This window comes from Microcebus murinus, chromosome 23, assembly GCF_040939455.1.
Source record: "Microcebus murinus isolate Inina chromosome 23, M.murinus_Inina_mat1.0, whole genome shotgun sequence".
NCBI lineage: Eukaryota > Metazoa > Chordata > Mammalia > Primates > Cheirogaleidae > Microcebus > Microcebus murinus.
In genome coordinates, this window is record NC_134126.1 from 17,096,559 (window position 1) to 17,384,916 (window position 288,358).

The following is a 288,358-nucleotide window of genomic DNA, read 5'->3' on the forward strand; positions in this document are numbered from 1 at the left end:
AATAAGAGCTTACTTAATATGTTGTCTAAATATCAGTAGAAATATCAGCTGAAAATTCAATACCCATTCTTGATTTTTAAAAACATACCCTGTTAAGCTTAGAAATAATTTTTCTTAACTGGATAATGAGTATCTATAAGAAACCAGCAGCAAACACTATTCTTAATAATGGAACATTAGTGGCATTCCCACTAGAGTTAGACAAATATGTTCTTATTCAACATTATCATTGCTATTTAACATTATTCTGGAAGTGCTAGCCAATGAAAGAGATAAGATATAAAACATACAACCTCTGAATAGAAAAAAAAAAAGATATTATCTACCTAGAAAATCCAACATAATCAACCAAAAAATGATTGGAACCAATAAAAGCATCCAACAAGATGATGACCCTAAGACTTCTGCCTCCACTCTGCTCTGATCACACCACACCCAGAACATTATGTTCTGTTCTGAGTATTACATTCTAAAAGGCACATGGAGAACTGGAGTATGTTTGGAACAGGGCAGCTGGAATAGATTAAAACTATCATTTGAAGGACTATTGAAAGGGCTGGAGACTTTTGGCCTAGATAGCAAAGACATAGCAGACATCATGATGGCCTGAAATACATGAAACATTATCATGTGGAGGATCCTCAGCTTGTTCTGTATAACCTCAGAGGGTACTGAATAGAAAGACAGAAAAGCAGATTTAGGTGCATTGAATAATAGGTGTTTAGAAACGGGCTGTCTTGGGCAATTTAGGTTTCTATCAACTGAAGGTGTTCAAAAACAGATTATTTGGTTATTCACGTGTTAAATAGATGATTCCAGGATTCTTTGGATCTATAGTGCATTATATGGCAGAAGACACTCAGTATTTATGAAAATAATTTTTTAAAATCCAAAGGTTTCTTAGCAAATAAACAGCAATCTTCCCTCTATATATTATATGAAACTCAATTACTCAACAATATTTAGTTAGTGCACATGTGTGATGTACAGGAAACTCTGCTGGAACCTTTATGAAACTTCATAATATCAAAGAAATTTTAAAAGGCACATTGAGTATGTTTAGAAGAGGGCACCTTCAAAATACCAAAGAAATCCATCACCATGTCAGCACTTTGGCAACATACTGCTTACTCTATGGAAGGAAGCTGTGACCAGATCTGGAATAACTACCCCAAATGAGTTACATGAAGTATATAGGTGATGAAGTGTCCATAACCATGGAAGATGTGACTTCCACCTTGGAGTTTTTGTTTGTTTGTTTGTTTTTGACACAGAGTCTCATTCTCTTGCCCAGGCTAGAGTGCCGTGGTGTCAGCCTGGCTCACAGCAACCTAAACTCCTGGGCTCAAGCGATCCTTCTGCCTCAGCCTCCCGAGTAGCTGGGACTACAGGCATGCACCATCATGCCCGGCTGATTTTTTCTATATATTTTTACTTGGCCAATTAATTTCTTTCTATTTTTAGTAGAGACGGGATCTCACTCATGCTGAGGCAGGTCTCGAACTCCTGACCTTGAGCGATCCTCCCACCTCGGCCTCCCAGAGTGCTAGGATTACAGGCATGAGCCACTGTGCCCAGCCTTCACCTTGGAGTTAATAGTCATAAAAGAAATGCTGAGCATGATAATACAAGCTCCTTTATTTTAATTAACGGCATCATATAGCACTTTATAATTTCCTTTCTTCCTCCAAGCATTACCTCATTTAAATTTTTAAAAGTGTTTCGACACATTTAGAGAAACACAGACCTTATCCTTCAGCCATTTATGATACTTTGGCCAGGTAAAATAAGAGATTCTTTCATTGTTTTATGTTTGAATGAAATTATGAATATATAATCATAAGTGAAGCAGATATGCTATATAAAAAGGCCAAAACAGCTCTAGAAACTGTAGCAGCATAAGGAGCTCTTTGCTAAGCTTTTTAAAAGGATAACTATAAAAACAAAAGAAGTATATAACAAAGTATATGTATATGAGACTACCCTAATTTCTTTCTTTCTTTCTTTTTATTTTGAGACATAGTCTCGCTTTGTTGCCCAGGCTAGAGTGAGTGCCGTGGTGTCAGCCTAACTCACAGCAACCTCAATTTCCTGGGCTGAAGCAATCCTGCTGCTTCAGTCTCCCGAGTAGCTGGGACTACAGGCATGTGCCACCATGCCCAGTTAATTTTTTTCTATATATATGTTAGTTGGCCAATTAAATTCTTTCTATTTATAGTAGAGACCGGTCATTCTTGCTCTGGCTGGTTTTGAACTCCTGACCTCGTGCAATCTGCCCGCCTCAGCCTCCCAGAGTGCTAGGATTACAGGCGTGAGCCACCGTGCCCGGCAGAGACTACCCTAATTTCAAGTAAAATATTGTGTCTAATTTGCTTGCTGAGATATACCATCATTGGAGAAATGAAACTAACCAGATTATTGGACTTCCTTCACAAGGCTACACAGATAATTGTCCCAATTCCTGCTTTTGTGTTTGAATATATGCTTAAAAGACATTAATCCGTTTTTAAAAAATGATGTTTGAAAGGCTGTAAATAAGAAAATGCAAGGTAACACACACACACACACACACACACACAAAGATATCAAAAGGGGTGTATGTTTAGTTATACCCAGTAAAAAGGAGTCAGCCATATGAAAATCTGGGAGAAAGTGATTCCAGGAGAAGAGAAAGTGTAAACAGATAAAATACATGATTTAAAAGGAACAATCTACAAGAAGTATATAATGCAAAAAACAAACTAGGTAATTATCATATAAAACATAACTCTTTAAAAGAGTGATAAGCATATTAACAATGCAATGATAGCACTAGGTATAAGTTGTGATAGTATTTTCAAACTGAAGACTCACTGTTATAGTTTTGATTTTTTTGATCCGTACTTTCTGCACTCAAACTCTTCTTTTCCACAGGTTATTGAACTGCACAAATTTTACTCATACATATTTCAAAATAAAAGTTTCTTTTTAATTTTAAAATATGAGTTCACTACAGATATTTTGAAAGTGCAAAGCACATAAACTTTTTAGTAGTGCTTTCCAAAAATGTTACAAAGAAAATTAACCGCAATCACCTTTCTCTTTTTTAACAACTGCATTTTTTAAACAAAGTGCATTTAATACCGCAAATGCCATGGCAACTTTTACAGTTACAATCACCTCACCCACTATCTTCTATAAGGAGATACAGCTAAATGTAAAGAACTGTATCTGTGAGAACTATTGTATATATGGCGAATAATATGTATTAATTGGAGAATTTTCAATTATTTTTTAACAAATCTGTTCCTCTTTTGAGTAAACAAGGAGGAAACGTTAGAAAAGCTTCCTCCACCTCCAACGTAACCATGGCTAGCGTGTGCACGCTTCCAGAACTTTTTCTGTATGTTTACATACACACAGCGCGTGTCTTTGTTTCGTGCTTCACACCCAATCGTAGAACAGGTTTTACAATCTGCTTTTTACATTTTACGAAGTGTCGTAAAGTCCTTTCCACTTCAGCGTCTTTCCCACGGCAGCGTGGATCGCCACGTAGGTGCTCGCGGCTCTGGCGGCCAAGAGGCGGGGTCGAAGGCCTTGGAGCTGGCAAGGGTAGGAGGGGGGCGACGCCGGCGCTCAGCGATGACGCAACGTGGCGTGCGCGGTGACGCCAGCGGCCGCGGCGCAGGGGCGGGGCGAAGGCTGCGGCGGCGGCGGCGGCGTCGGGCACGCGCACACGTTGCATTCTCTTGCTTTCAGCCGGTGCTGCGTGGTTCAGGCGCCAGCCGGGCAGACTGACAGACCAGCCGACTGGTGGAGATGGCGACGCTCTGTCTGACTGTGAATTCGGGAGACCCTCCTCTGGGTAAGTGGCCGAGGCCGCAGACCTGTATGGGTTGCATCAGCCAGGGAGGGTGCGGGGCGGGGAAGGTCGCCGCGCCCTGGCTTTGCGCAGCGGTGGTCACCATCTGGTTGGTTGGGCCTGCCCCTCTTCCCCTGAAGTGTACAGAGTGGGCCCCGCGCCCTTCGCCCTCTGTCCCCTGGCAGGTGCATCTGCTCCTGAACACACTGTTCCCGGGCATGGAGGAAGGCGCGGTGTGAACCCTAGCTGAGACACATGAGGCTCAGCTTCCAGCCTTCTTTGAGAGGGATGACTCCTGGTCACCTCACCTCTCTCCTTTTTTAAATAGTTTCCCCTGGAGACCGAGAGTTGCTTAAAATCCAATTATCTTGCTTCCCTTCTTTTAGCAGTTTTTCCCCCTGACTTTGCGTATATCTTACCTCCTTTCCTGTCTTCTCTCCAGAAAAGATCCTCCATCCACTTGGCTTTTCCTTACATTTTATCAGGTTCAAAGAGAACATGCCAGACGATCGTATTAGCATTTAGAATTTCAACTGAGGTTGCATTTATTTTTAATTAAGGGTGGTAGGGTAATTGCAGAAATACCCAGGTACACTGCGGACTGATGGAGTTGCTTTACTACACACCCTGGGGATGTGTAGTAAATGCTAGAGTAAACACTGGACGTGTCACCTTCCTGATACATCTTAAGTTCGATTTGGAATTGTTTTGTGATCGGAGCCAAGGTTATTGTGGGTAGATAGCTTAGAATTTTTTTTCATTACTTTGGGAAATTTTACAAAATAATTTGAGTAGTTACTGATCTCAAAATTCTTTAATGCTTATGTGTAAAATAGACATTCTAAGATTTATGAAGCCGAGACCTTTAGATATAATTGGCCACGTGGGGATGATGAAATTATTCATTACATTCTCAACTTTGGTGGTGCTTTCAGTCCGTCGGAACAAAAACGCAATTCAATAGCCATTTTAAATATTTAAAAGATGCTAATGTTTTGGCATATTGGTTCCAGTAATTGCGAACTAACCTCACAACAAATCAATCCTGAAAGAAATGAGTGATTCTTGGGCTGGAAAAGCACTGGACAGTTTGGCCTCATGGTTGAGAGAAAAGCATTTTTGGTTCGGATGCTCTTAGTCCAATCTTGGCTGCCACTTATTAGTTGTGGACCCTTGTTAAGTTCCTTGTTTAGCTTCTCTCAGTTTAAGAAAGGGAGAATAATATATTCCACATAGGGTTGGTCCCTACAATTAAATGAGACTGTACTTTAAGTTCTTGATACATTTTAGATATTTAATAATGGCTGTGGTTTTTACCAGTGTTCTTAGAAAATCACCCTGAAGGTGAAGGTGATAGACTTGTTTCCGTAGTGAATTATAGAACTCAGAATCGCATTCTGCCCCAGTATTCTATAAGAGAATCTTAAAGAAATTTGTCATTTTGAGCTATAGACCGATATCAAATGTATATTATTTTTCTAAGTTTTCCTCTTTTAGTTTTAATTTTTCCCAATTTAATTTAAATACATTTTGTTTTTAATAAAACTAGATGAAACATTCAGAAAAATGAATTGCATTGCTAGAATTTCCCTATTTTATATGCATGCAGCGTATCATATATTTAATGTTAAAGTAATTTCAAAGTTAAAAAAAGATGCAAGAATAGAACAAAGACCTTTCCCCCTCCACCACTACCAAGAGTATACTGCAGATATGATGCTTCAGTGTCCCAGAGTACTCCGATGTACATCTCCTAAGAGCCAAGAAACTCTACATGACCTCACACAACCATCACAGTCAGGAAATAGAATTGGTACAATTCTTTCATCTAATGCACAAACCCCATTTTTGTTCTATCACTGATTGTTCTAACAGCTCCATAGTGCAAGGATCAAAATCCAGAATCATGCTTGTTTGCACCTAGTAGTCATCTCTCCCCAGTTTCTTTCAGTCTGGAGTGGTTTATTAGTCTTCCCTTGGCTTTCATAGATTTGACCTTTCTGAAGATTATAGGCCACTTACATGAAAAATATCCCCTGATTAAGTTGTCTGATGTTTCCTCATGGCTAGATTCAGGATCTACGTCTTTGGCAGGAATGGCACAGTGATTCCTTGTTCTTCATTGCAGCCTGTCAATTGGTGCATGAATTTAATTTTCCCATTACTGATGATTCTTACCTTGATTACGCAAGATGGTATCTGCCAGTTTTCCTCACTGCACAGTTTTCCCTTTACAATGTCTGTTATATTAAAATGTAACAGACATTAAACACTTAATGTCTGTTACAACACTTAATGTTCCATTAAGTGGAACCATGTAAGTGTTCAACTCTCCATCAAGCCTTCACCAACTGGTTTCTGCATCCAATGGAGCTTCCTGCCCAACTTGATTGTTATGATATTTGCCAAATAGTGATTTTCCAATGCTGCCATTCCTACTCCATGTATTAGTTGGCATTTTTCTGTCAGAAAAACTTTATCTTTTTCTCATTAAAAAAAAAAATTGATAGCAAAATATACTTAAGTGGTTATAATCTGTATTATTTTCATTTTTAATTTTATTTTTTAAAATTAGTTTTATTGAATTATAACTTGCATATAAAGTGCATCAATTTTAAGTGCACAAATTGACAAATATATACAATGTGTAACCTACACCACAGTGATGATATAGAATATTTCTGTTACTTTAGAAAATTCCTTTATGGCCCTTTTGCAGTCATCCCTTTCCCCATCCTGGCACCTGGTAGCCACTGATCTCCTTTTTGTCGCTATTGTTTTGCTTTTTCCAGAACGTCATATACATTGAATCATATTATACATATTCTTTGGTACCTAGGGTAATATCTTTGGAATTCATCTATCTTGTCCACACAGTAGATCATTCCTTTTACTTGCTGGGTTGGATTTCATTATATGGATGTACTAAAATATATCTCATTTACTTTGATCGTCAAATTGCCCTTATTTGCCAGTGGAAGCCCCTCCAAGCTGGACTCTGTGTCTTTTTGACATATCTCTTATCTTTCTTTGAGTATTTCTTTGCTCTTTGCTGTCTAACAATAGAATTTTTTAGGTTTATTTTGTACCTTTCCTGCCACAGCCCTGTTTCCAATGGAACATGGTGTTTAGTTGTCTATCTTACCCAAATTACAGGACAAAGGATTAGGGAATCACTTTAGTAAATTTTGTTAAGTGTTGAGAGGCAGCATTACACTGTTTTAGAGTTTGAAGCTCTGAGCTGCCTCAGACCTGCAAATCCTAACTGACATAGGGCTGGCAAGGACATCGGGCTGGTTGTTTAACCTCTCTAAACCTCAGTTTCCTCTTCTGTAAAATGGAGGTAAAGATATCTCTGAAGGTTACTACAAAGATTAAAAATGATAATGACTATAAAGCATTAAGCGTAGTGCCTACCACATAGTAATCACTCAAATACTATTAACAATAGCTTTTATATAAAGCACTACTCTGATTTCTTCTTGTTTCCTAAGAGAGGAAAAGATTAATTTCAGTGTTTCAGTGTTTCTAACTGGAAGCTGAGCACATTCCAAAGCAGTTGGATGTGTTAGTGAATGGTTTCTGGGTTCTGGTTTATTTCTCTAAGACAAAATAACTATACTTTCTGTCTACAGATGCCTGGGGAAAAAGTATAGTCCTTGTAGGACCTGTTATTTGTTTGTTGACTCATCCTTATTGCCTTACGATTCAGGTTATAAATACTAAATTATCTTCAAAGAGAAATCTTTTCATCCCATCATTTATAGGAGCTTTGCTGGCAGTAGAACATGTGAAAAATGATGTCAGCATTTCTGTTGAAGAAGGGAAAGAGAATATTCTTCGCATTTCTGAGTAAGTGATTTTATATCTTTGTTTTTAGCACTTATGGCATTTTAAAAAATCAGATTTAAATGTTATGTGCTTGTTTTACTTGCTAATTGGGTGGTTTATCCCTAGAAAACAGTGTGCTTTTCTTCATCATTCTAAAAGAATTGAAACCAGAAGCTTATATTTGTTTGCAAGCTGATTCCCTTCATAATCTGGACTAGAGACCTAGCTTTGAGAGCTCATCTGCAACACCATCTTCTGAAATGAGTTACAGTCGTTTAATTGGACTGGCCTATTCCCAGAAATGGGAGACTGGTTTGATGAGATCCTTTGCCACTCAGCTGTTAGCTCCATTTTTCTCTCCACAGCCACCAACTCAGCTCTTGATGTATGAAACGTATAGGGAAGTTTCAGACAAAGGAATGTTGGAGCCCAGAAAGCAATATCCTAAAGACTGGTGCTTTTACATGCTGAGAGGCCCGAGAAGCTGCAAATTTCCTCAAACCTTGTCTTGTTCCACCACCACCACCACTACCACCACCACCATCCCCTGAGGGAGGAAGGGGCTCTCTCTCTCTCTCTCTCTCTAGAATTTCCTTACTTGACCATAAAAGCTTTTTTCCAGAAGAAATGCAGTTGTCTTAAACCCCTTCCATAGGGATCTCATCAAATAATCAGGACAGAAGAGACTTCACCAGCCCAGACAGATTTTTCATTTATTTTGTGAGAGCAGCTCCAAGAGATTAAGTAGGGAACTTATGTGCATAAGATAATCTTTGTTCCTTTGCAGATCCCTTCTCTACTTCCTGTTATGTCTGCTTCCTCCTTCCCTGATCCCACCTCCTGGCCTATTTATTCTTCCTGATGATTTACTGTCCCTCAAAAGAATTGTCTACATTTCCCATCTTCCTCCTTCCCTATGAAAAAGGGTATATAAACTAATATGTAGCACTGGGTTATTGGATAATCACTCTGGTTTTCTTCTGTGCACATTAATAAATTTATATGGCTTTTTTCCTTAAAAAAAGAAAAAGGAACTAAAAATGTACAGAAAGATTTTATATAAGGCTTTTAAATTCTGTTGTAATTCTGGTGGAAAATTGGAGGTATTTCAGATCAATAGTAATAGGAAAGAAATTTGTTAAGTCCACAGCATAGAATGTTGGGCATTTATGAAAAAAGGCTTATGAAGAATTTTTAATGATGGATATGTTTATAATCTAACATTAATAACACAGAATACAATGTAAAATTCAAATCTGCATAGAAAAATATGTTTGAGAAATGTACAACACTGGATGTTTTTCTTTTAGTTATCTGTATTTTCTTTTTCTTTTTCTTTTTTTTTTTTGAGACAGAGTCTCACTTTGTTGCCCAGGCTAGAGTGAGTGCCGTGGCGTCAGCCTAGCTCACAGCAACCTCAAACTCCTGGGCTGAAGCAATCCTGCTGCCTCAGCCTCCCGAGTAGCTGGGACTACAGGCATGTGCCACCATGCCCGGCTAATTTTTTGTATATATATATTAGTTGGCCAATTAATTTCTTTCTATTTATAGTAGAGATGGGGTCTCGCTCTTGCTCAGGCTGGTTTCGAACTCCTGACCTTGAGTGATCCACCCGCCTCAGCCTCCCAGAGAACTAGGATTACAGGTGTGAGCCACCACGCCCGGCCTGTATTTTCTATTTTCTACAATATGCATATGTATTTATGTTCTTGATTAAAGCTAATCATTTGCAGCCCAGGATATATAAAAGATTGTGTGCCCTTGAACTCATTTCTTTTCTTGGAACCTGTTGGAAAAAATAACAAATAAGGGAGTACATTATTCTTTCATATAATGAAACTAAGTCGGTTTCAGGTTCAAGAATACTTTGCGGATAGATGAATCTGGACCAGATTGAAAGAGGGTGCCAAAGGTATTCTCAAGCAAGATGCAGATTTTGAAATGTGTTTGAAGGGTCTATGATATTCCAAAGTGTTGAGTGCAGTTCAGGGAAGCTTCCCTGTTCTGTTAATTAAACTTTGGGACATTGACATGGGCTAGGGGAGATGACTGGATAGAAAGCACTATTCTATTCATTTACCTCTTAGTCCTACAAAAATGGAAAAAAAAAAAAAAGAATGAAAAAAATAAAATTAAAGATGTTTTTACAAAAACAAAAAGGTCCATGATAAAGTGATAAAAGAAAGACTTGCATTGGTAAAGAGACAAGGTATGTAAAATAAGAGTATTACCAGCTTGACATCATTTTCCCATGAAAAAAAACTTAGAAGTAGGATTGAAAGATGCGTCATGCAGTACTTGGAAAACTTGCCATGCTCACTTGTTGAGCCTCAAAGGGAGAGTGAACAGATTCCAAGAGGAACATTTCCATTCTCTACTGCTGTTTATCCTAATGTTTTACAATTCTTTGTTGACTAAGAATAATTGAATATGGCATAGTGTTATTAACAGTTATAGTACATTTAATATCACTAGTTCAAATTTATTTTTTTTTTAAAGCTGAATGTTGTTTATAGAGTATTTGTAACGATGTTACTTTTCCCTGTTGGCAGTGATTGGAATTAGGCTATTGTTTTGTAGTAGTCTGACTTTAATGAATAAACCTAATAATTCTTGCTTTAATAAACATACTGTCCTAAGACAGGAAAACAGTTGTTACGGAGGTGCTTGGCTTCTATTAATAGTTAGTAGATACATATTTCACTTGAAAACCACTAATTTGCCTTTCCCGGACTTAACTCTTACTGTTGACTTGCTGGTCACGCAACTCGTGGGCTCACATGATCTTTCTGCCTCAGCCTCCCAGTAGCTAAGACTACAGATTTGCACCAGTATGCCCAGCTAACTTTTTTACTTTTTCACTTGCTGTGTTGCCCAAGCTGGTCTCAAACTCCTGGGCTCAAGCAATCCTCCTGCCTCTGCCTCCCAAAGTGCTGGTGTTACAAGCATGGGCCACCATGCCCAGCCTGATCTGTCTTCTTTACCTAGAAGTTGGTAAAACTAGCCTTTTTACTATATACTTGGCTTCTTTGCCTTAATTTATTTTAAATCACTGTTATTCTCAGTATCCCAATTATATTTTCATATTTTTACCCCTAAATAGACATGCAGAAACTAATAGTTAGAAGGATGAAACATCAAATAGAAAGCCTACTCTGAAGTGAATTGATGGATTTAATTGAATATTTTAGAACAAATTAGAGTTTTATAGAAATAGTAAAGAACAAATTATCAGATCCATTGTTTTACTATAGTAGAAAATACATGATAAATGTAAAAAGGTTTCAATTTTTACATTTCTTCATAAGTCTCATGACTGTTACTGATTTGCTAGAGCAACAGTAATATTTTATCTCATGCTTACATTCTAGAAATGTGGTATTCACAGACGTAAATTCCATACTTCGCTACTTGGCCAGAGTTGCAACTACAGCTGGGCTCTATGGCTCTAACCTGATGGAACATACTGAGGTAAACAATGAACATTTCCTTACGTGTGTTGTCTTATTTTGATTTATGCTTTTGGTTTTCTGGGAACCTCACCTTATTAGCTTATGTCCTCTTATTCTACTTCAGGATATTAACAGAGTGTTAATTATGGAGTTAGGAAGTGCTCATCTGCTTTTTATTTTCACAAAAAAATCTCTTTTTTTTTTTTTTTTTGAGATAGAGTCTCACTTTGTTGCCCAGGCTAGAGTGCCATGGCATCAGCTTAGCTCATAGCAACCTCAAACTCTTGGGCTCAAGCAATCCTCCTGCCTCAGCCTCCTGAGTAGCTGGGACTACAGGCATGTGCCACCATGCCCGGCTAATTTTTTCTATATATATTAGTTGGCCAATTAATTTCTTTCTATTTATAGTAGAGACGGGGTCTTACTCTTGCTCAGGCTGGTCTCGAACTCCTGACCTTGAGTGATCCACCCACATTGGCCTCCCAGAGTGCTAGAATTACAGGCGTGAGCCACCGCGCCTGGCCAAAAATCTCTTTTCTTATAGCTCCTAAGTTTGAGCATTTAATCCCATACCAGCTGTCCTATTGGGGCATTTAGTGCTGTCTTTGTCTTCCCAGATTCTTAGAATTTCGTAGCTGGATGGAGCTGTATAGATCATCTCATCCAACTTTCTTTATAGATAAAGCACCAGACTTATAAAAGTTAAGAAATTTACCCAGGATAACACACATAGTTTGGAACCCATTTTTTTCCTTTTCTTCTTTTTTTTTTTTTTTGGATAAGGTTTCCCTCTGTTGCCTGAATAGAGTGCAGTGGCGTCATCATAGCTCACTGCAGCCTAAAACTCAAGTGATACTTCTGCCTCAGCCTCCTGAGTAGTTGGGACTACAGGCATGTGCCACCACACCCAGCTAATTTTTCTGTTTTTTGTAGAGACAGGGTCTTGCCTTTTGTTCAGGCTGGTCTCAAACTCCTGACCTCAAGTGCTCTTCCCTTCTCAGCCTCTCAAAGGGCTAGAATTACAGAAATGAGCCACCACTCAGCCCGCACATAGTTTGGAACCCATTTTCTTATTCTAAGTATATGCCTTATTTAATTACAACAGTAGTAAATTAACTTTCATTGCAGTCATGCATCGCTTAACAAGGGGATATGTTCTCAGAGATTCATTGTTAGGTGATTTTGTCATTGTGTGAACCTCATAGGGTATTTACATAAACCTAGATGGTATAGCATACTGCACACCTAGGTTATGTGGTATAGCCTCATACCAAGGCTGCAAATCTGTACAGTGTGTTGCTGTAGTGAATACTGTAGGCACTTGTAACACAGTAAGTATTTGTGTATCGAAATATATTTAAATATAGAAAAGGTACAGTACAAATACAGTGTTATAATCTTACGGGACCTTTGTCATGAATGTGTTTTATCATTGACTGAAATGTCATTATGTGCTGTATGTCTGTACTGCTCTTTGCATTCTGCTTTTTTTCTGTTTGTATTCTACTCTAACTTTCCTAAATCTCATAAAATTCAAAATACAACCAGTGCTTTCTAAATATTTACTTTTAAATTCTTTTTTTTTTTAATAAAATTTTTTGAAATAGAGTCTCACTTTGTTGCCCAGGCTAGAGTGAGTGCCATGGCGTCAGCCTAGCTAACAGCAACCTCAAACTCCTGGGCTCAAGAGATCCTCCTGCCTCAGCCTCCCGAGTAGCTGGGACTACAGGCATATGCCACCATGCCCGGCTAATTTTTTGTATATATATATAAATTTTTTTTTTTTTAGTTGGTCAGTTAATTTCTTTCTATTTTTAATAGAGACGGGTCTCGCTCAGGCTGGTTTCGAACTTCTGACCTTGAGCGATCTGCCCGCCTCGGCCTCCCAGAGTGCTAAGATTACAGATTTGAGCCACCGCGCCCGGCCTACTTTTAAATTCTTTAAGTGAATGAATCTGTTTGGCTACGTACCATGGCTTGGGTTTATTCAGGTTGGTTACTCTTTCCTGCCACCAGTTCTCAACTCTTTATTTTTCTTTCCCGAAGTACTTCTCCATAGCCTTGCAAAAAAAAAAAAAAATAGAAAAATAACAAAATATGGCTTTTTTTAAAGTTTCTTTGAGATCCCAGGCAACCAGAATTTAGTCCACCAGAAAAGAAAAGCAGATTCTAACTGAAGAAGCCAAGAGTGTCCTGTTCCAGTTAACTAGAATTTTTTATTATGGTCTTTTTTTTTTTTTTACATTTAAACTGTATGTATAATCCATTTCTTTTCTGCCTTTGTGTTCACAGATTGATCACTGGTTGGAGTTTAGTGCTATAAAATTGTCTTCATGTAATTTATTTACTTCTGCAATCAATGAGCTCAACCATTGCCTGTCTCTGAGAACATACTTAGTTGGAAACTCCTTGAGCTTAGCAGATTTATGTGTTTGGGCCATTCTGAAAGGTATCAGTTCTTCTTAAAATGTTCTGCTTTAATTATTTAATATTTTGCTGGATAAGAAGTACACATATGTCTGTGTACATGAATGTATGTGCACATATGTTTAGGCAGTAACAGGACTTCCATACAGAGGAATGACCACCCGGGGTATTTTATTCCTAACCGATCGCTGGAATTCCTTATCCTTCTCCGTTGTCATCTTTGTCTCACTACCCCAGCTTCCTTCTTGCCTTTGGAGCTGACCTTGTTCCTGCTAAAGAAGTCTTCATCCCATTTATGTCAGCACCTCACCTACCTCAGCCATTATTTTACCCCAGACACTTGTCTGTGATTTGAAAAAGTCTTTACTGCTCAGAGAGTCTATGATTGGGAGGTTGGGGATGAGTAGTGGGGTGGTCTAGAGTTGTCATTATTCTGGAAGGTCACTGTCCACTTCTGTGACTAGTTTGCAACAGATAGGAATATGCTCTTACCGACTTGGAAAGCCAGTTTTTTAAAAAACAACTTTATTGAGGTATAATTGATATATAAAAATGCTGCACTTATTTAAAATGTATAATTTGATAAGTCTAGGCATATATATATATATATATATATACACACACCTGTGGAACTATCTTTATAATCAAGATAGTAAAGATACTTACAACCCCCAAAAGTTCCTCGTGTCCCTTTGTAATCATCCCCCCATCGCCTTGTCCCAGGCAGCCAGTAATACAGAAAACCAGTTAAGTGAACCCAGACAAACCAAGATGATTATGGAATTCTCCATTGAGTATTATTTTCAAAACATACATTTGTGGGCAGATGGGAGGGGGAGGAGGGAATGGGTATATAGACACCTAATGGATGTGGTGTGCATTGTCTGGGGGATGGACATGCTTGAAGTTCTGACTTGGGTTGGGCATGGGCAATATATGTAACCTAAACATTTGTACCTCTGTAATATGCTGAAATTAAAAAAAAACAAAAACCTACATTTGGGAGAAAGCATGGATTATTAAGGATTACTTAGGATGGTTCATAGTTATGCAAGAAAACATTTCTGGTAATGTGGAAGTCTTTGATTTATTAAAAGTTTGAGGTACATTAATTCACTTAGGAGAATATTATTAACATATGTACAACCATGAACAAAGTCACGTACATAATTGAAGTGGGGCTATATTGTGGCCCACAATATATATTTATTTAAATAATATATATTTAACAGAAATTTACAAAGTGGGAAGGGAGGAGAATGAGATTGAAGGGAGGTACAAAGAGGACTAGAATTTTGTTAGTTTATTTCTTTAAAAAAAAAAAAAAACTTGAAGCAAATATGCCAAAATATTTAACTGTTCTTTAAATCTGGATTATGGGTATTTTTTATAATCTCTTTATTTTTTTTTTTGATTTGAACTTTTCTCCAAATTAAATTGTTATAATGGTAACCAACATAAAATGAAGGCGTTTTCTAATTAGACCTTTTCATATATAGCTTTGTTTATGACATTTTGTCTATTTTGATTTTTGACTTAGTGTTCATGACAGACAGCATATTCTTACAATTCCTCGTGAGATTGCAGCTTTGTAATGTTAAAGAGTTAAGTAAACTTCTCTTCAGCACCTGTTTTTGACATTACATCTCAGAATTGAGCTACTTCTTGATCATCTTGGTTTTTATTTTGCTCTCCAATTGATCTATTTAAAGCTTTCCTTAATTACAAAACGCAGCGTTGATGTTATGGTGGGTTCGTGTGGGGTGAGAATAGGATCTAGTATTAGAGAACTTCATTGAACTGTACTTAACAAATATTTTAAGATTTATTAAATAATTTTAAAATTATGTTTGATAATAGGAAATGCTGAATGGCAGGAACAGTTGAAACAGAACAAAGCTCCAGTTCATGTAAAACGCTGGTTTGGCTTTCTTGAAGCGCAACAGGCCTTCCAGTCAGTAGGTACTAAGTGGGATGTTTCATCAACCAAAGCTAGAGTGGTAAGCCATTTTCTTCCTTTTTAAAAAAACTGCTGATGTTTCAGTCTATCTGAGGCTGTAGGTCTGAAAATAAAATTATTTCTACTCATAAAGTTTAGTTTCTTTTCATTAATAAAAAGGGATCTTCTTGGAAGAATTTGCCATTTTTAAGTCTTGCTTTGATTTTAATTGTTCAACCATTTAAGCCCTAATCTTTATAATTATATATGTAAAGATTATGATTATCCAATGTATGTCTCCTAGGCAGTCCAAACTCCATATTAGTAAAATTTCAATATTTTACAGCTGTAAAATTTTTTCTTCCCCCTAAATCTCCTGTTCTCTGGTTTTTGAATCATTGACCATTGAGTCCCACAATTCTGTGGAGTCTTTTTGTTGACTCTATAGGATGATGTGGCGTAGAGTATAGTAGAAAAGGTCTTCCCAGCCAGAGTTGCTCTACTTTGACTTGTTTATGTATATTAGGCATGTGTAGTAAAGTTTCGATTTACCAAAGGTTCCTTTTTTGTCCTCCCTCCCCATCCCCCACCAATCAAGGTTTTCTGATGCAATAAAATTTGGAAACAACTGCCTGCTTGGATAAAGACATCACAGTCCACTCATTTGTTTTGGCTAAAAAATCTTTACTCATTTTTCATTGTTTACATCTAGTTGGTCAGTGAGTCATATTGTTACTTGTAACATCTGTCTATCTTCACTGCGATTTGTTTTCTGTCCATCTTCACTGCGATTGCATCTTATTGAGGCCACATTGGTTTAATACCATAATCTCGTAACTGAACTTCCTTTCTTTGGTTTCTTTTTTCTCTAGTAGTTCAGTCTCTGCACTGTCCTGGGTATCATTTTGGAAAATACAAATACATGGTCCCATTGCTCCTGAGGACTCCCCATTGCCTAAAACATAAAGCAAAGCTTAAAAGGTCCTTCATATTTTGGACTTAATCTATTTCAACTTCTTTGACCTCCCACCCAATGTGTATTCCTAACTTTTCAATGGACATTGTGCTATTCTTCCCTGCCGTTGTGTCTTAACCTATGGTGTTATTCCTTTACTTAGAATGAATACACTGTATCCTCTCCATCTGATTCATTTCTACTTATTTTTCAAGGTCTTTGTTGGTTTTTACCACATATATTTACCACATATGTTGGTTTATACCACATATCTAACACTAGATATTGTTGATTAACTTCAACTAAGTGCTCCACACTAAGTGCTCTCACAGCACCCTGAACATGTCTCAATTACTGGTATTTGGGTTTTTTTTATATCTACCAGATTTTGAGTCCTCAGGTGCAGGGATAAACCCTAGTCATCATTTTTCTTATAGCCAACATAGTGCCTTGCTCATTTGTTGAATGCATGTATTCTTAAACATTTAACCATATAACTTTTTGTTGTGATGGTGGTTCTGTTTTACAGGCACCTGACAAAAAGCAAGATGTTGGGAAATTTGTTGAGCTTCCAGGTGCAGAGATGGGAAAGGTTACTGTCAGATTTCCTCCAGAGGCTAGTGGGTAAGAAAATATAACTCACATTAATATTTATGGAAAAGCTTAAAACAGTTATTAAATACTTTTAATATTAATAGGTTAATGATATAGAATATAACATAAGATTTTTAATTATGAGTTAAAATTCTAAACATCTTAATAGTTTTTTAATTATTAACAGCTAATGTTAATTTACTCAATTTGTAGTTTTAGTTTGTTAACTTAATAGAAGAGACAACATTTTAATTTTACCCTGACAGAATTTTAAATATAAATAACAAAATATTCATAAATAGAAAGCCTTAAATTTTATTTGTATTGTGACATTTTTGGCCTTTTATTTAATAAGATTTGTATTTGCATTCTGAACAGTCCTTTTTTTCTTTTCTTTTAATGCAGTTCAGTATTAAAAGGCTGACCAGTCCTTTTAATTAGCAGAAGTTATGGTAGTATGAAGTTATTTTTTTCCCAAATAAAGGAAGAAGAGTTCTGAAAAGCCTATTCCTATTCAATTCTTTCCATTATTAGCAGGTTTCCCAACCCCTTTAACTCTTGGCACTCATAGAAAGTAATATTTGAATAGCTCATTAGAGAAAGAGAATATTCTGTCTGGTGGCCACCAGCCAGGGGCTGCTTCAGGCTCTGTCTAGCATTCCCCAAAGCTGAGGTGAGAGTCTTTGTTGAAGCATATTGGACAAACTTTGTAATAGAGCCCCTCCAGTGATGTTAATATAATAAAAGGCCCCACCCATAAGTGTAGCCATTAAGGAAAGTTATGCCATATTTTGCAAATGATATGATTATGTTTTCCAAATTTTGTTTAATTTCAGGTTTTGTATTTTGTAGCCAAATTCTTACCCATCTGTAGTAAATGGAATATGTAGACGATAGAAACTGGTAGATGCAGAAACAATTTTAGCTGTGTATTTAATAATTTTTCAACAAACTATCTCATGGTTGCCAGGAATAGCAAAATCAGACCTAGAATTCCACGTTTTCTCTTTGCTTTTCTAAGTTTGCTGATTCAGAGGTGAAATAAAGGATAGGTGGAAGGAGATGAAAGTAAAATAATGACTCTGGAAAATTCACAAACTTGATTATTAAATGATTGATAGTTAGCTGAATGGAGTAATAAATAATACACATCTTACATGATTTAATTCCCATACACATATTGATCTCAACCATCAAGTATTCTGCTTCTGTGCACTTGGTTTGAGAAGGAATGGTTGTCCTGTTGGATAGTGACCTTAATTGTTTGATAAAAGCCATGTCTTTTGGCAGTGGCCATTTATAGTTGTGCCATTTGAACATTTGTCTTTTTTGAATCTTTCTACATTTTCTGTCACTGTCACTTCTTAGATTAGTGAGCTCCCCATGTTTATATATTTGCAGTATAAAATATGTTTACCTGTCTCTAAATTTTGTCAATTTCAGAGACCATACTCTTGGCTTAATACAGTTTTGGGATTTGAAATATAAATTGATGTTCAGTTTTCTTATTATTCACAAATTTGATCATCTCTTCTACTGTTAAAGAGTTCTTTAATTATTTTTCTTTTTTGTCTTATATAAAAGGCCATGACAGCCTTTTATTCTTAATTTGTGTAGCATTTATTATGGACAGGGACTACCAAATGTTTTGCATATAGTAAGTTATTTAATCCTAACAGCCCTGTGAGGAAGGCACTGTTGTTTATTCCTATTTTACAAACGGTTTTAGAAACTGGTTCATATAACATTTTAGTAACTTGCCAAAATCAAACCTATGTTATCTGGCTATAGAATCCATATAACTAAAAATTGTACTGCCTGTGTCTGTTATATGTGGCAGAAGCCCAATTGAGCATCAGTTACTAACTCGTGTAGCATGGGTCTTTTCGTTAGCTTTTCTGATATAGGTTGTTTCTTTAACTCATTATTTTAGTTGCCTTGTGAATATTTTATAGTCCTTTTAGCTTTCTTGAGGTTTAGAATTATAGAACTGCACACATTATTTCAGATTGAGAAATGATATCTTTCAGAATAAGATGTTTTGATTTCGTTAACCATTCTTAAATTAATTTCTGTATGTAAAGCCAGGCACTTTAACTCTCACATAATAGGTAGTCAGTGATGTCAGTGATTGTTAGTCTTTTCTTTTTTCTTCTTGACAATGATTATGGCATGATATTGGGTACAACGCCCTAATGAAATCTATACACAGTGATTTTATTTCTTAGGATTTATAGCCATTTATTTTATTTTAAATAAACCTTTATTTTAGGATAGCGTAGATTTATAGAAAGTTGCAAAAATAGTACAGAAAGTTTCCATATACCCTGTACCCAGTTTTTCCTAATGTTAACATCTTACTTTGGTACATATTTCATAACTAATGAGCCAATTTTGGTACATTATTAATTAAGCTCCATACTGTTTATGGATTTCTTTTTTCTGTTTTTTTTTTTGTTTGTTTGTTTGTTTTTGAGACAGAGTCTCGCTTGTTGCCCAGGCTAGAGTGAGTGCCGTGGCGTCAGCCTAGCTCACAGCAACCTCAAACTCCTAGGCTCAAGCAATCCTGCTGCCTCAGCCTCCCGAGTAGCTGGGACTACAGGCATGCGCCACCATGCCCGGCTAATTTTATACATATATTAGTTGGCCAATTAATTTCTTTCTATTTATAGTAGAGATGGGGTCTCGCTCTTGCTCAGGCTGGTTTCAAACTCCTGACCTTGAGCAATCCGCCCGCCTCAGCCTCCCAGAGTGCTAGGATTACAGGCGTGAGCCACCGCGCCCGGCTTCTTTTTTCTGTTTTTAAAGACAGAGTCCGTTCTGTTGCCCAGGCTGGAGTACAGTGGTGCAATTATAGCTCACCGCAGCCTTGAAATCCTGGGCTCACACCATCCTCCCACCTTAGCCTCCCCAGTTGGTGGGATTACAGGCATGAGCCATTGCATGCGGTGGGATTTCATTAGTTTTTTTCTTTTCTTTTTCTTTTTTTCTTTTTTTTTTTGAGACAGTGTCTCGCTTTGTTGCCCAGGCTAGAGTGAGTGCCGTGGCGTCAGCCTAGCTCATAGCAACCTCAAACTCCTGGGCTCAAGCAATCATCCTTCTGCCTCAGTCTCCGGAGTAGCTGGGACTATAGGCATGTGCCACCATGCCCGGCTAATTTTTTCTATATATATTAGTTGGCCAATTAATTTCTTTCTATTTATAGTAGAGATAGGGTCTTGCTCTTACTCAGACTGGTTTTGAACTCCTGACCTCGAAATCCACCCTCCTCGGCCTCCCAGAGTGCTAGGATTACAGGCGTGAGCCACTGCGCCCTGCCAGTTTTTTTCTTTTTTTTTCTTTTTTTTTTTTTTTTTTTGAGACAGAGTCTCGCTTTGTTGCCCAGGCTAGAGTGAGTGCCATGGCGTCAGCCTAGCTCACAGCAACCTCAAACTCCTGGGCTCAAGCAATCCTCCTGCCTCAGCCTCCCAAGTAGCTGGGACTACAGGCATGCGCCACCATGCCCGGCTAATTTTTTCTATATATATTAGTTGGCCAATTAATTTGTTTCTATTTATAGTAGAGACGGGGTCTCGCTCTTGCTCAAGGTGGTTTTGAACTCCTGACCTTGAGCAATCCGCCCGCCTTGCCTCCCAGAGTGCTAGGATTACAGGCGTGAGCCACCACGCCCGGCCCAGTTTTTTTCTTAATATATATTTTTTTCTGTTCTAAGACCTCATCTGGGATATCAAACAGCCCTTTATTTTAGGCAGAAAGTTTTGAATAGCCCTAAATGCCTTGCATTGTACTTGTTTGTATTAGCGTATGCATATAAACCCTTCCTAAAGTGAAGTAATTTATCTGGATTGTTGCATGAAATTCTAAAAAATGAATTGATTTTAAAAATGATGCAGAAAATAACAAAAAAAAGATACAGACACACAAGGAGTTGTACTTTTCCCTCCCATCAAAGGTGTTCATGAAACTAGGTGACTGTCTTAAAACTGTGACTGCTGCCATCATTATTAATTGAAACTGATAAAAGTTGGTGAGAGCTGGCTAAATTTCACACCTTGTTCCCTGCCCCAATCAAGTGTATTTTCAACAGTAGCGGTATAGGACATGGCTTTTTACCATACTCATTGATGGAGGAAGATTCTGACTTGTGAGATTATCAACAGTGCCTCTTATTTATTCCTTACAATTTTAAACTGCTCATAGGAACACAACAATGTTTTCATAGATTCTAATTCATACGGAGTTTTGGTACTAGAAGACCCTCGGGATCGTTTAGTTAAAATCCTTTTATTTTGGCATCCGAGAAAATAGAAGCCTAGAGAAGTGGCTTTTCTGTGGCTTCCTAATTCTCATGGGCTCTCTCATTTAGCCATCACAGTGACAGTGACAATCTCAGAGGAGCTTTTCTCGAGTGGGCATTGGGTGAGCACCCCATCCTCAGTAGTAGCAGGTCTTATTAAAGATACACTACCAGGTAGCATTGGAAACAGTATTGGAAGTGATTTTCCAGTTGAGAAAAAGAAAATGAAGAATTCTTGCAAAAAGAAAAAGAAGATTCTTGCAGTATTTGTAAATACCTTGTCCCTTTGTGAGTTTTACATATGAAGTTGTTTCTTATGATTATTTGATAAATGTGGTCTTTTTCTTCCTGTCAGGGTCAGGTTTTCTATCACAGTACTTCTTGCTAGAAAATAAAATATGACTGGAGTACCAATTTGAAGGATTTTTGTTTAGTTCTCATCTCCTCAAAAAGGTTAAGTTTAAATATTTAGTTAAAGCATGTTAATGAGTTTCTTTGTGAAATGTTTTTGTTTTAGTTACTTACACATTGGGCATGCAAAAGCTGCTCTTCTGAACCAGCACTACCAGGTTAACTTTAAAGGGAAACTGATCATGAGATTTGATGACACAAATCCTGAAAAAGAAAAGGAAGATTTTGAGAAGGTAACTAAAAGTGTAGTGATGACCCTTTGTCAGAAAAGTTAATTAAAATTAGAGGGTGACCTAATACCTTCACGGTATGAAAATAAAATTAGTTTTTTCTCATAGCTCTTTTTTTCCCCTCATTGTATATTCCATGTCTGAGACCTAAGACAAGAAATATCAAGCTCCTATACCGAAAAACTTAAATTTATTTTTCTCTTCCCTAATTATAGAATTTACCTAAATGCTATATTTCCCTGTAAGTACCAATTTCTTAAGTGAATTGATCACTGGAGGCAGATTTCCTTTTTGTCCTATAATCTTAAGTTTATGAATGAAATAAACATTAAGTAGGTATTAGGAAATGTGAAGGTTTCCTAGCCTCTTATCTCATCTTTATTCAGAAGCACTGCAGTATATTCAAAGAGAGGGCAAATAATTATCAGTTTGACCAGTACTAACCAGCTTTTCCAGAGTAAATGGAAAGCTCCATCATGAGATCAGCTTTCTCAGCTGGAAATTTGGAGGCTAATGTAATGAATATCTATCTCTTTTTTTCTTTTTTGAGCTAATATCATACAACTTCCACAACCATTTTCAGGCTATATAAAACTGATGGTGTGTTATTACATTTGCCCAAATACAGTATCAAGGGTTGGAAAGGCACACAAAATTACAGAATACTGATGGTTATTTTGGTTTATTATTGCAGGTTATCCTGGAAGATGTTGCAATGTTGCATATTGAACCAGATCAATTTACTTACACCTCGGATCATTTTGAAACTATAATGAAATATGCAGAGAAGCTAATTCAAGAAGGGAAGGCTTATGTGGATGATACTCCTGCTGAGCAGATGAAGGCAGAACGTGAGCAGAGGATAGAATCCAAGCATAGAAAAAATTGTAAGGCACATTTAGTGTTTTATATTTTAATTGATATTCTTGTATTCTGCTTCTTTGTTAGAACATGATTCTTTTCTATGAAAACTGCTGGTTTGAAACACATTTGGGAATATTGTTTATATGCTAATTCATCTCTTAGAAATCTTTTTTCTTTCTCTATCGTCTTTATGTTCTTATAACTTTGTTAGCATCACAACTGCATATGAAGTATTCGCGCCCTTGCTATTTCACTGATTATGGGCAGTCTTTTGCATTTCATTTATTCCATTTGTAGGACTCCTTTTGCAACATTTTGTAGTTTTCTTAATTTAAATACTTAGCCTTCCTAATAAAGTGTTCAATGATAGTATTATTATCACCCAAGTCTTCCTTTCAGCATGTGGATAAATGTGAATATAAACTCAGTGCTACCCTATATCTCTGAAATATCACTTGACTAAAGAACGTATCTTTCTTTTTTTTTTTTTTTTTTTTTTTTTTGAGACAGAGTCTCGCTTTGTTGTCCAGGCTAGAGTGAGTGCCGTGGCCTCAGCCTAGCTCACAGCAACCTCAAACTCCTGGGCTCGAGTGATCCTTCTGCCTCAGCCTCCCGGGTAGCTGGGACTACAGGCATGCGCCACCATGCCCGGCTAATTTTTTATATATATATCAGTTGGCCAATTAATTTTTTTCTATTTATACTAGAGACGGGGTCTCGCTCTTGCTCAGGCTGGTTTTGAACTCCTGACCTTGAGCAATCCGCCCGCCTCGGCCTCCCAAGAGCTAGGATTACAGGCGTGAGCCACAGCGCCCGGCCAAGAACGTATCTTTCTTAGTCATGCCTTATATCCTGACCTAAATTAGGCTATTTTTATCAGAACTTATTAACATTAGTGTCACTAAAGTTGTTATATAGCCCCCCACTGCTAAATTTGACTGGCTTAAAAAAAGAAAAAATAAATAAATTGGGCTATTTTCATTCTGTAATTATATTGCCAAAACTTTCATATTATATTTAAATCTTGAGTGTCACATCTGGGAATTATGATAAATTCAACTTATCATAAGTCTTTTTTATTTTGAAAAGTTTCTCTACATTTTCACAGATAGTTAACAGCTGATCTTTTAGACCTATTTTCATTCTTTGAGGGCAGATAAAGTGTCCATCGTATCTTTAGTAATTTCCACAGAAAATTATTAACAGTTCTTCCATAAGGGGCAGGTTTTCAATATTCTGACATAGGTAGAACCATGATCATTCAGAATATGGAGTCCTGGTATTAAACTGTATCACTGTCTGTTTTCTGTCATCTGTCATTTTCTTGGATCCAAGAGTATCTTGCTTCTCACTGGGAAGGCTAAAGGGGCTTTCAGGGAGCCCACAGGTCAGGATCTCAGCCCAAGCCGTGTTCTTCAGACAGGCATGTGCCTTAGGGCCCCTCAGGTACCAACACCTGAGGGGCCCTAAGGGCCAGGCCAAACCTTTCAGTACCCTGAGCATGAGGCGGCAAAGAAAGAGAATGCTTCTGCTTTAAAGGCAGAATTTTTTGTTTGGTTGTTTTTTTTTTTTTTGTTTTTGTTTTTTGAGATGGGGTCTCGCCCAGGCTGGAATGTAGAGGAGACCTGATCAGAACTCACTATAACCCCAAGCTCCTGGGTTCAAGCGATTGTCCTGCCTCAGCCTCTGTAGTAACTGGGACTACAGGTGTGTGCCACCACACCTGGCTAATTTTCTGTTTTTTGAACAGATGATGTCTTGCTCTTGCTCAGGCTGGTCTTGAGCTGCTGGCTTCAAGTGATCCTCCCACCTTAGCCTCCCAAATTGCTGGGATTGTAGGCGTAAGCCACCATGCCCAGCCTAAAGGCAGAATTTTAAATTTGGGTGGGGGAGAAGACAAGAAGGGGCTGGCCAGTTGTGGCATAATGGGAAAATGGGAAACAAGGGATGAGAAGAACCTTAGGCCTATACAAGCTTTCTTACCCTTAATCAATACTACATCAATGGACTGTATTGACGTTCTTTTCTAAAACATTTATAGAATACACTTCCTAAATGTATTGTGAGACTTCTTTCGTTAAAAAAACAATGCATTTAGGCTGGGCCGGTGGCTCACGCCTGTAATCCCCGCACTCTAGGAGGCCGAGGCGGGCGGATTGCTCAAGGTCAGGAGTTCGAAACCACCCTGAGCGAGACCCCGTCTCTACTATAAATAGAAAGAAATTAGTTGGTCAACTAATATAGAAAAAATTAGCCGGGCATGGTGGCGCATGCCTGTAGTCCCAGCTGCTTGGGAAGCTGAGGCAGCAGGATCGCTTGAGCCCAGGAGTTTGAGGTTGCTGTGCTAGGCTGATGGCACGGCACTCACTCTAGCCTGGGGAACAAAGTGAGACTCTGTCTCAAAAAAAAAAAAAAAAAAACAATGCATTTGTTCTTGGTGCCAGATATTGGAACTATTAACAGTGTTTTTAAGCTAATGGAGTGTGCTTATAATAAAAAAAAGAACATGAAAATTTGTATCAAATTGCAGTACTATTAAAATATTTGTAATTCAGCTATAGTAGATAAACTGTACTATAACTATTATTTCATAGCTATTGAGAAGAATCTACAAATGTGGGAAGAAATGAAAAAAGGGAGCCAGTTTGGTCAGTCTTGTTGTTTGCGAGCAAAAATTGACATGAGTAGTAATAATGGGTGCATGAGGGACCCAACCCTTTATCGCTGTAAAATTCAACCACACCCAAGAACTGGAAATAAATACAAGTAAGTATATCTCTTTGAATATGCTTTGTTGTGATCCTCTCTCAAGAAACCTAAACCTTTGTTCATTTACAGGTTAACTGCCTGGTGGCCTTCTGTAAAGACATGCAGCTTTTCAGAAGCTGTTTACTCACTTGTCAGTTAAAGTTATGCTAGTTAAGATCATTTCCATCTATAAAAGTCCTTGAGTCTGCCTAAAGTTGCTTTTTGTATATTGATTAGGTATACTGTGGAATGTACCTTTAGATGAAGAATCTTCTCTTCCTATAATAAGCTTTGATTCTGCTGTGTACATATTGATTCATAAAAGTAATAGTATTGAAAATTTACAGAAATATGAACAATACAAGAAAGTAGCATGCGTTTATCCTAGTTTTGACTAGTTTTCTTTGTGGGTTTGCAAGTTAACATATCTTTGTTTTTAAATGGTCCCCCCTCCAAACATAAACCTACTTTATAAAATAAACCATAGAATATATTTTCTTATACTTTGGAGAAGCCTACTACATACAAATGCTGAATTAATACTTCCAAAGAGAATGGTGAATATAAATGATTACCTGGTTAGCTCATGTGACTTTCATTAAACTCATGGGTGTGGATGTGTATGTCCATATCTAGACAAACACTTATATGTGTGATTATATGTGTGTATATGTTATTTCTGCCTGGGTGATTGCTTCTTGTTTTACTAAGCAAATCCTTGAAATTTGGATACATATTTTCAGTATCAAATAATTTCAAAGCATAATGCAATAGCATCTTAATTAAGTTATATCTTAAAAATTAGACATAGTGCAGTAATGTATTTTTAAAACTTCAGATTGATACTGCATGTACATTATTTTAGGCAGAAATTGTTATTCCATTTTAAATGTAATTTTAATTAGCCTAATGATACTCTCTTTTTGTTACTGTTTTTACTAGAGCATGAACTCTGTTCTTGAGTGTATTTAACTACAAATATGTTAGACCCTTAGTTTTTTACTTGAATGAGGGGTTACTAAAGATATTCAAATGCTAAATTCCCTCAAAATTATTGTATGTATTTATTTTTTTTTACCGTGATATACATTGGCTGTTATGAAATACTATGATTGTAGAATTTGCCAAGCCAATACCTAATTGTGTGTTAAGTTGCAAATCTGGTGTTTTATTTGAATAATGAGTGAGTAACTGACTCATTGTTCTGAAAGGCTAATAGTTTTGATATAATTTGAGTTATTATGAGTCATAAAAGCTATTGGTTTTTAAAGAAATTGTTAACTTGTAAAGAATTATATATTAAATTAGTATTGCTGCTTATAATGCCTAATCTAAGATGGAAAGGGTAAAATCTTTCATGTTGATTTTTTTTTTTTAATTCCCTTTTTTCCTAGTGTTTATCCAACCTACGATTTTGCATGCCCCATAGTTGACAGCATTGAAGGTGTTACACATGCCCTGAGAACAACAGAATACCATGATAGAGATGAACAGTTTTACTGGATTATTGAAGCTTTAGGCATAAGAAAACCATATATTTGGGAATATAGCCGGCTAAATCTCAACAACACAGTGCTATCCAAAAGAAAACTCACATGGTTTGTCAACGAAGGACTAGTAGATGGATGGTATGTTTAATGTTACCTAGCATTGACAAGAAGTAAGGACATAGTGTATCAGTGATTTTTAAGTCACTGAGAGAGGTTTTAAATCTGATTTTTAAATCTGCTTGAGAGGTGATTGGGACGAGGTCAAATGGGTAGGCCTGTAGAATTCCTGGTTCTCATTTTCATTTCACCCAGTGTATTAGTCCATTATTCTAATGCTACAGACATGGAGTGCCCAGTGTAGGCCCTGGCACATGAGAATGAAAAACACACTTGAGGGCACATCATCTGCAGATCTTAGCATTTAATAGAAAAGTGGTAATGACTTTGGTCCTTCATATACCTGATTACCAATCTCCATGCTCTGCTGAGGTGCTGAGGTTTTTCTTTTCATCTGAGTTCTAATAAAGCCAAAATACCCATGACTTGAAATGAATATGTAAATGGTCTCTGTCTTGGTAGCGAGGGCCCATTATGGGTTGTTTTTTTTTTTTTCGCTTTTTTTTTTTTTTTTGAGACAGAGTCTCGCTTTGTTGCCCAGGCTAGAGTGAGTGCCGTGGCGTCAGCCTAGCTCACAGCAACCTCAAACTCCTGGGCTCGAGTGATCCTTCTGCCTCAGCCTCCCGGGTAGCTGGGACTACAGGCATGCGCCACCATGCCCGGCTAATTTTTTCTATATATATTAGTTGGCCAATTAATTTCTTTCTATTTTATAGTAGAGACGAGGTCTCGCTCTTGCTCAGGCTGGTTTCGAACTCCTGACCTTGAGCAATCCGCCCGTCTCGGCCTCCCAGAGAGCTAGGATTACAGGCGTGAGCCACCGCGCCCGGCCTCTGTATGGTTTTTTAATGAAAAAGATGAAATAAAAATTAAAGTGGTCTTATAGCCATTTATCTGTGTAAATGAAATCTGTTCAGATGGGTTGCCAGGCTTGTATGCCTAAGAAAAATTTTTTTTACCTAAGTTAACAAGAATATAGACACCAGTTTCTATTAGAATCAACATAATAGTGACCAGGGTATATAGTGTTTGTTGAAAACGTATTTTATGCATTGTACTGTAGAGCTGAATTTGGTAAAAGGCAAGTTTATCTTGAGCCCTGTAAACATTTTTATAAATTATTATCTGTATTATTGCAAACTTACTGAGGTTTACAAATCCTTACAGAATATTAATTACCAACATACATTTTTTTAACGGTCTAAATGGCTTTATAATGTATATTCATACATGGACAGTAGGATATCATCTTTTATCCAATTTTAATGGTTGTATGTAGAATAGAGACTTTGAATATTTGTTAAATAAAATCAGAAATGCATTAATGCACAAATTTTCCATATTTGGAAATGTCACCATTTTTCTTTTTTCCAATATGCTTTTACTGTTTCCAGTACATTATTTTACCGCAGTGTTTGACAAGTTAGCAGTTTTCTTTTTCCTTGAACTTCGGCTAACTGATATTGCAATCTGCCTAATCAGTATAACCAACTCTTAACCAAATGTTTAAGAAGTTGAATATAATTTATTATTCATTAAGATATCTTTTACTCTTTCCATCTACACATTTTTAAATCTCCTTGGTACTTAAAAATTTTCGTATTTCCCAGGGATGACCCCAGATTTCCTACGGTTCGTGGTGTACTGAGAAGAGGGATGACAGTTGAAGGACTGAAACAGTTCATTGCTGCTCAGGTGGGTTATGGTTTCTTTTCCAGCCTCTCTGTTAGAATTTTCAGCTACATCTCTTAATATTTCTTTTGTTTTTATTATCTCTGTTCTTTCTATTCCTTGTTTGTGTCTTAATGATTCAAGGGCAGAATTTTTTAAATGTTTAGCACTGTTAATAGTTGAAAATTGAAAATGCCTAAGCTCCTAAGCTAGAGTTGGATAAAGACAGCAGAAGTATTTTTACCAGTGAAATATATGATTGTTGACTGTGACCAGTCTATAGACCTATCTTTTACAGTGAAGCGTTAAGAGTAACCAAATTAGCTTGTACACAGTTAAGTTTTATATTTCTTTCTTTTTGAGTCAGAGTCTCACTCTGTTGCCCAGGCTAGAGTGCTGTGGTATCAGCCTAGCTCACAGCAACCTCAAACTCCTGGGCTCAAGTGATCCTCCTGCCTTAGCCTCCCAAGTAGCTGGGACTACAGGCATGCGCCACCATGCCCAGCTAAATTTTTCTATATATTTTTAGTTGGCCAATTAATTTCTTTCTATTTTTAGTAGAGATGGTCTCGCTCTTGCTCAGACTGGTTTTGAACTCATAATTTTATTATTGTTTTTCTAGGGCTCCTCTCGTTCAGTTGTGAATATGGAATGGGACAAAATCTGGGCGTTTAACAAAAAGGTACATGTTTTAACTTTTGGTATTCTTTTCTAATGCCTAACTTCTGAATAATATACAAATTCATTAGTGTTCAAATTCATTAGAATTCATTCAGTGTGCTCAAAGTAGAGAAAAGTTTGTAAAGAATATTACCATTTTGCAGACTTTCAGGAAAATGGAATGTTTTCCTTTTTTAAATACATAAAGAACATTAACCCTATTAACTCTCCCAAACAAGTAGCAATGATTGAAACAAACTTGGAGTCATGAGGAACGGTAATAGTTTTTTCCATAAATCTTTTATGAACACTCTGCATTTCATTTTTCTGCTTTCAAGCTGCGAGCTCTCTGTAAGAAGGTATTACTTAATGCTTTTATTTGCTTTACTTAAAATAGCTGTTAGCATATTATGTGTTATAACCTGAGCTGTTTTACGGCTTTGAGGCACAATCACATTTATATGAAAGACTTGCTTATACAAACCCATTGAAAATGCATTATTCCTAGTTTTAAAAACCATGTCCTCTGGTTTTCTTAGTGGCAAAGGGAAGATTTGGCTAACTCCATTCTACTGTTCCCTTGTGTAAAGAGAGGACATAGAGTTTTAAAATTACATATTTCATTGAGTTGTATTTAAGGTTCATTGATTACAATTCCTGTGTCTTAATGAATCCAGCTGCTTTTTTTTTTTTTTAACTGTTTCTTATCTGAAAGTCAAATGAGGAATACTGCATATTGACATTGTTAATTGCTAATTGGAAGCAGATGCTTGGACACTATAATAAGGCAAATCATTAAAATGCCATGTTTTAAATTACGGTTTCTGTGATTGTGTTTTGTAAATTCTTATTTGGGATTGCTGCTTGATTGTGCTGATGTCTTGCCTCAAGAAATAGTTGCTTGTTTCGCATGTGTCCTGAATTTATTTTATTTTAGTCTTTTGTATTTAGTTTTTTTGATAAATAAAGGAAATATTAATTGGTTCTTTCTGTTGCTGCAGTTACTAATAATATGAGTAGGATTTACTGGCAAAGTTAACATTGGTGTACTTTTCATTAATAATCCAAGTTTTGAGGATTTTAAGTTTCAGTAAAGTTAAACATGTACACTTAGTTCAAATATATGAAATGTGTTTCACTACAGTCAAATATTTCTGAAGGGTCTGTTAAGATGAACAGCACATTTCCCTATCTTCTTTCTTTTGATAATCTTTCCTTAGAAATCATTTTCACCTTTTAGATTTAGATAATTCTTTTGGTATTCATTGCTCATATCTCTAAATGAAGTGTATGTGTTGCTACTTTAGTTTTTAGTGTTTGGCATCATCAGTTAACTTCCCATGATAGAAGACGAAGATGTAGGTCTGTTACTTTTTCTAACTTTTTGGTTTGTTTCTAGTTGATCATTTTGTTTTGTTTTGTGTTCTCACGTCATTTGCTTACTTTTCTAATTCTGTGTCTACAAGTTATCTAAATTTCCTTCTGAGATATTCAGATGCCCCAAGTATCCTTTCAGTTTCCTCTTGGAAACGTCTCCACCAGCGCTTGCTGCTCTGCTCTGATCTGTTCTGGATCAGTGCCCTGTTGGCTTCTGAGTCACAGCTGTCTTCCCAGGTCTCTCTTCATCATCTTCCTGGGGATTCCCTCTGCTTTTGTCCTGTAATGGATCACCTCAATCCCGGATTTTCCTTCCTTTTTTATTACCTTCTTGCTTTGCTGTACTGTATCTTCTGGTAGTTCCCTGAGAAGTGGTGCTTGGAATGAAGATGACTTTTGAGACCTTATATATCAGTGGCCTCCAAACTTTTTGGCACCAGGGATCAGTTTGACCAGTTTCATGGAATCACGAAAGACAGCTTTTCTATAGGAAGGGGTGGGGAAGGCAGGAGTGGCTGTAAGTACAGGTGAAGTGCCCACCACTTACCTCTTGCCGCCCACCCCCCAAGTTTCATGGAAGACAATTTTTTCCATGAGGGGCAGGAGTGAAGCACTGTGGCCTGGTCCCTAACAGGCCATGGACCGGTACCAGTCCACAGCCTGGGGCTTAGAGATTGCAGTTATATATATGACTTGGTTTTTTTTTACTTTGAAATTTCATGATGGTGTGTGTTGGTGAGGGTCTGTTTTCATCCACATCCACTGGAAGAATATGTGGCTTTCATTCTGGAAACTTATTCCTTCAGTTTTGAAAAAAGTTTTGAATTCTTTCTTTTCTTTATTTTTTCTCTATTGTGATTTCTTTGTTCTCTCTGGAATTCTTGTGTAGGTGTTGGGCCTCCTAGACCAGTCCTCTCATTTTATTTTCTCTCTTATTTTCCATCTTATCTTTTCTTTATATACTTTCTTATAGACCTATTTAATTTTATCTTCTCACCTTTCTGTTTTTTATTTATACTATCATATTTCCAAAATTTCTCTTGTTCTCTGAATTTTCAAAATAACTTTCCTTTCCTGTTTCATAGTATTAATAGCTTTTTTGTTTTGGGGGATTTTTGTGAGGGTTTTTTGTTATTGTTTTTTGTTTTGATAGTGTCTCTTTTCTCCAGTTTGTTTATTTTGGTTTCTTTCTTTCATAGTAAATGCATTTCTCAGATGTCTGGTTAGCCTTGCTTACCGGCTCATTTTTAATATGGGGAACCAAAGAGGGATTGGAAGCCATAAGAGCAAGGGTTTGGTTTGTCAACTGAACTTCACTGTAGAACTGTGGTACCCAGTCCCTGGCCATGGACCGGTACTGGTCTGTGGCCCATTAGGAACTAGGCTGCACAGCAGGAGGTGAGTGGTAGGCCAGTGAGCAAAGCTTCATCTGTATTTACAGCTCCTTATTATCCCTTGCTGGCTTGCTGTCTGCCTGAGCTCCACCTCCTCTCAGATCAGTCACTGTCTCCCATCACCCCCAGATAAGGACAGTCCTGTTCTGTCTAGTTGCAAGAAAACAAACTCAGGTCTCCCACTGATTCTGCATTATGGTGAGTTGTATAATTATTTTATTATATGTTACAATGTAATAATAAAAGAAATAAAGTGCACAACAAATGTAATGTGCTTGAATCATCCTGAAACCATCTCCCCACCCCTGGACCGTGGAAAAATTGTCTTCTATGAAGCTGGTCCCTGGTGCCAAAAAGTTTGGGGAGTGATCTGGCTGGGCCACTTAGTTGGAGACCTCCACATCAGTAACTTTATGTCTTTTCTCTTGGGTTATGCAGTTTTCCCAGAGGAGTTTCTTTTAATCAACTGCCTGAAGTGTGAAGTCCTGGCTGCCAGAGCCTTGGAGCTAATTGGGGGAAAACTGCTGAAGGCTTTTACATCCAGTGTTATGCATTCACTTACTCCACGTGTCTTTTGTGCTGTACCCTCACCCTCATCTCTTTCTGGTATCTTCCGGAATCTAGATACCTTATTTTTCACAGAGTAAACTTCCATCCTTTTTTTTTTTTTTTTTTTTTTTTTTTTTTTTTATTTTAGAGACGGGGTCTCGCTCTTGTTCAGGCTGGTTTCGAACTCCTGACCTCGAGCAATCCTCCCGCCTCGGCCTCCCAGAGAGCTAGGATTACAGGCGTGAGCCACCGCGCCCGGCCTCCATCCTTTTTTTGAGGTAGGGGAGAGGCATTTGCCTGGTTTTGTGGAGTGGAGAAAGCATGCTTCAGTATGTTTTTCAGCTTCCAGAATTTTGTTGCTGTAATCTTTTTTCTTAAACTAATCCTTCTGGGTTTGTGCCTCTAAACAAAACCCTTCTTGTCTTTTAAGAGGAAGGTTGGGAGGGAGTGAAAGTAGATGAGTATTTTCAATCTGCTTTGTTTATTCCTGAAGTCTGTAGGATCTTAATCATTAAACACCATCTTAAAAACATTGCATAGTTTGTAATCAGTTGGTAGTAAAAATGAAATTATTCTGCTCACATACTTTTTATCTCTATTGCTGGCGTTCTTGAAATCTTCCTATGGTGAAACCCATTACCTCGATTCCTTGAGGTACAGAGCTCTTACTTAGAGTTCACATAACTCAATCTCTAATTACTACTTTATTTTGTAGCTTGCTCTATCTTTCCAAGCTCCACAAGTAAAATTTAAGTGAATCAGCAGTGAACTAAATTTAGTACCATGGCATTGTAAAGTAAGCGTTAGGACAGAGCTAAACCATCATTCTTTGGATACTCTCCTACTCTTATTAATTTAGGATTTCTAAAACCAGCTTCTGTTAAAAAAAAAAAAAAAAATAGCTGGAGTTCTTCACATGCTCCTTTGGAGAAACAGCTCTATCTGTAGAGTGAATTGTATATGGTAAATAAAAAAGGGAAAAATGGATGGAAGGGGACAGTGAGACATGGGGTGGTTAGTAATCTCAATATCCCTCCAGAAATACTGTGATCCTTGTTTTCTTAGCCTGGCTTTTCATCTTGACAGGACACTAGTACATAATTTTTCTGGCTAAATGGAACATACCTGATGCCCCCCCCCCCCAAAAAAAAAATTTACCTTGATACTAGTTACTAGTAGGAGATATTTCAAGAGCTTATGTTGCATTAACCTCGCTAATTTTCTTCTTGGTTTTACTTGAGTGTTAAGGTTCTAACTTTTTGAGCAAGGCAGAAGAGTCACAGGTTTGAGGTGTTCATTTCAGAGCTATTATCTCCATCAACCTTTATTTTAAAATTTATGTTAGTGCTTCAGTAGTTTGATAGTAAGTTTTCCCCAACTCTCATCTCAACCCCCTTGCATCTGTCCCCAGCTAACAAAATAGAGACTTTTGTCCCTGTCCCCAAATAAGGAATCTTCCTTCCAATGACGATCCCAATAAATATAACAAAAGCATAGCTGTTCTGGTTGAAGTGTTGAAGGGGGCGTGGAGCCCCACTGGCTTTAGTTCCACATCTGTCCTTTCCCTTCCACTTGCTACTACCAAGACACCGTGTTGTAATCCTAAGGGCTCCTTGGAGTAGTTTGACAACAACTGATCTAGAGACTCTTAGAATTGTATAATTTTACAGCTGAAAAGGACTGTTGTACCTTTTAATCCAAGGTTTTCCAAACGTACCTTATCTTGACCATCCTGTGGAATGCTTATTAAAATAGATTTCTGGAATTTACTTTAGACCATTAGAATTATAATCCTTTAGGGTTAAGTTGCCTGGGAATCTGTGCTAACAATTACCCCTAGTGATTATTATAATTAGTCAAGTTGTAGGAAACATCATTCTGCTCGTTTTGTTGGCTGAGGAAATGAGCTATAGTGAACTGAAGCGAGTTTCTCATGTAGGGTTGCCTCTTAGAAATAGTGTCTTCCTGGCTTAAATGCTGAACTGAGTAGTCACAAATTAAATGTTTGATCATTCCAGCCCAGTGGAATCTGAAATAAGGAATCTTTCACTAGTAAGTAGTATGATGCCTAAATGTCAAGGAAAGAATGAAACAGTCAATTTAGAGAGAGGCTGGTGCTGATTTGGTACTGGCACAAAATACAAGCAGATGAGGAATAGCAAATAGGGGGAAGTTAAATAGCTTTTCAAACTTTGCATGAATGACCCCGTAAGATGGCTTCTCTGAGTTCATTTAGAATTCCACAATATTATTATTTTCAGAAGCTGAAAAATACCCTCAAAACATCCAGCCCAACAATGGCAATAATAAAAATGACAACATAAAACAAACACAGCCAAGTTTAATTAATCCATGCTGCTATTTTTTACATCCTTCTAATGAGAAACAATAACTTCTATTACTTAGATTTTTGACTCTATGTTTGTTTTTTTTTTTTTTTTTTTTTGGAGACAGAGTCTGGCTTTGTTGTCCAGGCTAGAGTGAGTGCCATGGCGTCAGCCTAGCTCACAGCAACCTCAAACTCCTGGGCTCCAGTGATCCTTCTGCCTCAGCCTCCCGAGTAGCTGGGACTACAGGCATGCGCCACTATGCCCGGCTAATTTTTTATATATATATCAGTTGGCCAATTAATTTCTTTCTATTTATAGTAGAGACGGGGTCTCGCTCTTGCTCAGGCTGGTTTCGAACTCCTGACCTTTGAGCAATCCACCCGCCTCGGCCTCCCAAGAGCTAGGATTACAGGCGTGAGCCACAGCGCCCGGCCTTATGTTTGCTTTTATCTACATTTTTCTCCCATATGGTTTATATGTGCAGTCCCCAAGCCCTGGGCTGTGGACCGCTGTTAGTCCGTGGCCTGTTAGGAACTGGGCCACACAGCAGTAGGTGAGCAGCAGGTGGCTGAGCAAGCTAAGCTTCATCTGTATTTACAGTCCTATCAGATCGGCTGTGGCATTAGATTCTCATAGGAATACAAATCATACAAATCCTACTGTAAACTGCACATGTGAAGGATCTAGGTTGTGCATTCCTCATGAGAATCTAATATCTGATGATCTGAGGTCGAGCTGAGGCAGTGATGCTAGCGTTGGGGAGCAGCTGCAAATATAGATTATTATTAGCAGAGAGATTTGACTGCACAATAAATGTAATGCGCTTGAATCATCCTGAAACCATCCTCCCCTAGTCCCTGGAAAAGTTGTCTTCCTGCCATAAAGGTTATGGACTGCTGCTTTATATCGTGTCTAAACACTGCTATTGTGATTGGTCATCATAGACAATTTTAATTTGAACTATTTTAGAGGAAGAATAGGTTACAGCATAATTAGTATGACCATTTATTCATTTAATCTGCAAATATTTCTTGATTATGTTTATGTGACAGGCCCTTGCTAGGTATTGGGAATACACTGGTCCATACACACACACACATGTACACACGTCTATAATGTAGACCAGTAGAAATATCTTGTTTATACTTTCATTCTATAGCATTGCCTTATTATAGTGACCTAATGCTGTTCTGCTTTTGATGGTGATGTGTTGCCTAATGCTGATTGTAGAAAATGATACTGAAACACAAATACCTATTATTCCCTTAAAATGGACTTCTCCAATGATAACAAAATTGAATATCACTTTTAGCTGTAGGATTAATACATAACCCCACAGGATAATTTTTTTCTACCTTCTAATACCAGCCTTTAAAGTTATTTTTGAAATATTTCTAATATTATGCTTCAGTTGGTTTCTTTTCGCCTGCCAATAGTTATTCCTGGAAAAGAAATCTAAATTCTTCAGGTAGTCTTGGTTTATGATTGTTTTTCTTTTTTTTTGTTGTTGGTAAATATTAGAGAAGAATGAACAGATAAAGAAAAAAATTAGTAAATGCAGTAACAAGAAAGCCAGTTAGTATTCCTGTGCTGTTACTTATTTTATTTATAATGTCTTAAGAAGTATTTCAGTGTTTTAACATGAGGATGTATTTGTTACAGGTTATTGACCCGGTGGCTCCACGGTATGTCGCATTACTGAAGAAAGAAGTGATCCCAGTGAATGTCCCTGAAGCTCAGGAGGAGATGAAAGAAGTAGCCAAACACCCAAAGGTTACCCTAAAGTTTCATCAGTGTTGTTCTCTTTATTAAAAGAAGGAACAGGATAATAAAAGGGGACATGTGCTTTCATGGTAATAGCAGTGTTTGGGGATCATTGCTATTCAACGTTATTTGTCAGGATTTGTTACCAGTTGAAGTAAATCTCTTTGGATTTCTTGCTGAAGAAGTTTATCCTAGTAATCATCCATGACATATCACACAGAACTGTTATACTCAGTCGGTGCTTATTTTATATTCTGTAGAGATAGATTATTAGTGTGCAGTACGAATTTCTCTCTTCCTGGAGTCATTCTGAAAGATGAGATAGTATAATTCACATTCTTATCTTCATATAGAAGCTGGGGTGCATTCTCTATTAACTAAGTTATTCACTGTCACCTTTGTCTTTAAGCCAAAATATTAGACCTACTAATTTTGAATCACAACTTGACTTCATAGTCTGCCCACACTGTCATTTGCCATGTTTTGGAAAGTGTAAGTGAAATGAAAATGGAATCAGTCCATCTCAATTCCAAATAGAAATCTTAAATACAGGTAGCATAGAGTTCCTCTTAGTTAAGCCATTTTTGTTCTGGATAGTCATGACTGCTTGGTTGACTGTCTTGAAGCAAAAATCAGGTTTTTTGATTCCAGCTTTGAGAATTATCTCTAAATAACTTCATTAAAACTGAGGATGGCTGGGCACAGTGGCTCATTCCTATAAGCCTAGCACTTTGGGAGACTGAGGTGGGAGGATCACTTGAGGCCAGGAGTTGAGACCAGCCTGGGCAGTGTAGTGAGACCCCATATCTACAAAAAAATTAAAAAATTAGCCAGGCCTGGCAGCACATGGATGTCATCCCAGCTCTTCGGGAGGTTGAGGCAGGAGGATCCCTTGAGCCCAGGTGTTTGAGGTTGCAGTGAGCTATGGTCGGGTCACTGGAGTCCAGCCTAGGTGACAGAGTGAGACTCTGTCTCAGAAAAACAAAACAATTGATTATGTTCATGGACTAACTCATAACTAAGTTCATAGACAACCCACATATAATATGCATTGTGAAGAGCTGTAAATATTCTGAATTATGGCCTTTTATGATTTTCTTTCTATTTATGACAAAAGCTATTTTTTAATTTTAAAGATTTGAAGCCTATTACGATTTTTGGATGTGTTTGTATGTATTTAATTGATCTGATTTGGCTTTGTCTTTATATATCTGATTGTTTTCACCAGGTGAGTGATGGTATCCAATTATCATATCACCTACTATGTAGTTAGCATAAATATGAACCTTACAGAATGCTTTAACATTTGAATGGTGTGAATAAAACTTTTTTTTTTTTGAAACAGAGTCTCACTGTGTTGCCCGGGCTGGAGTGTTGTGGCGTCAACCTAGCTCACAGCAACCTCAAACTCCTGGGCTCAAGTGATCCTCCTGCCTCAGCCTCTGGAGTAGCTGGGACTACAGGCATGCGCCACCATGCCCAGCTAATTTTTCTATTTTTAGTAGAGACAGGGTCTCTCTCTTGCTCAGTCTGGTCTCGAACTCCTGACCTTGAGCGATCCTCCCGCCTCAGCCTCGCAGAGTGCTAGGATTACAGGTATGGTCCCCCGTGCCTGGCGAAGAATAAAACTTTTTAAGGCTGGGCACGGTGGCTCACGCCTGTAATCCTAGCACTCTGCGAGGCTGGGCGGCTGAGGCGTGCGGATCGCTCAAGGTCAGGAGTTCGAAACCAGCCTGAGCAAGAGCGAGACCCCGTCTCTACTATAAATAGAAAGAAATTAATTGGCCAATTAACATATATAGAAAAAATTAGCTGGGCATGGTGGCGCATACCTGTAGTCCCAGCTACTCAGGAGGCTGAGGCAGCAGGATCGCTTGAGCCCAGGAGTTTGAGGTTGCTATGAGCTAGGCTGACGCCATGGCACTCACTCTAGCCTGGGCAACAAAGTGAGACTGTCTCAAAAAAAAAAAAAAAACTTTTTAAGATTGTTTATTGTTAAAATGACATTTGTGGCAAAATAGCTTAAATTACTGAGTACTGCTCATTGTTAAATAAGAAGTATTTGGGCGAGGCATGGTGGCTCATGCCTGTAATCCTAGCACTCTGGGAGGCCAGCACAGGTGGATCACTCAAGGTCAGGAGTTCAAGACCAGCCTGAGCAAGAGCAAGACCCCGTCTCTACCAAAAATAGAAAGAAGTTAATTGGACAGCTAAAAATATACAGAAAAAAAATTAGCCAGGCATGGTGGCGCATGCCTGTAGTCCCAGCTACTCGGGAGACTGAGGCAGAAGGATTACTTGATTGAGCCTAGGAGTTTGAGGTTGCTGTGAGCTAGGCTGATGCCATGGCACTCTAGCCTGGGCAACAAAGTTGAGACTCTGTCTCAAAAAACTAAAAGACTAATTGATTAGGAAGCAGACTCTTAAATTTTGACTGGGTTGATGGGTTACTCAATTTGATCTGTAGAATTTTCATGATTACACTTCTCTCACAAAATGTTCTACATTTAACCTATCAGTGTTCTATTCTGAGCCCAGTATAAGGTCATTTATTACAACATAATGATTTTTCTCAAATGCATTGGTGCATTTATTGAATAATTTTTAAACACATATCATTTAATGTTTATTTCAAATGGTCTTGTACTTTTTTCTTTTGAATTCTACCAGATAGAAACAAATTTAACAGCAATAGCATTCATTTTATTCTTTGTATCCTTCGTGTACATATAATACACACCAAAAAGGAAGAAAATCTGTGTGTGTATGTATGTATGTATGTGTGTATTTATATAAATAAAAAGAATACTTTCTTTAAAGTTTTTCTTCTAAAATCTGAAAGGTCCACAGTTTCCTGCTAAGGTGTCATCTGTTGTCCTATAATATTCTGTAGGCACTGCTCAGAAATGACTTTATTTTCTCCTTTGCTGCAAAAGTAGTGAGATTCTGAGGATAGGGAGTGGATTCTGGTTGAAGGGCTGCTAAGTGATAGCTAATACTATCTTAGCTCTGAAATTAATGATTTTTTTTAGGCGGGAAGTAATCTTAGGGGCAAACTGCCTCATCTAACTCCATTAACCGCTAGCAGTCACGTGGCTGATCCAGTGTCACACAGCTGGGATTCAAACTAATGATTTCTACTCTGAGGCTAGTATGGCTCTTTTTTTTTTGTGAGACAGAGTCTTGCTTTGTTGTCCAGGCTAGAATGAGTGCCATGGCGTCAGTCTAGCTCACAGCAACCTCAATCTGGGCTCAAGCAATCCTCCTGCCTCAGCCTACCGAGTAGCTGGGACTACAGGCATGTGCCACCATGCCCAGCTAATTTTATATATATATATATATCAGTTGCCCAATTAATTTCTTTCTATTTATAGTAGAGATGGGGTCTCGCTCTTGCTCAGGCTGGTTTTGAACTCCTGATCTTGAGCAATCCACCTGCCTTGGCCTCCCAGAGAGCTAGGATTACAGGCGTGAGCCACCGTGCCCGGCCTAGTATGGCTCTTTTTTGTAACAAGTATGTACTGTTTAAATGCTAAGAACAGAATTGGGAATATATTTATGTTAAAATAACTTTTTTTGTTATAAGAATAAAATAAATGAATGTATGAATTTGCATGCTGGGTTCATTAAGTTGTTACTTCAACCAACAGTCTCCATTTCTTTTATCAATCAGAATCCTGATGTTGGTTTGAAGCCTGTGTGGTATAGTCCCAAAGTTTTCATTGAAGGTGCTGATGCAGAGACTTTTTCAGAGGGCGAGATGGTTACATTTATAAATTGGGGCAACATCAACATTACGAAAATACATAAGTAAGAACTTTTTGTTTTCAAATAAATATGGAAAAAAAAGTCTTTTTATTTACTTATTAAACATTGCCTAAATCAGACTCATTTATCTTGCTGACTAGTAAATCTGCCAAGTCATGGGTATACTGCAAATTCTTGACCCAAATTAAACTTTTTTCCATATATATTCCAGTTTACCAATAAGCTATCAGGATGTCTTTCACTTGTGGTGTTGAAAATTAGTACACCTAGATATAAAAAATAGTTCTCATGCTTTAGAGCCCCCTTTTATCTCATAATACAGTTGCCTGGTGGGGGCATCCTTTGCATAAAATATAATAAAATATCTTTATATTAAAAGATATTATATATAAATATCTTTATATTATAAAAATATAATAAAATATCTTTATCCTAATTTACTTTAAAATTGATTGGTTGATGATGAATTTAACTTTCTAGTTACTTTAGTGTTATATATATAACTTCTTAATTTGATCTTCAGATTATATAAATGGAACATAGTATGCTTAAGATTAATTTATGTAAATTCTGAAATCTTAATTGCCTAGTTATTACATATGATTGCAAGTAATTGCTAAATGTTTTTAACTAAAGTATATTTCAGATTTTATAATGCTTAATGCAAGTGACTTTAAATTTATAAATATGTTCATGTTCTTTTTCAAATGTTTGTAGATCTGTTCTTTAGTGGATTGATTAGTATCTGGATAACAGACATTATATTTTATTCATCTATTGACTAATACATGTCTGGCATATTAGAAGTTCAAATAAATGTTTGATTTGAAATTTTTCCAAAGAAAATTTTTTATCCATTTATTGTAAAATAAAATAGGTTATTTTATAATAATTTAAAATTACTATAGAATAAAATTAATGCATCTATGGCAGTTTTTTCCAAACACTTTTCCATTTCATATCTAGAAACGCAGATGGAAAAATTGTATCTCTTGATGCAAAATTGAATTTGGAGAACAAAGACTACAAGAAGACCACTAAGATCACTTGGCTTGCAGAGACTACACGTGCTCTTCCTATTCCAGCAATCTGTGTCACCTATGAGCACCTGATCACCAAGCCAGTGCTAGGAAAAGATGAGGACTTTAAGCAGTATGTCAACAAGAACAGTAAGGTAGCCTTCTAAAAGAAACCATATTTCATCTTGTTATATAAACTTTTGTTTAGAATTCTAAAAATTAATTTTAAGTATTTTCGTTCCTCAAATAAAATGGAAAAGATCTGTAGAATTTTATTTAATTAAAAAGGTGTTGCCGGGCGCGGTGGCTCACGCCTGTAATCCTAGCTCTCTGGGAGGCCGAGGCGGGCGGATTGCTCAAGGTCAGGAGTTCAAAACCAGCCTGAGCAAGAGCGAGACCCCGTCTCTACTATAAATAGAAAGAAATTAATTGGCCAACTGATATATATAGAAAAAATTAGCCGGGCATGGTGGCGCATGCCTGTAGTCCCAGCTACTCGGGAGGCTGAGGCAGAAGGATCACTCAAGCCCAGGAGTTTGAGGTTGCTGTGAGCTAGGCTGACGCCACGGCACTCACTCTAGCCTGGACAACAAAGCGAGACTCTGTCTCAAAAAAAAAAAAAAAAAAAAAAGGTGTAAGTAATGTTCCCATTTTACAGATAATAGTAAGTAAAGCACAGTGTGGTTAAGTAACTTGCTTGAGGACAAACAGTAAATAGAAGTAGAGCTGGTGTTTAAACCATGCATCCTGGCCCTTGCACTTTAGTGCTATGCTAGTATGCCTTTCAACTAAGTCTGTTATGTGCTTCTTGCATTGTGTTTTATATTTATGGCTGTGGGAGAATTGTGTCTGCAGAAGTGCCTTGAATCTAGTAATTTAAAAGGTTTCCTGAAGCCATTCAATTTACAAATGTTAACTTTTAAAAATGTGATAAATTTAATTGTCATTTATTTTAACATACTTCACTGTGCCATTTAAGTAGTAAACTTTTTAACATAGCTGTTTAAAATGGGAATATTCCAGCTACTGGAAAAACGACTTGCATTTTAGAGTTGTTTTAGTTAAGCTCTGATTTTGAAAAAGTGTATTTTGGTCTTCTGTCATCTTTCTAGCGTGAAGAACTAATGCTTGGGGATCCCTGCCTTAAAGATTTGAAAAAGGGGGACATTATACAACTCCAGAGAAGAGGATTCTTCATATGTGATCAACCTTATGAACCTGTTAGGTAAATGTAACTGAACATCTAAATGAAAATACTTAAAAGTTCTTACATTTTAAAAATTAAACTTTTACTAAAATGATGTACCTATGGTAAATCTTTTCTCAGCTTTATCTGTTTTATATTTAATATTTCAGACTTAAGTAATTTACTTTAACAATTAATCTTTAAAACAATATAATATGCATTTTTCATTGAACATTAATTATTATTCATTTCTAAAAGTAAACTGTCTTACAATTAGTCTTCATGTAGCCCAGGTATAATGAAAATTTTCAGTACTGTATATTGCTGTAACTTTAGGTGAAAATCATTACCATTACCCTTTTTCTTTGTAGCGAATTTTCATTATATTATAGAATACAAGTATGCAAGCAGGTAGGTACATTTAGAGGGAAAAAAATAACCAATATTTGTATTTTTTTTTAAGAAACCCACAAAGCAGTAGGATTATCAGAAGGAGAACTTTCAATTTATAAATTTTTGTCCTGTTCGTTTTGATTTTCTTTTTGTCTCTGCCTTGTTTTTTTAAATTATTATTGTTTCTTTAACTCTGTGGTCAGATCTCTCTTTAGAGCTTTAGACTTGTGAATCTAACTGCCTTTTACATATCTTCGAATAGACCTGTTCCAAGCACCTCAAACTCAATGTGTTCAAAATTCTAGGATCCTAGGTATCATGTCTGACTTCTCTTCTCCTTCATCCCTTCAGCAAAGGGATCTCCTTCATCCCGTCCAGTCAGCAAGTCTTGTTTGTGCTGTCTGTCTAGTCTATCTCTGTGGATCCATTCTTTTGCTTTGTTTCAGGCCCTTAGCATTTCTTCCTTGATTGCCAAAATATGTTTCTAAGGTATCCTTTTCCAGTCCAGTTTTCACATGACCACTAATCTGAAAATTTCAAAGTAGCAATTTTATAACACTTCCCCCTCTCCTTAAAAATTCTTTTTAGTTTCAGGTAAAAATCTAGGCTTTTTAGTTTGACATGTAAAATTTTTCATGTTATGGCCTCTCTACCCACTTGGGCCATACCTGTTGCATTTTCCCTTCTGTTCAACTTACAGGACTGTCTAGAGCTTCTTTTTTTTTTTTTTTTTTTTTTTTTAGACAGAGTCTCGCTTTGTTGCCCGGGCTAGAGTGAGTGTCGTGGCATCAGCCTAGCTCACAGCAACCTCAAACTCCTGGGCTCGAGTGATTCTTCTGCCTCAGCCTCCCGGGTAGCTGGGACTACAGGCATGCGCCACCATGCCCGGCTAATTTTTTATATACATATCAGTTGGCCAATTAATTTCTTTCTATTTATAGTAGAGACGGGGTCTCGCTCAGGCTGGTTTTGAACTCCTGACCTTGAGCAATCCGTCCGCCTCGGCCTCCCAAGAGCTAGGATTACAAGCGTGAGCCACAGCGCCCGGCCTGTCTAGAGCTTTCTTAAGGTGTCAAGTGCCTTTGAATCTCTGTGCCTTTTCCTAGAAAGGCTCTGCTGCTTTTTATTCATCTGAGTAACTTTTCAAATGTTACTTCCTCCAGAGCTTTCATACATTCTTCTAGTCTGATACTCAACTTGTGTGTCCCCATAGCATCCAACATTTTCCTCTTTAGAATATTTATTTCACACTATTGAAACTGTTTATTTATTTTGTTTCTACCACTGGAATTTAAGCTTATTAGGGACAGATACTTTTTGTTATTCATCTCATTATCACATTGCCTTTAGTCATAAAAGATCATATATGTAAACATTGTAACACAGTGCCTGGTACTTACTAAGCCATCATAAAAGAGTTAGTGATGGTAGTGATACCACCAACTGGAGTAATGGAGTAGATTCTCAATTTATTCTCAGGAAATTGTTGAACTTTTCAAGAAATTGTGCTGGAACAACTGAATAGCCACATAAAAAGAGAGAAGTTGGACCCCTACCTCATATAATACTCAAAATTAATTCAAAATATATCAAAGATCTAAATGTAAGAGCTAGAACTATAAAAATGTTAAGAAGAAAATGTAAGTATAAGTCTTTGTAATCTTGGCAGTGCTTCCCTGGATATAATACCTAAAGCACAGACTACCAAAGGAAAAATAGATAAATTAGACTTCATCAAAATTTTAAAAACTTGTGTTTCAAAGAACACAAGAAAGTAAAAAAAGAAAAACTACAGAATGGGATAAAATATTTACACATGTATTCAATAAAGGGCTTGTGTCCAGAAAACAAACCAATTAAAAGTGATCAAAGAATTTGAGTAGATATTTCTCCAAAGCAGATACACAAATGGTCAATAAGCACATTAAAAATGTTCAACATTATTAGTTGTTAAGGAAATGTAGATCAAAACCACAAGTGGGTACCACTGCAAACCTACTAGGAAAATTAAAATAAAAAAGACACAGTGGAAAAGTTAGACTCCTTATATATTGCTGGTAGAATTATAAAATGGTACGGCCACTTTGATAAATAGTTTGGGCAGTTCCTCCAAAAGTTAAATATAGAGTTACCTATCAATTTCCCTTCTATGTATATATCCAAGAAAAATAGAAACATATTCACATAAAAACTTGTACATAAATACTCATAGCTGCATTATTCATGATTGCTAAAAACAGAAACAAACAACTCCAGTGTGCATTGACAGATGACCATGTAAATTAAATGTTAAAAATTTGTACAATGGAGTATTATTCAGCCATAAAATGGAATGAAGTACTAATCCATGCTACAACATGGGTGAACCTTCTAAACATGCTAAGTGAAAGAAGCCAGTTACAGCAGACTACAGTGTATGATTCCATTTATATGATACATCCAGAATAGGCAAATCCATAGAAACCAAATAGATTAGTGGTTGTGGTTGCCAGGGGCTAGAATTTGGGGGCTGGGGAGTAATTGATAAAGGGTAAAAGGTTTCTTTTTGGCATGATATAAATGTTCTGAAATCAGATAGTGGTGGTTGTTGCATAATTTTTTTTTTTTTTTTGAGACAGAGTCTCGCTTTGTTGTCCAGGCTAGAGTGAGTGCCGTGGCGTCAGCCTAGCTCACAGCAACCTCACACTCCTGGGCTCGAGCGATCCTTCTGCCTCAGCCTCCCGAGTAGCTGGGACTACAGGCATGCGCCACCATGCCCGGCTAATTTTTTATATACATATCAGTTGGCCAGTTAATTTCTTTCTATTTATAGTAGAGACGGGGTCTCGCTCTTGCTCAGGCTGGTTTTGAACTCCTGACCTTGATCAGTCCGCCCGCCTCGGCCTCCCAGAGAGCTAGGATTACAGGCGTGAGCCACCGCGCCCGGCCTGTTGCATAATTTTAACCATTGAATTGTATCCTTTCAAAGAATGAATTTTGGGGGTTGTGAATTATGTCTCAATAAAGCTGTTATTTAAAAATATTGAAGAGATACAACCCTATTGTTACTGAATTATTTCTATTTTTATAGCTATTATCACAACATTTGCAGAAATATTTTGCTTGTAAATGGTCTTGGCTTATTGCTTATTACCACACCCTTTAGAATTGAGAAATTTTTATAAAATAAATGTTTTACAGAAATTCTTCTGTTTATAATCAGATTAGGTGTAGTATATAGATACATTTCCTTTAAGTCAAAAGTTATACCATTAACATCCACTAATGCCATTTCTGGTGGCAGGCAGAGTAGAAGTACTTTTGCCCTGAGCTTTGCTTGTTCATATCTATGAAAGTTCATAAATTGGAAGTTTGTAATAAGGATTTCAACTTGTATTTATGTATTGTTTTTAAATTACTCTGAAGAGCCTGTGATTTGAATAATAAGAGAATAGATGGTTTTATACTTTGAAAAGTATTAACTCATTGCCATTGAATTTCTCTCAGAATTCAGTTTTAATCTGTTCGGATAATTTTGTTTAAATAAACTTTTTTGTTCCTTCATTTTCTTTTTAGCCCATATAGTTGCAAAGAAGCCCCCTGTATTTTGATATACATTCCTGATGGACACACAAAGGAAATGCCAACATCTGGATCAAAGGAAAAGACCAAAGTAGAAACAATAAAAAATGAGGTAAACACTGACTATATGTCCATAATAATCAATGATCTTTCTATCCAAGGGCTTAGAATGTATTTCTTTTTTTTTTTTTTTTTTTTTGAGACAGAGTCTCACTCTGTTGCCCAGGCTAGAGTGAGTGCCATGGCGTCAGCATTGCTCACAGCAACCTCAAACTCCTGGGCTCAGGCGATCCTCCTGCCTCAGCCTCCCGAGTAGCTGGGACTACAGGCATGTGCCACCATGCCTGGCTCATTTTTTTCTATATATATGAGTTGGCCAATTAATTTCTTTCTATTGATAGTAGAGACGGGGTCTCGCTCTTGCTCAGGCTGGTTTCAAACTCCTGACCTTGAGCAATCCGCCCGCCTTAGAATATATTTCTTTACAATGGTTATCTTTCTCACTTTTGACACTTAAGAATAGCTCTTTTTGTGTCTTTGTTTTTATTGTCATCTTTTCCCTTCATGTAAGATTTTAAAACACCTTACAAAATAAGATTTTTAAAATTTAATTTTATTATGTCAAAAAGTAAGAAAGACTGGATTAAAAGAATTGTTTTTAGAAAAGCTGTTATTTCCTGCCTGGCTCAGTGGCTCACACCTATAATCCTAGCACTCTTGAGAGGCAAAGGCAGGAGGGTCACTTGAGGTCAAGAGTTTAAGACCAGCCTGAGTAAGAGTGTGACTTTCATCTCTATGAAAGATAGAAAAATTAAGTGGTGTGGGGTGGCGCATACCTGTATTCCCAGCTCCTAGGGAGGCTGAGGCAGGAGGATCATTTGAGCCTAATAGTTTAAGGTTACAGTGAGCTATGATGACACCACTGTACTTTAGCCCAGGCAACAGAGCAAGACCTTGTCTCAAAAAAAGAAAAGAAAAGAAAAGAAAAGAAAAGAAAAGAAAAGAAAAGAAAAGAAAAGAAAAGAAAAGAAAAGAAAAGAAAAGAAAAGAAAAGTTGTTTTTTCCTAATAGAGCTGTAGTAGATCCTTTTCTTTTTAATAGCTTGTCTGTTTTAGTTGTAAACATTGTACAGAGCTGAGGAATATGTTGAGTACCAATTATTCTTAGCTTCTAATTTTATAAATGAGGGGAAAAAAGAAAAAAAAAAAAAAAGCCTTGCCCAAGATCACAAAATATGTTATTGACTAAGGCAGCACAGTGACCTGGTTTTCTGGCTCTCTGTCTATATTTTCAAACTCCTGTGGGTCCCGGAGAAGCGCTCCCTGTGGCTATTAAGGTTTGGATAAGAGAAAAGGGATAGGAACTGCTATAGGGTGGAAGATAGGAAACTGTTTGTTTACCTTCTAAAAGTTGAATATGAATTTCTTTTAATTCCTTTTTCATATTGGAGGTAATGCTTGATCCCTTTCTTTAAGAATGAGTTAGGAATCCGCCTAGGAGGCAAGGTCAGGGGGACATTGGATGGAAGCACAGCTCCTGTCCTCATCACACAGGTGTGCATTTGAGAGGTGGCGATGTGTCCAGAGAAGTAGGTGGGGGTTGATCTAATAGGCCAGAAGTCCCCAAAGTTCCTCAGTTTGTACCACCCTTAGTTTCTCAGTTTTTTTATGACACCCCGAGGCTAAATGAAATTCCTAACAATTCTCTTTTTTTTTTTTTTTTTTTTTTTGAGACAGAGTCTTGCTTTGTTGCCCAGGCTAGAGTGAGTGCCGTGGCGTCAGCCTAGCTCACAGCAACCTCAAACTCCTGGGCTCGAGTGATCCTTCTGCCTCAGCCTCCCGGGTAGCTGGGACTACAGGCATGCGCCACCATGCCCGGCTAATTTTTTATATATATATCAGTTGGCCAATTAATTTCTTTCTATTTATAGTAGAGACGGGGTCTCGCTCTTGCTCAGGCTGGTTTCGAACTCCTGACCTTGAGCAATCCGCCCGCCTCGGCCTCCCAAGAGCTAGGATTACAGGCGTGAGCCACAGCGCCCGGCCCTAACAATTCTCTTTATTGTAGTAAGCAGTTAAATTCAAACAAATAGATAACTATTTATGTCTTAATAACTTAGTAGCCATTTGAAAAAAATAGCACACATAAATTGAAAGAAATATTTTAAATTTCATTCTTAAAATGTTTTATTTTTGTAAATTAAGTACTTTAATTACATTCTAATTTTTATTTTTAAAGTGATATACAATTTGAAGGAAAAAATATTTCTTTTTTGAAATATTTTTCAAAATACAAACTCAATGCATAATTAGATTAGACTCAGATTGAACTACCATGCCTATTTCTTGTCCCACATTGATTTTCAAGAGATATTTGATTTTTAACATAGCAACTGCTGCAAAAAAATCCAGATTTGCAAAGTTATGATGACAACAAAAGGAATGTAGCACACTCTGATGTTAAAATTGTACCACCCTGAGCTAGAAGTACACGTTGTATTTGACAGATAGATGCCAAATGCATTGCTCTGTTTACATTTATTGAATATTCAAAATATCCCATGACACTCCTGTGAATTTCCTATGGCACCCTGAGCACCTTGATGCATGGTTTGGGATCCATGGATCTTAGCAAGTGGGTGGTTAGTGAAGATTTTTCAGCAGTGTAGGTGGTAGTTTAGAGGGTAGATTGGATGTTCGATTAGAAGGCTTTGTAAGTGGTCAGGAAGCTAGAGGATGAGAGCATGGAGGAAATAAAGTGGACAATGGATTCAGAAAGTAGAATTGGTAAAGCAGTAACATCTAGCTTTGTTTTGGTTGACTGGGTAAATTCATTGATAAATATCCTGAGTCAGGGAAAACAGAAACATATACAAGTTTATTAGATGTGAGTTTGGAATTGCTAATATGTATCATGGAATAAGCAAGCATATGGGAGGGAAAATTTGGCTACTACTCCCTCATTGGTCCCAGGTCCCACCTGTGCCTCTCATCTTTTACATATCCTGAAAAGATTCTGATTTTATGCTATAAGGTAGTATGTGTCTTAAAAAACTTCACGTTCTGAAAATTGCATACAAAAAATGACAGGGCTGATTTATCAAGAAAAACAGGATTGGGACAGTCCCCTAAAAACGTATGCATCTCATGTGGTTTCAGTCAGATGGTGGCTGGTTAGCAGTCAGAGGCTCAACTGGGTTGGACATCCAAAATGGTTCACTCACCTGTGTGCCAGTTGATACTGGCTGTTGCCTGGTGGAAGTGTTGACTGGATAGCTACAAGTGGCCTCTTTAGCAGGTAGTGAGACTTCTTTTTATTTTCTTTCTTTTTCTATTTTTTTTTAATGACATATGGTCTTACTCTGTTGCCTAGACTGGATTGCAGTGGCACAATCATAGCTCACTGTAACCTCAAATTCCTGGGTTTAAGTGATCCTCCTGCCTTAGCCTCCTGAATAGCTGGACTACAGGTTCATGCGACTAGGACCGGCTAATTTTGAAAATTTTTGTAGAGCTGTGAGGTCTTACTCTGTTGCCCAGGCTGGTCTTGAACTCCTGGACTCAAATGATCCTCCTGCCATGGCCCCCCAGAGTGCTACGATTGCAGACATGGGCCACTGTGCCCATCCAAGACTTCTCGTATGACAGTTCAGACTTCCAAAAGTTAGTGTCCGGTAGACAGGGTAGAGGTAGATTTGCTTTTTATGATTTAGCCTCAGAAGTCTCACATAGCATCATTTCTTCTGCACTTTTTTGGTCAAAATAGATATACGCTTGCCCAGATACAGAGAGAGGGCACAGAGACCTCACTTCTTGGTGGGAGGAGAGTCAAAAAATTTGTGGACATGTTTTGAAACCTGCAAAATCCTAATAGAAATTCAAGTACCATTGACTGGCATTTATACTCAACATTGCAGTCAGAGAGACCCTTTGCAGCCTTAACCTTTGAGGATAATGCTTTCTCCTTTGATGTGCAGGTTTTTGAGGGTATTTGCTTCCAATAGAGACTGATACTATCAAAATTAAAGTCTAATCCAGGGTATACCCTGTTTCATCTGATTTTTTTGTGTTTTAGTCTTTTGTGTTTTAGCTCACAAAGGTATGTCTTGAAGCTTCCATCCATTGCGCTGGTACTTTTTATAAGATGGCTTAATACCATGTTTCCCCGAAAATAAGACAGGGTCTTATATTTATTTTTCCTCAAGAAGGCACCCTAGGGCTTATTTTCAGGGGATGTGTTATTTTCCCCTCAAAGCCTCAGTTTGCAGCACGCACAGGATGGCCGGGACCTGATGGGGGAGCCGACCTTGTTGGTGGGGCTGCCCACACCTTTCTGGTCACCTCTGGGATAGTAGCTGTCACGATGGGGCAGATGAGAAGGGCTGCTCGTCTTCTTTACCGCTCTGCGACAAAATGCATGGGTTGTGCAGATGCGCTGTGTAGCCATGCCCATCACTAGGTCTTATTTTTGGGATAGGGCTTATATTGCGCAAATGCTTAGAAATCCTGCTAGGGCTTATTTTATGGGTAGGTCTTATTTTCGGGGAAACATGGTGTTATGGAAAACAATGTTTTTAAAGCACCACCCATATTAAACGAAGGCACTTATACAGAGTTTTCAGCTTTCATGTATTTCTGAAGCTTTCTCTTTAATTGTGAGCAAGTTTGTTCCCGCATGCCTCTGCTTGATTTAAAACTAACTGGAACACACAGGGAAAAATCACTTACAAGGCGGTATGATTTTTTGATGTTACACTGATATGTTCCCTGATTTACCAACCATTAATGAGTCAATTCATGCTGTAAAATAAGTATAACAGAACAGAATATGTATTCTTGATAGAATAGCTTCCTTTATTGTAGTCTTTTCTACTGTATAATATTATGCATTTATATATGCATATTTGTGGATATATTTATAGAACCTCACCAAAAAATTAAATTATGAGTGTTTTAAGGAATTTGGGGGAGGTTATTTTGAGTGATATGGTGACTTCATAACCCAACCCCCACCCCATGTCAAATGTAGCTCTGATATAGCTTGAGGTGCCTGTAGGCTGTCCAGGTAAAGATGTCTTAAAGACTATTCAAAATGCTGGGTGTGGGATTAGGACAAAGTTCTGGAGTAGACATGAAAATTTTTGGAGTTTAATATGTATGACTATATAAATATGGATAAATTATTCTCAAAAATTAGGTGGAAGACAATAAAGAAAAAGTCATGAGGAAGGTTTGATGTAAGCTGGGTTTTAAAGTTAGAAGGGTTTCAGTGGGGAAGAAAGCATGACATTGGGAATAAAAATAGTATGCTTATTCACTATCCAGAGGTGATTAATGTACATATCTCTAGATTTGTTGCATATACTTATAAATAAATATATACCTATAAATTTATAATTTTATACAAGTGGAACTGTTCCACAATGATGAGTTGCAATTATATCACGGTATTTTATGGAGCTCTTGCCTTATCAACACTCTAGATATATCTCATCTTTTAAAAAACATGAATAGTGATACCTAATGCTTATTAATATTCACTTTTTCTCAGCCTCTGTGACTGGGGACTTTGCAGAGATTGATTACTTTAAATTTTCCCATCAATCTGATGGATTAAATACAGTTATCCCTCTCTTACAATAAGGAAAGAGCTTAAGTAACTATTCAAAATTATACAGCTAGTATGTGGTGGAGTAGTGATTTATTCTCAGATTTGATGGATATATCATAATTCCTTTAACTAGTCCCCTACTGATAAAAATTTAGTATATTTTCAGGTTTCTACTGTGATAAAAATGCTCCAGTGACTATCCATGTACCTCTACCTTTGTTTACTTCATTAGGATAAACTCTTAGGAATCAGATTATTCATTTAAGCTTTTTAAGGGATTGAAGTTTAAAATTTTTGTTTGTAATTTGAACCATTATAAAACAGTTTGATATAATTTTGCTGGAAGACACTTAATATGAATTAATTATTTTACTTCTGGTTTTCTGTCTTGGTAGACATCTCCTTTTAAGGGAAGTCCGGCACCTTCTGTGAATAATACATGTGCTACATCTGAAGATTCCTTGGCCCTTTACAATAGAGTGGCTGTTCAAGGGGATGTGGTTCGTGAATTAAAAGCCAAGAAAGCAGCAAAGGAAGACATAGATGCAGCTGTAAAACAGCTTTTGTCTTTGAAAGCTGATTATAAGGAGAAAACTGGCCAGGAATATAAACCTGGAAATCCTCCTGCCGGAATAATACAGAATATTTCTTCTACACCATCAGCAAGTATTCTGGACCATAAATCTCTGTATGATGAAGTTGCTGCACAAGGGGAGGTGGTTCGTAAGCTAAAAGCTGAAAAAGCTGCTAAGGTCAGTATGCTAGAGTGAGTCAAGACCACATTTTAAGTAAGCATGTGAATTCAAACTGCTTATGGTAGTCTCATCATCTTATAAAACAAATTGTTTATAGACTGCTCGAATATTTCAACATAACAATCAACATTTATCTGGTATGTGTCAAGCTCTGAAAATATAAACGAGCTCACAATTTAGCGAGGAGGAGGGTAGTTAGCTGGGGAAGAAACACACAGACTCACTGTAATCTTGTGTGATATAATCATAATCCTGTATGATATGTATTAATATATATTGTTATGTGAAGTATTTGTGGCTGTAAGTGGCCAAGGTGGATAAAACAATTCATAAAGGGTATTTTAAAATAGTCCTAAATTACAAGTAGCCTGTTATGGGTGAACAAAGTTCAGAGGAAGGCACTCTAAGTATAGATCCGTGGTTGTCAGGCTTTATGGTGTAGCAGAATTACTGGAGGGCTTGTTAAGACACAGATTGCTAGGCCATACTCCTTGATTTTCTGCTTCAGTAGGTCCAGAGCGTGCAGAGAATATGCATTTCTAAAAAGTTGTTCAGGTGATGCTGATGCTGCTGGCCCAAGGATCATGCTTTGAGAACTACTAGTGTAGAAGATAACACCAGCAAAGGTAGAGAGGTAGGAAGGTGCAAGGTGTATTCAGGGAATGATGAATGGGTTATCAAAAGAGTTTTGACCACACTTCTCATAGGGGAGCCTTCAAATAATAACAAATTTTGACTGAAGTATAAATTACATTCTTTTTTTTTTGAGACAGAGTCTCGCTTTGTTGCCTAGGCTAGAGTGAGTGCCATGGCGTCAGCCTAGCTCACAGCAACCTCAAACTCCTGGGCTCAAGCAATCCTTCTGTCTCAGCCTCCCAAGTAGCTGGGACTACAGGCATGAGCCACCATGCCCGGCTAATTTTTTCTATATATATTAGTTGGCCAATTAGTTTCTTTCTATTTATAGTAGAGACGGGGTCTCGCTCTTGCTCAGGCTGGTTTCGAACTCCCGACCTCGAGCAATCCACCCGCCTCCTCCTCCCAGAGAGCTACAGAGGCTTACAGGCGTGAGCCTCCCAGAGGCTTACAGGCGTGAGCCACCGCGCCCGGCCTAAATTACATTCTTGTTTCAGTATGTCCTTAGGCAAAACATTTAGCCACGTGGGTGTAGCACCTAGTGTGGAGCAGGGTTACTTGCTCTCTGTTGAGACAAAGGGAAGGGTATCTATGATAGAGAAAGATTGTGTTTAATAATGAGGATAAACAGTTCCACTCAAACAGCAGCATAGTTCTAATACATGATGAAATAAACAATACTATAACTGGATATAATTCAGTCACTCATGAGCTGCCAAAAACTGTAAAATTTGGGCTGTGGCATGTACACAGAGAAGTGCGGTGCGACACTGAGCTTGACTGATGTGGCTGAGGGGGCTCAGGCTGGAGACTTACCGGAAGCTGCAGGCTCTCGCCTCCTTGGCAAATTGATGGTGTCTGACAGGAAACCCTGCCCCCTAGATACTTCCCATTCATGAACATTTGACCTCTGCTGAAGAGAGAAAGTACTTTGGGAGACTTTGAGGTTTTGCCCCAGCAGTTAATATTTTTCTGTCTCTCCATGGTGAATGGTGAGAAATCTTTTTCTGCTCTTTTATCTTTAGTGAGCCTATTGAGGTCCTGCAGAGCCATGATGATCTAAAACAGCTTTGCTTCAAGGAATAAAGGCTGCTAGATGTATAGGTTTAGGATAGAATTCCTTGATGTTTCCTACCCTATGGTGAGGTTGGGAGTATTTTGCACTTTATATTTGTTGGACACTTAACTCTGGGCCCCTTTCTAGGAATAATTTGAGGGGAAAGGCTTTGGTCTTCAAATTTCTTCTTTCTGGGAATACATTGAGATTCTGTGCCGATTCTTAGCTAATTATGCATTGAGTATTAACAGCAACAACTGTTATATTTGGGGTGATATGATAGTCAGCTACATCTTGCATCCTGTTGGGTTTAATGGATTATGTCATCCTTTTGTGAAATAACACTATTGAAGTAATGAAAGGCCAGCCTGTCAATAAAAGAAATCTAAATTTCTTTGGCAATTGGGTGGATATTTGATACTTATAGCTGTGTTACTGAAATAAATGACTTCAGTTTAGTTTAACCTGCATTTATTGAATGTCTGCTGTGTACCATATTAGTGTGTCAAAATAAAGTTAAGGCCTCAATGTTGTTAATAGATTGTTGGAAACTGTGACTTTAAGTGAAATGACATATACTGATAGGTTAATTGAAGAGTCAAGTTACTGTGGCATATTTCTGATCATAAAAACATTATCAAACTTCTAAATAAAGACCAAAACAGCTAGGTACAGTGGTGTGTGCCTATGGTCCCAGCTACTCAGGAGGCTGAGGAGGGACGATCCCTTGAGCCCAGGAGTTTGAGTCCAGCCTGGGCAACATAGCAAGACCATGTCTCTTTAAAAGAAAAAAAAAAAGACCAAAACACTTATAACATTAAACATTGAAATCAATGTGAGCTATACATACATTGAATGAACATTAATAAAAACAAGTAAGATAATTATTTACCCAGTTATTCCATTTCAGGGTTGTGGGTGGCTGAAGCTAATTCTGGCAGCTCCCAGTGCAAGGCAGGAGCCAGCCCTGGACAGCATGCCATCCCATTGCAGGGTACACACACCCCACACTCACTCAGAGAGGGACCACTTAGACACGCCAGTTCACCAAATGTGCACATTGTTAGGATGTGGGAGGAAACTGGAATACCCAGAGAAAGCTCATGCACACGTGGGGAGAACATGCAAACAACATATATAGACAGTGGCATTCGCAGGGAATCAGTTATTTTTTCCCATCAATGTTATGATGAAATGACTTGGAACAAAACGTTATTCGAAGACCTGCTGTATTGCTTATATTTTTTCTCTGAATGCTGGCAATAAACAGTACACTCTTGTAGAGAACCATCGCGATTACTGACAATGGAATTAGTATTTAGCCTACATCTAGCACTGTGTACTGTGTACTTTTTAATCCTTACAACATCCATGTCCAGTAATTTGCAAAGAATATTACTTTTTCTTTTTGCTTGTTTTATAATAGTAACCAATTAGAAACTGTGAACATAAAAATAATTTCCTATTTGGGGGGAGGGAGAAAGGGCATTTATTAAAACCTCAAAATCTGTACCCCCATAATATGCCGAAATAAAAATAAAAAAAAAATTTCCTGAAGTTAGCAAAGCTTGGGTTAAGTTTTTAACTGATTTTCGTGTTATTTCCCATGAGAGGTGGTAGCAGTGGGGCATTGCATTGAAAGCACCAGAGAGTTATGGTTGTACTGGTTTATTATTTATTAAGCAAATCTGTGCTTGTGTTACATTAACAATCTACCTAACTCTCTTAACCATTACATTTTCTACAAAAGTAGTTATTTTACCGTGTCATGTTTAATGGTTAGAAAAGTGACTAACTGAAGTTTTAAAGTTACTGGTTTCAGTTGGACTTTTCCTGCTCTATTTGGTTGTGTTTTTTATTGTTGTTTTCCTTCCTTTATCTGCTTCAGAATCAGATACGGGGACGCTCTGAAAGAACTTTTAAGCATAAAGGCAGAGTATAGCAAAATGATAGGGAAGGAATAAAAACCTGGAAGTCTGCCTTCAATTCCCCCTTCAAGTCTACCTTCTTTTGCTCCTCTTACCTTTTTTTTCTGCTGCTCAGTAGGTTGCTGCATTAAAATAGTGGATCAAGCAGATACTATGTGAGGTACATAAAAGAGAATACCCCAAACATGTAATAATACTGAATATTAAGTTACTTTAAAAATTAAAGTCCCTTTTTTTTTGTTTTGAGACAGGGTCTCTGTTGCCTGGGCTAGAGTGCAGTGGCGTCATCATAGCTCACAGCAACCTCAAACTCCTGGGCCCAAGTGATCCTCCTGTCTCAGCCTCCTGAGTAGCTGGGATGACAGACATGCACTGCCATGCCCGGCTAATTTATTTATTTATTTATTTTATTTTATTTTTTTTTTTTGAGACAGAGTCTCGCTTTGTTGCCCAGGCTAGAGTGAGTGCCGTGGCGTCAGCCTAGCTCACAGCAACCTCAAACTCCTGGGCTCAAGCAATCCTGCTGCCTCAGCCTCCCGAGTAGCTGGGACTACAGGCACGCGCCACCATGCCCGGCTAATTTTATATATATATATTTGTTGGCCAATTAATTTCTTTCTATTTTTATAGTAGAGACAGGGTCTCGCTCAGGCTGGTTTTGAACTCCTGACCTTGAGCAATCCGCCTGCCTCGGCCTCCCACAGTGCTAGGATTACAAGCGTGAGCCACCACGCCCGGCCTAATTTATTTTTTTATTTTTTATTTTTTTCTTTTAAACAAAATGGTGAACAGAATGTCCGGCTAATTTAAAAAGTTTTTTGTTGAGACATGTTCTCGGTATATTGCCCAGGCTGATCTCAAACTCCTGACCTCAAGCAGTCCTCCTGCCTCAGCCTGCCAAAGTGCTAGGATTATACGCGTGAGCCACCACACCTGGCCTAAGGTCACCTTTTAAATTTTAAATATTAACTTTTAAAGTTCTAAAGTTGATAAAGTTCTTGTTTTATTATTATTATTATTATTAAAGAAAGTCCCATTCTCTCCCTATGGAGAAATGCTTCCATCTAGTGGCTGCTGCAAAAATAGCTGTTTGAGTACTTTTCATTCTATATGTAACTAGGTGAGTTCTCCATTTTCTCCATTTTTTGATCTCCCAATTTGCAATCATAATTTTAGAATCACTTTTACTTACTTCAGATTTCCACCTTAAACCTTAACTGAATGGAATCTTTTGTATAGGCTGTTTTCTTTCTCATTGATCTACATCAGCAATCTTTCTTGAAAACTTTTCATGTTTGTGTTGGCATATGTTAGCTAAGTTTAAAACATTCTTTGTTCATTAAGAACTTAAAGTCTATCAGCAAGCACTCTTTTAAGCTTTTGCTTTTGTACAATATTGTACAAAATAGTACACCCTCTAATTTCTGTATGTCTTTTAATCCAGAAAACTGGAATACTAAAAGAGATTATTTTTCTCCCATCATTCAGTTCTGCACTGTATTATGTATTCTAAGAGATGGATCCAGAGTAAGACTCAAGATCTCTTTTGAAAAGCAGTTTCCGTGACATGTTAGTAGGGTTAAAATGTACATTTAGATCATTGACTCATACCTTCTATAATGCTACACAAACTATAGTGGTGAAGATCACAGCCTCTGAAATAAACCCTAGATTCAAATACTAGCTCTGACACTTACTGTGTAACTTTGGACAAGGAACTTAATCTTTCTAAGTTTTACTTCTGTGAAATAAGGATAAGGGTTGTTCTGAGAGTTAAATAAGATAATTCATGTAAAGCACCTAGCGTAATATCTGGCACAAAGTAAATATGCCATAAAATGATAATGATTACTTTTCATATTCATAATTCTAATTTTCTCAAGAATCTTTAGGAACCTTCAGGAACCTTTAGGAATTATCAGGAAAAAAATGCATAATGGTGATTAGTATAATTTTACTCTTTTTGGAAAAAATAACCTGAATAAGTTACTTAATATCTAGAATATTCCATGTCCCAGGGGCAGGGGGTGGAGGGAGCACAGTATATGTATATATAATTCTTCTCAGAGTATGGCATTCAATGATGAAGTAGTTTGTCCACCTTAATTTTCTCTTTTATAACATTTCAAATTGTAATCTTGCCAAACAAAGGTTTTTTATGTGTGAAAAGTATATTTGACTTCAAACACCAGTGAACGCTCCTTTTAGTGTAAAATGGAACTTCTTTCAAATTGGCCTTTTTCTAGAAATGGTTGCAAGGAAGTCTCTTAACTTTTTTCCATTTTCTTTTAACTGATGGAAATTTCTCTTTTTCTTGATTCTTGTATGTCTGGTTAACTTTGCTCTTTTTCTTAGGATAAGGTAGATTCTGTTATTAAAATTCTTTTAGTTCTAAAAAGTATATGAATAGGAGACACAAATCAGACAACCTACCTTCTTTTTGTACATTTTCTCTTAATTTTATTCCCTTTGTGTGGGTTTGGTATGACAGACTAAGTCAGCAAGCAGGAAAACATTCTATTTTAAATTAGTTAGACAAGGAAATGTGATCGGCTGTCTCATCGAATGGATTTTTTTTTAAAGATGTACCAGTGCTTTCCCGGATTCCTCTGACCCCCCCTTTGAATATTCTTCCTGCCTTCTGTCGAGTTTCACTTACCTCTGTAGAGCACAGTTAGAATGTAGCAGTAAAAATTGCATAGGGTAATTTGGAAGCACCTTTTCTCTTTATTTTGATTGATACCTTGAGGTTCCCAGTGGTACACTGGTTTGTAGTTAGGTGGTACTACCATTTCAGGTAAGGCATCCAGCTTGAGTCCTTTGCCTGTGTTGCTGTACTTCTTGGCTATTGGGTCACAATTGTCATTTGTGCTGAGTGTATCATTATTTGTCATTATGATGATGTCGAAGTATTAGAGGTTGAAATAGATGGGTGAGCGTCTAATTAAAAACTTCGACATACTTTCTCATTTCATTGTAAAGTTTTAAAAGAGTGATGTAACTCTCTAAAGTTGGGCCCAAACTCTGTTTTTTTCAGTGTTGTATTAAATGTCTCTTTACTCTGATTCTGTAAATTCTGATTTCACTATTTACAGACCCAGTGCTTGGCACTGACAGTTTACTTGGATGTTCTATAATTTGTCTGTTTACTTTATATAAAATGGAAAGTTATAGTGGTGTATGTTTATGGGTGTTTTTTATTTTTATGGCTTGTGTAGGGGAGAGTATATATAACTTATATTTTTAATTTTTCTTTAGCTTTATCTCTTGTTTTAGGTTAATGATTTAATATGGCTTTCTCCATGATTAACTTATTTAACTTATTTACAGGAATACTTCGCTCATAATTGAAGATTTTTAAATGACATTGAAATGTACAGGAATTTCAGAAAGTATTTAATATTTTATCTCTTTTCCTCGTTTATCTCAGGCTAAAATAAATGAAGCTGTAGAATGCTTACTGTCCCTGAAAGCTCAGTATAAAGAAAAAACGGGGAAGGAGTACATACCTGGTCAGCCTCCATTATCTCAAAGTTCAGGTTCAAGTCCAGCCAGACACTCTGAGCCTGCTGATCCAGATGCACCAGAAGCCAAAGTACTTTTTGACAAAGTAGCTTCTCAAGGAGAAGTAGTTCGGAAACTGAAAGCTGAAAAAGCCTCTAAGGTTAGTGTGGTATTTTGTTTGTATGTTTTTGTTTTTTACACTTCAGCCTATTTTCTTTGCCTGGAACACCTTCTGTCCCATCAAATCTGGCTAGTTTCTACTCATGTTTCAGTTCTCAACTCTCTTATCTTGCCTATTAGAGAAGCCTTTGATCTTTTTGTCCCGCAACTAAACTTGATTGGATGTTTTCATATGTCACTGCCCTTCCCTGACAAAATACTTAAACACTCTATATTAAATTGATTACTTCTTTCTAATCTGTTCGATCCCAGAGAATAGGGACCTAGACCCTAGCATAGTGCCTAGTTCATTGTAGGCCCTTAATACTTGTTTTTGATTTATTCTCCTAAAGCTCTATCAATCTCAAATAGTAGGTTTTATTTTGAGCTTGGGTGTAGTTTGTGCTAATTCTATTGTCTTTATAGGAGTAGGATTTTTTTTGTACAGATTCATGAGTGGAAGATAGTAATTCATCATAGGTTTTTGAAATTTAACTTATAAATATAGAATGTGATTATTGTCTTTAGAATTGTGAAATGTTCAACTCATATGATGGCTCTTAACACAGACGCCAATGGAATACGTTATATAACAGTGCTTTCTAATAGAACTTTTGGCAGTTACGGAAATGTTCTATAATAATATTGTCTAATACAGTAGGTATTAGCCACCTGTGGCGGCTGAACACTTGAATGTGGCTATGGTGACTAAGGAAATGAATTTTTAATTTTATTTACTTGAAACTAAATACCCACATCTGGCTTGTGACTCATGTTTGGACAGTAGTCCAAATAGTAGGTATAAGACTACTATTTTCTACTCTTTTGAACAATTTTGTTTGTGATATTCTTTTATTTTCAGTAATTAGTGTGTTTAACACTCTCAACTCTTTACCCCTCTGCCTTTAGTTGTGTTTGTAAACCTGCTTTTAAAGCTTTGGAAATTGTAGTTGTCTAAGTGTGCTTAGGCAGTAATTTTAATCAAATACCTTTGTTCAACTGAAGGATCAAGTAGATACAGCTGTACAAGAACTCCTTCGGCTGAAGGCACAGTACAAGTCTCTGACAGGAGTAGAATATAAGCCTGTGTCTGCCACTGGAGCTGAGGACAAGGATAAGAAGAAGAAAGAAAAAGAAAATAAATCTGAAAAGCAGAGTAAGCCTCAGAAACAAAATGATGGCCAAAAGAAAGACTCTTCTAAAAACCAAGGAAGTGGGCTGCCCTCATCATCAGGTGGGCCAGGAGAAGGGCAAGGGCCTAAGAAGCAGACCAGGTAATAAAACATAGAAACATTATTTGAAGTAAAGCAGAGTTTTGAGTGAATTCAACTGTGAAATTAATTTTTTAAGAACAAATTTTTATTATTTATTTATTTATGGGATGGCATCTCACTCTGTCACCTGGGCTAGAGTGCTGCAACAACAGCCCAGCTTATAGCAACGTCAAACTCCTGGACTCAAGCGAGTCTCCTGATTCAGCCTCCCAAGTAGTTGTGACTACAGGGGCTAGCCACCACATGCAGCTAATTTTTCTATTTTTAGTAGAGATGGGGGTCTCACTGTGGCTCAGTCTGGTCTTGAACTCCTGACCTCAAGCATCCTCCCACCTCGGACTCCCAGAGTGCTAGGATTTTAGGTGTGAGCCACCGCTCCCAGCTCACAAATTTTGACTAGTTTGGTTATCATATTAAGTCAGAGAATACTAAAGCTCTGATGTCAGCATTTGTTAGTTTGATGATAGCATTTGTTAGTTTTCAGTTTATTTAATTTTTAAATGGGTAGCACATTCATTTGTTTGGTTCAAGAATCTTAGAATATAAGAAGTTAGTTCTTAGGCTTGTTTCCTATCTTTCTGGTTTCCCCATCACCATAATAAATTGGTAACTACTGTTACCAGTTGTTTCTGTATTTGTTGAGAGATTTTTGTTTGATTATATAAATAAATATTTTCCCTCTCCCTTTTAACACAATTGGTAGCCTAATTATATGCATTGTTTTGCACCTTGAAAACAGATTTTTTCAAATGAAAATCTCTTGTGAAGACTAAATGAGAACTTCATTCTCAAATAGGCTTTTAAAATTGATGGTTTAAACATAAAGCTAGTTTAAAGACCTGATATATAGCACTTGATAAAACATTACAGATCAAGTAGGGGAAGTGATTGATAATCAGTAATGGTGCTGGGACCTTTGGTTTTCCATATGAAAAAATATACATACCATCTGATTTGTGTAAGTACACTTTATGATATTTGCACAACAACAAAATTGCATAATGATGCATTTCTCAGAGTGTATCCACATCGTTAAGTGATATGTTTGTAAGTCCCTTCTGTAATCTGCATCCCAAAATTACAGTGAACTTTGTGATTGGTTTTCTTTAATGGCTTAATAAGAAGAAAAGCTGTTATTGAGATACTTTGGTTTTACATTTGTTTAGCTGAATTTCAAATTCTGCTGCCTCTTGTTTCTTATACATGCAGTATCTCCTTAAATAAAAGATTGCAACAGTTATTTTTCCTTATGCCTGTTGACTGGATGGTCAGATTTATAGAATAATGGGAGACAGGGTAGAACTTCTAACCTTTTACTTCTTGATTGCTTGTGAAAATGCCAGGTTTCATATAGGCATTTTGTTGAAATATGTCAAAGTGAAACAACAGAGAATACAAATACATTAAATTTTAAGCCAATAAAGCTTTATTTGTAAACTCTAAAAAAATGTATCCTTTATAAAAGACAGCTAATGAGTAGATCTTTCTTTGTGGATCATGAGACCACAGTTCCCTGAATAATTTTGGTGTTTCCAGAAAAGGATTATTGTCTACAATAGTTTTTTTATTGCAGATCAGGTTTATTTTACAAGCATCTATCTCTTCAACTTTTACTGTAAAGGAAAAACAGTAACATATGTATATATATGTATATACCTAATGTGCACACATAAGTGCACATGTATACATATATATGTGTGTGTTTTTATTTTTTGTTTTTATTTTTAGGTGTTACTTTCAGTGAAATGCTGATCTTAATAACTATAATTTTACCTGGCAAAAGCATCTTCTTTTTTAGTGGGAGAATATATGTGAATAGGCTGTATCTCTATTACAAATACATTACCTTAAAAAGAACTTTGTAAAAGACTACTTGCATTGAAATCATGGTTTTTGTTACATTTGGCTTTCCTAGTTTTTTGTGGATAATATCTGACCTTTTAAGAGGTAACTCACCTATTTTGTAGGTCAAAAACATTATTTTGGGAATGAATATAGAAATAACTCATACTGAAGAAAAACTAATCTTATCTGTTTATTTAAGATAGAGTCTCACTCTGTTGCCCAGGCTGGAGTGCCATGGCATCAGCCTAGCTCACAGCAACCTCAAATTCCTGGGCTCAAGCGATTCTCCTGCCTCAGCCTCCCAAGTAGCTGGGACTACAGGCATACGCCACTATGCCCGACTAACTTTTTCTATATATTTTTAGTTGTCCAGCTAATTTCCTTCTATATTTTAATAGAGACGGGGTCTTGCTCTTGACTTTGAGCAATCCACCCGCCTCGGCCTCCCAGAGTGCTAGGATTACAGGCATGAGCCACTGTTTTAAACTTTAGAGGTTTAGTTTCATTTATCTTAAAAACCATTGCTGAATTAAAGGGATTTATATTTTACTTTTCCTATCTATAGGTTGGGTCTTGAGGCAAAAAAAGAAGAAAATCTTGCTGATTGGTATTCTCAAGTGAGTATGCATTCAGTTGATTTTTATGTTTTAAATTTCTGTAGGGCTGATTTATGTTTAGATTCTAAAGTCTAGGCACAAAGTTAATAGTGATAATGTGTAATACCTTTAATACAGAGAACAGTCATTTAATATGTGACAGTTTTCATAGCATAGTCACATAAAGTATTGAATTGAAAAGTAGCCCCATGAGATAGTCATTATTTGATTTTTTTTTTTTTTTTAAATGGTGAGGTGAGGGGATTAGTCCAGACTCACACAGATAGTAAATAGCAGAGACAAGTTTGGGATTCAAGTCTTCTTAAAAGTTTGGAGCCCTGTTATGTGTTGGTTCTCAGTATGGTAAGGTCTGCTTTGCTTCCATTATGACCTTCCATGTTAAGGGAATGTATTGATAGTGCAAGCCTCCAGATTTGAATTTTGGTTATCATACTCTTGTCACTTGTGCTAGAATTTTGGTTCAATTTAGGTTTTAAAGACTTTATTTTTCTTTTAAAAAGGTCATCACAAAGTCTGAAATGATTGAATACCATGACGTAAGTGGCTGCTACATTCTTCGTCCCTGGGCCTATTCCATTTGGGAATCCATCAAGGACTTTTTTGATGCTGAGATCAAGAAACTTGGTGTTGAAAACTGCTATTTCCCCATGTTTGTGTCTCAAGGTGCATTAGAGAAAGAGAAGACTCATGTTGCTGACTTTGCCCCTGAGGTAGGTAGTTTATAGTTTTCTTCATAAACCCAAAACGATGTTTTGAATAGTATATAACAATCACTTTAGAGAAATGTAAAGCTGTTTTTGTTAAAAAGTTATATTTATGCCTCTATGGCAAGTTGTATTTGTTGCATTAACTAATTAATGGACTTTAACTTTTTTCATGATATTTAGATCAGTAAGTCTATAGCTTTCCTTACATTGAACAGCAGCAATTACTTTAACTTGCCTTAGTTGATGTAGCAAAAATTGAAATAGAGAAAATTTGCATTTGTTAAAATGCTGTTAAATTGTTAAAAATGCCATTTAAAAATATGTGTGAAAAATGATTTTATATTACTAGGTTGCTTGGATTAATTGATGTAGCAAAAATTGAAATAGAGAAAATTTGCATTTATATTGTTGTTCTAAAATGCTGTTTAAAAGATGTGTGAAAAATGATTTTATCTTACTAGGTTGCTTGGGTTACAAGATCTGGCAAAACAGAGTTGGCAGAACCAATTGCCATTCGTCCTACTAGTGAAACAGGTGAGAATGGGCCTTGGAGTGCAGGAGAATGCTCATTGAACCTGAGAGACAGCTTCTAGAGTTGAGCCTCAGCTTTGTTTTGTGACATTTATAGTCCTTGCTGGCAATATAAAGTTTAATGAATGTTGATAAAGATTGAAGGCAAATTTAAGTTGTCTAGAATTTTATTCTCTGTACAGTGTTCATTGCAGAACTCTTTATCATTAGATATAGGGTTTTTTTAAACACTCATTTTTTACTTTGTGCTGTCATTTTTTTAGTTCTTTTAAGGAATTTCTTGGAATAATCTTTATTCATAAACATGCTTTATGCCATGTTTACTTTCAAATTTCATCATTTTAGTAATACACTTAGAAAGTGATCACCCATCTGTAGAGTTAAGGATTGGTTGCTCTTTTTTGACACTTCTAGTGATATTCTTGTATAATACGTTATTGAAATTATGATACCAGCTTGCTTTCTCAGACTATATTGACAAAATTTTGTTTTGTTTTGGTTCACTAATTATAGATCACGAGCAGGCTATTCTAAGACAGGCACCTTCACTTAGCAGTTTATGGCAAGAGCTTGCATACTCTGGGTTGATGCATCAGATAGATCTGATTTAAATTCTGATGTAATACATAACTGCTGGATTCCGCAAATTATTTAACTTCTATAACCTCAGCTTCCACATCTTTAAAATTGAGACATCTACTTTATGGGTTAGATGTGAGAATCGAACACGATAACGCAAAGAACTTAACATAGAACATGGGATGTACTGGTGTTTTTAAAAACAAATAAAATGTGAAAAGCAGTCAAAGTAAATTAAATGGTAAATGTAAATTTCATGTGGAGAATATAAACTGTGGGCCAGGTACAGTGACTCACACCTGTAATCCTGGCACTTTGGGAGGCCAAGGCAGGCAGATCACTTGAGCCCAGGAGTTTGAGGTTGTAGTGAACTATGATGATGCCACTGCACTCTAGCCCAGGCAACAGAGTGAGACCCTGTCTCAAAAAATACACACACACACACACACACACACACACACACTCATCAAGGTTGCTAGATTTATATCCTTTAGTAATATACTTTATGAAACAGATAACACCATTCACTTAACCATTACAAACATTGGAAATATTTACACAAATATATATTTAATTCCTATTAATTGTGCTACTGATTTAACTCTTTTTTTGAGACAAAGTCTCGCTTTGTTGTCCAGGCTAGAGTGAGTGCCGTGGTGTCAGCCTAGCTCACAGCAACCTCAAACTCCTGGGCTCAAGCAATCCTCCTGCCTCAGCCTCCCAAGTAGCTGGGACTACAGGCATGCACCACCATGCCCGGCTAATTTTTTTTCTGTATATATATATTAGTTGGCCAATTAATTTCTTTCTATTTATGGTAGAGACTGGGTCTCACTCTTGCTCAGGCTGGTTTCGAAATCCTGACCTCGAGCAATCCACCTGCCTCGGCCTCCCAGAGTGCTAGGATTACAGGTGTGAGCCACCGTGCCCAGCCCTGGTTTAACTCTTACTTAGAGAAGAAATAAAACCTTAAATGACTAACTCCCTCTGTTTTCCTGCTTCTTTTAGTAATGTATCCTGCATATGCAAAATGGGTGCAGTCACACAGAGACCTGCCCATCAGGCTCAATCAGTGGTGCAATGTAGTGGTGGGTATACACCCCTCTTATGTTCTTTCATTATTATTCTGGTTTTTTTGTTTTGTTTTTTTAAAGTACAGTTTGCTTTTTATTTTGAAGTATTTTGGATACCAATTATAATTTTTGATTACCATAGAAAATTATTAATAGAAATTGAAAGGTTCTCTATAATGACCAAATTGTACTCTTGCCTCTTCCAGCGTTGGGAATTCAAGCACCCTCAGCCTTTCCTACGCACTCGTGAATTCCTTTGGCAGGAAGGGCACAGCGCTTTTGCTACTGTTGAAGAAGCAGCAGAAGAGGTATAAGAAGTTGTCATCCATATTAACTGTTCCATTTCTTTGTTCAGGCTCTGCTATTTTATTTTATTACTTAAAATTTATGTAACACCTGTTAAAAGAAAAATCAGATTAATTCAAATGTACATGGGGTTAAGAATCTGCTTATTGAAATGTTTCAGTAAATGAAATGTGCTCTTTTAAACTTTCAGGTGAAAATAATTTTGGACTTTAATGTGTGGAAAAAATTATAATCCATGATTAAAATTAATTACTTTTCAGGAGATTTTTTTTTCACCTTAATTAATGTATGTCTTTAATTAGCATTTATTTTCTCTTATATACTAAAGTTATATACATTTTAAAAAGTTACTCAACAACTTTTCATACTGCTTTGTTTAATATCTTCCTTAATAAAGTCACACTAGCTGCATTAACCTTTTCATAAAAAACAGTTTTTATTGTTAGAAGTGCTTTTCCCAACACAGTAAGTTTTAAATAGTGTAGTTTTACAGATCTGTAATGAATAAATATACCCTAAATTTGAACACATTTACATTTTAAATGTTGCAGGTCTTGCAGATACTTGACTTATATGCTCAAATATATGAAGAACTCCTGGCAATTCCTGTTGTGAAAGGAAGAAAAACTGAAAAAGAGAAATTTGCGGGAGGAGACTACACAACTACAGTAGAAGCATTTATATCTGCTAGTGGAAGAGCTATTCAGGTATCAGACTACTGCATAAGATTTATAGGTGACTGTAAGCACAGTCCATGGGCAGATCCAGTAATTTCTTGTGTCATCAGAAAAGTAGTCTCTTTTAACAAATAAGTATGTCATGTGCTTTCTAGACCATATTATAATTTGAAGCAAGTCCCATCTCTCTAAATTTCTAAGGTCTCTTAAGTCATGGCATGTTTCCTGAATTAACAAAGTATGAATTCCTTTTTAACCCTTATGGTTAAAGTTACTCCTATGAAAGGGTCTGCCCAGAGCAAAACATTTGAAAACAGTATTTCTTTTTTACTAATTCTAGTCTCTTGTTGTATCAGTTATGCTTATATTGTAAAATCTTATTTAATGTAAGAAGGGAGACAGAACAGGTCTAGTGCCATTTTAAAGCATGTGATCTTATAGTAATCATTTTCAAAGGCATAATAGGTTATTAAAATTAAAGGTTATGTTTCTTTATTTTAGGGAGCAACATCACATCATTTAGGGCAGAATTTTTCCAGAATGTTTGAAATCATTTTTGAAGATCCAAAGACACCAGGAGAGAAACAATTTGCCTATCAGAACTCTTGGGGCCTGACAACTCGAACTATTGGTGTTATGACCATGGTTCATGGAGACAACATGGGGTTAGTATTACCTCCCCGTGTAGCCTGTGTTCAGGTAAGAAAAATATTTCTGTTTATCATTTATTTTACAAAATACAAGCCATATTTACTAAAGCTAATTTGAAAGGGTGATTTTCTGAATATCATTCAGGTACATTTCTCTGATAATAAAAACAACATAGAGAACAGTCTATACCCCAGTATTGTGTAACCATGTGTATCATTTGCATTATTTATTTTATTAATTATTTATTATTATTCTTACTGTTAATTTTAATTAACTGTTTAATTTTAATTAAACCTGCTCTCTATTAATATAAAACTATTTTATTTTATTTTATTTTTTTTTTTTTTGAGACAGAGTCTCGCTTTGTTGTCCAGGCTAGAGTGAGTGCCATGGCGTCAGCCTAGCTCACAGCAACCTCAAACTCCTGGGCTCCAGTGATCCTTCTGCCTCAGCCTCCCGGGTAGCTGGGACTACAGGCATGCGCCACCATGCCCGGCTAATTTTTTTTTTTTTTTTATATATATATCAGTTGGCCAATTAATTTCTTTCTATTTATAGTAGAGACAGGGTCTCGCTCTTGCTCAGGCTGGTTTTGAACTCCCGACCTTGAGCAATCCGCCCGCCTCGGCCTCCCAAGAGCTAGGATTACAGGCGTGAGCCACAGCGCCCGGCCAAAACTATTTTAGAAATCATTTTTTGAAGTGACTTATAGTAAGTGAAATGAAATGTATAGTAGGTCAAATGAAAATGCATTTAGCATGGATAAGTGATATGCAGGTAACTAGTAGACATTATATATAAATTAGAAATCACACAAGCTGATCTATGTTAAGATTTATGGTCACTAATAGGTGTTTTGACTCCTGCATATTATGTAGTTATAGGACCTCGTTACTTCTATGTTATTTCTTTGTATAAATTTGGAACATTGTGCTGGATTCTAGGTGGTGGTTATACCGTGTGGCATTACAAATGCACTTTCTGAGGAAGACAAAGAAGCGCTGATTGCAAAATGCAATGATTATCGAAGGCGGCTACTCAGTGTTAACATTCGAGTTAGAGTTGATTTGCGAGAGAACTATTCTCCAGGTTGGAAATTCAATCACTGGGAGCTCAAGGTAAATTCCTTAGTTGTATGTTTTACCTTCCATGCTCCCAATTTGAATTTAGATTTCCTCTATTTTACAAGTTTTTATAAAACGTAAGGCCTTTTCATTACTTTTCTCTATTTTGATAGTTGTATTAGTAAGTTCTTCTTCACTCAAACTAAGTGTTGAGCACCAACAGTTCATAGCTTTGTAATCGTGTTACCTAACATTTATATATTTGCTAAAGTTAAAATTATTTTAGTGGAAGCTTATTTTTATTATGTTAGAATAAAAATGATTTTGAAGCCCTTGTTTATGATTAGCAAACCTCATTTGGCTAGTATACAAAAATGTTTATGCCAGGAATTCATATAACAAGTTATTTAAGTAGTAAGACTATCAGAATAGTGGCACAACCTGGCTGTCATTGTTATAGCTAATAGTAAAACACCTGAGATTATTTGATACTTAAATTTTCATACCACATTGTTTCATACCAGTTTGTTGATTTTTATTTTGTGTATACAAAGCCAGTCTAAATTCCGGTGTATCGTTTTTAATGTAACTTTCATCTATTGCACATTGTCATTAATAGATGATTTATGCTCTTAATTCCGTTTTATAAACTTCTGGGATTTAACATTTTTTTCTTAAACACTGAAAAGGAATCTTACTGGATCTAGAAATTAAGAGTCAAAAATATATAAACTCACTTTATAGGAAATGAGATGAGAGAATTGAGATTGCAGCTCCAAGCTTTCAAGTATGGAAGCTTAGCAATATTGGGATTGTTCAGTATTGATACACCTAGAGTTTTTGGAGTTGCTAATATTTATCATCGTACTTGTTTTAAATGGCCCCTGAGGCAAATCTTTTGTGCTGAAGAATAGTAATTATGTTGATGCTGCTTCCCTTTTATGTAATATACTTGCTCTTTAATGTGCTTTCCTACTTTTAATGAAGACTTTCTCTGTGTAAATTTCTCCTTTAATTATATTTTTATTTTTTATTTTTTTCCATCACAAACTGAGAAGTCTACCCTCTTTAATTGGAAACTTTTTTGCTTACTTAGAAATAGCTGTTTGTTCTGCTTGTAAGGATAACCGTTAAAAGAGAAAACTAAAAAAAAAATAAATATATATATATAGAGAGAGAGAGAGAGAGAAAGAAATAGCTGTTTGTGATACCACTTTGCAGCTTCTCTAAACCAGTTTCTTTTTCCCCAGGGTACCAAATGTTACAGGAGAAACTTATTCCCTGCTGTTAGCTGAATTAAAAAGAAAAAAAGTTAACCATACTCACTCCTAAATTTGTTCTCTTCTCCTTTCCTCTTTTATTCACCCCTTATCCTAAGACTAACTTGGCATCATCATCTCTGTCATTCTTCATCTACGTTCCTTGTCTACATTTCCTCAGGGAAGAAAACAAACCACCTGAGTTCTAAACTTGATGCCTAAAATTAACATGGAGAAAGAGAATTTCCCTATCTAGTGGAAAGTAATAATACTTTTTAATACCATTTAGTTCCATTTAGTCCCACGAATTCCTCAGAAAAAAAGACATTTTGAGAGATCTAGGTTTATGTTTATTTGATAATGATTAACTTTGTAAAGTGTGCGTGTGAGATAGTGTGAGTGATATATATGTGTATTGTGAGACTCATTCAGATTATTAATGGGAGGTTTAGTACAGTTTGGTTGCAAGACCAGAACTCAGCAATTCTATAATTCTTCGGTATCCCTTCCTGTATTATGAAAATAGAAAGGGAGAAATATGAGTGAATTAACCACTTGTCTTTTTTTTTTTTTTTTTTTTAAGCCAGTCAAATTTAGCAGTGGGGGTTTGAATACCAACTTTAGTGACGCTAATGTGAATAAGTTCTGATAACCCACTACCATCGGACCAGCCTACCACTTGTCTTTTTACTGTGTTAAAGGCTTAAGATGATTTTGTGTTGCTGTTGAAAAGAAAAAAAAACACAACTTCTGTTTAATTAAATTCATAACTAGTTATGTGGAAAAAACTGTTGACAAAATATTTGCCTCCTCTCTTATTTGGCTTTAGATTGCCCTTCCAGCTTTTGCTTTTCATTATCCCCTTTCATATACCCTTTCCTCTCTTCTTCACAATCTCTGCTTTTCCACCTCTGTCTTTGTGCTGTTTCTTCCCACCTGAGTTGTAAATTTTTATTATGAAACCGTCACAAACTTAAAGCAAGTACAATGCAAAGAATTTTTTTCCTGCCCAAATCATTTGAAAATAAGATGCTAACTCAATGCTCCACCACCTTGCAAACCTACTTCCCACATAATCACAGTACAACCAAGAAAGTAATAAGTATATTCGTGTTGGTACATTACTACCATCTACTTTTAGAACCCTGTTCAGGTTTCATGAGTTGTCTCACTAGTGTCTGTCATAGAAGGAACTAGTTCAGAATTGTGTGTTCCATGTGGCTATCATGTCTCTTTAATCTATTTTGGTCTGGAATAGTTCTTAAGTTTTTCTTTGATTATCATGATCTTGATAACCACATTTCTTATTAGTCTTTTTATTAATTTATTTATATTTTTCTGTATCTATGGTTTCACGTATTATTCAGTAGGTTATAATCTGTTACCATCATTATTGTTTCGATGCTCAAAATGTTCTCCAATTTGACCAGTGGGATCTCTTATAGCTGGCTTTTGTGTCCTTTGACATTGCCCATCATTGTTTGAGCACTTCCTTGGTAGGCTTGTTTTATATAATATTTTATAGAGTGTTCTTTAGTTTGTTTTTGTTTGTTTGTTTGTTTGTTTTTGAGACAGAGTCTCACTTTGTTGCCAGGCTAGAGTGAGTGCCGTGGCATCAGCGTAGCTCACAGCAACCTCAAACTCCTGGGCTCAAGTGATCCTCCTGCCTGAGGCTCCCGAGTAGCTGGGACTACAGGCATGCACCACCATGCCCGGCTAATTTTTTTCTATGTATATTAGTTGGCCAATTAATTTCTTTTTTATTTATAGTAGAGACGAGGTCTCGCTCTTGCTCAGGCTGGTTTCAAACTCCTGACCTTGAGCAATTTGCCCGCCTCGGCCTCCCAGAATGCTAGGATTACAGGCGTGAGCCACCATACCCGGCCGTTCTTTAGTTTTGATGAGGAATTTATTCATTAATTTTTGCCTTCTCCAGTAACTTTTCTTCTCTCTTCCAGCTGAGGAATAGTTTCTCACTTCTGACTTCCATATTAATTGTTTTTTATATGCATGCCTTATTTACCCCCTCAAAGCATAAAGCTCCATGAGGACAGGATGTATTTCTTTTTCTTTTCCTTTTTTTTTTTTTTGAGACAGAGTCTCACTTTGCTGCCCAGGCTAGAGTGAGTGCCGTGGCGTCAGCGTAGCTCATAGCAACCTCAATCTCCTGGGCTCAAGCAATCCTTCTGCCTCAGCCTCCCGAGTAGCTGGGACTACAGGCATGTGCCACCATGCCCGGCTAATTTTATATATATATATATACACACACACACACACACACACACACACACACATATATATATTAGTTGGCCAATTAATTTCTTTCTATTTATAGTAGAGACGGGGTCTTGCTCTTGCTCAGGCTGGTTTTTTTTTTTTTTTTTTTTTTTTTTTTGAGACAGAGTCTCACTTTGTTGTCCAGGCTAGAGTGAGTGCCGTGGCGTCAGCCTAGCTCACAGCAACCTCAAACTCCTGGGCTTGAGTGATCCTTCTGCCTCAGCCCCCCGAGTAGCTGGGACTACAGGCATGTGCCACCATGCCCGGCTAATTTTTTTTTTTTTATATATATATCAGTTGGCCAATTAATTTCTTTCTATTTATAGTAGAGACGGGGTCTCGCTCTTGCTCAGGCTGGTTTTGAACTCCTGACCTCGAGCAATCCGCCCGCCTCGGCCTCCCAAGAGCTAGGATTACAGGCGTGAGCCACAGCGCCCGGCCCTCAGGCTGGTTTTGAACTCCTGACCTCGAGCAATCCGCCCACCTCGGCCTTCCAGAGTGCTGGTATTATAGGTGTGAGCCACCTCGCCCGGCCAGGATCTATTTCTTATTCATCTTTTAAATTTCATTGTACTTAGCACTGTGTCTTACAAATGTGTGTAATATGGTGAATGAATAAAATGGAAGTCGTAATGTAATAGCGTACAACAGTTTGTTCCATGGTGTTCTTCATCTCATTTTTATAAAATAAGTCTTCTCTAGGGGTAAATCAGGATTTCTAGAGTAACATTTTGAAATCTTCCTATGGCTTTGATTTGGGGAACCACCCAGCATCTAACTTATATGTAGAAGCACATTTTCGTATTTTGTAATACGAAAATCCCAAATTAATTTGAGAGGATCATTCACTCAAAAAAATTATTTAAAATCTAGTATTTATTAGGTAAGGTTCTGGAGCCTAAAAATGAGATGTCTCTGTAAGCATTAAGGCTTTTAATCCTCTTATGGAGATACACATTCCCGAGGATTGAACTTTCACAAGTCTCTCTTTCTTTTTTTTTTTTTTTTTAAAGAGACAGGTTCTTACTTTGTCACCCAGGTTAGAGTGCAGTGGCCCAATCATAGCTGATTGTAACCTTGAATTCCTGGGTTCAAATGATCCTCCTACCTCAGCCTCCTGAGTAACTAGGACTACAGGCACATGCCACTGCACCTGGCTAATTTTTTAATTTTTTGTAGAGATGAGGTCTTGCTATGTTGCTCAGGCTGGTCTTGAACTTCTGGCGTCAAAAGATCTTCCCATTTCAGCCTCCCAAAATGCTGAGATTACAGGCATGAGCCACCATGCCCATCCTATAAGTCAAACTTGCAGATAACCAGTCCTTAAAAAAACCAAATACTATAGGGGAGTGGTTCTCAAAGTGTAGTCCTAGGACCAGCAATGTCAGCATCACTTGAGAACTTGTTAGAAATATAAATTGTCAGGCCCTATCCCCAACTTACTAATAAAAAACTCTTGGACTTGGAGCTCAGCAATCTGTGCTTTAAGGGTCCCTCCAGGTGATTCTAATGCATGCTAAAGCTAGAGTATCCAGATTAAAGGTTTCCTAACCAAAGAACACCAGTGTACTATGAGTCAAGAATGTGTCAAGGTGCTGATCCCCTTAGTGGCTTGGGGAGACTGTAGCTTCAGGAAGCCTTCTCTGTTTATCCCCATGTACTATGTAAATATAATTCTCTGTGTGTGCTATTTTGTGAGAAAAGTTGGAAATGCTGATCTAGACAACTACCCTCTTAGGTTTCTCCATTAAGAGCTTCCTTAGATCAGAATAATGCCAGCAGATTTGTTTTCCTTAGGTTTATGCCTTCTTACTAGAATATGTTTCTATATTATCTTGTGAATATTACCTGTTTTTTTCTTGTTTAGCTATGCTTTTGTTTTTTGGGTTTTTATCATTTCTAGAAGATAAAGCCATGAAATAAGTCTGTATATTCAACTGGAGATGTGCATATATCATTTTAACTGCCTTTTTTGTTTTGCAGGGTGTTCCAATTAGACTTGAAGTTGGGCCACGTGATATGAAGAGCTGTCAGTTTGTAGCTGTCAGACGAGATACTGGAGAAAAGCTGACTATTGCTGAAAATGAGGCTGAGACTAAACTTCAGGCTATTTTGGAAGACATCCATGTAACCCTTTTCAGAAGGTAGTTTTTTACAATTTCTGTGTCTCTTGTCTTCAGATCCTACTCAAACTTTGAGATCTGTGTGAAGGAATTTGGGGATTACTCCAGCTGACGTAATCTTTCCCTCTGAACTCCCATGCTACTTAACTTGCCATTCTTTGGGTTTTCGATTTGCATCATGGTTATTTTTCTAAGTGCCTTCAGCCCCCGACTAGGTTTGCAGCAGTGGATTTTCTGTCTCCTAGACTAATTTAGGTTAATTTTTTAGATTTAGATTTAGATCTAGGCTTTTATGAGATATAAATGTGAAGCATTAAGGCATTGACTCTTCACCTGCTAAATGCACGTTGCCAGCACCTGGGAAGCTTTAATAAATACCAGTGCCTCGTTCCCTTCCCAGAGACACTAGTTTAATTGGTCTAGAGAGGGTCTGGCAACTATACTGTCAAAAACTCCTGTGGTGGTTATAAGGTAGCCAAGGCTGAAAGCCTCCTGATTGGGATTGGGGGCAAAGGATGGGGAAGGGTCTCAGAGCTGCCCTGACCTATGGACAGAAAGCCTTTTAGATCTTCAAGCAGAGGCACCAGAAGATTGGTGTCATGTGACACCTTATTTTCTTTCCCGCTCACAGAGAGGAAGGCCCACTACCACTGGGGAGAGAGGCTCAGTTTGAGGGAGAGTAGTGCCCAAATCTTATTTATTCTTTTATCTTCTAATACCCTGTGCATAACTCACAATAGGCCTCAATAAATCTTAAATTTGAAGGAAGGAACTAGTGCTAGCCTTGGCTTTGGTGCTTATTTATGCATCTCTTAGCTTGCTTACCCTAAAATGGGACTGATAATAAGTATCTTCAGGGGTTATCGTAAGGATTTGTTTGGCCTGCAAAAGATATAATACTTTTGAAGTTCATCTGAACTAAGAACAGGTCTTTAAAACTATTTCTTCTTACTGCTCCCCTTTAAATAGTGCATTTAGTGCTGTGGTTCTGTTCTAGGGATTCTGTTCAGAATTACCTGCTTTGGGAACAGAAACATGTCTGAGCCTCACACCTGAATATTCTGATTCACTTGTCTTAAGATGGGTTCTGGTTGTGTGTTACGTTGAGATACTCTGTGTGTAATTCAGATCCACATCTCTGATTGGAAAAAGCACTGCTTTAGTGGCTAAAAAGCACTTTCATTGACATTTCTGTTTAGTAAATTTGAGTTTAATGTAAATTGCATAAAGATGCATTTTTCCTCATGAGAAGCAATCAGTAAGTTTATTTTTATTATAAATGAAAAGAAAAAAGGCTTATACACATTTTGTGGGTTTCCCCCCCTCAAATTGTCCCTCTTTTAAATGTTGCTTACACTTCTATAAACTCTTTGAGAATAGTCTTTTTCTTATTTTCTGCGGTAATGCAAAAATTAGAAAATTATAGGTAAGCACTTAGTAAATATTTGCCAGATGAACTTACTTATTTATTTATTTACTTATTTATTTATTTATTTATTTAAGACAGAGTCTTGCTTTGTTGCCCAGGCTAGAGTGAGTGCCGTGGCGTCAGCCTAGCTCACAGCAACCTCAAACTCCTGGGCTCAAGCAATCCTGCTGCCTCAGCCTCCCGAGTAGCTGGGACTACAAGCATGCGCCACCATGCCTGGCTAATTTTTTCCATATATGTTTAGTTGGCCAATTAATTTCTTTCTATTTATAGTAGAGATGAGGTCTCGCTCTTGCTCAGGCTGGTTTCAAACTCCTGACCTTGAGCAATCCGCCCGCCTCGGCCTCCCAGAGTGCTAGTATTACAGGCGTGAGCCACCTCGCCTGGCCCCAGAATTTATTAATAGAGAGTTGACATTATTATAGAAGAATTCTTAATCAAGCTTTTTTCTTGCCTACATCCATGTTTTCTAGTCTTTTTTTTTTTAGATGTGTGATACTTACTAAATAGTTTGCATTTAGTTTACTTTTAGCAGTAATTTTTTGTTTGTGTGTGTGTATATATATATATATTTTTTTTTTTTTTTTTTTTGAGACAGAGTGTCACTCAGTGTCCCTTTGTAGAGTGCAGTGACTGTAGTCATCACAAGCTCCAGGTTCTGGGCTGTGAGTAATCTTTCTGCCTCAGCCTCCCGGGTGCCTGGGACTACAGGCACTTGCCATAATACCGGCTGGGTTTTGTGGTTTTGTGTTTTTTTGTTTGTTTGTTTGTTTGTTTTTTTTGTCTTTTTTTTGTTTCTCGTCTCTAGAGACAGGATCTCACTGTGCTCAGGCTGGTGGTGAACCCCTGAGCTGCATCCATCCTCCTGTCTTGGCCTCTCAGAAAGCTAGGATTACAGGTGTGAGCCACTGTGCCTGGCCATCTCTGTGTTTTTTTTCTATTGAAATATATATGCTCATTATAGAAAAATTGTGAAATACTAAAAAACATACAAAACAAAACTGGCTGTGATCTCTATTGTCCAGATATAATTAATGAAAGCATTTTGGTATGTTTCCCTTTTTTCTTACGTGAGTGGGTGAATATGAGTGTGTGTAGTTCAGATCATTTTACATACAGAAATTCAGATTATAATTTTATACTTCACATGAGCTTGTCTCACCATTAGGTTTTGATTTCACTTTTTATCTTATACATTACAACAACTGTTTATAAAATATAGGTCCTTTGAATAGATCTAAGTTCTAGATGGTATGTTATTAGGATAATGCTACTTTCATATTTAGGAAGGTGTCAAATTATACTACTTGTAGTTAGATCCTTGTTTTACCTTGTACAAAAGAACTAATATATGAATTAATTTAACTATATCAAGGATATGGTGATATGGCCTTTTTTAAGGGTTTAGATTATTTCTGAGATTATTTAGCTCACATTAGACTGTATTGGTTTCATAACATCAAGTATTTGAACAGTTATTTTTCTTTAAGAGGTTCTGTGTGAGTGAAGTAGACTAAGCTGCTGTAGCAAAACATGGTGAATTTAAAGAACACCCAGATTCTTTCATGAAACAGTGTGAGGTCGGTGTTGCAGGTCTGGAGTGGTTCCCTTGGCTATTCCTTCCGGAATTTAGATTATTTCCATTTCATTGACTCTACCATCCCCTAGTGCCAGTGCCATTTACATGGTCAAAACTAAATCACAGTCATCTCCAGACTATTGCTGCTTGGGCAGTGGGAGAAAGGCAGGAGCCATGCCCATTGCCTTAAAGCGTAAGCCTCAGAAGTAGCGTATTACTTTCCCTAGATCTCATTGGCTATAACTTTATCAATGGGCCCATGTCACTACAGAAAAGTCAAAAGGGGAAGAAAAGTGACAACTCATTATTTAAAGGGGAAATGGCACTAGTATGTGAAAATATCTTGAATAACATACATTTATGTGTTTTTCTTTTTCAAAACGTTTTTATGACTTTGTGTTTGATTAACACAATAGCCTACATGGTAGTTAGACTTAGAGTATTTTTCCAATTTTGTAAAAAGGAAAACTAAGGCCATAGAGATTTAAAAAATAACCCAGACTCCCATAGGTAGTAAGTGGCATAGCCAGGAATGGAATGTTGGTCAATAGAGATTTAATAACAGTAGCAAAAGCTTTGATCACCCATTGCTATGTGGTTGGCAAATTTCCCATACATTTAAGGGTCATTATTATGTGCAGTGATGAGGTAAAATTGCCAGTCATTTACAATGAGAGTTGAGATTCATTCGAGTTCTTCTGACATCTAGGTTATCGTTCTTTCTTGAATTTATGCTTATCCTGTGTGTGTGTGTGTTTGTTTGTTTGTGTGTTTGTTTGTTTGTGGAGGCAGGGTATCCCTCTGTTGTCTGGGCTGGAGTGCAGTGGCGCCAGCATAGCTCACTGCAGCCTCCAACTCCTGGGCTCAAGCCATCCTACCTGGGCCTCCCGAAGTGATAGGATTATAGGCTCAAACTACTGTCTATCTTATGTGTTTTTTAAAACTTTGTCTTATTTGTAAGAAAAATTATGTATTCTTTTCTAATTTTTTTTTGGTAGGGCTTCTGAAGACCTTAAGACTCATATGGCTGTGGCGAATACAATGGAAGACTTTCAGAAGATACTAGATTCTGGAAAGGTAAGAGACTTGTGAAAAGTTTTTAATATAAAAATATTTCAGTAAATTGTTTTTTAAGATTCATTGAGTTTATGTATGGCATTAATCCCCTTTTAAGCCAATCACATAAAAAGCTTATACATTACTCAACATTATATACTATTTTCTACTGGCTTTCCCAAAACATCATAACATTATACTCTTTTTGGATAGTACTTGTGAACTGTTTATTTAAAAGCCTTTTCTCATACTTGATATGCTGCTTTCTAAACAACATTAATTCTGTATATCCCTCAATGTCTTCATTATTGAAAATTTTCATTTTGATATTTCAGTTTAAGTTTCTACAAGTAACTATTGTTCTAGCTTTAGAAAGGGAATAATGAGCAGATTCCTAAAACAAGGTGAAAAGTCAGTTGCTTTCCATTTCCTGGCCATACCTCAACTCTAAATTGAACTTACTGAATAATGTGAAGAACAGTGCTGTGTCTAAGCCTATTTTACAGAATGAGGGGCTACTTCTGGCTCCTTAAAACTCCATAGGCTTTTGTTAATAAGTAGTTAATGGCTCTTTAAGATTTCATCAGTTTTATGCATTATGTGTATGCAGCTGTTCCTAGCTGACGCTATACATTTTCATAAATATGAAATTCTAATTTGCAAAGTTATTAATTAATAAATCATTGGAACAAATCACTTGTGGACTTCAGCATTTGATTATACAACCAGGCCTTGTGTCCACACATTACAAGTGAGAAACCATGGGCCAGCGTTTAAATGAATTATCCCCAACTACACTAGAAGCAGACCTGCTGCTAGAATTTAAAGCTGTCTTTTGTCTCAGTTTAATGCACTTTCCTCACATCTTTTTTTTTTTTTTAGGCAAAACATTTAATTGTTATATAGATAACCTACTGGTAGATCTCTTATTGCATGAGCTGGGAAAGTTAATCTCTCTGGCTCTCAATTTACTGTTCTGTAAAATAAGTACAAAATATGTAGTTTCAAAGTCCCCTTCAGATTCCAGTATTTAGCTTTCTATTCTTCTTAGTTTGTTGCCTTTGTAATCTTTCACCTTTTTGGGGTCCATAATTTATTACTTGACATAAACTGCCTACTTTTAATAGAAGACTAGAGATGAATAGCCATTGCTGCAGTATATTTTTTCTTTCACTGTAATTTATGATTTTTTTTTGTTTCATTAACTATTGGATTTTAAACTTTGTTTTATTATAGATATATGATAATCTGAGTCTATAATCCTAGCTCTTTGGGAGGCCCAGGTGGGATGGCTTGAGCCTAGGCGTTGGAGGTTGCAGTGAGCTATGCTGGCACCACTGCAGTCTGGCCCAGACAACTTCTGCAGCACAGTTCATTAGAGACATTGCATAAGAGTTAATAAATCAATAGAGTAACTATCAGATAATCCATTGCTTTCAAAGAAATTAATCCCAGCAGGTATTAGTGAAATCATTATCTTTTATTCTAATATTAGGTAAGTTACTGTAGAGATTTCAACATCTATTTGAAAGTCGAACATGTGGTATTTTAGTTGTATGTCCAAAGAGCACCATAGGACCAGAAAGCAAATTTTGTTTCTTGTATTCAGTAGTCAGGGCCATACCCTAGCTTACCTCATGCTGGTCAGCTTAGATGTGTTAACTGACCATCAAGTAATCTTTGAGGCTGTTGTAATAAAATTGTATTTACTAGGAGGAGAGAAAGAGGAAAGGATCTTTGGAACTTTGAATGTAGGTGAAAGTTTGATTTTTCTACTCTTCTGTTGGGATAAATGAAAACAGATTTTTATATCTGATTTATAGGACTGAATTTTAGTATTTTTCCAAGGGGAGAATGTTAATTAAATGTAAAATAAATGTTATTAATATATAATATATATTTTTTACTGTTGCCATACATTACTAATCTTCTATTAATTGTTAGGATTTTAAGTATTGCTGTATCTTCTCATTAACATTTTTCTACTAAAGAATTTAAGATATTACATATTGCTAAACATTGTATCTTTTTAAAAACGTAGATAAAAAATGATCAAAAGTAAAAACCTTTTTATGGCTAAATAGCCTCAAAATATATACTATCTTTGCATATTGATGAATGCGAAACATAAATGACTAGAACTCTCAGGTCTTATCATCTAAACTTTACTTTGAAGCTAGAAAGAATCAAGATGTTGTTTACAAAATTATCACTTATGACTCCAAATACATTTAATTAATAACAACTTGAATTTATCCACATGCTGTAACCATTTTAAATTTTAAAAATTATTATTTTAGAAATACAAACCTTCTCAAGGCTTAGTAATTTTTTTTCTTAGAGAAAAAGAAAATATGACTTTGTTTACTTTCAAAAAATTTTTGAAAGTTAGAAAAATATAGCTGTAAATGTTTGTAAGTTAATAGAAGTAAAAGCTTTAGAGAAACCGGATTTGTATTTATTATCCAAAGAGACTCTTTGTAATTAATTCTTAATATTTTATCATTGTTAAGTTAGAGACAGTGATTAAAGTTTTCCCCCATTCTGTCTTCTGTAATGAATTTTTTTTTTTTTTTTTGAGACAGAGTCTCGCTTTGTTGCCTAGGCTAGAGTGAGTGCCATGGCGTCAGCCTAGCTAGCTCACGGCACCCTCAAACTCCTGGGCTCAAGCAATCCTCCTGCCTCAGCCTCCCAAGTAGCTGGGACTACAGGCATGCGCCACCATGCCCGGCTAATTTTTTCTATATATATTAGTTGGCCAATTAATTTCTTTCTATTTATGGTAAAGACGGGGTCTCGCTCTTGCTCAGGCTGGTTTCGAACTCCTGACCTTGAGCAATCCACCCGCCTCGGCCTCCCAGAGAGCTAGGATTACAGGCGTGAGCCACCGCGCCCAGCCTGTAATGAATTTTTAATACTTTTATGAGTGTACATTTTTTCATGCTTTTTGTTTGTATAAATTCAACTTTGAATGCTAGGAAGTAACTTGGTATTGTTTCAGCTCTTATATCTCTAGGTTCGTTTTTGCTTTAATTTTCATTGCACAAATAATTTCTTTTAGGTCATTAAATATGAAATATCCAATTTTGAATCAAAAGTTTAGTTTATTATATCTTATGCAAGAAACAGTGCAATTAATCAAAGTATGTACCTAAACTATCAGGACATGGTTTTGCCATCTTAACAGTAGCTTGCTTATGCCAGCAGCAAATAAGCCTGGAGAGCAAGTGGTGATGAAATCATGAAAGGTGTTTCCCACAGCTTGTTGAGAACTGAATATTTTTCCTTGCAAGAAGTGGTCCAAAGCCTAGAAGAAGGGGAAGTCAGTTGGTGTGAGGTCTGGTGAATACAGTAGATGACAGAGCGTTCCCAAGTCCAGCTGCTGTAGCTTGAGCAGCATTGTTTTTTGCGACGTGGTCTTGCAAGAGGATCGACCTGTCTCTATTGACCAGTCTCGGCTTCTTAGTCACAAGCATCCTCATCATTTCATCCAGTTGGTTGTAGTAGACATCTGCTATAATTGATTGACCAGGTTTCATTAAGCTAGTGGATAATGCTGGACCACCAAACAGACACCATTAGCTTTTTTGAATGAGTATTCAGTTTTGGACTGTGTTTACGCACTTCATCGTTATCCAACCATTTTTGCCAAATACTTGCTTGCAATTGTCGGAAAGAGTCCACTTTTCATCACATGTAACAATACGGTGTAGAAGTCGTTCACCTTTATGTTGTTACAGCAAAGAAAGGCAAACTTCAAGACAGTTTCTTTTCTGATGATCATTTAATTCATGTGGTACCCATCTATTCAGCTTCCTTACCTTGCCCATTTGTTTCAAATGTTCCAGTATTGTTAGAATAGTAATGTCAACCCTTTGCTGCTAATTCACGTGCAGATTGAAATGGATTGGCTTCCACTATAGCTTTCAGTTCATCATTATCCACCTTGGTCTCAGGTCACCCACATGGCTCATTTTCTAGATTAAAAATCACCAGAATGAACTTCTCAAATCATTGATGTACTAGCAACATCCTTCCCAAACACTTCGTTGATATCTTAAGCTGTCTGGCACTGCATTGGTTCCACGACAGAACTCATATTCAGAAATAACACGGATTTTTTACTTATCCATGGTTTCACAAAAATTGTTCTAAAAAAAATTGGACAGATAATCACAAGCCAAACCTTGCATTTGAAATAATGAGGATGTACCTTCACAATAAAAATAAAATAAGAAATGTGAAAGTGAAATGTCAGAGATATCAACTGTCAAACTTAATATCTAAGGAAACTGGACATTCCATACTTTATAACCTAATATATTAAAACTTCTCCAAATGTTTATTATTTCCATCTCTGCCACCTTTTCTCCACCTACCCACTCCCACTCCCAGGACTAACCTAGAAATGTATCACGTCTTTATTGTTTTAAGGCAGATTATCAAATAATAGTTTGTCAACTTTGGGAATTTGGCTAACACATTTTACTGGTTAAACATAGGAGACCTGGATAACTAACCCTTCATCACTCTGCACTGTTTTTCATCTGATAAATTACTTGTTTCTCTATAATTTCCTAATCTCTATTTATTTTTACTTCTCAAAGAAGCTTCTTGAGAAACATTTTAAACCCAATCCCAACTACAAGGAAAGGTTTACAGGAGAAACTCTTGAGTGTGGACGTGTGGCTGGGAACAGTTGATGGGAAGCTGATGAGGAAGCTGAGAACATGTTACTATTACCTCTGTCCCTTGGGTCTCCCCTTTCATAGATCTCTAAACTGCCTTCAGCTACTTTTAAACTGTATTTTGAATGTATATAGATTATTCACACCTTTGTCTTTCCCATCATTAACTCTCCAGGAATTTTTTTTTTAAGACTATTGCATAATTGCTATGCAGATTGCTATGCAGACAAACCTCATTTTGAAGTAGACATGCTATGAAAAATTTAGCATTCACAACTAGGAGAAATTTTAATACTGTCTAGTCCAACATTCACATTTTCATAAAACCTAGGGCTAAAGATTTTCAAACAGGTAGTAATTTCAAAATTAGGATAAAATCCTAGGTTTCTTGATTCTGCCATTTTTCTATGTGATCAATGGAAGAAAAATTGAGAGTTTTTTTTTTTTTTCTTATACAAAATGATGTTTGGACTTTAAAAATGATCCACTTACCTGTGTAACATGTTAGAAACATTGTGGCATAAAGAGAGGTTTGCCTGATTATTGATTGCTACTGTTATTTGCTATTGTTGTCTCCCTTTTATCCTCCTGATAACGTTTAACAGGCAGTAGACCCGATTTGGAATGAGGGAGATACAAGTGGGATCCAGCTTCTCTTCAGTCACTAATGTTGTAGCTAGTTTATTGGGACATTTTAGTGTATCGCAAAGATGTCTTTGTTGTGTCTTGATGCCCTATGAATATAGGTTTTGGATAGTGGAAAAACACTGTTTCCTATCTCTTATATCTCTGAGCAAAGTTTCTAGCAGGTTTGCAAAAGTCATGGCCTGAAAGGGCTGCAAGACCTATCCTGTTTTTTTGCTTAAGTTTAATAGAGAATTCAAATGTTCCTTCTATAAAATAGAATAGAAGGATTTTATAAATACAGAACACTTTTCCTTTTTTTATTAGATTGTTCAAATTCCATTCTGTGGAGAAATTGACTGTGAAGACTGGATCAAAAAGACCACTGCCAGGTAAGCATAATTAAATGATCAAACTCGTGAGGTATTGCAATGGAAAGGAATAGCAATATCCAGCATAAATGAATAAAATTCTTACTTGTTTTTGATTTTAGGGATCAAGATCTTGAACCTGGTGCTCCGTCCATGGGCGCTAAAAGCCTTTGCATCCCCTTCAAACCACTCTGTGAACTGCAGCCCGGAGCCAAATGCATCTGTGGCAAGAAGCCTGCCAAGTACTACACCCTGTTTGGTCGTAGTTACTAGAGGATAAAACAAACCCCCCTCTCCGATTCTCTTCACTTTTTAAAAAATTGATATTACTATCTTCTCAGATACAGTTTTATGATTTTTTTAAAAAATAAGAGCTCTAAAAGGAAGTCACAGGACACAATTATTCTTATCCCAAATTAACTGTGGAAAAGGCTTTTCTGTAAACAACCCCAGTAATAAATATCATAAACTGATACTGTTTTATGTTATTCATTTTTTCTGAAATGCATTGTGTGCTACAAGGAAATTCCTACAAAGAGATGAAGATAGTTGAAAGCTAGGCAACTGTTGTTGATCCAAGCACTCCTCGAGATGTCCCAGACCTTGAACCACCGGTCATCCCCTGTGCTGTGTGTCCTGAAGCACTTCCTTTCCATAGCTCCTAATACTCAACGTGAAATTGTCCTGAATCTGTTTTAAAAAACAAAGCAAAACCACAAATGGAAAGAGAATACTACTAATAATAAAGCTTTTCCTTGAGCTTCCCTTTCCCCCTCGTTACTATTGGGTCTTTGGAAAAAGGTCATAGTTTCTGAGATAGTGATCAAGCTTCTGCTTCTTACTCTGTACTTTTCCTCACCCGCCTGTCCCCACCACGACACTGTTTTTACTGAGATCACTAAGAATGCTTCGGACCAAAGGTAATGTTCACTTCTTAGTTTCTTATCTTATCCCTGTGCTGCATTTAGTACTCTTTTTATTAAAATTATTCCTGTGACCTTCCCTCCCTTCCTCTCTAACTCTTTTTGTTAGTTATGAGTCTTTCACTGGCTTTTCTTCCTTGGCCTGCTTCTTTATTCATTTCTTAGACACTTCCATACTTGGCCCTCTCCTCCTGCTGCCTGAACATCCTCATCTAGTCTCGCAGTTTCAAGTGACATTAATAGGCTAATGACTCCAATATTTTTTATCTCTAGATATGAGCTCTAGACCCCATTCCAGCTACATACTGAATTCTCTTGAGTGTTGCAATCAACAACTCAGGTCGACATGTCCCCAAAACTTCATTTTACCTACTACCCCTAGACCTCCTCCTCTTCCTCCTGTAGTATTTCCTGCCTGGAAGATTAGCACTGCCAAAATGCACCCAAACTAGAAACCTAAGCGTCATCCCAGGCAGCCCCTCCAACACCGTCACCCATGTTCATTTGGTCAGCAAAACATGTATCTGTTACCTCTAATGTCTCTTGGATCTCCCCTTTCATAGACCTCTAGGTTGCCTTCAGACCTTGGTCCCTCTAGTGCTGATTAACATCCTCTAGTTTCCTCTCCAGGCCATTCCGCATTTCCATGGTGGTTTTTTTTTCTGTAACAGACAACTTATTAAAATGTTTTTCTTCCTCTTAAAACCCTATTGTGGTTCACCATCATTTACAGGATAAAATTTAAACTACTTAGACTATTCTGGCTCAATACCCATCCAGTTATTTTCTTCTGCCAATCCAGCATAGTCCTTTGCAACCTATCCATTTGGGATTTCCTGTAAACAACATATTTCCTGTCTCTGTCCTTTGCCTGGATTTGTCCTTTTGTCCCTCATTTCTAATCTACTTGGTAAATCTCTTATTTCAGGACCCTGTTCCAATATGCTTTTCTGCTTGGTAGTGATAAATATTAATACACCAGTAGAGGGCAGAGACTTCAAAAAGGACTTGAATTTTGAGCTTCACTCTAAAGGATGAGTAGATTGTAATAAATAGAGGAGGAAGGACATTCCAGGCAGAGGGACCAAGAGATGCAAAGGCACAAAAGTGCACGGTATGTATGAGAACACTGAAGAATTGTTTTTTTTTTTTTTTTTTTTTTCAAGACAGAGTCTCACTTTGTTGCCCAGGATAGAGTGAGTGCCGTGGCATCAGCCTAGCTCACAGCAACCTCAAACTCCTGGACTTAAGCAATTCTACTGCCCCAGCCTTCCGAGTAGCTGGGACTACAGGCATGCGCCACCATGCTCAGCTAATTTTTTCTATATATATATTAGTTGGCCAATTTCTTTCTATTTATAGTAGAGACAGGGTCTTGCTCTTGCTCAGGCTGGTTTTGAACTCCTGACCTTAAGCAATCCGCCCGCCTCGGCCTCCCAAAGTGCTAGGATTACAGACGTGAGCCACCGCGCCTGGCCTGAAGAATTGTTCTTAATGTTGGTAGGGAATTACCAACTGAGAGCAGATTATAAATAGAGTGTGCTTTCAAGACTGATGTTTGAGTATGTGTATCCACATACCTAGCTTAATGAGATCAGCTGAAATATATGAGCCACGTTTTTATGCTCAGAACCATAATTTCCTGTTGATTTATGGCAGTTCATAATACTTTTATCTTACTTTATCCTTAGCTATGTAAACTGCCTGTTTCTTCAGTTGTAAAATGGAGAGTCTAACACCTATCTCTTAGTTATTCTGCTTCATAGAGTAAGATCTTTAGAACAATGCCCAGAACATACTAATAAGTAAGAGCTATTGGTTATAATTCTGCAGGATCAACTGGAAGTAGGTCCTAATATATAGCTCTAGTTATAGTAGTTACTTTAGCTACTAATTATTTTTCTGAAAACCAACATAAATGCTTTTAGAGGACAAGGGTTTTTGTTGTCAGTCCATGACAAAAGCTTAAAAGCTCTAGATTAAAGACTAATTACCCCACATTTTGCCTAGCCACTGGCCATTTAGGAGTAGGTGGTCATCTCTGGTGCAAAGACAAATCCCCACTCTATTTTTCGAAACTTCAGATGTGTAGGACTAATCACAGTAAAGCTTGAAGTTTGCTGCTTTAAAGGAAGTCCGTATTTAAAGAAATAGTAATTATGTTAAGGAAGGAATCCCTCACCCAAAATGTACCTCTTATAAATTGGCTTTTTTCTTAAATTGAAATTTAGCTAAATTATCAGGACTTTTTGAAATTTCATACCTTAAGAGTGGTGGTGCCTTTCATAAACCTGAATGCAAACAATATACTTTAAGAAATGAGCACTGCTTTACTTGCAGGTGACAGCTGTAAAGTAGACATATGACTGAGTCACAAAAGTGATTGTGTGCCTAGCGTTCATGACAGCAAAAAGCAGGTCAAGACATATTTACTTCTGGCTCTGCTCACAGGGATAAGTGTACCCACACTACATCTTAGCGATTTCTAGTTCATCCATGGGAGAATGTTTAAAATAATTTTTCATTACTCCAGTAAATCACATGAAGCCTTTATGAGAATTGAACAATAATGGCAACTGATGGGGCTCATTTGGAGAGGATTTGGGTCTTAAGATCAGCAGCAGCAGAACACTTATAAAGTAAGTAAGGAGGAAGGCATTTGGACCAGGGAGTAGAACGATCACCCCATTTACATCTGATTCTTGTTGTTGATATTAGTCATCTGCCATGTAACTATGGTGCTCAGGGGGTGTCAGTACCATCAAAAAGTTGGGGGACGCAGCTACTACCGTGTTTCCCCCAAAATAAGACAGGGTCTTATAGTCTTATATTTATTTTTCCTCAAGAAGACACCCTAGGGCTTATTTTCAGTGGATGTTTTTTTTTAAGTACAGTACAACCACCTACATTTATTCAAATAAAGTTAAGTCATCTTCTGGAACATCATCATAACTCTCCAAACCCTGAATTCCATCCTGAATTTCTTGTGACTCTATTTCCTTTAGAACCATTGGCCCCAGTCTCTCATGTCAAGTAACAGAGCTCTCATGGGGCAGACGAGAAGGGCTGCTCATCTTTACCGCTTCACGACGAAATGCAAGGGTTGTGCAGATAGGCTGTGTAGCCACACGCCTCTCTAGGTCTTATTTTCAGGGTAAGGGTTATATTTGCGCAAATGCTTAAAAGTCCTGCTAGGGCTTATTTTATGGATAGGTCTTATTTTCAGGGAAACACAGGACTATCCTGGTATTTTCAAACATAGCTTTGGCCCTTGGCTTGTCACTTTTACTACGTTTAGAAAATGCTAGCCATTTGTTTAACAAATAAATGTGAATGCCTGCTCTGTGTACAGTGTCAGAGGATGCAATAGTGAGTAAAAAAAAATTAAACATGATTTTCCTTTTCTTGGCTGTATTTCCTTGAAATAGTTCAGTTTGATTTGTAAAACCAGGCAATCAGTAGTAGAAAGGGAGCTAGGCAATGAATTGGGCTGAGCATTGTTAGTAAGAGGCCCTAGTCTCCGTGACCCTCTCACTATGGCATGAGGTTATTCCAATCACCAGCAGCAGCATGCTGAGAACTTTCCTTCTGTAGTGGGGATGATAATACCTGGAGAATTAACTCCTCTCTGCCACATCATAAGGCTTAAAATAACGGAAATAAACACATTTTTTCCCCTTGTGGTTTAGTAGGTGATGTTAAGCCAATGTCTTTGCTCAACTTTGCTGGAACGTATGAGAGTTTGGAGCATGAGTTTTACCGAAATGATACAAAAGATTTAAATAAATATCATGTAATAGGGATATTTCAAAAATAAAGTGTGTCACTAAAACCAAATTTTGTGATGGAGATACCCGTTGAATGAGGAACTTCAGAGGGTGTAGAAGCTGGTGACAATGGTGGTAATATTATTACTTTGTATGTAGGTGAATATGCAATGGTACTATAATTTCCTCATTCATTCACCCTCCTAAGCAATTATTTCATGCCTTTTTCTCCTCAAATGCCCCATGCTTCCCCTTTTTAGTTATCAGTTGATCATCTTGATTTCTATTTCACTGAGAAGATAGAGGCAATAAGAGTAGAACCTTTGGGACCTGCCACCACCATATCCACCATGTGACATGCCACCATCACTTCTAGTCCTCATTTTGCTTGCCCACTCAGTGTTTGGCTCAGCTGATTCTCCCTCTTTGAAACACATTCTTTTAGAACACTACTCTCTCCTGTTTTCCCTTTTCTCTCTCTGGTCCTTTCCTCTCACCTCTTCATGTTTTCTTCCCTTCTCTGTCTCTTCACGTTTTCTGGTAACCTCATCCAGTCTCCGGGATTTGAATACTAGATATTGTCAACTCCCAGCTTCACACACTTCCAGCCTAAACCTCTCTCCTGAACTCTAGGCTCATTCAGCAGCCTAGGTGGCATTTCAACTAGGATGTCTAATGGACACGCCAAACTTAGCGTCATTTCCACCCCTCTTCCCAATGCTGCTCCGACAGCAGTCATTTTCGTCTCAGTTGCAACCCTGCTGTTCCAGGTCAAAACCCTGGTGTCATCTTGATATTTTCTTTCTCTGATCCCTTCACATCCAATTACTCAGAAAATGTTGACTCTAACTTCAAAATATCCCCTGAGAGGCCAGCTTCAAGTGCATGTTACTTGTGCAGTTGCACAGTGCCTGGTTCAATGCTCTGCTGTTGCTGTCTTGAAACTGCCCCCCCCCCCCAGAGTCTTGCTGCGTCACCTGGGCTTACAGTACAATGATGTCATCATAGCTCACTGCAGCCTCAAACTCCTGGGCTCAAGCAATCCTTCTGCCTCAGCCTCCCGAGTAGCTGGGGCAACAGACACACGCCAGGTCTCCTGGCTAATTTTTCTATTTTTAGTAGAGACAGAGTCTCAAGACAGCCGGTTGCTCAGGCTGGTCTTGAACTCCTGAGCTCAAGTGACCCTCCCACTTCAGCCTCCCAGAGTGCTAGGATCAAGGTTCATTTATGTTATAGCATGTGTTGGAATATCCTTCCTTTTATAAGGTGGAATAATACTCCGTTGTATGTATAGATTCTATTTGTTTATTCTTTCATTTGTAGATGGACACTTGGGTTGCTTCTACCTCTTGACTATTGTAAATGGTGCTGCTATGAACATGGGTATACAAACATCTCTTTGGGATCCTGCTTTCAATTCTTTTGGATATATACTCAGAAGGGAATTGCTGGACCATATGACAATTCCATTTTTAATTTTTTGAGAAACTGCCATAGTGTTTTCCATAGTGGCTATGCCACTTAAACATTCTTAATAATTCTTGAACTAGAGATTCTGCATTTTCATTTTGCAAGAGAACCTGTGAATTATGCAGCCAGTCCTACTGGGATGTTCCCACTTTACACCTGGTCTAAGCCACAATCTTTTGTCTAGACTATTGCAATAGCCTCCTAATTGGTCTCTCTGCCTTCGTGTAATCTCAACACATCCAGTGATTCTTTAAACCCATAAATTCGATCTCATTCTTCTGGTTTGATATTCTCCCATCTCAGGGCCCCACATGGCCTGCCCCTTCCCCGTCAGCTCTTTGGCTTTTATTCCTGATTTCCCATCTCCTCGGTTACTCCTCTCCAGCCCTGCTGATCTCTCCGGTGTCCCTTGAACTTCTCATGCTCATTATTCCCTCTGCCTAGAAAGATCTTCCTTCACATGTCTGCATCATTCAGTTTCTTACCCCTTTCAGGTCTTTACTCAAAGAACATCTCAGCCAATTCTTACCTGACCACTTTATTTAAAATAGCACATCCCAATGCCAACATTCACTTTTCCCTGCTTTGTTTCCATCATACTTATTACCATTTAACATTCAATACATTTTATGGTTTATTTTGTTAATTATCTGTCTGGCCCCCCTAGAATATAAGCCCCACAAGGGCAGGGAGTTCCAGATCCCAGAACGCCATCTGGCATGTAGGCACTCAGTATTTTTTGCATGAATGGATGAATGGGACAGTCTTATAGCAATAGTTTTCACAATCTGATTGTATTAGAAGTCTGTCAGAATATTAATTGAATTGGAGATAAGGAAACTATTAGGGCTACTAAGTTGTTAGGTTTTAGTCAAAGTCCAGGTTCTCCAGAAAAACAGAGCCAACAATGTGTGTGTGTGTGTGTGTGTATAAAGAGAGATTTATTATAAGGAATTGGTTCTACGTAATTAAAAGGCTGAGAAGTCCCAAGATCAGTGGTGAGTCAGCAAGAAAGAGAGTGGATGGGGGTAGTTCCAGTCTGAAGGCCCATAAAGTTGAGACCCAGGAAGAGTCCGCGTTTCAGTCTGAGTCCGAAGGTAGGAAAAAGCCCATGTCCCAGGTTGAGGGCAGCCAGGCAGGAGGGGTTCCCTGTTCGTGAGCCTTTTTGTTCTATTCAGGCCCTTAGCTGATTTTAGGAGGCCAATCTGCCTTACTCAGTCTACTGATTCAATAATTTCATTCAGAAACAACTTCCCAGACACATCCAGAATGTCTTGGGTGTCATTGACCAAATGGCCAGTCAAGCTGACATGTAAAATTTATCATCAGACTTTAGATTCAGAAAGAAAAAATTAAAAAAAGGTTGGGTAGAATAATATTAGTCTATATTTCTTTAAAAGATTGACAGTGGGCAGGCTACTCAAAGCAATAGGGGCCACTGCTGTTTTAGATATTCAGAAACTGATAAGCTTTTAGGCCTATACATTGTGGCAGATTATAAGATTTTAAGAAACAAAACCAAAAACTTCTTGGCATCAGTTAAATCATTTGTGTCTCTTCCTGAAACTAAGCAGGATTATGTCTTTAGCTCCTCCAGCTTAAAGGCTTTTTACCTTTTCTGAACATGGGAAATGTTTTTCTTGTCTTATTTATGGAGAAAGTTTGGAAGTAGGGATGCTTGTTTATTCTAGGTCAGTGGGCAGAGCAATAGAAAAATCACCTTAGCTTTACCTGTGGCTTTTCACTTACTGTAGTTCTGTGGATTGGTGACCTCTAGAATCTAGTCCCTGTTTCATGCAGTAAATGGCATTCAAAACTATTTACACACCAGGTAGACAAGACACACTGTGTACGTCATGGCCTGCTCCACCAGAGCTGTTACTGTGCACACAGAGAACAGGGAGGCTGGAAAGGCCACGGCCACTGATGAGCTTCCCCGCGATTCAAGGACACGGGTGCTCTCGACTTCTGTAATTAAACACACACACACAAACAAACAAAAAAAAATCTCTTAAGACCGTATCTGAAGCCAGTGTCTTCCATTTCCATAAATCCCAGCTCACCTGACGTCCCTTGCTTAATTGCCCTTTAAACTGTTTTATGGCTTTATAGCAGCCTATAAAAAGTGATTTCCAAATATGACAGGCGCTGAAAGGCTGAAGAGGAGAGTTATCCAGGGCTTGTAATCGCTACATCTGTAGCTGCTCCTTAACAGCTCAGCCTTCACAGAGGAAGAGGAGCTGCCAGGGCCCCAGCAGCCATGGGGCGATACTCCGGAAGAAGCTTCCGTTTACTCCTCATGAGTGTCGTTAGCATCCTCCTTTTTGTGATGGAGATTGTGATCGCCTACGTAGGTAACTCCCTCTCTTTGGCCTCGGATGCTTTTGCAGTTCTTTCCCACTTTTTGTCCATGGTCATAGGTTTCTTTGGTGTAAGGGCCAGCAACATAAAACAGCACAGGAAGAGCACCTACGGCTTTCTGCGGGCGGATGTCGTGGGCGCCTTTGGCAACTCCATTTTCGCCGTGGCGCTGATGTTCAGCATCCTGGTCGAAGCCATCAAAAGGTACATCAATCCCCAGAAGACAGAGGCGCCGCTGCTGGTTCTCAGTGCTGGGATTATCGGGCTGTTCTTCAACGTCCTTAACTATGTCATCTTCTTGGACTGCTGTTACTGCACGGCACCCGGGCGCCAGTGGGACACAGCAACAGGTAAGTAACTGCTCAGAGAGTGACAGTGAATCTGGCGAGAGTCCTGGCAGGTGCTATCACAGGGGGCCTCTGGTGGCGCTATCTAGAGAGGCCCGATGCACGGGGTTGGCCCCTTAGCCCCATGATTTTACAGTAGATCTTGCTGGAGAACAGTTGCCTTCAGCCTGAAGTTCCTTGTGAGCCGAGTGGCATCAGGTAGGTCCCTTTGAAGTTGGGAGGTCTTTAATTTTACCCACGGGGAATGCAAACATCTGTCCAGACAGATAGAGAGGGAAGGAACAAAGGCACTCACTGTCGCCATAGAGAAAACAATTTGAAAGAAAGTGGATGTGGCAGTCTCCTTTGACTCACGGTTGTTTACCCAGGTGCGACATGACTGTGTTTGAATTTAGGAATAATATTTTTTTATGTCTCCTTGAAATATGTTGAAAATACTAGATTACATAGCCAACTCACAAACAGCAAAGTGGCAGATAATTGGCTAGGCTGATAAACTTTTAGGAATATAGTCAAAGAATGTTGTAGAAAATGGAGAGGGAAAAAAATAAAGAAGATGGTCTAGTTAAACTTAGCTCTTTTCTGGATGGAAATATTTGCACTTATTTATTGCACACCTCTGTTCTATCTGAGGAAAAGGAAAACGATTTACATGTGAATCTTTAGGAGGGACTTCAGAGTGAGTACCAAACTCATTGGCTCACCTGGCAAAAAGTTGAATTAAATCTTAGAAGAGAGCAATAAATCCACAAGATGCTTCTTTATTAGATGAGATCATGTTTCTTTAATTTATTGCCACAAGAGGGATTTTTAAAATATATGTCAAAAGGTTCTTATGGAAGAGAAATTTTCAGTGCTTCTTTTAAAAGGAATCCTATAGCATGAATAGATTCAAATCAACAGGTTTAAGTCATGGTTCTAGCACAAGGCAGTAGCCAAATTACTTCATTCCCCCTACTTCCCCTCCTGTAATGTGGAAGTAGAAAGGACTATGCAATGCTAGGTATTAATATTTAGCACTTAATAGGCACTTGATAAATAGTAATCATTGTTTTTGAAAAAAAAATCACAATGCAAGCCTTTGAATTATGCGTTACTCTGATATCACTTAATTCTAATAGCTCATCTGGATTTTAAGAAATTTCAAATTTTTCCTTATTTGATGCTGATGAGTTTTCTCTCATGAGTAGGGCCATTATATATTAATAACTGAGTCAGAGGGCCCCAGAGGCTAGGTTTGCACTGTTTGTTTTATTCCTCTTGTCTTTGCTACCATTACAAATTATGCCATTTGGATCCAGTCCTTGATCCTATCTCTGTCTTAATTTTCCTATTGGTAGAATGTGTGTTATGAGAGCACCTATAGTATGTGCTAAATATAAAAATGAAGAAGAAACTAGATTCTAGGTTTTTATGTGATTTAATGAATCAGTCTGGGCCTCATCTTTTGTAAAAGACAATTCATTGTTAACTTGAGACTCTGCCTTGGTTACATCAGTCATTTTGTGAAAATTACTACTTGAGGTTCCAGATCATAAAATTCACATATTTGATATGAGACAAATATATATATATATACACACACATACATGCATACATACATATTATTGCTATGCATACATTTATAGGAAGGGAGGTGATTTCAAATGATTAGTGTTGACAATGGAAATGTCACCAGTACTGAACTTACCATTATATTTTCAGTTGTTCCATAGCAGTTCTAATTTTGCCTTTATTCTTCACATATCTACCTTCATAGAACAAAAACAATTTAGGCAATTGGTCTAACTCTAACCAACATGAAAATTGGTACACAACCACAGTCCTGTTTTTACTAATTGAATTATTATTGTATAGATCGTCATTCAGCTCTTGTTTGGGAAGCAGTGCTTTCCAGTGTTTATGTCTCTACTGAGTTAACAGCAAGAAGCTTAAAACAAATCATTTACACTGACCATATGGGTTTCTATTAGCTTAATTTCAGGGCATCTATCTTCTTTTCAACTGTTTGATTGCTATATAGTATTCTACTTTATTTCTTATTTCCTTTTTACCCCCACTTTAGACAATAATGAAACACCAAATAGTATTTTACTTTAAATAACTAAGTATAGGGATAGCAATATACACATATTGTTAATGCTTTAAAATTCATGCTCTAGGTTACTGTTATTATTTTGGTAGCCTGTAGTATTCTTAAATTCTTCTATTAGAAATTTTAGAGTGTTTAAAACCTTCAAGTGATTTTAGGATAGATACTTAGCTTGTTAACACTTATGTCTCAAGTTATATATTTATCATTTTTTCTAAATCATATATTTTGATATTCTTCCCATCACCTAAATGATTTTAAAGAAAAGAGTAAATTGTGGGGTCAGATGAATTTCATAAATTGACATTAACCCAATATCAATTGGCTCACATTTCAGGAAGAAATGTGATTAGTCCATACATACTAATTTATAACAGCGGTTATCATCTATGAATGGGGAAAAAGATTCTTGACTTCAAAAGATTCAACCTAAACTTATGAAAAAGAATTTCTGTACTTCTTGAGCCTTACAGTGTAGCACTTTGAAGTCCTATAAACTAAACAACTGCTGGTACTCCTGGTTTAGTGATCAGATCTAGTAGTCATCTTTTATGGAATTTGTAGCTAAAGAGAACTTTTTACTACCAAGCCTTTGGTTTCCTCTGGTTCTGTAGGTCTTTTACTTGTTCTGCTTACTTGTCTGGTGTAGAAATTGAATCAGTTGCATTTGATGTTTGAGATTGTAGAAAAGTAAAAAGTAATCAAGACTACTAACTTTAAATTAAATATAAACAAAACAGACTGTATACCTAATTAAGATTTAAACATCCCTGGGATTCATGGAATAAATTATGCTGGAGAATCAGACATACAGAACCAGGGATTTTTAAAAATCTGGGTGAAAAGAACGTCTGCAAGTTTGAGCTGAGCTGAGGGAGCCTGGAGGCCTTAGATGAAGATCTAGCCCCATGAGGCCAGGCGCAGTGGTTCACACCTGCTAATCCTAGCACTTGGGAAGTCGAGGTAGGAGGATCACTTGAGCTCAGGAGTTTGAGACCAGCCTAAGCAAGAGTGAGACTCCGTCTCTACTAAAATTATAAAAAAATTAGCTGGACAACTAAAAATATATAGAAACAATTAGCTGGGCATGGTGGTGCATGCCTGTAGTCCCAGCTACTTGGGAGGCTGGGACAGGAGGATCGCTTGAGCCTAGGAGTATGAGGTTGCTGTGAGCTAGGCTGATGCCATGACACTCTAGCCCAGGCAACAGAGTGAGACTCTGTCTCAAAAAAAAAAAAAAAAAAAAAAAAAGATCTAGCCCATGTGAGGCTATCCCTGACATGAAAAGGTATAAGAAAGTTCAGGTGATGGTAGAGCCAGTATTTTTGGCTAAAGTGAAAGGCAAAGTAAAAAACAAAACAAAACAAAAAAACAGGGTCAGGTGCAGTGGCTCACTCCTGTAATCCCAGCACTTTAGGAGGCCATGGTGGGAGGATTGCTTGAGGCCAGGAGTTTGAGACCAGCCTGAGCAAGAGCGAGACCCTGTTACTACAAAAAATGGAAAAATTAGCTGAATGGGTGGTACATGCCTGTAACCCCAACTACTTGGGAGGCTGAAGGAGGAGGATCACTTGGGCTCAGGAGGTTGAGGTTTGAGGTTGCAGTAAGCTATGGTGACACCACTGCACTCTAGCCAGGGTGACAGAGCAAGACTGTCTCAAAAAAAAAATGAAAACAGAAAAAGAAAAAAAGAAAGAAGGAAAAAAAGAAAAGAAAAAGAAAATAAAAAAATAGGTTTAAAGTCCAAAATGTTGATGGCCCTATGTGTGAATGTGTTTGGGGGAGGGAAGTGGGGAAAGGGTGAAGGGGTGAAAACAACATGTAGATCCAGATCCCAGGAAATACGGGTCTCCAGCTAGTTTCTTTCTTTAGACTTAGGGACTAAATTTGCTTGGTTAACATGTTTTCCTGTTCCTTATTCACTGTATTTGATTTTCCTTGACTTTCACATTTTCTTTTCTGTTTGAGTTTTAATTATATCTTTCAGGCCTAAGTTTCTTTTAGAATTTACCTACTAGAGCTCTCTGTGCCCTGACCTGTACCAGAACAGACCTGGCTGGACAGCAGCCTAATTTATTTTAAGCTAAAGGTAATTTTGTGCAGCTCACTTTTCCAGTATGAGGGTTTCTGCTCTATTTTTTTCATCGTTTTCCTGTCGAGGCTAGTTCAGGCATGCCATTTATACATGATAAATGTATATCTGAAATATTTGTTTATTATTTTTAATTTTTTTATTTTAATTTTTTTTTTAGCAAAAAGCCTTTTCTCTGAATTTAAGTTGATTTTGTTTTGATTCCACATTGTGCTCGCTTGCTGTCTGTCTGTCTCTCTGCCTCTCACAGCTACCCTTCTGGTATCGTGTCCCTCCAACTAGCAAACGGCAGTGACAGCACAGCAGCCAGCAGAGTTCATTGTTGCCCAACTTTAACACACGGCTGCTGAGTTGCTCCTGCAAGCTTCTAGTTAACATTCAGTATTCTATAGCCTGGTGGGGGCTTTTCACACAGACAGACCTGCAGACACTGAAAACAAGTCCATTTCCTTTCCTTTTAGAGAAAATTTGAGACAAACAAAATAGGCAAGGCTCTGAGAGTTTTAGGAGAGGCAAAGGAGAATTGCTGCCTCTCCCCCTGGAGCAAATACTACGGAGTAAGGAGTAAATAAGATAATCAGAAACTGCACCGTTGAGGGCAGCTTTTCAAACTGGAAAAGGGAAGGTTTTCTAGGCATAAGTGACTTGAGTTCTCGTTCTAGATTAGAGGCAGGCTCATCAAGATTGGGAATTTGCAATAATTATTAAATAATTTTAAGAAGGAGGATGCTTAATTCCCAGAAGCTATTATTTTGCAGTTTGGCCATATCTGACACGAACATTGTTTTCCAAGCACCCCTATTGGGTTTTGATCAGTTAACTTCCACATGAGGATTCAGTGATAAGAACAAACACACATATCAGAGATCACAGTATCTATCCCATAATAGGTGCCTGATAAGCTCCCTTACATCTGTTTCTATGTGTTCCTGACAACTTGCTTTAACCCTTCACCTCTTTTGTTGCCCAGTGAGAAAGATCAAAGGAAGATTGAAAAATAGGTGCTATTTCACATTTGTGAAATCAAATTTAACCGAAGAAAAAAAAGAAGATAAAGAGACCAGCTTCTAGTTCTCAGCTACTTTTTTTCTAGTGTGCAGAGGCTGCTATGACTAATACCTGCGTTAAATGTTAATGAAACATAAGTTTTTATTGATATCTGTGAGTTGTCAAGCACAATCAGAATCTAGAGAGAATAGTTACAACATCATATCAATACATTTGAAGAACTGTATGTTTTGCAAAATAGCTAGAGAAAATACTTGCTTGTTCCATTTTTCAGACAAGAAAACAGAGGTTCAGTGATAAGTCTATAACATACAGCTAGTTAACAGAAGAATACAAAGAAATTAAAACATAAAAAAAAGAAAGAAATTAAAACATTGAGGGTAGGCCCTTAATTAAGGACCCTACTCTACTTACTCTACTTGGTCAAAAAAAAAAATTATGAACAGTGAAAAATTATCTGGCAATAATCACAAGAGAGCATATGAAAAAGTGCAAATGAATACACCATAAATTGAATCCTAATTCCGGTAGCTGAGTGACCACTAGTAAGTTACTTACACTTTCTAAACCTTGGTTCCTTCATCTATAAAGTGGGTAATATCAGTTTCGTAAGGATGAAATTATATTATGTGTCAAGTGCTTAACACAGCATTTGGCATCCACTGAGCACTCAATAAATGGTAATGATGGTGGTGGCAGTGGATAGTGACTATGCAAGGGCTGGAGAAACAAGGAATCAATGAAATGCTGGTAAGATCCCTCTGCAGACAAGTCCCTTGCTCTGTTCCACAACCACAGACTGGCAGCCCACTATATCTTTGGCCAACACTACTATAATTGTTAGTCACCCATATGATCAAACAGATCCATCACCATTCCTACGAACCCTGCAAAACATGCGTCTTACTCATGAGAGGTTAGAGCATGCCTTGTAGGGTGAACCAGAAGGAGCATTGACCAGTAATTAAAAAATACATGCTCTAGGACTTCTTCCCTCATTCCCTGGATCTAATACTGGAAAAGATACTTAACCACTTTAAGCCTCATCTCAGGTATCTTTATACCTATTTTAAAGGTTCTCTGTGCTTTTCTTTTGATAAATAATAATACCTTCATGATGTGTAATTTTTCAAAGGGCTCTTGGAAATGTTAGCTTCCTCATCATTTTGTTTTGTTTTCTTTTGCATTTTACAATGCCTAGGTAAGCTTCTTCATCTTTAAGTACTGAAGATAGCATTTTGTAGAAGGGCATTACTTATATTTTTTAAATTATATACTTTAAATTGCTTTAATGATAATAAAATTTTAACATGTCACTCATTAAAAGAATATAAATGTAGCTCATATACCAGGCTGTTATTTCCAAATTGCAGGCAAAGAAACTGAGGCATCAAATGTTTTATGGCTAACCCAAAGTAGATGTTAGAACCAGACTTTGTTTTACCACACCTATCTTCTGCCAAATGATGCTTTGCCTTTTAAACATTCCCCTGCAGTCCTGTCTACCGAGTAATGATAATCTTACTTTCCTTGTCAAGAAGCTTAATTTTCCAGAAAGGTGGGGTGAAAGTAAGCTTATTGTTTTGGTTTTCTTATTGGCCAGAAGATGTAGACAGTATATTTATTATTTGTTGCCTCTTTCTTCCTCTTTTGTTGGAGACAATAGTCATTGTGGCTTTTTAAAACATTATTGACAACTGTCTCTGATGATTATGACATACACCAGTTTTTCATCATTTTTGATGAGGGGCAATAAGAAGAGGAGACTCATTCTCCTTAAAATGTCTTCTAAGCTGAGCATGGTGTTGGTTCTCCACCTTTTAAAGATCTTCTCTTTTTCTTGAATGTTCTTCAGTTTTTCAAAAATATTTACATATGTCAATTTCTTTTTATTTATCCCACCTGATAATCATTGTATTTCCCAAATCTAAGCATTTATGTCTTTTATAAATTCCAGAAGATTTTCAGACATTATCTCTTCTAGTTTCGCCCTTCCTCTATTCCTTGTACTTTCTCCTTCTGCAATGCTAATTAGATAATATTAGATCTTATTCTGTCTTCCGTGTCTTATGACCTCTTTTTTCATATTTTTCATCTTTTTATTGTTCTATGTTGTATTATTGGTAGTTCTTCAGATTTATCTTCACTTATTTCTAATTTATTTTTTTAGCTTTGGTGGTTATTAAACTGTTTATTAAATTTTTAAAGAAGTTTATTTTGAAATAACTTTAGATTCTCAGTAAGTTACAAAGATAGTACAAAGAGGTCTCGTGTGCTGTTTGTCCAGTTTTCCCCAATGGAACTATAGTATAATATCAAAACAAGAAACTGACATTTGCACAATTTGTATGTGTATATAGTTCTATGCCATGTTATCATATGTGTAGATATGTGAAGAAGATCACTCATGCTACCTTTTATAATGCTACTTACCATTTCTAGCCTCACTCCCATCTCTATGCCCTGGAAACTACTACTATGTTACCATCTTTATAATCTTCTAATTTCAAGAATATTAAGCAAACAGAATCATAGATCTTTGGAACTGACTTTTTTCTTTCAACATAATGCTCTTAAAATCCATCCAAGTTATTGCATGTATCAGTAAGTGGTTTCATTTTATTGTTGAGTAGTAGTCCATGGTATGAATGTAATTGGATATGTTTTTTTAGCCACTCTACCAATTTTAAGCCCTTTAATTGGTGTATTTTGACCATTTACATTTAATGTAATTAATTATGAAAAGTTAGGGCTTAAGTCTGTCATTTTACTTTCTATTTGTTCTGCTGTTTTTCATTTCTCTGTTTTCTTTTTTCCACCTTCCTTGAACATTATTTAAAATTCCATTTTGATTTTCCTATAGTGTTTTTGAGTGTATCTTATAACAATAATTATTGTTAGTGGTTCCTCTGGGTATTACACTACACATACATAACTTATCGTAGGCTACTGCTGTCAACATTTGCTAGTTTGACTGAAGTGTAGAAACTTTACTTCCCTTTATGTTCCTCTATCTTTCCCCCTTTGTAATTGTTATACACACATAGGTCTCTGAGGTTCTGTTCTTTTTTCTGTTGTTTTCGTTGTTGCTATTTTCTATTGCTCAGATAGGGCACTTTCTTTCCTTTGTTTTCTCTATTCTGCTATTGAGCCATCCACTGAGTTTTATTTACATTATTGCATTTTTCAGTTGTAAAATTTCCATTTCATTCTTCTTCATAGCTTCCATTTCCTTTTTGCGAGTTTCCATATTTTTATTTCAAGTGTGTTTGTAATTGCTTATTAAAGCATTTTTCTTTTGACTACTTTAAAATTCTTATCAAATAATTCTAACATCTGTGCTATCTCAGTGTCGGTATCTTTTTTTCACTCAAGTTGAGATTTTCCTGGTTCTTGGTATGATGAGAGATTTTCTATTGAATCCTGGACATTTGGAGTATTATGTGACTATGGATCTTATTTAAATTTTCTATTTGAGCAGGTCTTCTCTGACACTGTGCTGGTGGGAGGAGGGGGTGCTGCTTGTTATTGTAAGATGGGGTGAAGTCCAGGTTTCCCACTTGGTCTCTGTTGACACCCTGAGGGGGAGGGATGTTTCATCAATCACTGCGTGGCAGGTGTAGAGGTTCAGGCTCTCAATTAGGACTTCACTGATAACATCCTGACTAGGAAGAGTAGGGGTGCCTTCTGTTGAGGTGTTTTTTTCTTTTTTTTTTTGGAGACAGAGTCTCACTCTGTTGCCTGGGCTAGAGTGCCATACCATCAGCCTAGCTTACAGCAACCTCAAACTTCTGGGCTCAAATGATTTTCCTGCCTCAGCCTCCCAAGTAGCTGGGACTATAAGCATGCGCCACCATGCCCGGCTAATTTTTTCTATATATTTTAATTGTCTGGCTAATTTCTTTCTAATTTTAGTAGAGACAGGGTCTTGTTCTTGCTCCGGCTGGTCTCGAACTCCTAAGCTCAAACGATCCTCCCACCTCGGCCTCCCAGAGTGCTAGGATTGCAGGCATGAGCCACCTCGCCTGGCCCTTCTATTGAATATATATATATATATATATATATATATATATATATATATATATAGTTGGCCAATTAGTTTCTTTCTATTTACAGTAGAGACAGGGTCTCGCTCTTCCTCAGGCTGGTTTTGAACTCCTGACCTTGAGCAATCCAGCCGCCTTGGCCTCCCAGAGTGCTAGGATTACAGGCATGAGCCACCGCGCCCGGCCTTCTATTGAGTTTTAATTTCAACAAATCTCCTTTTCATTTATATTGCCTTGTTCTTTATTCCGACTTTCCATACCTTTGTTTATTCTTTATATTAAACCATACTTAGTTTATAGTATGTATCTGATATTTTCAACATCTGTAATTTTTGCACATCTGATTCTGCTGTTTATTATTTTTGCTGCTTCTCTCAAGGTGTCTTATTTTCTCACATTTTGTGTCTTTCATAGTTTTTTTTGCTGTGAACTAATGTTCAGTGAAACTTCCTCTGAGAGTATTTTTTGAAGAGTAGATTATAGGTACATTTTTCCATAGAAAATTTGCATTTGCTTCTGCCAGGTGCCTGAGGACACTACCAACTTGGACATACTTAAAAAATTCTTTGCTTGAGGTATTATTATTATTACATAAGTAGTATGAATTTAGACTGCATTACCATATGAGGACCACATTACAGTTTCAACTTCCCATAGGAGATATTTTCTCTATGGGAAAATATCACCACCAAGGCTAAAACATTTGTGTTTCCTCGTTGTCTCCTTCAGGTCAGTGGGTTTTTATTTGTTTATTTCATTGTTTGTTTTGTTTTCATTCAACCTTTCGCCAAAGGATCTGGCTTTATGAAGGGGATCTCTGATCCAACTGTCCACCTGCATGGATCTAAGTTTTGTCTCTTGTGCCATACCTGATCATGTGACTGTTAAAATTCAAGGCTAGAGCATTTGTCTTTATTCAGACAGATATCCTTAAGTCAGATTCTGGCTTCAACTTACCTTTCTGGATTTTGACTTTGACTTCATTTTTGGCCTCTGAGTATGTTTTTAACTTGCTGCTACATTTTTTGAAGAGCTCAAAAAGTTTGACTGAACTACATAACATTATCCCAGAGCTAGAACATTTATTAGAGGTAAGTTTAGGTTCCCAGAACTCAGCGTCTGGTGTAGGCCAGGCTCTCATTACCACTAACCATGACCATGGCAGAGACTTAGCAATATCAGGAGTGGGCTTGATTTCTGCCTCTCTGAGATGCCAGCTGGTCCACACGAGACCTGGCCAGGACCCAGACCTGGGAACTTAGTTCTATTGGCAAAGTTCGCACAACAAGAGGTTAATTAGGGTACCAAGTTTCCCTACCTGGTAAACACATGGTATCCTTTCCTGGCGAGTGACATTTAAAACATTCCTGCCTCCTTGCAGAGGACACTTTTCCTTCCCAATCAGCATATGAAAGAAACGGGAGAGTGAGAGAATAAGAAAATGAGAGAGGAAGGAAGGAGGGACAAGGGAAGGAAAGAAGCTCCTGAATTCCACTGTTACCTTAAGCCCTTGCTTCAGGCTCTGTCTACACTCACAGCTGCCCCTGCTCTAGCTCCAGAGCTGAACAGTTTAGGCCCATGAATCCTACTTCCTAATCCTGCTGCTCTCTCACTCCCACGTTTGCTTCAGTCTGAAGTTCAGCCTTAGCAGATCCCCAAAACAGCAGAAGCTGTTTTGAACTTTTTTATTTTTTGAGTCAGGGTACCGGTCTGTCTCCCAGACAGGGTGCAGAGGCATCATCATAGTTCATTGTAGCCTCAAACTCCTGGGCTCAAGTGACCCTCCCACCTCAGCCTCCCAAGTAGCTGGGACTACAGGCATGTGCCACCACGCCTGGCTAATTTTTTAAAGTTTTTATAGAAATGGAGTCGCACTATGTTGCCCAGGCTGGTCTCGAACTCCTGGCCTCAAACAGTCCTTCTGCTTTGGCCTCCCAAATTGCTGATTACAGGTGTGAGCCACTGGGCCTGGCCCTGTTTGGAACGTTGGGAGCTTGTCCTGTTTCTCCTGCTTTATGCTCCTCCGAACATTATCTTTCCACTACTTTTGAATGTTGCAAGCATATCATTCTATTTAGTCTTTTGTTCTAAAGTCTGGGACATGCTTCCAGTGTGTTCTCTCAGCTCCCACCCCTTGTGTGTTCTTTCTCCTCTCAGGAAGGCTCAGTGATGGTTTCACGGGGTGCTTAAGCTGATCCCTTCCCTTTTCCACCACATGCAACGCTGGTGTTTTTGTTGGACTTTCTTCCTTTTACTTGGTCATTGTTTTCTAGGTCAGACATCTGTTTTCCAAACAGATTTCTTTTTCTCATCACAGTGAGAGAAATGAAGTCAGTGTTTTATGAATCTGCCAAAAGTAACTGTTATCCAAACGAATCTTCTCTACCCTCACCTCTCTGAGTTCAATAATCTCACTCAAAAGGCATTTTCCCTTTAAACCAAAAATCTAATCTGAGACCTGGACTCAAACTGTCATTGTCCTGTCTAGAATCCTCCAGTATGTCTCGTCCTCTCTGTGCCTGTCCTTAGAATCCTAACTCTGTTTCTTAACCTGTTCACTCAGGTCATAGGAACCCCGTACCCCACAATAACTGCTTTGCTTTGAAGCTCATCTAATAATACCTTAAATGTTCTATCTGAATCTTCATGGGCTTCTCCTCTCAAATTTTCTAGACCTTTTGTATAGCTGCCCCCATCTTCACATGGTGGCTCTGGCTCCCAGTTGTTGTGTAACAAACCAGTCCAAATTGAGTGGCATAAAACAACAATCATTTTTATTATACTCAGGGATTCTGTGGTCTGGAATTTAGACAGGACACAGTAGGAGCAGGCCATCTGCTTTCACGATGTCTGAGGTCTCAGAGGAGAAGACTCAGAGACTGGGGCTGGCTTGGTGTCTGGAAGCTGAGTCACTTGAAGGCTTCATTTACGCATAAGTCTGGTGCCTAGGCTGGAAGGTCGCGCTATGAAGGACCGCTGGCTGGACCACCTACACGTGACCTCTCCCTGCGGCTTGGCTTCCTCACGCTGGTGTGGCTTCAGGACATCGTGCACGGTGGCTCAGGGTTTCTAGCGTGAGTATTCCATCAAACAGGGTAGACACTTCATTGCCTCTTCTGACTCAACGTTAGCATCTATGGATGCCAAGCCTGTAGACCCCACCTCTGGATGGAGGGAGCATCACAGTCGCTCTGGAGAGAAATATGTAGAATAGGAGATACGGCTGTGGCTATCTCTGGAAAAAAACAATCTGCATGATTTGCCTGGTGGCAACAATTCACATCATTTCCACCTGTAAAATACACTCACCCCTCCCTAAGAGCCCTAAAGTTTCAGCTCATATGGAATCAGCTCCAAGTCCAAGACCTTGTCATCTTAAACAGGCCCAGGGGGAATGAGGCTCCAGTACAGCTCCCTGAGTTTCTTCACCTCAATTTGAAGATCTGTGAACTAAAGAAACAAATGAACCTGCCCTCTACATATCCAACATACAATGATGTTTCAGGTATAGGATAATGCTGTATTCTCTAGTTGCATTTATTTTGGACAGTATTCACAGCTTTGAGATGGTGGGACTATAGGCATGGGCCACCATGCCCTGCTAATTTTTTCTATATATTTTTAGTTGGCAAATTTTTTTTTTTTTTTATATAAAATTTTAATGTGGACGAGGTTCTGGGGCCCCAAGAGCGGGGCCCCGGAAGTCGCCCTAGTTGGCAAATTAATTTCTTTCTATTTTTAGTGGTGAGAAGGTCTTGCTCTTGCTCAGGCTGGTTTCGAACTCCTGACCTTGAGCAATCCACCCATCTTAGCCTACAAGAGTGCTGGGATTACAGGCGTGAGCCACCACGCCCGGCCTGAGATGGTGGCTTTTAATAGCTCCCTGTATCTGGTTCCTTCTGATGGTGATACGAGTGCATTCTAGATCCCACTGGTTAGCTGAAATCCTGCCTTCCTGTCTCTGAAAGATTTCTTTGGTTCCCAGTCCCCAGTATAATCTAATTGAATCCCATTTTAAAAATAGTATTTAGATATGTGTGCCTTTCTTTTGCTTTTGTGCATCTTTCTAGCCACAGGAAAGCTCCCTCCCTCTAGCTTCATCTGTCTGCTATTTCCAAGAACAAATGCTCCCTCTTATTTTCTTTGCATGGTAAGACTGAAGCACACAATAAAAAACCTGCCTTAAGGCCAGGCACGGTGGCTCACGCCTGTAATCCTAGCATTCTGGGAGGCCGAGGCAGGTGGATTGCTCGAGGTCAAGGGTTCAAAACCAACCTGAGCAAGAGCGAGACCCCGTCTCTACTAAAAATAGAAAGAAATTAATTGGCCAACTAATATATATAGAAAAAATTAGCCAGGCATGGTAGCATATGCCTGTAGTCCCAGCTACTTGGGAGGCTGAGGCAGCAGGATCGCTTGAGCCCAGGAGTTTGAAGTTGCTGTGAGCTAGGCTGACACCACAGCACTCACTCTAGCCTGGGCAACAAAGTGAGACTCTGTCTCAAAAAAAAAAAAAACCTGCCTTAAAAATGCACACTCACTAAGGCCTGTCAAAATAGTTCCATATCTATAACAACAGTCACTCACTGTTAGTTGCTTGTCACATTTCCTGGAACAATAAAATCTGAAAACTCCTCACCAGAGGCTCCCAGAAACTCATTCTCCACAGGTTACTTTGGCCTGTAGATACTCATCTTTATCTTTCTCAAGCTTCCTGCTGACTCACCAATATGTTAGGGCATCAGGGACTCAAAATTAATGCCCTTTGCTTACTGTGCTAGGTAGGTTTGGAAGCAATTGATAGATACAGTATGGATGACAGTTGAATATAAAATACTAACTCTATTACAGATACTGAGGGAGATGGCATAGATGGGTAGTGGCAAAGAGCTTCCTAATAATTCATCCCAGAATGAAACTTACCCACCCAATCCCAGATCTCCCTCCTCAGGGCAGAACCTGCCCCAGTTTGCTCCCCTCCAATGCCAGGATTGCAGGTCTCTGTGGGAAATCTGAGAAAGAAATCCCAGGAGAGGTTAGCTGAGCATGCTCCACTCTTTAGCTCAAGGTTACCCATCAGCGAAGTGACCCTTCTTCTGGGAAAAGTCAGGGGAGCAGCCCAAAGAGTATCCCCAGAGGGATATTCTTCTGGCGGTGCCCTCCCCTCATGGAAATCTGATGCTTGGGGAATGGAGGGTCCCCCCAACACAAACAAAACACTGTGAGCTAGGAGGCTCCAGTGTGAGCCATGTAGGCCATCTGCCAGGGTGACTTATTTATCTCAATGGGAAAAAGCATGTTTGGTAAAGAAGTTTTGATACAACAGATCTAATTGGAAGTCACTTTTGGTCACTCCCGCCACCCTTTCTCACACTAACTGACTTGGATATAAGCGCCCCACTCAAAGATGCATGATGATCAGCAAAGATCCAATATGGTAACTCTACAGAGATACCACAAAGAAAAAGTTACAAAAGGAACCAGTGAAAAGGCAGAAGAAAAACACATGGAAGAATAATAGTTACCCCAGGTAAGAGAAGACATTTTCAGATAAAACAATTAACAGGAACTGTCAGAACTCAAGGGGGATAAAAAGGAAGATAATAAAACATTACTGAAATGAAACCCATACAGGAAGCAGTGAGGCATAGAATAAGTACTGTGGAAACTCAATGATACAGAAGACAGGCTGGAGAAATTGATCAAGGGATTTAAAGGAACTGGAAGAAAGACAACAGATGTAAACAATGAAGCGTGGACATGCAGCATTGCATACTAGCTATTTCCCAAGACAAAAGATGCCAGAAAAAATATTCAAAGATATAAGGTTTTTTTTCTGAACCAAATGAAGATAAAAATCTGCATATCAAAAGGGAAAAATTGATATGTAACAATCAATGCCTATGTTCTGGAGGCATCTCTGAATATCAAGGATAAAGAAAGGCTATAGTACCCAGGCAGAAAAAGCCCGTCACCTACAGGAGAACAGTATCAGTCTGGATTCTGACTTTTCCCCAGCAACATGCAATAAATACCAAGATACAACGAATGGATGTCTACACAGTCCTCAGAGATAAAATAAAAGCAATCTAAAAATTTAATACTCATCTAATCTAAGTTCATTTCCAAAAGGCAACATAAAGACATTATGAAACATATATAAAACTTAAGAACCCTTTTTGAGAAAAACACTAGATGAAATCCCGTCAACCAAAATGCGACTTTAAGTGAGATCAGAAATGGGAAAATCATGGCATGAAAAGACTGTTAGGAGCATTAAACCTATTTAAATGTAGAACTGTGGCTAAACCACTTTCAGAATTATAGGTACAGGATAGAATATAAATGTTTCAGATACTAATGAGAAGGCCATCAGAAGGAATCATTCAATAAATGTAAATCATCACCCCTTCTAAAAGTTTTAAAGAACTCAGGGGCTAGTGATGTCAAAAACCTTGTGGAAATGGAACTCAGACTTTTTTTTAAATATATAAAAGTAAGAAATAAAATTGTCTTTATTTGCAGATGATATATAATTGTTTGCCTAGCATATACCAGGAAACCTATGAAACAGTTATAAAAGCTAATAAGAAAATTTCACAAGGTCAGGGGACAGAATGTTACTATAGAGATCAATTTTCTACACTAGCAGCAAACAATTGGAAAATAAAAGGAAGACAGTTTCATCCACTTTTGATAGGAGCATACATTTGTACAACATTTTTGGATACCAATTTGGTACTAGCTATAAACAATTTTAAATGCTCATACTCTTTGGTTCAGTGCGTCTAAGAATCCATCCCACTCCAAAAAGCGAACAAAGATATATGTGCAAGGATGTTTACTACAGTAGTATTCACATAAATGGTCACAATAATGATGCTAACATTGACAAAATACAAGTTTATAAAAAAGAATGCTAAATATGCATCAGTGGATATGGGGGCTTCTTAAATAATCTATGTATATCTCTATTATGAAATACCATAAACAGTTAAAAAGAATGAAATAATCCTATGAGAACCTCTCCGAATAATGATTTTTAAATAAACTCCAGAAGATCAACACTTAAGATGTTTTATGTGCATGAGAGAAACTATTGCAGTTGTCCAAGTCATGCAGTTCTAATAGTCAGTATTCAAAGCCAAGTTGACTTAGCTCTGAAGCTCATGATATCATTTCACTTTGTCTAGCTGGAAAATCTTGAGCAAGTTATGGACTTCTCTGAACCTCAGTTTTCTCCTGTTAAAAGGAAGACACAGTCAGATTTAACTTTTTAAGCTTGTTCTGAGGCTAACATTGGAAAAGATATGTGAGCAAGTCAGGTTGCTCCTCTGCAAACGTGACATGTCATCCACAAGGCAGGACCGTGTGAGCTGGGACGGCTTATTTATAATGCTCTGCGTCATTTATGCTGCAGAAAAGCATTTGGTTTGTTGGGAGGTCTTTGCTTACATCAAGTTTTAAATAATGTAGCCATCTACACTGCACGCGATTGCAACTATATAATATGCTGGAAAAAGCAAAACTATGGGAACAGGAAAAAAATCAGTAGTTTCCAGGGGTTGAGGGTGGGGAGGGCTGGATGAGTGGGCGGAGCCCAGAGGATGTTTAGGGCAGTGAAACTACTCTGTGTAACACTATAATGGTGGATGCATGCCATTATACACTCCCAAACCCATAGAATATACACCACCAAGAATGAACCCTAATGTAAACTATGGACTTTGGATGATGACCATGTGTTAGTGTAGGTTCATCACATGTAACAAATGTAACCAAGGGGGCAGGGCAGGTGTTGATAGCGTGGGAGGCTGTGCATGTCAGGGGGTCTTGCTATGTTGCCCAAGCTGGAATGCAGTATCTGTTCACAGGTGCGATCATACTACACTACAGCCCAGAACTCTTGGCCTCAAGCAATCCTCTCACCTGAGCCTTCCAAAGTCCCTGATACTATAGGCGTGTGCCACTGAGCCTGGCTCTCATAATAAATATAAGTTCTTGACCAACTATTGATCAAAAGTATCTGATGCACATGACAAAAACCAACTGATACTTGTCTAAGCAAATTGGAAAATTACCTGGTTCACATAATCAAGCTGGAACCAGAGACTTGCAATTCCATTAGAGATTCTCCTTTACTGTCTCTTATTTCTTTCTGCTTCCTTTCCTACTGCAGGTCGAAGGGTGTTGGAAGGAAGCAAGAAGAGACATAATTACCAGGGTGTCCATATTACATTCTCATAGTTTAGCAGCTTCATTCTCAAACTATGAAGCTGCTCTCTCTCTTCTAGATCTATATTGAAAATGCCAAGAAATACTCTGGCAAATCTTGAGTCAAGTGCCCATCTCTCTCGCTCTCTCTTTCTTCCTTTTTTAAAAGCACCCATCTCGGCTGGGTGTGGTGGCTCATGCCTGTAATCCTAGCACTCTGGGAGGCCGAGAGGGTGGATCACTCAAGATCAGGAGTTTGAAACCAGCCTGAGCAAGAGCAAGACCTTGTCTCTACTAAAAATAGAAATAAATCAGCCAGACAACTAAAAGCATACAGAAAAAATTAGCCGGGCATGGTGGCACATGTCTGTAGTCCCAGCTACTCAGGAGGCTGATACAGAAGGATTGCTCGAGCCTAGGAGTTGGAGGTTGCTGTGAGGTAGGCTGACGCCATGGCACTCACTCTAGCCAGGGCAACAGAGCGAGACTCTGTCTCAAAAAACAAACAAACCAAAAAACCAAAAAAAAACAAGTACCCATGTCTTGAACCAAGCATGTGGCCAGGGGATGAGGAGCCATGATTGGCTCACTCTAGGTGACATGCCCACCACTGTGTCCGAGGGGACAGGATATCCTAATAGAAGGAAGCAGGGAGGGGTTCCAGGCAATCTAAAACCTCAGCTGACCCATATAAACTTCTGGTGTTTACAAATACAATGCTTGCTTTCTAGAACTCATGTTGATTATGGGTCTGTGGCTTCATAATTACAACAATCACAATGCCTTTTCTTTTTCCCTCTTTGTATCTTCATTATCTCACTTGATATTCAAAGCAACTACATACACTGGTATGAGGTTCTTATTTGCATCTTACAAACTGGGAAACTAAGGTTCAGAAATTCTGTAACTGTTTCAAGCTGTACAAGAACAAGAGATCAAGAATCATAGTTCTCCTCCAGACCCCATTTAATATTCAGCACAGCCTTTCATTTTTGTGATGGTAATAATGCTATGCCTCTCAGTCTAGACAGCTTGATTCTCTCTACTCTGCTGCCACATGACTGACAGGTCATGATGGACAAAGAAGTATAGCAATGATCACTGAGAGGTTTGGAGTTCAGATTTGTAAAAGACTTATTTTCAATATTTTTATATTTGTCAAATAATCTATTAATTTTATATTCATGAACTATATTATTAATCAATAGCTGATTAGTTCTAAGCTAATGAAGGTAACTAGATTATTTGGACCAGGGAGACATACATGATTTTATAAAAAGTAGCATACCCTAAATAAGGAGATTCCATGAGGTTGTTTACCAGAAGTCAACAATAGTTCTGGGAATGCTGATAGCCAGAAATTAATGGAAGGAGACACCATTGGTTGATTATCTACGAAAAGCACCATGCAAGGCCCTTTGCATTTCATTTGATTCTCACAAGCGCTGTGTGAGACAGTGATACCTTTCTATCTAGATGACATAAGGACAGAGAGGCTCAGGGAAGCTTAGTGACTGGCCCACTTGCTAATAGCTGATAGAGGCAAGATTGGATCTTAGACCTGCATAGCTCCAAAGCCTGTGTCCTTCTACTACATAACCCTGAATATTTCACCGGTGCATTTGGCAGATAAAGGTAAAGGCATTTATTAATAGGTTTTGTTTTAACCCTCTCTTCCCTGCACACACAATTATTCCCACAGTTTCTTGGGGAAATGATCTTTCTCCTGTTCACAGAGTCTATAAATTCAGGTGAGTCTAGCAGTGAAGAAGTTTGTTGTCTGTGTTGGATTGTTTTTTTTAATTTATTTTTCTATTCACAAATTGTCTAGGCATTAGCAGTACTGCTCTCATTAATCCTTCATAGGACAGTAGTACTACCCTGAGAAAAGGATGGTTTTGATTGTTTTTAATGGCATCAAATAACACATGTGAAATCTTTTTTGTAAATTGTGAAATAACATATAATTTAACTTACAGTTAAAACCATTAGGTCTAGAATCAATATCAAGGGGGAGTTTTTCTCCCTTTCTTGCAACTTTTTTTTTTTCTTTTGGTTTTTTTTTTTGAGACAGAGTCTCACTTTGTTGCGCAGGCTAGAGTGAGTGCCGTGGCATCAGCCCAGCTCACAGCAACCTCAAACTCCTGGGCTCAGGCGATCCTGCTGCCTCAGCCTCCCGAGTAGCTGGGACTACAGGCATGTGCCACCATGCCCGGCTAATTTTTTTATATATATTTTAGTTGGACAATTAATTTCTTTCTATTTTTTTTATAGTAGAGTCGGGGTCTTGCTCTTGCTCAGGCTGGTTTTGAACTCTTGACCTTGAGCAATCCGCCTGCCTCGGCCTCCCAGAGTGCTAGGATTACAGGCATGAGCCACCATGCCCGGCCCCTTTCTTGCAACTTTTAATTCTTTTTTTGCTTCCATTTGAATTGGAAATAGTGCCCAAACTGGTTTTTCCCTCACTGTTCACCAATCAGGTAGAATCAGACCCCAAATGATGTCAGTATGTGATGATGGACTTTGAGTAAGAAGTCTTTCTTAAACTTCCAGTTCTGCCTCTCTTTTCCCTGTTCCTCCTGATAGCCATGGCCCCCTTCATTCTCCTGTTTTCACTTACCCATGACCCCTTTAAACCCCAAGCACAGGGTTCTGCGTGAGTGAGAGTCTCTGGGGCTGTCCTTGTGGCCTGGAGATGATAAGAAACACACAGAGCAGAACTACAGTGTCTGTGACAACAAGCTGTCCCTACATAGCATGGTTGGCCTCTTCACTCTCAAATGAACCTATTAGCCCAAAGAATTTCTCCTTCATCAACAGCCCGTTTGAAGTGACCACTACCTCCCTTCTGTCATTCCACATCTCTTGTGTCTATCGTGGGAAAGAAAAAAGTGGTCACCTCCAGTCAAGAATCTCTTACATTTAATGTATTCTCAAATACTTTCAGAAAAATAAATGCATCATCCTGGTGTTATATAAAAATTGTAAAATTCTTTTACATCTGTGTACCCAACAGTCGGTAACTTGGGTTCCTATGTTTTCTACATGTAGAAGTATTGTTACTGAAACTATATGCTTCTCTTCCAGTTGCAGGAACTTAAAAATGTTTTATTCTATGGCTCCGTAAATGTCACTGCTTCTAAGATGAAGCTGGAAACGAATCCTTAAATATATCTATTTTCTCTAAAAGCAACCCTGATGGGAATCCTTTGGTGAAGAAAAATATTCCTTCCTCTCTCCCTCCCTCCCTAAACTTGGATTTAAAACTCAAGGTGGTGGTGATTTTTTGTTAACACTTACTGAGCCTTTCCGATGAACCTGGCACCACACTCAGCAATTTACATATGTTTTCTCGCTTAAGTCTCATGACAGCTCCATGAGGTAGACGCTATTATTGTCCTTATTTCACAGATGGGGAAGAAGTGTTAAGAAACGTGCCCCAAGTCACTTGAGCAGTAGCAACCGAGTAGCAAAGCTTGGATTTAGTTCCAAATCCGCCTGACCCCAAAGCTCAAACTTTTAGCTGCTACTCTACTTTGCCTTTCAAGTTTCATCAAAATGAGCTCAAAATTAAAATTATTTAGAGTCTGGTGTTTTCTCAAGAAGAAGGTTGTATCATTGGATGTTACGATGGGCTTGTGTTCTTCCCACTTCCTGGGCTGGTGCTAGTAGCAGACGTACTCTTGAGTTGCAAGAGCAAGTGGCATTGGGGAGAAACCATGGAGGTGACTTTAGGTAAGAACACTCTGCAGGCGGATGGGCACAGCTCTGATTTATTAGATAATATATTAGAGCTGCTTCGTTCTAGGGGGGCTGCAGCATACTACGTTGCTGAATGTTTTCTCCCTTATTAACAACCCATTCAAACTAGTGTTGAGCAGTACTTTGGTTTTTTTTTGTTGTTGTTGTTTTTGAGACAGAGTCTCATTCTGTTGCCCGGGCTAGAGTCATGGCATCAGTCTAGCTCACAGCAACCTCAAACTCCTGCACTCAAGCGATCCTCCTCCCTCAGCCTCCCGAGTAGCTGGGACTACAGGCACGCGCCACCATGCCCAGCTAATTTTTTCTATATATTTTTAGTTGTCCTAGCTAATTTCTTTCTATTTATAGTAGAGATGGGGTCTCGCTCTTGCTCAGTCTGGTCTCGAACTCCTGATCTTGAGTGATCCTCCTGCCTCGACCTCCCAGAGTGTTAGAATTATAGGCTTGAGCCACCATGCCTGGACAGTACCTCGTTTTTAATCTTTTTCATATCTCATGCCTTATCATTAAAAAAAAGAATGATCATCTAAATTTAAGAGTGTCTTAAGTTTAATATGTTCTGAAAAACTTGAAGGGTGAAATGCATACCTTTGGGGTCCAAAAATACCTTTGTACAGCCAAAGTGTTCCAAAGGTACATATTATATACATTCACCAATGAAGAACTGACTTTGGACAGAAAATTCCTAAGCTACCTGGAGAAGAGATTTCCTTTTGTAAAGTCATCACATTATTTTATGCTCTTCATATTTGGAGCTGAGAATTGTCCACCTTTTGATGACGTATTTAAGGCCTAGAGGCTGTAGCAATGGGAAAAAGAGCTACCTCTTGTTTTGAGTAAGACTTGGAGGCTTCAGACAAAATGTCTGTTCTCTCCCTGAAGGGAACATCATCTTTTGTCAAGTAGAACTACAAAATTGGCCCAGCGAAGTGGCTTACGCCTGTAATCCTAGCACTCTGGAAGGCCGAGGTGGGAGGATTGCTGAGCTCAGGGGTTCGAGACCAGCCTGAGCAAGAGCAAGACCCCATCTCTACTATAAATAGAAAGAAATTAGCCAAACAACTAAAAATAGAAATAATTAGCCGGACATGGTGGCGCATGCCTGTAGTCCCAGCTACCTGAGAGGCTGAGGCAAGAGGATCGCTTGAGCTCACGAGTTTGAGGTTGCTGTGACCCAGGCTGACACCACGGCATTCTAGCCCAGGCAAGAGAGTGAGACTCTGTCTCAAAAAATAAAAATAATAATAATAAAAAAGAGATGCTTTTTCAATTTCTAAAAAAAAAAAGTGTGTTAATTTCTGAGTCAGTGCAGAAAGAATTTTTAGTGTCATAATCTCTGAATTTATGACTTGTGACAGATCAAGTTTTGTACCAATAAAAAGTGAACTTTAAAAAAATCCTTTCATTTGTTTAGAACAAAAGAAGTGTTAATCAAATTAATATACTCTAGGGGTAAAGGGCATAAGCTCTAGAGTTTGATGCCTAGTTCAGATCTTTTTTTTTTTTTTTTTTGAGACAGAGTCTCACTTGTTGCCCAGGCTATAGTGAGTGCTGTGGCGTCAGCCCAGCTCACAGCAACCTCAAACTCCTGGGCTCAAGTAATCCTTCTGCCTCAGCCTCCCGAGTAGCTGGGACTACAGGCATGTGCCACCATGCCCAGCTAATTTTTTCTATATATATATTAGTTGGCCAATTAATTTCTTTCTATTTATAGTAGAGACGGGGTCTCACTCTTGCTCAGGCTGGTTTCGAACTCCTGACCTCGAGCAATCCGCCCGCCTCGGCCTCCCAGAGTGCTGGGATTACAGGCGTGAGCCACCACGCCCAGCCTTCTAGTTCAGATCTTGACTCTATCATTTATAGATTGTGTGATCTTGGGCAATCTACTTACAATCTCTGGGCTTTAGGTTCTTCGTCTATAAAATAGTATTTATTTTATGGGTCTATTGTGATGATGAAATGAGATAATCCCTATGAATTGCTCTGTACAGGCTGGGTAAGGAAAGAGCTCGTTAAACGAAAGCTCTTGAAACCTCATAATTTACTGTAAAGTTAAAATGCAGACTGCATTTCTGTCAATTAACTGATTACATATACAGTGTGTGTGTGTGTGTGTGTGTGTGTGTGTGTAGTCCTTGTTAAAATATTCTTCTGTAGTGCATTTGTTGACACTGTCTGGCAACTCTTATCCTTTTTTAAAATTAGGAACCCGGCCCCAGCAGGGTAACTCAGACCATTGCAGCTCCTCCTCTGTTTCCTCAGCCACTGCTTTTCTAGTTCCATTGACTGCTCTCCTGGAGCAGTGACACATGCTTATCTACTTTTGGTTAGAACGATTAGGCAATCTGCTCAAATGATATATTTCTGCTGATTTCAGGTTTTGCTTTCTGCCATAAATGAGAAAGAAATGCAACTAGCAAGGAATGCTTTAGCCCTGTTGAATGAGCTCCAAAAGGCCTCACTCACTTATATTGACTGCTTTGCTTGCTGTCGTGTTTAATGTTTCAGAGCTTTCAGTTTGAAGACAGTGTAAGCCAGAAACTGGACAGGGTACATACAGTACTCTAGTATGTCTCTTTTGTGTATTAGAGCGTGTTGTCTGTTGTTCAGTAGTAAATTTATTACACATGTGCTGTTGCACTATTAGATAATATGAATGCTAACAGTAACAGCTAACATTTATCGATTGCTTACTGTTAATATGTACCAGGTGCTGTTATATAAGTATAATACTTTACACATATTAACTCTTTTAATTCTCACTATACTATTATTGTTCCCATTTTACAGTAGTGGAAAAGGGCCCAGATGATTAAGGGACTTGTCCAAGGCCACACAGCTTCAAAACTTTTGTCAGTCTATACCCTTTTACTTCCACTTTATTATTTTTATATTAATTTTTAGAGAATATTTGACATCAATTTCCTCCAGTTCTCAGTGTAGGGATATTTTCCTGGAGGTGGGAAGGTTTACTAAGGTCCCCGAGTTTGGAGGCTCATCTGGTGGGCTGCTCAGATCAAAGCCGCATTAGCACGACTGTTAAGGACAATCAAGGATCATTAAAAGGCAAGGTTCTGTTTTATGGGGCTAAAACCATGCATGGGGCTAGAAATTAGAATGTCTGCTAATGGATTTTGTGGCTTCTCTTGGAGCGAGACATTTTTATTCATTTCCAAGCCAAAAACAGATGTGTATTTTTCAGGAATGGTTAAAGTTCAGGTATTGGGGGGAGGGAGAATAGAGATTAGCAAGCTTCACCTTCAAATCCTTTGTGAAATGAGACAGGAGTTATAAAACAAAACAAACCAAGAAAGAAACCTGTGAGCCTTCCCTGAACTGACCCACGGCAAACACCCTTTCTTCTTCCAGGTTCCCTTTCTCAGCTTCTCCCAGAGTCCTGGGGACAGTTCCCTTCTGGATAACTTTGCCTTGGAATAGAGCCTGTTGTAAACAGAAGGATCTTTGTTTGGAATAGACCTTCGTGTAGATAAGTCCATTGAACTAAAAGCGTCAGGTCACGCAGTCAGGGACACATGGAGGCAAGTAGAATGTTCTCTCCAATGGAAAATGAGACACGTACTCAGGAGATGCCAGCCCTGGCTTCTTTGGTGGCCGAGGGACTTGTGTCTACCAGAGTAGATCAGACTGCTGGGGGGGGGGTTGGGCAGGGTAGGGGGTGGGACAGGGCCATGCTAACAACAGTGTGATCTGTGCTCTCCTGAGGGCTGCTGCGGCTCAGGGAGGAATGGGGTCTTGACTGTGACGATCCTGAAAGGGTACAGGGACCGCACTGTGCCATGAGGGGGCGATGGGAACGTTCGTGCACCTCTTATTACGGCTGTGACGAGGATGAGAAGATCAAATAGGTTTACCATAGGTGGTAGTGGAATGAGGGCGGGGGCTGAGCGAGGGATGAGCTCAAATGCAAGGAAATGAAAGGCGGGAAGCACCTTTAAGGGCAGGGTTGGCCCAAGTCAGCGCTCCTGGGCTGTACGCTGGGTTAATATGGAATCTGTACTGCAAGCTGCTTCTGGGCACGTACGCCAAGGTGTTCTTGTCCACCGCGGCTAACACACCCACGGCAGTCGAAGTCCTTATCACTGAGTCAGCCGGAAGGACACTGGCAACCTAAGGGGTCTGGGGGGCGGGGAGGGGTGTCATCGAGTGGATCCCCCTCTGCACGGATGAGTGGTGTAGGCGAGGACTGACGTCCAGACACGCCCCTGCCCCCCTCCGCGGCTCCCCTCTCTGCACAGCTCATCCCGCTTAGAGAGACACTGGCTGGTGGCCACCTGCCAAGTCAGGCCGGGGCCACGAGGAAGGGGGAAGGGGCCGCGGGAGGCACATCAGATGCGGCCGCCGCCGCCGCAGCCACTCCTTTAGACTCTGGACGCGCCGGGACTTGGGGCGCCGTGCCTCCGCGTTATAAAAGCTCCGGGAAAGGGCCGCCGGCAGCCCGGGAGGCGGGTACCTGCCGGGGAGGCGCCGGGGCCACCGCGCTGCGCCCCCACCTGTTGCGGCTGCCGCGCTGCGCTGCGCTCGGGCGGAGATGGGCCGCTACTCGGGCAAGACGTGCCGGCTGCTCTTCATGCTCGTGCTCACCGTCGCCTTCTTCGTGGCCGAGCTGGTGTCGGGCTACCTGGGCAACTCCATCGCGCTGCTCTCCGACTCCTTCAACATGCTGTCGGACCTGATCTCGCTGTGCGTGGGCCTGAGCTCCGGCTACATCGCGCGGCGCCGCACGCGGGGCTCGCGGGCCACCTACGGCTACGCCCGCGCCGAGGTGGTGGGCGCGCTCAGCAACGCCGTCTTCCTCACCGCGCTCTGCTTCACCATCTTCGTGGAGGCCGTGCTGCGCCTCGCCCGGCCCGAGCGCATCGACGACGCCGAGCTGGTGCTCATCGTCGGCGCCCTGGGGCTGGCGGTCAACGTGGTGGGGCTGCTCATCTTCCAGGACTGCGCCGCCTGGTTCGCCTGCTGCGGCCGCTGCCCGCGCCGCCGCCCGAAGCCGCAGCAGCCGCGGCCGCTGGCGGAGGGCGGCGCTCGCGGCGCCTTCGGGGACCTCCGGGGCGCGGAGCACGGGCCGCACCCCGCGACCCCGGCAGCCCCCGGCGGGGACTCGGCCGTGACCCTCCGGGGGGCCTCGGGCGAAAGGACGCAGGAGAAGGGGGCGACCGTGTTCTCAAACGTAGCAGGTGCCTTTCGGTTGCATCCTTTGGACCACTGCGTCCTCCCTCCCTTCTCCCGCCCGGCCCTTTTCTTGTCACCCCACGCCCTCTTTGCTTCTCCCTGCCCTTTCTTTCTTTTTTTTTTTTAAATCGCTTTCCTTTGCAGTTCCGCTTTACACCTCTTCTGCTGACTTAACATATTCCCCACGATTTCTTTCTTTCATTTTTCTTATGGATTCTCGGGTCCCCCTAGCTTCTTTCCCCCTCCCCCATTCTCTCTGTATACGAGTATTGATTTTCTTGGAAATCATTCCTTACTGGGCAACAGAGAGCATTCCCCGGCCCCTCCTCCCCTCATTAGTTGCTTCATTAGTTTGCTTTTTCCCATCCCCTTTCTGTCCCCTCGGATGTTACGGGTTTTGGGTTTTGCGGGTGGGGGTGGGTTCCCACTCTCCCCCTTTTTTGTTTTAATTTGAAAGGAAGTGTGAATGAAGCCCAAAGGTGCATCACAAGGCTATTTCAAGGCCAAAATGTGCCATTCTGGGCTGTGTGTGTGCAGGGGCAGGGTCTCCCATAAGCTAGTAGGAATTTAAAATAACAAAACTTTATTTTGCGTCCATTGGTTCTTTTTGTTTGTAGAACTTATACACAACACAAGGTTTCTTCTTTGAATGCAGGTGATTCCCTGAACACCCAGAATGAGCCTGAAGAGATGATGAAAAAGGAGAAAAAGTCCGAAGCCCTGAATATCAGAGGTAGGATTGACCGTGGGACCCTTTGGAAATCCTTTCCAGTGGCCCACGTGGACTGTGCTTTCATTTCTGTTTGGCTTTTAATAAGGCGATGATGTGTTTGCAAGTAGCCCAGGTGCGTGCATAGACTATGACCCTAGTCTCTTACCTAATCACATTGATTGAGGGAGAAAAACTAGCTGCTAATGATTTATCTTTGCTCCACTTAGATCGGTGCTAAAGCTACCTGCTTCCGAGCCCCACGTATCAGTGCCATGTTACTGCTTTACTTCATTTTACTCATCTATGGATATGGTTAACATTCAGTGTCCCCTATTTTAATTGAATGTGATTTTGATGAAGATGGGAAATGAATGGGTGTGGCGCTATCCAAGGTTATGCCCTGCGTGGCATCGCTTAATGACTCTATCACCGGAGTTGCTTCTGCCAGAAGTCTGCTTTTGCGAAGGCACTGTTGGCTAACCAAAACCTCTATTTCCTGACCCAAAGTGGGGGTTCTGGTGAGGCCTGTGGAAGGCAGCTAACTGGCATTCTTGCTCAAGGTCTGAATGGCTGGGCTAAGGTCAGCCCAGTGGGTTCTGAGATGTGTTTCTCACTAGATACCACTGTATCCAACCTCTCTCCTTTCCAACTTCCTGGGCACGGATCTTATTTCAGAGTAATTCCAGAAGGGATTAATCCTTAATCTTGACTTTGAGAATTTCAGCAAGGATTAAGCAGCCCTTTGCCTTCGTGTGGTTTAGGGAAAGCCTGCAGTGGGGCTTAGATGGAAATGATATAAAGAAAAACTAATAGTCTGGGAGAGATTTCGTTTTTGAGAGTGTCGTGTGTGTTTTACAAAGTGATTCTCAGAATGAGCCTCTGGGGAATATCCAGAAAACAACAACAATAATAATAATGTGTGAGCTCCTAACATTTTCTAAATAAACTAATTTTTAAAGATTTAGATGCAACAGTGGAACTTGCTCTTCATAAGAGCCTGGTGGTGAATCTTTTTGGAAAGAGAGAACCTATAATGAAAAATCATCGTCTTTTAATTTATCCTTCCTTTTTAAGGTTCAGTTTAAAATATATGTATGTATATATACATATATATGTTTATCTTATGGGTTTTTAAGGTGGGGTTCACCATCATAGCACTGTAACTTTTCAAAGCATATTCTGTAATTATCTTCATTCTTATGTTACAAAGTTGAGCATGTAACCAGCCTGCTTCCAAACCCACCATTGCTTGTGTACTTTGTGCCAGGAACCATTCATGAATGAGTCAATTGGTGATCACAGAAGTCGTACTAGGTGAAGACAATTGTCATTTAGGTATCGAGTAGAATTGCTGACCCAGACTGCTTCCGTAAGGGTTAGTCCAGATCATTCCTGCTGGTTTTGATGAGTGCCTGTGCTGTGGCTAACAGGAGCCTCCCCATATTTCAGGCTAAGTGTGAGGCTGTTCTCACCTTAGGCCCTCTGACCTCATCTTGGACCCACAATCAGGGGAGGATCACAGAATGTTGGAGCTGGAAAGACCTTAGGGAAAATGGACTTCAACCCTTCACTTCACAGATGAGGAAACAGGATGCAGAGGGTTTGGAGGCTTCCCCAAGTCATGCCAGCTAGCAGCAGAGGCAGGTTGCTAACACCACATTTCTGGCTCTTTCTATGATCACATGCTGCCTCTAGATTCCAGGTAGGGGTGGCTTCCCTTCTCCAGGATACACGGTCCACTGAATGGTTAGATTTCTAACAGTTAAGGAAGTGCCTTGGAAACCAGGGCTGCACCCCAACCCACTTCAGATCTGTAGAGGAAACATCTGACGAGGATCCCGGTGAAAAGAAGTCATTTCTTGCTTTCCATTACCGTTTCTCTTATTCCAGTGGGAATAAAGAAATGAGTTCTAAGAAACATACTCCATCTTTTGCAAACTACAGTGAAAGTACAATCCTTTTAAAATTCTTGTCAATGTGCTTTGTAGTGGTTGATTTTATTTAATAGGATCAAACATGACACATTAAAAATCATGTAACAGAAGACATGTGTCAGAAAGACAATTAGTCCTATTTATGTCGGTATAAACATAGATGAATGGCAGTCCTGACATGTCTTGAAAATAAATCCCGTTTGCTGAGATTTTTTTTTTATATATATAATTCTTGCTTTTTTCCCAGTGAGAAAGATCTCATCCTTCATAACCATTTGTCCAGTGTGAATGCAACATTTCCAGTTAGTCAACAGATTCGACAGCACCCATGGCTTTTCCAAGTGCTGGGACACATAGAATTTCAGCTTGTGTCAAATTGCCAATTCATGTTTTATGCCAGTTTTTGGGGGGTTTTATTTCTATCCAAAGACACAAGTGAGGATGAAGGGCAGAGATTTTCTGTCTTTGCAAAGCTACCTTGTGAGCACTGTGACTAATCAGCTGATTGAGTTGCCTGCTAAGTGGTGATCTTTGTCTCTCTGATAATGCTACCAGATTTATGTTGCTGAATCACAGATGTGATCACATCAGAGTCTGCCCAGAACCTTTACTGCATCTGGAATAAGGTCTAGATTTGGCTGACATCGAAGGGCTTGCTGCTCCAGTCCCAATACTCCTTTCTAGACTTTCTGCCCTTCTCTTCACCCTCCACGGCCTTACCTCCTCCTCCAAACCCTTACCATCTGCCTCTAGCCCCCAACATTTAATGCACAGCTACAGTGAGGGGAGAAGTAGAAATCAGGCAGATCTGGTTTGAGTTCTGCTTCTGCCATTTACTAGCTAGGTGACCGTGTGCAAGAAAAGACTGAAGCCGGGGCGGTGGCTCACGCCTGTAATCCTAGTTCTCTGGGAGGCCGAGGGGGGTGGATTGCTCAAGGTCAGGAGTTCGAAACCAGCCTGAGCAAGAGCGAGACCTCGTCTCTACTATAAATAGAAAGAAATTAATTGGCCAACTAATATATATATAGAAAAAAAAATTAGCCGGGCATGGTGGTGCATGCCTGTAGTCCCAGCTACTCGGGAGGCTGAGGCAGGAGGATCGCTCGAGCCCAGGAGTTTGAGGTTGCTGTGAGCTAGGCTGACGCCATGGCACTCACTCTAGCCTGGGCAACAGAGTGAGACTCTGTCTCAAAAAAAAAAAAAAAAAAGAAAAAAAAAGAAAAGACTGAGCTTCAGTCTCTTCGTCTATATAATGGAGATGATAGTACCAACATCACCGCGTTGTTGTAAGGATGACATGGGTGGTTGGAACAGCATAAGGACCCACTCAACAAATGATGCCCATTTTCTTCATCACCTCCTGGCCAGTTCTTACAGTTTTTGGATGTTCTTCCATGTACTTTCTTCAGAACTTGCCTCTGAGGGAAGTGAGGCAGATGTTATTGTAATTACCCCATTTCACAGATGAGAATCTTACTCCTCAGAGAGGCTGATGTTGATAAGGTCCATGGCTCATAGCGACAGTGGCAGGGTCTGTGACACCAGATTTAGCGCTTCAGCCCCCAACGTTGCCCGGCAGGTGTGTCTTCCATCTGAGCCCCTCGTGAGTCTGCTCTGTCTGGAACGCCTGCTGTGGCCGCCTCTTGAAATCTATCTCCTCTCCAGAGTCCTGCTCAGATTACCCACCTCTCAACAGTTTTTCCTGAGATTTCTCTTCACAGGGGACCCTCTTTCTCCCCTAGAAGGTTACTGAGGTACTTACCTCAGAATCCTGCCAGTGGACTTATGGCTTTCTTCAGCTTTGAATGGGAGGCTAGAAAACACATTGCATTGTTATTCAATCTGAAGAATTTAGTGGGATCATGCTTTAACCAATTTTTCAAACTGAAGGTCATGACACTTGAGTCCTAGGATCAGTCTTGTAGAGTAGGATCACATTTAGAAAATTAATTAAATATAATACAAAATAGTAATAAATTGTATATAAGGGTAAGTTTTGCCTTCTCATGAACTACTTGTTTTAATTTGTTTCTGTGTGTGTGAAAATGCAAAACTTAATTCTTACTATGGGAAAAACAAGTTTGAAAGCTATTTTATCTAATTCTTAGGGGCTAATAGTAGAATTCTCAGAAGGAAAAGCTGAAATTGGAATTTAGGACTTATATGAGGCAGGGTGCACACAGTAGAGCTCTGGTCAGATTTTGGACAAGTGACTTAGCTACTCTGTGCCTCAGTTTCCTCATTTGTAAAATGAAGAGTGTGTCAACCTGAAATAATAATCAAACAGGTCAGATTCCAGTGTTAAAGGGTTTATTCACGTGAAAAGCTGGAAATGGCCATTCTGGGATGTACCACTCCAGAGAAATGGGGAGAGCGCTCCAGAATTGAAAGCTAAATTCTCGCTTAGATAGGAAGAAGACAAAGAAATATGACAGGATTATATTTTCTATACAAGGCTGTTGATGAGTTACAACTAATTAATTAGTTAGGGTTTGTGTTCTTTCCCATGCAGCTTGTTTTCTTTTCTTTATAGCTGGTTTTCATTTTCTTTCCAATTTAAGAGATCACTGGGATAGCCACGAAGTCTTTGTAGGAGAAAGGTAATGATAATAGGGAGGTTAATATCTAATGAAAGTCAACAGTGAGAGGGAAAGGGTTTTTCCCTGAAGCCCTTGGCCATTTACAGCATTTTACAGAACAAGGCAGGTAAGGGGAAAGACTTAATTCAGACAAACAAGAGCTTACAGCTGCCTGTCACATGACTGGGCCTCCTAAATCACATTCCTTTAAGGCTCAAAATAATTTAGAGTTCCAACAGCTTAGATTTTGAATTACATATTTTCACAAGAGTAACCACCTTAGAGAGTCCTTAAGAGGACTTAATGTTTAAATACATGTAACACGCTTAAAACAATGCCTGGTGTATGTATGTTAGTTGGCCTTACAATTATTATTCAATCAAAGACAAGAGTTACTCTATATCTTGGGAGTTATGACTTCATCAACTAGAAAATACTGTTTTACTGAATGCCTACATTGTATGCCTCAAGTGTTATAATATAAACAAAGGGTATTTGGGGTATGATGTGGACCCTCACATTACTTCCAGAGGAAAATGAGGCTCACACGTATGAAACAATCAGAGAATAATGACTGTCTCAGGCAGTGAAAATGATGTCAAGTTCAAGTTCAGGAAATACTAGGTTTTCATGTTTTTATGGTAGCATGTTTACTGTCCTGAAGAAAGTTAAAACTTCAATCTTCAGTTCCTTTCAGAGGAACAAGGTGTGTAGACCAACCCCTAGGAAAGTTTTGAGTTTCCCTTCTGAGGCTCAGGGGTATAAGAAGCTACTTTAGGGTTGCGATGGGGGAGAAGAGGGAATAGAATTAGAAAATGGGAATGTTTAATGTATATATCGAATCAGGATCCTATTACCATAAGTAAACACTCAGCCAGAAGGAAATACAGGGATTCTTTTTATATCTGTATAATTTTTTGGTGGGGGAAGTTGCCACAAATTCCATTTAGTATGTTTACAGAATGCCATCTTACCTATCATGTTACTCAGAGTTCTAGAAATGTTGCAAAGAGGAGGAATTAGCCCAATGAAAGCACCTTCCAAATGAGAGTCAGTCTTAGCCATGAGTGAGTTGTTAGTAATTTGGCTTATTATTAATTCTACTGAATGAATCTCTGTGGATACATGGAGAGACCGAGCAGATCTTTCTTAACATATATGGATTCTTCTAGAGCAGTGCTTTGGAAACTTTTATGTGCATTTAATGCCCACACCCCCTATCTTGTTAAAATGCAGATTCAGATTCTACAGATCTCAGGTGGGGCCTGAGCTTTCTAACAAGCTTCTAGGTGCTGCTGGTCTGCAAACCACACCTTGAATTTGCAAGATTCTGATGTTGCCTTCTGTAAAAAAAAAAAAAAAGAAAGAAAGAAAGAAATACTTTGCGTTTATAGTTTATAATCCTTCTGACCATATTTTCACCCAAGTTACTAAATTTCTAACCGTTCATGTGCTTAGATTCCTAATTGTTCATGTCTAACAAACAACCGGGCACCCAAATTTCCTTTGCTGAGGATTGCATGTTTTTTATATCATAATTGATACCTTTAGAAACTGTTCCCTTCATTAAATCTACCCTTCATTAAATCTACCAGATTTTTATTATTATCTGTAGAATTTTGATTTTTTTTATTGTGACAAAAAGTTCTTTAGGCAGTGGAAACACTGCTAGAGCCCCAGTTTTTGAGGCCCTCTTAAACTAAATGCTGTTTAAATGACAGAGTGACAAGTAGCTAACTGCCTGCGGGGAAGGGGGAAGATGGATCTGGGTAGAGGGAACACAAAGAATAAAAAAGAACCACTCTTTTGATATTTCTTAGTTCCTTCTCCTCTTAAAAATGTTTAAAACAATTTAAAGCAGAGACACTTGTCTGAGACAGAAAACTCATTTGTAGGGCTCTGTCTTCTGGCTTGCGCCCTTTGATGGGTGGCACTATGAGTTGACACAGTCACTCCTCCTGCAGGTGACTGCTGCTCCTCTTCCCAGGTTCTCTGGGTCTTGAGGTGGTGGCCTGGGGTTTTATTTTCTGAGAAGCAGTTACTGTTTTTTTCTTTTAATTCTGATCCCTTCTGCTGTTCTAACCAAAACAAAACAAAACAAAACAAATCCCTCTCAAAAAAAAAAGAAAAAGAAACCAAATAGCAACAGGTATTCATATACTTCGAAATCCAAGTCCTTGAGTGTCACATGGCTTCCAAACTTGGCTCCATGCTGTAGCCTTCTTTCTTTCTTCCTGGCAGGGGTACTTTTGCACGTGATGGGAGACGCCCTGGGGTCCGTGGTTGTAGTCATCACGGCCATCATATTCTATGTGCTTCCTCTGAACACTGAGGACCCGTGTAACTGGCAGTGCTATATTGACCCCAGCCTGACTATTGTCATGGTCATCATCATTTTGTCATCCGCCTTCCCACTCATCAAGGAGACCGCTGCCATTCTGCTGCAGATGGTCCCCAAAGGGGTGAACATGGAAGAGCTGAGTAAGTAGACTGGATTCTGATCTGTTAATGTGACTCAGGCCAAAGGGCCAGCATTATTTCCCAGCAGTGTTTGATTGATGTGTTCTGAAATCCTTTCAATCACCAGGTGATAGGGGCAGACTTCATGTGTTTTATAGCCTTGTATGATGATTCCCGGCTCCAAGAGCCAAAGGTCTTTTGTGACCCAGGATTGTCTGACTCAACTGCAAATTTTGGAGACTGTAATGCTTGAAGAATGCCTATTCCTAGGCTGTTTACCTTCATGTCAAAGGTTTATTTTAACTCAAACAAGGCCATATCTGCTAAGAACTTTATTTTTATTCTTATTTTGGAAACATGAATCATTCATATTCTAGACCCTGCTTTCTAGTTAATCAATTTTATGGGCAATGCAGGTCACTACATCTGTCATAAGACTGCCCAGTGCTGCAGGCTGAGGAGGTGGTGGGAGGGGAAGGACCGAAAGTAGCAGTAAGACAGCATCGTCTTTGCCTTCCCAGGGCTAGCTTGTTTCCCAGTTAAGGAAACAAGATAAACATATACAAAGCAATTTGTGATATATACTGGCTATGTCTTTTAATAATATAGTGTATATTTATAGTAGATATTTTAAATAATACATAGTAATAATAATAGCAATACTTTTTTTTATTTTTTGAGACAGAGTCTCACTCTGTTGCCCAGGCTAGAGTGCTGTGGCTTCAGCCTAGCTCACAGCAACCTCAAACTCCTGGGCTCCAGTGATCCTCCTGCCTTAGCCTCCCAAGTAGCTGGGACTACAGGCATGTACCACCAAGCCCGGCTAATTTTCTATTTTTAGTAGAGACGGGGTCTCTCTCTTGCTCAGGCAGTTCTTGAACTCTAACCTCAAGCAATCCTCCCGCCATGGCCTCTCAGAGTGCTAGGATTACAGGTGTGGGCCACCATGCCCGGCCAATAATAGTGACAGTTTTATGGCACTTATTACATGGTAGGTACTGTTCTAAGTGCTTTACTTATATTAACTCATTTTGATCCTTAAAATAACACTATAAGGTACTATTATTGTTATTTCTACCAGTAATAAATATACAGAGCCAGGTGCGGTGGCTCCTGCCTATAATCCCAGCACTCTGGGAGGCCAAAGCGGGAGGATGGTTTGAGGCCAGGTTCGAGACCTAATATATAGATAAGGAAACTGAGGCAGGAGGGGCTAGGTAATTGCCTGAGGTCATGCAGATAGTAACTGACTAAACTGGGATTCAAACTCTAGCTGGCAGCAAGGTTTTCACTCCTAATCTCTATTCAATGCCATCTCTCTAAATTTAATGCATTCATTTTAGAAAGTATGGAAAATATAAAAAGCCTAAATAAGAAAATAAAAATCTCTAATTTTACCATGGAAATTACCACCATTAGTATTTTTTTCTCTATGCACTGTATAAAAAAAAGATCATGCTATATACACACAGTTTACCTATTTGCTTTTTTACTTAAAAATACCTTATGTACATTTCCTCATATCCTTAAATGTGCAACTTAGGTTTTTTTTAAAGCTGTATCATATTCCATCATAGAATTGATTTAACTGTTTCCTTATCATATTTCCATTTTTTTCATGAATACAAAGAGCATTGCCTGAACCATCCTTGGACATATATATTTGGTTATTTCTTTTCAATTAAATGTCTAGTACTACAATTTTTGGTAAATGTTTTTGATTCATATTGCCAATTATCCCTTTTAAAAAAAAACATTCCACTTTATACTTCCACCGGAAGTCCATTAGAGTGTCCATTCCCTTATATACCCAACAACCCTGGAGATTTTTTTCTTGTGAAATGTATTTTCTTAGATGACTTTGTATGGGCTAACACTGTGGTATGGGAATTCAGAGAGGAGAAAGAAGATTATGAGCAAATGTAGGGTACATTTTGTTTGTTTTCTTCCTGATATTCTTAGTAAATACACAGTCCTTTTGGTGAGAGTGCTTAAAGAGGCTATATTCCTCCTGTAGTTCCATGCTTCCAATATAGCACTCCCCACTCACCTTGGCTATCGTTTGCTCTTCCCTATTCTAGTGAGTAAACTCTCTGCCGTGTCAGGAATTAGCAGTGTACATGAACTGCACGTCTGGGAACTTATAAGTGGAAAGATCATTGCCACCCTGCACATCAAATGTCAGAAGGACAGGGGATACCAGGATGCCAGCATAAAAATCCGAGAAATCTTCCACAATGCAGGAATCCATAATGTGACCATCCAGTTTGAAAACGTGGACTTGGAGGAAGCCCCGGAGCAGAAGGACTTATTTTTGCTCTGCAGCTCACCCTGTATCTCCAAGAGCTGTGCTAAACAGCTCTGCTGTCCCCCTGGGGCACTGCCACTGGCCCACGTCAATGGCTGTGCTGAACACAATGGTGGTCCCCCTCTAGATGCGTACGGAAGTGATGGCCTCAGTAGAAGAGACACAGCGGAAGTGGCTATTGAAATGCCTTTGGACGGGTGTCTGAAGGACCACGGACCAGCTCTCAAAACTCAGGAGGACCAGTGTTATGTCAACAGCACGCATTTTTAATCTGGTACCCACATATCATCAGACTGTGTAGACAAGGCACTTTGGAACTACCACCTTGGCTTGTGGAAAGAGCTTTGTGGGTTGTAGGCTCTGACCAGACTTGCAGTGTGCATTCTCTGTGTTCCATAGGGGTTGGCTGTCTGGGATTTTGGTTGAACATGTCTGTTAATTTGTATGTAACTGATAACCCCTTTCCATTGCCCTGGGAGTCTCATGCTGCTCTTGGATAGTTTTGGCTTGAACATACATTTTTGTAAAGCCAACTGCACTCGTGTAAATATCAGGGACATTGAAGGCTGGAACTCAGTGATTGACACAGTATTCAAAGAAGTTCTTGTCCTTAAACTGATTAGAACTTCTGACTGACTCTCAAGTGAGCTCGTAGCCTAAATACATTGAATAAAACTGAAGTACCATAACAGCTATATTTTTCCCATCCCCTCAAAGATCATAAAAGTGGAAGATTAGGTATTTATTGCACTGCAGAAATATCTTTTTTCTTTGATTGATTTTTGAATAAATGTAAAATGCATACCTATTAAGGCAGAAAATGTTCTCAGAACATTAAAAGAGGTGCAGTTTAGTAGGAAGGGGGCAGGAAAAGAGTGGTTTTGGACCATCTCTTCATTTTGTGTGAGATGAGAGAAAACTAATGTTTACTTTCTGCTGTGTACTCAACTGTGGCTATAGGGTGTTTCAAATGTTTAAATATATAATACACTTTTTCATGTCAGGGACTATTTCTACTTCCTTAAGTATGACACAAGTACTTGTAGACTGTCTTTTAGAGTCAGTACAGTTGGGACTGTTTTCATTTCGTGCTTTGATAATGATTTACTTATTTGTCCAAATTTCCTCTGAGTCTTCTTTCATGTGATCACATTGGTCTATGCAGCATTTACTAGAAAAAAAAAAAAGAGTATTCCTGGGATAGGAAAATATATGATGTTGGGGGTTCATTCCTTCCAAATAAATAAGCTAGATTGCCTTTTCTTTAATTGGACATATTTTAAAGTATTTATTATAGTTGCTAACTAGTAACTTGATGGAAAAGTTGATGTCTGAGGGAGAAATGAGAATTTCACTGCTGTCTTTAATGTGTTTCGAGGAACTTAGAATTTTCTTTTATGTCTCTGATCCATTTTACCAAGTTCAAATAAATGTTGTATAATCTGATTCAGACCCATAACCAGACTATACTGGTCATGGAGAGGTGTCTGTCATGTATGTAACACATTGTTTAGGGCAAGCATTGAAATCATAAACGTCTCCTAGGATGAGAAAAGTGAGAGGTACCTCGCTAGAGAGCTAGGATCTTCGATAGGTTGCAAGATCGACTTAAAATGGTCATCTCTTAAGCTGTAAGTTCCTATTTAGAGTCTGCATAGGATTTATCAGAAGTGCTGGGTTGGTAATGGAAACAGGATACATGTTTTTCAGCACAAACATCATTTTAAAAATTTGTCTTACATTTGAAGGCTGAAACAAATAAGCAGCTATGATCAGTAGGATAGGAAATTCTTTTATTCCTTGAAATGTTATCATCTGAATTTAAGTTGGCTATGAATTAGGTAAATAGAAAAATGCCTACAAATGTTTTTATCCCTAGAAGTTTATTGGGCTAGATTATATGCACTTTATAAGCTAAAAATGGGGCAAAAAATAAGACATTTCTATTTTTAGTATTAAAAGTGTGGCATGTACTCACAGAGACCAGAAGATTCTCTAAGAATTTGGTGATATGTGGCCAAATTCTCCTCCATAAACATTGGTTGAGATGCCTTAGCTGGAGCCAAAGAAGAAATTTGTCTCTTACTTCCAAATTTGAAGGTCCAATTTGGTTTCACATAATTTTGCCTTCATTAATAGGGAAAATTGCAATTTCGCAGTTTTTGTGCAACTGGGCAAAAGGAATGCATTAGTTTGCATTCATACTTAAATCTCTAAAGTATTTTTCTGGAAAGGAAAAGAAACTTAATTCTAAAATATTAATAATTAACTCTAATCTCAGAGAAGTATCTTTCTTGACACTTATGAACATACCAAATTATGGACTGGAGTCAATGTGAAATAACAGTTGCTTAGTTTGGTGTTCCTGTGTGCTTAGGTTAATTCCCAAAAAATTCCCTCCTTTTTTTTTTTAGAACCTAATATAATTTTTTTTAAAAGTCTATGGCATTCTCTGGGTGTCAGGTGGAGAGCTAGTTGTCCTGTGTGCTAATCTGGCCTTCTAGAATGCCCTTCTGTTTCTACAGAAAGAGTCCTTCCCACATTATTTCAGCACCAGTTATAGGAAGTACTGTGTCTGCTTCCTTTTCCAGCTTCCAAATTTGTTTTTGAAAACAGAGGTTAATTTTTTTCATGATATTTCACCAATAGGTATACCCACAGGGCTACCAGATTCCGTTGTTGACAGAAGAAAATACTATCCCTCTAACTTTTTGATAAAATATCAGTAAAATGAGACATTATTTGAGGAAGAATAGAAATTATTCTTTATATTTAGTTACTTTTTTTTTTTTTTGCCATTGGCTGAGCAAACCCATGGTGGTAAATCGGGAACTCCAAAGTTCAGGAGGGATGGGTGTTTTGAATGTCAAGGAAATCACTAAAGTAGATTTTGCATTATAATAAATAAGGCAGCTGCCCTAAGAGGTAGTAAGAGCTTTTGTGGTGCTTACACCAGGGTTTCTCAATCATGGCGTTATTGACATTTCGAACTGGATAATCCCTGGTGTGTGGGGCTCTCCTGTGTACTGTGGGACAACGGTTGGCAGCGTCCCCAACCTCTCTTCATAAATGCCAGTAGCATCCCCCCAAGTGTGACAACCAAAAATGTCTCCAGACATTGCCACACATCCCCTGGGGAAAAACTTGGCCCCAAGTCTTGAACCACTGTCTAAAAGTAAGGGTAGTTCAGGGACATTGTTGATGACAGCCTCTCCAGAGCCCAAGAGTACTTTTAATAATCAACTCTGTGGAATTCACTCTGCAAAAATATTTTTTTAAAAGGCTAAATCAAATTGTTCATAAAAAATCATAGTTGACTCTACCTAGGAACTTTGGACATTGAAAGAAAAAAATGTAATTGGAAACAAAAAGTCCTTACAAATCCTATTATACAGATCAGTAATTGTGACAGTGAATGAAATGAAAAAAAAAAAAAGCATTTGCTGTGACTGTTTTGTGCTGATCTCTTGCATTTATGAATATCCTCAATTTGGCGGGCCTACTACTAAAAGAGACTGGATCATATCAGCACAATTGATTTTTGGGGTTAAGGTGTTTAATTCTTCATACTTAAAATTATCAAGTTAAGCTTGATGATTTTTTTGTTATTAGTTTCCCATAAGCAGCTCATCCTAGTGCCAATGACAAGTTCAGATATTAAAAAAAAAAAGTTTCATTATTTATGGCTAACTTTACCCATTCCCCAGTTATATCCATTTTCTCCAAGAAGGCAGAATGCATTTCCTCATTTTAAAGTATTCTACTTTCATACTCTTGCAGTTAAAGATTGCAAAAAAAAAAAAAAAAAGACTAGTTTAGGAAAAATTAGGAAACATGACCTGATTTGGATTTTGAATTTGGATTAATGATCACTGACTGCATGCCTATTTTATAACTGTCATTCACCCGATATGTTGTCACTTGTTTGTGCTTCTGAGTATATTGACCCTCAACTGGCCACAGGTGGGAATGAGGTTATTAACAGGAAGACTAATTTCTCAAATGGAACTCGCATGGGACCATCATCCTCAACCTAATCCACATGTTTTTATAAATCTAAAGCTTAGGTAATGCAGATGTGTCGTTTTCTGGTGCTTCTCTTTTGTGGTGTTTTATTCTGGGCATTTTTGTTTACAAGAAACTTTCTTGAATGTTTGCTAGATGATCAACTGTCACCTATTAACACAAAGTCAGGCCAGAGACACTGAACCTGCTCTGAATTCTAATGAGAACAAGCCAGAACCAATGATTTTTCAAGGGAGCGTGACCCCGTCCTGGAGGTCTGAAGTTATGTTACAATATTGTGTGGAGTTTTGTTGCTTAAAGTTCTTCTGTCCTCATAGGGAATTTTGCAAAAGTGTAATCCTCACTTTGGGGGGACTTGTTAAAACTCTAAAGATAGGAGTCTAAATCAATCATTACCAATTGCATGTGAATCCCCTAATAATGTATGTACCTATGTGTACCTTTTAAAGGTGAGAGATGTTCAATGGTGCTGTGAATAAAATTGTTTTTTAAAAAAATAAAAACACGACTGAAATATGTTTATGAAAATTAAACAGATAAAGTAGCTGACCTCATTTTGTCTTTTTGTCATTTATTCTGGTAAATTTATTGCTTAGTACTTCTTGGATTGGTTTTAATCATTGGGCCTAATTCTCCTTCTCCATTTAGTGGGTCCCCTCTTCACACTCCTTCGGCTGCCCCCACCACCTGCAATGTCACAGGGCCCCTCTTGGCAGAAAAATATCACCCATCAATGCAGCTGCCTTACTTACTGGTAAGTAATAACTAGTTATGGTAGTAACCTAGACTGATTTGGTTTGCTAGTGGGACCTGATTTGGTCCTGGGCTACACAATAGGGTTTGCATAGAAGGGGAGCTCCTTGGATTTAGGGAATGGTGAAGAAGCCAACCTTATTTTGGAGAAGCTCTATAGATTTGGGAACCTCTCCAAGGAGTTGAATATAATCCTTATGAATATTTAATCAAGGGAACTGTCTTCCAGTTCTTTCAATTGCTTTTATTTTGTAAATCAATCAATTAATTCATCAGGCTATCTATCTATCCATCTATCTATCTATCTATCTATATTTTCTTTTTTTTTTTGAGACAGAGTCTCACTCTGTTGCCCAGGCTAGAGTGGTGTCAGCCTAACTCACAGCAACCTCAAACTCCTGGGTTCAAGCAATCTTTCTGCCTCAGCCTCCCGAGTAGCTGGGGCTCCAGGCATGCGCCACCATGCTCGGCTAATTTTTTCTATATATTTTTAGTTGACCAACTAATTTCTTTCTATTTATAGTAGAGATGGTGTCTGGCTCTTGCTCAGGCTGGTTTCGAACTCCTGACCTTGAGTCATCCTCTCACCTCCGCCTCCCAGAGTACTAGGATTATACTACACCCAGACGTCATCAGCATATTTTTATTGTAAGCCATGTACAAGTAATTCTTGCCCCTAAGGAGTTTATAATCTACATGTAAACTTAAGTAAGGCGGTGCAACTTTGTGGGACTCTAAGGGGAACTATGCATAGCCTGTGACTGCAGGGTCGGGAGACACCTTGTCCTCTATGTGTTTTGGTGCACGGTCCAAGCCCTGCGCAGCATCTGAAATGGGAGAGGCCTACACGATGTTTCATGGCCATCAGCTTCCTACGGCAATAAGAGTCTGCAGTAGGAAGCAGAGGACTGAGCCCAGGACTTGGAGCACAGAATCCCTACTCCATCTAAAAGAGAACCCTGTCTCACTGTCTCCTACCCTCAGAATATTTCTTCCCATCACTGTCACTTCCTAACATTCTATTATGTATTTATTTGCTTATTTCCTGTCTCTCCCACTACAATAAAGCTTCGTATCATCCACCACTGTGTTCTTCAGCCCCTGTCACAGTGCTTGGAACAATATGTGGCATGTGGTTGTAGCTCCATAATATTTATTAAATGAATGAATCAACACAGGAATGAAGGAATAGGTTCAACTCTTGGTGTTACCAGGTATAGGCTTTGGACAACTTATACAACTTCATTGAGTTTTAGTTTTCTTATTTATAAATGAGGCAAATGATGAAAATCTGTGGTGTCTACCTTGCAGCATTGTAGGAATCAGAGGAGATAATGAAATTGAACACGGATTTAAAAGTCAATGGAGTTTATCCTTTCACACTTTCAATCTGACATTCCTATCTTCCTGTGCTTGTCCTGCCTCCTCTCATCCGGGTAATCCCATTTTGTCAATTCATTAGACACCATTCAGTGCTAACTAGCACTAAGCAGCGGTACAAGTAACGTGGGTGAAAGTGAAGAGAAAGGATGAAGAGTCAAGGACAGCTTCCTAGAAGGGCTGGCATTTGAAGTTGGCCTTGGCGCAGCTCAGCGAGTGGAGAAAAAGGGGAAAGGGCATTCCAAATTGAGAACTTAGACTTAATTCTTTAGGCAGTCGGCCCCAAAGCTTTTGTAGGAGGGGTCGGGGGACAAATTGGGGAAATGCCAGGAATAGGATATTTTCAGAAGATGATTTAATCCAAACGTCTTCCTTGCCACGATCTCAGTTGGTCTACACAGAGTGTTCCCCCCAACGCACACTGAGCATCTGCACGTGCATCTCCAGGCCCACCCGGGACCCTGAGCTCCGAGGGCGGTGGCTATGGAGTCACTACGTTTCCTCTGAGAGTCCGCAGATGCTCCAGATTCACCAGGAATTCATCCTAATTTTAAAATCAGCTTTCCTGGACTTTTTTCTGTTGGTTTCAGTGGAAGCATGCTGCCCACATTTCTCCCCTGGGGCTCCTGCCCCCCAAACCCGCTCAAACCTTGCAGCCCTCTTTCACGATGCCTCTACTCTCAGCCTGCGTCCAACTCCTCCTTATGCTCAGTTACTGCTCCCCTCAAAGTGATCCTCATGTCAGCCCCTCCCTTCCACGCCGCCCTGGCTCTCAGGTTCACGCATCATCCCAGCCTGTGCTGCTGCAGAACCTTCCCATCAGCTTCGCAGCCACGTCTAAACCTTCTCGCGTCAACCCTCTTGCTTCCGGGAGGAGGGACAAACGCCCCAGCCTGTCACTGAAGTTCCCTTCTCACCCGGGTCCCCCAGGCTTCATCCTCTTCAGCAGACAAGAAGAGCACACAGATACCCAAGGAAGTTAGAACGTGAGAGGGTGGAAGGCTGCATTCTGGTTTCGAACTCCTGACCTCGAGCAATCCGCCCGCCTTGGCCTCCCGCAGTGCTGGGATTACAGGCGTGAGCCACCGCACTGGGAAGGCTGCATTCTGTGTGGACTAGTAAGTCAAGTTTTGTAGGAGTTGGGGACTGAACATTACACAGCAGTCTGTTCCTTTTATGCCAAAAAGACTTTTTCATTTTTCTGTTTTTAAATTACATTTGCCAAGTTATTTCCTTTCTGGTTTCTCTTTGTAGCTGATTTCTTCCTTTTCTTTTCTTTTCTTTTCTTTTCTTTTCTTTTCTTTTCTTTTCTTTTCTTTTCTTTTCTTTTCTTTTCTTTTCTTTTCTTTTCTTTCTTTTTTTGAGACAGAGTCTCACTTTGTTGCCCAGGCTAGAGTGAGTGCCGTGGCGTCAGCCTAGCTCACAGCAACCTCAAACTCCTGGGCTCAAGCAATCCTTCTGCCTCAGCCTCCCGAGTAGCTGGGACTACAGGCATGCGCCACCATGCCCGGCTAATTTTTTCTATATATATTAGTTGGCCAATTAATTTCTTTCTATCTATAGTTGAGGCGGGTCTTGCTCTTGCTCAGGCTGGTTTCGAACTCCCGACCTTGAGTGATCTGCCCGCCTCGGTCTCCCAGAGTGCTAGGATTACAGGTGTGAGCCACCGCACCTGGCCTGATTTCTTCCTTTTCTACCTTAGTGTGTCACTTTGCCCCAAAGCTGGTTTCCTGTGGATGCCAGACTGCGACCTTCCATCACTAGTGTCCTGGTTCCAGAACACAGGCAGACACTGACACATGCCATGTGTGCAGACAGGGCCCTGATCGCTCTCACCTCTGGCGAAGCAAAATGGAGAGTGGATTTTCCTTTGTCCTGTATATTCACATGGTCACATATATGGCCGTGTTTTGATAATGACCTCCAATATTGAGTCAAAATATTTCTTTTAGGCTTGTAGATGCAAGAGGAAATTTGCACGGGATTTGAAACCACAGGGCCGGGTGGTATTTTGTTGATCGGGACGGGGTAAAGGTAGGGGAGTACATTGTCCCAGGGGCTGGGGCCATACAGGCCTGCAGTAGTGGTGATAGCAACCAGGTCTCCTATCTGCCTGAGAAAATTGGGGCCCAAAGAAGACCATGCTGGGGTACTGTGAGTTTGCAGCTGTCATCTGCTGCTCAAAGACATTCAGGAAAAAAAAAAAACAAAAACACAAAACTGTGACACTTTTGGAAGGAGTTTTGTTTGATTCTTGCTTTATAGCTTTTACTTTCTACTGTTAAAAATTGTACTATATAGCACTTCCTGAGTGGGGAGACATGGTTCAACCCACAGTATGACCACACTTAGATTATAGGAAAGTGTTTACAGAGAGATTTTATTATGAAAATTATTATATACTAGGAACTATAGTTTAAGAATTAAACATTCTGGCTTTGGAACCTGCCTGCTTTCAAATACCGGCTCCACCATTTGTTATTTGTTTGACCTTCGGAAGTGCATTGGCAGATAATTAAAAAGTTCCCTGGGCCTCATTTGTGCCATCTGTAAAATGGAGAAAATTGTAGATCCCGCCTCACGAGGCTGTTGTGAGAACTGAAGGAAAATGGTCCACGTGGAGCACACAGCCTGGGTCTATAAATGCTCTGTGAATACTGGATCCTCTTGCAAATGCTAAGTAAAATTGTAGCTAGATTTATTCCCATTTTAACTTTTTACAGTAGAAATTGCAAAAAAACGTATGGTGTAGACCAGCTTGAGTGTTAGCACCCACTTTGATTTTAAACTACAGAGGCCATATCACACCAAGCACCAAAGGACTCTACAGACCTGATCACATGCCACCTCAAAAATCCCAGGAGACCTCATTTCTAAGAAAACAAAAAGAAATGCAATGTTGAAAGGCTTCAGTAAAATACCAAGGCTCCATTCAACAGGGCCTTAACTCTTACCCACACGCAGGTGGCACCTGGAACAATAACATCGCTGCTCAAGGGTCCCCGAGTCCAGGGTTCTGGCCAGAGAGGGAGCGACAACTTCAGCTGAGTCTGGGTGAACCTCCATTTCTGTCACTGCCCTCCAGCCAAAGACCACGAGGAACACACCTGTGGTTGAACCAGTGGGGTGCCATGCTAGGCGCTAAGAGGAGACTGTGCAACACCCCGGGGACCTTGGGGCAGCTCAGCAGGAGGGTGTTCTAAAGTATTGATCAGAGGGGGATTTGGATTTATGATAGGTGATTTGGGTGGAGGATTTAAGGAAGTGGGGCTTTGCTCTGGCTCAGATGCTGCCAGCCAGTGGGAATAATAATTCTATAACTGGGAATCTTTGCAAATCCCCTCTCTAAGGGAAGGGGTTGGGGTTGGAATGAAGCAAGGCTCAAGTTTTAACTGACAGTCACTCAACTTTTGCAGGCTAGCATCTAGTGTCTCCGCGGTTTGCACAGTGCTCTTGTGTTTGTCCGTGCTTAGACAAGGCTGCAGAGTGCTCTTGTTTCTGGCCTCAATCACAGTCACGGAGCCACCTGTTGTCTGGTGCTGGTGTTCTGAGAGATCGTTTGCGCTCAGCAGGAGAATACCGTGGCTCAGCCGGGGGGAGCCAGGCCCAGTCCTACCAACGCCAAGGCCCTGCGTACGTGTCAGCTTCCAGATGCCAGCGGCCTACTTTTCTTTTTATTATGTTTTCAGTATTTAATATATTGCTGGTACATTTTTATGAAGCAGGTTATGAGCATGCAAATCCCGGTTACAGGGCCACTTAGAAGCCATGTGACCCTGGGCGAGTGACCTCACCTTTTGGTGCGTAGGCATTCTCCACACTTTATAGGTGAGGTATGGTACCTCCCTCCCAGGGGTGTTGTGAAAATTAAATGAGATGATGCACCTTCCTGGCAAATAGTGATTTAACAATTTAGCTGTTTGGGTTGAGTCTCTCTGTATATACAGTCTGGCCTCCACGGGTGTCTGGTTTTAGGGTATGGATCAAATGCATTCTCTCATTTCGCCTCATTTTATTTCCTTGCACCACAGGTCTATTAAAAAAAAAAAGCATTTTAAATATCATGATCAGAAGACCTGCCAGAGGCATAAGATTGTTTCTTCCTTAGTGCTCTCCCGCAGGAAATACTTGCAGGTCACTGCAGCCATTACTGTCGTTGTTACCACTATCATGGGGACAAGAAGAGCCAGGGAGAGTCTGGCTGCTGTGTGCGCCCTAGCACGGGGGCCCCTGGAGCCTCGTGAGCAGCCAGACTATCATCCTGACTGCCTGCTCAATAATAAATGTCTGTTGAACACAGGAATGAAGAAATAAATGTAAACAGTGCAGCGTAGTTCACTTCTCAGCTCCTGGTCCTGCAAGCAGATATTTTCTTTGCCCATTGGCACCAACATTCAACTGGGGCTTCATTGCACGGGTTACTGAGTCACGCTCCACCCCTCAGTGGAAAGAATGCTCCAGGGGAGATATCCGCGGCCCCCAAGAGTGGACAGCATGCAGGGGGGCGGGTGACCTATCTCCTCTTCACACCACCCGGGTCAACCACACCCAAATCCATTTCAGGCCATCGAATTGCAAACAGATGTGTTCAGCCCCATTGTTCATTTGATAAGGAAGTGTCCTTTGTTCTACTTTTGGGGTTCGTGAGGGCTCCTGCTTTCCTTCCTCACCTCCCTTTATGTGTTTCTTCTTGCCTTTCTTACAACATTTTTTTTTATTACCAAGTGGCAATAAAACAAAATAGTGCAGATGTAAAGTGTTTGAGAGAATGCCAAACCTCAGAGGAAACATGTTTAACAAAATCGCTGTACATATTTTGCTCTTTGACTTGCTTTTTAAAATTAACAATGTAGAAATGAAGAAATAAATGTAAACATGGAGGAAACATGTTTAACAAAATCGCTGTATATATTTTGCTCTTTGACTTGCTTTTTAAAATTAACAATGTATTCTGACTACCATTCCTGGACAGGACATGAAGATTTACCCCATTTTTATTAACAGTTACATAGTATTCTGTCATGCAGCTATTATCGACTTAAATATCTACTCTTCTGTTGATAAATTTTACTTCTTTTAGAAAGTAATGGGGGGGGGCAAGGGCAATATATGTAACCTTAACATTGGTACCCCCACAATATGCTGAAAAGCAAATAAATAAATTTAAAAAAACCCAAAGTAATCATATGGCCTTTAGAAAGAAAATCATATGGACTTCAAGTATCATTGGCATAACTGACACTTTCTGGGTATTACGCACATGTGGATTTTGCCTTAATGCCATTAAAACATTTTTTCTTCATACGTTTTGCTCTTCCCACCCCCAATTTTGTACAATGATTATACACTACTTATATCAAAAACTATTTAGAAATAGTATTAACCTCACAAGCGTTTTCCTCAGGTCTTTATTCCAATGGCACTTATTGTTACTACCAAACCATTTACTATTTGATTATATGTCTCTTCCAATAAACAGGATGTTTCTTGACAACATAGATTACATTTTAATAGTAATAACATTGACCCAGAACCTCTATGGGGCCAGGTAGTTGACTTGTACACATCTCCTTTAACCCTTATGAAACCCCTGCAGAGTCACGTCCCTCTTATGCCAGTGAGGAAAATAGAGCTCAGAGAGTCGAAATCACTCCTTTAACTCAGTTGCAGTGGAGCCGGGATTCGAACTGAGGTCTCTATGATTCCGGTGCCTCTGCCCCTTGCCCTATTCTGTGACATCCTCTATTTCTGAATCCAGTGAAGCATTTAGCACAGGGATGCAAACACAATTTATGTTTCATTAAAACTTGTTGGCTTAACTATCCGGAGAATAATATCATTCTTCCTCTATAGTCGTGCCCCAGTCTGCCTACCCAAGCCGGTCTCCTCCATGACCAAGTCTGCGTTCCCACTAACACTTCTTCTCTTTATAGTATTCGTGACTGGATTCTCTTCAGCATATTGGCCTATTAATTGTCCCCCTTATCTAAAAGCTGTTCATTAGAATTCATAATTGCCTTGTCGTAAAAAAAAAAAAAAAAAGGGCTTGCACTGTGAAGTGCTGGACAAGCAAAAACTCTGGACTTTTTGATGTTTTTGAACAGCCTGCTCATTAGGAAGCCAACCACACCCCAAGGTGATCTCATCGGGCTTCTGGAAAGCGAGTCCGGCATACAGAGGCAGATCTCGCGTGGAGACGCCATCTTTCCTCTTTCTTTATGGCGTTCTTCTTTAAGAGTGTTCCAGACATATATTAATGGTACATCTGTCCCTAACGACAAGTTTTTCATTAAATTCTAACATAAGAAGATGTACTTCTGTATGCCTTTTCAGTATCTAGGAGAGTTTGGATTCAAGAACATGCAAATTGCATGGCAACTCCTGCACGGGTAAATCTGGAAAAAGAAGGGGGGTAGGTATTTAGCAATGGAGATAGGAAATAGTTGACAGAGCAGAGTTAGAGCCCTTTGCAAGGACATTTTAGGAAGGATGAAAGCAAATGAAGACCTTGGCCTTGAGACTGCATGGGCCTGAGAAGATGAGGCCAGGGCAGGGGCTTTGGAACGCAGTGAGTGACCAGGAGAAGGGCGGAGGCGTAGAAGGCTGGATGTTGGGACTGGGTGGGACTTAGTGGGGAGCCCTGGGACCCAGGAGTTGACACAGCCACGTGTTAACCTTGGGAAAGCACTTTGGCTTAGAAAAAAGAGTACTGCAGTATGAAGATTATTTGTTTAAGAAAAAAAATTCAAAATGGACCAACAGTCTTATTTTTAAAATTGGAGAGATCATGAACATTTTTTTTTTTTTTTTTTGAGACAGAGTCTCGCTTTGTTGCCCAGGCTAGAGTGAGTGCCATGGCGTCAGCCTAGCTCACAGCAACCTCAAACTCCTGGGCTCGAGTGATCCTTCTGCCTCAGCCTCCCGGGTAGCTGGGACTACAGGCATGCGCCACCATGCCCGGCTAATTTTTTTTTATATATATATCAGTTGGCCAATTAATTTCTTTCTATTTATAGTAGAGACGGGGTCTCGCTCTTGCTCAGGCTGGTTTTGAACTCCTGACCTTGAGCAATCCGCCCGCCTCGGCCTCCCAAGAGCTAGGATTACAGGCGTGAGCCACAGCGCCCGGCCTTCATGAACATTTTTTAGTAAGCAAGTGATGATATTATTAAATAATATAGCACCTTTATTACTTATTTACAATGTGTGACTATTATTACTTTTGTCCGTATTTTGCATTTTATTTGTATGTTTATTTTAGTGGATATCCAATATTTATTAGGCTTTTCCTTCTCACCTTTCCTTTTAACTCAGATATTATAAATAAGGTTTTTAAGGTTTATTTTTCCCCTCCACTGGAAAGTTCTCTTATCTGGGAACTTTTAGAAACCCAATCCCAATGCTTGGGGAGAGTGTTCTGTTTTATTAATGGTTAGCAATACCATCAAAATGAGTTATATCCATTTTATAGGTAGAAAAATTGACTTAAATGGACAAAAACTCATATAAAATTTTATAGAAAATCAGGTTTGCAGGGAACGGAAGAACATTTGCCTTATATTAGGAACCCTCTAGTATTTTCTTAATCTTTTAAGTTCCTACCAAGTGCCAGAAGCCCTGGATTTATTTTGCCTATTTAATACATCTTTTACCATGTAGTTCTATGTTCTTTCTTCCCTCCTTCCCTCCCTCTTTCCCTTCTTCCCTTTTGTCCTTTTTTCCTTCCTTCCTCCCTCCCTCCCTCTTTTAAATCCATCCTTTAAATCTTCGTGCAGCCCGTTTTCGATTGAGTCTATTGCAAACTTCATTTTCAAGAAGTAAAAAAATTAAAAAGGAGAGCATTAAATGATTATTTCTTTAAGAATCATGTTTTGAGTTTCTCTTGCCCATTAAGGTAACTTCTCCTTTTTCTTCAAATTAAGGAGTGACTTTCTACTTTCTACTGTCACATCTTGGATGTGGGGTCTGGAGTGAGATGGAGAGCCCCCGTGCTGGGCTTTGAGTCTTGGGGCTAGTCCTTCCCCTCCTGCCCTGCTTCTTCCCCTCTGCCCAGTGAGGGAAGTGGGCTAAATGATCTCCAGGGCCCTTTCCAGCCCTTCTACCCTTGGATTCCACGGTTCACGCTGTGAGTTTCCTGGTCTTATTCTCTAGTGTTTTGAGTATTTCTTGCAACTTTGCCGTGATAGCTTTCTCTGCTTGTACAGCTGTGGCACATGACGAGTGTTTCGATTCTATTCTTGGCTAATTTTATTTCCCCTTAGCTTCCCTCTGTTTTGTTTATTTGTTTAAAGGTTTTTTCCCCCCTTACATCCCTTGCCTTGTGTTCTTGCATTGAATTCTTTCTGAATTCCTATCCCCATTTTCGTGCCTTCACACAGGCCCTCTTTTTGACCCCAGAGTCAGGAGATGGGCCCAAGGTCTGTTCTGAAGACTATTTGTGTCCCTGCAGGATCCACTCTTCCCACGAGATAGCTGGATCCACGGAAATCGGTGCCTTGCCAAAATTGTTTTTTATTTGTTTTGCTAAATGGTTTTGGCATCTACTCCATTACATTTCCGTTTCTCCCCTTTGGTTTTCTTTTATTTTTCTTATTTTCCATAAATTTGGTAAGCTTAAAACTGCTTTCTCTACAATAACCTTTAAGCTCTAAATACTCAACATTCTATATTCTTTCTACGGGTAGAAAACAGCCTGATATGAGGCCGTATTTCCAAAGCAGGACTAAGTATGGGAAATGATTTTAAGTGATACATGAATGGACATCTTTTATTTGAATATTATGCATTTCTTTTAATGTTTATGGAAATATGGCTATCAGATCAAACTTGTAATTTCATAATTGTGCTATACAAATTCCCTTTTTAATAGAGTTGCCCAAAGCCAGAAGGCTAGTGAGAGACAGTGCTAGGATTAGAACTTAGGTAGGCTGACTTCAAAACTGTGTTCCACCTACTAAACCATTTTCCCTGTAAGAAAAATATATAATGTATGTGGTATAAGATTTTGGCACAAATCGTGAAAGTAGTGTTTGAATGACTGAAGTTTAGGAAGAACTTACATAATGGAAGACACATGGGCTTTGGAGTTAGACAAACCTCCAATGCTGGACCTATTACTGATCAATTATGTATTTATGGACCCGTCACTTAACCTCTATTAAAATGATGGAGAAAATGTAATGTGCTCATCCTAAGTTTTAACACATATTAATTCCCTCTCCTTTCTGTGAATCTCAGTTTATTATTCATCTGTGAAAAGTAGGAATCAAGCCAGGCACAGTGGTTCACGCCTGTAATCCTAGCACTCTGGGAGGCCGAGGTGGGAGGATCGCTTGAAGTCAAAAGTTCAAGACCAGCCTGAGCAAGAGTGAGACCCCGTCTCTACGAAAAATAGAAAAATCAGCCAGGAATGGTGGTGTGCACTTGTAGTCCCAGCTACTTGGGAGGCTTAAGCAGGAGGATGGCTTGAACCCAGGAGTTTGAGGTTGCAGTGAGCTACAATGATTCCACTGCACTCTAACCAGGGTGACAGAGGGAGACCCTGTCTCAAAAAAAAAAAAAAAAAAATTGGGATCAGTGAATATTGAGAAGATATTTAAAAAACAACAATTATCAGTGCATAGCAGATGTCTATAAAAAAATACACCTTATGTTTTCCACTTTGCAGGCCTATCACAATTTGGCATTTAAGATCTCCAAGTGCCTCAAGAAAAAACCTCTCTTTCCCACTCCCTACAAGTGAGCAAAACAGGGTTAACTTGGTGAATTAGGGTGCTGCCAGGTGTCCCCCGGGAGGAGGGGCACACAGTGCAGGGTAACCACAGCCGGGAAGAGAGCACATTGTGTTTGTGTGGGGCTGGGCTGATAGGAAGGGGCTAGTGTCTCCTCAGAAGAGAAGGGACTGAGAGAGCGAGCTAACCTTTAGGAGTCCGTGTGCGGGTAGCGTCAGAATTGGTCTGTGCACTATGTAGTCATCATAAAGTAAGGTTCTTGACATGCAAATATGTGACTGTGGGCAAGGACAGCTGACTTCAAAATGGGAAATGCCTATGGCAGCATTCTGCTGGTAAAATATTTCCAGATTTTACAACCTTGAACCCATTATCCCATAAGGAATAATACAAATGGCTCCAGACTATTTACCCAAGGGATTACAGTGGCGTTGGTTAAAGATAGCGCCATTTCTTTCTTCACAAATGATTAAACCTTGATGACTAACACAAGGGCAATTGTATTTTATAGAAAGAGATTGGTTGCTAAGCACTTTGAAAATAGCCAGATGCCCTGATACAATAACTGAGAATGAAATTTTATGCATCTAAGTTGAAAGGGCTGTTTAGAAGTCCTTCCTCTCCCCTGACCCATGAATGTAGGTACCAGTTTTTAATTTGTTTTTTAAAAAATAGTACTTCATTGTTCTTCACTTCTGTGATGGAGGGAAAAGTGGAATTTGAGTCCAAAGTTCTACCTTCAAGTTTCTGCCCTTCCACTTGAGACTGCTGTGTGTGATCTTGAGTATTCATGAAACCATTCTGGACCCGAATAAAACACAGGTTCAAATGAACCTATGTATTATTTTTTTTCTTTTTTTGAGACAGAGTCTCACTCTGTTGCCCACAGGCTAGAGTGCCGTGGCATCAGCCTAGCTCACAACAACCTCAAACTCCTGGGCTCAAGCAATCGTCCTGCCTCAGCCTCCCAAGTAGCTGGGACTACAGGCGTTTGTCACCATGCCTGCCTAATTTTTTCTGTATTTTTTAGTTGGCCAATTAATTTATTAATTTATTTCTATTTTTAGTAGAGACAGGGGTCTCACTCTTGCTCAGGCTGGTCTTGAACTCCTGACCTTGAACGATCCTCTCCACCTCGGCCTCCCAGAGTGCTAGGATTATAGGCGTGAGCCACCGAGCCCGGCCTTATGTATATACTTTTTTTTTTTTTTTTTTTTGAGACAGAGTCTCACTTTATTGCCCAGGCTAGAGTGAGTGCCCTGGCGTCAGCCTGGCTCACAGCAACCTCAATCTCCTGGGCTCAGCGATCCTACTGCCTCAGCCTCCCGAGTAGCTGGGACTACAGGCATGCGCCACCATGCCCGGCTAATTTTTTGTATATATATTTTTAGTTGGTCAATTAATTTCTTTCTATTTTTGGTAGAGACGGGGTCTCGCTCAGGCTGGTTTCGAACTCCTGACCTTGAGCGATCCACCCGCCTCGGCCTCCCAAAGTGCTAGGATTACAGGCGTGAGCCACCGTGCCCGGCCTTATGTATATACTTTTAAGGAAGCAGAAAGGAGTGAAGGTGAAAATAAGTTAAGTGGGATTTTGGGACAGTTAACCTTCTTTCCCCAATTCTGCCAATTTATTGTATAAGTAAACTTCTTTCCCCTAGTAATGCTACATTTTCAATTATCCTCATATATTCACTGAGTCCTTATTCTGTAGAAGGCACCATGTATAGAATTTAAAAGTTGTCTGTGACTAGATACCTTATTATCTGGCTGGGAATGAGGAGGAGGCAGTGAGAACCATGGAATGAGCTCAGAAGGCCTTGTCTTTCCTATAGGGTTTGAATCCTACCTCTGACATTTTGTCACTGGGAGACACTGGTGTAAGTCATTTAATCAAACGTAGCCTGGATCTCCCATGAACACAATGGGGATTTGGTGTTTTCCTTACTTCATGTACTGAAAATATTTGATTTCATTCTTGGCTTGCCAATTAGTTTGAACAAGTTCCTACATCTCAGTTTTTCTAGTATGTAAAACGGGAGTGAGAGTATCTATTTGTTTAGGAGGAGGAACATCCTCAGGGCTAAGAGGACAAGATGAGTAAAGAAGTGGGTGAACTGGTAGCTGAGGGAAAGTAAGTTAAGAGGGTCCCCATTTAGTAGGTGTTACTGTTGCAAGCACTTCATAAAGATAGTACTGTCATTGTGATCATAGGAAACTGGTACTCTTATTAGCCATCCTTTTCTCCTCCGCCAACTTTAGTTGTGAAAACTGAGGCCAGAGAGGTAAGTAATTTGCCCAAAACAACATGTGTTAAGTGGCAGAACCAGGAAATAAACCCATTCAGACACTAAAGCTTACTCTTAAGTAGATGAACTGGATTGACTCTTTCATATATGTTATGGAAATAATATAGATTTAAATATCACAATGACATCTTTCTTAAAATGAATGCATTTTCTATTTGCTTTCCAAGTATTTAGAATATTTTGATTTCTCCTCATCTATTTTATTGCAAGGTGGAATTTATCATGGAACAAATCAGGAAAATGATGGGTTTTATCTAATATTTTATTAGATGTTTGAACTTGTCTTGAACTTTGGTTTTATGATCTCATGAGAGGAAGACTTGGATTTGTTTCTAAGAAAAATTTCTATGAATTTTATGTCTGGGGTTAAAGTTTTGCTTTTACTATTGAGAGACTAAAGTTCTCTTTGTGCTGTATTGCTGAGAACTTCTTACCTTATCTGCATTTGATTTTTCTAAAATCCTAGAAGGCTCTCAGCATCAGGTCCATGCCCTCAAAATTAGCACCAAAAGATAAAACACAATAAGTTTAAGAACTAAGCTGATTGCTGAAACAGATTACAATCTAAGCATCAATTTTCTTCTTTTAAGAGCATTTCCTAAGATAAAACTATACGCCCATCCAAGTACTAACCAGGCCTGACTGTGCTTAGCTTCTGAAATCAGATGAGATCAGGTGAGTTCAGGGTAGTATAGGACACAATTCAATAAGAAAACATAACAATTCTAAATAGTTACACACCTAACACAAGTTCACCCAGATTCATAAAGCAAATCCTACTTTACCTAAACAAAATGATAAACAGCAACACCATAATATCCAAGGACTTCAATATCCCTCTGACAGAACAAGACAGATCCTCCAAAGAGAAAATAAGCAAAGAAACAATGGACTTAAACAGAACTCTAGAAAAAAATGGACCTAACAGATATTTATAGAACATTCTACCCAAAACCCACTGGATATACATTCTTTTCATCAGCTCATGGGACATTCTTTAAGTTGATAACATCGCAGGCCATAAAACATGTCTCAACAAATTAAAAAAAAATAGAAATTATACCATGCATCTTCTCAGACCACAGTGAAATAAAATTAGAAATCAACTCCAATAGAAACACTCAATCTCTACACAAAGTCATGGAAACTAAACTACCTACTGCTGAATGATAGTCAGGTCAAGGAGGAAATTAAGATGGAAATCAAAAGATTCTTTGAATTAAATGATAAAGGGGACACAAGGTATTAAAATCTGTTGGATACAGCTAAATTAGTCCTAAGAGGAAAATTCATAGCCATAAATGTCCACATCCAAAAGACAGAAAGATCATAAATCAATGATCTAATGAATTGTCTCAAGGAACTGGAAAAGGATGAGCAAACCAATCCCAAACCTAGCAGAAGAAAAGATAACCAAAACCAGAGCAGAACTAAATGAAATTGATAAAAAATGAACTATACAGAAGATTAATGAGATAAAAAGTTGATTCTTTGTAAAGATAAATAAAGTCAACACAGTTTTTGCTGAATTAACAAGAAGCAGAAAAGAAAAGACTCTAATAAATTCAATCAGGAATAAAAAAAGAGAAATTACAACTGATACCATGGAAATACAAAATATAATGTCTGAATATGATAAAAATCTCTATACACATAAACTTGAAAACATGGAGGAAATGGACACATTCTTACAGACACACAGCCTCTCTAGGGTCAATCAGAAAGAAATAGAATTCCTGAACAGACCAATATCAAGTATTGAAATTCAAGTCGCAACAAAAAATCTTCCAAAAACAAAAGAACAAAAAAAGTCTGGGACCAAATGGTTTCACACCTGAATTTTACTAGACCTGCAAAAAAGAACTGGTACCTATTCTGCAGAAATTATTCCTTAACATTGAAAAGGACAGAATCCTCCCCAACACATTTTGCAAAGCTAACATCACTTTAATACCAAAGCAAGGCAAAGACTCAACAAAAAAAGAAAACTACAGACCAATATTCCTTATGAATATTGATGCAAAAATTCTCAATAAAATCCTAGCAAAACAAATTCAGCTGCTCATCAAAAAAAATAATCCATCACAGCCAAGTGGGCTTCATCCCAGAGATGCAGAGATGGTTCAACATATGTAAATCTATAAATGTAATTCACCACATAAATAGAAGTAAAACCAAAGACCATATGATCATCTCAATAGATGCAAAAAAAGAATTTGACAAAATTCAGTACCCTTTTATTATAAGAATGCTTAACAAAATAGGCATAGTCAGGACTTACCTAAAAATGATAAAAGCCATATATGACAAACCCACAGTCAACATCATTCTGAATGGGAAAAAATTGAAAGCATTCTGCTTAGAACTGGAACCAGACAAGGTTGACCTCTATCATCACTTTTATTTAACATAGTCCTAGCCAGAGCAATCAGACAAGAGAAGAAAATCAAAGGTTTCCAAATCTGGGCAGAAGAGGTCAAACTATCTCTCTTTGCTGATGATATGATCTTATAACTACAAAACCCTAAAGAATCTGCCAAGAGACTACTGGAACTGATAAATAAATTCAGCAAAGCGTCAGGTTACAGAATCAACGTAGGCGAATCAGTAGCATTCATATATGTTAACAATGGTCAAGCTGAAAACCAAATCAAAGACTCAAAACCTTTCACAATAGCAACACAGAAAATAAAATACCTAGGAATATATTTAACTAAGGAGGTGCAAGCCCTCTTGAGGAAGAACTACAAAACACTGAAGGAAATAGCAGAGGATGTAAACAGATGGAAGACCATACCATGTTAATGGATAGTCAGAATCAACATTGTTAAAATGTCTATACTACCAAAGTGACCTACAGATTCAGTGTAATCCCTATTAAAATATTAATATCATTTTTTGCAGATCTAGAAAAAAACAATTCTTCACTTTCTGTGGAATAAGAGAAGACCCCATATAACCAAAGCAACCTTAAGCAAAAAGAACAAATTGGGAAGCATCAATTTACCAGACTTCAAACTCTATTACAAGGCTATGGTAACCAAAACAGTATGGTACTGGGAAAAGAACAGAGACATAGGTCAATGGAACAGAACAGAGAATCTAGATATAAAACCATACTCACACAGCCATCTGATCTTTAACAAAGCAGACAAAAACATACACCAGGGAAAAGAATCTCTATTCAATAAACGGTGCTGGGAAAATTGGACAGCCACATGGAGATGACTGAAACCAGATCTGCACCCCTCACCAGTCACAGAATTAATTCACAATGGTTAACAGACTTAAACCTAAGGCATGAAACCATAAGGATTCTAGAAGGACATGTTGGAAAAACTGTTATAGACATCAGCCTAGGCAAAAAATTTATGAAGAAGACCCCGAAAGCAACCACAGCAAAAACAAAAATAAATAAATGGGACCTGATCAAATGAAAAAGCTTCTGCACAGCCAAGGAAACAATCATTAGAGTGAGTAGATAACCTACAGAATGGAAGAAAATATTTGCATCTATACATCCAACAAAGGGCTGCTTACTAGAGTCTATAATGAACTTGAGCAAATCAGCAAGAAAAAAATCAAACAATCCCATTAAAAAGTGGGCAAAGGACAGGAACAGAAACTTTTCAAAAGATGTTAGTCTAATGACCAACAAACATGAAAAAATGCTCAACATCTCTAATCATCAGGAAAATGCAAATCAAAACCACAATGAGATATCACTTAACTCCAGTGAGAATGGCCTTTATCAAAAAGTCCCAAAACAACAAATGTTGGCATAGATGCAGAGAGATAGGAACACTCATACACTGCTGGTGGAACTGGATTGCAAACTCTTACAACCTGTTTGGAAAGTAGTATGGAGATACCTCAAAGAACTAAAAGTAGAACTACCATTTAATCCAGCAATCCAACTACTGAGTATCTACCAAAAGGAAAAAAAAGACATTCCATAAAAAAGACATCTCTATTTGAATGTTTATAGAAGCACAAGTCATAATTGCAAAGATGTGGAAACAACCCAAGTGCCCAATCAACACATAAGTGGATTAATAAAATGTGGGATACACACACACACACACACACACACACACACACACACACACACACACCATGGAGTACTACTCAGCCATAAAAAATGGTGAACCAATACCTCTTGTATTAACCTGGATGGAACTGGAGACCATTCTTCTAAGTAAAGCATCACAAAAATGGAAAAACAAACACCAAATGTACTCACTGCTAAATTGGAATAATCGAGCAACACTTATGTGCACATATAGAAATAACATTCATTGGAAATCAAGCAGGTGGGAGGGGGGAGGAGGGGATAGGTAAATTCACACCTAACAGGTACAATGCACACTATCTGGGGGATTGGCACACTTATAATTTTGACTCAAATGGTACAAAAGCAATTTATGTAAGTAAATTGTTTGTACCCACATAATATTCTGAAATTAAAATAAATTAATAAATCAATAAGTCAATATTCCCCAGGGTCAGTATATATGCAGCCATTAGTTTCATTCTTTTGCATGTGTATATCCAGTTTTCCCAGCACCATTTGTTGAAGAGATTATCCTTTCCCCATTGTATATTCTAGGCACCTGTATGGAAGATCAATTGATTGTAAATATATGGATTTATTTCTGGGCTCTCTATTCTGTGCCACTGATCCATGTGTCTGCCTGTATGCCAGTATAATCCTATTTTAATTACTGTAGCTTTGTGATATATTTTTAAAATCAGGAAGTATGATACCTTCAGCTTGCTCTTTCTCAAGATTATTTTGGTTATTTGGAGTCGTTTGTGGTTCCATATGAATTAGGATTTTTTTTCCTATTTTTGTGAAAAATGCTACTGGTATTTTGCTAGGTATTACATTGAATCTGTAGATCACTTTGGGCAGTATGGATATTTTAACAATATTAAGCTTCCAATCTATGAACTCGGATGTCTTTCCATCTATTTGTGTCTTTTTGATTTCCTTCATCATTGTTTGGCAGTTTTCAGTGTACAAGTCTTTCACCTCCTTTGTTAAGTTTATTTTATTCTTTTTGCTGCTGTTATAAATGGGATTATTTTCTTAATTTTCATTTTGTTCATTGTTAGTATATAGAATGCAACTGAGTTTTGTATGTTAATATTGTATTCTGCAACTTTACTGAATTTGTTTATTAGATTTAACAGATTTTTTTGTGTGTGTAGTCTTTTGTTTTCTACAAATAAGATTATGTTATCAGCAAACAGATAATATTACTTCTTCCTGTCTGATTTGAATGCCTTTTATTTCTTTCTCATGCCTAGTTGCTCTGGTTAGAACTTCCAGGACTACGTTGAAATGAAGTGGTAAGAGTGGGCATCTTGTTTCTGATTTTAGGGGAAAAGCTTTCAATTTTTCACCATTGAGCGTGATGTTAGCTGTGGGTTTTTCCCTCCCTTCCTTCCTTCCTTCCTTCCTTCCTTCCTTCCTTCCTTCCTTCCTTCCTTCCTTCCTTCCTTCCTTCCTTCCTTCCTTCCTTCCTTCCTTCCTTCCTTCCTTCCTTCCTTTCTTCCTTCTTTTTTTCCAAAACAGGGTCTTGCTCTGTTGTCTAGCCTAGAGTGCAGTGGCATGATCATAGCTCACTACAACCTCAAACTCTTGAGCTTAAGCGATCCTCCTGCCTCAGCCTCCAAGTAGCTGGGACTACAGGCACACACAACCATGAATAGCTAATTTTTTTTTTTTTTTAGCAATGTCCTAAACTCCTGGCCTCAAGCAAGCCTGCCCCCTCAGCCTCCCAAAATTCTAGGCTTGCAGGCATGAGCCACTGCACCCAGCCAATTGTAGGCTTTTCATATATGGCCTTTATTATGTTGATGTTTCCTTCTATTCTTAATTTATTGAAAGTTTTTATCATGAAAGGGTATTGAATTTTGTCAAATGCTTTTTCTGCATCTATTGAGATGTTCATGTAGTTTTTATTCTTCATTCTGTGAATGTAGCATATCACATTAATTTTTGTATGTTGAACCATCCTTGTATCCTATGGATAAATCCCACTTGGTTAGGGTGTATGATCCTTTTAATGTGCTGATCCTTTAATGTGCTGATATTATAGTTTGCTAGTATTTTGTTGAGGATTTTTGCATCTATGTTCATCAGGGATATTGGTCTGTAGGTTTCTTTTTTTTTGTATTGTCTTTGTTTGGCTTTGCTATTAAGGTAATGCTGGCCTCATAAAAGTTTGGAAGTAGTCCCTGCTCTTTAAATTTTTAGAAGAGATTGAGAATAATTGGTTTTTAATTCTTCTTTAAATGTTTGTTAGAATTCACCAGTGAAGCATCTGGTCCTCGGCTTTTCTTTATTGAGAGGTTTTGGATTTCTGATTCAATCTCCTTTCTAGTTATAGGTCTGTTCAAATTTTCTATTTCTTCATGATCAGCCTTATTAGGTTGTATGTTTCTAAGAATTTATCCATTTTTTCTGAGTTATCCAATTTGTTTGTGTATAATTGTTCATATTGTAATTCTTATCTTTTTAAATTCTGTGGCATCAGTTGACTTATTTCAGTTTTCTCTCTTTTTCTTAGGTAGTCTGGCTAAAGTTTTATTAATTTTATTTATCTTTTCAAAAAAACCAATCCAACTGTTAGTGTTGTTGCTTTTTGTCCTGTTTTAAAACATTATCTATTTTATTTATTTTTGCTCTAATCTATATTATTTCCTTCTGCTGAAATTTGGCTTAGTTTGCTCTTCTTTTAGTTCCTTGAGGTGCAAAATTAGTCTATTGATTTGAGGTCTTTTTTCTTTGTTAATGTATGGGTTTATTGCTATAAACATCCCTCTTAGTACTGCTTTTGTTGCATCCCATAAGTTTTTCTAAGTTCTATTTCGATTTCTTTTTTGACTGATTGGTTATTCAAGAGTATGTTGTTTAATTCCCACACATTCATGAATTTTCTAGCTTTCCTTCTGCTATTGATTTCTAGTTTCATTCCATCGTGGTTGGAAAAAATACTTGGTATGATTACAGTCTTCTAAAATTTGTTCTGTATATATCTGTGAGCTCTATTTTGTCTATAATGTCCTTCAAGTCTGCTATTTCCTTATTGTTTTTTTTAGCCAGATATTCTATGCATTACTGAAAGTAGGACATTTAAGTATCCTACTATTATTGTATTGCTTTCTATTTCTCCCTTCAGTTCTGTCAATGTTTGCTTTATATATTTAGGTGATGTGATATTGGGTACATATGTATTTATAATCTTTATATCTTTCTGGTCAATTGATCCTCTTGTTATTATATAATATCCTTGTATGTTTCTTGTGACAGTTTTTTTTTTTTATTTCGGCATATTATGGGGGTACAGATTTTAAGGTTTCAATAAATGCCCATTTCCCCCCCTCCCCCCAAAAGTCTGAGTCTCCATCATGACCATCCCCTAGATGGTGCGCATCTCACTCATTATGTATGTATATACCTGCCCCCTCCCCCTCTTGTGACAGTTTTTGACAGTATAGAATAATAAAAGTCAATTGACCAGAAAGATATAATATTTATAAATTATGGTTTATATAAGACAGAAAATATCTGTTTCTTGAAGTTTGGTTAGATTCATGTATAAAATTGTCCAGGCCAGTGCCTTTGATGGAGATACAAGAAGAATTTCAAATGACTATTTCATGTCCCAAATGTCAATTGGAATGTCCAGGTTTTCTACTTTTTTTTTTTGAGTCGATTATGGTAATTCATGTTTTTTAGACATTTGTATATTTCATTTGTTTCCAAATTTATTGTTGTAAACTTGTTGTTTCTACCAATTTATACTTACCAGCTCTTTTATTCTCATATTGTTTATTGTGCCTTCTCCTTTTCTCTGTCGTGATTTATCCAGATTATTTTATGAGACTTTTCAAAGAGTAAGTTTCTGGTTTTATTGTTCAACTCTTTTTCTTTGGGTTTTTTTTTTTTTTATTCAATAGTTCTGTTTTTGCCATGTTACGTTTGGTATGCCCAATGTGCAGCCAAAAATATACAAGTCTGGAGCTGTCAGGAAAGGTCAGGGCTGGTGGCATAGATTATGAGAATGATCTGCATAGAAACAGCCTTTTAAACTATGGTGCTAGATGAGATCATCCAGAAAAGAATGCAGATCAGTGCTTCTCAAACCATCTGTGGGGATAGTTTTATTTTCCCATTCCAATCTGTTGCAGACCAATACTTTGTAAAATGCAATAATATAAATTACTATAAAAATGAAATATAAACTATTAGAAAAACGAAGACATCCTAAGCCAAGCCTAATTTTTAATTGTTAGATACAGCATTAAAATACTCTGTCACATTGTTTTAGAAGTTTCTAAAGGCTTCCTCTCAGTGCCTGTACTTCCATCATTGTGGTGTGGTAACAAACAGTTAATGGACTGACACTGGTGGGCAGATCATGTTTGAGTAGTACTGCGTGCTTGGGGAAGAGAAGAGGACCAAGGACAGAGCCCTGGGGACTCTGACCTTTGGAGATCTGGCAGTGGTGGAGGAGCCCAGCAAAAAAAAAAAAAAAAAAATGCCCAGGGAGAGCAGCCATGAGGTTGGAGGAGAACAAGGCAAGTCTGTAGTCGGGGAAGGCTGGAGAGGAGGGTGTTCCACAGAGGGGTCAGACATGCCAAATGCTACTGAGTGGTTGGGTTGGGTAATATGAGGACAAAAAGTTGATCATTGGCTTTGTCAATATTTAGGTTGATAAGGGAATGATGGGGTGAAAGTCCCTTTAGAGTGACTTAGGTAGAGGGGAAGAAGGGAGGACGTAGAGCTAACAAGCACAGACAACTTTTTCTAGAAGTTTTACTCTGGGGTAGACCAGAGAAATAGGGCTATAGTTGGAAGAGGACGTGGGGGTCAAGATAAGGCATTCTGTTGATTTGTTTAAAAATATGTAGGGGACAAATATTGTATAATTCCCATTATGGGAGGTCCTTAGAATAGTCAAATTCCTAGAGATGGAAAGTAGAATGGTGGGTGCCAGGGGCTGGGGGAGGGAGAATGGGGAGTTAGTGTTTAACGGATGTACACTTTCAGTTCAGGAAGATGAAAAGTTCTGGAGATAGATGGTGGTGACAGTTGCACAACAGTGTGAAGGTACTTAATGCCACTGAACTGGACACCTAAAAATGGTTAAAAATGGTAAAATGGAAAATTTTATGTTAGGTACACTTTAAACATACATAAAATTTAGTGATACCTTTCCCTGGATGGGAATGATTCAGCAGAAAGGAAACTAATGATGCATGTGACCCCAATTCAGAAGCAGTTTTGCGTCAGTGGCTTTCACGCTGGGAAATTACAGTCCGAGTCCCAAACTCTAGTGTTTTACAGGGAGCAGGGTTTGGTGGTGGGTATGTCTTCGTCTGTGTTCCAAGAGAGCAGCTGGTTTCCATTGGTAACTGTAGTCCTCATTCTTGTGTGTACAAATCTGGTTCCTGGCTTTATGCAAGAAACCTGGTTTGGATTTAGGTTTTTTCTTTTTTCCTGAGAAAGTTGAAATTCCACCACCTATTGTCTGCTGTACCTACTGAACTGAGGCTTGAGTCCTTGCAGACTTACTATGTAGAGCTCAAGGTAAGAAAAGGTAATAATTAATATTAATTAAGTGTTTACAGTACAGTAAGTTATACTTTAGGTTTAACCCCCATAAACTGCACAAGAGCCCTATGAAGTAGGTCCTATTATTATTTTGACCATTTTACAGATGTGGAAACTGAGGCACAGAGATGATAAGGAACTTGCTTATCAGGGTCACACATTCACAACTCAGGAAGTGGCAGCCTTGGGATTTCAACCAAGGCAGCCTGACTCCAGAACTCTAGTGTTTTACAATAGTTCACATAGAGAGAAGATATAGGTGTATGAATTCATCTGCCAGCACATAATAATTTGGACATGCTGATCCAAAAAATTCGCTACCATAACAACAGTACTATGGTCACATTGTGGGCAGTACATTTAGTTTTAGCAAAATATGGTTTATCACATTCAATTAATGCCATCACTTTGATTTTTTGTTGGTATTAAATTCTTAAATGCATTTGTTTTCAAAGCTGTAAATGATCTAAAGTGTATATCCTAATTTTATGTTTTTACATATTTGCTTAATATTATAATAAAATATTATTGTAACCAACAATGGAAGTCCTGAAAATTTTTTTGTCCTTAGAGTTTCACTATTACTAAGTAAAAAACATATTGGTGTAGTTAAAAAAAGTTTTTTGGTTTTTTTTTTTTTCCTGGAAAAAGAGAATCTTTGTTTCTCTTCTCGGTTCCCCGAGAATTAACCAGACTTCTGTTTGTAGAGAGCAGTAAATGTATGACTTAACAGAACTGTTCTCATCCTAGCTAAAAAGACTGCATTTGAGGGACTCTCAGAGCCCTGCTTTCAAAGGCTTCAGCTGCCTGGGTAACTGAGCCATGTAGAAGCAGAATCCCAGTTTTGAATCGTTTCCCAAGGCAGGCTTTATTTAATTCAGAAAGAGAGGGAATGCACCGTGATTCTTAAAGAATCTCGGTATAATTTTGCATTGCAATTTGCAAGACATTAACAGTCGTTTGCCATGGGCTTTTCCTTAGAGGAAAAAAAAAATGAGTTGACTGCAATGATCTGTTCCATTTCACCCAGATTGCAGAAGACGGTAAAAACAGGAACAACTAAATGACAGACTATGTGAAGTTGGACAGGGAACTTTATTGTCCCCTTATATATCCATTTCCATTCTCGACTTACTTAGCATGGGTGTGAGCCCGACTTTTTGGTGCACGAGTCATAGCTGTTATTACAGCCCTATAACAACTTTATAAGGGTCAGATACAAAATGAACATCATTTTCATAGACTTTTAGATTGACTCCATGGTGAGGAAAAAAAAAGTTTAATCTGGTTCCCAGAATTGCTGTTAGATACTATAATAAAATTTCACCACTACTACAGGATCTGCTTTGAATCCTGTAATAGTTTGCTCTAGCAAATAATGGAAAAACCACTGATTCCTGAGTGAATTAATGAATGAACCTTTCATCCTGTGTGGTACTTTCCAAATAGACATTATTTTGGTATATGATTTGACTGAGGAGTATACTTTTCTTTTTTGAGCATTTACTGGAAGCTATCTCATGACATGAAAAACCCTAATCCTAAATTGGAATTTTTCATGGCATGTGAATAAGATAACAGAAAAAATATATTACATTCCTTAACAAGAACCAATTCACCCTTGTTAATAAGATGTTGGGTTTAAGCACTTTTAGTTTGATCATAAATTAAGAGTCATCTTATTTTCAACCCAGTTGCTAGAACACATAATAAGAAAAAGTACACGTGAGTTATTACTTGTTAGTTTTTCCTCAATAAGACTCAAAGAGATGAACCAGTTGCAAGGGAAAGAGGAAAATCTGAAAGAAAAGTGGGAGCTCCCAGTTGTTGCTTTCTACTGTGATAAGGTATTACAGATGAATGATAACAAAGGCAGAGTTACGATACCTGACATCTATCTTCAAAACTGGGATAAAAAACTACCACTCTGATGAGAGTAAATGGAAATTCACAAAAACCATATAATCATTTAAAAACCGGTAAACATATTGAGTGCTTTAGCCTATTCCAGACATAACCTGTCTCAAGCCCTTCACAGTTTAAACTCATTTAATTCCTACAATGATTCCATGAGGCAAGTAATTATCGTAGTCATTTATTCTCTTTTGATAGATGAGGACAAGTGAGCAGTAGGGAAATGAATTTGCCTAACTTCATCAGCTAGTAAGTGACAGAGGCAGGACTTAAACCCAGGTGGTCTAGCTCCAAAGCTCTCACTTTTGACTATTGAGGCTGGCTACACTGCTTCGCAAAGGATGGTAGTAAGTATATCAAATGCTAATTAGTCTCAAATATCACTTGAAGATCCAGCTCTCACAATTGAAGCTTTGAAAAAAAAAATCGGAATATTATTATTATTGCCAAAAAAGACTTCCTTATTATCTTTAATCCCAAGGGGTTAGAAAGAATTCAGAAGATAATGGCCAGTTAACTACTTCTAGATTTCTGTTTGGAATTTACAATGTACATGCAGAGAGATCATTATTATCTATATACTTTAGCAGCTACTATTCACTGTAAGAGCGCACAGGTATACGTAATAAGTCAAATAAAAAACTGGCATCAGACACAGAGAAAAGTAAAATAACATACAAAGGACACAAAGTTCATGCATGTACTTTTTGCTATATTACTGATTAATTTTAATTAATTAAACTTGTTTGATTAATTTTTTGGTTAAATATCAGCTAGAGCCAATGGCTATAAAGAGTTTTCAGATGCTAAGGTAATAATTTTTATGTTAGTTTTATTCCAAAAAGACTGCAAAAAAAAAAAAATCTCCAAGTGATAGACTGAAATCCTGGATATTAAGGTTTCTTAATGTTTCAGAATGTAGAAAATTCCCATTCAGCCTTACCTATTTCCTGAACAGTTGTTTGGGTCACATAATTTAATTTATTGAGAAAACAGAGTAAAGATGCACATGCCATTAAAAATTACCCCAAATCTTAAACATTATAAATAAGAGAGATATTTCATTATATTAGAGAAAAAATGAATTCATTATATATGGTTACTTGTTTTGCAATAAGAGAGTTGATATAAATGTAATGCTATTTAGATATTTACTTTTGATTTGCAAGATGACTGAGAACATTAACCGAACACTTTGCTTCAGTGGCTAAGAGAAAATAAATCATTGATAGTGGTTATAGCTTGTCGGAGCATTATGTTAGGCAAATAAGCTTTTTACTCCCACATTTCCTGCTGACATTAATAATCTCATTACATTTCTTAAAACCTTTAGCTTAGCCAAGGTTGCTTGGAAGCTAAATATTTAAAGGAGGCAATTTTCAATATGTAGTTAACAAATGTGAGACTCACTAATAAGTTTCAGACTTGAAATATTTTGAAAACATTCATTTGATTGCCAAACCTTCAACATACTTATTCAGTGATTTCATTTTCTGCTGTAGAACCAATAACTCATTTGGTGATAATAAGAATGTTACAGATTAAGTGTCATTTGTGCACATTTAATTATTTTCTTAGTATCAATTTTTATATCCTGCACCATGAGAACTATACATCCAAGTAGCATGAATATGACATGGAATTTGTGAATTCAATAATTTTTCTAAATGTATAAAATGGATTAGAAACAAATTAAAGAATTTAAAATTCAATGTCTTTTTCCTGAACACATAGTTTATTTCCTTAGGAATCTAGCATCTCCTATTAGAAATATCATATCATCTGGGACAGTTTAGCATGACATTAAAAGCTAAAAAATATGTAATCCTTAAAACAATTTTTCCTTCATCCAAGAATGGTCAGTTGTGATAGTCTAATCAACATCTCTCCATTTACTTTTCAGGATAATTCTCTATGTATTTAATTTATTCCTGACGTACTGAATGCATATATCCTACAAGATTGAAGGAAATCCTTTAAAAACTTTTGAACACATTCTGCATATTTTCATTTAATGCTTTTGAGTTAAATAATGGGGCTGTACTTAGTTTTGTTTTGAAAAATATCCTGGTTGAAGTGAAATGACTTTATAATGATTATGATTGAACAGCTCAATATTTTTGAACTGTGAGCAAACTCATCGGCTTACCTAATTGGTTGTATTGCAATTCAATATTTGCATTTCCTTAATACTTTTTCCCTTTGGTTTTCTTCCAAAAAATATCTGAAAAGCTATTTGATAATTTTATAAGTAAATAAAATAATCTTGCTAATATGATTATAGTTTTGGTTATAATAGTTATGAAAACATATTTGTCATGTAATACATTAGTATATTAATTTATTCATTCACAAGGAGTTAACACTTTTCAACTCATGGGGGGAAAATGAAGACTTTTTAACATCACATGCTAGCTTTTCAAACTCTAGTTTTTAGTAATTAGAATATTTCTGTTTTATATGCAGCACTAGAACTTTGTAAAGTTGAATTCTCAAGATTCAGAGAAAATTTTTTAAAAAAGATTGGTTTAGAAGATGTTTTGAAGAATCTACTCCTTAATTAAATTGTCCACATAGGGACTACAGAACTCTAAAATTTGGTCCAGAATTAAGTCTTATGTATGAGTTAAGGTCATGCTTTCTATTTTACAGGTTTGCCAAAGGATTAATCTAAGCGAAACCTGTATTGCCAAGGTCGAATCTCAAAGGAGTAGGCTATTTTACACATATCCAAGTAGAGCTTGAATTTGTCTAAACATTCATTCATGTTTATTAATGCACAGTGTAAAAACAAAGAAAGAAAACATTTGGGTAAATTACTGATTAGCATTTAGCTTAGTAACTTTTTGGTTTGGAAAAGTTTAGTATATGGTAATAATGAAACCAGCTAAGTTGCTAAAATAAAGCATAAGAGGTGATTTAAAAATCAACATAAAAATTGCCCAAAGTTTTCTCAAATTTTAAATTTAATGGTATTTCTCCTTCCCATTATTAAATACTTTCTAATTTCTAACTCCTGGAGTTTTGACAACCTATGATTTTTACAGAGTTTAGTGTAGTAGATTTATTAATATTTGTTAAATACCTTAATTTCATCTTTACCAACTCAAAACATCCTCTGCATTTTGCACACTTTCCATGGTAAGAAAAATGTATATTATACACACATTTTCCCTCTATCCCAAGAAGACTAAAGACAAAACATAGATGTGTAAGTTAATTTCTCTCAATATTTGGAAACACTGATCATGTCTTCCTTTATCCCTCTGAGTTTGTACTCATATCTTGTTCTATATTATTTTGTAACTTTTTGGTATGAAATCTTATGTCATATACAAATCACATCATGCCTGAAAGTTTAGTGTTGTAGGAATGTAAGTGATCAGTATGAGCTCATTCCTTTTTTTCATGTACTGTCGCAGATTGTGTTAATATTCCTATTGGCATGACCTGACCTTGAATTGATTTAAACATTTATCTCCCTCCCAGAAAAATGACCTTGTTGTTTTTCCACTTAAGCATTAAAGGTTAAAATTAGTCTTTAGTTTCAGCAGATCTGTATTTTATATGTTCTTTGGACATTTGTATTTTTTTTTTTTGCTAGGACCAGGAAAAATGACAACAGGTTAAGAAATGAACACCATGTTCTTTCATCTTTACACATCTTGAAAGGGGAAAAATTCCCAATCAAGAGATTATTTGATATTTTTAACACATAAACTTGTACTGAATTTAGCTACAAAAATAAGTAAACAATCACCTTTTGTTTGTGGAGGAGAGAATACTTTTTTTCAAGGTAGAAGGAGAGATTCTACTGAAGCTACAAAACTATTTTCACTAAATTCTTATTTGTTGCACAGTTTTTGGCATTGGTGGCCTGAGATGCTGTCTTCTAGTGGTTAAAAAGGTAATGTAGTGGGTGTTATTAACAAAATAAATTTAAAAAATTAGCATCTTTAAATTTTTTTTCTTTTTTTTTTTTTTGATGACTGTCAATTTGCATAAAATTTTAAGAGCATTCAGATTCAGGTAAAATACTGCAACTTATCCTATAAATTATGAAGTTGTTTGCAAATGATGACCATAGTGAACAAAACTGATAGCCTTATCATCATCATAATCACCATTATTTTATATTTTTTTATGACTACATATTACTTGCCCACCCTTTGGCCCAAAGAAAGTTTTTATAGAACCTCTGGAGTTGGATGAGTTTTTAAAAATCCTCCATCGTTAGATAAATTCACAGCAGCTGCAAAAACCTATAAATGCTGGATTATCTGTTGAGAAAAATTTTGTGCTTTTCTTCCCAGGGCTGCGATAGATCCTAGTAAATTTTGAAAGTTAAAAGCAGAAATTCATTCTCAGCCTTGATCTGTGGCTTGGCAGCGCCCCCTTATGTCCAGGATGTAGAATGAAATCTAATTTGAGTAAGAAACCAGCAATGGTGGCTTCAGTCTTGAACAATCAGCTACAGAAATGGCTTTGACTTTCTGTCACCACAAAGGCTGTCCCCTGAAAACCAAGATCCAGTGATCTCTTGTTTTCTTTCCAGCCCCCCAAAATTTGTTTTCTGTAAGGCACTTGGTAGACTAATTAATTAGGATATAATTTGCCATAAATGGTCATCATTTGCAAACAACTTCATAATTTATAGTATGAGTTACAGTATTTTACCTGAATCCAAATGCTCTTAAAATTTTATGCAAATTGATGCAATCACCAAAAGAAAAAAAATTTAAAGCTGCTTTGTTAAAAAGTTATTTTGTTAATAACACCCAATAAGTTACCTTTTTAAGCACTGGTAGACAGCATCTCAGGCCACCAATGCTAAAAACTGTTCAATAAATAAAAATTTAGTGAAAACATTAGGATATAATTTGCTGTGATTTAATATGTTGCTCCCGTGGAGAGATTTGCATGTTCATTACAGACAATGCTGTAAAAAGAGGGGCCCCTGAAGTGTGGAATTTCTGGCATTCTGGGGTCCGTCCAGAAGGGTGTGGATGAGATGAGGCAAGTGAGGCTGAATTGTATAAGTGCAAGTCTAATTCTGGTTTAATTTAGCATTTTGATAATTTGCTCACCAGGAATTTTTTTTTTGCATTAATGTTTTATTTTTAAAAAGATTGCATCAAAACATTATTTATCTTGAATGCTAAGCTTTTGGACACCCCCTTAAATTCTGCCCTCCCTAAGTGCCTCACCCTCGTCCTGGCCCCCTCAGGAGGAAGTGGCCTTTCTGTGAGTGCTTCCCCCCCCCCCCCCCAGAATTCTGCATATCACACTACAACCTCGCCACCCAGTCTGCCTTCCCAGTTGAACCTGGTGACCACCAATAAATAGTTTTGCTGTGTCTATCACAAGTACACTGTGTAGAGACTGAACTGCAAACTTGCCACCAATCCAGTGACGTGGAAAGTGTTTAATGGGTTCATGTAACAAGGGAGGAGGAGGAGGTCCTTGGGTTCAAAGGCTCATAAAATAATAAAGTCATATAACATTTTTGCATTACTCTAATAAAAAAAATAGAAGACTTGCCATATTGCAACGTTATCTATTGTCCTGGGTTGATCTTTCACTTTGCATGGCTAAGTTCTCAGTAATCATTCTTTTTAACATTTCAAACAGCTGGCTTTTCTGTTAGGATAAAATAGATGTAGCCAGGTTGGAGACGGTATCTCCCAAGGGTATAGGGTTTAATATTAACTTCCCAGGGAGCACAAATGAAGGCTTCCAGTGGGTGCCTTGGTTCTCCCTTGGGAAAGGGCTGAAGGCTCAGCTCTCCCAAACCTAGAATGTGATCAGATTTCAGCCTTCAAAGATCAGTATCTGGAACCTCAGAAATGCAGTATTTAGAGCGCTTTGAGGTTTATGACAGGGAAGAAGAATGGTTTAGCTGTGGTTAGCAGCCCTTGGGATTCATGGGCAGTGCTTTCTTGAGTTGATCCTGCAATATGTTTTGGTGGAGTTTGTTTTGCCTCCATAGATCAGTTTCCTCGTTTTAACAAAACAAGGAACTCAGAAAGCTTTTAATTGCAGCTGGGCAAGAAGACAGGGATAGAAAGAGGGTGATCTTAATAAAAACCAGGAATTTAAATTCACTTATGTGTTTGCTTTTACACATGAAAAGAGATCCCTACCTAATTTAGGCTTCTCATTTCATTTCAGCATGACTGGGACATCTTTATTATTGTGTTTATCAGGATTTAAAGTTTTGAGGGGAAGGGCGTAATAAATTCATTTAAGAGCTGCATAGAACTCATTGTGGAAGAAATCTCACTATAAATAATAAACCAGTCTCATGGTTGATGCATACTTGATTAACAATAGTGGTGTTAGCCATGCATTTTCTTTACTTTCTACTTCCACAAAAGTCAGAGAAAAGGAATAATCTAATACCATATTAGGAGACAACTTTCTGTCGTATTTATAAGAAGTATTAGAATACACTAGATACTAGACCATAACAGATGTTGCTTTTTTTGATATCCTTTTCATAGGAAATTTATGTGTTTTAAAGGTTTTCTTCCCCCTGATACAGATGGTTTAAAAATGAGTTTCATTAGTGACTTTCTAACCTTGAAATACTGAAATTGGATAGGAACTCAGTTAAAAATACTTTTACTTTATTTAATAAGCCTTTAAAAGTAATATTTTAAAATTAAGAGAATGATTTGTTTTAAAAATATTAGCTGACGCACAATTTCATAAGTAAGAATAACTCACATAATTAGAGCATATCTTTAAATTGTATCAATTCAGCAGCTCTGTTAGGCAACACTCTGTCTAGGAAAAGCAAAGTCAAAACTCCTAGAGTTAATATATGTAACAAAGAAACTTTCATTAACCTTGTAATCTCTTGCAAGTGTCCAGAAGTTTACAAAAGTGTTTATACAATAATCTCCATTTGTCTTCTTATGTTTCTATAATTAAACTTTCCATTATTCAACACTGATATTTAAGATGAATAGACCACATTTACAAATTGGACCTTATCTTCCTCAGTATATCTAAGTGCTAACACCATAATAATAACAACAGTATTTTATTCTTTTTTATGGCATATACACTTTCTTTTCAGGGGCCTATGTTCAATTAAGTAGGTTCTTGTGATCTAGCCTTGGAAACTAGTCACCATTTTAAATACGACTACTATGAGAAAGTAAAGTAAACTTTTGCAACATAATATTTGCATTAGGGAATGACTATTCGTTATAGAGAATCATGGACCCCAGAATAGTCAGGTTTTCTTACTGAAGCATCAACATGAGTTCGGCTTAAGGCCATTTTTCCTATGGGATGGTATTATGGTTGGGCCCAGAAACATGATTTGAGTGTAGTAGGTTCTGTGTCATTAACCCATTAAAATAGAGCGGAGCAATTGATACATAAAACAGTTTTTAAATAGTTCCATTCTACTAAGTGATGTATCTCAAGAATGGAAAAACAAGCACCACATGTACTCACCAGCAAATTGGTATTAATGGATCAATACTGTGGACATATAAGAATAACATTTATCGGGTGTCAGGTGGGTGGGAGGGGGGAGAGGGGGCATGAGCAATATACATAACCTTAACATTTGTACCCCCATAATATGCTGAAATTAAAAAAAAATGAAAAAAAACTACACACACATAAAATAAATAGTTCAGAGAAAAAGAGGAGTAGGGCAACGATCAGAATTTTAAAGGTCAACATTACCAATTGGATTAACTTTAACTTATGTGAGGCTGGAAGGCGAATTGATTTATAAGGTGCAGAGACTCACTTAAGGTGTTAATTTAGTATGTCAAATGGATGAAGTCTGCCTGAGATCCTGGGGGCCCTAAAGGGAACTCTCTTGGACAAGTTTAGTTTCATAAACTTCACTTGCCTTCACATGTAATTAGATGTAACAATAGTGGTCTTCCCCCTTCTCTCCCTGTGTAAGACAAATTTCTGATTTTGTTTTCTCAACTAGAAAATGATATTGGAGGATTTTAGAAGGATTAATACAGGTAAATAAGATAAAATTCTTGCCTTGGAGATTCTTTTGAGTTCTTCAACAAAATAATTTACCTGTCTCTTCATGTACTCAATGCAAATACTTTATTTTGTTTTAAATAATTGACAGGGTTAGTCAGGAATATCTATGTTTTATAGCCATTACTCATGGTTAGTCGTTAATATCATTTACCTTATATACATATTAGACATTTGATATACTTGAGGTATGATGAATTATAGTATAGTAAATGAGAGTAGAAAGACCATGTTTTTAATTTTTAGCAACATAAATTAATTTGGTTTTGGCCTTCCATGATATGTCCAGTGATATATACTTGATAGAAATCAGAAAATTGAGATGCCATAGTTGGGGGTTTTGTTAAGGAAATACAGATATCATCACTTACCAGGAGTTCTCTCTAGATAAGTTTTTGGGCTTGATTTTGGTTCTCTACAGTGCAGTTGGGAATTCAAAAATTTTCTCTGTTCCTGTCTTTTGTGTGGAACCAGAATAGGTGCTTAACAAATACTTATAAGTTATTTAATTTTTTTTCTTATTTAAACAAGTCATTCATATTTGTAATAATAAAGGACACACAGGTAAACAGTGAAATATAAAAATTATCCTTACCTTTACTATTTACTTTATCCAGCAATATAATATTATTTAAATACAGACTGTGATAAATTAAAGATGCACATTTTAACCTTAGAGCAATCCCTAACAAAATAAAAGAAAGATAAGATAAGCAGATAAGCCAATGATGGAGATAAAATAGAATCCTAAAAAATACTCAATTAATCTAAAAAGGGCAGAAACATTTAAAAAAACCATATGAGATATAAAAATCTAATAGCAAGAAGGTAGACTTAAGCTGACCATACTGATAAGTGCATTAAATATAGTTTAAATGCTCCAATCAAAAGGCAAAAATTAGAGATTGTCAGACTAGATTAGAAAGCAAGAGCCAAATATATGTTATCTATAAGAAATATACTTGAAATAGGAAGATATAGATAGGGTAAAAATATAAGGTGGAAAAAGATATGCCATGCAGACACATATAAGAAAGCTAGAGTTGCTATCTTAGTATCAGACAAAGGAGACTTTAAAATAAAGAATATGACTAGAAATAAAAAGAGACATTTTATAATAGAAAAGGGAGCAATTGATCAAGAAGATACCACAATTCTAAATGTGTGTGCAGCCAATAACAGAACTTAAAAATACATGAGGGAAAAACTGACAGATCTAAAAGAAGAAATAAATTCACAGTTATAGTTGGAGACTTCAACGTTCTCTTTCAGAGATTAATAGAACAAATTGACAGAAAATCAATAAGTATACAGATGACCTGAACAGCACTCTTAGCCAACTTGACTTAATTGACATTGTTAGAACATTCCACCCCAAAAAGAATTTGTATTATTTTTCACACAAACATAAATTTCATCAGGATAAACCATATGCTTGACAAGAAGCCAATTTTCATTAAATTTTAAAAGTTTAATGTCATATAGAGATGTTATCTGACTACCATGAGATTAAATTTGATATTAGTAGTAGAACACTATCTGAAAAACCTCCCAACATTTGGAAATAAAACAACATATTTTTAAGTAACCCATGGGTCAAGAAATGACCCAGAGGTGTGAGAAAAACCCACATTGTTTTGAAACCTGGCCTATTTACTTAGCAGTATGTGTCAATTTCATCATATTTGATGACTCTGTTATATAGAGTTACCAAAGTTATTTAGCTAATTCACTGAGGTTGCCCATTGAAGGCAAAAGTTTTCACTTTTGTAAACAATGTTGCTATAAACATTGTTATACAGATACTGTTGACTCCTTGCCTGATTATTTCTTTGGGAAACATTCTTAGGAGTCAATCATTTTGACCAGTTTCTGATCAAAGTGACTTTGATACACATAACCAAATTTTCATCTGGATGTTATACCAATTTACTCTTTCATCAGCAGCTTATGAGAGTTCTTATTTCCTTATATTCTGAATAACACTAAGCATTACCTTTTTAGATATAAGGTATGAAGTAACAATCTAACTAGTACTAACTTTATTTCAGAAAACACAATTTTTATTTGAAAGAACTATCGACAATCTATGGTTACTCAAACTGTGGTATTTTGCAGCTATTTTCTTGGAAATGAAAAAGTGAGTGTGTCACTTCAAGGAGAATAATGGACAGTATTTGTTAGAAATGATAAAATTTAATCCTTCAATTAAAAATTAGTATTTTGGAAAGCTTGTTTCTTTCATCTTGACCTTGAAAACCTCCCAAAACTTCAATATTTTTCTGATAAGAGTGGTGGTGATATTAATGAACTTGGTTTATTGATATTATATATTGAAATGTGTCAGTATTTGAAATATTTCCATAGCTCAAAGAATTGATATTTTCTAATTTATTGGGATTTATATCATAGGCTCCCCTGATTCTTTACAGATCCTTTTGGAGTGAGAAGTGTACTTGACTAGGCCCTGCTTCTGCTCTTTGGAGTGGCTCTTGGCTCTACCCTCTGGGCCATTGATTCTGCCATCTGAGACATCCTTCCTTTTCAATCCCACTTGGCTGCTTCTAATGAGGGCAGTGGAAGATATGTCCTTTAGGCAATTTTCAACTTGGCTTTAGAAAGTTGAGACCCAGAGACCCTTTTGCATTTGGATCAACTTCATTCTCATTTAGTTCAGGCTGGTCGTGGCACTTTACCCAATACAACTCCCTTAAAAATATTGCAGGCTTTCTATGAATATGACTCAAGTTTCCTCCATTTTTTAAAAGCCATGCTCACAAATATTTTTGAGATGTGGCTCTATATACTTTTTTATGATTTTTAGGAGCTATTTTGTCTAGCTGAGAGGGTCTACCAGTGGGTTTTTGTTTTTTGTTTTTTGAAACAGTCTCACGCTGTTGCCTGAGATAGAGTGCCGTGGCGTCAGCCTAACTCACAGCAACCTCAAACTCCTGGGCTCAAGCAATCCTCCTGCCTCAGCCTCCTGAGTAGCTGAGACTACAGGCGCCTGCCATCATGCCCGGCTAATTTTTTCTATTTTTAGTAGAGACGGGGTCTCCCTCTTGCTTAGGCTGATCTTGAACTCCTGACCTCAAGTAATCTTCCCGCCTCAGCCTCCCAAGAGTGCTAGGATTACAGGCATGAGCCACCACGCCCAGCCTACCAGTGGTTTTTAATGAATGAGTTTAAAGCCACATTTTTTACTTTATTTTTATTTTCATGACTTATTTTCTTTGAGAATCTTTACAGATGGGCTGGTGAGAGATAAGCACGGATAAACACAGATAAGCAACTGTGTTATTTTCTAACACAGCAAGTTCTGGTCTCTCCAGATTTCCTTTAAATGATACTTTTAATCAGGCCAGTTTTTTCTTTAGTTTATCTTTTTCTTGCAATACTTTATTATATGCAGCTAGAAGTTACCAGTTGATGCTTTGAACATTTTGCCTGGAAATCATTTTGCACAAATCCAGAGGTTTTCCCTATCTTCCAAATTGCCACAAATGATAGTTTCACCAATTGTTTTTACCAGTATAGAAAATGGATTTCCATTTTTTTCCAACTGTTAAAGCAGTTTCCTCACTGATTTTTCTTTCTTCTTCCTGCTGTCTAGTCACCAAGCCAATGTCACATGTTTAAGCTTTTTCTTATGCACTGCATGCTAGAGACAGACCAGACAGGTGGGAAGAATGTGTTATTCAGCGGGGCAACTGAGCTAGTGAATTAACCCCTCCTGGAGCTTCCCTACCTAGGACCTTTTGTGAGTTAGTAAACATTCCTCATATCTTAAGCCATATTAGCTATTTCGTCTAATAGATACATTTGACCTAATATACATCTCTCTCACAAATCATGATAAATTTGCCTCTTTTTTCCCAGCATTTAGCATATTTGCTACCACTTTAAAACATATAAATAGTGTAACAATGGGCATTCTTTTCTCTTTCCTGATTTTAATAGATAAGAATGCTTCCAGTTTTTTTGACATTAAGTGCTAGACCAGCAAGAATTGAGATAGATTCTTAAAAAATCATGCCAAGAAAGCTTTCTTTTTATTCTTAGTTTATTAACAGTTAAAATCATCAGGAATGGATGTTGAATAATAAGTGATTTTAATAAATTATCTCACTCTGTCCTCTGTTTTGCATAGTGAATATTATTCAGCTCTTTGGGAGATGCATAGAGTGAGGGAAGAAGATCAGACTTTTTCTTCCATTCATATAATAGATACATAGAGAATCTAAGAGAGGTGTCCTATGTGTATGTAGACTAATTACTGTGCTAGAAGTGTACTTCTTTCTAGAATCATCACTGTCACCATCACCACAATCATCATTATCATCATCACCGTTATTACCATCATCATCACCATCATCATCACCGTCACCACCACTATCACCATTACTATCATGATCACCATCATCATCACCGTCATGTCAACAATGGAGCAACTGCCATTTGTAGAATGGCTACTCTGCACCACATACGCCACTTGTTCATAACCGAACGCTCAAAATCATCTTATGAGATAATGATCATTTCTGCATTTTACAGATCAGGAAACAGAAGACCAGGTAGATAAATAAACTTACTCAAAACCATGCAGAAACTTGAAGCCCCATCTGTCTAATGATAAAGTTTATGATCCTTCCTACTTACGATGTTGCCATCCACTTTTGTCTGCCTTGTATTATACTGTGAATCTTTCATCTCCTCTCTTGCATTGGAAGGTTTTTGAGGGTAAGAAACATCCCTTATTCATCTTGTCTATCCTCCACCTCTCAGCATTGTGCCTGCACACAAAATGAGAGCAATATCTTGGGATATATGATGCAGTTTTCTCCTTTATTTTTCAGAATTCTTGACTTCTCTAATTGGTCTGAGGCTTCTTTCTGTCTGGGGGAGAAGGAATATTCGATCTATGACATCAAAATGAGATTTCTAAACTTTTTTATACCCCTGTTTAGCCTATCAAAGGGCCAGGCTCCTAGAATTATTGTCTATTATAAATAAGAAATACTATGCACTTATGGTCACTGGTCTTACAATGTTATGATAACAGGAGGACATTAAAGTTCAGAGGATTATGGAAAGAGGGAAGGAGAGAGTAAGGAGAGAGGTTAGATTTGTGGGTTTTTATATGTCCTTCCTGGATTTTGTCCTGGAAAGGAGAGTGTGTTAGATAAGTTTAAGAAAACATCAGTGATGGAGGGAGTTCTTTCTTTACTTTCTGAAAGTCTCATGGGCTGTGCTTGTATCAGATTTTGCCAGGCCACATGTGCTTAGGAGCATCCTTAAGTCTTAATATCCTTAAGACTTAACCTTTAAGTCTTAAATCTGAATGACTGGTCAGTTTTTCCTAAAGCCATTGACATTTACTTAAAATGTTTTGAGATCATGTGAACATTAAGTTAATATTATTGCCATTAACCAGTGCAAGATGAATCAGAAGGAAAGCAAGATTGATATAAACAAAATAATAATGATGCTACTATTTATCAAGCACTTACCATGTATTAGGTATGTGCCAAATTTAATAATCACAATAGCCCTATGCTGTAGTTACTATTGCTGTCCCTATTTTACTTAGGAGTACATTAAGGCACAGAAAGGTTAGGAAATTTCCCGAAGGCACACAGCGAGTGAATGGTAGAACCAGAATTCGAAACCAGGCAGTGTGAAACCAGAGCCCATGTTCTTAAACATTTCCTTTGCACAATCAAACTTGTAGAATGAGATACATTTGCAATATCGCTTCGGAAATGATCAATAAATATTTTCCGGATAAATGAATGCCTTGCTGAGAACTGGAGGTGTTGGTGGGGTGCGTATGTGGCCATTACCAAGCTCTCTGAGCCCTAGTTCCAAGCTCTCATACCAAGCTCTCTCAGCCCTAGTTCCTGCCTTCCTGGATCTTAAAGTAGTATAAACTTTAACTGTGAATAGTGAATTCAGCCTTGCTTAATATATTTTACTTGTGTTTTGGTGGCATGTAACTAAATTAGCCTAACAACCAAGGTTTGCCAAAGCAAACACTGAGGGTAATAACAGACAGACTCGTTGACCTTAGGTGTGAGACTCCAGTATGATAACGGCCCATAAAACCTGTAGAATTGGAATTACCCAGGAGATAGAGCTGTCGGCAGGATTACTCAGCTTAAAGAGTTCCCTGAAAGCAGGTTTCCAGGCAAGAAGGTGTAAAGGTAAAAAGGACAGATAAACAAGATGTAGTTCCTGTGTTTTTCCTTTGGGTCGATGACTCTCCAATATTTTCAAAGACCAATCTGTATGCGAACAGCCTCCTGCACAAAAACCCATGTCATGAAATTGCTCCCCACCCTCATCATCATCCCAGAAGGAAGGAAGATTTCTCTGAGCTCTGTACTCTCTGTCTTCAGATTCCATCTCTCTTGGGACATGTCTGCGATGGCCTTTACGGAAAGAGGACCCACTTGTCCTGCATTTGGGGATGTTTTGTGTGTGTGTGTGTGTGCATATACATATATATATTTTTTCATGTAGTGATTTTTATCCTGTTTTATTTTACTTTAGAATAGGTAATGCATGGAACATGGCACAAAATTCCAAGTGTGACAAGTGCTCCTGGTGGAAAGTGAGTTTCCCTCCCAATCACAGCCGTCTCTCCAAGCACCCCTCCCCCTCCCAGGGGGCCGCGTGGCCCAGTCCACCAGGACCCCTCATTCAGGGCGGGGTTGGCAGTGTGTGGGTGGTGCAAAGCCATCTCGAAGGTCACACTGGGAGAAGCAGCTGCTAACTTATGACTTAACGAATCGCTTGCTCTTATCCTGCTCTTCCAAAAACTCTTTCACGAAGTTTCAGTAATTTAACAAATATTAACTAAACACATAGTATTTTCCAAACGCTGTGCTAAGCACTCGGGAAACAAACAATGAACCAAACAAATTGCTTGCCCAAGAATGGCTCCCAGTCCGGTGGCGAGGACGGCCTGGGTGGCTGTGCTATGAGCAGTCGGGGAAGATGCGAAGGAACAGGCACCTCGCAGGGACGGCAGGAAGAGGCTGATGGAGGAACATTTAAAAAAGAACAGAAAATGAAAAATGTAGACTTATTTTTCTACAAAATTTGGCAACTCAAGGCTCAAGGAAAACATACATATTGGTGAAGGTTGATCCTAAATCCAATTTACACTTTGTTTAAAGACTAAATTCTGCGTTGACTAAAAAAGATATAGAAATCTCTTTACAAAGAATCTCAAAGAAGTGAGTCAAATTATATATATGTTCTGGGTACCTTATAAATGGAAAGCATAATATAGGTGATATTCTTATATATGAATATTGCATTTATTTTTAAGAAGGCTAGCAAAGGATGTCTATGTTTATTAGAATAATTATTTTAGCAAGATTTTTATTCTTCTAGTGATTTTGAATTAAATAAATTTAAATAAATACATATTCCCCTTGGAGACTAACAGAAATCCAAACTAACTTTCAAAAATTTGTATAATTATAAATTTGGAGTCCCAGGAGAATGGAATATATTATAGTAACTGATGTATCTTCTCAAAATTATAAAAAGGTGTGAATGTTATGAACTCAGCTTTTGTTTTTGTTTTTGTTTTGAGACAGAGTCTCGCTTTGTTGCCTGGACTAGAGTACTGTGGCGTCAGTCTAGCTCACAGCAACCTCAAACTCCTGGGCTCAAGCAATCCTGCTGCCTCAGCCTCCCTAGTAGCTGGGACTACAGGCATGCGCCACCATGCCCAGCCAATTTTTTCTATATATGTTTAGTTGGCCAATTAATTTATTTCTATTTTTAGTAGAGATGGGGTATCGCTCTTGTTCAGGCTGGTTTCGAACTCCTGACCTTGAGCGATCTGCCCATCTCAGCCTCCCAGGGTGCTAGGCCACTGCACGAGGCCTCAGCTTTTGTTTATTCAACTTTTTTCCAATCACTTCTTTCTTCCACACTGTCCTTATTCCTCAACACTATTTCTTCCAATCTCATCAATACCCCACAACTTAAAACACACACACACACAAAGTATGAACATCTTTGATCTTCTGAAAATCTAGAGAAAAAAATATGCATTACCTCTAAATAAAAAATAAAAACATTAAATTGATCAAAGGTCTGAGCATGAATTTTGTGTGATCTGAATTTTTTTTAAGTCTTAGTCTTAATTTGAGGCATTGAGTTTACTTTGCTTTATTAAGAGTTGGATAACCTGGGCATTGAAGTGCTTTATAAATAAGGGTGTTGCATGTAAGATCAGGTTAGTACTTCAGTTTTAAATTGTATTTTCATTCACTCTAGAAACCTGAGTGCAGGAAAGAAACAAAGGAGAGAAAGAAAGAAAAAGAAATAAAACCAATTTGGAACTGGAATAAGACAATCTGGGATAGAAACTCAGCATTATCAAATCAGAGCGACAGAGCAGCAATCACTGATTGAGCACCTGCTATATATCAAATGCTTTTTTTCTAGTTCTCTTGCAGACTTACTATGTGTAGGACTGTGGGAAAGTCCCAGAACCTTTCTGAAATGTAGTTGCAAATGAAAATGATACTGTGTGTCCATCTTAGCTCATGCGGTTGCTGTGTGACTCAAATGAGATATTAAGTAACACAAATAGATCTAAAATTTATTGATCACTTTTTATGTATCAGGCGTGGTTCTAACTCCTTTACATACATTAATGCTTTTCTTTTGAACTATCCTACAAGTGGGAAATAATATTTTATAGACAAAGAAACTGAGGCAAGAAGACTTTAAGTATCTTGTCCAAGGTTATATAGCTAACAAGAAGCAGAACATGCATTTGAATGAAATGACATGTTAAGATTGAATATATACAATATTTATTCTATTTCAACAGAAAGATCTCAAGTTAAATGGCCTGGGAAATCTAGCGATCCCTAGGGTCTTTGGTCAGGAGCATACCAAAAAATCGCATGTAGTTTGGCAGTGTCAAAGGAACAGCTCTCGGGAGCGAGACTTAGATCCATAAACTTCTTGCTGGTATCTTGTTATTTGGGCAGCTCAGTGACAGTTCAGTTCATGAGTGGTTCCTCTCTCCTTTCTCTTACTGTCCGGTTCCTGCAATTTACTCCAGCTCAATACATGACCAATTTAAGATCAACTAGAGATTCTAGCCTTTGGAAAGCAAAGCGACTTGAACAGTTTGCAATCAAATACAAATGAAAATACAAATGAAAAATGACAAAATACATTTTTACATAAAAACTGAATGCCTTGTACTAGACTTTTCTCCCTTCTACCCTCCCATTTGTTCTTGTTTCAGTGAGAAGTCAAGATGTGGCTATTGTAAAATGGGTGGGCGGGGCTGACACTCTGTCTCTTATACATAGAGAAGGGGTGAAGGAACCTCTCACCTTGTCTTTTTTTTTTTTTTTTTTTTGAGACAGAGTCTCACTTTGTTGCCCAGGCTAGAGTGAGTGCCGTGGCGTCAGCCTAGCTCACAGCAACCTCAAACTCCTGGGCTCCAGTGATCCTTCTGCCTCAGCCTCCCGGGTAGCTGGGACTACAGGCATGCACCACCATGCCCGGCTAATTTTTTTTTTATATATATATCAGTTGGCCAATTAATTTCTTTCTATTTATAGTAGAGACGGGGTCTCGCTCTTGTTCAGGCTGGTTTTGAACTCCTGACCTTGAGCAATCCGCCCGCCTCGGCCTCCCAAGAGCTAGGATTACAGGCGTGAGCCACAGCGCCCGGCCTCACCTTGTCTTTAAGATGGACAAACAAGGGACAATTTGGTGATGAGGAAGAGAGAAGCTCCAAGAAGAAAGTGACCTTGCCTCTCATTTTAGATCTTATAACCCAGTTAGAAAAGTTGTAAAAGGAGATCCCATGAGTAAGACAGCGAGTGGACTAAATGATCTACGTGGTTTCAATGATATCACCCTGTCCTCACCTTAAATCCAATGTGGGAAAGGCCAGACTATCCTCTTATCATCGTTTCCCTCTCATGGTTGCCCTCTTGGCCCCTTGGTATCATTATTTACTGTGGAATATAATGAAGCTGTTTTGGTGTAGGTGATTGGAGCACACTCTGGAGCCAGATTGCTTGGATTTGAATCTCAGCTTCTCTTCTTGTATAAGCCGAGGGACTCTGGGAAAGCTATTCAACCTCAGTTTATTCCTCTGTGAAACATGGATGTTAATGATTCCTCCTTCATAGCCTTGTGGTGTGGATTAAATAGTTAACACGTAAACTGCCTAGAACAGTGCCTGGCACAGAGTAAATGCTTAATAATAATAATTATTATTATTGTTGATATTATTAAATTATTAAATAAATAAATATTACCTAAATTACCATTATTCATTTTATTACTTGTCTATAGATTCTGGAAGCTCAAGCGTGAACAAGGTTACTGTTCTCTACAACCTTTATCAAGATTACTGTTCTATACTGTTTACTAGAAGCTATCAAAAAAAAAAAAAGGATTACTGTTCTCTATCCAAATTCACTCTTCCTATAAATGCCTTTCATCATTTCTTTCTCCTGTTCATAGCCTGGATTAATCTCACATTGAACAGATGATAAACTCAAACTGCTTTGATCACCAGTCAAGGCTCTTCATAGCCTGGCCTCCACCATTTTCTCCAAATTTTTTTTTTTTTTTTTTTGGAGACAGAGTCTCACTTTGTTGCCCAGGCTAGAGTGAGTGCCGTGGCGTCAGCCTCACTCACAGCAACCTCAATCTCCTGGGCTCAAGCAATCCTCCTGCCTCAGCCTCCCAAGTAGCTGGGACTACAGGCATGCGCCACCATGCCCGGCTAATTATTTCTATATATTTATTAGTTGGCCAATTAATTTCTTTCTATTTATAGTAGAGACGGGGTCTCACTCTTGCTCAGGCTGGTTTCGAACTCCTGAGCAATCCGCCCGCCTCAGCCTCCCAGAGTGCTAGGATTACAGGCGTGAGCCACGGCACCCAGCTCCAAATTTTATAGGGAAGATGCTTTGGATGGGTTCTCAGTCTGGTTTCAGCGAGAGCAGCACCACCTACTGGGCAATTTTATTCTAAGTAATATGGAACATTTGACATTCTTTTAGAACTTTAAGGAGCTTTCTGCACCATCTAAGGCTGTGGTTCCCAAATTCGAATGCACATCTGAATCATTTTTTTTTTAAGTCAAAAACATAATTTAAGTGGAAGTTGTGGAATTATTTATATATATATATACATATATATATATGTATATATATATATATATATCAAGGACACGATTTTTTAAAAAAATAACTTATTTTTATTTGAAAATAATTGTATATATGCATGGGGTATTTTCTACATGTATTATTTGTTCTATGAAGTCTAACATGAAAAAATTGCTTTTAAACACCCTCAGCCCTGCTGGGCAGTTTGGGACTTAAATGGTCTGGTTGCATCCTAAGCACATTAGCTGTTTTTTGCAAGGCAGAGGTAGATGTTGGTGCTAGCTCTGGTTCCTTTGTTCTAAGATCCCATTTCAAGGCAGGAGAGATAAAAGACCATGGAAGAGTTATGGAAGTGTCAGGAATGGCATTTCATTTTGAAAGTCTTAGAAACCATGATTTTAGAAGGCAAGGAGAACTTGGATGACAATGGTAGAGAGCATCAACAATTGGAATAAAGCAGTTATGTTTATATATCACTTCAAAGCTGTAAAAGAACTCTCACATTGTTTTATTCAACCCTCAAAATAGCCCTGTACAATCAATAGCACGGGAATTATCATCTTCATTTTAAATGACAAGACGGTGGGACAAAGGGAGGTTAAATTATATGCTTTAGGTTTTAAAACTAAGACTGTGACTTCTAATGCTCTGGACTTTCCATTATTCTATATTGACCTATTCCAAACTCCCACTCTACAGATAGGAAAACTGAGTCCCAATGAGGCTAAGCAGTGTCTCCTAAATAACGTGGTAAGTTAATAGCAGCATTGGAACGAGAGTCTCCAGATTGACAGCCCAGCCCTCATTTCACAACTCCACTTCCTCACTTTGCTCCAACCCAACAAGGACAACACTATCAGTGGAAAGTGGAGGCAATTAAACCCTTATTGGAATTACTGCTCTGAATCCAGGTCTTTTCAAGTGATTCCTGTGGCAGAGAAAAGAGGTGGAGAGGGGAGGGGACATTACTTTGAAAACTCAGACTAACTCCCCAGATGTCCCCAAGTTTGGCCCTGAGCCACATTCTCAGCCCCTCAGCACACCAGGCTGATGGAGCCACTCGAGCAGGGCTGCTCCACACATGCCTTCTGACCTCTGGGCAGGTCCTCCCTCCTTTCTGCAGGAAATGGGGACGGTAGCTCTGGGAGCCGTGGGTTTCCATAACACACCCTCTGTCAGGGATGGAGACCTGTTTCCTGAGCAGTTTGCATGATTTGAGCTCTGCTGCTAAACACACTGGCGGAGTGAGAATGTCTTATTTCCTGGTCTCAATTCCTACTTTTGGGAGTTTTAATGAAGATTTGATCATTCTCTAAGGGTTGAATCCTGGCACAAGAATTTCCTGGAAACATAAAAATGTCACCTGGGCTTTCTTGCACTTAGGTAAACTTTGCTGGGGCAACTTTGTTTGAAAGAAAGCACAGACCCTTTTAGTCCAAATGTTTCAAACTTTTTCTTTCTCAAACGTTCACAAACTATCGTGGTTCTTCTGCAGTTGATTAAATTTTCTAGGACCACAATTCCTAGAGCAAGCATGTCTTCATAAAATCTACCTAAAAGTGAATATTCACCTAGATTTGAAACTTAGTAGCATTTATTTTCACCAAATTCTATTATTTTCAGAGAATACTGGACTTTTTTTTTTTTTTTTTTTTACTATTGGGTGGATAGCTGGAGTTTTCAAAGGACATTGCACAATTTTATCTGCATTTTTTTCTATATAAGAAGAAAACATTTTTTCTGCATAAATGTCACTTCCAAATTTCAACTATAGACCCTTCTATTAAGTTTATATCTCACTCTACCTGTGTCTTGTAAGAGAGGTCTTTCTTTCTCTCCCTCCCTCCCTCCCTCCCTCCCTCCCTCCCTCCCTCCCTCCCTCCCTCCCTCCCTCCCTCCCTCCCTCCCTTCCTTCCTTCCTTCCTTCCTTCCTTCCTTCCTTCCTTTCTCTCTCTTTCCCTCCCTCCCTCCCTTCCTTCCTTCCTTCCTTCCTTCCTTCCTTCCTTCCTTCCTTCCTTCCTTCCTTCCTTCCTTCCTCCCTTCCTTCCTTCCTCTCTCTCTTTCCCTCCCTCCCTCCCTTTCTTCTTCTTCTCCTCCTCCTCCTCCTCCTCCTCCTCCTCCTCCTCCTCCTCTTCTTCTTCTTCTTCTTCTTCTTCTTCTTCTTCTTCTTCTTCTTCTTCTTCTTCTTCTTCTTCTTCTTCTCCTCCTCCTCCTCTCTCTCTCTCTCTCTCTCTCTCTCTCTCTCTCTCTCTCTCTCTCTCTCTCTCTCTTATCCTACCCCCCTTCCTCAAGACTTGTCTTGAAGTGTAGCAAAGTCACGCAGTGGAGGGAGGTGTGGACATAAGGTCGAGATGTAACCCAAGACATAAATCAGGCTGAAGGAGGATTGGGTACATGACAAAAGATTGTTAGAAGGTAAATTTCTTCCTCCCTATCTGTGGCATCTGCTCCTAGACTACCAAAAGGGCTTTAGAAAGAGCTCAGGGATTATAAACCTAACAAAATGGATGAGGTTAATTGATGTAAGAAACAACGGGCTTTTCAGATGGAGGCTCTTGGCCTCTTGAGAGGCCTTAGTCCACGGAGGCCAGGTAGGTGCCAGAAGAAAAGAAACACATTTAACAGAGACACATGACATCCAAGAACATCTGAGAAACACTGAAATCTTCGTAGAGATTTCTACAAAAGGCGAAAAGAAATGATTACATTGTTTGACACAGCAAAACTTTTAAACATTCCTTGTAAGTGGCCCTTCTACCACAAATCTTATCCTCAAGGTAGTTTCTAGGATGACCAGATAACTTATTCTCCAAACTGGGGCACTTTGGGGAGAGACGGGAATGCTATTCACATTTGCACTGGAGCACAGGCATACACAAGGCCTGTCCTCAGTAAACTGGGACAAATGGCCATCCTTGATTTTCCCGCTCCCTCTATTTCTCTCGCATTCTGGCAGGCTCTGGGTCACTTATGCTCACTGCCCTCCCAACTAACCAGTCTGTGGGATTTACTCTGTTTTCCAAGAGAAGCCAGAATGTAAATCACTGCTTTGGTCCTTACTGGGATCAGCACTCCAAGACTCAAGCCTTCTTCTCCTGCCACCATCCCTCTCCCACTTATGTTTTCACAGGAGGCCTCTTGGTCTAGAACCAGTGGCACTCCAGCGGCAATGAGCACACCAAGCACTCAGATGTTGTTTTCTAAATACCTTTCTCCGGTAAAAGGAGCCAGGGCTCATTGAAGAAATGGTGGGTTCCAGGGCTACAGCATGGAAAATACAAGCTGAACCTGGAGAATCTCATGGTGTTGGGAAATAAGGAAATGCTAAATAAATAAGTAAATAAATAAAAGCACAGGGGCAAGTCCAAGGGACACAGGTGCCAACCGGAAAGAGCTCCCCGGTGGCCAAAGCTGGAACAATTTGAAACAGTAATTAAAAAAAAAATGTAGTGTTGAATGATAAACCAAAGGATACAATAAATATACATGAACCTATATTGATATAAATAATTGAGTAACCAAATAGATAAATAAATGAGGGGATGTGAGGCAAATTTTCCTTACAGAAGAATTTCAAATAATAGATGTAGATATTCTACCCTCTAGGAAATGGAGCTTGATCCTCCCCTCATTTCCCCAAAGTGGAAGCTGGTCTTAGTGACTCATTGCCAATGAATAGAACATAGAAAGGGAAAAATAGTAACTTCACAGTGGAGGAACCTGGCAAAACTCTACTTTGACCCAAACGATCAAGTTTAACATTACCAATGATAAGTCACGTTGCTACCATACTACTTCCCGCCTCGATGTGATGACAAAGGGATTTCATCTATGTGGTGTTCTTCCCCAAATCCCAATACATATGTCTAATCATGACTGAAACATCTAATAAACCCATACTGAGGGCCAGGCGAGGTGGCTCACACCTGTAATCCTGGCACTCTGGGAGGCTGAGGTGGGTGGATCGCTCGAGGTCAGGAGTTCGAAACCAGCCTGAGCAAGAGCAAGACCCCGTCTCTGCTATAAATAGAAAGAAATTAATTGGCCAACTAATATATATAGAAAAAATGAGCCTGGCATGGTGGTGCACGCCTGTAGTCCCAGCTACTCGGAAGGCTGAGGCAGCAGGATTGCTTGAGCCCAGGAGTTTGAGGTTGCTGTGAGCTAGCTAGGCTGATGCCACGGCACTCACTCTAGCCTGGGCAACAAAGTGAGACTCTGTCTCAAAAAAAAAAAAAAAAAAATGAAATAAGAAAACCCCCAAAAAACCCATACTGAGGTATATTCTAAAAATTACCTAACCAGTACTCCTTAAAACTGTTAAGGCCAGGAAATACAAGGAAATGCTGGGTGTGTTGGTTTGTGCCTGTTATTCCAGTTATTTGGGGAGGGGGGCTGAAGCAGGAGGATCACTTGAGGCCAAGAGTTCTAGACCAGTCTGAGCAACATACTGAGACCCTGTCTCTAATAAAAGAGAAAAAGACAAATTAGCCAGGAGCCGTGGTGTGTGCCTGTAGTCCCAGCTACTCAGGACACTCAGGCAGGAGGAGGATCACTGGAGCTCTGGAGTTTGAGGTTGCAGTGAGCTATGATGTTGCCATTGCACTCCAGCCTGGGTGACAGAGGGAGACCCTGTCTCTAAAGAAAAAAAAAACAAGGGAAGCCTGAGAAACTGTCAGAATAGAGTGCATTAAGATGACATGGGAACTAGATGCAATATGGCATACTGCACTGGATCCTGAAACAGAGGAAGGACATTAGTGGAAAGACTGGTAAACCTTTATAAAGTCTGGAGTTTAGTTAATAGTAATATACCACTGATGGTTTCTGACTTTTGAAAACAGTGCCATGGTAATATCAAATAGTTACAATGGGGGAAACTGAGTAGGGGGTATATGTGAGCTCTCTAGTATTTTTGTAACTTTTCTATCAATCGAAAATTATTCTAAAATAAGAAATTTAATTTTTTTTTTTTTGAGACAGAGTCTCACTTTGTTGCCCAGGCTAGAGTGAGTGGCATGGCCGTCAGCCTAGCTCACAGCAACCTCCAACTCCTGGGCTCAAGCAATCCTCCTGCCTCAGCCTCCCAAGTAACTGGGACTACAGGCATGTGCCACCATGCCCGGCTAATTTTTTCTCTATATATATTAGTTGGCCAATTAATTTCTTTCTATTTATAGTAGAGATGAGGTCTCCCTCTTGCTCAGGCTGGTTTCGAACTCCTGACCTCAAGCAATCTGCCTGCCTGGGCATCCCAGAGTGCTAGGATTACAGGCGTGAGCCACTGCACATGGCCAGAAATTTAATTTTTTGAAGTAAAAAAAAAAAAGACACAGCACCTAGCTTGAAGAGACTTCTTCTATCAGATCTGGGCTAATTTTAGTGAAAAATTGGATTATAACCCAATAAATTCAACTAAGTTTCATACATTTGTAAGAATGTAAATGAATGAATGAATGAATGAATAAAACGAAGCGACAAAAAGGCCCATCTTTACCTTATATTGCCAATTCATAATGTAGAAGGAACAATGTAGAAAATCATCAATAGATGCTAAAACCAGTATATTTGCATAGTCTCAAAGTATTTACCTACAGAGGAAGTACAAAGGGAAAAACAGGAACTTGTTTATGGTTGAAGAAAACTGGCAGACACCTATAAAGGATCAACAGTATTGTCACCAGAAATAGACAAACCAGTATCGCAGGCTCTGAAAATGATTCATGGAGGGCACCCCTTCGTGTCTGTGGTTCTCCTGCCCTCAAAATGCACAACCTGGTTGTAATCTTGGAGAAATATCACACAATCCAAATTGAGAGGCTTTCTCCAAAGGACCTGGCTTGTATCTTTTAGGTCAAGAAACACAAATGATGGCTAGGGAATTGTTTCAGATTAAAAGGGACTAAAGAAATATGACAGCTAAATACATTAGGTGATATAGGATTGGATCCTGCACCAGGAAAAAAGCAAATAGCTGTCAAAGGACATTCTTCGACTATTAATGAGATGTGGATATAATCTGTGGACTAGATAATAGTATTATATCAATGCAAATTTTCTTGATTTTGGTAATTGTCCTGTGGTTATGTAGGACCACAGTGTTGTTCTTTTAGAAGACACACTCAGAAATTTTGTTTATATGCCAGATGTGGTGGTTCACACCTGTAATCCTAGCACTCTGGGAGGCCGAGGTGGGAAGATAGCTCAAGGTCAGGAGTTCAAGACCAGCCTGAGCAAGAGTGAGACACCATCTCTACTAATAATAGAAAGAAATTAGCGGGACAACTAAAAATATATATAGAAAAAAATTAGCCGGGCATGGTGGCGCATGCCTGTAGTCCCAGCTACTCTGGAGGCTGAGACAGAAGGATTGGTTGAGCCCAGGAGTTTGAGGTTGCTGTGAGCTAGGCTGATGCCACGGCACTCTAGCCTGGGACACAGAGTGAGACTCTGTCAAAAAAAAAAAATTGCTTATAAAGGAAAAAAAGATGCCTCTCATTGCCTTGGGAGAAGGGGCTGCATCAGAGATAAGGAGGAAGCTGGAAGCCATTAGAAGCCATTATTTTAATAATTCCAGGAAGAGACAAACAACGTGGGTGGCAGCTGGAGAAATGGCTGTATTTATTCGGAAAGTAGAACCAAAAGGGTTTGCCAATGGATGGGCTTCGGATGACAGAGCCAAGGGTTTCAGCCTGGAGGGCGGGGAGGAGATGTCATTTAACCAAAAGAGAAAGATCAGGAGAGGGGCGGGTTTGGGGGTGGGGAAGATCAGTATTTTAATGACTTATTACACATTGCAGCTCAATGGTTGTTGCTCAAGTATAGCTCCCATGATCCCATTTCTCTGGCTTATCAGGGAAATTCCATTTCTTCAGTAGTTACCAGCAGGGGACCCAAGTGCTTTAACTCGGTTTCCAAGGTCTTCCTCAACTTGGCCCCCTCTTGCTTCGTGAAGGCAGTACTTAGGACTTTCCTCTTCACCATTCCTTTTGTTTCAATCTGCTAGAACTACTTGCGATGAATATTAACTTTCCCCTTGCTCGTGTTTCCCAGAGTAGGGTCTGTATACCATTGTTGATATGAATGATCGGGGTGGATTGCACTGGCAGAAATATTTTCCCTTTGATAGTTATAGATTGAGCTTAATGTATATTGGAAAATGACATCACTGGTACATTAAACCTGTGGTTCCATGAATATTATTAGTACAAGCCTTGGAAAAATAGTGGATCAGTTTAAAAAGTCAATATAAAGAAAAATATTTTGAATGTCACGGTGTTTTGTAAATAAAAGAAAAAAAAAGGAAAATATTATATAAGATGCTACATAATAATACTACTAAGAGATGGTGAAATGATGAAGATGGAACATTAAACCTGAAGTTGGAGAAATGTCGTAGTGTGAGACTATAATTAAAAATGCTTTTTATTACATAAAATTTTGAACATGTCCAAGACAGAGAGAATGTACCTGTCATTCAGCTTAGACCCGCCTCGTGTCTCGTAAAGGTCCCTCTGGCTCACCACAGTCTACTCCAGCTTAGTCAACCCAGAGAACCCACAGGGATTCAGTGCCAGGAGTCCCTATTTAAAAATGAAGGGCTTTAAATACGCACCAAAGAACTTGAACTTGACCATTTGATAATGGGATGTTGGTGAAATTATATGAATAAAGAAATGACGAAAGGGTTACATTTGTTTAGAAAAGACTTATTTAGGTAGTAAAAGAGTAGAAATATAAGGTATAATGGCTGAGCTGGTTGTTATAAATCTGGTATGCACACAATTTGCATAGCACTAATTATTAAGAGCCATGTCTTATTATAATGCAACTATGGCTCTAGTCAGATCTTAGCAGGAGAAATGCTCACTTCCTCTCTATCATCGCAGACACACTGGGGAGAACACTGGGTGTGGAGTCAGGCAGCTTCAAGGCTGTAAGAGTTTAGATCCGTATTTTGCCATTTTCTAGCTGTGGCCACAGGTAAGTCAATTTCTCTCTCTTGAGTTTTTCCTCCATTTTCTAAGCATTGTATTTCCTGTACAGATCTGATGAGCCAATCATAGTTGCTGTGATTATCACAACACTCCAGGAGCATTCTGCTCTCTTTAGATGCACTGCTTTGGCTATCTGGCATTCTTTTATAATGCCTCTAACCCCCACGTCCCTGCCCCACGCCTGTTTATTTTACTTGGGTGAGTGAGGAGTCAGGTAACGGTAGAGATGGACCTCAGCATCAATGAAAGACGAGAGAAATAACAGGGATTTAAAACTGTGGCCTGCAGGCCTCTTGCTTCATGGGAATCAGCAGGTTATTTTCTGTTGGTTCTCGTTCTGCATTTGGAAGTAAATAAACCCTGCTTGAGGGAGGGGACGATATTGGTGATGTTATTCCTTTAGCTGGCAGAGCTAAGAACACGTTGAAACGCAGAGCAATAATTCTTCTGGCATGCTTCTTACAGAAAAGTAGGGGGATCTTGTTGGGAATAGTTATGCCTTTGGACAGGGAGAATTTCCTCAATTAGAGGACATAAAACATTAATGAGAATAAGCATTAGGTAAATTCAGGAAATTGACATCAGCTTGGGAATCCCAAAAGGGAGATTGTTTTGTGGCGTAGAAAGAGATTTTCCAGGGCAAAAGGAAACCTCCGATTTTAAGTTTAAAAGCTCCAAAGGACTAATTCAAAGTGGAGAAGGGAAAATTATTTCCATGGGAATTCCTACTAAGACATTTGCATATGGTAAACCAATTGCCTGTTGGCTGATGGGGTTTGAATTTTTGGAACGGTGCACTTTTTTCATTTCTATCACTGAGTCAAATTATTCCCTAAATCAATCCCTATGGAATGTGATGAAATAAATATAAGTCAAGTTGAACTTCTTGGATTAAATCTTCATTATGTTTTAAGGGGGTGGGGAGATACCGTAGTTAGCAAGTAATTAAACAATATTTTCATGACATAAAAAGAGCACAGAAAGTATTGGTAAGCTGTAAACTCAGCAAAGATTGCTCCTTTCTCATTATGTTTTGGAGACTTTAGAAAGCTCCTATGTAGCGCTTGGGAGGAATAATGTCAACATAAACATTGCCGGGATAACCAATTGCCCATATTCATCGGAGATTGTGTTAATTTAGGTCTGACCAATCAAATTCAGTTTTGTGAGTTCTAGAAATGAATTGGGACAAAAATTGGGGATTTGACTTGATCTATCCAGAGAAGCATAGCTTAGCAGGACTTCACATGGGAGCACATATGGTCCAACTTCCAGCACTCTCCACTAGTCCCCGGTGGAGGCCAATCTCCCCTTAGCACTTTCTGGTCTTTCAGTGATTCCCCATCAACTTCATCTTAAGTAAGCTGAAGCTCTGTAATATAGCCAACCCCACCCAGACTGCCACTTTAGCTTGTCTCCCTTTGCCTCTTGACTTAAACTTGACTCTCCAGGATGAATCAGTGACTGGTATTTGGGCACATAACATGGTATTTGATGCAGACCCTGCCTCTGGCCAGAAGCACCCTTGTGTCATTTCTTCTTTTTTACCTGTTACATGTTAATTCCCATTCATTTGTCAAGAGAAACCTTGCACTTTCTTTCTTCTTCTTATTTTTGACACAGGGTCTCATTTTGTTGCCCAGGCTGGACTGCAGTGGTGTCATCGCCAAATGGAGACAATAAAGTCTACAGCCTGGACTTGTCGTGAGAATTAAAGGAGCTATTTGTTAAGGTTTGCCAGAGTGCCTTCACATCGAATTCTCCATACATGGGAGCTATTGCTATCATCCTCTATATTACCTGGGCCCTCCCCACCTCACTGGCCTTTTCTCCCAAGTATCTGAAACCTACTGCATGGGTTTCAAAGACTGCAGTCTACAGAATATCTTTATAGTTAGATGCTTCTACAGGAAAAGAAATGTAAAAAAAAAAAAAAAAGAAAATTTAAAGTAAACCAAGGAGTAGTGCATGACATCATTCTTAATAAAACAGAGTTAAGGAGTCCAACTGGAAAGGTTGATGGCTTTGTAGTAACTCCGTGTGTGTGTGACTATACCAGTGAGATTAGGGCGTGTCAAAGACATTTATATTTTGCAGAAGGGAGTGATTTAACTTTTCCTTTGTGTATGATGTCCATGAAGCTAATGATAGCTGGGATTTATAACAGCTGATCAATTTAGTGAAATGGAAAGACACTTGAAAGGATTAAAAAGCAACAATGTGGTTATTTGGCATTCTTTCATCAAATACTCTTTAACTGCCCTGCCAATCTGATCTACGAGAATTGGTTTCCCCAGAGGTAATTCTGAGCCCACTTGATGACGCTGTTTTGTTTTCTAGTGTGATCAGTGAAAATATTGCATCTCCAACAGATTGTTTGGGTCTTTAGGACAAGGTCTGTCTCTTCTACTTTAAAAAAATATCTCTCCATATATTTTGGGGATTCTATGGGAATTATTTAATAATTATTTACTGACTTTGTCTTGTAAGTGGCCCTTCTATGATCAAAACTAGTTTAAACTCGTGGCACTTTTAGCATTAATCCTTTTTCACATCTTCTTTGAACATAACTATTTAAAAATTGGCCATCTGCGTATTTATTAACCAGAACAGTCCATGCTCAAGTCCTGCCATATAACAGGGAGTTCCCTGCGTTCTTTTTACTGTTACGGCCCATATGAGACCCGATGAGTAAGTGGGATCCATCCTCAGACACATCTTAGTATTTGGAGTCACACAGATTCTGCAATTCAGAATTAATACTTCATTTTAAATTCTGATGTGGAAATATGTGCCCACTGAGAATTCAACTGGGTTTGTTTATAGCAAATAAATATGAATTTTGTTAAACTGAATGCATTTGCATTTATTGTCCAAATTACCACCAGCTTGCTTCTCAAAAGACAAATAGAGGCAAATGCTCCTCAGTTAGTGACTTTTCTATTTCTCTCAGGGATGCTGTTAATAGACCCTCCTGTGTATGTGTGTGTATATATGTGTGCTATACACGCACATACACACACATATGATTTTTGGGGGTATCATTTGACATGTCAATTGAAACGAGAGAGCTCCTTGTTAGACATTCTTTTTGGCTGATTTTCTTTGCATTGTCTGAGTAGGGGACCGGCCTGGTGGGACAATTTGTCAAACACACACAAGACACAATATAAAGCCAAAGTGTGCTTGGTTCGACGGGTCAAGTAGAACAAGCCACTTTTGGATTCAGGCCATTTAGTATTATGCTTAGAGGGCAAGAGGAAAAATAGCTGAAGGTACTCAGCTTTGTGTGGACCTTGTCCCACACACCAGAAAGGACAATGCAGGACCCAAAGGGGCTGGACAACTTGAACACAAGGTATGGGACTCCCTGCAGCTGCGGAGCCAGTTCTAAACTGCGGCTAAATGGATTTATATCCTGCATTTCTGCTTTGAGGGAGGCAGGCCAGACATCCTCATACTCTTTGGGACCTGGGAGGCAGTGAGAAACGGCCTTGTGACAGTCCCCGGGGGAGAAAAGGAGGTAAGTAGGCAATGGCCTCATAGCAGCTCTTGAGCCTCCCCTGCTCTCATGTCTAGGGAGGATCGTGAGACATTCTGTGAAGACTCAGATGAGCTGCAGGCCAAGCCTTTGGCCACCTGGCCTGCATGGATATGTGAAGGCCACCAGGATGCCGTGGTGGAGCCCTTCCCCTGCACTGTCCTTTTGAAGCAGCCATCCCCTGTGACGGTCAAGCGAGAGAGAGAGTGGAGCAGGGACTCTTACATTCCATTTTGAAGACTCTGGCTTTTCATGCTTCTCCAAATTTCTCATAGCTGCTTGGAATCCACAGTGAGGTTGTCTTATGGACAGATCTCAGTTAATCGCTAGGAGAGAGATGTCCACTTGACCACCTGTTACACTTGAGCCCAAGAGGATGCTCAATTGATTAAGAAAGTAGAGCACTCTGAGTGCCTGGTGGCAGATTTTGCATGATAAGGTGATTTTTGCATGATAAGGTGATTTTGCATGATAAGGTGATTTTGCATGATAAGGTTTCGTTGGTGAGCACAGCCTTGCAGTTAAGCACTTAGACTCTGCAGTTGGACCGTTCTGTCATTTACTAGCGGGATGAACTTGAGCCAGTTATTTAATCTCTGTAGGTCTCCATTATCTCATCCATGGAACGAGGACAGCAGCCTGAGAAACTGGTACTAAGTAGTACAGGTACCTGCTTAGAATAGCATCCGATACATGGGAAAACCCGCGTATAATACTGAGAATACACTGTGGTGCTGAGCTCTCTATTGAGCACTTGGGCTGGGGAGAAAGACAAGGAAAAAAAAAAAAAAACAAACCTCAAACATCGTTAATTTACCATGTAGTTGAATGAACGGAACATGGGCAAACAGTTACAAACCACTCCCAATAGACATCGACCATGGTCTTTGCAAAGGAGAGATCAGTGGTCATAAAATCCTTCCTTCACTTGGGCTATGTTTGATTACAGCTCTTAGTTGGCCCAGTGACTGGTGGCGAAAGGGCCATCCAGTAAAGCCACCACCAAAGCATGCTACCCACCAAATCTCCCTGGATAATGGTCTTGGCCAGGCACCATTCACATCCCCTCTTTTCCCTTTCCCGGTCCAGCCTGAGGAGTGCTTGTACAACGGGTGTGATCATTTTGACTGCAACAACTGGTCATTTCATGTCCTATGGGATGCTGGCTGAGGACATTAAACACAGGTGTGTGGGGAGAGAGGGGTGAACGCACAGCCATTTTCCAATTAGCCCCTCGGTTCCCTGAAATCCAATCATATGCAGTGAACCAGACGCCCCTGTCTGGAGCTCTGTATTCAACTCAGGATCCAACTCTCAGTGGAAAATTAAAAACAAAGTCATTATTATATATTAGATTTATTAAAAATGCAACTATTACCAAGAGCCTGTGGGCATGTGTGGAAAATGCCGTAATTAAATTAAATTAAATTAAATCCAGCAGTTAGAAGTAACATTTTCCACTAAGGAGGAGGAGGAGGAAAGAAAAAAAAAAAAAAAAAAGCCCATCAGAGAATTCCAAACCAGAAAAGTGCAAGAAGTGGCCAGGATTCTTCTAGGAGAAGGAAGATGTTATAACTGTTATTATTATTATTATTATTGCTGCCCTGAGATAATGGAAAAGTAATATATAAATTTGGAACAAGGGTGGAACTTTCCAGGCATTGGGAAATGATGTTTATTTGGAAGAAGGTGAATAACATTAAAACCAGAAACGGAATGGCTACTATTATACAGAGAGAGTTTATTTGTAGTGATTATCTAGAGTCATTATTCAAATAGTGGCTATCGGATCAGTGGGAAAGCAGTGCTCTTTCAGTGTTGCCAAAATTAGGGGAGGGTAACATCGTCTGCTGGCAGAGCCGACTGTCATGCTTTATTGCTGGAAGAATTGGGGCTGTGTTGAGATGCTAGGTGATGGATAAGTGTGGAGCTTCACTCCTGTTTGTAAGAAAGGCTGTGCTTCTCATTTCCACGCACATGGGGCATGAGGATGGTGGAGAAAAGAAGGCAGAGAGTTAGAGGGATGACTCCACATATATCTCTATTTCCTTTTCTTCTTTTTTGAAATGTGTTGCTACAAAGAGGTTGTATGTTCCCTGCAAAGGCCTCTAAGCATGTCCCCATGTCCCTTAGGAGGCAGAAGGCTCTTCTAGCTGGTTGGATTGCTGGATTAAAACTTGTGTTTCCTGGCTTGTTGACTTCTTCTACAAGATCAGTATGGACTACAACTGTGCTGCTTTTTCAAAAATTAGGACAGTTCTGGGCTATGTTTAGCACATGAAGTGGTCCAGGCAGCTTGAGGGTGAGGTCAAAGCACAGTCAGTACTTCGGGGGTGGCAGCTCCCCAAAATGCATGCCCAGAGGAATCTCCTGGCAGGAGCAACCAAAGCAATTGCTATCCTCGAGGTTGGTGGTCATGGGCTGTCTGGCTACCAGAAATGTTCCATTAGTTTTGCATCAGAAACTTTTGTCCCATGTCTTTGTTATTCTCAATTCCAACTGAAGATGTGTCTTTGCTCCCAATCTGCTCGTTCTGATTTGGTTGGACTTACTGATCAATTAGAACATCAGATTTGATTGATTTATACCTGGTCAAATAATCTCATTTGTGTCAGTCAAAATGATGGGACCGTTTCTTTGAAGGTGACCCTAGGATGTCACTAGGGCCACGTAGAGATTTTGAGTGAAAGCTCTGAGGCCCAGAAAGAGTCCTTCTTTTCTGCATTCTGCACAAGGCCTGTTTCACTTGGCTCAGGAGGGAAGCTTGTGAGGACTTTGAACGATTTTAGGATGTTTTGCAATGGTCAGCTCATTGATTACAATTCTGAAAGTCTTGAGCAGGTGGGGAGATGGTGAATTCTGGCATTCAGGCTGGCCTACCTGGAGTCGCAAGGTTCTTTGGCTCTGTGGTGGGGCTGAGTTTGTCTCTGGCAGTGAAAAAAAACTTCCTGAGTTTACATAAAAGGGGTTCGGTTATCCCCAGCAAGTCCCCATGGGAAGGATTGGAGGAATCGGAGCCTTATTTAACAGAACATATTTAAGTGCACATACTCCACACCTCTTATATACATAGAACCCAAGTGACAAACACTGAGCCTTGAATAGGTCTGTTGTCATTCCCATGCAGTTTTCACAGGGTATCACTGTCAGGGTGAGGAGGTCTGCCTGGTCACCTTCATCCAAGCCCTGGCTGCACAGTAAGATGTTAGTTTTGCTTGAATCCTTGCGAAGTGGCAGAAGTCAAATGTTGACGCGCCAGAGAAATCAGGTACTTATCATTTTTATCTGCTTGGGTCGGATGGGTAAAACCACTTGAAAAGCCAACCACCCATTCAACCCGCCACACAGAGCAGAGCAAAGAATTGCCTCTATGTCATTTGCTGGTTGAGTCTTTGGAAAATTGCAAACTATTCTTAGAAGTTCCTTTGTCATATGGCTCCTGTTTCTCTCCATAAAAAAGCAGGGAAGATGAGAAGATAACATCTGGGAAAATAAAGTATGTTCCTTTCTACTATTTTTTTTCTACCTGTGTTTCTAATGCTAATAATAGAAATGATGGGGAGGAATTGTACTTGTGGCCTGATGGCCGTGTGCGTGCGATTTGCTCTCTGATGCCCCTGCAAAATCAGATGGTCAGAAGCAAACTGGGGCTCTGACACTGAAGTGTAGGCGTGGAGAGGAATATCAGAGAATTCCCAGCTATTTCTAAGGATGTGCACAATTTGCAAAATATACTGATGATAGCATGTTTGGGTTGTGGCATCTCCATTTCCACTGTGGTGCGTGTGGTTGAACTGGATGCAGTTAGTAGGAGCACAGCCTGAACGTGGCCCTTTCCTGTGGTCAGACACCCGGCTCTGCAGAGCAGCTGCTGGGCTGCCTTCTCAGACAGGGGGTGGGGGTAAAGAGAATTGAGGGGTGCAGTGTGGTTTAAGAAAATCAACATGGTAGTGGAAGGAAGAGATGAAGAGTGAGGGAGAAGTCCAAATAATGTTCAAAACAGACACTGACTCTGTAGAAGTCCAGATTGCAATGAGGGGAAAATATATTGTGGCTAATTCGTTGGCTTTGCTGTTATTTTCTGGATATCCAATTTCAGTAAAGGCTTTGGAGTGAAACGGCAACAGAACATACAAATGTTACCAACCAATGTTCGAGCTAAGCATGATTGCATGTGAAATGGTTCTGATAAGGCTCAAAGCAGAGCTGGTCTATGCAAGCATGAACACAGTGTAGACAATTTATATGTATTTTCTTTGGATTAGGCCATTTATCAAAAAGTGTGAACATGGCTTTGAACTTGGGCTCTGGTTTTGTTTCTCAGTCCTACGAAGGAGAAATGGCAGATGGTGAAGAGAATAGATTTGAATCAACACATCTGTAACAGGTTTGAGTCCCCACTCTGTCGTCCATTAGCTGTTGAATGCTGAGCATGTTGCTTAAACTGTTCAGCCTTGGTTTCCTTATCTTCAAACCGAGGATAATAACAGTCCCTACCTTATGTATAAGTTGCAAAAATCAAATGAAACAATGGATCAAAAGCACTCATTTTTATTTTTTATCATCATCGATGGTAGGAAATACATTTTTTACAGTACTACTTGCTGTTCCTAGACGTACAGAGAGAGAGAGACACACACACACATATACCTTTAACAAAAATTTCACGAAACCAGCCTAACTCTTATTATGCATGCTGATATTTTCGGTTCTATTTCACATTTACAAAAATTCCAGCCGCCGACCCACTAAATTAATTTTACAACCCACGAAAGGGTCGTGACCCACAGTTTGAAAAACATGGATCCGGCAGAGAGCACGGTGCCTGGTGCACAGTCATGGATCTGTGAGGAATAAACACTGCTCTGGGGAGGGAATGATGTCATGTAATAGGTTTACTGAGGCATAATTCTTTGGCCAGAGGAAGTTGTAATAAAACACTAAAAGTTTCTTAATGAGACTAGCATGAGGGTTGCCAATATGATAAAAGCACTTTCTCCTTTTTCTTCCTCTTTCTTCTGATTAAGGCACAAAATGGGAAAAAAAGAATAATGAAGCAAAGAGATTGGAAAAAAATTTAAAAAAAACCCAAAACATTATTATCTTTTCCTTAAGATAATTTAATTAATTTTTCCTAACTTAAAGACTGATTTCAGAATGGTTAATAACTGACAGTTTTGGACAATAACTATTGAAAAGGGGGAGAATATCCAAGGAAGCTGTTTGCATATGGTGAATGCACATTTAACTAAAGGTAGGAAAAAGTGGGGTTTGCTGAGTTTCTATCCTCTAGATGGTGGTAGAACATCCTTTTCTCCTCTCTTCCCTTCTGCAGAAAAGAGTAGAAAATTAATTCAAGGTGAAGGTGATGATAAAGGCATATTTGGCGTATTGGTTTTCTATTGCTGCTGTAACAAATTGCCACCAATGCTCAAAACTATGGAAATCTGTTATCTCGCAGTTTCTGTGGGGCAGAGGTCTGGGCAGCTCATGGCTCAGTGGGTTCCTCTGCTCTGAGCCTCAGGAGGCTGGATCGGGCATGTTGGCTGGGCTGCTTTCCTTCCTGGAGTCTCCGGGGATGAATCCACTGCCCAGCTCTTTCAGGCTGATGGCCCGAATTCCATTCCCTGAGGGTGTAGGACTGGGGTCCCCACTTCCTGGCCACGTGTTGCTCCTAGAGGCTGCCTAAGTTCCTCCTCCTGCTGTCCATGCCCCCCTCCAGCAATCGTGATGGGGTCCCTCTTACCCTTCGCATCTATCTGACTTCCTCTTCTGCCCACGTGTCTCTCGTTCCAGCTGAAGAATTTACTCCGTTTTTAGGGGCTCATGTAATGAGATCAGAACCACCCAGGGAACCCGGCAAAAGTTTCCTTTGCCACGTGATGTAATATAGTCACAGGATCCAGTGACTAGGGGGTGGGTAGTTTTGGAGGGCCATTATTTGGACTACTATACCTGGTCTGGAAATTGAAATTATTTTATCTTCAGAGAAGACCTTTTACCTTTATTTATTTATTTAGAGACAGGGGCTCATTCTGTCACCCAGGCTTAAGCGCAGTGGTGCAATCATAGCTCACCTCTCTGCAGCTCCAAACTCCCGGGTTCAAGCAATCCTCTTGCGTCAGCTTCCTGAGTAGCTGGAACTACAGGTGCACCACCACACCCAGCTAATTTTTCTTTTCTTTTTTTTTTTTTTTTTGTAGAGCTAGGGTCTTGCCATGCTGTCCAGGTGGGTCTTGAACTTCTGGGCCCAACTGATCCTCTTGCCTTGGCCTCTCTAAGTGTTGGGATTATAGTACTGGAATTTTTTTTTTTTTTTTAATTTAGAGAAGAGCTTTTATTGTCATCAGATTTTTCATGGCTCTTAAATAACTAGAGTTATTGAATGAATCTTGAAATTATAGAATTTTGGAGGTAGAAGAAATCTGAAGACTCATGAGGCTCAGCTTCCTTCTTTTGTGGATGAGGGAACCAAATGGAATTACTTGCTTGGTCTCACAGGGCACTGATGGGGGTGTTGAGGTATCATGTTTCTTGATTTCTGCTCCTTCTTCATGGCTCAGGAACTCAGAAATGCCGATGAATTATATTCTTGGGAGGGTGAATATTTAAGAAAAAAATAAAAGGCAAGCCAGGGTTTTCTGTTTTACCCTCTTCCTGATCTGACTTCTAAAAAGCATTTGCAAGGTAGAATACTGGCAGTTATTTGTTGAAGGGTTATTTTGTACCATCCCAGAATGATGGACATTTTTAAAAGCTTTTATTCTTAAAACTACCAGAGATATTTTAAAGACTTCTTATCCCTGGGCTGCATGTGGTGGTTCACACCTGTAAACTCAGAGCTTTGGTAGACTGAGGTGGGAGGATTGCTTGAGGCCAGGAGTTCAAGACCAACCTGAGCAACAGAGCAAGACCCTTTTCTACAAATAATAATAATAAAAATTAGCCAGGCATGGTGGTGCACACCTCTTGTTCTATTAATAGACACTTGGGAGACTGAGGCAGGAGACTGGGGAGGCTGAGGCAGGAAGATCAAGCTTGAGGCCAGGAGTTTGGTGCTACAGTGAGCTACGATGATGACACTGCACTCCAGCCTGGGCAACAGAGTGAGACCCTGTCTCTATGGAAAAAAATTCTTGTCCTTGTATTTTAGATGAAAAAAAAAAGAGTATTTTATTGTTATTCTTTTTAATATAGTGTGAATATCATTGTTTCTGAGGTCACTGAAACCTGCAAGAATGAGGAAGAAAAGGAGTGAAAGAGGACAGAAACAATCAGTTCTGGGTGGCTCCTAAGTGAAATTCTCAATGTTATGCCCTATTGTCTCAGGCTGAGATGAACACACAAGACCAGTAGTGGTTTCTTTTTTGTCAATGTCCATGGAAGCTGGAAAGAAGTTCTATCTGTCTGTCTGTCCGTCCATCCATCCATCCATCCATCCATCCATCCATCCATCCATCCCTGAATTATCCTTTCATTCCCTCTTCATTCAGTCTACACTTACTGAGGGTCTGTCATATGCCTGGTGCTACGCTAAGGGCTGGGATATATTGAGGAATAAGAAATGGCCTCTTCATAAGATCATGAAATGTGGTCTTTGAGGAGCTCACAGTTTAGTCTGGGAGACAGATATCAAAACAGATATAACTGCATGTTGCCCAGCATTGTGACTAAAATCCTGAAAGTAAGAAGCTCAAAGAATCCTCCTTTTAAGAAGAGGCAGGATGTCCCAAAACATGGTATATCTTTAATTTAAATAAATAAAAAAAGAAAAGAAAAGAAGAGGCAGGAGGGCCAGGCGCGGTGGCTCACGTCTGTAATCCTAGCACTCTGGGAGGCCAAGGTGGGTGGATTGTTTGAGTTCAGGAGTTCGAGACCAGCCTGAGCAAGAGCGAGATCTGTCTCTACTATAAATAGAAAGAAATTAATTGGCCAACTAAAAATATATAGAAAAAATTAGCCAGGCATGGTGGCTCATGCCTGTAGTCCCAGCTACTCGGGAGGCTGAGGCAGGAGGATCGCTTGAGCCCAGGAGTTTGAGGTTGCTGTGAGCTAGGCTGACGCCAAGGCACTCTAGCCCGGGCGACAGAGTGAGACTCTGTCTCAAAGAGAAAAAAAAAATTAAGAAGAGGCAGGAGGGAGCCAGACACCTGCCTCCAGGGCTTACTCAGAGGCAGAATTCCCCTGTTCCTCCCCACCCACCATCTCGACCCAGAGGAATGGTAGGAAGGGAAATGCTGGTTATTTACATAAGAAGTCTAGAGAATGAAGGGGAGACACAGGGACTTTTTTGGGTCACTAGGATTGTGGGGAGCACAGTGTTCATGGTACAAGGGGTCCCCCTCCTCTGCAGGGCTAGCACAGGGGCTGTTTTTCTTTCCCCAAATGTCAAGTGCAGGGATCCCCCGGACAACCGTTTGTAAAGACAGGGGTGGGGGGGGTGGGGGTTGGGGGTGGAGCCTGCTGCAGGGGAGGGGGACTGGCATCTCATCCCCCAGGCACCAGACTTCCTGATCTGCTCCCTGAGTTCCTGAGAAGGGGGAAAGAACGGGGGGGAGACAGCAGGGCTCAGAAAAGGGGCAGCAACAGCACCATGACCCGCACGACCATGGGTCATGGGTCAGCCTGGCAGGGGTCTGCGTGCGTGACTAGCCGATTGAGCGACACTTGCAGAACGTGTCTGGCTGGGCTTCAGGCCTTTTGCTGATACTGCACCCACGAGAGCTGACCACAGGATGAATGGGCCCCATCCACAAGGGGCTTTGGGAAATGGGCCATCACAGCAGGAGTTGGGAGGATGTAAGAGGTGCAACCAGGGGAGTATTTATTCCCCCTGCCAGCAAAGCATGCTGGGAGGAGCCCTCCACATTGTTCTCCAGTCAACACACTCATGAGCCTCACAAGAGTCAACTCTGGACGCCTGCCACATGCCTGGCCCTCACGGCCAGTCGGGGTTGGCCAGAGACAGAATTGCAATGACGGCAGTCAAGTGAGGAGATGTTTGTTGTTCACCAAGCTCCCCATCCCCCTTCCCTGTTCCCATCCCCAAAGAATCTATTCATAGAATCCAAGATGGAGGTGGTGAGGTCATGTAAGCATGTCTTCCTTCCCGCTCCAGGTCCTCCCAGCCACAGGTCTGACTTGCAATGAGGGAGAGGGAGAGTTTTGAATCCAATATGAGCCCGGAGTTATTAAGAGGTTCGGATTGAATTTTAATAACTGGGAAGTCATGGCCGTTGCCTGAGGCGTTAAAGGATTTACAGTTGAGCGGGGAAGGCAGACTGGACAGAGTGTGAATGAAAACAGTGATTAAGAAGAGTTTTGTTTGTTTCCCACTGATTTAGAATTCTAATTCCTCAATACAAAATAAATGCAAAACAGAGTAACCGGGCTAGAATGGTGGCAAATAAAATTACTTTTCCTTTCTTGCGCAATGTTTTGTTTTGTTTTTCCTAGGCTTAATAAAATTGACTTAATTTTTGGTTTGCAAGTTTCTATTTACATATTACCAATTCAAGCCTGACCATTTTCCTTAAGTGTTAAAATCTCCTCTCAGTATGTTGGAATCCATAAGGTGTCCTATTAAATTCACCTGGCTGAAGAAGTCTCCTTTAGAAGCCCCGTATCCTGCTCCAATTCCAACTGGTTGCTCTCTGGATCTGCCACAGAGCTGTCATCTTGTGATGGCCCAAGCATATTTTTCTGGAAATTTCTTTTTGTGATGGATCCTTTGTTTTTTTCGGATTTCAGGTCTTATTTTTTTTTTTTCTTAATTACCTTGTTTTGTTGGAGAACTTTCTCTAGAAACTTCTGAAAAGCATTGCACAGGGTGTTTAGTTTTGAGAACTTACATATAAAAAATGTTCTTAGCCTACTTGTGGTAGTCTGTTTGCAAAATAGCTGCACTAATTCCCCTCCATGTAGTCAGATCATTAGGTAGTCCCCAACTACGCTCACTCTGGACTTTGGCTAAAGGGACAACATCAGACAGGAAGAAAACAGAATTTGAAAGTGTTTGCACATGAGAACATAATTTCTCTTGCGGCTCTTGGAACCCTGAAACCACCGCAGGAGGAAGATGGGCCAGTTTGCTGGAGAATGAGAGACTATGTGGAGCAGACACAAGCTCTATCAACTGAGGGTTTGTCTCCCTTACACTTTAGCCTGTCCAACCTGCCAACATGTCTATGAGGTCATCCTAGATCATCCAACCCCAGCGGAGTTGGAACCTGACCACAAAGCTTTGCCAAGCCAGCCCGGACGAGAAGACCATCAGCTGACCCACTGAATTATGATAAATTACAAATATTTGGTTTTCCCAAAGCCGTTAAATTTTAGGGTGATTTGTTATACAGTCAAAACTAACTGATACCTTATCCTGACACTTAATTGATAGGTTAGCTGGGTAGAAAATTCTGCATGGAATCCCTTTCCTTTAAAAGTGTAATTCCATTATCTTCTAGTTTCCAGGGTTACTCATGGGAATTCTTAAACCATACAGTTCCTGGGGTTTTTGCATGCACTCCTTTTATCTCTTTGAAAGCTGTGACTACCTCTTTTTTCCCTCTATTGTTTTGAAATTTCACAATGATGTGCTTTAGTTTGGGTCTCTTTATCTGCTGTGCTGGTCACTTGATGGAAATAGACATTTTCAATCTGAAATGTGAGCCTGCTAGTTTTGGGATTTATTTATTTTTTTTGCAAATTATTTAGTGATACTTTGTACCCACCTGCTTTCTGTGTTCTCTCTAAATTTATCCCTGTTTGGATACTGAACCCCATTATTATTTCAAAAATAATCATGATGGCTATAATGTGTCCAGCACTTTCATTGTGTTTGGCACTATTCTAAGTGCTTTTGCTCATATTGACTCATCTAATCCATACTTTATTATGAGAAAAAGATACAGAAAGTGTAAGTTCCTGTCCAAATTTACACAAATAATGACTTTTCCAGGCAAATTGTAACTAACTCTTCTAGTGGCTTCAGCATCCGTGCGCTTGACCACCACGCTGCGCCTCGCAAACAATTGTGTTCAGACGCTTGAAAGAGACTTGGACGGAAGAGAATTCTCAGATAGTGAAAGACTTAAAACCAAACAAGACAGGGAATGGCTGGAGGGACTGTGAATTCTGGAAGAGAAGACTCACAGGACATCGAAAAAAATGTCTAAATAGTTGAATGAGTATCATGGGAAAGAGGAATTAGATTTGTTCTCTCTGACTCTAAGGATAAAACTGGGCCCCATCCATAGCAGCTCTAGTGAGGGAGATTTTAACTAAATATGAAGAAGACTTTTCTAATGACCAGATTTTCAAAAGATTGCTTGGATTGCTTTCAAAAGAATGTATTTCCTTGTGTTTAGATGTTTAAGAAGGAGCAGGCACGCTAATGGGAGGGTCCCAGGGCGTTGGGCGAGATGACCATTAAGATTTAAAACCTGGAGATGCTGGAATGATATTAATTAGGCCAACATCCCATTTTGGAAAGCATCCCTAAATTCCCTAGATTTTGGAAGAGAAGGCCATCTGAAGAGGCCATTTTATTTTTCTGATTCCAAGTACATCTGTGTCCACATGAATGAAAACAGTTTGAAATATTCTGTCTTTCCATGATAGCCTCCAAAGGAAAGCACTATAGGATCTTAGTCTTATAAACATCTAGGGTTGTACGGACAGTTAGAGATTTATGGTGACACCTCTTTCTGCAGTTGAGGGGACTGAGATGCACAGTGGTGATATGGCCCTCTCCTGGTCACACTGCTGGTTTGTGGCAGAGCAGGAACTATAATCCTGCGCTCTGGATTCTAAGTTCAATTTTCTTTGCAACATACCACATTATTGTTCACAGTCCCCATGGAAATTTCTTCCTTGCATCTAACTGGAATTCCTCACTGTGTCTTTGAATCCCAGTTTCCTAAGCATTTCTACCAAGAGTGATGAGTGTTGGTCATCGTTCCTGGCAGCGGGAAGTCTTTTGTCTGTTAGCTGTATGTGACATTCTCCTCCTGCATGGTGGGGTGATGTCCATTTCACGTTCACACTCATCTGGAGTTAGCAAGAATTCTGAAGAATAAAGGGCAAAACCAGTAGTCACTGCTGTTTGCAGTCATTTCTCAAATTCTTGCTTTGAGACCAAGATCAAGGTCTGGTTCCCACATGCCTGTAGGTTTCACGCAGATGTACTGTCTTCAGGGACAGACTGTTGCCGATTTCATAACCAGTTGAACTCATTTCTTCTACCCGGTCAAACTGTAGCCTGGCGGACAAGTCGCTGGAGTCCAGAACTTAAAGGGTAGGTCTGTGTAAGGCAGTCCTTTTCCTGCCACCCTGTGCCTTAGTTTTTATGATATTTACTGACGTTCTTCTCCCTTTGAGCTGGGCTTTGTAAACATGCCTGTGCATCCAAATAGAGTTTAATATACTTAAACGCCTCCTCTTCCCTCCTTCCACCTCCATTTGTGAATCTTTTGCTATTTAAAATATGCACGATAAGTTAAAACCATGAGTATATTCTTTGATAAGTATTTTAAAAGACTCATGGTCCAAAAGCTATTTTATATATTTTATTTTATATATAATATATTTTATATATTTTATTTTTAAACAAAGAAGGGATCAGGCTGCACTCCCGGACTCATTTATCATTAGCTAGTTTCCCCTGAGATGTATGAAGACAGCTCAGGTGGCTGTTGTAGCTCTACGTGACCACAAGGGGGCAGGAGAGTCTAAAGAATGAGGAGAGGACCAGCCGTGAAAACAAACTCCTCTTTGTTCACCTGGAGGCCAAATCATCAAATGATCTGCAAAACCTGGCAAATCTCAGGAACAATAGGGGCGCATTGTGCGTTAAGTGGCCAGCTTGCTAGCCAGACCATCCAGGGGAAAGCAGCGGACTTCTGGGCCCGAGATTTACAAGCTGTGATCTTTGGCAAGTCGCTTGACCTCTCTGAATCTCAGTTTTCTCCTCTGTTAAAATGGGCCTGGTACTGCCCACCCCCCGGGCTCACTCCGGGCCTTAAAATAGCACGGAAAAGCACCTGCCTGTTTTCCTTCCAACTTTTCCCAGTGGTTGGCTCCGAGGCCTAAATGCGGCTCACTCTCTTCAATGCCAAGTATCATTCCTCCGAGCAGCCTTCCACATGCCCCCTCCAGGCTCTCACGCTGCTCTGCACCCACCTCTCTGACAGTTCTTCTCTCCCCGTGTCCTCACTGCTTGTTTCCAAGTCTGTTTCCCTCCTTGGACCAGAGCTCCTGCAGGGCAGCTCCTGTGTATCTCCACACCTGGTGTTCAAGAAACTGAGGAATTTTAAGCATTTCTCTCCTTTCTTTCTTTCATCCCTCCCTCATTTATACAGGTGTCTGAGCCAAGCGCCAGGCTAGGCGTTAGGGGGGATACGGTCCTCGCTTGCACGGGTATACAGATTCAATGATATTTTGGTTAAAACTACAAGCACGAGAAAGGGTGAGCATAACAGCCACACAATTGATGGTTGCAGTTATAAAAATAAGCAAATGTTAGCATGATGTACAAGGAAAAGCGAAGACATACCTCATTTGGCACCTGTTGGGGTTCAAGCAACTCTTGGCTGTAAACATTAAAAAGATAATTTTAAAGAAATATAGAAAACCAGCAGGCTTGTTTTTCATTGAATTGGGAATGAGCAGGTACAAGAGAATTCAAAGTTATAACAGAACCCATGAAGGCCAGAGAAGAGTGGGGTTGTGCAAACCCACTGTACTGAGTGAGGCATGGTGCAGCCGAGAGCTGGGCTTTGGGGTCAGACCTAATCAGCTTCCTCACTTATCTCTCTAGGAGGGCGTGCAAGGGACCTCATCTTTCTAAGCCCCTGCTCTTCATCCGAAGAATCAAGGGTTGCTGTGAATATGAAATAGGAGACAGGTGGTCAAAGGTTAAAGGCAATGTCTGGCATGTGGGAGAGCCCAGGGAAGTGTCAGCTTTTATTCTGCTTGTGATCGTCCTTCTTTTTTCCTAATTGGTTTCGCCTCATGCAATTACCCCACAGCGAGGATGAGGATTAGGGGAGACACCTGAACATCCCAGGAATGGCGGCAGATTTTGCAGGGAAACAACCATGTTGGTTTGGTCTGATCACGTGACAACGCAGCTCTGGGAGCCCCAGTCTTGTGGTATCCTCCCCTGAGAGTGAAAACAGAACACCACAGGGGGCGGCCGCCTTGTTCCCCAGTGCTGGTGCTGCCCTTTGCACATTCTAACTTTTGTTTGAGACTCATTCCAAGTCTACCATTCATTCATTTATCTGAACGGACTAGCTCTGCTTTATAATTTTATCTTGAGAGGTGGCAGCAGAGTCCCCGTAAGCTGCTTCACTGATGATCATCTGAGCCCAAGGGAAACAAAAAGGAGAAGAGGACTTCAGATTGAAGCACAGATTTTAATCACATCCCTTATATAGAAATGCAACGAACAAGCCAGCCTTTAGACATGAACCATTATCACCAAAGTACTGTGTGCATGAGGCTTTGCAAGTGTCTCTGCTAGAAGCGTCTGGATGCAGAGCTGCATGGAGGTTGCACACAATGCTAGAACAACCAGTCCCCCGGTCCTTCTTGTGGCTGATGTGCCCTTCGAGGCTCGGTGGCTTTCCAGGCACGAAAGGAGACCCCGCAGAGGTGCTGAGGTTTTCAGGCTTCTTGGCGTGACTGTGAAACTTACCAGGGTTAACAGACCTTCCACGCTGAAATCGACAGATGTTTGGAAGCTGTGCGGTGGTGGCCATTGGTTATTCTGGATTATTACGAAGAATCAGGGAAGACATTATTTTCTCTTTTATTGGATTTTCCAACATATGGCAGAGCTGGGTGTGTTGCTCTCTCTCTCATCTAAAATAAAGGCTCGGCTTTCCCTTGGCCAGAGGCTCTGGTGCGTGGGAGACTAAATGCCTTGTTCTCCTGGGAAAGATGGACTTAGCTGCCAGGAGGAGGAGCCCAGCTATGCTTGGGCATTGGGCAGGGTGGGGTCTCCAGGGAGCCAGGGGAGGGAGAGGGAGAGATTGAAGAGGGAGACCTGGGCACTGGTAAAGTGAACGTTTTCATATATACGAGGGAGCCTGGAGTTTAAATGTATCGCTGAATGATGTTGTTTGCACCGATCCGTGGTGCAGGCTCGGGAAAGGGCAAGAAACTTTGTGCACGTTTGTTCATAACTTCATTTCAGCAAAATGACATGATCAGGCACATTCGATTAATGTAACTGATTTGAATTTCATTGGTTTTTAGTTTTATTTATATCGAAAATTGAAAGTTTATTTTCATTTATACTTCTATATCTCGATCAGTATGTGTATCTATTTTAGGTAAGGTCATAATAAAAATAGTTTAAGTCAGCACCAGGAAATTGCAAGTTTTTTTTTTTTTTAAGAGTTCATACATTACTCATGTTTTAGAAATGCCAGATTAAAGGATATTTAAGAGTGTTTTTCTGTATCAAGGTTTAATCAAAGAAGGAGAGCCACTGTTATGGAATAGGGGTTTATTATTTGACCTTGTACAAGTGCAGGAGCTGAGGAAGCCTAAGGAAGGCTGTTGTCTCTCTGGTGAACGTGAACTTGCTGTGCCTCTACGGAGCTGGCAGTCGGGGCGGGGGGGGGGGAAACAAAACAGGGAATTAAAGAGCACAGACGTGCAAGGGTCAATGCAACTTGCGAGGAAAGGCTGGAACGGACGAGTGTTCCCTACCATCTGCAGCCCTGATGTGCAGGAGCTGAAGGAGGGAATCTGGTGGAACTGGAAGAGCTGCGGGTCTGGCTGTCGCCTGGCACTGGCAAAGGGAGCCAGCAGATCAGCTGCAGCGTCCTCTGCTACCTACACCAGCCTTCGGGACGTAACAGCTGCTGCTTCCCTTCTAACCGCCCCCCCCCCAATCTCTGACAAATGTCACCCGAAGTCAACCCTAACCTGCACCAGCTGCAGGGCACAGTTCTGGGAAACTTAGCTCCAGACTTGCTAAGCTGATGCAGGTCAAAGCCATCACAGTGACTTCCGTTTCAGATATTCCTGGGATGAGAATTTAAGCAGAATCCACTACATAGTGTATATTTGGTCAATTCTTATTGAATGAATAAATGATTTAGATAATAATATTGAGCTTCAATGAGTCTCTTATGTCTTGGTGACTCCAATTTTGTAGTTCAGCACAGGGTGTGGTACCTAGTTGGTGCCACCTGCTCAGTGAATATGTGTCGAGTAAGTGGCTGAATGGTGTGGCCGGAAGAGCTGCCAGGAGGCATTGGGATGGTCCCAGTTCTGCTGCGACTTAGCTATGGGTCCTTGGGCGAGTCAAGCCGGCTCTGTGGCCTTGGGTTGGCCTAAGGGAATCAGATGACATAATATCCAAGGAACCTTTTAGCTCAGAAGTTTCACTTTTCTACGAGTTTACCAGATTGCTTCACACATGGAGAGAGGGGAGGGTTCACAAGGCAGGTGCTGACTATGTGGAACGAGAGTTAGAGGGTGGCCCGGAGTTGAGAGCCCTGGAATCGACTGATCCGTCTGCACAGAGATCCACCCGGAGGATGCTTGACGGGAGGGACAGTCGGTGCAGAAAGAGACGCTGCAAAGGAGCTCGGGCCAACGCAGCCTGCTTGAAAATCGGGCCTCAGGCTGGCTCTGCCCCATCTAACCCAGTGGGGCTCAGTTCAGGCCTGGCTTCTCGGTCATGTCGGTTTTTCTGCACAGCTAATTCTCCTCCGTAGCAGAGTCCTTTGTCCTATAGCAAGTGGCGGTGTCATCTCGGATTCCCAGCTCCCTGGGACACAGCCTTGAATAACTTTCTGTCGCTGCTTGGGGACCACTTTCTCAGAACTTCCCCGGTTCTGTGAGGCCCCCTCACGCACTTGCTGTTTGACCTGAGCTTGGCAGATGGCTTTAGATTCTTAGGACTTCATGGAAAATGGACCTGGAAGTCCATTTTCTTTTCTTTTCTTTCTTTCTTTTTTTTTTTTTTTTTTTTTTACAGTTTCTTGTGTCCTTTCTTTAAGCAGCTATACCATCTTTCTAAATGTGCAAGATATACTTCATAGTTTTCAATCATGAGACAAGAAAAGTCTCTAGCTTAGGCCATGCTAAATGGTAAAAAAAAAAGAAGAAGAAGAAGAAAAGGAACCATGGTCAACTTATTCTCCTTCTAGATGGAGTAATCATTTCCTCGTGTATACCCCTCCTTGGCCACATCTCAGGACTTTAGAGGTATGAGGTCCAATTTAAGCTAAATTCTAGTTTATCTAGAACTTAAAGTCAACCATCAACTTTTCACTGAGTATCTCCTATGTTGTATGGCTGAATAGGTGCTGGGAGGATCCTGAAATACAATCAGACATAAAACTTATAAAGAACTAATCGTCTTGGAAACAGGACAGACACATGAACAATTAGGAAATTAAGGTATATGACAGGTGGCTCTACACACGGTAGGGGTTTAGGGAAGAGCTTTACAAACCTATGTGATTTGCCAAAAATTTTCTTGTAGGTGTTGGGCATGGAATTGGGCTTTGAACAGGTGTCAGAAGAGAAGACAGGCATTCCTAGTTGGGGGTGCGAGTGACATGGAGGTGATAGAAAATATAAGTGAGCAGAGAGAAGGAGAGGTAGAGAAAATGTTGGACAGATATGCAGTAGGACTTCTGTATGTTTTTCTCCTCTTTTTTAAATTAAAAAAATATTAATAGACTTGATTTTTAAGAGCAGCTTGAGGTTCACAGCAAAGATGAGCAGGAGCACAGAGATTCCATCTCCTCCCTGTCCCCACACACCCACGACCTCCCCGACTAGTGACATACTGCACAGTGCTAGTACAACTTCTTCATGTTTTTGAACTCATCTCTCCTTGACATTACAAGACCCTGTTAAGGCGAGAGGCAGAACTGGAGTTTAGGAACTCCCTGGTACCATCTGGATTTAGGGATAAGCGTCCTTGTTTTGGTACAATATTTTTTAAAGAACTGTTTTCCAAGATAACCAGTTTAGATTCCTGGGCCTAGAACCAAATCCCTAGAGGCCTTTCTATTTTTCTAGTGCAGCCCTTTGCTTCTTGCCTCTTCTCCTTCTAGAATCTCAACCTCTATCAGTTAGGGCTCTAAAAGGACTTTGCAGGTGGCAGAACTAAAAGAAAAAAAATATATTTATATGACTTTTTTTTTCCTCCCATAAAAATACCACTTTGCTTATGCCTTTCCATCATCTCATATAGCTTTCCAAAGAATGAAACACGTACATAAAGATGAAGTACACTCAATGTGCTGAGTGGGTCAGGGAGAGCCGGGATCTTGGTCATTAAGCGAGGCTCGGTGGAGGAATTAAGTTGTTTGATTCGTAGCTCCAGGCCTGGTGAATTAGGTAGTATTTCATTTCAATCCTTTGTGGGATTCAGGCTGCCAATATCTAGGCTTTGAAGTGGTTTCCCCCTCCTATGATGTAACTGGATTCCCTTTGCTGGGCCTGAAGAGGCGTTTCTCAAACTCCTATTCCCCAAACTAGTCACCAGTGGTTTGCCAGCCTGTGGGTCTGAGCTGACCGCCCCCCTGGTTTCCAGCAAGTCTCCCCGAAAGTCTATCATTTCCTGCACTAGATGATTTGAGAAATGAAGATTCCAATACATTCCGCTTTTATGTGTGTGCTCGTGCACATTTGCGGGTGGGTGCTGGCGTGGGGGCAAGTGTGACCGATTTCAAGTCTCAGCATTTAACTCCCCCAATTCAACTTGGATTTAGGAGTGACTCTGCTCACCCTGTTTTTTTTTTTTTGTTTGTTTGTTTGTTTGTTTTTGTTTTGGTTCATCCACACTAGCATGGGGCTTCATTGGTCCTTCAGTTTTCATTAGAGGACATTCACCTTACCCGTCTGTGTTTTTGTGGATTGTTAAACAAAATGCGGGTTTTATTAGTTGGAATCATAGAATATCTTCACTCTAAGGTCGTCCCAGAAGTCACAGATTTGAACTGTTTTCTATCTACTCTTTATCCATGTTGCGAGAAATAGTTTGCATTGAGGCTTTTCTGAAATACAGAGGAGGCTATCCACCTGTCACTTTCCCTTTGAGGAAAGCCACTCCACCAGAAAGCTGTGTGCTTGGGACATGGCTGTGCCCATTGCACAGATGCAGTCACTGAGGTTCATCGTGGTATTCGATCTCCAGCTTCCACTGAGAGTTGGTGGAGAGAGACTGTGTGAAACATCATCTTTATTGTAAGAAATTTTTTGAGAACATCATCCTTCATCATACGTTGTGTTTTTAAAACCAGGACGATGACAACAACAACAACAAAAACAAGTAAATAAAGATTCTCTCATGTTTCAACTGTGCTTCTACCTAACTATGATTGCTTGCGAGGAACAATTTCATAGCAGATAGAAATAAAATCGCCTTGGGGGATTGGTCCCTGCTGATTTGAAATTTAGTTTGTCCCTGTGATTTTGATCTTAAAGTAAGTCTGGCATATTTTGGAACTTACATTCATCCTACATTCTTCTGTCAAAAAGACTTTGGCTGGTGCATAGTCATGGCCTTAATTTACTACATTGGACCCAAGAATGCCCGTTTATTTTGTAGCTTTGAAAATAGCCTGGGGAAAGCCGATGGTGTTTATTTGGAAATGTTTTGCAATTTGGAGGCTGAATTGTGTTTCCTCTTCTATCAACCCCAATCATTCTGTCTAGGTTTCTTCACGCTAGGTGGCAGACGTGGCTCGTGGAGGAGTCTAACTTCCTGACCGGGGGCTTTGATGGCTTCTGGGGGGACAGGGGCATGGGGGAGGGGCAAGTCGGTTGTTCACAGTGGACTCTGGGATGTCCCAGTTTGTCACTGTGAGCGACTGTGCGGTGCGTGTGATGGTCTCCGGTTCCGAATGTAAAGCCCCACCCGTCTTCTTTCTGTCCCCGTTCTCGTGCCCAAGAGACAGGGGTGAGGGCAGGGAGGGAGGAAGAGCACCTTCTTTGCTCCTTTTATTAAAGGAATCGGAATCACATTTAATAAGACACAAAAGGGATGAGGGGTTACAAGCCATCGTGTCCCCTCCATTGACCTGGGCCTGACGCGCTGTAGGGAGGTGGCGGTCTCTGTCTCGGGCCATGTAGCTCTTGGCTGTGTTGACGGACACCAGGTTAGCAGTGCTCCTGCTTGGAACTCCACTCACGTGTTGTTTTAGGATCGTTTCAGCTGTTCAGTCTGAAAGGTGAGGCAGCACAAGAATCGGACAGGGGAACCTGCACCTCCTTCTTCCACTTGGCTTTGTCTTGGGCAAGTTGCTTCATCTCCCTAATACTAAGTTTCCTCATCTGTAAAACAGAGATGATAAGAAAGTACTTTATTTTTGAGAATTAAAGGAGATACGTAAAGTATTCGGCACATGGTAAGTGTATAATATGTGTTTCTTGCCATTGTTTTTGATCAAGTCAAACTCTATGAACTTTTAGCTTCATCACTTACAAGATGCAGGTTTGGAATAATGTGATCTCCAGAGTTTTTGTTTCTGGTAGCCTCCAAAGTTTGAAAACACATCAGCGTGTGGGGTGTGTACACACAATAGCTAATCACATGTTTATTAGGCGAGTGTTGAATTCTGGATAAATAGAAAACACAAGGACCTCTGCTTCTACCATGATTTACTTTACACATAAGAAGATGATTAGAGCAGAAGTGATACAGTCTGCTTTTTCCCTTTTCATCACTTAATCATCGTACTTAACATGATGAACGCTGATGGACCAAGTTGTTATGACATCCCAGAAATTGAACAAAAAGCCAACAGGGATAGAAAGCAAAGGTGGAAGAAGGAGACTCATGTCTTCAGTGACTTGATTTCTGGATGAGGAGATGGACAGATGTAACATGGTGCCACAAAGCCCAGGTCTGCACGGATCCTCCTGGAGCCCAGGATGGGTGACTTGTCATATCAGGCACCTGCAAGCCACCAGATGCAGCTGGCGGGCAGAGCGCTATGGGAGTGATGGGAGACGAGGCTATCTAAAGACACTTTTTAGGGTCTACAGTGTGCCCAGGCTGTCAGAATGGCCACGATTGAAATTCACATGTGCATAAAGGTCTGCATTTTTAATGAACGGAAATATATGAACTTGATTTTAACAATTTGTCCTAAAGGGTCTCTATAATAGGAGTGACAACAACTGTATTGCACTGAACAGTTCGTAGAACTCAGACATTATCTCATGTGCTTAATCATAATAATAGCATTTTTTGTTTAATGAGTTCATATTATTTATTGGGTACACAATGTCTGACACCTGAAATATGTTATCTCATTTATTCCCAATTAGAACCCTTTATCCCAGGAGCCCAAGTTTATCAATACAGGGTACAAGGTGGGGAGAACCGGATTCAGCCCCATGAGAGCAGGATCATGTCTATCCACTTATCCATTGTGTCCGGCGTGGTCCCTGGCCCATAGTGGGAGTTTAAGCAATATTTTTTGACTGATTAAATAATATGACTTGTTTATTACTAGTGGCAAAGCTAGTACATAGTGGAGCCGAGTATTAATACAGAGGTACTTGACCTTGACAATTCAGATTGGACATGGTCATGGCTAGTGGAAGTCTATTTCCTGTGACGTGGGAGAGAACCATGCTCAGTCTACGTTCTTTTGGCCGTTGGTCCTTGCTGGAAAGGAATGCCATCTTGGTAGTCAATTTATTTTCATTGACCAAGGATGCTGGTGCTGGTGAGACAGTCCTTAGCCAGACGTAAGATGGCAGAGTAGGGACTCGTACCTCTTTCCCAATCACGTGTATGTGGTGAGGAAAGCACATTGGATCGGTTTTGAACGCATCATGCCTGCTTGCTTTTCTTCTCTTCTAGCCAAGTACCTGTGGCCTTTTGCCTTTTGTTAGTGTTGAATTCTGGGTGAAAGAGGTTCAGGGGTGAGCCTTTCATTTTTTTTTGCTATATTAGCGAGACGTGAAGAGGCTCCAAAGGTGGAAATAAATGTGTGGTTGACCTTCTAACAACACAGGTTTGAACTGTGTGGGTCTACTTATAGGTGAATTTTTTTTCCAATAAATATATTGAAAATTTCTGGAGATTTGTGACAATTTGAAAAAGCTCCCAGATGAAACTCATAGCATAGAAATATTGAAAAAAGTTATTCGCTTCCTGATTCCTAGTCTCCCCAAAAAAATAAAAAAAAGAAGAAATGAAAAAACTAAAAAGTAAAAAATATAAAAAAAAGAAAAAAGTTAAGAAAAGGGTATGTCATGAATGTATACAATACATGTAGATACAATCTATTTTGTCATTTACTACTATAAAATATATACAAATCTATTATGAAAAATTAAAATTTATCAAAACCTACACACAGAAACAAACATGGCACTGTTTGCATTGAAGAGAAATGTAAACAAATGGAAAAGTGCACAATCATAACTGCATAAAATTAACGGTAGCACATACTGTATTGCTGTGACAATTTTGTAGCCACCTCCTGTTGCTATTGGGGGCAACTCAAGTGTGGCAGGTGTCCACTTAAAACACCATGAGACACTGATCATCTCCACAAGAGCAGTCTCTGGGGTACATTGTGTGTATTGTAGTATAAAATGATCTCTTGAGATTCTCGAATATTTTTCGTTGTGTTTAATGCAATGCCACAGACTTTGAATAACACCATGGGACCCATATGAAGTGCCCCTAGTTATGCTGGAAGAGCTCCCAAGAAGCAGAGAAAAGTCATGACATTACAAGACAAAGTTGAATTGCTTTTTGTACCAACAATTTAGGTGTGTAGCTGAGGCCACCCGCTATTTTGAGATAAATGAATCCAGCATAAGGACCTTTGTGAAAACAGAAGAGGAAATTTGTGAAGTTGTTGCCGCAGCTACACCAGCAGGCATGGAAACCTTGGACTTTCTGAGAAATATAAAATATGTGTTAATTTACTGTTTGTGTTATTGGTAAGGCTTCCGTTCCACAGTGGATTATTCGTAGTTAAGTTTTCAGGGAATCAAAAGCTATAGGCAGGTCTTTGACTGCCCAGAGCATCGACACCCCTAACCCCTCATATTGTTCAAAGGTCAACTGTATCATGTTTCTGAGAAATCTTTCTTCTCATCCTTAGCCTGATCAAATAACCTCTAGTCAGACATGTTCTACTATTGTTTCAGCCTCTGGTTCTTGGAGGTCATTTTGGTTGAGGAAAAGTCATCAAATTTGGGAAACTGACTTTATGTCTAAAGGACATTTTTGAGACTTTTGAGTTTACTCCCTTTAAAAGTAATGAATATTTCTCTCTCCTTAATGAGCTTAATTGAATAATTCAGCCAACTGTTATTGATTGCTTTCCATATGTGGTCCTATGATGGGTGCTGAGGACACAAAGATGGGAAGACATAGCTCTTGCTGTCAAGGGTGAGAGGCAGAGAGAGACTTGCAGACAGATCATCGTTGTCCTACAAGTGCATGGGGGAGGCACCCTCAGTGGGGAACATGCAACGGCCTATGGATGCATAAAAGAAACAGAAACAGAGGCCACAGATGGTTTCCCAGCATCAGCCACTTGGGGCTAGTAGGAGGTAAGGAGGAAGGGAAGGTCTTTCCAGAGGGGCAAAGACATCCACTGGGCATGAGTGGTGAGAAGGCTCCAGCCCCACCAGCACCAGCAGCAACCTCATACCTCTACCTCATCACTTTGATCGACCCACAGCTCACCAGATTTGAGAACTAGACTTAACGCTGCCTGTTATTATTATGGTCTGTTTCATATTCACCAGCTGAATGAGCACAAGTCCTAATTGACCTAGATGGTTCTCTGGTGGAGAAGCTGAAGCTTACCCTTTCTCCCTGTGTTGATGGTCCACTGATGCATGAACCTCCTGTGGTTGTCTTTGGTCTAGGCTCTTTGGCCATTCATCTCGAATCTGCTGTATTGCTCATCCTTCATGTGGTCTCTTCTAAACTCTCTTTTCTCCCCTTGTTTCTAGTCTGTTGTTCAACCCATCACTGAGATGATCTCAATTGATTCTAAGAATTCAGTAAACAGGTTAATGCAAAGCTAAGTACAAAGACTGGTGGGTAGGACTGATTATCTCCACCTGCTACTAGAGAGTGAGGGGTCCTTGGAGAACCAGGGACTCCATAACACGTTCCATGATCCAACCAACCCTCTGCTCTTGGTCCCCAACTCTAGTTTAGTTTACCAGGCAGAATCCATGATTTCTCATCCACACATTAGACCAATGTCAATCCTGAGAATGCCAGACTAATGGTCTCTCTCGTGCTTAGAAGCTAAGGGCAGGTAGCAGCCATTCAGAAACCCTGAAATGGCAAAGTTTAGGGAATTGGGTTTTGAAAATGAGTCACCCAAACATTTTCTTTCCAAACATCTGCAGGTTGTTAGCCTGATTTATTTTGAATTAAAAAATCTTTTTGAGCTGGCTGACAGCTTATTTTAATTCCCAGCTGTTAAAATGTTTCAGCAATTGGAATTAGGGGCCGTGCCCTTGCTTTTGATGTGGTGGGAACCAGTTCAGCACTCAGGTACACCTGGGGGACCTGCCCCTTCTCATCGTGGCCCTTCATAGTTTTATTTCCTTCTGTTTAAGAGCTTGGTGCTTTGAGCTCTTTGTTTACGATCTATTTGCTTGGGTCTTATGGGACTGGTGGCCAAGGGAGTTTAGCTCATGTTCCAGGATGTGGTGGCTTTTATCCAGCACATAGTGCTTTGTGGCTGCCTTAGATTTTTTTCTGTGACAAAGTTGGGGAATAAACAAATACGTAAATAAGTTTATATTGAATTAATATTGCCCTCTTCTTTCCAAAAATATGCTGAAATAAACTTTCTACTCAAAGCTGTGGTTCTTGCAAATGTTTTCAAGATTTCTGTGCAGATTTTTGGCTTGGTAAAGGCTTTTGACTTGCTTTCCACTCTTCCCTGGTGGTGGGTGAGTGCCTCTCTTTTTTGCTGTGATTTTGGATAGGGGTCTGGGAATTCAGTCTCCTCTCTCCTGATCCCACCTACCACAAACAACTAACACCACCACCGGCACCCACCATTACTGCCACCAAGAAGCCATTCCTGGCCACTCCTGACATCCCTAGAACACTGTTCTGTCGTTCATATTCCTTTTACCATCTGATTTCCCCAAATAATTATCTGCACCATCTACCAGCCACTTTCACCTCTTCAGCTTCCCTTTATGCCTCAGTTTTTTATTCCTGTTGTGACTTCACTTCACCACTCCGTTGACATGACACTCTCAAAGGTCATTCGTGGCTTTTTTTTAGGACATACTTTTATTTGAGTATCATTTTTTCTAAATTAAAAAAGCATTATGGCTTATTATACAAAATTTAGAAAACGTGGAAGGATACAAAGAAAAAAAAGATTCATGATTCTGCTTTCCGAAGAGAATTATAACATTTCGTTTACCTCTACTTGAATATTTTCTCTCTATATGTGCATATAGTTTAAAAAATTGAGCTCATACAACAACATATATGGTATTCATTCTTTTGGAATATCATGAGCATTTCCTCAAACCATTGAAACATATTCAGGAACCACACACACTTTAAGCATTCACGGCTTCTTAATTGCTTCTCAGTCTTTTTGTTATCTGACTTCTTTGCTTACCTTATGACCTCCGTGTATCTGTATTAAGGGAAATTATGAAACCTCAAAGGAGAATGGCAGATTGGGACATTCAATATTACAGTAATGATTTGGGGCTTTATTCAGTAGGTACTGGGTGATCTAATTCTGTTTTTTATCTGTTAATCTAAGCAATAACTGGATTAATCCAAACGTGAGGAAATGGGTGGAAGAGATCATTCTGAAGATTGTCACAATAGGTGGAAAAGGACTGAGGGTATTAATTAGACTAATAGTAAAGAGAACTGAAAATAAAGCAAAGATTGGAGAGGTATTGAAGGAGGGGAATAGGCAAGGGGAATGAGGAAATACGTGGAGGGAAGGTGGAAAGAGAGACCTGTCTTTCTCTAATTTTGTCCTTCATTCTTGACCTTCATGTTTTTATTCATGTTCTCTTTTGTTGTAATATCCTTTTCTGATCATCTCTGTTTATTGAAATCCATACTTTTATCAAGATTCTTTTAAAATGTCATTTTCATGAAATCTTTCTTTTTTACTCCAGGCAGATACTACCTCCAGTTTCGTAGAATTTTGTAACACTTCTTATATTTCAACTTTCATCTCATTACTTTAGGTGAATGATCTCCTCGCTCTGGGTTTAGGTAGATAGTATGTGGTTCAGGCTTTATAGGATGGTGTAAGAATAAGAAACATGAAGAGACTGTTGATAAGTATAAGATTACATGATCTAACGACCAAGATGAAATTGCAAACTCCATTTTATGGGTGATCTGAATTTGGATTTCTTTCTATCGTGTATTTACTCCTTTTATTTAAAAATATTTTAACTTGTGATGAAGCTTGAAAGTTAGCTTCTTGGGAGTCTAGTTAGAATGAAATAGGAGGAACTCACCCTTTGGTAAGAAAACATTAGTCATACTTTCCACATCTCTCAATGAACTGGAAGAGGGTGCTGATTCTTCTTTCTGGAAATTTAAGAAAAGTATTTTATGTTAAATCCTGACCTACTATTATCTCTTGAAAATCTTTTCTGAAGAATTTATCTTTAAGTGGCCGAATGCAACTTAATTGGTTTTCTAGAAAGATGCATTTATACCTGACCAAAAAATATTGCTTTTCCACTAGGACGTTGTTTCTCTAAAGACCATCAAATGTCTTTTTTCCCCTTTTCTTTACTATATTGACTACAGGGAAAAGGCCATCAAGTCTTAAGAAAAATATAATATGATTGTTAAAGTAATATATTAAGGCAAATGAATATTTCTTGCCTCCACTCTTCTATTTTAATTTCCACTAAACTTTGGGAATCATTTTAGAAGAGTGGGGTAATTTATTTAGAGTGAGATTCTCCTAGAAGCAGTTGAGTTGGGAGTGAGTCACGTGGGGGCTTTTGAAATGATACATTATGACACATCAGCCCAAGAAGAAGATGACAGACTTTTCTGTTTTTCCTTTTTCTCTCCATTAGTACATTGTCTATTTTGCTTTTCTTCGATGATGAGTATAATGCTTTGTCTTTTCACCTTCCCATTACATGTCTGATTTCACATTGAGAATTACTTAAAAATGCACATTTTTTTTTGTGAAAAAGTGCTAACTGCAGGATGATCTTCAAAGATTCTGTTCAGAAGTTCTGGGACCAAGTCCAGGAGTCTGCGTTGTCAATATCCACCACCATCACCTTACCCTCCCTAGAGGAGTTAGGTACCGTTGGGCTGTGGACCACACTTTGAGAAGTACTGGACCAGAGAAACTGATTGAGCTTTGTCATTTATTATGGGATCACTCCCCAGTTTCCTTGGCATACTAGTGATCAACCACTAGATTTAGATTTGTAAGTTTCTGCTAACCCATCTCTTTAGAAGGGTTATTTATTATAGGGTCATAAATCCAGTTACAGCTTAGTGCATAGAAACGGAAAAGATTCTCTTAAGTTAACCTTCCCCTTATCACTTCTGACCTCTTATTCTTGGGTCGTGACCATTTTACTTACTTCAGGGATTCCTCAAATAGCCTTTTAAAAAATTTCTTTAAAGAGTAAATTAAAAGTAAAAAGCATTTTAAATGGTATTCAGGGATTGGCTAAAGATGTGGGCTTAATGGTCCTGAAATTCTATAATTCAATAAAATGTGCTTCCATAGTGCTATACGTCTATATTAAAATGACCTAAGCTAATGTAAAACTCCTTTTTCTCAGAGAATGCACAACAAAATTTGAGAATTTACTTCTCATTTCCTTCCAGCCTTTCATATTCCTATTTTGTGGGTGATACTTGTCTTTATAATTTGACATATTATTGTTTTGGTGTTTGGTGCTTAAATATTATAACCATTATGGGTACCTGGGCTGGCTATTGGCATAATTTGATATTTACTATAAACAAGAAAACCAAGACAAGTCAAAATGTCAGAACCAGTTAGCAATGGGATCCCAGTTGGGGCTGTATACACATTAAGTATGAAGGGAACTAGGTACTATTTTTTATGACATCGTACCAAGTGCGTTACCTTTTGTTCTTTCATTTTTTCTATTTTCTTCCTGATTGAGTAATATACCTATAATCATTCTAATTTTATAGAGAAGAACATAGAATCTCAGGGAGTAACCTGCTTTACCCACACTGATGCAAGTGGTAGAGACAAAATATGAATTCTGGCTTTCCTGACCCAAGAATCTGTGCTGCTTTCCCCACTAAACTGTGTTGTTCTGATGCCTAATTCAGTTTATGGGATGTCAACTGAATCAAAATAGGTTTCATTCAGTGAAAATTCCCTGTACAATACTATAATGGTGGATGTGTGTTATCATAAGTTTGTCCAAATCTTCAGAATGTGTATTACCAAGAGTGACCCCTAATGCAAACCGTGGACCCTGGGTGATGATGGGGCATCAGCATGGGCTCATCAGCTGTAACCAGTGTCCCACCCTGGTGGGACATGGTAACAACGGGGGAGGCTGTGCGTGGGTGGGAGTGGGGTCTATGGGAACTCTTTGTACCTTCCTCTTAATTTTGCTGTGAACCTAAAACTAAACTTCTCTAAGAAATAGTCTTTTTTTTTTTTTTTTAGATTTTGTTGTGATTCTGATGGAAAACAGACTCTTTTATAAAGTTACCAGCAGTTGGCTGGTTAGAGGCTGGGCACAGCTTGCAGTTTCTAGCGCAGCAACTATGTAAAAAAAAAAAAGAGGAGAGTTGGACAACATCAAGGCAGAGCAGAAACAGCGATTTGAGGAGTTTGGAAATCCTTGACACTTACCTCCTGGGATGGTTCTGGTTCTGCTATTCTCCCCTCCCCTCTTCCCTTTCAGGGATTACTCCCCATGCACTTACCCCAACTCTCACCCTGCCTGCTGGTGGACACCCCATTCACAAGGCAGCAGATACCAGATGGGAGAAATTGAAAAACACAGTGGCGAGCTGATTGTTCTTTTGAGTTACACACTCAGGCTCTTGGTTGGAGGGCTCTGATTTGAAAGCTTGGCTTCCAAGCCACGGAGAGGGAACAGGAGATGAGGTGGGGGGTGGATGACCACGAGGACTAATTTGTTCTTTAAGTTTATCTAATGGTTTGCAAGACTGGAAATCTCTCTGGGCAAATGTGATGGATTCTCCCAGGAAACTGACTTCACCAAATAATTCTTTTGAAACTGTTTTCAGAAACGAGACAAGCGGCATGAATCTATTCACAAAGAGTGTCACCTCTGGGTCTATGTTTGGGTCAAAGACCCGAGAGGCATTCTCCTCCCCATACGACTTGGACATTTGTTCGCAGGGGCAAGCGCTCACGCTGAGTGATTCCCAAAGCTGTTCAAGGGCATTTATCAAGCTTTTAACTCGAAGGTACTCTTTCCCACGGTGCGAAGGCCAAGAGAAGGGACCCTGGGCTCTCTTCCCCGGCCCACGATGGGAATGCAGGGGGAAAAGGTCACCCATTCTTATCCCACAAAAGAAACTTATTCATCGCTTGTCAAACAGGGGAGTTTCAGTGTTCACAAATAGGGGAATTGCTAAGAGCTTATCAGGGGGTACCCACATCCCACCCCAACCTGGGGCCACGTGATGGGGGTGCCCAGACCTTATCCTACTTCAGGTGAATTAAGGGGGTTCATTCTGAAGAGCTCCTTTTGGCAAAGCTCCTTCCAATTCCAACAAAAACATGCACTCCAAAACCATCATCTCTTTTACTTTTTACTACGGGAATTCCAGGAGACACAGAGAGAGAGGAGAGAGAGAAAAAGGAAGAAGGTAAAGCAGCTGCAGTGGATTTAATCACCCCTCCAGTTGCTTTTCTTGCGGTGGAATATTTCACATCACGGGATTTTGCTTCTCGTTCTCTGGACTGTTGATACGCCCAAGATCTTAATATCCTTCTGATCACAGATGAAAGACATGGATGGAGTGGGACTGGGGGTCGGGGGAGGTAGGAAATAGTATTTTAAAGTTTTTTGTTCCAATTGTTTGATGAGCAATTACAACTTTTTCTGGTCCCCACCTTCATTATAACAGCAGGGGCCACCCTGCTGTGAATTCAATCCAGCCCAAACAGCTAGGACAACGATCCTGGGAATTCATGGGTCTTGCTAGACCTTGGTTCTCCTCTCCTTGCATCACTGAGCACAGCCCGGGCATTAGTGGCTGCACGTGTGAGCACATGCATCGTCATTCCCGCCCAGAGCACGTACTGAGCTCGCCGTGCACGCGAGCCACGCTACACCTCTGGTTAGGGGACGTCAGAATACATCTAACCACGCACCTCCTCGGGGTGGCAGAGGACCTCAGGCTGCTCCTCTGCTACAGTGAGGGGGTCTTCCTTCTTCTCCCACCTCTCCCCACCCATCTGACGTTTGCAGTGTGGCTTGGACCAGCCCTCGTGGGAGAGGAGAACTATAGCTCTGCTTTGGGACAGCTGAGGTTCGCTCATGGACCCAGAGGGGCTGAAGTCACAAGCTCATACTTTGGACGATGCCAGCATTTCTTAGTAGTGAGCCTCTCTGACAACCTCCCAGGAGAGGAAGTTAGGTTAGGGCAAAACAAATAAATGAAATTGTTTAAAGGCTGCAATGAGATTTTTTTTTTTTTTTTTTTTTTTTTGAGACAGAGTCTCACTTTGTTGCCCAGGCTAGAGTGAGTGCCGTGGCGTCAGCCTGGCTCACAGCAACCTCAATCTCCGGGGCTCAGCGATCCTACTGCCTCAGACTCCCGAGTAGCTGGGACTACAGGCATGCGCCACCATGCCCGGCTAATTTTTTTTGTATATATATTTTTAGTTGGTCAATTAATTTATTTCTATTTTTTTGGTAGAGACGGGGTCTCGCTCAGGATGGTTTCGAACTCCTGACTTTGAGCAATCCGCCCGCCTTGGCCTCCCAAAGTGCTAGGATTACAGGCGTGAGCCACCACGCCCGGCCGAGATTTTTTTTTTTTTTTTTAATTTAATTGCTCTTCATTTAGGGTTATGGTGTTCTCTTTCCTGGTTTAATCCACAGGCAATGTAGGGTTAATCTACAGGCAATGTAGGTTAGGGCTCCCCAACCTACACCTGAAAGATTTCATGCCAGAGGAAGTTGGGGTGTGGGAATCTGTGTAGCAGCTGGATGGACAGCCGGCATTTCCAGTTTAATCTGAGTCTCCCAAGGAAACCTTCCATACCTCCCATAAGCACCAGTTACCTAGCGTCAGAGAAGGGGAGACCTCTTCAATTCAGGGTTTGCTGTACAGTTGAGGGACAGCAGGGCTGATGTTCACATGTTGGGGTGGAACAGGGACAGAAAAGTACCTTGGATTTAGCAGTCACTCAATAATTATCTGATGACTGAATGAAAGCTATTTTGTGATCAATTTTGTTTCACTGCAATCTTGAACTCCTGGCTCCAGCGATCCTTCCACCTCAGTGCCACCATGCCTGGCTCTGTCATTTTTGAGCTCATTTTTGAGGCTAGTCCCTCCTTCCTGAGGTTCTGCTCAGGTATCATATGCCTTCTGGAAGGTATGAGACGTGGCAATCGCTATAGGACAGGCAGCTTGGAAGGAAGAAAGGACTCATAAACAGTGTTTTCGTTCCTACTTACTACTTCAATCTAGGCCAAATTCCTCTAATTTTTTTTTTTTAGAGATAGAGTGTAGATATTGATTTCTCATTTCTTGTGGAGCTAGAGTAACCCCAAATAATAAAACTCCTTGGGGAAGCAAAGCAACTCCAACTCAAGACAATCCACTTGCACAAGAGGCTTCAAATGGCAATTTAGATTTAAACAGTTAAGTACTAGGGTCTTTATTTTTACTGTTATACATTCCAGGGGTACAGGGGCAGGCTTGCTACCCTGATATAGTGCACTGTGGTGAAGCCAGGGCTGCCAGTGCATCTTCCAGCAGGGCAATGCACATCCTATCCACCACGCAACCTCCCTAGGTGATGGGATCTTTAAGACAACATGTTCCTGGGAAGGGCACAAGATCTGGTCAGCCCGATATGGGGCGAGACGCACCATTGGCCCCTTGAATCGGGTCGGTGACCCATGTCAATATTAGGTAAGAAATTCCATGTTGGTGGGGTTTGGTTAGCAACTCGTGGGAGCTCCCACATTACAGCAATCGTCACATGGTTCAATAAAGTTGAGAGAGACAGAGAGAGGAGAGAGAGAGAGAGAGATAAAGAGAAACCAGCAAAGTTGAAGATTCTTTTCCTTTCCCTGAGTTATGAGACTCTTGGATGCAAGGCTAACTTATTCTCTATGTGCTTTTTTTTTCTCTTCAATTTCCACTTCCTGTCACCAAGCTCTGCGCAAGGGAGATCTTTACCCCGGGTAGCTGTTTGGCATTTCTAATCTGGCCCTGGGTCCATCTCCTGCCGTGTGTGTGAGATGTCAAACACGCAGGGAAACCACCTGAGGATGTCCGAGTCGTGGCGGTGGCCTGGGCACATGCTCGCCTGGGGGACGAGCTGCAGATACCAGCTGAGCGGAACGCTAACAAGAGCAGGCGCACGACTCCCAACACCGCTGAATTTCCTTCTTCTCCTGCCAGTGGACATGACAGCTCAGGATAAGGTGGCTGGAAGACGCTGAGGGCAAATGTGACACAAAGCAGAAGGTTGTCCCGAGCCTGCCAGCTGGTTTGCATTTCCTCCTGGGACAGGGGCTTTCTCTCGTAGGGTGGGAAGGCAGTGAGATCTTCATAGGATTTTATGGATCAGTTTTCACTTTTCCAGATGCAAGGAGAGGAGCCTTAATGACCTTGCATTCATTTTGATAACATCCCTTGGGCAAGAGGAAGGGGCAACTGGCAACAGATAGACTCTGCTTTTGCTTCAGTGTCGTCTCCTTCATCTGCAACAGGGGGGTGTTGAGTGATGCCACAGGCAGCTGGAAGGGCTCATTTATTTGACCTAATTATTCCCAGTGTAGACCTGACTCATCATAACGGGCTCTTCTTCAAAGGAAATGAGAGCCAGATTGTCTCCTTGGCAGCAATGGAAAACAAATGCTATCCACAGAATGGCTGTTAGATTAAAAAAAGGTGCAACTCGCCTTTGGGGCCAGCCGATATTTAATGATGTTACCAAGAATAGAGGACTGGAAAGAGAGTAGTGTCAACTTCTGACATTCTAGCTTTCTAAAAATGTTCTTAATAAAATTAAGTTGCCCTTGGATGCCATGGACAAAAGTAACCACAGACTCAGAATCTGGGGACAAATGGATGCCTTGGGGTGTTTTTATTCGTAAACAACGAAACTCCTATGGGTACAATGGGGCACTTTTCACATGGGGGACCTTATTATTTCTCAGTCCTCTTGGATGCCGTATTGAAGAATTAAGGTTGTCTCTTTTCTAAGGGATGAGGAAATGGAGAAAGAAGAGTTGAAGTGACTCTTCTATTGTCACTGAGCAAGTTCAAACACAGAATGGGACCAGCATGCCACATTCCCTTTGTGAAGCCTTAGAACAGACTGCACTAGCTCAGTGATGCATTTCTGAATGTTGCAACTTCATCTCAGACCATTGCATATTGAGACACGGATGCCCTGAAAATACTCATTTAAATTTTCCCTGGTCCCTCTTTTCCGTTTTACAGTTCTGGTTGAGAGTGTCACAGCCCCAAGAAGATGCGAAAGATGTGTACTTGGCGGATCCATCCCTGAGGGACAGTCTGACACTCTGCCTTTTGTTCAGCAGTTCCCAAAGCACAGAACCGCATTGATGCCTTGTTGACACCACTGTTCAATAGCTGACCTGTTGTTGCTGGAACCTCCAAGAACTCTGTGTTTGATCTCAGCCTGGAGCCTGTCTTGGAGGAGGAGAGGGAATCCCACAAGCTACTTGTAAAGAAGATCCCGTTGTTCGATCGAATCCTCCTACACTGCAGCAATCCGTGCATGCAATTGCAGTTGGCATTCTGACACATGTACACGGTGTTTTCATCTCTTCCCTAGAGTCGGGGCCAAGGCCTGAGGTTCCTTTCGACATGACTCTGAAAAAACCCTGGATTTGTGCTCCCCTGTGCTTTGCAATAACATACCAAGCCCTGTGGCGTGGTCAATGTTTACCTAGTTGGTGGGAGAACTTTTTAATATCAAAAGCAAAACATTTCTCCTGCATTCCACATAGGTAAGATGTGGTTTGCTGTTCTACCGAGCTGAATGAGGACTTGGAATGGGGAAGGGATGAAGCAAGAAAAGAAAAACAATCCAGTTTTTAAAACGTCTTTTTCAGGGCTAAAGCGACGGGGGTGGGGCAGGGGGGGTGAGCAAGAAGGAGATGAAACAATAGGGGAAGATGAAAGATCAACAGTTGTTTTAAAGAGTCAGAGTCATGACTGAGCATATGTTTTCTTTGCAGTTAGTTCCAAAAATAGATGATTAGTGGTGAGAAGCAACTGGTTTCTGATGCTTATTGGAGGTCAGTCGATATCGTTTCCAACTGTTGGGGTAAGGTAGGGGGCGGGCTATATATCTAACAGAAAGAGATTACTAAACTTGGTGGTGCCTTGGATTAGATTTCACAGGGCTTTTTGCTGGCCAGACAAAGCGGTTAGCTGAGTAAGAAGAATTTACCCAAAGATTAAAGGGGCTGGTAACTTGCAGTGCTCATTTCAGGTACTCTCTATTTAAATAGGATTAGTCCAGTGGCCGTTGATCAGTCATAAGGAAGAGGGGGCAGTGAGTGAGGGATGGGTGGGAAGGGACATACTGCAGACCCATCCAGTGAAGAGGCAGGATCCAGTTGGGGGGAATTCGCACTCTACCCACTCCAGAGGCCCCAGGATGGGCAACTGTCAGGCCAGAGATTCTCTGAACCTCTCATATCACCTAGAAATGGCGAGGGGCTGAGGGTGCCCTGTTTTCAGGGAAAGAACAATCTTGCTCTGAATTGTGTTGTCACATGGTTTGTCCATTTGATTTGGTTTGTTAGTTGCCCCATAGCAGAACTTGCCAAGGAGTTTTCCCCAGGATCTGCTCACTTGTTACAGAAACCAAGAGAATCCCAGCAGGACGGAGGGGTCTGGATAGCTGAGAACAGCCCTGGAGGTGAGATTATGGCAACAAAAGGCCCCAGGAACTTAACAGATGCACCGATTTGACTTATTTTCTGGATGTATATAGTGCCTTTACGTTTCCTTAAAATAGGGGCAGTGCTGGAGGTATTAAAGTTTATAAAATGCTCATGAGTCCTTGGCATGTAGCCTGGACACGCTTTGCATGAAAGGCTGCTGACTGAACGTTGGTCTCTGGAGCTAACATTCCACCTTCCAGACTGTTCTTTCCAGCTTGCAGGTTCGTGTTAAGCCCTGAACAGCCACGGGGCCTTTGTGTGCCCCAGAGCGTGATCTTGCAGCCGGGCTGCTCTTTGCAGAGCCCTGTGCCATGCACTCTAGGAGGATGTAGGAAGTCGTAGGCCTGGTCTTGCCTTGGCACCGATATGCAAAGGCCAAACAAGGGGGGTATGTAGGGATATGGGCTGATTTGTTCCTTTCTAATGCAGCTTTTCTTCTCAGACTGAGGGGAACAATATAGTGCAGTTCCTAGTATGTTCCATAAACACTTGCTGGGCATCTTCTTGTGTCAGTCTGAGATTCAAAGTTTAGTAAGACACAGAGCAGCCATCAAGGAATTTATACTTGGCTTACATTTCTCCGCCCCTTGCCTGACTCATAGTATTCTTCTTCTTTTTAATTTCAATAGATTTGGGGGGGGGTACAGGTGGCTTTTTTGTGACATGGATGTATTGTATAGTGGTGAAGTCTGGGCTTTTAGTGAAACCAACATCTGAATAGTGTCCATGGTACCCAGTAGGTAATTTTTCATCCCTTCCGCCTTCTGAGTCTGCAGTGTCCATTGTACCACTCTGTGTCAACACCTGTGCCCGGAGCTTAGCCCCTACCTATAAGCGAGAACATGCGACATTTATTTTTCTATTCCTGAGTTACTTCACTTAGGATAATGGTCTCCAATCCCATTCAAGTTGCTGCAAAGGATATTTATTTCATTCTTTTTTTTTTTTTATGGCTGAGTCATAGTCCATGGTGTGTGTGTGTGTGTATATGTGTGTGTGTGTGTGTGTGTATTTTATTTATCCACTCATCAGTTGCTGGGTACTGAGGTTGATCCCATGTCTTTGCAATTGTGAATTGTGCTGTGATAAACATGCAAGTGCTGGTGTCTTTTTGATATAATGACTTCTTTTCCTTTGGGTAGATAGCAGTGGAATAAGCACAGCATTATTCTTATTGACCTTCCAATCCCTGGCATCTTGCATAGACCCTGGCCCATAATGGGTACTCACCAAATGTTGAAATGATATACAAAGGGAAGTTTGCCTAGATATTTTTCTTTCCTCTTCTCTAACAACTTTGCCTTGCAGATGCCAACTGACTGTCTTCCTTCTGTCAAAACACCAGAACATGTTCCCTTCTGGGCTGCTTATTTTCCATTGTGCCAAGAATCACTCTATGGCAAAAGTGACTTCCCACTGGTGTGTATTATGTCTTATAGAGGCAGAAACGTTTTGTCCTTTTGCTCACTGCTGCATGCTCAGCATCAGGAATATTGCCTGGGATGTAGTAGGCTTTCAATAATTATTTGTTGAATGAATACATAAAATTAAAATCAGGACAAAACATCTTAACTGTATGAGTCAGGTTAGCTTAAGATTTGCTGCAGTAACAACCCTGGAAATCACAGTGTCTGAGCATAAATAGGTTTATTTCTCTTTTGCACAAAGTCAGTGGTGGGCCCTGCAGCTTTTCAGGTCATCTCCTTCCTCAGTGGCAATGTAGGGATCCAGTCCGATGGCATCGTGGATAGAGTGCATAATCTGGAACATGGAGCTTTTGAGCTGCTGTGTGATAGGAAAAGAGGGTGGCAAAGTTGCATACTGACTCACAAATGCTTTGCCCTGAAATGATCCATGTTACTTCTGTTCGCAGTGTTTTGATTACAAGGCTGGGAAGCATGGGCGAGCCCATGGGTATTTGGGGAGCATGCCACACTAAATACATTAGCCAGTGCTTGCTAAACGGTGCTGTAACGCCCTAAGAAATTAACAGTTGGGGTCCCACCCTCACTCTTACCACTTCAGTGCCTGCTGGCCAGTTTCCAAATGTCAATATCTGCATTCTTTTTTTGTCTGAAGTCTATCTTGGGACACCCGAGGCTGCCTTGGCTCCAGCGTAGGAGGCTCTCAGTGGCAGGGAACTACCCTACATCAGACTCGGATGCAAAGTTTGATAAGTCGTATAGCAGCCATTGAGGAGTTTATACTGCTTAAATTTCTGGCTCTGAACTGGACTAAGCTTGTCAAAGGCACCATTGACTCAACCAATGATGGATGGCGGTTGGTGTATAAATACCCCAGATCACTCACTACTTGGGCGAGGCAGCCCCGAGGTGCATTTTCTACACTGGCTTCCAGACGTCAGTTGGATTAGACTTCAATTTTCCTTCCTTGATAACAAACCTATTATTGGCTATCTCCCCTTCCCTGTCTCATTTCCCCACTCCCCTGACAGTGTTTCTTGGGATTCTCTCTGAAATGAATTATTTGTACTCGAATTTGTGTCTTTAGGTCTGTGTATGGGGGAAGCTAAAAGAGAAGGTTACATAAATGATTCTCAGAGAGAGAGAGAGAGAGACGAAGAGAGAAAGAGAGAGGACATTTATACAAAGGATTTGGGAGACCTTCACTTTGTAGAACTGCTAAGGTAGCTAGCATGAAGGAAGTGAAGGAATACAAATGAGGGGAAAGGAAAATACTTGAGATGCCAGTCAGACCTTCTCCTATACCATGTACTCAAACACATAAAGCCTGGGTCTTGTTGCTAAAGTATCAGCTACCTGAAATCCTGGGGAGAGGAATCCCCACTCTTAAAGTAGGCACTTCCTGGCAGTCAACATGGAACCTGGGGCAAGTGGAGCATTGTGTTTCTAAGCACTCATTGGTGGGATTCCAGAGTGTGTTTGGGCAGGTTGACAAGCAGCTGTGCCTCCTCCTAACTGCAAGGTCGGGCTCAGAGTCCAAAGTTCTGAAGGGGTAAAGCTAGTCATTGGCTGTTCTTCACCTCTCCTTTTAGTGTCCTTTATTCCTTTTTGGTGATTCCATATGCCTCAGGGTCTTGTAATGGTAAAGTGACCTTATAATTTATCACCCAGACCAGGGCGCTTTTAAAAATTACTCTCCAGTGTACCAGTGAGAAAACTAAGAAGTCATACACATGCTCTAAAGTAAGCGGTGGTGCCTAGGTTTCAAGTTAGGATCCGGGTGCTTTCTTATTGCATCACTCATGTTGCATATTGATTCTTGCAAGGGGCGCCATGGCGGAGAGGGTGGGGCTGGGACTTTGGAGTCAGGAGATGCAAACCTTTGGAGTCAGGTTTGCCATTCACTCATGAGGGACCTTGACAAGTCCTTTCCCTTCTCTGGGTCCAGTGTCTGTATCTGGGAAGAAAAGGCTTGAAACTGGATAATAGCAACAACATTAATAGTAGTAGCTGTGTTTTCTCAATTGCTTCGTCACTCTGATTAGTTGCTTAGGTTGCTGAAACCACAAACTCTGGAGACAGATATCCTGGGTTCAAATCCCATCTTCTACCACTTAACTACTGTGAGATCTGTGGGCCAGTTACTTAAAACAAAAGTTTAGCAATTGCGTTAAGGTGTAATTGACATACAATAAACTGCAATAAACTGTACATATTTAACACATACAATTTAAAAGTTTTGATATATGTATACACTCTTGAAATCATGAGACCATTACCTCAATTAAGAGAGTGTATCTATATATTACCCGCAAAAGTTTTTGCATGTTTCTTTATAATCCCTCCTTCAACCCCTTCCTGGCCCCTGCCCTCTGCCCCACGCTGTAAGTAACCATTAATCTTCTTTCTGCCACTTAAATTAGTTGCATTGTCTAGAGTTTTATATAAATGAAATCATGCAGTAGGTTTGAGTTTTTGGTGTGACTCCTTTCACTATGCATTATTATTTTGAGATTCATTCTGTGTTGTATCAATAGTTTATTCCTTTTTATTGCTGAATAGTAGTCAATTGTATGGATATAACAGAGCTTGTTTATCCATTCACTTGATGATGGACATTTGTGTGGTTTCTAATTTTTTGGTTATCATAAATAAAGCTGCTCTTTGTAATTCGTGTCTAATTCTTTGTGTGAATTTATGCTTTCATTTCTTTGGAGTAAATACCCAGGAGTAGAATGGCTAGATCATTTGGGAGATGTATATTTAAAAAAACTTCTAAATTATTTTCCAAAGTAGTTGTACCATTTTACATCTCCAGTAACAATGTATGAGGGTTCTAGTTTCTCCATATCCTCTTTAACAGTTGGTGTGGTCAGTATTTTGAATTTCAGGCATTCTAATAGGTGTGTAGTTGTGTCTCATTGTGGTTTTAGTGTTTTGCTTTTGACTAATGATGATGAGCATCTTTTCATGTGCCATCATTTCTCTTCCTAGATGAAGTGACTCATCGATTCTTTGCCCATTAAAAAAATACTTTGTTTTCTTATGTTTGGAGAGTTCTTTATAAGCCCTAGATAACAAATCGTTTATCAGATATATGTTTTGTAAATATTTTTTCCTAGTCTATGCCTTATCTTTTCATTCTTTGGCAGGTATTTCATGAGCAAAATTTTATAATTATGATGAAATCTGATTTATCAATTTGTTCTTTTATGATTAATCCAAAGTCAAGTTTTCTCCTAGAAGGTTGATAGTTTTGGGTTTACCCTTAAGTCTACCATCTATGCATTGGGAGTAAATTTTGTATATGGTTTGGTGCAAGATGTGGATCAAAGTTCATTTTTTTTGGGCATATGAATATGCAACTGTTCAGCGCCATTTGTTGAAAAGACTATTCTTTCTATACTAGATGGCTTTTGCACTTTTGTCAAAAATAAGTTGTCCACGTATGTATGAGTCTGTTCCTGCAGAACTTTCCATTCTGTTCCACAGATTTTTTTGGTTTGTTTTGTGTTTATGTCAGTAATATACTTTGCTGATTACTGAAGGTTTATAATAAGTCTTGAACAAAAAAAGTGTCAGTCCTCTAATTCGTCCTTCCTTTTCAAAGTTGTTTTGGCTCTTCTTGGTTCTTCATGTTGTCACATGAATTTTAGAGTCAGTTTGATAGTTTCTACCAGAAATCTGCTGGGATTTTGAGGGTCATTTTGTTGATTCTACAGATCGGTTTGGTGAAAATTGACATCTTAACACTACTGAGTTTTCTGACCTGTGAACTTGCCAACTGAGACACTTTTGAGAATGAGGGGAACAGTATGAATACACCAGGGCAGTTCTGGGCAGATTGGGAAATATGGTCATCCTTCCTAGTGCCCTCTCATCACGGCATGAGTGACATCTCACTGCTGGCCAGGTTCCTAGAACTCTCATCTACTCCCATCAACTTCAAAATTTATTATGTTTCCAGGAGTATCAAGTATGCTCCTTTTTTTTTTTATGTTTTAAGAGGCAAGGTGTCCCCCTATTGCCCAGGATAGAGTGCAGTGGGGTCATCAGAGCTCACTGCAACCTCAAAGTCCTGGACTCAAGTGATCCTCCTGCCTCAGCCTCCCAAGTAGCTAGCATTACAGGTGTGAGCCACCACACCCAGATAATTATTTATTTATTTAGGGTCTAAATTATTTATTTAGATAGGGTCTCGCTCTTGCTCAGGCTGGTCTCAGACTCCTGACCTCAAGCCAGCCTCTGGCCTTGGCCTCCCAATGTGCTAGGATTACAGGCATGAGCCATGATACCTGGCCTGTATTAAGTATGTTCCTGGCACAAATATATCAAAAAATAACCCCCTAATCTTGTAATAGTGAATTGTGCTGCCATAAACATTCGGGTGCAGATGTCTTTATAATAGAATGTCTTATGCTCTTTGGGGTAGATGCCCAAAAATGCTATTGCTGGGTCAAATGGTATTTCTATTTCTAGCTGTTTGAGGTATCTCCAAATTCTTTTCCATAGAGGTTGCACAATTTGCAGTCCCACCAGCAGTGTAAGAGTGTTCCTGTCTCTCCACATCCTCGCCAGCATTTGTTGTTTTGGGATTTCTTGATACAGGCCAATCTCACTGGGGTTAGATGGTATCTCATTGTGGTTTTGATTTGCATTTCTCTGATGATTTAGAGATGTTGAGCATGGAAACAACCCAAGTGTCCATCAATTCATGAGTGGATAATTAAAATTTGGGATATGCTCATCATGGAATATTACTCAATTCTAAGAAATGACAGTGAGTTAGCACCGTTTATGCTATCCTGGATTAAGCTTAAGCCCTTTATCCAAAGTGAGGCAACACAAGATCAAGAAAATGGGCTCCACATCTACTTCCCATCAAATTGGTACTGACTGATTAAAACTATGGTGCTCAAATGGTGGTAGTGATCACCAGGATTCAGGGGGTGGGGAGATACACATCTTAGGGTTGTGGTGAGCATTGTTGGGGGGGGGAAGGGAACACCTCTAACCCTTCTTAGGGAGAGACAAAGATATACAATGTAACCAAAATGTCACAAAAGAAAAAAAACTTTTATCGAGTGGTGGGCAGATAGGAGGGGGAAGAGGGGATAGGTGCGGTGCGCACCACCTGGGGGTTGGACACGCTTGATGTTTTGACAAGGTGGGGGATGGGGGAGGAATGGCAGGGGCAATATATGTAACCTTAACAATATTTGTACCCCCATAATATGATAAAATAAAAGGAAAAAAATAACCCCCTAAAATTACAGTATGCCATTGACCATTTTTCCTGCATGACAAAGGTGATAATGGGTTAGCCTGATAAATCAATCCCTAGTAACAGTTATATAGCAGATGTATTATTCTGTTAATTTACTCATTCTTTTCACTCACAAACGCACCCAACACATACATGTAGAGTACTTATGTACTGGGCATGATGCTTGGTAGTAATCATTAACTTTTTTTTATTTCATACACATCATTTGCTTTATTTCAGAACCAATGTAGAAACATAGTTATTGTGGAGTATTAATTGTTGCATGAATGTGTTATGGCGAAACATTTTTGTTTTCATTTCTGTCAACAGATTGTCATTGTATTTAAGGTAAAACTCACCTAAATTATTTCTTTTTCTTTTTTTTTTTGTTTTAATAATACTTATTTCTATTACCCCATAATAAACAGTATATTTGACATGGAAGTTAACTCAAAAAATTCTTAGCTATACACTTGACTTCTGCCACATGTGGATCCCTCTACATGCGTTCATTTTAAGAGGAAGCTGCTAACAATTCATTAATTTTTAAAAACTAATTCTGAAAGCAGGTTAGAGGAAAGGTGCTTTAGATTGTTTTCAAACATTCATCCCTCTCAATTAAATAACAGATGTAAAATTCCTAGTGCTGTTTCTTCTGCGTGCTACCCCTTCTCTTGTAGCACATCACAGCCCTGGACAATCCCTGCAAAGCCAGTCAGGAAGGGCTTTCCTTGGGAGAGAGAGAAGGATGTCAACCCTAGTCTTCGTATATTCTTCTGGGTGGATCAAAAGCAAGGCTCATACAAAGCTGGCAAAAGCAAACTCAAAATATATTGTAGCAAAAAATCTGGATTAGTCCCTCTTGGTGTCCCTGCCAGCAATCTTGCAAGACACTTGAGGACATGCCCTTCATCGCTCTTTGCCGCCAAACAGTCAAGGGTCAGGGCTTGGGTGGAGTGAGGAAGGAGGTGGTGACTTTGAAGCCCTTTGCCATTCTTGTGAGCAGGAAGCGAAGTATCAAGGATGTTATTCAAGAATTCCCTCGCTGCTGAGTTCTGCATCGCCATGACTTCCCGTGTACCTCTTCTGTCCTATGCTGCTTCCCTTCGAGGCTCTGAATCTTTTCAGGTGGTCAAGTTGATTAGCTCAGCAGCTTAGGCTCTGGGGCTAAGGAAATCAAGCTCACAGTTTCAGTCTCCAGATGAGCCAGTTAGCTCTGCACACAAAGCAATCCGTCCAAGTCCTCAGATTTCCTCACTAACCCTCACCAGCTGGCTTGAAAATAATGCGCTGTGCAGGACCTGGAACACGGATGGCTCAGTAACGGGCCCATCCCCAGTTCTGGAGAATTCTCCGCAGAGAAGGCCCTCCAGACATTAGAAACTGCTCATTTGATTCTGGAACTGCTCATTAATCTGGCAGGGCTTCGCTTCCAGGCCTGGTGTTTATCTTGAAGTAATTTATGAGTGACTGAGGATTTTGCATTGTTGAAAAAATTGGTTGTTGATAGTGTACCAGCCTCCTTGACAAATGGTTCCTTGCTTCAGTCTGCTGGAGTGCAGATGAGACTTGAGGAAAGAGGCCAGGGGCCAGCACGTTGGGGCTTCAGAGGTTGAATTATTTATTTAAAAACTTCCATTGAGTGTCTTTCATGGACCAGGCACCAATTTTAGATGGTGGGGATTTAAATATCTCTTATTTCCATGAATGTTCAATGCCTATTTCATGCTAGGCATTGTGCTGGACCCTATAGGCTCAGGAGAGAACGAAACACGATCCATGCCCTCAAGGAGACCTGAGCCTCGGGCGGGAGATATTAACGTTTTCTGTGCCATGGACATTTTTGGCAGTCTGGTGAAGGCTGTGGGAAGCCTTCTCAGAACGGTGATTTTTTAGAGGAAGACAATCAAGCACATGAGGTTACAAAGGGAGCCAATTATAACACGATACAGTTGTGAAAATATTAAACAAAGACATCAGTGCTAAGTGCTAAGTACTGAACATGTAAACCACGCTCCATGCCTGTTCACAGCTCCTTCTCAGGGAAACTGCCCCAATCTCGGCTCTTGCTGCAGGGGTGGGCCTGTCTGTGTGTCTGTCCTCCCAGGCGCAGCTGAGTAAAGACAGGGCAGCCCCGACTCGAAGGCTGCCGGTCCATGCTTATGCAATGGGGATGCTCTGACCAGAGTTTTACTCTTAGGCGTGTGTAATTGGGAAGCAGGACAAATTCCAGCAACGACAGGGAGCTAAAGGTGAAGAAATACAGAAAGTGGACTCTGATGTGCAACTGCAAGGCAGTTGGTATCACGAGCAAAGTAAGGTTTTGAGGAAGCCGAACCCATGGATGGGCAGAAGCTACTAAGAAAGAAGAGAGCGATGAAGTCATTTGTGGTGGGAAGAGAAGTAGACTGACATGCTGAGAAGCAGAAGAGTGGGGCAGAGGGGAGAAGGGCGGAGCCTCAGAATGAAAATCCAGAAACCTTCCTCCTGAAATCCTTTGAATTGGCTTGGATCCAGGGCAGTGCCGTAGTTGGCATCTCCATTTCCACTTCTCCCAGGGGGCCTGGTTGTTCATCTTGCCTTGAATTGAGTTGAAGGCTGGCTTCCTGGCTGACATGCCCATTTTCTTTATTACCGTGCAAATTCTTACAATAAACTTTCATTTCCTCAGGCAACCAGAGTGGATCTCTGTTCCTCGTGATCAGAAGAGTCAAACTCAAACATGCCAGGGTGGGGGTGAGCCAGGAGAGGACCACGAGGATGTCCGACTTCACCCCAGCCGTACGTAGGTGGGGCTGGGCGCGTTTCCCAGCTCCCTTCTCAGTTGGTTTTAGATGCATTGAAAATGATCCAGTTATTTCCAAATTTTGGCAAAAAAATTTCAGGGGTCATTAAAATATTGCTTCTTTTTCATGTTGGGGACATTTTAATTTAATCACGCTATGTGATGTTTATAGCAAAATCTTTATTTGGTGTGTTGGGAGAAGGGTGTGGTTAAAGGGAAAAGTCAGTATCAATAAAAAAAATTTAAGGGAAATGGAAGTGATATTTAATCATGAAATCTCATTCACATCTAGATAGCTTGGTATTAAATAATTGGTAGTAAGGGGGGAAAAGCCAATCATGAACAACACAATCTGAAGTTGCACACGGATCACTTAATAGACTAGAAAGTGCAGCCCATGGTAGATAAGAAGGAAGACGGTATTGGAACCAGACAGGGACGCCTTCATGTATTCATTGAGTGATTACTATGTGGTCTGGCAAAAGCAAGACAGATACTTCCCCAAGGAGTTTACATTCTAAAGGAAGAAGATAAATAAGCAATAAATAAAAACAAACAAATAAATAGATACATTGTGAAATGTCCTAAAAAGGATATAAAAGGGGGCACTGATAAGAGAGCCACTGGGTGGGGTGGGGCTACTTTGGATAAGATGGATTGGGAAGAGCTACCTCTGGGGGGAGGTGACATTTGAGCTCTGGGGCAAAGACAGAGGGAATGTGAGTGCACCTTGGAGTGCAGGAGCCTGTGAGTGGGGCTGGAGGCAAGCGAGGACTAGGTTTATGGAATGCCCACATGGACCAGGCTCTGTACTAGTGCCAGAGACACGACAGTGGGCAAAATAGACAAAGATCTCTGTCTTCACAGAGTTTATCCTCTAGAGTGGACCAGGCACTAATGTGTCATAATTAAGGGTTTAGACTTTAGTCTGCAGGTCATGGACAGCCTTTGAAGTGCTCAACCCTGGCTCAGAATGACACAGTCAGATTTGCATTTTAGAAATTTCAGCTCTGAGAACATCGTGGAGAATGAATGGTTGGGACAGGCCAGTTCTATGTGCAAGGAGACAGTCCAGAGGTTCGTGCAAGGAAGAAGATGCTGTTCAGAATGTAGATAGTGCAGCAGGCTGGAAATAAATGGAGCCATTCCAGAGGTAGTAAGAAGGTACCTTGGACAAGTCAGGTCACGGACACGTGGACGTTCTAAAAGGATACAGAAGTGTATGGTCAGGTTTCTGACTTCGAGAATTGGGTAGATGGTGTTGCCATTTATTTTGTTGGGCAATGCAGGAGGAAGTACAGATTTTTGGAGTGTACCAGTAAGGATAACTTAAATTATGCTGTGCTAACAAATGACCATTAGAACAGTGGCTTAATACAGCAAAGATTAATTTTTTTGCCACGCTACATGTCCAAGGCAGACAGGGTAGGGTGGGGGGCTCTTCTCATTGTAGTCAGTGGTCCGAGGCCAACATAGGTTTCATCTTGACACATGCTTCTACTGAGAGTAGGAAAAAAAAAAAGAGAGAGAAGTAAAAGTAATTGAAAATGAAGAAGGGGGAGGGGGAGGGGAGAAGGGTAAAAACCTACCTAACAGGTACAGTGAACATTATTTGGGTGTTGGGCATACTTACAGTCCTGACTTAAGCATTATGTTAATAAAAACTATCCAAGTAGCAAAAACACTTGTACCTTCTTAATATTTTGAAATAAAAAAATAGAAGGAAGAAAAAAGAGGGAGAGAAGTCAATCACATACTGGCTCTTAAATCTTCTGTTTGGGAATGGTTTATGTCACTTCTGATCACATTTTATTGGTCAAAACAAGCCATAGGGGTCACCCCTAACTTCAAGAAAGCAGGGAAGCACAATCCTTCCATGTACTTGGAAGGAGGAAGACTACTTGTTCTTGTTGTTGTCCCCTCTCAGGTGTTACACAATGTCAATTTACTGTTTATTGATAATAGTCATTTTGACAGCTTGAATAAGGTGGTATTTGCTAGACTCTTCCACTGTAAAGTTTTTTCCCCTTTGGAATTAATAAACATATTGGTAGAGAGTTACTCTGAAACTATGTAAACCTCCCATTCCTCATCAAATTTTTATTTTTTATTTTTATTTATTTATTTGTTTTTGAGACAGAGTCTTGCTTTGTTGCCCAGGCTAGAGTGAGTGCTGTGGCGTCAGCCTAACTCACAGTAACCTCAAACTCTTGGGCTCAAGCAATCCTCCTGCCTCAGCCTCCCGAGTAGCTGGGACTACAGGCATGGGCCACCATGCCCGGCTAATTTTTTCTATATATATTAGTTGGCAAATTAATTTCTTTCTATTTATAGTAGAGATGGGGTCTCACTCTTGCTCAGCCTGGTTTCGAACTCCTGACCTTGAGTGATCAACCCGCCTCGCCCTCCCAGAGTGCTAGGATTACAGGTGTGAGCCACCACGCCCGGCCCCTCATCAAATTTTTAATTAACTAATTGATCCCTGAACAGACTCATGTTTCCTGTTTATTCAGAGGGTTATCATTTGTTACTATGGTTATTTACTTTGATGCTCAAATTGTCCCAGATTTGGCCAGTGGGGACCCCTCCAATCTGGCTCCTGTGTTCTTTGCTGTGGCCCTGCATTCTCTGAGCACCTCCCTCCTCGCCTCTGGCTCCAGGCTCATCTCATACTTTCCTTGCTCCAGCTCTGGCCACAGAACCGGCCATTTCTCCGGGGGGCCCTGATTGTGATTAGTGGAGAATGGTGATTAGAAGTGAGGATCAGAGTGTTTGTGTGCTGTTTGCTTTTGGGGTGTTGCTGCTGTCATGCTTTTTCAGTGGACAGAGCTATAGGATAGATGTCTGTATGTGCAAATCTACAGACACACATCCATATCCACACATCGACAGCTATTCTCGTTTATTTACCTATTATTATCTCTATTTATCTATTATATTAGCTATTATCTATTATAAGCTGTGAATTCACATTGTGGCTCACACCTATAATCCTAACGCTTTGAGAGACCAAGGCGGGAGGATACTTGAGCCCAGGAGTTCGAGGCCAGCCTGAGACCCCATCTCTACGAAAAATAGAAGACTTAGCCAGACGTGGGGTGTGCCTGTAGTACAGCTACTTGCGAGGCTGAGGCAAGAGGATCACTTGAGCCCAGGAGTTTGAGGTTGCATTGGGCTCTGATGATAGCACTGCACTCTAGCGTGGGCAGTTAGAACAAGGACCTAGCTCAGAAAAACCAAAAAAACAAGCAACAACAAAAGCGCACGGTATATTATGGCTTTCTATTTTTTCATATTTACAAATCCTGTCTCCTCCATTGAGAAAGTTGGTTCTCACATATCCAATATATTTACTTATTTCATCAACCTCACCCCCAGCCCCTGGCCAGGTGTAACTGAACTCCCATTGTCACTGCTATCCCCTTCCCCAGATTGGAGCCCTTCTCATCTTTGATCCCCGACACTGGCTACTCCCATCACGTGGGTGCGCTCCTCACTCTGCTCGGACTCTGACACCCCAGACTAGCCCCTACTCTTGCCTGGACCTTCTCATCCTGACTTCCCCTTGCCTGGAAGCCCTCCTCATTTTGTTTGGGCTCTGACTTGTCACTCCAGGTGAATGGAGACATTACATAAGCATGGATATTAGCATGGTGATATTCCCCTACCCTACCAGGTATCTGTTTGTGGCCCACTTTCGCAGAGAATGTGCGATACTGAGACTGGGCTGCAGCCAACTAAGAGTTAGCAAGCCAGTTTTCCTTCCTTCTCTAAAGTTCCCCGCACCGATAGCAATGAATGGAATCCATGGAGGATTTCTGTGGTTCCTTTTCTCAGTTCCAGCCCCAAATGGATTTATTTTGGAAAGTAAATGGAAGTCCATTTACTCATTTCAGAGTTATCTAAAGGTGAAAAAAATTGCTATTTTTTCAGCAGCTCAGAAATTTTTCAAATGCTTTTTTTTTTTTTTGTCTTTGAGTTACTCAAAAGCAGCTTTGTTTAGAAATTTTAAACTTGGCATCCCTGGTACATAACCCTGAGTGAGGAATGTGTGCTTTGCCTTGTTTGAAGAAATTTGGTTTTGAAATAACAAAGTTATGGATGTTTAAAAATACTGCACTGAGCAGACACTGTGGGTTATTTTCCTTTGCCTTTGAAACATGCTCTGTATTGCGAAGCTGGTAACTTTCATGGGTGGGGGAGTTTAATAGCCTATACTTAACTGATGCAAATGTGAGATCATTTTATAAGCCACATGGAGATCTCATTGAAACGTCTTTTCAATTTTTACTCAGTAAATTCACTTGATCTCTGAATAACTTCGAATCATTGGGCACAGTGCCTGTGTACATATCGCGTGCTCGGTAATTGTTGAGCTGATGCGAATTGAACATGCTTGTTCTCATTTGGCTACGCATTTCCCCTGCAGCTCCGAGTCGCTATGTAGGGTCTAGGAGAGAGCTTGGCAAATTATGGCCCGTGGGCTCAATCCAATCTGCCACCAGTTTTTTTTTTTTTTTATGGCATGCAGGCTGAGAACGGTTTTTACATTTTTGAATTGTTGAATAAAAATAAAAAGAAGACTAACATTTCATGACATGAGACAATGATGTGAAATTTAAATTTTGGTGTCCCTAAGTGAAGTTTTATCAGAACACAGCCATCCATGCTCATCGATTTATGTATTATCTAAGACTTCCTTCACACTGCAACGGCAGAGATAAACAGTTGTGACAGAGACCATATGGCCCGCCAAGCCTAAAACACTTACTGTCCAGCCCTTTACAGAAAGACTTTGCTGACCCCTCATCTATGAGATAAAACACACGTTGTCTGCTCATTTTTAAGATTGCTTGCTATAAAATTGAAAGGCTCCCTTTTTGCTTTCTACCCACCATGCTTCTAGCCTGCCTCCTCTTTGACATTGGGTTGCATTCCAACGCAGTTTCAATAATACAAATGATTGCAGAAAGAATAAATATATAAAACACCAAGTCAATTATAAATAACTTTTTTGATTCTGTCCTTTTTATTAATTGTCTGAACTACTATTTCCATATCAGATGACTAATAAATAAATCATGGGTGACGAGATTTGGATGATAATCTCTATCTTATACATTTCCAGGTGTGTTTTTAGTTATTGCATTAGTTTTGCTTTCTCAAAGCTCTTAATAAGCTCCATGAAGGTAGGGACCAACTTTTTTACTTTTTTTGGATTTCAGAGACATAGCGTGGGGCGCAGGGCTGAGAATCACAAGTATCTGACTGCAACGCACCTACATCTGAGCCCCTGAAGTTTGTTGGAGGTAATCACACATTTGTGATGAGGACAGATCTCAACTGGACACTCCATCCTGCCTGATCACCCTACCAGACATCCCTGGTAAGTTGACTTTCTCACTCTTACTGAGTGGGTCAGCTCATCTCCACTTCACTGAGAATATGGAAGGAACCAGAGGAGAGTTAGGTCTATACTTATGTCCTGTGTACCTGCACCAGTATCTACGTGATGATGCGGATCAGCACGGAACAATGGGTCTCTTTACCAAAGGCAATATTCCCTCGATTTCTGTCCAAGATCCCATTGCCTTGGCCTTCTAAAGGACTGGGGTCCTCATTTGCCCTGTCCTTGTTTCCACTACCAGTTATGCTTTTTTTCTGTATCACTCCAATCAGGACATAAGCTAGTCTTAACAAGATCGTCTTAAAAGCCATCCTCTTTCCTTGGCACCCTCATCTGATCACTGCCTCAAGTCTTTGCTACTTTTAAGAGCACCTGCTGACACTGTTGTCTATACTTGTGACCTGCACTTTCTCATGTCCTATTCTCTCCTCAACCTATTGTAAACAGGTGTTATTTCCTACCACTCGTGACACTTGCTAAGGTCATCAGTGACTCCATCTGACCAAATCTACTTTATGTTTTGCTCCCTACTTTGCCTATTAATAGCATGCAGCGTGGTTGTTCACTTTCTCTTTAAAATACTTCCCTCTGTATTCTTCTGGAACACCACACTCACTCTTCCAGTTTCCCTCCCACATTATCGGTGACTTCTTCTCCATCTCCTTTGATGACTCCTTGCACGGGCTGAGCATCCCAAATCCAAAAATCCAAAATATGAAATGCTCCAAAGTCTGAAATTTTTGAATGCCAATGTGACACCCAGAGGAAAAGCTCATTGGAACATTTTAGATATAATGCATATATTCTAAAGTCTGAAAAAAATCCAAAGTCTGAAATGCTTCTAGTCCTAAGCATCTAGATAAGGGATACTCAAGCTGTATCAACCATGTCTTTTTATTTTCTGTATTCTGATGCTCTGACCTCGGAGGCCTCCCTGACCCTTGGAAGCATTGTTCCTTTCAGGATGAGCCAATCCCCAGAGATAACAAACACCTTTCACATGCAAACCAGCAATACAGAGTGCATACCTCGGGCATGTCCTTTATCAAGCTCTTACACTGGGGCCATTATTCCCCAGCCCTAATCACCCAGGGTCAGGTAGGAGACAGCTAGCTAGAGCCCCTACATCCCGGAGTCTGCTGAACTGATTTAAATGAGACAATCCTAAACCTGCTTACCCTGCCTCACTGCCTCATTGTGGAAACCACAGTAAGGGCTCTTGCTCACATTTCCTCATTCCTCTGCCTCCAGACAGACCCCATGCTTCCTGGTGACCCTGCATGACCTGCTAATGCCTCCTGTATCTGGAGATCTGTGAGTACACAACCTTCCTCCTTCATGATGGCCATTCCCATGTCTGTGTGTCTTACCATACCTGATTAAAATAAGTCCCGGGAACCCTTAAAACACTATTCTTCTTCCTGACCTTTAAATATTGTAGCCTGTCAGCGATCTGCCCTTCCTCATCTTCTCCATCTACTCCCCCTTCCCTCTTATGCTCCAGTTAGGTGCATGGTATCAAATGCCATCTACATTTGCTGATCACCCTCAAGTTTAAATGTTCAGACCTCACCTCTTCCTTGAGCTCCAGGTTTATATATCCAACAGCCTAGCTGCCATGTTATATTTATTGGGTTTCTAGTAGACACCTCGAACTCAATACGTGCATTACTTAAGAACAGGGATAAGTTCTGAGAAACACATACTAAGGTGATTTCATCATATGAACATTATAGAGTGTACTTCCATAAGCCTAGATGGTCTAGCCTACTCCACGCCTAGGCTATATGGTACAGTCTATTGATCTCAGGCTACAAACCTGCACAGCATGTTACTGTGCTGAATACTGTAGGCAATTGCAACACAATAGTAAGTATCTGTGCATCTAAACATAGAAACAATACAGTAAAAATATGGTGTTATAATCTTATGGGACCACCGTCATATATGGAGTCCATCTTTAACTGAAATATTGTCTAAACTGAGCTTTGTATTTGCTCAGCCCTTCTCTTCCCATGGTGAGCAAGGCCTTTCTCACGCACATTCAGGCCTGTTTCACATCAATAAATGAACTCACTTTCCACCCAAATGCTCCAGTACATAAGACCTAGGAGCTATCGTTAAGATTTTTCCTTCTTTTGTATCCTACAACCAATCTGTGGTAGGAAGAATTCTAAGAGGACTCCCAGTGAAGCACGTTCTTGTATAATCCTCTCCCCTTTAGGGCAGGGGACCCTTTGTCTTGCCTTTAGCCAATGGACTATAGCGACAGTGACGGGATGGGCGCTCCAGTGATTACCTTGCATTGCATATCTCTGACTCAGCAGACAGGGGCAGGACACTCTCCTGCTGGCCCGAGAAACTCAGCTGCTCTGTTTGTTTCAAGAGGCCCCCGGAGAGGGCCACGTGGCAGGGAACTGCAAGGGCCTCTATAAACTGAGAGTGGCCCCCTGGTCGAAGCCAGCAAGAAAATAGGGACCTCGGTCCTACAACGACAAGGCACTGAATTCTACCAACAATCACGTGAGCTTAGCAGGGGACACTGAGCTCCAAAAAGGTGCACAATCTGGCTAGTGCTTCATCCGCAGCTTTGTGAGACCCTAAGCAGAGGCCCAACTAAGCCATGCTTGAACCCCTCACCTATAGGGGTTCAAAAAATAAATGCATGTTGTTTTTAAGCTGCTAGGTTTGCGACAGTATGTTACGCAGCGATAGAAAACTAAGGCGCAATCCCTCAGCAAGTTATGTTGGTTCTCTCTTCAGGACAGATCTAGAATGCAGCCATTTCTCATCACTGCCACAGCCACTCTGCCCCAGTTCCTGGTGTCTTTTCTTCGCAACGTCACTGGCCTTCTCTCTGACCCCCCTACGTGGCTCTTGTGCTCCTACTACCAGGCTTCACTACCTTTCAGGGTTGTCTCCCAAATGTGTGAAGCGGATTCCATCACCATGATGTGCAAACCCCTCCATGATCTGCCCTTTGCCTCTTTCTGACCTCTTACGGCACCCTTTCCCCACCGCTGTTTGCACACGTGTCCCCCGACCTTGCTATTCCCCGAACACACCAAGCCGTTCCTGCCACAGGGCCTTTGCACTTGCTTCTGCCGCCTGGAACGCTCTCCAGATGGACCATTATGTGACTTCCCCCCTCACTCCCGCTGCGACTGTACTCCTCTCATGGGCCCATGCTGATAAATAGATACAAAGTAGCCACCTTTTCATTCTCTGACCTGTTTCCTGATTGATTTTTGTTCTCAGCACTTCATACCATTCTAAAATTAACTAAACACTTATTTATTTCTATTGAATAGGGATTCATGGTTCAGCCCTTCCTCTAAAATGTAAGCTCCACGAGGGCAGGGGACATCTACCTGGTCTCTGCTTTATCTCCAATAGCTAGAACAGCACTTGGCGTGGGGTTGGTCTCCAAAATGACTTGTCGAACGAATGAGCTCACTGACCTCATTTCTATGCGAACATCTCTGTGTTTGCCGTTGCTTCTGCTTGGAACCCCGTTCCCTCCAGGCCTCCTGTTGGCTTCCTCTTGATCAGCATGTGGCTCTCAGCTGGAGTCACTTCTTCAGAGCAGCTGGTCCCTGCCACCCTGCGCTCCCGTCCCAGTCCCTGTGACTCTCCAGGACACAGGTAGGCAAACTTTTTCTGTATACAGTCAGCAACTATTTATGGCTTCGAGGTCCATCCAAATTCAGTCACTGTAGGACTAGAGCAGCCATAGACAATTCACTAAATGAGTGAGCATGGTTACTTATTTATGGATACTGAAACTTGCATTTTTGTACATGTCACAAAGTATCAATCTTCTTTTGATTTTTTTTTCCCCCCACGACTTAAAATGTTAATTTTTGAGCTACACCCAAACAGGTGGTAGACTGGATTGGGCCGAAAGGCTGTAGTTTGCTAACCCCTGCTTTAGAGCGTCACCCTCTTTTATCTTCTTGGTGTGGAAAATTATGTAATTTACTCATTTGTTTTTGTGCTTTGTTTTTCCGTCTTAGAATATGGTCAACTTGAGGGCAGGAATGTGCTCGCTATTCTCTTCTCAGAGCCTGTAGCACTGCCTGGGTGCCTGCGGTCTAGGCTGGAGCTGCCCCCACCCCAGTCTCCTTCCCCTTCCCCCCTCCTCCATCCCCCTCTCTTCTGAGGCTGATTCGCTTTCCTTTCCTGTGTTGGACGCGTCTGTCTTAGGAATTCAGGCTTCATCTCAGGAGAGGGAACCAGTAAATTTGGCATCTGATTGGAACAGAAACCTCAGATTTCAGTGAAATGGGGCCCAATTTATCTTGATTACACTTGAATTCCCAGCACCTAACTGTTCTGATCGCATCTCACTTACCCCAGTGGTAAGGGAAGGAGTCCCCTCCATGAACAGCCTGAGATGGCCCCACCCAAGACACTTGACACTGGGCAGATGAGATTGACAGCAGCTTATCGGTCACGTACAATCACTCTGGGGGTGGAGGACGCTGCGTGCCATGCGGGGCCTGGGGGGTTGCACTTGGGGACAGTGAGCAGGCAGGGGCGTGGGAAGCAGACTTTGTAGTGACAGGTGGGTGGGGTGACTCTGGGTTCCCATGTGAGAATGCGATTGGCTCGTTTGAATAATTTCGTGGGCTGGCAGGGAGGTGAAACCCATTAGAGGCTGAGGACCAGGTGGGGTGCGGATGATCCGGCGGGTGGGGAGCTAGCAGAGTGGGGACTCTTCCCTGCTGGGTGGGTGGCGTATCTGGTGAGAGCAGGAGAACTCATGGCTAGAGCAACCGTGAGGCTCAAAGACGTCAAAGCAGCACTCGAAATTTTAGGTCTTACAGTATATGAGCACAAAGCTGGAAGCAATAAATATTTATTGAGTGAATGAATGATTTCATGTAAACTTTCTTCACTATCTGAATGTGCCAGGCTCTATATATTGGCTACTGTGCACAAACAGAAGAGTAAGATACAATTACATTTATGTTAGGGTACCATGCAATTATAGCAGAATGATAAACATCCGGATGGATGTACGTCCCGGGATTTGTCAGAATGGTGATGATAAGACAGTGTGTGGATAGGATGGGAACAGAAAGAGGGAGTTTCATTGAGTTAGTTCTATGTTTTTGTTCTTGTGCAATCACCCATTACCCCATTACCCACCCACCCATTCATCCAGTATTTATTGAGGGTCTCCTGGGCCAGGTGAGGCAACCAAGCTTTTGCTGTTTTTAATCTAATCCAGGAGACAAGCTACAGTCAGGAAACACAGGACAAATTGGAATTAGCACTGGAGCAAGGGCACACTAGCATGGTCTAAATTGTCTGCCCGAGAACTGTGGAGACGGCGGCGGGGCAGGCACACCTGGGAGAGGCATTTGGAGTTCAGGGCAGTGATGGAGGTGGATTGGCAGCCAGAGGAGGTAAGGCATCAGGCATGAGTCACTCTATGGTTGGTTTCCTTGTTAAATAGACCTTTTATTTATTTATTTATTTTTTGCAGAGAAGAGTCAACTCTTGTCCAGTTACTTTCCTCTGTTGGATTTGCATGGCAGTAGACCACACCATGTCTTTTTTATGGGGATTATGAGGCTATGTTTGCAGCCGAATTTTAGTTAGGCAGAAACTCTCAGGATTGAGAGCCTGGTCTTAACTGTAAAATGTAGGCAGGAAATGGGAACTGGCGTGCCTGGATCAACTTTTTTTTTTTTTTTTAAGAGACATGGTCTTGCTCTGCTGCCCAGGCTGGGGGCAATGGCACAATTATAGCTCACTGTAGCTCTGAACTCCTGGGCTCAAAAAATCCTCAGCCTTCTGAGTAGCTAGGACTATAGGCATGCACCACCACACCCAGCTAATTATTATATTATTATTTTTTGTAGAGATGGGGTCTTGCTATGCTTCTTAGGCTGGTCTCAAACTCCTGGCCTCAAGTGATCCTCCCGCTTTTGCCTCCCAAAGTACTGGGATTGCAGGCGTGAGCCACCACACCACGCCTTGCTTTGATAAGATTCTCTAGTCCTCATCATGCTCTTTGGGTTGTGGGAGTTTGGGTGTATTTTAACTTGTCAAACTTTTATTGAGCAAGTGCTTTGTACCAGGCATGGGGCCTCGGTCTGAGCAAACAACAATAACAACAACAACAACAACAACAACAACAACAACAACCAGATCCCTGTCCTTGGAGAACCTGCAATCAAATAGGAAGAAAGAACAACAGCAACAATAAAATAGTGAATAAAATTCAGTGTAATAAAATATGAGACATTGACTTTCACACCAGAGAACTCGTGTGGAGTGTTGATTCGGCCCTCTATTAGCTGTCAGACCTTGGAAAACAGCCTAATCTGTCTGTTTGCTCTTTTCTAAAATGAGAATAATAGTTAAGACTACTTCATAACGTTATTCTGAGATTAGATATTGTAAGATTAAATATTGTTAGCGCAGAGTCTGCACATAGCAGATAATAAATGCTAGCCCTTATAGTCCTTATTATTGTTATTTTTGTGACTGAGACATGTTCAGCTTGCAATGAGCATATGTAGGATGGGCAACTCGTAGGGGGAAGGGATGCATGGAAGTTCTCCCACAAGTGGCGACACTTGAATGGAATCTGGAAAGAAGAGTAATGACAATAGCTAAAATGTATTAAGTGCTTATAACAGGCTGGATACTGTTCTGAGAACACAGCATGGATGATCTCTTAAAAATTCTCACATAACCCTCTGAAGTACATGCTAATATTATCTCTGTTATTACAGATGAAGACAAGGAGGATGTGACCAGGCAGAGAAAGGACTTTGGGGAAGGCATCTTGGACAGGGGTGTAGACATAAAGGCCTAGGCATGGAGAGAGTAGCAGATTAATGGAACTGAGAGCAGTGCAGTAGAGCTGGAACAAAAAAGATTGTAGGAAAGTGGTGTGAGATGAAGCTGGAGAAACAGGCAGGTCAGATGGTTGCTGTCGTCTGGGAGATTTACTGGACTCCAACTGAATATGGTCCAGTGTTGTCGCTAACAAATCTCTGGCCATCCAGTTTTCATTGGATTGATGGGAATCAGATGTAATGGGACTTGTCTTCATTGGAATATGTGCTCTTCATTTATAGAAACACACCAGAAAGTTCTTGAGAATTAGTGGAAGAAAAGACATTCCAGCAAAGACTGGACTCAAAGATAGATAGATGTCTCTCTTTTTACACTGTCCAGTTCAAGTGAGTTTAAACCTCCAAATTCCACCCACTTAAAGATGGGCTCTATTCCAAGCTCAGGAATACAGGCACAGGAGTAGTTCTATCTTGTCTCTGTGGCTTCCTCTGAAGGTTGCCCCCCCAGTCCTCCTAGGAGGTATACATAAGCACCAATAGGCATTTTAAACCAAGACACATTCAAAGAAACATGCAAAGGAAAACAGATAAAAGCACCAAACCAATACAGAAATATTATAACACAAAAGCCCAACCCTTAAGACATGTCCATGATTTAGGGCTGATATTTGAAAGATGCTGGAAACTTCTAACTCCTATGAACCCTAAAGCCTCCTGACCAGGTGAGTAACACATTTGAAGACAGACCCCTAAACTGGCCTGGTTCCAACTGCAACTCACTCTTCTGTGTGTGATCCAAGAATGACTGAGAATCTCATTAGTACTTCTCTCTCCCCTCCCCCTATTGGGTGCTCCACTTGGACTATTGTTTATATACCTGCTATTCTAGTGGCTTGTGACTTCGACTACATCTTGTCTTTTTACCATCTTTTTTCCTCCCCATGTTTTTTTTTTTTTTTTTTTTTTTTGAGACAGAGTCTCGCTTTGTTGCCCAGGCTAGAGTGAGTGCTGTGGCGTCAGCCTAACTCACAGCAACCTCAAACTCCTGGGCTCAAGCAATCCTTCTGTTTCAGCCTCCCAAGTAGCTGGGACTACAGGCATGCGCCACTATGCTCAGCTAATTTTTTCTATATATATTAGTTGGCCAGTTAGTTTCTTTCTATTTATAGTAGAGATGGGGTCTTGCTCTTGCTGAGGCTGGTTTCGAACTCCTGACCTCGAGGGATCCGCCAGCCTTGGCCTCCCAGAGTGCTAGGATTACAGGCGTGAGCCACCACGCCTGGCCCCTCTCCCTGTTTTTAATAAGACAAACATTATTTCTGGGGACAGTCCACAAAGCTGGGGGCACTTCAGTGTGTCTGTGCTCACTCTGACTGGTGAGACCAGGACATCAAAATTTTTGTCATTTGCTTGGGTGACCTAATGCTTGTAAAAATGTACATCCCTTTAGCTATCTCCATGCTGACCAAGCTTTAGGTCTTCTGAGAATTTTATGCCAGAAAAAGACTCATCTTCTGAGGAAAAAAAAAAACCCCAAACTAATAATATTAATAGTTTTTTTAAACAAATGGAATTAAGCTGCTAAAAAACCAATAATAGTTATCTGTTGAAGGCCAATGATGAGCAAGATGCTCTACATGTCTTTAGTAAAGGGATTATTTTTTTCATGTTTTTCAGAAATTACTTTTCTTTACATTTTTCACATGAGGGAACTGAGGCCCAGAACTTCAAATCTTGAATCTTTGGTCACATGGAACCCAGCAGACCTGGGACTCGAACCCTGACCCTTCAGACTCCAAGCCTGCACATTCTTTACCTTGTCAGAACTGTCAACTTCTTGTCACAAGAGCCCTCTGGGCTTCGGTCTCTTGTCCCAGCCGCCCGTCGTGAACTCTGGCCTAACTTAATGGTCGTGGGCAGTGTTGTTATCCTTCTATTCCTTGTTTACCTCCCTTCTTTTATTCTACATTCTTTTTCATCTTCCTAATTTTGTTTGTAACACTTGCTGAATATATCTTTGGAGTTTTTATTTCAAGCTGCCTCAAATTCCCCTCCTTTTTTTTTTTTTTATTGAAAGTCTCTAGAGTTTAGATTCTAAATAAATGACTAATAAAGTCATCCGACCTTCAGTGCTTTATTTAGAGTTCATAAACTTCATTGCGGCTATTGGATTTTATTTGGGGATTCACTTGCCAGGTGTTGCCTCATTCTGCATTTCCATTTCCATTTCGCCAGAGGCCAGGCTGTGAGGCCAGACACCTGAGAGCCGACTCTTCTCACTCCGTGTGCAGTTAGTCACTTTGTTCTCCAAACTCGGTTTCCTTATCGCCTCTGTAACTTTTCCTTCCTCGCTTTCACAAGCAGTTTAGGCCTTTGACATCCCTCTTGACTGTTACATTTACTTTCTGATAGTCACTCTCTTCTTGCCAGAGCAATGTAAAAGGCCTATCAGATGGATTTATTCTACTTACCATCTCTATATAGTGCACAGTCATTTCAGATCTTGCCCCTACTTACCAGATCCACCCGGCCTTTCCGTATTCCTGTATGCTGTGCTTTCTCACTGCTCAAGTTTTCCTGCGTGCTGTCTTCTCTGCCTGGATTGCTGTCGACCCCTGACTCACCAACTCAGGTGCTTTTCTGTTTGTGAAGCTTTCTCTGCACCTCTTTCTGCCTCAAATATATTTAACCAATCCCTCTTTTATGCTAATCTTAGATGCGCTACTTGTATCTGTTATTCCCCTCGTCCCATAGAAAAGCGATCATTAGCATATGTTTGTGCATCTGTTTTTTCCAGGAGTTTGTAGATTCTTTATGGGTCGGGAGCAGTATGGGCAGTGCAGAGGCTGTGAACTGGGGGTCAGCAGGCTAGATGGGGGGTCCCCCAAGTGCATTTAATATACCTTTCATAGCATTTACATATTTAAAAAATCAGTTGCCAACTTTGAAAATCCAATAGATGGAAATCAAGACTTCTGGCTTTTCTTTAAAATTTGGAAGGTTAGCATGACAGGGATCACAGTCCTGCATAGCAGCTATCAGCTGGAGTGAGGCAGATGCTCCCTGGTTAAGATCCTATCTCTGGTTCATTGGAGGTTTCACTGGTTCATTGGAGTTTGAAAACCCTGAAGCAGGAAGAAGGGTGGGGGCTCTGGAGTTGACTTGGGTTCTAATTCCAGCTTTCCCATTTATTGGATGTGTTACCTTTGACGAGTATTTTAACCTCCCTGAACTTGAGTTTATTCATCTGCAACAAGTGGGCAATCGAAGAATGTCTACTAAGGGATTTTGTAAAATTTAAATGGGAAGATGGACTCAGAACACTTAGCTTATGGTAAGGGCTCCATAGTAACTGCTGTTTTGATATTATTATCATTGTTGTTTTGGATAAGTATCAACAAATCAGCATGAATCTTATTTCACTGACCACACTGTGCATTTAGGCCAGGGAACAGGATTTTTGCTTGCAGATACTTTGCAGGCAAAATTTGATCTGCGGTGCCCTTGTGCTATGGTAGCTGGCAGTATAAATAAGGTCTAAGAAATGATCAAGGGACCTGTACCTTTAGGATTTCTCTGTGTCCCTAAGGGCAGAGCCTGTAATTTCCAGGTCTTTGGAAAAGTTTAAATGTCACTTTTTCAGGGAAGCATTGCTTAACCCCCAGAATAGGTAATATTCTCCTATGCTATGTTGTTATACAACCCTTTACTTCTCCTTTACGTAGCTTTCACTATTTTGATTAATCATTATCTTTTATGTATGTTTCATCTACTGGACAGTACGGTCCACAGGGCAAGATCAGCCTGTTTTTCACCATTGCTACTAGTGCCCCGTACTGTGCTAAGCACATAGTGGACACCTGGGAGGGGCAGTAGATGACAGAGGTAAAGAGTACAGATGCTGGAGCCATGCCTCAGTTTCCTCATATGTGTAATTGGGATACTAATACCTACCTTGTAGTATAGCCGTGAGGATTAAGTAGGCTAATTAAGGTAAAACTCATGGAATAGTACCTGGCACATAAAAGTACGTAGAAGTATTTACTCTTCTTATTTTCAGCAAATGTTTATTGAATTTTTATGAATGAATGAATGAATATATTCAGCACACAGGGGTGAAAGATTGGATAGCACACAAACCTGTGTTCTGGTGCAGAATCTATCAGAGGAAACTCCTAGGGACAGGGCCAGACATAGATATGCAGACTGCATTCTGGGTTAGTGCACAGTGATCTAGAGAGGGACTCTGCCCTTTGGTTTCCTGCATCTGTGTGGTGTTTTCCACGGCATGCACTGCATTCGTGTGCAGTGCACCAGGAGCTGGCTAAGCCCATGCGTGTCTGGGACCACTGAAGCAGGTGACCTGTGTTATAACAATGGGGCTGGCCCAAATGTTGATTTCAGTGGATCTGGGAGTGTCCGCCTGATTGAAGGTTGGCTTTTTTAATGGACAGATGCAGATACTAGTCTAAAGCCCAGTAGATCAGAACAGAATAGAAGAAAATCTAACTTCTCAGGTGAAACAGAGCAGCGAGAGTTCCCTAACAGTGGTGATCCCCACAATCTGATAGTGTCTGCATCCAGTTTAGTCAACTGTCCATTTTAGAACAAGGGGTACCAGGGACAAGTTCTAACTTCCAGAAGAAGCCTGGCAAGTGCTGAATAGGGACTTCTACCAGGGGAGCTAGGGACAGGGTAGAGTTCTGGTGTCCTGGGAAAAACTGATGCAAAACTCAAGACATGAAAGCAGTAGCCAAGTCTGAGTGCAGAGAGACAGGGGGTGAGGGGATATGGCTGGTTGAGACAGGGGTGAGTGACGCTGAGGAACCATCCAGGGTGTGCTGGCCGTCAGGAATAGGACAACAGGCAGCATCTTCCAGGTCCTTCTGTCTACTTGTCCTTCAAGAAGGAAGGGGGTCCTTCTTCCCCACTTCCCTCAAATAGCAGTAGACATCGCATGGTCAGTATTGGCTTAGGGTTGGGCTGGGGCTGAGCCTGTAACCATTACCAGCTGCTGAGCACGGGTGAGCCGGGAGGAACTGACCACCTCGACCTTATGCCCCACAAAGGCCACCCTTCAAGACGTGAGACTTCCCACACTCCCAGACCCACCCCAACCTGTTTTGTCTTTGACCGAGTTCAAACTCTTCTTCGCACAGTCTTGGAGATGACCTCTCGGAAGGAGAGCCCTGGTCATCACACAGAAGGTTTGTTCCCCTCTGGCACCTGCATTCAGATGGAGCCAGGAATGACCTGTTAGCCGATGATCAAACCCAACTCCAAAAAATTTCCAGCTTACTTTCCAGTCCCAAAAGATTGTGAGAAGCCTCATTAAGTGGTCAGAATCTTTGATGCTTAAGTAAACTAACCCAAGCCACCGATTCATTCAGAAAGTCACTCTTAGCTCGGCAGAGTGAAGAACCAGTTGGGATTTATGGATGGGGGTGGGAGGGTGAGGGTCAGAAGCTGGAAAGCACTGGGCAAGGCGCCCGCCCAAAATTTTGTCCATGGAGGTGCTGATGCCCTTGGTCCTTGATTGTTTTCCTTTGACCTCAAGGGGAAGGGGGAATATCTACAGGAGTGTTTCTCAAACTTGAATGTAGGAATCACTGATGATCTGGTTACACTGCAGTTTGGGTTCGGCTGGTCTGGGGCGAGGGCCTGACATTGTGTTGCCAACAAGCTCCCAGGTGATAGCAGAGCTGCGGGGCCAAGGATCACAGTTTGAGTGGCAAAGGAAGGGTTTAGAGTATAATTCATGTTTATCAGCCAAGCAGTTGTTCCAGAGAGAAGCAATCAAGCCTGGGTCAAGTTGGATGTGCTGGTAGAACTAACAACATGCATTTTAACAGAATCAATTGCCTGAGGGGTAGAATCCCATTATAAAGTGGATTTGGCTTTTGAAGTTATAATGAGCGAGATGCTTCAGTATGTTTTTCTTGGGTGCAGGGCACATCATTTGACCTACCATTCAACCAAAGGAGTATTATAATGAGGCCCTTTCGAAAGGAATTTAATTGTCAGAGGGATTTAAGTTTCCATTGCAGAAACACCTTTTGAATAAATGTCCTCAAAGGAGAAATAGAGATTTCTCGAGATGCGGAAAATTATGAAGAGTCGGAGTGAAGAGAGGGAGAAGAGGAATGTATGTAGGGTTGGAATGTAACACAGAAGGCATAAAAAAAAAATGCAAACAAAAACACCCAAACCCAGTAGGCCTGCCATTTAATTCTGAGCCAAAGGAGCAGGCTTGAGATCAATCGGTCTGAAGCCCCTAAGTTCTGAAGGCAGGAGAAAGGCTAAAGTTAGCATGTGCTGCTTCCTACACACTAGGGATAATCTAAAACAGAGATTCTCCAAAGGACACTTCCAATGTTTCCTGGCCTGGGGCCAGGCACTTCAAAGCTCCATTATCAGTGAATTGTAGTCCCTGTGTTGGGAAAGTCGGGCGAAGCTCTGAGGAAACGTCAGCTGGGGATCACAGTTTCCTCTCTTTGCAGTGCAGGGAGGTCAGGGGAGCTGAGGGCTGCCCACTCCGCTGGCCAAGTCGCTGACTTTCGCCGTGCGAGTTGGAGCTCGCCTTTAGTGTTGTCATGAGTTAGGATGCTATCTGACAGGAAGCAGGCTTTGAAATGGTCTCTGCCGGCTGATTGATGATTCCTCTCCAGAAATCTGAGGCTGCCAGAAACCTCTTACCTTTTCAATGAAAAGAGCACAGAGAGAGTTCACGTCCTTGGCTTTTCCACGACTTCTTAGTTGAGTCAGTCACTTGTCAGCGTTGGGCACCCGTGTGGTGCTCAGCATCATAGACAGCTATTCACAAGCTCATGGGACAGACTCTTAAGAAGTCTATTTTGAAAATATGAGAATGTTACACATTCCTATTTTTCCAGTCTCTTGAGTTCTTTCTTCATTTCTGAGGCAGTGGTGCTTGCTCCGATCAACATGCACGGTGGCACTGAACTTCCTCAAACCCCAGAACTCCTATATTGGGGACCAAACATCCTCTTTGTAATTTAGTGACCTGAACATGGCATAAAGATGAGACCACGTGCACATAGCTGGACAAGGTCCTGACTCTTGATTCAGGCACAAAGCTGTTCCCAAGGGTGCTAGGACATCTGAGTTTCCTCTCCTGGCATTGAAGAAGTATGAAGAGCTTAATGTGAGTAACTACCATGTTTCCCCGAAAATAAGACCTACCCATAAAATAAGCCCCAGCAGGATTTCTAAGCATTTGCGCAATAGAAGCCCTACCCTGATAATAAGACCTAGAGATGGGCGTGGCTGCACAGCGTATCTGCACAACCCATGCATTTCGTCGTGGAGCGGTGAAGAAGATGAGCAGCCCTTCTCATCTGCCCCATGAGAGCTCTCTTGCTCGACATGAGAGATCGGGGCCAATAGTTCTAAAGGAAATAGAGTCGCAAGAAATTCAGGATGGAATTTGGAATTTGGAGAGTTAGGATGATGTTCCAGAAGAAGACGACTTAACTATATTTGAATACATGTAGATGTTGTATCGTCCTTAAAAAAAATAACACATCCCCTGAAAATAAGCCCTAGGGTGTCTTCTTGAGGAAAAATAAATATAAGATCTTGTCTTATTTTCGGGGAAACACGGTAGCATTGGGAAACTGTTCTGTTGTTTCCAGAATTGGTTGACTCTTCCTTTGGGCACCTGAACTAAGAGAGGAAGGGAATAAAAGATTAAGGAGCACAAATTGTGAGAAAAATTGCTCCAAGCCAGATATTACCCACCCTTTCATTCTATTATAACGTGGGCTTGAGTGGTACCTTTGGGTAAAAAGGTAATGTTCCTGAGTGGGAGCATGACATGCCATTGTAAAGACTTTTGTCAGTTTTGGGTTGTCTGATAAGTGTGTCATCAGTACCAATTCTTGAAACAATTATGATGTTTGTCCTTAATATCCCCTTCTCATTCTCTCTCCCCAGTAAGGTATTAGCTGATAAGGCTTAAGGTGTGATCTCTTTCAGGGATATTGACATCTTAGAATACTCTTGTTTGTTTATTGAAATAAAAATGGCCTTATTGAGGTATAATATAATATACAGTAAATTACACATGTTAAAAGTGTACAATTTGATATGTTTTGGCATATGTATTATACATACCTGTGAAACCATCACCACAATAAAAATAATGAACATATCCATTACCCCCAAAGGTTTTCTCATGTTCCTTTGTAATCCTTTCCTCTCATCCCTGAATGCCCACATCACTATGCAATCACTGATCTGTTTTCTGTCACTGTAGATTAGTTTGCATGTTCTAGAATTTTGTATGAATACAGCACTTACTCTGTTTTGGTCTGGCTTCTTTCATTTGCAATAATTATTATTAGATTCATTCATGTTGGAATATGTATCAATACTTTTCTTGCTTTTATTATACCAACATGCCACAGTGTGTTTATCCATTGGTTTGTTGATAGACATTGGGTTTTTTCCTACCTTTTGGCTACTGCATTCTGCTATGAACATACTAGCAGCTCTCAACATTCTCGTCCAAGTTTTTGCACGGACGTATGGTTTCATTTCTCCTAGGTAAATACCTAGAAATGGAAGAATGGAATCATATTGTAGAACAATGCTTAACTTAAAAAAGAAAAACCTGCCAAGTTGTTTTCCAAAGTGGTTGTATCAGTTTATATTTATACCACTTTCTCCACATTCTCACCAACGCTTGGTATAATCAGTCTTTTTAATTTGATCCATTTTAGTATGCATGTGGTGGTATATTATTGTATTAATGTTCTTACCTTTTATTTGCCTAATGACTAATGATGTTGAACATCTTCATATATTTATTTTCCATTTGTATATCCTCTTTAGTAAAATGTCTGTTTAAATATTTTGCCCGTGTTAAAAAAATTTGGGTGTTTGCTTTCTTATTATTGAGTTTTAAGAGTTCTTTGTACATATTTTGGATACAAGTCCTTTATCAGACATATAATTTGCAAATATTTTCTCTAAGTCTGTGACTTGTTTTTTCATTCTCTAAACAGTGTCTTTCAAAAAGTAGAAGTTTTAAATTTTGATAAAGTCTAAATTATCGTTATGTTCATGGATTGTGTTTTTGGTATTGTTATCTAAGAAATCTTTGCCTTACCTAAGGTACAAATATTTTCAATTATGGATTTTTCTAGATATTTTATTGTTTTGGTGTTAACATGAGTTATTTTTGTATATGGTATAAGGTGTGGATCAAAGTTGATGTTTTTGCATGTGAATGTCCAATTGTTCCAGCATCATTTGTTGAAAATACTATGCTTTGTCCACTGAATTACTTTTGTACATTTATCAAAAAGGACTTGTTCATATAAGTGAGATATATAGAACATGTATCTTTCCTATTGATCTATTTGTTTCTGTTGACATCAATATCAGATTGTCTTGATCAGAAATCTGATAGTGTTAGTCCTCTAACTTTGTTCTTTTTCAAAGTTGTTTTTGCTATTCCAAATGAATTTTAATATCAGCTTGCCAGTTCCTACAAAAAAAGCCTGCTGGAATTTTGACTTGGATTGCATTGAATCTACAGACCAATTTGGGAAAAATGGACATCTTAATATTGAGTCTTCCAACCCATGGACATATTATATCTCACCACATGTTTAAATTTGATTTAATTTCTCTCTGCAGTGTTTTGTAGATTTCAGATCTTGTACATATTTTGTGAGATTTACTCCTGAGTATTTAATATTTTTTGTTGCTATTGTAAATAGTATTTTAAAAAGTTTCAATTCCTAATTGTTTGTTGCCAGTACAAAGAAATACACTTGATTTTTATACATTGATTTTGTATTCCATAACCTTGTCAAACTCACTATCTCTGATAGCTTTTTTAGAGCTCTTGTTAGATTTTCTACATAAACAATCATACAGTTAGAACATTCTTTGAAAGTAAAAAATCTTTAAGACTGATATTATTTTAATAGCAGATTTTTGGTACATGCATATGTAATGTTAATGAAAGCTGCTCATAGAGAAAGGTGAGTGCTTTAACAATTCACTTCTGATGATGGTTCTTTAGAGCACCAGAAGGTGATGAGTGGTACAAATTTTCCTTGGCAGACGAGTGGATCCTGTATCTTTGGTTTCTCTGCACAACAGTGCACTGTCTCGCTTTCACTTGCTCCAGCTCAGTCTGGTGCTGGACTGTAAATTCCATTTTACAGTCATATTTTATGAGCACTTGGAATACCTCTACTAACCACACAGGAAAACCCTCTATAGGTGGCTAGGTGCTAGTGCACATTTCAAATTAATTATGGTTTTCAATTCATTGATAGTGAGTTATGCCTTTTTAAAACATTTTAAGTTGCCTGTTTAATAAAAAGAGAGGGAAAATTGAAAAAAGAAAAACCCACCCCCACCAATGGTACTTTTGCATCTTTATCCTTTCTTTGCAGTCTAAAGGTTTAAAAATTAGAACGAAAGTTTGCTTTTTTCCAATTCTTTGGAGGAAGGGTTGTAGAGAGAGCTAAACCACATGGTGAAAACTCATATGAAGACTGCGCTTTTGATGTGTTTATTTTTGCTGGTTCAGGGAGGCATGGTAATTGACAGGTGGAATCGCTTGCCTCCCAGACGGTGCAGGCAGGAGGGTTATTGGACATGCACACCCTTACTCCATGCTCTCGCACTTGTATATATGCCCTGTCTTGCGTTACCTGCAGAATCTCTCTGACCTGCATGCATACCGCATTCCTCACCCCACACCCCTTTCCCCCCATCCTCCCTGGCTCAGTGTATCTCAGTGCCTTTGTTGATGGTGCTGCAGATGATCGGTCTTGCTCAAGTGTGTGGTTCTGGAAGAAAAGGCAAGATTAGAAGACTCCTATACACGTGTTCATGAAAGCACCTTAGTTTAGTGTCTGCCATCTTCAAGACAATGGAAACATAAAGGAGGACTCTGAATGGTCAAGTAGAGAACCCATGGCTATCTGTCGAGCATATTATTTGTGGGGCAGGAATGGGGGCAGTGACAGGCAGGACAAGAAATTCTCTGCTAGCATTTACTTATTCAACAAATACTTTTGAGTGCCAGCTATGTACTAGCCTTGATCCTAAACACTTTGGATATTCAATCAACAAAAGGGACAAAAATTCCTGCCTTCTAGGAGCTTATCTTTTAATCCGGGAGATGAGAGACAGAGGATAAATAATAAATGTAGTAAGTAAACTCCATAGTATATTAGAAGGTAAAAATTATATGGAGAAGAGAATGGAGCAGGATTGGCTCTATTTCTTTTCTCCATATAATTGGAGAGAAAGTGGCAGCTGGAGAGGACTCTGGAGAGGACTGAAGAACGATTACCATTTCAAATAAGGCTGGCAGAATGCAGAATGATATTTAAGCAGAGGCTTGAAGGAGGTGAGAGAGTCAGCCACACAGAAGTGCCATTTCAGGCAGTGAGGATGGTTTAAATGGGACTATGCCTGGTATGTTTTAGGAAGAGCCAGTGGCTGGCACCATGACGCCAAGACCTGGTCCAGTCTGTCTCAGCCTCTGGTAGCCCTGCACATGGGAAGAAACCCAGCTTGAGTCTGGAGGATGTGTTAGGCATCTTCTTTAGGCCCCTCTTGGTCTCCAGTGTCATGGTTTTGATGGTCCCTGCCAGGAGGGGACCAGCCTGTGCTTTGGCTGAATTATGTGCTCCCTTCTAATCTCTAGACATGTCACAAAACCAGAAATGGGTAAGAGTAAGCCATAATAGACTTTTCGGATGTGAAAAGAGGTTCAAGTTCCTTAGAAAAGTGTTTGGGGCTGTGTGGGATGGGGCAGGATGGGGAGTGTGTGTGTGTGTATGTATGTAGTGGTGGGGATATTGTTGGCTGACAACACTTTTGAATATTCTCCATGACATAACTTTGGCCTTTAGTCAGGATCCAAGTCCAGTGTATATGATGGGTGGCAAAAATAAAGTATAACAAAATCAACAACCTTGGGTGAGCCATAACTTTGATCTGAAGGCAATTTGCAAGTGAAGTTCCAAAATGGTTTTAGCATCAGCAGGACTTTTAGGATGTGTGTGTGGCTGTCTAAAGGGCTACTGTAAGGGAAATACTTTAAGGGAATGGGACTATGCCTGGCATGTTTTAGGAAGAGCAAGTGGCTCTTCCTAAAACTGATTTGGAAAAACAAGCTTGATGCTCAAGGAAGGAAGATGGCCCTTTTTTTTTTTTTTTTTTTTTTTTTTTATAAATAACATCCAGGTCAGTACCCAAATCTGGAGTAACTATAGCATTCTGGTTTCCAAAACTGTGGAGGTTGTGGAGGTTGGATTGCGTGGGGCGCGGGTTATGGGGAGGGTGAGCAGCGACACCCCATTGCTGTCTGCGTAATTCTCATTATTCGAATGCTGCCACTATTGTATATTTTTATGACATTTGATGAGTCTGGAAGGGGGATGTGGTTGTACCCTCACGGGGGTAAGGGCTTTTCTAGCACCAAGAAACGTTATCATTCATGTCAGAAAATGGTACAAGGAAAAAGATCATGAAATGACTTCAGGGGACAATCTAATTCTATTAAGCTTGGTTTTAAGAATGGATGAAAATATCATGATGTTTCCAAAGGAGCCACCAGGTCGTGGGACTTTAACATGGTGGCTTCTTAGTGGAAATAGGCCAGAAGTGAGCAGTGAGGAAGCAGGAAGGGGTGGCTGTCCAGTTGCACCTGCCTGTCAGGGCTTGAGACGAAGTGTTGAGTAGGGCAGAGTCTGTGAACCTTGGCATCAAGCCAATTGAGGGAGGATCAAAATCCAAATTATGTGTGTTTATGGCCTCTCAGAGATGAATGGAAAGATTCTGAAATTTTGACTTATGCTAAGGGGAACCCACAGTACTGAAAGGGAAGTGATTCATCAAGAAGACCAGTAAGGTGGTGGTCGTGGGATTGGAACTAGAGGACTCTAAGGGAAAGGGCAAAGCCCAAGGGGGTGAATCAAGGCACCATGGCCACTCGCCTCTTCTCACCTGGCACTTTGCTTCCTCAAGCTACAAATCTCAAGTTGGCAGTTCTGGAACTAGTTTTCTTGGAAAAACTGAGATTCCTTTATAAGGTCTCACATCTTTAGTTGCAAATCAGATCAATTTCTATTTCCAGTACAGTAGCCGCCCCCCTTATCTGTGGTTTTGCTTTCCACAGTTTTGGTTGCCCATAGTCAATTGAAGTCTGAAAATGTCAAACGGAAAATCCCAGAAATGAAAAAATTCATAAGTTTTAAATTGCACGCCATCCTGAATAGCATGATGAAATCTTGTGCTGTCTTGCTCTGACCCCCTGGGACGTGAATCCTCCCTTTGTCCAGTAGATCCACATTGTCTACACTCCCTGCCTGTTAGTCACTTAGTACCATCTTGGTTGTTGGATCTACTGTTGTGGTAGCAGGTGCTTGTGTTCGAGTAACCCTTATTTTACTTAATAATGGCCTCAAAGCACAAGAGTAGTGATGCTGGCAATTCGGATATGCCCGCTGAGGTTGCTGAGGGCTAAGGTAAGAATGAATCTTCCATTCATAAAATTGTGAAACAGGAAGAAGACACTCATTCTAGTTTTTCTGTCATGCCTCAGACTGTGAAAGTTATAGTTACAGTTTATAATAAGTGTTTAGTTAAGATGGAAAAGGTATTACGTTTGTGGGTGGAAGACATGAATAGAAATGTGATCTAATTGACGGCAATCAAGTTTGGGACTATCTGTGGTTCCAGACATCCCTGTCTCCCATGGACTGCTGTACTTAACCTAATGAAGACCCTGTACCCAGAGCCTGTTATTTATATACAGTTCTCTATTTTTGATGCATTTATTCAGAAGATACATCATCAAGAGGGTTTGTGGTTATTTTAATTTGATAGTGGTAGGTGGTAACATGCTGGATTCAGTTTGTACTGGCTTACAGGAGCTGATGTGGGCACCTCCTCCCAATCCTTCATTCAGTGATATCACATTGGTAGATTGTGATTGACCATACTGAGAGTGTTTACACCACAGAAATTGGCAAATTGTATAAATTAGAGCTTTCCTCCCTGAAGATTTTTATATTGAACATTTAGCAGCATGACATTTGTCCTAGAGCTTTTTTCACTTTTTTAAAAAATTTTAGCAAATTATGGGGGTACAAGTGTTAAGGTTATGTATATTGCCCATGCCCCCTCCCCCCTCCAGTCAGGGCTTCAAGCGTGTCCATCCCCCAAACGTTGCACATCTTACTCGTTGGGTTTATATATACCCAAGAAAAAAGGAAAATAAAAATACTTTTCTTATAGGTCCACTAGGGACCAAAAAAAAGGAAGTTTTGGTTATTTGGATAATTGCTCAAATTTACTCAAAAAACAAGAGAGGCATTCTTTCATCTCTTACAAAAATCAACTCACTGTGGATAACAGATTTAAACCTAAGGCATGAAACCATTAGAATTCTAGAAGAAAATGTTGGAAAAACTCTGATAGACATTGGCCTAGGCAAAGAATTTATGGAGAAGACCCCAAAGGCAATCACAGCAACAACAAAAATAAATAAATGCGACCTGATCAAATTAAAAAGCTTCTGTACAGCCAAAGAAACTATCATGAGAGCAAACAGACAGCCTACAGAATGGGAGAAAATATTCACATGTTATACATTCGATAAAGGGCTGATAACTAGAATCTATATAGAACTCAGGCAAATCAGCAAGAAAAAAATCAAACAACCCTATCAAAAAGTGGGCAAAGGACATGAACAGAAACTTTTCAAAAGAAGATAGACTAATGGCCAACAAACATACAAAAAAATGCTCAACATCTCTAATCATCAGGGAAATGCAAATCAAAACCACAATGAGGTATCACTTATCTCCAGTGAGAATGGTCTTTATCCAAAAGTCCCAAATCAATAAATATTGGTGTGGATGCAGAGAGATAGGAACACTGATACACTGTTGGTGGGACTGCAATATAGTGCAACCTCTGTGGAAAGCAATATGGAGATACCTCAAAGAGCTACTAGTAGAACTACCATTTGATCCAGGAATCCCATTACTGGGCATCTACCCAAAAGAACAAAAGACATTCTATAAAAGAGACATCTGCACTAGAATGTTTAAGGCAGCACAATTCACAATTGCAAAGATGTGGAAACAACCCAAGTGCCCATCAATACATGAATAGATTAATAAAATGTGGCATATGTATACTGTGGAGTTCTACTCAGCCACAAAAAACAATGGTCATCTAGCACCTCTTGTATTATCCTGGATGGAGCTGGAACCCATCCTACTAAGTGAAGTATGACAAGAATGGAAAAACAAGCACCACATGTACTCACCACCAAATTGGTATTAACTGATCAACACTTAAGTGCACATATAAGTAATAACATTCATCTGGTGTCAGGCAGATGGGAAGGGTGAGGAAGGGATGAGTATATTCACACCTACTGGGTGCGGTGTGCACCATCTGGGGGATGAACAAGCTTGAAGCTCTGACTTGGGTGGGGCAAAGGCAATATATGTCACCTAAACATTTGTATCCATGTAATATGCTGAAATAAAAAAAAATTTAAAAAGAGATGGGTGACAACAGAAAAGTTATGAATACTTAAATTTCCCCTAAGCTTTAGTTTCCTTATCTATAAAGTTAGAATAAAATAATTTTACATGTGAAAGAATGTTGCAATTTGTAGAACTCTAAAACTGTGATCTATTATTACACAAACTCCTTCAGTAGGTGGTTGTATTGTTATTAGATTTATGTGGCAAAAGTCTTAAGGACCAGTTTACTTTTTTCCTGAATAAACAGGTGTTTTGTTTTGTTTTGTTTTACTTTATAGCATCATGGTCTCATACAATAGCCAAACATTTGATAGTCCAATCCCTTCCCTTTCTGAATGGTTGCAGAGAGGAGGTCTTTTCAGTCTTAATGAATAATTAATTGTTCAGCATTCACATTTGAATTATGGAAACATTGCCTGCTTGGCCAACTGCTGATTGTCACCCTTTGCAATGGAGGGTAGGAGAATATAAATACACATGGTTTATAGGGCAGTAGGAACAAAGAAGGGAAGGTTTTCCATACTTATTTCCCTCTTTCTACATGAAGTCCCCTTCTCAGACTGAGCTTCCTTCTTCAACCTCTTTGGTGTATCAGTTGCTGATAATGGCCGAAGTATAGAAGTGCACTTTAGTGGGGATGCCTGCTATCCATCAAAGTTGTATCATCCAGGCCACCATTCCAAGATTGCTAACTTCCTCCTTTATCTTTGGGACTTCTCTTTGCTCTGATTGCCCACGTCCATCTGCAGCCCTCAGTACGTGCTTGCAGTGGTAATCCTATTTCATCATCTCTGACTTAGTAGACCTGTTTATCCATATATCATGTTCTTATTCTAAACATCACAGTGTTCACTTCTCCTTACATTCACTTTGCATTCAATATAAATAATAGGTTTTGTTGGGGCCTTGCAATGATTTCAGTTGTGTTTATTTTATGTTGAAAACTGGCTGCAAGCTTTTCCATGCCTTCTCCTCTACAACTTTTCCAAGCCTTAGTTTCTTCTTTTGTAAAAGGAAAAAAGAGAAAACTCACACTTTTCTTTCAGAATTGTGTGGATTAGATGAAACAATGTGTGATGTAGTTAAGAACTCTTAACATGGTGCCTGGCACTCTGTAGGTGCTCAACAGCCATTAGGTCCCCCTCCTTCCTTTGCCGTCCTCCTTGATGCCTAAGATAAAATTTGTCAACAAGTAAGCATTCTGCAGATTCTTATGGGGCGCATAATTATAACAGCCGCGTGAGCAGGAACTGTTCTTCCCCAGTCTTGATGTTTCTTTCTGTGTTGAGGGATTTCTATTAGCGGAACACCCTGGTTTCACATCTCCCTTGGGAAGGAGCGCCTTACTGGAGACTCAGTTTGGGATGGGGAAGCAAAGAAGTTTGGGATGAAGAACAGGGTGAGGAAGTAGCTCAGCCTCTTTTTGCCTCGTGTGTGCACGTGTGGGTGCGTAGTGGGGAGATGTGGAGGGTAGAAAGGAAATTTGACTGCTTATAAACACATTCTGATCTGCTCCTTCATGCTGAAAGTTTTACAGGGGCGAGCTGCCACACGAGGAGGTCTTTTGTTTTTTCAGCCTTACACGTGCCTACTTCTGGGATTGAGTAATAAAGGGCTCATTGTTGCTGCACGTGCAAGCCACATTCTCCAATATGAGACTGATCAGAAATTAAAGTATTTAATTTTAATTTTCATTTACATACACTACTCTTTTGTGCCTCTCAATTCGGTATGAAATTAGGTGTGAAAAATACTGTTTCTCTTTGAACCAAGGCCTTCTACTATCTCCAGTAGTCTGTTCTTCCAGTTTGTGTAATATAAAATCATATCAGTCTCGCAACATTCCTTTTCTCTTTCATTCAAATTCTCATAAGTGTTCCCGAAGCAGTGGAAGCCATCCTGAAATGGTTTTTATAATCCAAAGCACCCTTCATTGCTTTGATTTCTTGAAGATGAGTCTTTTGATTAACAATTTGATGTCTTTCTGAAAATAATAGCTCATTTTTGAGTTTCTGATATTTTTGGTGCACTGCTACCAAATTGGCCTTTTAGAATCATGATTGCTATGGTTTTCATCTAAATCTTTATTTTACTTAAAAATTCTTTTTCCTCATCCTCATCCTTCTCCACATGACAAGACTTCATATGCAGAATGTGGTTAGAGGCCAAAGTTGCCAACTTCTGAGTTGAGCGGATTCATTTATGCATTTTCCTTGATTCGGATCCTGAACATGTTCAGGGTCACAGAGAAGAGAGAATGAGAAGGGGGTGACGAGTAAATAAAAGGCAGAAGAGATAGGCCAGACTGCCAAATAGGCTTGTGACCGGGGTTGGGAGAGTGGGATTTTTCTCTGTGCTAAGATGCTTTTTCGTAGCCCAGTGAGCTCTGGGACAATTGATCGTCTTCAGCTGACACTGGTGGGGATGAGTAAACATCAGTTGTTGGAGAAGGGGTTGGTCAAATGCAGAGATGCGTCAATTCCTAGAGACAGGCTGCGTGCTATGCTTTTGTTTTGTTGGAGAGAAGTCTTGCCAGCAAGCCACTGACCGCAGAGCTCTATGCTAAGGTCAAGGAGAAACATGGAGGACTTAACTCTCTTTAGAATTCTGGTGGGTTTTGCCTGAGAGCACTTCACAGAGCTGAGGTCAGGGGACATTTGTCACTGACTCCAGAGTGGTTTGTATTGCTGGAGTGGTTTGTATTGCTGACTACTTTTTCTTTCAGAACCACAGTTCTGTCCATTGCCTGCAAGATCCAGACACTTGGATAATGGCAGGTCAAAAGAAAGCCAGTGACGGGAACTCTTGGCCTGTCCCACATAGTCAGTTCTCAGACTTTCACTTCATTGACTCTGTCTGCAGGAAAGCAACAGGAATGTATTCTCAGGCTTGTATTATTTTATTCATTAATTAACTGTTTATTTATTTCACATAATTCGGACCCCTGGCATTGGGCTAGAAGATGGAAATATGAAAAAACCAATAAGTTATGGCTCTTGGTTTGTTCTTGAGAGAACTCACAGGCTTCGAGGGAGGCAGACGTGTAAACAGATCAACCACAAGCTCGAACAAATCAAGAACAAAATGCTACGGGAAGCACAGAAGAGAGACAAATTCCTCACACGGCGTGAAGACATGCGCGGTGTGGCTTTTTCAGGGGAAAGAGCGACCACAAATGTGTGACATTCTTAAAAGCTGCCTAAGAGTTGAGTATCAGTGGAACTTTTGCTGCCTGCTTCGTCGAGTTGTGTTGCCCTAGGAAACTGCATGGAACTCATCCGTGTGAAAGTAGTCTGTTGTGAGCACAAATAATTTTATTATGTTATCCGGTAATTACTATAAAATCTAAATAAGCGTGTCATAGGAAGATAGATGTCTGTTAAGGAATGGCCTCAAAAGAGTATGGTGGAACTGGATGATTGCAGTTGCTGGAGGAATTTCATTTTTCAAATATATTTGTAAACCACACGTAAGCTTATCCTGTTGACCCTCAGGCAAGTAGCAAAGGCTAATGCAAACTCTGTGGTGTTTGGCATCAGTGGGAGTTGAGTTGTTTAGGCCCAGGAGGAGAAATCGAAGATATTTCTTCTCCAGACACTTCTTATCAGATGCAGAGTTGGAAGTATCCTGATAAATCTGGCACTAGTTAAACATCCGCTGAATTATACACTCCCATGAGAAAAAACCTACCCTTGAGAACTTGGGCCTTTTTATTTGCTTTGAGAACCTCAGTTGCTGAACTGTACAATTCCTGGAAGCATCTCGACAGCATGAATTGATTATGAAGATGGTGTAAGTAGCATTAAAGTTCCGGTGTGTTAGTCATTCAAGTTCTTCATTGTGGAAGGAATGGTTGGGACATTTGCTGAAAAGGATGATAACATGAAAGGAGCACCATTCCCCCCACCCCCACCCCCGCAAATCTACAAATGCTACTATGCTTTACCTGTAAGCAGTTTGCAAAATATAGAAAACTTTAAGCAGATCTGTAGTCAGTTTTTCTAGAAATAGCGCATTGAGAATGGACATGACCTTTTAAAATGCTATTTATTTTTGTGGTTGTAAAAATGTGACAAATCATTCTAAGCATGGAGGCCAGGACATGGTTCTGGGATTGAAGTATTGAGTAGAAGGAAGGAAGAAAGTAATTTTACTAAGCACCTAACAGGTACATACATGAAATGACTTAATCCTCATAATAGCCAGTGAGATATCATTGCTCCCATTTTACTGCTAGGCAGGCTGAGGCACCAATAAATGAATACATTGAGTCATGGCAGGAAGCGGAAAGGACACTGGATTCGAACTTAGAACCAGAGATATAAACCCTAGTTTTATGTTTGCAATATAATACTAGGTAAGTTATTTAGCCTCTAACCTCTGAGTCTAATGTCTCAGCTTAGTAATTAAAATAATAATTCCAATAATATATTAGTGTACTGGTTTATATTTCATGAATGCCTTCCATGTTTATTGTCTCCTTTGTCCCCCATCTAAAGCTTGTGCAGTGGCTGGGGGTGGATGGGACATGCTAGAGTCCTGGGTTCAAATCCTGGCTCTGCCTTCAGTCTGCCTTTTGGAGATTCAATCTCATTTTCAGTACAATGGAGAGAATACTATCTATCTTGCAGCACCGTTATGAGATCTGAAAAAGATAGATATAATTAAGTATACTCAACAAATGGTGGCTCCTATTAAGGGCTCATTTGAGGGATGAGAAGAACAATTCTCAGATACTGTGTGATTTCCTTGAAGTTGCACCCAGCACGCTAGCAGTGATGTGGGAGTTAGAAGCTTGGGCTTTGGAGTCAGGTGGACTTGGGATTTAATTTTGGCTCCATTTCTTATAAACTGTGTGACCTTAGGCAAGTGATTCAATCTCCCTGAACTTTAGTCTCCTCATATGTAAAATTATCTGAGAAATAATTATAGCCTCACAAGTGGGCGGGCGAGGGGGGATGATCAAATTGTAAAAAAGCACCAAGCTACATGCTGGCCTTTCCTTCTATACTCCCCCACTCCTTTCCTTCCTTCCTTCTGTCCTTCCATTATCATCTGGTACAGGCCCAATACATTTCAGGGGATTAAATATGACCTTTATGAGAGGGAACAGCTTGGTATTGTAAAAAGCCCGTGGGTTTTGGAGCTGGATGGACGGTGGTTGAGGTTGAGGAGTCCTGTTCTGACACCGTAGCGTGGGGATCTTGTGCCAGCCACCTCGCCAGTCTGTTAACCTCACCCCCCCTGGTAGCGCAGTGGGCCTAGATGCCAAAGTTTTTATTACAAAGGCAAATCCTGTCTCACACAGAGCTGAGCAGTGGTTCACCTCTCCTTATGTTGCTGGCATTGTTCATCTCATCAGCTCTGTGCTTCTCTGCACCGGGTACTGCCCACACTTACTGAAAGGCATCTAGAAGTCCAGATGCACATGTATTTTCCCTAACCAGTGGATTTTAAGGGTGGATTTACTGTCATTACTCTCACTGAAGTTTTTGATGTTAAAGAGAATTCCTATAACAGCAAATGTTAGAAGCGACTGCACTTGAGTGGGGGAATTCTTTGGTGGCAAGAACTGGTCTTACTTATCTTTATACCCTAGAGCCTAGCACAATGTGTTAGCAACTTAGTAGATGGTCAATAACTAGTGTGAACAAATGAATGAGTGAATGAGTTTTTACGCTGACTTAATGCTATGTCCAATGCCTTTTAATGGATGCCTAAGGAGTTCAAGTATGGCCAACTTGACCTCTGGCTTCCTTTTTTTTTTTTAAACAGAATCTCTCACTCCGTTGCCCAGGCTAGAGTGCCGTGGCATCAGCCTAGCTCACAGCAATCTCAAACTCCTGGGCTCAAGCAGTCCTCCTGCCTCAGCCTCCTGAATAGCTGGGACTACAGGCATGCGCCACCATGCCCGGCTAATTTTTTCTATATATTTTTAGTTGGCCAATTAATTTCTTTCTATTTATAGTAGAGATGGGGTCTTGCTCTTGCTGAGGCTGGTTTTGAACTCCTGACCTCGAGGGATCCGCCCGCCTCGGCCTCCCAGAGTGTTAGGATTACAGGCGTTGAGCCATCGTGCCCGGCTTCCTTTTTATATGAATTTATATGAATTTTATGTGAATTCATTTGCCTCTGTGCTTACAGAGCTCTTTGTTTGAAGAGTATCCTGCTGCCCTGGAGTCCTTTGTCTTCTAGACTTTTTCCCTCACAGGGTGATGATATCACTTGAGAAATTCAGCTCTTAAAATTCCATCTCTTCCAAAATAGGAAAGGAACTTATCTTGGCCAAGCCGTGTACCCACTGTGATATCTTGATGATATCCTTTCCTATCACTCCTTTTGTCTTTAGTGTTAAAAGGAAGAAAAGCAACCACCCAAAATGACCCACATGAAACATCTTGAAGGTTTTCAGCACTTAACTTAGTTATTATCACCTCTCATGGAACAGAGCCTTGGGCGAAATGTGGGAAAATGGCCCCTGAAGTGGAAAAACTGAAGGCAGGGAAAAAAATGAGATCAGTGAAAATGAATATAGTACAAAGCTCCAAGTGATTCAGTTTTGTAAAAAGTAAAGTGATGATAGGTAGAGGGAATGCTGCGATGGCGGGTTATTTTCTGGAACCCCAAACAAGGGATTTGGAAAGCTGAGAGGCAAATCTGTCTCTTAAGCTTCCCCAGAGAGAACTTGCAGGGAGAGCTAATATCTGAAGCTATTTTGAGAAGGTCACCTATTAAACAAGAACCTCGTGTGCTGGATTCACGTGGGACTAACCACGAGAGGTCACGGACATCCATGAGTCAAAATGTTCCCAAATGTGGACTGTCTGCAGCCAGTTGGACCCTGGTGAAGTTTCTTCAGGGATTGGAACATAATCCTTATCCCTACCGCCTACGCAGATGTAACCAAACGCTAGACAGGAGCTCTCCAGGGAATCTAGATCATTCCATACATTCGAATGGCAGACCCATTTTGACCCAAGGAATGTTCCTAGGAGCAGAGATGTGTGGCCTGGGTGGCCACATAGTCTTTTCTGGGTAGGTGGTTGTGAAAGGTGTATGGTGTGGTGGCAAAATCCAGGAGGCTGGCATCTCTAGAATTTGGAGTTGGGCACGTGGGCCAGGAACCCAAGGTGACCTAGGGTTCTGGGGGCAGAAGACTGGAACTTTGATGGCATGTAGCAGGTAAGAGCATAGCTTTAGAATCCGATATGTCTCTCTCAGCCACCTACTGGTTCAATGACAGAGGACAAGTTAAGTATTTTGGAACCTACTGCCTTGTTTGAGTAAGATGAAGATAATAATATTTACATCACAGGCTTGTGTGAGGATTAAATTAAATGACACATGTGAAAAATATCCTGAACTGAACTTGACCAGAGTGGGTAGTGGATGTTGTTGTCATTATTATTCTCCAACTAGAGAGTCAGGGAGAGGAACATGTAGGAAGGGACCAAGAGGGTATTCTATTGCCTTTATATTCTCTTCTCCCATTTTACACCCAACCCTTGAAACATTGTTACAAGTCGAGTTTAGGTTCCAAGGCAAACCCAGAATGTTGCTGAAATAATGTGCTGTAGCAATAAGAATTTGCATTTTCTCTTTCTTCTCATTGCCAGTGTAAGTGATTTAATTTTTGTGAGCTGCGTTAGGAGATTTATCATACTGTTTTTATGGGCAAATAAATTCCAAGCTATGGACAACTGGAATATAACTTATTTGTGTGCTGGGGGCTGCCAGTGCTGGTTAGAGGATTTTAATTGTGTTGGAAATCAGTATTTATTACTCCTGATGGTTTTTTGTTTTTTTTTTAAACCCTTCAGGAAATTTCCAGTGTTTTGGCTAACAGGCTGGGCGTGAATCTCAGGGTAGAACACAGGGCCTTTGTGAACATGGCTACCTTCCCATTTTTTTTTTATTTACTTCCTTTTCCCTCTGTCTCCTCTCTCAGGATCCTGGATATTTTTCTGGATAAATGACACTGCTTGAAAGGCTTCTATGTAGGGCTGCTGTTTCAATGAATTCATCCGAGTGTGGTGGCTCATACCTGTAATCCCAGCATCCTGGGAGGCTGAGACAGGAGGACCACTTGAGGCCATAAGTTGGAGACCAGCTTGGGAAACATAGCAAGATCCTGTCTTAGAAAAAAAAATTGCTGAGAGTGGTGGTGTGCACCTGTAGTCCTAGCTACTTGGGAGGCTGAGATAGGAGGATCACTTGAGTCCAGGAGTTCGAGGATGCAGTGAGCTGTGATCACACCACTGCACTCTAGCTTGGGCAACCGAGTCAGTGCGACCTTATGGCTTAAGAAACAAACTTAACATAATGTTAATTCAATAATTTGACTCAAGAAATACTTTTGTAGTAACCAGTTAGTCTCTGCATAGATTAAGCCTATAACATTTCCCATTTCCAGCACTTCCCATTTTCTCCTTATCTTCTCCAGTAACAGGTGTTATTATTATTTTTAATTTTTGGCAGTCTGATAAGTCTCAAGTACTATTTTCATGCCCTTACTAGTGAGTTTACACCTCTTTTCACATGTTTGATGGCTATTTGGAATTGTTCTCCTCTGGATTATCTGTATATCCTTTGCCTATTTTCTATTAGTTTGTCTTCCTGACAATCTGAAAAAAACTTAAAAAAAATTAATAAATAAATTATGGACATTAATTTGAATGCGCTCTGCTTTTGCCAACAAATAGTCTAGCTCTCTGGGTTTCCAGTCTTGTTGAAATGGAATCATCCAGCCCTATGATGATTTAGCCCAGATTTTCTTGCAAGATTTTGTTTTGTATTATATGTTTAAGCCATTAATCCAAATGAAATTCAGTTGTGTATATTGTATAGGAACCAATTCTATTTTCCTCTGGTGGCATGGCCAGTTATGGCAGCAGCATTAATTAAATAACCCCCACCCCCTTTATTTTATTTTCGCCTCTCATATAAACAGATCTATTTCTGTATTTTCCATTCTGTGTCTGTGGTTGCTAAGTCTATTCCTACCATTACCAAATGGATGTAATTAAAATGGTTAAATGTATTAAAATAGTGTACTGTGTATCTTGTGTCTCCTTTTTCACATTCATTTTGGTTTTTCTTAGGCATTTATTTATCTACATAAACTTTAGTAGTTATCTAATTCCAAAATAACTCCATCTATTGAGATTCTAATTGGAACTGTATTACATGTATATATCCATTTTAGTAAGATTAATTTTTTTTTTGAGATAGAATCTCTCTCTGTCGCCAGGGTTAGAGTGCAGTGGTATCATCATAGCTCACAGCAACCTCAAACTCCTGGGCTCAAGCGATCCTCCTGCCTCAGCCTCCCGAGTAGCAGGGACTATAAGTGCATGCCACGATGCCTGGCTAACTTTTCTATTTTAGTAGAGATGGGGTCCTGCTCTTGCTCAGGTTGATCTCAAACTCTTGGCCTCAGGCAATCCCCTGCTTCAGACTCCCAGAGTGCTAGGCTTCTTCCTCATCTCCCTTTTCTTTCAGAATTTCCTTCTGAAATTCTCTTTCAGAAGATAGTTGGATATATGAGTCTGGAATTCATGTGAGAGGTCTGGGCTAGAGATATAAAATTGGGAGTCATTGCAACATGATATTTAAAACTATGAAATTATTTGAAATCACTAATGGAGTGTAGATGAAGAAAACAAAATAGCCAATATTAGCATATTGGGGAGTGATAAAGAATGCCCAGATTACTTAGGGCAAAAGTAGGTGATTATGGTGTTTTGGAACTAAGTGAAGAAAGTATGTATTCAGGAAGACAGAGTGATCAGCCATGTAAAAATGCTGCTTGTAGGCCAAGTATGTGGATATTGGATTCAGTACATGGAAGTCATTGGTGATTGTGACAAGAGGTCACCAATGGATCAAAGTGTTAGAGGTGAAATATGGACTGGGATGTATTTAATACACAATTTAAGGATGATAATTAAATGTAGCACATGGTCCTTGATTGCATTTTGAATTAAATTACCACCATCACCATCACTGTCGCCAGCACCACCATCACCACCAATAACCAAAAATATCTCTGAAGGAAGTTATTGGGACAAATATAGAAACTTGAAAATGGACTATTAAATAGTGTAGTAATGTTAAATTTTCTGAGTGTAATGACTGTATTGTCTTATGGGAAAATGTTTTTAGGATATACGTACTAAAGTAATTAGGAATGACAGGATGTTTGTAATTAACTCTGAAATGGTTCAGCCAAAAATGAATGTGTATGCATGTGTCAATATACTACACACATAAATACATATATGTACATATCAAATATTTATATAAAAAGAATAAAGAGAGCTTTATTAAGAAAATGTGGCAAAATGTTAATAAGTGGTGTGTTTAGGTGGATGGTATATGGATCTTCATTTGACTATTATAATTTTTCTGTAGGCTTGATATTTTCTAAATAAAAAGTTGCAAAGAGAAACATTAAGGATGAAAGTAGAGGAATTGGAGACAGTGCATATAACTTATCTTTTAATCTAGTGTACATGTAAAGGGATTGGCTTTAGATGGGAGCACAGATGATTCCTCTTTAATAAAAGGCAGGAGAGTAGAGTATATGGGTACAGATGTCAACAGATGTTGGTAGATATGATAGTGTGAGCCTATTAAAATTTTCTTTTGATTGTCTAATTTTCTTATTGAACTGGGAAATAAGATCATCAGCTGAGCATGAGGATGGATGAGGAATTGCTGAAGGCTTGAATTCAGTTTGCGAATATTGTATTAAGGATTTTTACATCTATATTCACAAGGTATATGTGTCTGTAGTTTTCTTTTTTTGTTGTGTCCTTTCCTGGCTTTGGTATCAAGGTGATACTGGCTTCATAGAATGAATTGAGGAGAATTCTCTACTTCTCTGTAATTGTGGAATATATTCTGTAGTGTGAGTATAAGCTCTTCTTTGTGGGTCTGGTAGGATTTGACTGTGAATCCATCTGGTTCAGGGATTTTTTTTTGTTGGAAGGTTTTTTATTAATACTTTGATCTTGCTGTTCATTTTTGGTCTGTTCAAGAGTTCTATTTCTTCCTAATTGAGTCGTGGCAGGTTGTGTGTTTCCAGGAATCTGTCTATTTCCACTACATTTTCTACTTTATGTGCCTAGAGATTTTTGTAGTACTCATGGATTATGTTTTGTATTTCTGTGGTATCAATTGCAATGTCTCCTTTTTCATTTCTGATTGAGCTTATTTGGGTCCTTTCTCTTCTGTTCTTGGTTAATCTAACAAGAGGTATGTCAATTTTATTTATCTTTTCAAAGAACCAGCTTTTTATTCCATTGATCTTTTGTATTATTTTTTGTTTTCTATTTCATTTAGTTCTGCTCTGACCTTCATTGTTTCTTTTCTTCTGCTGACTTTGGTTTTGGTTTGTTCTTCCTTTTCTAGCTTCTTGAGCTGTGATATTAGGTTGTTGATTTGTGATTTTTCTGTCTTTTTGATGTAGGCATTTAAGGCTATGAATTTTTCACTGAGGAATGCTTTTGCTGTGTCTCATAGATTTTCATAGCTTGTGTCCCCTTTGTCATTCAGTTCAAAGGATCTTTTGATTTCCATCTTAATTTTATTCTTGAGCCAATAATCTTTCAGCAGCAGGTTATTTAATTTCCATAAGTATGTGTAGATTCAAGTGTTTCTCTTGTGATTGATTTCTAGTTTTATTCCGCTGTAGTCTGAGAAGATACATAGTATGATTTTAGTCATTTTGAGTTTGTTAAGACATGTTTTGTGGCCTAAGATTTGTTCAATCTTAGAGAATGTGCTGTGTGCCACTAAGAAAAATGTATATTCAGTAGTTTTTGGATAGAATGTTCTATGAATGTCTGTTAGGTACCTTTGATTTAGAGTCCAGTTTAAGCCCATTGTTTCTTTATTTATTTTCTGCTTTGATGTTTTGTCAAGCTCTGACAATGGGATGTTGAGGTCCCCGGCAATTACAATGGTGCTCTTTATTTCTTTGCTTAGCTCTAGTAAGATTTGCTTTATGTATCTGAGAGCTCCTATGTTAGGCACATATGTATTTAGGATTGTTATGTCTTCTTGTTGAATTTCTCCCTTTACCATTATATAATGATCTTCTTTGTCTGTCTTTATTTTTGTTAGCTGAGAGTCAATTTTATCTGACATGAGAGTCTCTATACTTGCTCTCTTTTGATGTCCATTTGTGAAGAATATTTTTTTCTATCCTTTAATGATGATTCTTTGTGCATCCATGTGGTTTAGATGTGTTTCCTGGAGACAGCAGACATTTGGGTTGTGTTTTTTCTTCCATTCAGCCAACCTATGTCTTTTGAGAGGAGCATTGAGATCATTAACATTAAGTGATAGAATTAATATGTGGGATGTTGGTTTGTTCATCTTGCTGGGTAGTATCTTATTGCTTTGTTTTCCCTCTTGTGCTATTGTTTTATAAGAGTGGCAAGTTTTGGCTTTTTAGGGGTGATTTTACAGTAGTGGATATCTGTCTTGCTGGTTTGCATATAATATTCTTCTGATTATTTTATGCAAGGCAGGTTTGGTCATGACAAATTCCCTCAGTGTTTGTTTGTCTGGAAAAGACTTAATTTCTCCATCAACTGTGAAACTTAGTTTTGCAGGATACAAAATTCTGGGCTGGTAGTTCTTTTTAAGAAGATTGAAGATGGGGCTCCATTCCCTTCTGGCTTGTAAAGTTCCCACTGAGAAGTTTGGAGTTAGCCTGAGGGATTTTCCTTTGTAGATTATTTGTTGCTTTTGTCTTGCAGCTTGCAGAATTTTCTCCTTTATTTTGACTTTATTATCATGTGTCTTGGAGATATCCTATTTGCCATGAATCTTCCTATTGTTCTATGTCTATCTTGTATTTGTATGTTTAAATTTCTGGTTATGCCATGGAAGTTTTCCTCAATGATTTCCTCAAATAGTTTTGTCATGCTTTTAGCTCTTTTTTCTTCTCCCTCAGGGATACCTATAATTCAAATGTTAGTTTACTTCACATAGTCCCATATCACTCTCAGTGATTGTTCAGACTTTTTTATACTCCTCTCTGCCTCTTTGCCTGACTGGATTATCTCAAGACCCTTGTCTTCAAGTTCTGATATTCTTTCTTCTCCTTGGTTTAGTCTGTTGTTGAAACTTCCTGCTATTTTGAAATTCCCTAAGTAACTCTTTCATTTCTTTAAGTTCTATTATATCCTTTATTATGCTGTCTAGCATTTTAGGAACTTTTTCATTGATTTCCTGAAATATGTTTTTGGCTTCTTTTTGTTGGTTTCCAACTTCTTCTGCAATTCTATTCATCTTATTTGGCATCTATACTCTGAATTCCATTTCTGTCATTTTGGCAATTTCCTGTGTGTGGAGTCCACTGCTGTAGTCCCCTTGTTTTAGTTTGCCAGGGTTTTTTAGCTGGTATCTTCTCATCTGGCTCCTCTTCTCTCAGCTTTGGGTTAATAGGATTGCAGGATGCCTGTTCTCCCTAGCTGGGAACTCTCCTGTTTAGTTAGGGGAAAAGGAGGACCCTACATGGAGCTTTTATGTACTACTCTGAAATGTTGACCCATCAGGGGAGGGGTGGGTACACTGAACACCTTAAAACAGCTCTTCTGTTTTAACCCATTTCCCTGTCATTACCACAGTTTGAGCCAGTGCTGTGTGATCTTCGCGTGGGGTGGGGGGACATTACCCAACTCGGTGTTAGAAGTTTGAGTTGGGGGCTGGTTGCCACCCTCTCCTCAGGGGCTATTGTTGTGGGGATTACTCTGGCCAGGTTTGCCCAGTGAAGGTGACAGTGGAAGCTGAGTGAAGCTATTTAGGTAGTGGTCATTGCTAACTGGACTATGGGAATTTGCTCAAACCAAACCCAGGAGTAATGGCTGCTCAGGGCTGGGGGTCCTGAGTGAAGTGTTGGACCTTGGGGAGTTTCCACTGGCCCAGCAGCAGTGGTAGGGACTCACTGGTGGGGTCTTGGGGCCCAGGTACAACTGTGGAATCTCAGGGGTGGTTTCACAGTCTTGTTGGGGGCCTTGGAGTTACAGGTTTGGGTGCAGTGAGAGCTTCAGAGCTGGCTCTGGGGGTTATGGGGGTAGAGCCGCACATGTGGAGGGCTGTTCTGCCATCATGGGGACTGCTGATGCCCAGTCACACAGGCAGAGGTTTGTCTCAGTGGCTCAGGGATCGTGTAAGCGGGCCAGAGCTTCTGGTCAGCCAAGGTTCTTACCCCATATCTAGGACCTGCTGAGGCTGTCACTCAAGGCTTCCCAGGTGGTGCCTGTGGCATCTGAGGCTCCTCCTCTGCTCAGATCCCACACAAGGGAGGAGGCGTACTCAGCCCCCAGTCACAGGGCACAACACAGGGGAGCATCTGTTCTGTGTGCTTCCTTCCTGGCTTGGCGGGGGTGATGAAAGAACTGCTGCTGGAAGGCTGAGTCCTGAGAAGACCTGGCTCCATGCCCCAGAGGAATCAGGATGCTGTTGGTTGTAGAAACCCAGGATTGGCAGCCGCCAGATCTCTGCTGCACCTGCTCTTCAGTGCAGTGCTTCTGAACAGACTCTGGGCTCCCTGACTAGCCCAGAGATTTGTCATGGAGGAGGAAGATCCCTCACAGCTTAATCTGCCTGTGACTTTTATTTCTCTCCTAAAAAGCAGTGCCCTCTCGGGTTGCTTCTATTCTGCTCTCTTCCCCTATTCCCAGTAGTGTGAATTGTATTGGACCCCAGCATAATCTCTGAGATGGTGAGTGGTGCTTGTGAGTAAGAATCGGCCAAGCCATTTGGCTGAGTCAGTAGATGCTGTAATGAGTTATATAGTTGTTCTCCCTGTCAGTGGGACATATATATATATACACACATACACCTTATTATAGATGTTACAGACATACAGATGTGTGGCATGCATTTACAAATAATAACATATTCACTACTCTTTATTGTAAATTCTATATAGCCAATTGATTCTTAAAGAATGCTTTTGTTAATCTGTGCTGAATTCTTGTGTCTGTAGCCATCCTATGGTTCCAACTCAACCACAACCTGACAAACGGAGTTTCATCCCAATCTGCTCTTTTCCCAGTAAAATTTATTGGCATTAAATTGTTTATATGGCCTATAATTAAACTTTTTCTCATCCTGGAACAAGTCACAGATTAAACAGAAATTGCTTTCAGCTTCAGTACTACGTATGTCAGAATGTCACTCATTCAGCGATGAGTGGCCTCTTTGCTGAATCCAGTAATAATTTTCAAATACTAGAAGAATTAAAAAAATATTTTGTATTGTTTAGAATACGTGGCCACAGATATTATACACTTTTAAGTTTAATCTTCATTATTAACATTTTAGCTATTTCTTAAGCTCAATCAAAACAATAAATGAAATACTCATTTTTAGCTTTTGCTGATTTCTATGGTGTTAATGCTCCTACCATGGCTGATTTCAAGTTACCAACATGATGTTGTTGAGAGAGGAACTGGGAAGAGATGCACAGTAAGACACCATTTTATAGTATTTGCACCATACATATATAATAGACACATATAATATCAATAGCTTAGATAATTGTAAAATGTAGCAAAATAATTAGGTAGTGAGAATTTTGAGTATTTATTATCTATTTCAATTATAAGCTTATATAATTTAATTTTTGCAATGACTATGTTTAACATGGGGTCACAAAGTTCTTGATACTTTAATAAATGGCTCTTTAAAAGCCTGAGTGAGCCAGCTGCACCGCACCACTGCTAATGTCACTGTCAGAGCCAGAGTATTGGGCTAATTTTGGTCCATAAAGGAATTTTGATTTTCTAAAACCAAATTCTCAAGAACAAAGAAAGACTTTAGGTTTTTCAGTGTTGAGGTTGATTTACTTCTTCCTTTCTACTCTCATAAAGAGTTTAGCACTGAGTATATGTAGTTTCTTATCCCTTCCTCCTTTCTTACACTTTACCTCTTTTATTCTTTGTGAACACTTTTCCTGAAATAATGAGCTATACAAAGGCAAGTGAACTTCCTAATGGTGACTCCAGTAGCAAAAAATAATGATGGTGTCAGAGAAGAGTTCTAGGTCCCAGGACTTTCCCAGGGAACAAAAACTTGATTATTCTTGCAACACCCTGATTATAATTAGGATGGCCTGTTGGGTCTTGTGTACCTTAACCTGTCATGAGGGTGGCAACCTGTTTCTCTGGTCGATGGGTTGTTCCTTCTGATTATCTGCAATGCCAAGGCTGTGGCTACCCACTCCACAGGAGACTTGTAACTGAATTTCCTGAGGCTCTTCTCTTACAAATGCTTGGCAGAGTGGGCACAAACTGGTGACTTGGCACACTCTTTTCTGCCATATCAACAGATTCAAGTCACTTTGCGAGGGGAAGAGACTTCTCTTATCAGCAGCCCTTGCTTCTTGCCTTCTTCATGGGCATAGACTCCCCCTGCCCACTCTTAACAGTTGCAAGACAACCTCTGCTCCTATTGCTAGACATGACATCTGTCAGTGATAGGGTGGAGCTCAACTTGAAGTTTGCTTTGTGTTGTATAACACTTCTATTTCATCAGCAAAATTTGTTGCTCTGACCCAATGTGATTGGCAAAGGTCAATAAGAGTGTACTGAGAAATATAAAATATTAATACAGTTGGGAGTCATATGGAGAGGATTTGTAAAAATGATATCTGACAAAGAAAAGAAAACTAGCACTATGAACTTTCTTTAAGTTGTGTTGAATATATGACACTTGAGTGAAGGTGCTTTACTGTTTTTGAAACTTCAATGGCAAGAAAGCAGCCTTAAGAGATTTCTTTGATCATTTTTGATCTTTGAAAGAAACACAATTGAGATGCAGACAAAAAAAAATATACCCAATTAAGAGAATCTTTCAAACTCCATTTTTTTTCTTTCATTCAAATGTTAAGATGTTGACTGTGTCTAGAAAATCAGTTTGATGAGATTTCTCTTGCTTATTACCATACATGTTATCCCATTGTCTTAGACCTTAACACTTTTCTCTGAAAACCCTAAAATCTAGTTTCAGAGCTGTCTCAGAACTGAAAGGTAATACATTCTGAAAAAGAAGCGAACCATTGCTTTTGTTTAGAGTGCTGAGTCGAGGACAGCAGCTGATTCAGAAAGGATCAAAATTAGAAGTGAGGGCCAGTCAGGTAGGTCAAGGGCAGGCTTGAGAACCAAGTCCCAGTTCAAGCCACACAGGTGATCCAGAACCGGGAAAGGATGGAGAAGTTGGCAAGGAGTGGCAAGCAGAGTCACAGGGGATTCACCTACGGGAAAGGGTCTTCCATAGGTCCTGCCGGGTAGGAAAAAGCCATGTGATTTTAGATACTCCAATGATACGTGTGCCTCGCAAGATGGCCCATCCCAGGGTTACTGTGGGGAAACTGTGTCTTTTCTCAGGCTCTGGGGATCTTGGCAAGCAACTCGATTACAGCAGAACCTCTTAAAACATGGCTCAGTACTTCGACATTTCCTAGCCTGTGGCTGTCAATTTGGGGGTTTGCAAAGTACTTTCTGGGATCCCATATTTAAAGACAGCAGTGCCATCTGTTTTTAAGTCAATAGGTGCCATTAATTTTTTTCCTTTCAAAACAACTCAGAGTGAAGGATGCTGAGGGTGGATCTAGTGAGCAGGTGAGCTTGTTATGAGGCTGCTCGTGATTCTATCACTCAGCTGGTTCATTTCTCAGCTGAACACTTCTTTCCTTTGTGGAAGTACAGTTAAGAAGGATTTTTTTATTCTCATTCACATATTTTAAAATTTGTGTCCATAATAGGTTGTTGGTTAAATATGGGATCATGAAGAACATTGAGGCTGAAACATGGGTACAATTTCTATAAGTGAATCTCAGGAGGATCTTCACTATGTTTGTTTCAATTATCTGATGGAAATTCTTATACAATACATTCATATGTTTCCACTGCTGAAAAAGCTAATGTTCACAGAGAAACTATTATGCTGATTTTATTCACTTTATTGGGAACAAAGACTATGTACTAGGAATACATTATTTGTATTATTTTACTTGTAAACATGTACAAGTAAAAATCTAAAATCTCTTTTCACTTAATTTAGAACCAAAATACAAAAATTATAAAAATGTCTATTTTATTGCCATAATGCTGATTATACTTCAGTCTACATTTCTGTATACATACATTTATAGCTTTTACACCTACGTATATATTTACATGTACAAAATTATCTAATATATATTCTATGGTCTCCAAACTGAACATGACATATGTCATTTTAATTTTTTAAAAGAATAATCATGTTATATTACAAAATTAACTTAATGGAACTTAGGTTAAATTCTTCATACATCATGGTTATTATTATTTTATTAATTAATTTATTTTTTTGAGACAGAGTCTCACTTGTTGCCCAGGCTAGAGTGAGTGCAGTGGCGTCAGCCTAGCTCACAGCAACCTCAAACTCCTGGGCTCAAGCGATACTGCTGCCTCAGCCTCCCGAGTAGCTGGGACTACAGGCACGTGCCACCATGCCCGGCTAATTTTTTCTATATATATTAGTTGGCTAATTAATTTCTTTCTATTTATAGTAGAGACGAGGTCTCGCTCTTGCTCAGGCTGGTTTCGAACTCCTGACCTTGAGCAATCCGCCCGTCTAGGCCTCCCAGAGAGCTAGGATTACAGGCGTGAGCCACCGCGCCCGGCCCATGGTTATTATTAATGATAATATTAATAGGACTTTTATACCTACAATCAATACTATCTCAATCTAAAATAAAAGGAAGTCTTTATTTAAAATAATTTCTTTCTAATATACCACTCAGTAGTTTGAAAACATATCCTAAGAGGGTTTGGGAGGTTTATTCTCGTGGAAGGAGTTCACAGGTGGTCAGATCATGTTGGAAATGCTGAGTTGAAATATTGAAGTTGAACAAACCTTTAAGAACATCTGGTCATTCCCCTCAGTTTTGTAGGTGAGGAAGAACGCAGTTTAAATTTCATGCATTTGTACGTGACACAGACCAAATGTTGTACCCTGGGTCATGGCCATGCACTGTGAAAGTTTGATATAATAAGGCTTGTTAATAGCACAGATGGCATTCAAAAAAGCTTTCTCTCTGTATTTTTCTATTTTATAAACAGCTTGTCTCAAAATTCTTTATTTATGTAAGAATCACTGAGCAGGAAGCATCAACAAAATTAAATCTTCTGGCTTGAAAAATAGGGACCAGGCTCTCTGTTAGTTGACTCTGTCCTGTGAGCAATGGATTGAGACTCAACTGATTGTCAAGTGGGAAAGAAATACATTATTTGAGGGCAATTCTTTAAAAAGGAATGTATTTTAAAAATAATTATCTGGTAAGTACAAATATCAAGTAAGAAAAGGTTAGTTTGACTATTCATTCTGTAGTTTCTATAAAGAATGGAAGGGAAGAGGGCATTCCCATCAACCTCAATCCCTTTTAGAAGGATGCTAATCCCAGGCACCTCCCAAAGGCGACACTTCTTAATACTGTTGCCTTAGGGATTAAGTTTCAACATGAATTTTAGAGGAAATACCATCATTCAAACCATAGCAAAGTGCTTAGGTTTAAAATATACTCAACACACCCAGAGTTTCCTGAGGTTACACAATTATTGTTCAGCTGTTACTCTGAAACAAGACCGAATCACAGAAGTTGTCTTTTACTACTAGAAATGTATTTTCTGCTGCCATGAAGATCACTACCTCTGGAAAGTTCTGACGGAGGTATTTGAGTCAGTGGTTCTGTTGCCTGGGCAACTTAGCAAATGCACCAACTCTGTCGTATGTAAGGGGCATCTAGTTTGGTTTCCTGCTTCTGAAAGGGCCATGGAGGATGTGGGTCAGGGTGCTAGGGTATTTTAAAGTAGAAAAACTCCTTCTACTCTGGCCATGTGGGCTATAGGGAGTTTAGGAACTCTAGAAATTTGGAGGATGACTAGGATCCTTTCCCCCTGGTCTATCTGTGTTAAAGGAATTGACAATTGCCTCCTTTGGATCTGAGCACATTGGATACATGAGATTGAGGATCAAGCATTCATCTTACAGGTATTTCTTTTCCAGTGATATAGATGTTGGTCCTGGTCCCTGGCTGCTGGGAAAAAGTGGATGGTTCACTGGCGATTGTACATTCCTGAGTCCCATGACTATGATGGTAACTTGTTCTGCCTGTGACAGAGGATGGCATGATACCTTTCCTTAGGAGGCTTCCTTTCATCTCCCAAAGAAAGTTAGGGCAAAAAGAAAGATGGGAAGGAATTGTGCTGTGTCAGTTAGGTTTGATCACAGAAGCAGAGTCACAATGGATGGCCTGGATTAAGGGGTATATGAGAGGGATTAGACCTTACACAACTGTGGGATCTGGGGAAGAATTCTATGGGAGGCTGTGGTCTCTGCCCCTAGTGGGGGCCCCAAAGTTGCTTTGAGTCTGTAGGATTGGCTGTCAGGGAGCAAAGCTGGATACGAACCAAGAAAGAGCAAAATCCAACGAGAACCTGTGAGGTTACACTGGGCCCCTCAAAGACAAGCTGACTTGAACTTGAGAAGCTGAAGGAAGCTCTCTGGTGGGAACTGGAATTGCTGTGAGCCTGGGGAGTCCCATGTCAACAGGGCGAGCCAGCAGATCAGTGACAATATCCAGAAGCTGAAATCGTGCCTTACACCCTTGATCTACCTTAAGAACGTAGAGGCTGCTATTTCACTTTGCCTTTCTCTCATTGTCAATCCCAACCTGGTGCCATGCAGGAAAGAAAATTCTGAGAAGTGTAGTCCAGCTTATTTTAGATGACACACGGTACAAAACCACCAACCACATCTTCATAGGATCCTTCTTTCGCCTACGTGTTGAGATGAATTCCCAGAGCTGGTTTATTCTTCTGCATTTCCCAGGAATTCCACGCTCCTGCAAAAGGAGAGGATGATATCAACTTCCAATTCAGTATTAAACTGTACAGATCCATGAACTTTTGTGGCTCTTTTCTGATTTATTCCTCGCAATAACCTAAGATAGGCATTGTATCATCTACATTCTATGGCTGAGGGTATTGGGGTGTTTATCCACCAGGGAACCTGAGGTTGGAAAAGAAGCAGGGAGAGTAACCACCACAAAAAAAGCATTCCTTGTCTTTTAGGTCAGTAGCAATAAGTAGAAAGTCACAAGTAAAGTCTGAAGGAAATTATTAAGATTGGGCTATGTTGCTCGGAGCCATCTTTTCTTGGATGGGATGGACTTGAATGAGCTTCCTTGGAACTGGGCATTAGCTTTACGATGCTCATGTTCCCTGGCTTCCCACTGAACACTTTCCAGGTGAGGATGGACTTCTGGCCATGCTCCTTCTGTTGTCAGGTTCATCTGAGGAATAAAAGAAATTGTTCTGGCAGCTTCAGCTTTCCCTTGTGCTTTTTCACCACATCGAGAACATTCCTTGCATTTTAAAATATGAGGTTATACTCCTTTCAATCATAACTTGAAACAAAGACGTTGACATTTGTCAATGCATTTGTGAAATATGCACCTTTTGGAATATCTTCTTGCTTATGAGAAACATCTGATTTTGAAAGCATCAATTGACAGAAAATGCTCTGGCAGCAAAATCCTACTGGTACTTAGAACTCGATTTTGCAGAGTAGCCATTTTTTGCTTTTTGGGATATTTATCATTTGCAATGCCAGCGCTTTGCTTAGTCATAGGAGTAGTTTGAAAGCTTACCTCTAGGAAAAAGAGCTTGGGGGAACAGAAATAAATTGCTTTAGTTTTTAAAAATAATCCACATATATTAGAGTGATGATTGAAGGATATTAATTCAGCAACCATTCAGGATACTTGAACTAAGGGCTCCTGGATCTTTCTATTCCCCTTTTGTGTTCATCGTCAGTTCAGCTGGGCCCTATCCCAGTGTTCTGAGAATTTATAGATGGGTAAGCTATGCTCTCCTTTCCAAATGGGTTTTTAGTCTTATAGAAAAAGCAGGAATGCATATACATTATGTATTCAGAGTATTATTAAAAATGCCTTCCAGGCAGTTGTGGAGTCACAAAAGTGGAAAAAACTGTTCATAGAGAAAGCCACTCATCAGTAAGACTTGAATGTTGAACTGGTATTTCCTAAGCCAGAGCTTCCTAGTGTGGGTAACAGGGCACATGGATTCTAGGTGTGTTAAATTATTAAATTCCTCAGCCTTTGGACTCTTGAAGCCTCCTCTATATACTGCATACTGTGTAAATATTATCATTTTAAAATGCATTCTGTGACATGCCAAATGTTGGGGATCGCTGCTAAGCCAAAACAGAGGGAGAGGAAAGAGCAAAGAGGGTGTACCGGAGCAAAGAGGCTGAGGTGTGAATCACCTCCATTTTTAGAGGCATCTAAAGGATTTGGAATGGAAGAGAGGCATGTGCAGATTTGTATTTTAGGAAGTCCACTCTTCTCAAAGTTTGTAGGTTGGATTGGAATATAGGCCTGACTTGGAGATAAGATGGGTTTGGTTCCAGACCACCATAATAAAACAAATATCACAATAAAGCAAGTCATACAAATTTTTTTGGTTTCTCAGTGCATATAAAAGTTATGTTTACACTATATTGTAGTCTATTAAATGTGTCTATACATTATGTATAAAAGTGTACATACCTTAATTAAAAATACTTTATTGCTAAAAAATGCTAATGATCTTCTGAAGGCTGGCGTGGCTAAAGCAATTTCTTAAAATAAGACAAAAATGAAGTTTGTTGTATTGATTGACTCTTATTTCATGAAAGATTCCTCTGTAGCCAGTGATGCTTTTTGATAGTATTTTGTCTATGGAAGAACTTCTTTCAAAATTGGAGCCAATCCTCTCAAACCCTGCTGGCTGCTTTACAAGTGAGTTTATGTAATATCCTAAATTCTTTGTTGTCCTTTCAACAATGTTCATAGCATCTTCACCAGGAGTAGTTTCCATCTCAAGAAACCACTTTTTTTTTTTGCTCATCCATAGGAAGAAACTCATTCATTGAACTTATTCATTAAAGTTCTATCACGAGATTGCAGCAATGCAGTCACATATTTGGGCTCTACTTCTAATTCTGGTTCTCTTACTATTAATATTTCTACCAAATCTTCAGTTACTTCCTGCACTGAAGTCTTGATCCCCTCGAAGTCATCCATGGGGGTTGAAATCAACTTCTTCTAAACTCCTGTTAATGCTGATATTTTGACCTCCTCCCATGAGTTACAAATATTCTTAATGGCATCTAGGATGGTGAATCCTTTCCAGATGGTTTTCAGTTGACTTTGCCCAGATGCATCAGAGAGTGACTATCTATGGCAGCTACAGTCTTATAAAATATATTTCTTACGATGACCTAAAAGTCAAAATTACTTCTTAATTCATGGGCTGCAGAATGGAGATTGTGTTAGTAGGCGTGAAAATGTATTTCATCTCCTTGTACATTTCCATCAGAGACCTTGGGAGACCAGATACATTGTCAATGAGCACTAATCTTTTGAACGGAATGTGGTTTTTTTGAGCAGTCGGTCTCAATAGTAGGCATGCAATATTCAGTAAACCATGCTGTAAACAGATGTGCTGTTATCCAGGCTTTGGAGTTCCATTTATAGAGCACAGACAGAGTAGATTTAGCATGTCTCTTAAGGGCCCTAGGGTTTTTGAAATGGTGAAAAGTCACTGACTTCAACTTAATGTCACCGGCTGCAATAACCTCTAAAAAGAGTTCCTGTTATTTGAAGCTTTGAAGCCAGGCATAGACTTTTCCTCTCTAGCTGTGAAAGTCCCAAATGGCATCTTATTTCAATATAAGGCTGTTTCATCTACATTGAAAATATGTTGTTTAGGGCAGCCACCTTCATCAATGGTCTTAACTAGATCTTCTAGACAACTTCTCGCAGTTTCTGCATCAGCACTCGCTACTTCACCTTGCACTTTGATGTTATGGAGATGGCTTCGTTCTTTAAACCTCATGGACCAATCTCTGCTAGCTTCCACCTTTTGTTTTTGAAGCTTCCTCACCTCTCTCAGCCTTCATAGACTTGAAGAGTTAGGGCCTTGCTCTGGATTAGGCTTTTGCTTAAGAGAATGTTGTGGCTGGTTTGATCGTCTCTCCAGACCACTAAAACTTTCTCCATATCATCAATAAGGCCATTTTGCTTTCTTATCATTTATGTGTTCACTGGAGTAGCCCTTTTAATTTCCTTGGAGAACTTTTCCTTTGCATTCACAACTTGGCTGTTTAGAAAGAGGCCTAGCGTTTGGCTTATCTCAGCTTTTGATATGCTTTCCTCACTAAGCTTAATCATTGCTCGCTTTTTATTTAAAGTGAGAGATATGTGACTCTTCCTTTTACTTGAAGGCTTAGAGCCTGTTGTATTAATTGGCCTAATTATAATAGATAGGCCTGAGGAGAGGCAGAGAGATGGCGGAACGGCTGGCTGGTGGAGCAATCAGAACACACAGAACATTTATGGATTGCTGTTTTATAATGGGTGCAGTTCGTGGCGCTGCAAAACAATTATAACAGTAACATCAAAAATCACTGATCACAGGTCACCATAATAGAGATAAGAATAATGAAAACATTTGAAATGTCATGACAATTACCCAAAATGTGAAACAGAGACATGAAGTCAGCACATGCCATTGGAAAAATGGCACCCATAGACTTGCTTGACATAGGGTTGCCATAAATCTTCAATTTATAAAAAATGCAGTGTTTGCAAAGCACAATAGAGTGAAGTGCAATAAGATGTGATGGGTCTGTACTGTGAGATAAGATGCATGAAGATCTTTGGGGGACTCCTGTGATAGATTAGGTGACAGATTGTTAATCTCTGAATGAGGAGCATTGGGAATGGAAAAGCAGAGATGAACATGTGAAATGTTAAGGTGGTAGAATTGAAAACATTTGGCTACACTTTGTTTGAAGAGGGAATAGAGTATTCATTCATTT

General features: G+C 39.7%; 2 protein-coding genes, 1 long non-coding RNA gene, 1 other non-coding gene and 1 pseudogene across 7 annotated transcripts; 3 read left to right on the forward strand and 2 right to left on the reverse strand.

The window, feature by feature from the left end:
- The first annotated feature begins 3,654 nt into the window (after positions 1-3,654).
- On the forward strand, positions 3,655-85,720 carry EPRS1 (glutamyl-prolyl-tRNA synthetase 1). Of its 2 annotated transcripts, XM_012791435.2 has the most exons (33): positions 3,655-3,844; positions 7,609-7,693; positions 11,044-11,143; positions 13,417-13,573; positions 15,412-15,551; positions 16,975-17,069; positions 21,854-21,980; positions 22,672-22,864; positions 25,436-25,607; positions 26,984-27,217; positions 28,807-28,891; positions 29,490-29,549; positions 29,866-29,886; positions 36,840-36,950; positions 40,615-40,751; positions 41,676-41,883; positions 42,841-42,953; positions 46,863-46,980; positions 52,874-53,230; positions 60,285-60,518; positions 61,523-61,791; positions 64,202-64,253; positions 64,754-64,963; positions 65,422-65,494; positions 67,079-67,158; positions 67,350-67,451; positions 68,001-68,156; positions 68,628-68,825; positions 69,722-69,895; positions 75,361-75,521; positions 79,507-79,585; positions 85,204-85,268; positions 85,370-85,720. In XM_012791435.2, the coding sequence occupies exons 1-33, from the start codon at positions 3,799-3,801 to the stop codon at positions 85,518-85,520; spliced, it is 4,563 nt and encodes a 1,520-aa protein (XP_012646889.2). In that variant the 5' UTR covers positions 3,655-3,798; the 3' UTR covers positions 85,521-85,720. The 2 variants fall into 2 exon arrangements, with proteins under 2 accessions (XP_012646889.2, XP_012646897.2); XM_012791443.2 differs by lacking the exon at positions 29,866-29,886.
- LOC142864035 (small nucleolar RNA SNORA36 family) lies at positions 9,637-9,769 on the forward strand. The gene has a single exon (XR_012914631.1). It is a non-coding gene; the product is annotated as a small nucleolar RNA SNORA36 family (small nucleolar RNA).
- A 133-nt stretch (positions 85,721-85,853) lies between the features above and the next one.
- LOC105886075 (uncharacterized) lies at positions 85,854-88,496 on the reverse strand. Its single transcript, XR_001160942.3, has 3 exons — positions 88,434-88,496; positions 86,702-86,832; positions 85,854-85,937 (listed from the first exon to the last, which is right to left on the reverse strand). It is a non-coding gene; the product is annotated as an uncharacterized LOC105886075 (long non-coding RNA).
- A 5,171-nt stretch (positions 88,497-93,667) lies between these two features.
- On the forward strand, positions 93,668-135,092 carry SLC30A10 (solute carrier family 30 member 10). Of its 3 annotated transcripts, none has more exons than XM_075997048.1 (4): positions 93,668-94,118; positions 121,175-121,252; positions 127,986-128,225; positions 130,286-135,092. In XM_075997048.1, the coding sequence occupies exons 1-4, from the start codon at positions 93,668-93,670 to the stop codon at positions 130,780-130,782; spliced, it is 1,266 nt and encodes a 421-aa protein (XP_075853163.1). In that variant the 3' UTR covers positions 130,783-135,092. The 3 variants fall into 3 exon arrangements, with proteins under 3 accessions (XP_075853163.1, XP_012646910.2, XP_012646916.2); XM_012791456.3 differs by lacking the exon at positions 93,668-94,118 and adding an exon at positions 119,684-120,524; XM_012791462.3 differs by lacking the exon at positions 93,668-94,118 and adding an exon at positions 120,402-120,524 and having other exon boundaries at positions 121,137-121,252.
- Positions 113,380-113,464, reverse strand: LOC142864040 (uncharacterized; annotated as a pseudogene).
- Positions 135,093-288,358: the final 153,266 nt, after the last annotated feature.

Bases quoted from the DNA above. Each gene is read 5' to 3' on its own strand.
- EPRS1 (XM_012791435.2), top strand. From the start codon at position 3,799: ATGGCGACGCTCTGTCTGACTGTGAATTCGGGAGACCCTCCTCTGG. The intron at 29,887-36,839 runs GTATTACTTAAT...TATTTGTTACAG, and splicing joins TGCGAGCTCTCTGTAAGAAG to GTTATTGACCCGGTGGCTCC. The intron at 53,231-60,284 runs GTCAGTATGCTA...CGTTTATCTCAG, and splicing joins AAGCTGAAAAAGCTGCTAAG to GCTAAAATAAATGAAGCTGT.
- SLC30A10 (XM_012791456.3), top strand. From the start codon at position 119,879: ATGGGCCGCTACTCGGGCAAGACGTGCCGGCTGCTCTTCATGCTCGTG. The intron at 121,253-127,985 runs GTAGGATTGACC...TCTTCCTGGCAG, and splicing joins CGAAGCCCTGAATATCAGAG to GGGTACTTTTGCACGTGATG. The intron at 128,226-130,285 runs GTAAGTAGACTG...TCCCTATTCTAG, and splicing joins GGTGAACATGGAAGAGCTGA to TGAGTAAACTCTCTGCCGTG.